Source organism: Protopterus annectens, chromosome 3.part1 (assembly GCF_019279795.1).
Source record: "Protopterus annectens isolate FY-2018-M chromosome 3.part1, PAN1.0, whole genome shotgun sequence".
Lineage (NCBI taxonomy): Eukaryota > Metazoa > Chordata > Ceratodontiformes > Protopteridae > Protopterus > Protopterus annectens.
Window position 1 is genome coordinate 1,831,124,400 of NC_056732.1, and position 288,358 is coordinate 1,831,412,757.

The 288,358-nt window shown below is 40.7% G+C and overlaps 1 protein-coding gene across 1 annotated transcript; it reads right to left on the reverse strand.

The window, feature by feature from the left end:
- Positions 1 to 36,957: 36,957 nt before the first annotated feature.
- On the reverse strand, positions 36,958 to 231,533 carry LOC122798721 (gastrula zinc finger protein XlCGF26.1-like). The gene is made up of 4 exons (XM_044067818.1): positions 231,409 to 231,533; positions 181,520 to 181,646; positions 124,606 to 124,728; positions 36,958 to 38,604 (listed from the first exon to the last, which is right to left on the reverse strand). The coding sequence occupies exons 1-4, from the start codon at positions 231,418 to 231,420 to the stop codon at positions 37,112 to 37,114; spliced, it is 1,755 nt and encodes a 584-aa protein (XP_043923753.1). The 5' UTR covers positions 231,421 to 231,533; the 3' UTR covers positions 36,958 to 37,111.
- Positions 231,534 to 288,358: the final 56,825 nt, after the last annotated feature.

Genomic DNA, 288,358 nt, shown 5'->3' on the forward strand with positions numbered 1-288,358 from the left:
AGTAGTGGGTATGAAACCTTGTGGGTGTTGTAATATGTGTAAATATATTGAGTCTGGTGAATCATTTACTACCAACAAAAGGAAATTTTTTCTTAAAGGGAAATACAACTGTAACTCCAAATTCGTGGTTTACCTTGCTAGGTGTTGTTCGTGTCCAGCCTTCTACGTTGGAAAAACTGAATGTAGGCTACGAGATAGAATCTACGAACACACCTATGCAATTGGTAGACAGAAATTGGAGAACCCTTCGGCAAGACATACAATTACTAACAACGACCACAAGTTTAAATTTATAATTATTGATCACATGCAAAACAACATCAGGGGGGGCCCTATTAATTGGCTTCTGGAGGAATGTGAATTATCTTGGCAAATCAGACTTAATGCTTTTTTGCCACCAGGACTCAATGAGTCCTGCAACATAGCATGTCTACTTAAATTAAAAAGTTTAACCAGATAGCAAGCCCCTTTATGTACATGTTTTGCAGTTTTGTAACCTGGTTCTGTTATAATAGAACTGAATAGAGTGTTCCATCCATAATAAATAGGGGTTTTCTCTTTTTTTAGGATTATATTTAACGTTAGAGAAGTGTTTACTTTTACTTTTGCCCTTAGAGCAAGGTACAATAACCTTGTGTACGTTATTAATTATAGTTTAGTATATTTGTACAAGCCATAATTTCAGAACAGCGTGTATTAGCAGCAGAATATTTATATAGTTTGTTAGAGCCACCAGTTTTAGTAACTATATATATATATATATATATATATATATATATATATATATATATACACACAACTTTCTTGTCTTGTAAATTGTGAAAGTTAGTTAATGATTTAAGGAACTTCCTTGACATCTTGAATATTTTTACACACTTTTTATATTTTTTGTTTAATTATATATATTCTTATTTTTATGAGTATGAGTATGCTTGTCGACTATCATAGAATCGACCACGTGTAATGTTATTTTAAGTATATATTTTTAAATCTTCAATTCTCATGAGTTTTAATATTCATGAGATGCAACTCAGCTGACTTGTTATGTGATCATATGACTCTAAGTTAACTTATTTATTCTACCAGTGTACACTGTTTAATGTCTGATGAAGTTGCTGCTTGTGCGGCAACGAAAAGTGCTTAACTTTAATAAATTAGTACTTGTTCGGAGTTTCATGGCTTGTGTGACTTTTCGTTTTCAGTTTTTAGCTCACTCATAGGTACACAGGTTCACAGGTGTTTACTAGGCTAATGATCACAAGGGCCTTTTTAAGCCTACCCATGCATCCCAAATCTCTACAAGTTCTGATACCCTTGATAAGTGTAAGAATGGGCCTGGGAGATGAACCATTTATACGTTATAAGTGCCAAACCAGGGATGAATTTATGGTTTCCCATCCAATTGTCCAAGTTGCACTTGAATTGGGTCAGGGAGGAAATTTGCTTCACTTGGATGAGGAACCTGTTCCATAGATGGGGTAGTCCCTGGGATACATACCTATCTCTCCAGCAGGTCCTATTTATATCACAGACAAGGTTTAAGTCGTTAGAATGGGTAATTCTGGTGGTGTCTGTTTTGTGGATATGCAGGAGGTCCATCAGAGTGAGCTCTGACAATGCCCTGTATGCCAAGCTTAGATCACCCCTCAAAAGCCTGTAGGAGACAGAATACAAGGACAGAGCCTTGAGGCGGACTTATTACTTATGCCCTGTATACTTTTAGTGAGGAACCTCTGTGGACATTCCAGTTGTTGGATATGCCTGGTTAGGCACATACCAAAGGGGGCATTGTACTCAATTATACGCATAATGAATGCAGAATACAGTGGAACAATGACTTCCTTGGACTTAGATGCCATACCTTTGTTTATAAGTTGCACAACATAGAATGATTTCATCACCACTGTAGACATGTGATGATCAAAGGCTAGATTATTATCTATGTGTGTCCCTAAGTCCCAGACTACTGGGGGCTGGGTTGTCAATATGATAGTTACCAGGGATGGATGATTTCCCAAATGATATTATTATGCATTTCTTGGCATTTAGTTTTAGTCCATGACTCTGACACCAGTTTTCTGTGTCATCCCCTCCTGGAGAACATTTGTGTCAGTGTGAGATTCAATGACAGCTCCTAATTTGCAATCATCTGCAAATTTAGTCAGCCAGAGACCACTGACATTGGCCTTGACTTCTGAGAAGCGAATGCCAAAAAAGAGTGGTCCAAGGACTGATCCCTGAAGGACTCCACTGGTGACTGGCCTCTTTGTAGAGGTGGACTCCCTAACTCTAACTTCCTGGGTCCTGTCTGTGAGACAGTTGGCTATCCACTGGATGATATTCAGGTTTGTACCCAACCTCTTGAGTTTGTCAACTATGCCAGAGTGGGGTGTTGTGTCAAATGCCTTGGCCAGGTCAAGCAAGGCAGGGGAACAATTTTCTCAAAGAAGTCCACCAGGTTAAGTAGGCATGATCTGCCCTTGACGAAACCAAATTGGGTTGGGTTCAGTGTCTGGAGGTTGAATATATCTCTCTCTATTGGTCATCTCCATGCCAATTCTTTCCATGGCTTTACATATAAGATTAGTGAGACTTATGGGTCTGTAGTTTCCAGGGTATGTAGATGGCTCACCTTTGTGCAGAGGGATGACTGTTGCCTTTCTCCATTCATGAGGCACAAAGCCTGTTTGGAGGCTACACAAATAGTAATTCCACAGGCCCTGCTAAGTCATGTTTCATGCTATTCAGAAAACATCCTGGAATATTATCTGGGCCCACTGATGCAGTGTTCTTGGTCTTAGAGAGAGCATTAAGAACCTGTTCCCTAGTGACAGTAAGGGAAATATATTTGATGATATTTCCTGAGGGAAGTTTGAGGGGGAGAGGAGTAAAGTTGGAGCTGAATTTATAAGCCAGGAGGTATGCTATTTCTTCTGGCTCAGTATAGGTGGTTCCACTTACAATGAGCTCTGCACACAATTGTGTATTGCTTTTGAGGCTGCAGACATAGCTAAAGAATGCTTTGTGGTTGTCCTTGACCTGGGAGGCCAAAAGTACCTCAATTTTGGCTTTGGTAGACTTTGTTTTCAGAGTTGTTTGTTTAGTTTCATGAGAGTGCCGTTAGAGTTTCTTGGATTTAATTTGCTATGCCAGAAGTACTTTCAGTTTGGCATTGGTTAAAAAAGGCACTATGGGGGAAGACAATGTTTTAGCTAATATTTGAAAGCCTAGTGGGGAGAGGTGCAGACCATCCCTGGCAAAGCAGCATGGTCTGCTGACCATCTCCTTCCGGCTGACAAATATTGCACCCCCTTAGAATGACACTAGAAACTAAGCCAATTATTAAAGTCAATCATTCTCACCTTTCAATATCATCCAAAATGGCTCATAACAGACATTTTCTTACCCAACACTATATATATATATATATATATATATATATATATATATATATATATATATGTATATATATATATATATATATATATATAGAGAGAGAGAGTGAGAGAGATAGCCATGCATATACACACATAGACATGTACATATATATGTGTGTGTGTGTGTGTGTGTGTGTGTGTGTGTGTGTGTGTGTGCATATCTATCTAGCTACATATACACATAGCTGTCATATACCTCTCCCTCCCTCCTCCCGAAAGAAATTCAAAGATATTATTCAAGCAATTTTACAAAACACAAAAAAAAATGGAAAAATATAATTCTAGGAGATCTTAACCTTAATATGTGTAAGCCAATTTATTTACAAGTAACTGTTTTCATCACAAAACAACTGGTACAACTAGTCAAAACTCCTATTAGACCATACACCATAGAGACTCAAACCGCTCTCTCACTCATATCAGCATCTCCAGTAATCTAACCTCTATCTCCAACACTGTAAATCACTCACCTTCAATAAGTGACCACTGCCCCATAAGCCCCCTGCCTAGCTCTCAATATCAGCCTCAAGCTAATCTCTTGCAGATCAAACTACAGTACCAATATTACAAATCTTGTTACTTGTCTCACTTCCATCAGGACACCAGTTCTAAATAGCAGTGATCCAAATAGAGTAAAGCCAATAAATTCCTCGCAAACATTCTCACCTACTTACAAGACTTTTACTTTCCATTAATCCCTAGGCTCTAATGCTAAACCAAAAAGCAATTAATTGAAATCCCTCCTCAGACCCATGGATGAATTCTGGCAGTTTTCGGAGTTGAATGCCATGCCTGAAAATAGAAAACAGTATATTAACTTAAGGAACTGAGTCAAAAAATTAGAAGACACAAAAGTGAATCCATAATACAGGCTTAAAACTCTCTCAGACACAACGCAGGGAAATTTTGAAAGATGTTGATCAGCTCATTTGACACAACCTACCCCATTCAAATCACACAACTTCTTTTTCCCTATCAACAGGTGACTTCCAAAAAATACTTCAGTGACATCCCTAATTGTGTCAAATACTTCACCCACCTCCACTGAATATCTTCCTCTCTTCCATTTCAGATGGATCTTATCCAAAGATGTCTACAATAAATACAGCTAGATGGACCTCCAGGTAAAGAAAGCCTCCATCCTTGGTTCATTTGTCACTTTCAAGGCTAAATTATAAAACGTCTACAAAACATCTTTAACCTCTATCTAAATACTACTATCATACCTAATATCCTTAAAACTGCCCAGTAAAACAACTTCCCAAGCAAAAACTTCACCATATTTCCAATATCTAGTCTTCCAACCTTGTGCAAAATCTGTGCAAAAGTTGTCTACCTTCAATTTAAAGATTATCTTTCAAAATAAAAGATCATGTCTTTCTGACTCAAAAACAGCATGGGCTTTGGTCAGCTAGGATTACTTCCAGAGCCAAATGGACACTCATGGATGACAATCTAATGTCAATAGACAAAGGCATGCTAGGTTCATCCATTTCTACAGATGTCACCAGGGCCACCACTTATCCCTCAAACTCCACAAGGCATCAGCCCAGATGCCATGCCCTGCTTCCCACATTATCTTACAGACAAACATTTCAAAGATAACTAGAATGCCTGTAACTCCCACACTTCCCCTCCACTCAAAGGAGTTATTTCTGTCCCTCTGCTGGTTACTCGCTCTGTCTATCTATCCGTAACCCCTTTTTCCCACTTTTTGCACATGGGGTTGGGGTGTCACTTAGTGACAATCATCTAGAGTCAAGGTTCACACTGCCATGTGACTAACTGTGCTGCAGTAGTTCTTCCACACCACACACTCATACCTTTGGTCAATTTAGAGTGTGCAATCCATCTATTGCATGTCTTTAAATGTGGGAGGAAAGAGGAGCACCCGGAGGAAACAGGTACGAACACTGGGAGTACATGTAGACTCCACACAGAAAGCACCCCAGATGAGAATCGAACCAGGGAGCCTCTTACTGTGACAGCATTATCTGCTGCACCACTGTGCCACTATATATATATGTGTGTGTGTGTGTGTGTGTGTGTGTGTGTGTGTGTGTGTGTGTGTATATATATATATATATATATATATATATATATATATATATATATATATATATATATATGTGTGTGTGTGTGTGTGTGTGTGTGTGTGTGTGTGTGTCTATACAGACAGATATCTACATACACACACACACACACACATACACACCCACATATATATATATATATATATATATATATGTATACATTCACACATGCAGACACACAAACACCAATTAACTTCCATTGGCTCTTCCTCACCTTTGTCTTCTTTTGTACACTAATGACATGGTCCTTTACTGTTCTAACCACTCATTACTTAGATTCCAAGATGACCTACAATCTGATTAACTCCACCTCAGTGAATGGATCAAAAAGGAAAAGCTCATTTTTAACAAAAAAAAGTTGTTTGACACTCATCAGCTCTGCAGATCCCCTAATACTATAGCAATCTATGACCATAGCAAGTTTCCTCTTTCAAGTATCCTGATCTCTAGCTAGACCCCCTGACTCAATTTCATCATTCATTTAGAAACAAAAACACAACAAATTGAATCCCTTTTTATTCTGGGCACAGTACACACCGCTTTTCTATTATATCCAACCACAGTTGCAAAAGGGAAAGGAATCCCACTTCATCAACTCGATTTCTGCCTCCCTCTACTCAGCAGCATATGCTAGAAACTCCATTAACATTAAAACACTAGAAAATAACATCTGCAGATTTATCACAGATGTCCTGAACAGATGGACATCTCTGTATAACTTTAGAAAAAACAAACTGGCTCCCAGTAGAGTAAAGGGCAGACCTACTTCTAGACTCACAAGTGTCCATGCTACTACTTGAATAAACTCTCCCTCTGTTAACCTTTAAACTTATAAGATAAGCTCCTACATACCGCCTCAGAAACTGAATCCTACTGGTCTTTAACACAAAATCCTAGTTTCCAAACTTCATGCCTCTAACCATGCACTCTCAATTCTTGGTTCCAAATCATGGGAGTCCTTCTCACATGAACTTAAAGACACTTCTATATCTTACCTCAGATTCTGTGGACTGCTAAGCTTTTGTCGACTTAGTCAATCTAAATGTTCCTGCAACTCAACAGGCCACATAACCTAAATCAGATAATACTTTCCAATACTTTGGCTGCTCTGTTAGTTTTCATTGCTTCAACTTTCCCACCTCAGACTTCTAAATAGCAAGCTGATATATGTGTAAGTTAAAAACCAAGTAAAGGAGGCTCCAGACCATGGCTATACAGCACATAAAACAGTTTAACAAAGTAAGTCAGGTACCAGGCAAGTGCTACGTGACCCAAGCTACTTCATCAGACTGTTTTATGTGCTGTACAGCCATGGTCGGGAGACTCTTTTACTTGCTTTTTAACTTGGATTTGTTGCTGGAGGAACCATTTGCTAGCACCATCTGCATTTTGACTGTTGGAATATATATATATATGCTAGTGTTGTTGCCTCACAGCAAGAGTTTTTCCCGTTCGATTCTCAGCTGGAGTGTGGGGACCGCCTTCTATGTGGAGTCTGCATGTCCCCCCCGAGGTTGGGTGGGCATTCGAAAGACATGCGTAAATGGGCGTGCCTTTGTTGAAGGTTGAACGTCGAGCTGGCACCTTGGCGTTCGTGAAAATCTACTGCCAATCATTAGCGGACTGGAGTTCCGCTGTGGCAACCCCTAACCGGGAAAAGCTGAAAGACAACATATATATATATATATATATATATATATATATATATATATATATATATATATATATATGTGTGTGTGTGTGTGTGTGTGTACATATATATATATATATATATATATATATATATATATATATATATATATATATTGCTCTCGTGTCCTAAATATAAAGCAAGCTTTGTACTAAAATGTGTACTGATATCAGATTAATCAGTGATACACATTCATTTAAACAGTCCCTAAAGGAATACTTCATCAAACATAGGTTTTGCTCATGTTCTCCACCAGGCTAATTTAACCCCTTACTGTCTAACTTCCTTCTCTCCACCACCCATTGTCAATATTTCTTGGCATTTGAGCATTCTTAGCTTTAGCTTGTGATATTTTTATCCTAAAAAAAAATATATATATATATATATATATATATATATATATATATATATTTTTTTTTTTTTTTTTTTTTGCCTGTATGAATGACAAGGAACTTGCGTGTGAACTTCTATTTTAATTATCATATGTACAAATGTATAATTACATAATCTTCATTGGAGCTCTTCTCCCCAGGCCTCTGGCCCAGCTGAACACTACCCGGTTATCAAATGTAAATAAATAAATATTTTATCCTCTCACTTTGCTGGTTGACTTACTTTTGTATTCTTAACATCTAAAGTTCTTTGTATTGTATTCACTGTCATTTCATGTTTCTATTATCTTATGTATTCTGTATGAGTTGTCATATTATTAACCCCTTGCTAACACTGTTCAGAACTGATAATTGCTTTAACCCGGTGAACAAATTTAATAAATAAATACATTTCAGTAGTGTAGTCATTTCTTCTTTTGGAGTAGTGTTAATACTGGTGTTTTTATTCAATATTTTCTATAAAACAGTAGCCTGGTTTGTACTTTTTTCTTTATAGTTCTCTGTATGTGTTTTGAGTTTTTTAATGCTTGAGTGCATAGTTTTAGTTTCCTAAAATCATATAACATCAATCTTAATAAGCTGCAGTTGTTCCTTTTTTTTTTTTTTTTACATAGTTTTCTAAAATGTTGTAATGATCTAACCCATTTTTGCAGCTTTCTGTGATAATTCTTTTCTTAGCTACTTTATATTTCTCTCAAATCATTTCCATGGCAACACTGTACTTTTTCCTTTACTATTCTGTCCTTTTGTGATAATAACTTATTAGTTTAATTGCACTGTTGCATATTCTATTTACTCTGTTATATCACATGCAGACATATCTTAATTGCCAAAAGATTGTTTTTTTCTCCTTTATAAATCCTCTAAAACTCTTAAAATTATGCTTATTATACAGCTTCTGTAGAGGATGCCGCGGTGGTACGGCAGTAGCGTTGTTACCTCACAACAAGAGGTTCTCCCATTTGATTCTCGGCTGGGCTTGGGAGTGCCTTCTGTGTGCAGTCTGCATGTCCTCCCCACGGTTGGGTAGCGTTCGAAAGACATGCATGCGTAAATGGGCGTGCCTTCGTTGAAGGTTGGGTGTCGAGCTGGCACCTCAGCGTTTCGTAAAAATCTACTGCCAATCATTAGCGGTCCGGAGTTCCATTGTGGCGACCCCTTACGGGAAAAGCCGAAAGACAAACAACAACATACAGCTTCTGTAGTTTTCTCTCATCCATCATAAGCTAGCTATCCATTGCACTACATTATGTAGATCACTGTATTCCTGACTTAAGGATTTTCTCTTTGTCAGGAGAATTACTTGAAACACCACTTAGAGTTTTACAGTGGGGAAAGGATCAAGAGGCAGAGAGCACAGGTTGTGAAATATCTTTAGTTAATGTCTGGCTTGTTTTCACATGACATTTCCTAAGCATTTCATGACTCACTGTATTAGGAGGTTGCATACTGAGAATGTTTGACATTCTAAATCACCAAATTGTTTGCCTTTTAATATATTTCATTTTTATTTTCTTCTTTAGAAATTTTGTCTCTTTTTCTCTGATTTATATATATATATATATATATATATATATATATATATATATATATATATATATATATATCACGTTACAGTGTTAATATTATTTTGTAGGCAAGTCGCACCCTATGAAGTCGTGTTTTACTTTCCTGATTTCGTGCTTTTTTATTTTAATAGCTTCCTTTTTTGTAGCAATTCATCACCGTTCTTCCAGACCTAGTATTTCTTTACCTAGATATTGATTTATTTTGCTCTGCTCTACTGACACTCTTTTTTATGTAGCATTTGGCAGTTTTCTTTATTTTTCTCATATTTTTTTTTATTTTTTTCTTACTCTTGCTGTATAGCTTGAGGCCAATTCCAAAAGACTTGCTCTCAGTGTAAATGACCACGTACATTGAGAGCAGCTGATAGCAGGTCTTTTGGAATCCGGTCCCCATAGTAAGCCTGCTGACAGAAAGGCCATTCATTGAAATAAGTCACTTACATAAGAGCATATCTTTTGGATTCTGGCCCCTGGTGTAAGCTTGTTTATACATAGGCCTTGCACTTCTGTAAGCAATGTTTACAATTCAGCAGATCTTTTGGAATCAGATCAGACTTACACTGAGAGAAACCCTTTTGCAATTTTGCCCAATATATGTGGATATTTTAGGTTTGCTGCATAACAGAAGGAATACATTATTTTCTTTTATCCACGGCTGTTTACTTTGCCAACTTTACATATCATCTGGCAATTTTTCTTTTGTTTTTGCGGACTAGTAATTTTATCTAGCACAAGGAAGACACATTTATAGTCTAACCTTGTGGTGGGAATGTTGCCACTATCACATAACTTCATACGACTCTTTTTCCAGATATGCTTCTGGCCCCCCTTGCCAGGAATGGGTATTGTTTTAGCTTAGAACCCATGCACAAAGTCTCCCTATTTACTATCTGGTATGTCTTTTTGCACAATATATGCAATACAGTTGATATTCATCAGTAATGCATTAGTGCATTACAAGAACAGAATTAACCATATGAAGGCAATAAATTTTCAAGATAAATTCAGTTTTAGCCGTCTTTCTTTTCCGTCTTCACTGAATTACATCACTCCATCTAATCTGTGTATTGAAATGTGTTTCCCTTATAAACTCATCTAACAACTTGGACATGTACATAGTTTTCCCCCATTGTATATTTCTTCACATCGTGAAACTGTAATAATCTTCAGTGCAGACTAAAATCATACCATGCAGATTTACATGGCTTTTCTTGGTTCAGTTTCTATAATGCTGTGGAAATAATGAAATATGCTCTTTATGTCAGGACCATGACATAATTAAAGGCTATGAACTCAGCACTGTTTCAGTCTTTGATACTTGTGGCAGTGTTTCTACAAGTCATAGATGGTAAAGGTATTGGTGACATAGGTACATATGCTTGTAAATTCTTTCTTAGTTCTACTAAAACAATCTGGGTATTTTTTCCACAATGTTTTACTTTCTAGTATCCCTTCCTGATATTTTACAATGTTACACTGTAGTCTCTTACCCAGATATTTTATAATTCACTCAATATGTTTCACAAATGTAGTTATTTCACTAATTAATTTGATTTTTTCTCCTTTATCTTCAGCTACTCTATGTGGTTTTGTAGTTTTTGTCTTTCTTAATAGTTGGTGTTGGATGATCATACTTGATTAATTTAAATAACATTCTTATGGGTATGAGGCTTAAATGCAATGAACTAGTGACTGATCCTCTAAATGTATAATCATAAATGCGTGAATCTTTAGTTTTAGGATAAATATTGAGGTATTGCAGGGTGTTCTCTCTTCTGATTCCGAGACAAAGATATTCTGGAGTTGTTAAGCATCAGTAGGAAAGGTGTGAGATGCACATTCCCTGTGTCGGGGCTGCAGGAGTGCCCCCCACAAAAAAAAAAAAAAACACATTTTTATTTAAATGTTTTACTGATTTTTGTGTTTTCAATTACAAACTGTCTTTGTAAGTCACTGTAGCTTTTGCCAACCATTTTATATGCAATCCACTATTTTAAACTGCCACTATCAGCCTTCCATTTTCAGTGTAATTTCAGCTCCCAGTAACTGTTCTTGCATTAAAATCATGATTAGCACCTGGCTGTTCTATACGTTCTTCAAGGGTGGGCTTTGCCACTTTCATCTTCTCTTCATGATCTTTATATGTCATTTGCTTTTTCACACTTTATTTTGCTGCATGTTTCTTACGCACTTGTGGCTTATTTCTATACACACCCTTCTAAAATGCTTCTGCTAATTTTGGAATGGACATTATCACAGATTTATTTGAATCACATTTCAGAATCTTCACTAAGGTTGCACATGAGGACACCTCCAGATATGCATGTTACATTGCAGTCTCTTACCCAGATATTTTATAATTCACTCTCAGTATGTTTCACAAATGTAGTTATTTCACTAATTAATTTGATTTTTAATTGTAGATATGCACAACTACAAAACTATAAGTGAAGATGATTTCCAGCCTGCCCACCCCTCTTCAACCATACAGATATATACCCATACAATCATGTTTGTTTTATATATTATACAGCCAGCATTCAACATTTTCTTGTTTTTCTTTCAATTTTACTAACACTTTTGTAACAATAAGTTACACCAAAGGTATATCATAAAAACAAATGGTTATATTGCTTGAACTTTCTTCTTAGATGTCATGCCAGTTTTCAGTATAAGCTCGGAATTTCTAGAGTATTCCTTAATTATCATTGTTCTTGTTTTTTCAAACGATACTCCGTTGCTAATCAGAAATACAACTTTGCTTAGTACGTTTATATCACATTCTTTAACTATCTTCTTGAAGTTTACATGTTTCTTGTACAAAATAAGTGCATTCACAAGGTTGTTCTTATGTTTACTGAAAAGGTTGTAAAAACTTGTCATTCCAGACGTTTTGTCTGATGTATTACACAGTTTAGATCATCATCATACAGAATGAAGGTGTCAATTCACAGGAATGTTTTCTTGACCTCAAGGTGTATCCAAAACCCCAGCCTGCTAAGTAAACTACTTAACTGGGTGAGGGAAAGACAAAACAGCAATAGTGAGTGACACACAATTACACTAAAACATTTCTCATTATATACTTTTACACTTAATTCACAGCTACAGTGCGCCACATTTCATTTAACTCTAATGTAATGCATCAGTGTGCTATGTATTTTATATTTTTGCAATCCAGGAACATGAAATGGTGTCAAATGTTCTTTTGTAATCTGTCTGTATTATCCTGAGTACATGCATGTGCACGCACACACACAAGCACACACACACACACACACACACACACACACACACACACACACACACACACACACACACACGTGCACACACACACACCTTGAAATATATTTCAAGTTGATGTAGTATATCAGTCAGTACAACATTCCTTTCTGTATATATACTGAACCATATTAAATTCCTCTTCTTTTTTCTATTTTATATTTCCTGATGTGTTTTAAATATATCTGGTACATAACCCTACTCTCAACACTGCTATTTCAGCTTCCCCTAGCTCGTCCTCTGTGTATATACTGTTTTGTTTTAATTTTGTTGAGGCTCATAGATTACTGTTTATAATTCTTGACATTTTGTAAGGTTAAATATTTCTTCTGTACTGTTTTTTTTCCTCATATTTTTGCCATGTATCCACTTTTTGGGAAGACAGGATTTAACAGCAAAATGTAATTTCATTCATACATTCTTCTGTCTGCTTGTTTTCTAAAGTTATCTGTCTATTCAGTTTTGTTAATATTTGTGGACTAATGTCTTATTTTATCACACAGGGGTCACCAAGATCCAGACATAATACTGCGGTAAAATTTCTGTTACAGAGGAATTTATGCAGGTTGTTTTAGAAGCCTTGGCCTAACTGCCTGTGTTAGGTTTGGGTACATTTTTTGGCCAGTGCATGTTTTAGTCTGGAAAAATCTTATCCAGCTTCCACTTCTATTACATTTTATGATATATACAAGTCTATATATTACACACACACATACCTACATATCCATTTTTTGTCTTGCTGAGATTTATTGAACAATGAAATCTACTGATGAAGATACAAAAGCCTGAGGATGAATTAAGTTCCTCTTTCTTTTTTAGCACTCATTCCATTAATTGATTTGGACCATCCAATGTGCATTTTCTCAAGTTCAGAAATGTGACACTTGGATGTAAATTCCTGTCTCACGTAGAACATTTATATGGTTTCTCTCTCTTTATTTTCCCCAGCTGTCTGACATTTTTAAGACTGTGAGAGCAATGTAACCAATTCCGAAGACATGGCGTAACTATACTTTATCGAATCAGCTTTTCTTCAGTCTTGGATGCTTGCCAGGCATGCACTTTTCAGTAACTGCAATGTACCCAGAATGGCCTCCTTCTGTAGTTCATATCGTTTACCTACAGCTGACAATTTTAAGTATGCTTGGAAGTTCTGTTTGATTAGCCCAGTTATTCCTGCTAGTAACAGAACTGCCAGATGTCCTTCGGCTGAACTGGTCAAGTTTTTATTTGCAGGTTTTGATATTTTATAACTTTATATCTTTCAATGACCAGAATATACAGCTGCTAGGTGAAGGTATTTCACTAAGTAATTCTGCATTTGTCCTTTATACAGTTGCTAGGTGAAGCTATTTCACTAAGTAATTCTGCATTTGTCCTTTTTTTCTTCAACTACAATATGTCCTTTTGCTTCCACTTTCGTAACTGCTAATACTGCATGATCCCATGTGATTATTATTTCTTCACTTTTAGTACATTTTGTAGTTCATGTTTACAGTATATCTTGGCTACTTGTTAAGTTCATAAGCAAGTATGAGGCCAGCTGCCCTTGTCGGCTATTTTAAGCCTAGTCAATTTCCCTTTCAAAGGCGAAAATCAAACCCTGTACCTTAGGCCTATGAAGTAAACAGCATAACCATTATACCAGCACCCACAGTCACAAGTATAACAAAAGTTGCCACCTTATACTAGCCTACAACATGTGCAACCTTTTCTAACTCTGTACTATAAAATCAACATCTGTCTTTACCTCTCATAGTTTCACACATTGTGTGAACAAGCATGTACATAGTCCACGGTCTTCAGCTGCAATTAATAGCCTCATCTATTGTTAATCATTTGAGGCAAATATTGATCAACATCTAGTTGTTGCAGCTATTTTCTGCACATTCCGCAATGATTGCGTGCTTTCATTAACTTTCCTTCTGGTCAAGGTTTTTATGTTATTTCGCTTGTTTGTAGCAGTTTCCGTTAACTGTTTTTTTTTTTTTTTTGTACATTTCTGGGTTGATATCCATACCCACTCCTGAAATGTTTTTCCTTATTTTAGCACAGATGTGATCTTAGAGTTCAGTCGTTAATTCCTTGTATGGATTCATTGATAGCAAGTATGTATGCAGTTCTCCAAGTGCAGAACTGTACATACAGTTAAGAGTAAGGACACCTGTACCACCTTCAGACTGAGGGATATATAAAATTATATTCAGCAATATTATATATCACTTCAGAAGCATCTCCAAATCCAAATAATCCAACATTTTTTGGTTCTAGTCATTCAATCCAATTGTGTAAACTAGAACTGGAAGGAAACTTAGATTTAGTGTGAATTTTCTCATGTTTTGAAAGGGAATTCTTATATGTAAAAATGTTGCCATAGGTGGAACATGTGTAAGGTTTCTCTTTTTTTAAATTTTTCCAAATCTTTTGGTTTCTAACACCATGATGGGAATGGACCCCATTCCTAAGTCAAAGTACGATTAAAGTTCATGAAATTAGTATTGTTTCTATCTTTGATGTCAACCAAGAGTGCTCTTCGCAGCACCTACAATGTGCCCAGTAATGATTCCTCCAGCAATTCATACGGGGTTACATGTATTGGTAACATGTCTAAATACAATTGTAGATTCTTTTTTATAAGACCCACTGCTCCTACTACTACTACTGGAACTATCTGGGTATCTTTGTTCCACATTGCTCTAATTTCTGCCTGCAGATCCTGATATTTTATGGCTTTGTCTCTCTCTCTCTATGCAAGACATTGTAGTTACTAGGTGCGGCTATTTCAATGATCAATGCTACTTTTGTCTTCTTTTCATGGACCACTACATCCAGTTTTCTAGCATCTATCTTTTCAACTGTTGGCAATTGTTGATGCCATATAAATTAGACTTCTTCATTTTCTATGATGCTTTGTGCCTTATACTTCATGTTTTTCAGCCACATCAATACCATAATGTTTGCACAATCCCCAGTGCAACAGTCTTGCCACAGCTGTGCAACTGTTTCCAATTCAGTTTCACAAAACCTACACTTGTCTGCTTCTCCCACATGTTCAATGGATGTTATAAACCACCGTTTACACAACCCACTCTCTTGTGCCACCAATATTAACATTTCATCTCTTGGTTTAAATTTGCTTCTTCTTCCCACTTAATTCCTCCAAGTCTATAGGGTTTCTGATACCATGATGGGAATAGACCGCATTTCTAAGGCAAAGTACAATTAACGTTCAATATATTAATATGGTTTCACTCTTTGACGTCAGCCAGTAGTGCTCTTCGCAGTACCCACAATGTCCCCAGTAATGACTCCTTCTGCAGTTCATATGGAGTTACATGTATTGGTAGTATATCTAAATATGACTGTAAATTCTTCTTTATAAGACCTGTTGTTCATACTACTATTGAAATTGTCTGGGTATCTTTCTTCCACACTGCTCTCGTTTCTGTCTGCAAATCCTGATATTTTATGACTTTGTGTCTCTCTGTATGCAAGACACTGTAGTCACTGGCTGTGGCAATTTCAATGATCAATGCTACTTTTGTCTTCTTTTCTTGGACCACTACATCCAGTTTTCTAGCATCTATCTTTTGAACTGTTGGTAATGGGTGATCCCCATGTGATATAAACCATAGTTTTCTCTTTGTGGCTCATGTTTCCAGTGTTTTTCAGCCACTTCAATACCATAATGTGTGCACAATCCCCAGTGTAACAATTTTGCCACATTGTTATGCCTTTCAGTATACAGTCCTTCTGCCATTAGTACGTTGCAACCAGCAACAAGGTGTGCAACTGTTTCCAATTCGGTTTTACAAAACCTACATATCCATTTCTCCCACATGTTCAATGGACATTGTAAACCACCGTGTACATAGCCCACTATCTTGGGCCGCCAATATTAACCTTTTATGTCTTGTTTTGAATTTGCCTCTCCTTAACCATTCCTGCATTGGTTACTGATCAACAAGAGATTCTTCAAGAAGTTTTCTATACTTGTAACTATATTTATGCATTTTCCACATTTCTTGCCTTCTCATCTGGTCCTTCATCTTATATTCTTTCTTTTCTTTTTTGGCACATTCACTTGTTGCCTGATTTTTATCTACTTCTGGTTTGATTTCCATTCCTGCTTGACATCAATATGCTTCTGCTAGATTAGGCAGAGAAGTCAACTTAGATTTATTCTCATGTTTCAAAACTTTCACTATGTTTGGGTCTTGTGAGGTCAGCAGAAATGTGTGGAGTCCCACAATTGCAGACCTATAGATATAATCAATTTCAAGGAGGCCCATCCCTTCTTCGGAATGGGGAATATATAGTCTTGGTATGCACTGATATTTATAAATCATTTGGTGAGCATGAAGCATCCTTATTTCCCTATCTAGTCTATCCAACACATTTTGGGGCCATTCAATCACTCCAAGTCTGTAAGTTAGGACAGAAAGAACTAATTGGTTTATAGCTTGGATTTTGTCCCTAGATGTCAGTGCTGTTTTCAGAATGACTACATTTTCTGAAGTATTCCTTACTGAGTTTTATTCGCATTTGTTTGTGTTTTATTGTTGATCCTTCATTTCTCAAATATTTATACACTCTTTCTTGCTCAAGTTTTTTTATATCACATTCTTGTCCCAAACTGATGTTTTCTTGGTGCTGCAGTTTTCCTGCTTTAAAGGTTGCTTTTGCACATTTATCAAGACCAAATGACATTCTTGTACTATCTGAAAAAGTTCTGACAACATACAGTTGTGCTTTCAGTTCCTCATCTGATGAGCTATACAGTTTTAAATCATTGACAATGAGAAGATGAGAAGTCTTTACACTTTGTTGTTTTCTAGGAGCCAGATTATAGCCATGTCCTAAGCTGTTAAGTAGACAGCTAAATGGGTTAAGGGCAAGGCAAAACAGCAGTGGTGAAAAAGTCTCACCCTGGAATATCCCCCTTTGAAATTTTACTCCTTGGATAATAATTTTTCCTTTTTCGTGGATTAACTGCAAAACGGTCTGCCACTGTTTCATGGTCACTGTAATGTAGTTGATTAGTGTAAGGTGTATCTTATGCATTTTTAAGCACTCTTTTATCCGTGAATGTGGATACTATCAAATGCATTTTTTGTAGTCAATCCATGACATACTTAGATTCTTCCTCTTTTTACAGTTCTCCACTGTGACTTTATTTAACAACAAATGGTCCTTTGTTCCATATGACTTTCTTTTATTGCCCTTTTGCTCTACTGCCATAATTGAGTTTTCTTCTAAATGACTATAAACTCTGTCAGCATCAATTCCCGTTTACAGTTTATATGTCGTTGGAAGGCATGTTATTGCTCTATAATTTTTAGGGTAGCTTGCAGATTCACTCTTAAGTAGGAGCATTGCTTTTCCTGTTGTTAACCAGACTGGTGTCTGTTCGGGGTGAGCATATAATTAGTTCTTACTCATGGCTAAATCTATATCCAAAGATGTTAATACTTTCAGCCAAAAGTTAGGTACTGCATCTGGGCCTGGAGTTTTCTAATTAGATGCTTTTCTTAACTTTGTTTCAATCTTTCTGGCTGTTACTTCATTCCATTTCATATCCTGTACCTTTAAACCTCTTTTTCTTTAACTTCTTCTATTCATTTGTCATATTTGTTATGTTCCACAGTATCTTCGTAGATACTTCTCCAAAATGTATCTATTTCTTCTTATTTTGCTGGTCTTTCAATTCCTTTTACCTTATTTCTCAATTCTCTATAAATTATTTTCATCAATAAATTGCTTATTTTGTACTTTTCCTTTATATTTATCGTCTCATCTTCTAAGTTTTTTGCCTGTGCTGAAATTTTTAGTTTATTTGTGATAGTGCATACTAGATCCTGGTCTGTTCTAATACTGGGCATTGCTTTTACCACATCTTTCTTAGTATTTCTGTTGATCTGTTCCCTCTTCTGTAGATTTCTAACAGTGACACTTATTGCGTTAACTGCTTTATAGTTTTCTCTAGTCGATATTTCCGCAATGGTATTCAATTTCTCCCCTCCTTTCCCTCAATACCCTGTGTTCTTGTGGTAGAATTTTATAAGTTATTAATTTAGCAGCACAGTAATGTATCCTGTTTACTTCTGTTATATCGCATGGATCTCTGTGAACAGTCCTAATTACTGTGTTCATTTGTTTATCAGACTTCTGACTTTCTGGGTTTTATTAACCTTCTGCAGTCTATTTATTTCATTGATCTTGACATATCTGACTATGTGTATTAAATCAAGCAACTCCCCTCCTAGCTCATTTTCTTCCAAACTGAGGGCACATCCCTTGTCTTCCAATTCCTGTGGGCATTCTATAGAAGATTCTATGGCATCTCCCTGTGGCACATTCTCTTCAATTTCATCCTGTGTCATCCATTGCTCCTTGCTGTCTAGCTTCAAGTGAATGTCTATACTGGTTTCCTGTGGAAGGCTCCAAATTATCTTCACATGGCACCTGACCAATTGCTTCTGGTCCACTGCTTTTCCCTTAATTTGGATATCCATTACTTTATCCTGTTGTGGTGTTTTCTGAATTAGATTTTCTACACTAAATCCTTCACTTTGCAGTTACTCAATAACCTCAGTTTCTATTTCTTTAACTTCTCCATTATTAATATACTTTTCCTTTGTTTTCTTATTTTTTGTATTGCAAAGTTTTCCATGTCTGGTTTCCTTTGCCTGTATTTCTCTTCCAATATCCTTGGTGCTGCTCTTTTTTACTGGTTAGTTTTGCTTTCTCCTTTGCATAAATATTGCACCATATTAAATCTCTTTCTCTTTCCCATGTCCATATTTCTTCTTAAGATGTTTCCTGATCTTCCCGTTTCTCCCTAGTTTGGGGACTCACTCCATCCTGCTGTGATGTAACCTGTGTTAGACCTTCTAAACCAAATCCTTCACTTTGCAGGTATTTCCATAACTTCAGCTTCTATTTTTTTAACTTCTACTTTACTGATTTTTTCTACATTCCATCTTTGTGAGATTTTTCTTATTGTGAAATTTTCCATAGACTGGATGTCTCTGCCTGTATTTCTCTGTGAATATCTTTGGGGCTGCCTTCTTTACATTGATTAATTTCGCTATCTCCTTTGCATAAATATTGCACCATATCAAATCTCTCTTTCTTTCCCATGTCCATATTGCTTTTTTATACTTTTCAAATATCACTTGGTTTTGTTGTTTATATTTTCACACTTCCTCAGATGCTTCTTTTTCCAAGCAGATTAAGGTTTCTTGATCTATATAGTGTTTTTCACAAATCTGTTGTATTAATGAACACAAATTTTCATTTGAAGGTTCTGACAGTTTTTCTTGCGGAAGTATTTTTCTTTCCTCTAATTTCTCAGTCATTTTGTATATTTTGTGTCTGGAACATCTGGGCTTTTTGCATAAAAGTAAAAATACATAATTTTTTTCTTATCCTCAACAGTCCACTTTATCGTCTTTATGGCTCTTCTTTGGCCTATCAGTTTTTGCGATTTTTGTGGACTGCTACAATGGGCCTGGCTTGGACCCATTGTAGTAATGTTTCCGTATTTTAAGGATTCTACACTGTCTTTTCCAGTCCTGGCGCCAGTGCGCCTACAATGATTGGACACTTTTTTATCCTGGGTCTTGTGCACCCAGCTATCTTTGTTAACTTTTGACCAACTTCTGTTCATGATATATGCTATATAAATACAGTCTATATATCAGTGTCTCCTTGGTGAGATTTTGTGAAAACAGGGTCCACCATGTGAAGGTACTCACCAAGACTTAAGGATGAATTCAGCTTCAGCACTACTACTCTCCTTTGCTTGCTAACTTTTCAGCTCTCCATTTGGACCCGCTTTTTTAATTTCTCCAAGTCTTTTGGGTTTCTAATACAATGATGGGAATGGACCCCATTCCTAAGTCAAAGTACGATTAAAGTTCATCAAATTAGTATTGTTTCAATCTTTGATGTCAGCCAAAAGTGCTCTTCGCGTGACCCACAATCTGCCCAGTAATGACTCCTTCTGCAATTCGTATGGAGTTACATGTATTGGTAACATATCCAAATATGATTGTAAATTATTTTTTAGAAGACCCGTTGCTCCTACTACCACTGGAACTGTCTGGATATCTTTCTTCCACACTGCTCTCATTTCTGCCTGCAGATCCTGATATTTTATGACTTTGAGTCTTTCTGTATGTAAGACACTGTAGTCACTGGGTGTGGCAATGTCAATGATCAGTGCTACTCTTGTCTTCTTTTCTTGGACCACTAGATCCGGTTTTCTAGCATCTGTCTTTTGAACTGTTGGTATTAGATGATCCCATGTGATGTAGAACTCTTCATTTTGTGGCTCATGTTTCCAGTGTTTTTCGGCCACTTCAGTACCATAATGTTTGCACAATCCCCAGTGCAAAAGTCTCGCACATTATTATGCCTTTCAATACAAAGTCCTTCTGCCATTAGTATATCACAACCAGCAGCAAGGTGTGCAACTGTTTCCAATTCGGTTTTACAAAACCTACATTTGACTGTTTCTCCCACATGTTCAATGGACTTTATATACCAATGTGTCTGCAGCCAACTCTTGGGCCACAAATATTAACCTTTCATCTCTTAGATTAGGTTCATAGATTAGTGGTAAGCTAACTGCCCTTGCGAGCCATTTTAAGCCTAGCCAATTATCTCTTGTGAGACTCAAACCCTGTACCTTGTGTTTCTAAGGCAAACACCTTAACCATTATGCCACCCTCCCTCTTGGTTTGAATTTGCCTCTCCTTAACCATTCCTATGATCATTATTGATCAACATGAGGTTCTTCCAGAAGTTTTCTATACTTGCAACTATATTCATGCTTTTTCCACATTTCTTTCCTTCTCATCTGATCCTTCACCTAATATTCTTTATTTTGTTTTTTGGCACATTCAGTTGCTGCCTGATTTTTGTCTACTTGTGGTTTAATTTCCATTCCTGCTTGACTGCTAGATTAAGCAGAGAAGTCATCTTAGATTTATTCTCCTCATGTTTCAAAACTTTCACTATGTTTGGGTCTTTTGAGGTCAGCAGATATGTGTGGAGTCCCACAATTGCAGATCTATACATATAATCAATTTCAGGAGGCCTATCCCTCCTTCGGAATGGGGAATACATAATCTTTGTATACACTGATGTTTATAAATTATTTGGCAAGCATGAAGCATCCTTCTGGTTTTCCTATTTAATCTATCCAACACCTTTTGGGGCCAGTCACTCACTCAAAAACTGTAAGTTAGGATAGGAAGAGCAAATTGGTTTATAGCTTACATTATGTTCCTAGATGTCAGTGCTGTTTACAGGATTAATTTAAGTCTTCTGAAGTATTCCTTACTAAGTTTTATTCATATATGTTGGTGTTTTATTGTTGATCCTTCATCAGTTCCCAAATATTTATACACTCCTTCTTGCTCAAGTTCTTTTATATCACATTCTTATCCCAAAAAAGAAGTTCTCTTACCATAATGTTCCATCTGTGCTGTTTATCTTCCTTCATTCATCACTGATGGGTTCAGTTCCAAGCCCTCAGAACCGAGTCAGCCTTTTTAGCAAATGCACGCCAGACAAAAAACTCTCTAGCTAAATCTCTACCCAGAATGCCCTTCTCCCTGTTACCTCAGATCGAGTTTGCTAGAGAAAAGGAAGTAAAGCCAAGGCCACTTCTGCACAACTACCCTAGGGCACCACTTAGGCCCAAAGCATCCCCCAGGAACATTTGGAGGGGGAAGGAGGGTGGGAAGTGATGAATGAAAGAAGATGAACACCACAGATAGAACGTTATGTTAAGACATTACTTCTTTGTCTGATGTTGTTAATCTTCTTTCCATTCATCACTGATGGGACAGAATCCCAAGCTACCTTGAGGTCTATGGGCAGCACTTATGGAAGAACATTCCTGAGTACCATTGAGCCAAAGGCAGCTCTCCCTCTGGAGACCAAGTCCAATGATTGATAAAGATATGAGGCTTAGCCCAAGTAGCTGCTGCACAGATGTCATCCATGGAGGCCCTGGAACGGAAAGCTACAGATGTTGCCATAGATCTAGTGGAGTGACCTTTAACCTTTGGCATGGGTTCATTACTGAGGGAATAGATGAAACGTATGCAGTCCCTTAGCCATTTTGATAAAGTAACCTTGGAAACTGGACCCAGAACAGGAGATGAAAAGCTGTTCAGATTTATGGATAGGTTTGGTTCTGTCTGTATAAAATCTCAATTGTCTATGTACATCTAAAGAATGAAGGCAATACTCTCCTCTATTGGCAAAATTCAGAAAGAACACTGACAGGTCAATGGTCTGGTTTATGGAGAATTCAGAAACAACTTTGGGGAGAAAGGATGGACTCATCCGAAGTGATACTCTGTCTTTATGAAAGACCAGATATGGCCTCTTGATACACAATGCCTGCAGCTCGGAGACTCTTCTGAGAGACGTGATGGCTACCAAGAACAAGGACTACCAAGACAAAAACTTTAGGTCACACTGTGCAGCTGGTTCAAAAGGTTTCTGAGTCAAAGACTGAAGGACTAGAGTGAGGTTCCACGGGCTGTCTGACAGGAGGCCTGATATGAGAAGTCCCCTTGAGGAAAGCCTTGCAAATGCATAGAGAGATAAGAGGAGTGCCATCTATACCATTGTGGAAACTGGAAATTGCCATTAGATCTACTCGTATGGAAGAGGCAGAGGCTCCATTATCAAAAAACGTAGCCAAGTATTGAAGCACTGCAGTAACTGGAGCCGAATACGGGTTTAGCATGTTATCCTTGGACCAGATGGAGAACCTTTTCCATTTATCATGGTATAGTTTTCTGGTGGATGGTTTATGAGAGGCCAGAATGATGTCTCAAACAGGCGAGGAGAGATTAGCCTGCCTGGTTACTATTGGAAGTGGAGAAACCAAGCTCTCAGCTTGAAACTGGACAGATTTGGATGACTCATCCCTTGGGGGGTTAGTAATCAGATCTAGTAGAGGGTCCAAAATCCACAGCGGGTATACTAGGTGAGGCCGTAGGAAGGGGAACCAAACTCGTCGAGGCCAGAATGGGGCTATGAGGATCACCTTGCATCTCAACCGAAGAGCTTTCTTTAGAAATTGTGGGATCAGAGGGATGGGAGGATAAGTGTAGAGAAGTCCTGTGGGCCATTCGTGGGTCAGAGCATCCCTCAGTGACTCCCCTTCCGGGGGAAGTAGGGCAAAATAGCTACTGCACTTGGTGTTTGATGAGGGGGCAAAAAGATCGCAACAGGGCTGGCCCCAGTGACTGAACAATGCTGACTCCACCTCGGGGTTGAGGGACCACTTGTGAGGCATGAGGATGCATCTATTCAGCTTGTCCACAATCACGTTGGAGTTCCCCGGGATATGCGTTGCTATTAGAAAGCGGTTAGCTATGGCCCACTGTCAAATTCTCATGGCTTCTCGACATAGGGGCTAAGACTTGGTTCCTCCTTGCTTGTTGAGATACCAGACCACTGACATATTGTCTGATTGAATTGCAACTGTCTCGTAAGGGAGAGCTGAATGGAAGGCCTGCAATGCTAACAGCACAGCTCTCAGTTCCAGAACATTGATATGCAGGTGGGTCTCTGAGGTGGAACATGTGGGTTGGACAATCTTTCCCTGGAAATGACCCCCCAACTCGATCAAGGAAGCATCCATGGTCACAATGGCTGTGGGCTGAGGAGATTGAAATGGATGACTCCAAAGTTCTACATCTGGCCTCATCCACCAAAGCAGGTCTTGTTTGCAGGGGTTAGTTATTCGAATCTGGTAAATGAGTGGGTCATAGTTTGGGAACCATTGACACAGAAGGGACACTGCAGAATCCGCATGTGCAGCTTTGCTAGAGGCACTATTGGGATTGAAACTGCCACAGAACCTAGGGCCTGAAGATCTTCCCTTGCAGAAACTGTTTGTGAGAGTATCGCCCAGAGCTGAAGTCTCAATCGATGGAGTCTGTGAATTGAGATGATACCAGACAGGACTGAGTATTAAAAGCTGCTCGATGAACTCTATTTGTTGTGTAGGGACAAGATTTGATTTCTCCCAATGTATCATTATTCCCAACAATTTTGCCAGAGAGAGAGTATAATGTAGTGCTGTCACCAGAAGATGCTCAATGGGGGCGGTAAGGAGCCAGTCGTCCAGATATGGAAACACCCACAATCCATTTAGTCTCAGGTGAGCTGTTACTACTGCCATGCATTTCTTGAACACTCTGGGGGCTGTAGAGAGACCGAATGGCAGGGCACACAATTGATAATGACTGGCTCCTAGCTGAAAGCGAAGCAGACTCCTGGAGCATTTGCCCATCTTGATGTGGTAATATGCATCCCGGAGATCTATAAAGCACATCCAAGCACCTTCTCTTAAAAAGGGGAGAATGGACTGAACCGTGACCATTCGGAATTTGGTTTAGGTGGCAGACTTGTTTAAGCTGCTGAGATCCAAAATAGGGTCTCCAGTCCATGGTCTTTTTTGGCACCAAAAAAGAATCTTAAGTAAAATCTGGATCCATGCTGGTCTGGTGGGACTGGTTGAATGATGATTTTTTTGAAACAGCTTTATAATCTCTGAAGCTGCTTCTTCTCTTTAACTGGGTGGAACATCGGGAAGTTTTCTTGGGAAATTTAGCTGACAAGATAGGGGAATGGTGTAACCTCTGGTGATAATGCTCTGCCCCCAACGATCGGTGGTGATGGACTGCCAGGCAGCTTGATGCAGAGAGAAATGACCTCCGACTGCTTCCAGAGGTAAGTATTCAGGCTGCTCCTCAGAAGCGCTGATAAGGCTGTCCAGAGAAGGAATCCTTGGAGCTCTGATTATGAGGACTCCCCTCTGCCTCTGTTAGGGCATCTTCCAGAATTGTTACCACTGCTGCTTCTGAGAGTATCATCACCATGTGCGGCACAGAAAGGAGTCTGACATTTCTTACGCCACATCTTTCCCCTCCTCTGACTCCTGAAGAAGGTATGTTGAGGGTTGGAAAACTGTAGGTCTATGGCAGACAAGGTCTTTCCCTCTTGCTCGCACCTGGCTAGCATGTCCTTCACTTTGGAGCCAAAAAGGGAAGAAGCTTTGATAAGAGCATTCAGAAAGGAAGACCTGAAGGGGTCCGTGAGGTCATAAATGTGCATCCAGGCATGACGCCTCATAATGCCCGAACCTGCTGCTCTAGCCGCCCTTTTGGTTGCATATGACAGCAACCTTATGGACGAGTTGGATATTGATTCCAGGGTTGCGAGGTGCGAGGCCACTTTGTCCCTGTCCTCATCAGACAACTGTCCTGTGAGCGTCCCAGAGAATTTAGAGATCAAGTCTCTCTGGAGCCTCGTAAAATGTGCCTAATATTTCAGGAACCATATTTCAAACACGCTTCCCACATCTGTGCAACACCCAGGACTCCCTGTTGGGTGGGTGGACAGTGAGATGTTCCCTCAGCCAAGTCCTTTTTCGTGGCCGCCACCACCACCATAGCATCAACTGGTAACCCTTTGGACCAATGCAGGTTCTCTTCGGGAGGGGAAAGAATTTTGCCTGGTCTCAGAGGGATCGCCTCAATGGAATCAGAGTTCTACCAAGCGCGTTGCATGACAAGCTAGATGAGCTAGTCGGCAGGTGGGGTCACCCAAAAGGTAGAAGGCCGGGTGCGAAAAGCCTGCAGGAACATGGACTCCTCAGACGAAGGATTGGAGGGCTTCCAGTCATCTCTCTACTTTAACATTTCCAGGATGTCTCTAAAGGAGACATCATCAGGCAGTGACCGTGGGGACCCTTCACCATCATCGTAATCTGTGTCCTCCATTAAGGACTCCTCGGGCGAGTCCATGTGCTTCCCCTTGCATGTCTTCTTTCAAGGGGGCTCCTCAGTGGGGGTCTCTGAGGAGGACTCAGAAAAGTGGGTACCCTGAACAGGGGTGTCCTGCGGCTTCTCTGCCTGGTGTCCCGAGGGGTGGTCTGTGACAGCTGTAGCGCAGGGGGTGAAAATTGGGGTTCCGACATTGAAGGAGTGCTGCCAGAAGCAAGAGCCCTCTCCATCGCACAGAAGGCAGGCCCTCCCAAAGAGGAATGGGAGCCCAGAACCGAGAAAGACAACCTCGGGACTGGGGTCACACCCCACTCCAACAAACTCGCCCCCATGGATAGAGCCTCAAGCAGGATTGGCGTGGATGTGGCTAATGGCACCGAGGATGGAACCGAGGAGATAGGTGGCTCTGTACCCCAGGCCAATGCGCCTTTTCCCCAATCCCCAGATTGAAGAAGGGCCAGTTCACCGGGAACCAAAGACCAAAGGGACAAACTCAGAGCTGGTGTGAGATGCACCGTAGGTGCCAAGATAATGAGTTCCAAGAAAGATGTCAAAGCAGAAGGCTTCAGAACCGAGATGGTCAAAGGAGGACTGTAAGATGGAGTCCATGGATAAGGCAACCCAAGTCCTGCAGGTGGATGGGTCTTAGAAAGTGAGGGAATCCCCCTGGCTAACAACAGCTGGTATACAAGACGCAGCATGTTGTGTTCAGAAAGACTCCTGGTGGATCTAGTGGATACTCCAGATGGGGAGTCAGGACGTTCGATGAAGGGGCTATACGCTTGGCCCAGAAATGGATCTACGGAGGGGGAGTATAGGGTCTGTGGTGCAAGGTCTGCCAGCACTGAAGTCTCTAGTTTTGAGACTGGAAGTAAAGGGGTCAAATCCAGTGAGGTCAGTGCAACGCTCAGTGCAGAAGTGGCGCTCTGAACTGAAAAGTACAGTTGTGTACCTACCATAAATGTAGATGTTTGAGTGTATTCACTGTTGAAGTCATTACTCTTGGGTTATCCTGCTAGCAGGCTAGCTGCCATCGGCCTGAATTCCAAAGTCTAGGTCCGGCGTCAGTTGTGGTCACCTCTTCCATGATATCAGTGCACCAGGGGGTATAAAAGATGCAGCAGATGCCATTTTCTTCAGTTTTTCTTGCCCCAGATGTCAAGTGCCCCCAAATTGGTAGGCTGAAAATTATGCCAATAAGTATGCATGCACAAAAATAAACATTTCCTTCATCTACAAGCAAATACACCACATAGGTTGTATAGGATAGAGAAGTACAGATAAGTCCCAGCAAAGAAAAGGGGGATGGTGGGTGGGTAACCTGGACTGCAACAGTGAATACACTCGAACATCTACATTTATGGTAGGTACACAACTGTACTATGTTCATCGTGTTTCACTGCTGCAGTCATTACTCTTGGGTTGAATCCCAAAGCTGAGGATGGGTGGCTGGGCTAAATAGGATTAGGAGAGGCTATGAGGCCCTGCAGAACTGCAGTGGCAAAGCCTGCTCTGGATTTAGAGTAAAGAGGTAAGTGGTAGTGCTTCTTAAAGGTGGGCACTGAACTCCAAGTTGCAGCCTATAAGATGTCTTTGGTTGGTACTCCTCTGAGGAAGGCTGCTGAAGTGGCTGCTGCTCTGGTAGAATGAGGCCCAATGCCCTTAGGCACTGATTTGCCATGCTGAGAATAGCAGAAACAGATGCAATGGCCTATCCATTTAGAAATAGTCTGTTTTGAGATAGTCTTTCCTTGTGATCCTGCAGCATATGACACTAAAAGTTGCTCAGTCTTTCTGAAAGCTTTAGTTCTGTCCAAGTAGAAGCGTAGCTGCCTGTGTATGTCCAAAGAATGCAGAATTTTATCACCCTTGTTCTGTGGATTTGGATAAAAGGTAGGCAAGTGACTGGTTTGGTTGAGGGCCACACTGGACACCACCTTAGGCATAAATGTTGGGTTTGTCCTCAGAGAAACCCTGTCTGGATGAAAAATGATAAAAGGTTCCACAGCCATGAGTGCTTGTAACTCCGAGACTCGTCTTGCAGGGGTTACTGCGAGGAGCAGAGCTGTTTTCCAGGTTAAGAATTTTATATCCGCTGTTGAGGCTGGCTCAAAAGGAGGCAGTGTGAGTTTTTCCAAGACATAATTGAGGTCCCATGCCAGAACTGGTGCTCTCCTTGGAGGCCTGATGTTTTGGCCCCTCTGAGGTACTGCCTTATTAAGGGATGAGTAAAGATAGGTGGTTCCGTATTGTAATGGGCTGAAATGGCAGAGGTATGAATCTTAACTGATGAAAAAAAGGCCTTTGCCCAGCATCTCAGTTAGGTATTGTAAAATCTGAGGGATATTTGGTACACATGTGTCAATGCCTTGTTCCTGGTTCCAAGCACAGAATCTCTTCCATTTTTCTGCATAAGATTTTATGGTACTGGGCCTCCTGGCCTCCAAGATAACATCCATCATAGCTTTTGAAAGAGGAGTGTTCTGAATGGCTACATTATCCGCCATGCTGCCAGATTTAAGGTCCTGAGTTGGCTGTGCAGGATCTGATTGTTTTGTTGGGTCAGCAAATGAGAAGTTTGAGGCAATATCCATGCTGGACCTTGAGACAAGCTCTTTAGGATTGGGTACCAGTGCTGGCATGGCCAGTCTGGTGCAATCAGTATCATTTTTGGCTTCTCTTGTCTGACCTTTAGGAGTACCCTGGGAAGGAGAGGCAGTGGAGGAAAGGCATATACTGTTAGATTTTTCCAGCTGAAGGATAGGGCATCCACTCTCCATGCTTGTTTGTGATAAATCCTTGTGCAAAATCTCTGTAATTGGCAGTTGTGAGGGGAGGCAAATAGATCTATGTCTGGGCATCCCCATTTCCTTGCTATCATGCTGAAGACTTGTGGATCTAGTTTCCACTCGTGGGGATCCATGAGGTTTCTGCTTAGTTCATCTGCCAGAGTATTTGTTTTTCCTGGCAGGAATTGTGCTTGCACGTGAACTTGATAAGGCAATGCTGTGTCCCATAAGGTCATTGCTTGTCTGCAGAGGGGGTAGGAATGTGTACCTCCCTGCTTGTTTATGTACCACATGACCGTAGTATTGTCTGTCTTTATCAGTAGTTGTCCTGTATGAAGTAGATCCTTGAAAGCTGTCAGGGCATTCTGAACAGCTTAGCATCTCTTTTTGATTGATGATGCATCTGGCTTGCAGGCCATGTGCCCTGAATACATTTTCCTGCCATATGGGCACCCCAGGCATAATCTGATGCATCTGTTGTCAGTGTCTGTCTGGCTGTGGGTAAAGTGAATGGCAGACCCTTGTTGTGTTGACAGGCCTCTGCCCACCATCGAAACTCCTGTTGCAGGCAGGGAATAAGGGTAATTACTGTCTCCAGGCTTTGACAATGCTGAGTCCAAACACTTTTTAGATACCACTGTAGTTTCCTCATATGCAGTCTGGCATATGGAATTAGTAGAATGCAGGATTCCATGAAAACCAAGGCCTGCAGGATTTTCCTTGCAGATAACTGGGTTTTTGTTGCCAATTTTTTGAAGTAATAAGTCAGGTGCTTTTGTTTGTCTGGCGTGAGATAAGCCATCTGGGCAGTTGTATTTAAGCTTGCACCAAGGAATATTATCTCTTGAGAGGGTACTAGTTTTGATTTCTTTTCGTTTACTGTGTATCCTAGGCAAATTATTAATCTTTTTACAAATGCCAGATGCTTTAGAAGAATGTCTTTGTTCTCTGCTTGAATAAGGCAGTCCTCCAAGTAGGGGTATATTTGAATTCCTCTTTGTCTGCAGAATGCAATTACTGGTGCCAGGCATTTTGTGAAGACCCTGGGCACAGTAGATAAGCCAAAGGGCAGTGCAGAGAATTGGTATTGCATTGATCCAGCTATGAATCTGAGGTATCTTCTGCAAGATTGTCTGATTGGGACATGCAGGTATGCCTCTTTTAGGTCCAAAGTTACGAGCCAAGCCTTCTTGCCCAGTATGAGCAGTAGCTGCTGTAAAGTCAACATCTTGAATTTTGGAACTTCCAGAAGCATGTTTAGTATAGACAGGTCCAGTAGTGGTCTCCAGGTTTTGTCCTTTCTGGGTACTAAGAAAAGTCTGGAGTAAAATCCTTACCCCTGCTCTTGTTGTGGTACTTGTTGAATGGCCCTCATGTCCATGAGGGCTGAAATTTGCTTTTGTGCCTCTGCCCATTGATTGTGTGGCAGGTCTGGCATACCCTTTGCTCTTGGTAGGGTGTGAAAATGGAACCTGTAGCCTTGGGACACTATGTTCAAGACCCATTTGTCTTGGGTAGCCTTTTGCCAATTTGATGAAAAAAGTGCTAGTTTTCCCCCCTAAAGGGGCTGCCAAAAGGAAAGTGCTTGGATCTGGCAGAGGAAAGTCATTGTGACTGTTTCCTGTAAGGCTGTAATTTGTCTTCTCTGCTTTTGGAGATAGGACCGCCCCACTGTTTAGGCCTGTATGAGCCTTGGGGCTGAGATCTGCCTTTGGGACATCTGTATCTGCCTCTTTGTGGTCTGTCTGACACTGGAAAGGACCAATTTTTAGAAGGCCAGTTCCTGCTAAACATGGGTGGCTGTACCTGTAAGAAATCCTTAACTGTCTGCATGGATTTTGCTTTATCCTCCATTTTCTTCAACACCTCTTCTGCATTAGCACCAAACAAAGTATCGTGCTGTAATGGGGCATCTAATAATTTTGCTTTAACATGATCAGGCAGATTCTGTTCCTTTAACCAAGCATGCCGTCTAATAACAGAACCTGTAACAGTGGCCCTGCAAGAGGCCTCCAGTGAATCATAACCACATTGCAAAGTATGCTTTCCAACTTGTTCTGCTGCATGCAATAAATCCTGCATTTCTTTGTTCTCTGAACATTCAGCATTTGTCAACATTTTCTGTTTAAGCAGTGACATTAAGTATTGCTGATATTTAAGCATATGAAACTGACAATTTAAAGCCCTTACAGCCAAGGTAGCAGAAGTGTAAACTCCCCCCCCCTCTGTCCAGTGCCCTAGAATCCCTATCAGAGGGGACAGGGTTTTTGCAGTGGAAGCTTTGACCCCTTTGGGACCCTGAGATATAGTTTCTGGGTCTGCAGCGGGGTTTTTATATAGGAATTTATGAGAATCTGGGACCCTGTAGTATCTGTCTGGCTTAACAGGTGCAGGGGGTAAAGAGTCAGGGGACAGGTCGGACTCTGAAAATACATCTTCTACAATGTCTAGAACAGGTGGAATAGCAAGGGGCCTGTGCTGAGGAAGAAGCAGAAAGTCTCTGAGCCTTTTCTTAGATTCAGAGTAATCTTGGCTCTCCCAGTGGAAATGCTCCCTCATGGTATGCAGGGTTTCCCCAAAAGAATAATCCTCAGGAGGAGAGGCTGAAGGAATGGATTCTTCAGCATCAGAGTCCTCATAGGGAGGCATAGAATAATCCTGTTCAGAAGAGGAATCAGAGGAAATAGAAACCTGATCAGAAGAATCATATTCTGTCTCTTGCCTAGGCCTCTTATCAGGAGGGGGATGGGAGCCCCTGATCAAAGTAATTAGGTCTTCGGCCATTTTAAGCATGTTTTTAGGCATGGAAGTCTGAGTAGGAGAACGCAGTACTTGTTTCTTTGTCTTTAGAGCTGCTTTAGTCTTTGTCTTTGAAGCTGAAGATGGTTTAACATATAACTGTGTAGGTCTGAAGACACCCTCAGAAGCCGATGCCTGCTCAGCGGCTCCGGACCCATCTGAGGGAATGATTTCTGAGTGTCCAATACCTTGAGTATCCAGATGCCCAGTCAGCTCCATGTGGGAGTTGGACGCGGCCTGTGGCTCTAAGGTAGTGGGCGCCAGGGGCTGCGAAAGCACCTCACTGAGAACCGGTGACCGGCCTGACGGAGGCCTCGTCGTCGGTTTTGGACCTCGGATGCCTATCCTTTTCCTTGTCCTTGTGTTTTTTTGTAAACTCCGGTCATCGGCTGTTCTGACAGCATTATGTAATTAAATCTTCAGCCAAAGTAATGAAATGCAAAATCGAACTGACGCTTAATAGTGCGTTGGTTAAATCTAGCACAAAACCGACAGCTAGCAACGTCGTGGTCAGGGCCTAGGCAAGGAATACAGTAAGATTGAAAATCTTTATGAGGCATTTGCTTCCCACAAGAAATACAATTGTTAACTTTTTTCTGACATTGGTCTGGAGTAAGAAAAAAGTTTCCCAATGGGGTACTTAGCTTTAATGAAGACTTCGGTTCTGAAATTCGGATTTGAAAATCTCAGGAGTCGGCCGACCGGCACTTGCGAACTGCTTTTGCTTCGGGCACCACGCGGCAAGAAAGACTGAAGAAAATGGCATTGGCTGCATCTTTTATACCCCTGGCACACTGACGTCAGGGAAGAGGTGACAGCAACTGACGCCGGACCTAGACTTTGAAATTCAGGCTGACTGCAGGTAGCCTGCCAGCAGGATAACCCAAGAGTAATGATTGCAACAGTGAAACATGATGAACATCAGTTAGTTCCAAACTGGAAACTAATGACGTAGCCAGTGTGCCCTGAGCCAAACTGGCCATAGGTGACGAAGTCGAAATAGGCAGAGTAAGGTCTATGATCAGTGCCAGAGGCAGGATCAGTGCAGAAACAGGTGCTGGTATCGATGGTTTTGAGATGGTCGGAACCAAAGAAGATGGAGCGGAGGAGGCTGATTTATGCTCTGAAGATAACTTTGGGACCTTTGATTTCGCAGGCTTGCTCTGATCACCTGATGGTGAAGAAGGAAGAGAGTGGGATCTCTTTTTGTCCTTAGAAGGAGGGGTTGAGACCTCCATCACAGAAATGGCCTCTGAGAAGGGAGACTTGAGTAACTCTTTCAGAATGAGTTTATTTTTGCACTCATTAAGAGTGCGTTGACTGAAACTCTGACAAATGTCACATGGAGGTTGCACCGAAAGGTGGGACACTCCCAAACAGTATACACAGTCATCATGAGAATCACTGTTAGGCAATTTACCCTTACATGATGTACAATGCTTAAAACCTGAAGTACCCTTCTTATCCGACATCTTGATAGAGAAAAAATACCACAGGCCAACTATATAATCCAACTATAATCAAAGTCAACTCCGTTCAAAAAAGTCAAAAATATAACAATACACTGGTATGATAGAGAAAAGAAAGGAAACAGCTGAATAAAAGACAGCTAATAAGTTAAACAATACCAACTATGGTATTGAAGAAATACCACAAGGGTAAGGGAGGAAGGCCGTACCAACAATGGTACTTGAAAGTGTACCAAGAGTAACTACAGGTAGAGAGGAAAACCAAGGTCAGACAGAAGAAAAGACACAAGAAAAAATAATCGCTTAAATATGAAGATACCCAAAATTTTTCACACAAATATCAAAAAAGTTTCACTTAGCTGAGAACTCGGCTGAAATGCGGCTTTACAGCTACATGGAAAACGAGATCTGAGGTAACAGGGAGAAGGGCATTCTGGATAGAGACTTAGCTCGAGAGTATTTTTGGCTGGCACGAGCTTGGTAAAAAGGTCGACTCAATTCCAAGGGCTCGGAACCAAACCCATCAGTGATGAATGGAAAGAAGATTAACAACATCAGATCTGATGTTTTCCTGGCATTGCAGTCTTCCTACTTTAAAGGTTGCTTTTGCACATTTATCAAAACCAAATGACATTCTTATATCATCTGAAAAAGTTTTGACAACTTGCAGTTGTGCTTTCAGTTCCTCATCTGATGAGCTATACAGTTTTAAATCATCGACAAAGAGAAGGTGAGAAGTCGTTACACTTTGTTGTTTTCTAGGAGCCAGATTATTGCCATGGCCTAAACTGTTAAATATGCAGCTTAATGGGTTAAGAGCAAGGTAGAACAGCAAGGGTGACAGAGTCACCCTGGAACATCCCCCTTTGAATTTTTACCCCTGGGATAACAATTTGTCCTTTATCATGGCTTAATTGCAAAGTGGCCTGCAACTGTTTCATGGTCACTGTAATGTAATCGATCAGTGTGGGGTGTATCTTACACATTTTTAAACAGTCTTTTATCCATGAATGTGGGATACTATCAAATGCTTTTTTGTAGTCAATCCATGCCATACTTAGATTATTCCTCTTTTTACAGTTCTCCACTATGACTCTATTTAACAACAAATTATCCTTTGTTTCATATGACTTTCTTTTATTGCCCTTTTGTTCTACTGCCATAATTGAGTTTTCTTCTAAATGACTATAAAGTCTATCAGCATCAATTCCCTGTGCAGTTTATACATCGTTGGTAGGCAAGTTATTGGTCTATAATTTTTAGGGTAGCTTGCAGGTTCACTCTTAAGTAGGAGCATTGCTTTTCCTGTTTTTACCAGACTGGTGTCTGTTCTGGGTGCACATATACATAGTTCTTACTCATGACTAAATGACTAAATCTTTGTGCAAAGATGTTAATACTTTTAACCAGAAGTTAGGTACTGCATCTAGGCCTGGAGTTTTCCAATTAGGACTTTGTTTCAATCTCTCTGGCCGTTATTTCATCCCATTTCATATCCTGTACCTTTAAACTTCATTATTTTACTTCTTCCATCCATTTAGCATCTTTATTATATTCCACAGGTTCTTCATAGATACATCTTGAAAATGCATCTATTTCTTCTTTTTTTGGTGGTATTTCAATTCCTTTTACCTTATTTCCCAGTTCTCTATAAAACCTTTTTGGGTCATCAATAAATTGCTTATTTTGCATTTTTCCTTTATACTGATCTTCTTATCCTCTAAGTTTTTCTGCCTGTGCTGAAATTTTTAGTTTATTTTTGATAGTGCATGCTAGATCCTGGTCTATTCTAATATTGCGCATTGGTTTTGTCACATCTATGTTTCTTAGTATTTTTGTTGATCTATTCCCTCTTCTATAGTCTTCTAACAGTGACACTTCTTGTCTTAATTGCTTTATAATTTTCTCTATTCGATATTTCCATGATGGTATTTGTTTTCTCTCTTTCCTTTCCCTCACTACACTGTGTTCTTGTGGGAGACCTTTATCAGTTAATATATCCTGTTTACTTCTGCTACATCGCATGGATCTCTATGAACAGTCCTAATTACAGTGTTCATTTGTTTTATCAGACTTCTGACTTTTTGGGTTTTATTAACCTTCTTTTTCTTTCATTGATCTTGATATATCTGTCTATGTCTACTAAATCAAGCAATTCTTCTCTTAGCTCATTTTCATCCAAACTGAGGGCACTTATTTTCCAATTCCTGCGGGCATTCTATAGAAGGTTCTATACCATCTTCCTGTGACACAGTCTTATCAATTTCATCCTGTGCCATCCATTGCTCTATCATAAGGGAATTCATTCAACATTGACTGCATCAGAGTTTCCACAGCTTCCTGTTCCTTCACTTGCTGTCTAGCTTCAAGTGAATGCTTATACTTGTTTCCTGTGGAAGGTTCCAAATTATCTTCATATGGCACCTGACCAATTGCTTCCTGTTCCACTGGTTTCCCCTTAATTTGGATATCCATTACTCTATCCTGTTGTGATGCTTTCTGAATTAGTTTCTACAATAAATCCTTCACTTTGCAGGTACGCCATAACCTCAGTTTCTATTTTTTAACTTCTCCATTACTAATCTCCTTTTCCTTTTTGTCTTATTTTTTTGTTTTGTAAAGTTTTCCATGTCTGGACTCCTTTGCCTGTATTTCTCTTCAAATATCTTTGGTGCTGCTCTTTTTGTATTGGTTAGTTTTGCTTTCTCCTTTGCATAAATATTACACCATATTAAATCTCTCTTTCTTTCCCATGTCCGTATTTCTTCTTCAGTGTTTCCTGATCTTCCTGTTTCTCCCTGCTTTGTGGACTCACTTCATCCTGCTGTGATGTAACCTGTGTTAGACCTTCTACACCAAATCCTTCACTTCACAGGCTCTCCATAACTTCTCCTTCTACGTCACTGATCTTTTCTACGTTCCATCTTTGTGATATTATTTTTGTATTGTAAAATTTTTCATATCCGGATACCTTTTGCCTTTATTTCTCTTCAAATATCTTTAGGGCTGCCTTCTTTACATTGATTAATTTGGCTTTCACCTTCGTATAAATATTGCACCATATCAAATCTCTTTTTTCCCCATGTCCATATTTCTTATTTATACTTTTCAAATACCTCTTGGCTTTATTTATATTTTTGCACTTCCTCAGATGCTTCTGTTTCCAAATTGATCAGGGTTTCCTGATCTATATACTGTTTTTCACAAATCTGTTGTATTAATGAACACAAATTTTCATTTGAAGTTTCTGACAGTTTTTCTTGCGGAAGTATTTTTCTTTCCTCTAATTTCTCTCTTAATCATTCTGTATATCTTGTGTCTGGAAATGCTGGGATTTTTGCATAATAATAACAATACATAACTTCTTTCTTATCCTCAACAGTCCACTTTATCGTCTTTATGGCTCTTCTTTGACCCATCAGTTTTTGTGATTTTTGTGGACTGATACTTCCTTCTATAACAGGGGGGGCCTTCCTCCCCCTTAGCCTGGCCCTATTGTAGGAATGTTTCTGTATTTTGAGGATTCTACACTGCCATCTTTTCCAGTCCTGGCACCAGTGTGCCTACCAGGACTGGGCACTTTTTAATCTTGGGTCTTTGTGCACCCAGCTATCTTTTTTAGTTTTTGACCTACTTCTGTCCATGATATATGCTATATAAATACAGTCCATATATCAGTGTCTCCTTGGTGAGATTTCTGTGAAAACAAGGTCCACCTCGTGAAGGTACTCACCTAGACTTGAGGATGAATTCAATTTCGGCACTACTACTCCCCTTTGCTTGCTGACTTTTCATCTCTCCATTCGGACCCTCCCTTGTGAATCAGAAGATGCTGTCGAAGATTGTTTTGCCGTGCGAAACACTCATTGCATTCAGTACATTTATATGGTTTCAGTCCTGTGTGAATGACTTGATGCCTTTTCATGCCACTGGCACGTGTGAAAGACTTACCACATTTAGTACATTTATATGGCTGCATGCCTGTGTGAATGGTATGATGTAACTGAAGACTACCGAGTTGTGTGAAACACTTACTGCATTCAGTACATTTATATGGTTTCAGTCCTGTGTGAATGACTTGATGCCTTTTCATGCCACTGGCACGTGTGAAAGACTTACCACATTCAGTACATTTATATGGCTGCATGCCTGTGTGAATGGTATGATGTAACTGAAGACTACCAAGTTGTGTGAAGCACTTACTGCAGTCAATACATTTATATTGCTTGACTCTTCTTTTAATTTCTCCTGTGTGTAGTTTCTGATGATTTTCAAAGGTAGTTTTCATTTTATAACTCTTGTAACATTTGTTACATTTATATGGCTTTTCTGTGTTGTGCACTTTCTCATGTACTGAAAGGCTAGTCATTGATGGAAAATTCTTATCACAAGTGGCACATTTATATGGCTTTTCTACTACATGCATTTTCTCATGTGCTAAAAGTTTATGCTTCCTTATAAATCTCTTCTCACAAATGATGCATGTATATGGTTTTTCTTTAGTATGTATTTTCTCATGTGCTGAAAGTTCAGTCTTGTCTGTAAAAGTCCTGTTACATCTGGCACATTTACATCGATTCTCTGTATGTAGCTTCTCATGTTTTGAAAGAGTAACCTTTTGTGTAAAACTCTTGCCACATGTACCACATCTGTATGACTTAACTCCAGTATGTATTTTCTCATGTGTTGAAAGGTGATTTTTCTGTGTAAAGCACTTACCACAAGTGAAACATTTGTATGGCTTCTCTCCAGAGTGAACTCTTTCATGAATTGAAAGGGCACACTTTCGTGTAAAACTCTTGCCACATGTGATGCATTTATATGGTTTCACTCCCACGTGTATATACAGATGTGCTAAGAGGCTGTTTTTCCATTTGAAACTTTTGCCACACAAAGCACATTTATATGGCTTCTCTCCTGTGTTTACTTTTCCATGTGTTAAAACGTTAGCTTTCCATGCAAAACTCTTGGCAGATATTTCACATTTATAAGGTTTCTTGATGGTGTGTATTTTTTTGTGTGCTAAAAGGGTCTTCTTATGTATAAAGATTTTATTACATGTATAACATTTGCAGAGTTTATGTCCAGTGTGAATTCTCTGTTGTAGTTTAATAGCAGGTTTAAATGCAAAACTACCAACATACGTTTTCTCTTCAATGTGTGTTTGTATTGTAACTGGAAAGTCATACTTAGAGTTGAGATGATTCTGGACTGATAACTGATTATTTTGAAGTTCAATGTGATTCACACACCTGTTGACTAAATATACAACAAATCAGAACAATATAATGACGTTTCTTACTTTTAGTAAACAACAGATTTTAAATTTGCAACACTGAGATAAATAGCATTTCATAAAACATTGTGCAAGCTGGAAAGAGGTCATTTCTAGTTCTATTCTGATGTTAGAGTATGAGGTAGTAGCCCTGTAAATAGGATAACCAGGGTTTGTGTTATCTAAGGAGGACGTTTGTTTGTAAACATTAAGAATACTAAAATATAACATTTATACAATACATTTATTGTATTTATTTATTTATTTGTCATTTGTTAACCGGGTTTGTCCAACTAAGCCCATGGCCCATTTTCAGTGGAGACTTGAGGAGAAAAGCTCCTGACAGTTATTACAAAGTTACAAAAAAAGAAAAACATCTGACAATGACGTTTTATGCAAACATTACAAAAATGCACTTTACATAAAAACATTAGAAATTTACAAAAGGCCTGAGAATTAAGTTTACATAAGCATTACAATAATGTGCATAACATGCAGTATAAAAGTTAGATTTTTTTTAATCAACAAAAAGAGAAAGAGATGCAAATGAGACAGGACACTTGCAACAGGTGGGTGTTAAAAGTGTGAGAGGTAGTAAGATGGTAAGGTGGGACATAAGTGGGATAATTGCAGTGACAGGTGTTGGTAAGAAGTACAGATTTAAAGAAATTTATGTTAGAAATGATTCAGATGTTAGGGGGAGTTTGTTCCATGCATGGGAAATACTACATGTCCAGAAGGAGCTGGTCAGAGCTGAGGAGAGTTCCAGGTGGAAAATGATGTGATATTAGTGAGGATAGAGCAGGACAGAAAAGGGGTTTTAAGAGTAGAGTATGAGTCATTTGCAGCTAGAAGTAAAACAGGTGCTGGGGAAGTCAAGGCACTGGAGTTGCTTTAGTGCATGGCAGTGAGTTTTGTAGGGTTGGTTACTAGCAAATCTTACAACACTACAGCATGATTGACAGAGTTTAGCCAAAAGGGTATACTGTTGATGTGAAAAGATGGGGGCGGCATAAAGTAGACATGGAAGGAGGAAAGGCTGAGCTAGTTTTGGCCTAGAGTCAGGGGCTAGGTATTTTTTATGTCTGTAGGGCAGGCCGGGATTTTGATTGATCTTTTTGATGCAGTGCTGAACATTGGTGTAACAAAAGGAGATACTGCCAGCCCAGCTAGCTGAAATTTTGTAAATAATTGTATGTAATTTGTGAATATTAATATGATTTATATAGAAGCATGACAGAAGCAGATATTGCCAGCCCAGCTACCTGGAACTTTGTAAGTGGTTGTGTGTAATTTCTGAATGTCAACATGCTCATGTACGATGCTTGTGTTACAGCTGTATTAGAAATGTATGTCATATAGGGTGGGAGGATGACATAATGGTTAAGGTGCTTACCTTAAAGACACAAGGTGCAGGGTTTGATTCTCACATGGGGTAATTGGCTAGGCTTCAAATGGTCCAAAAGAGCAGTTAGCCTAGTAATAATCAAATCAAACCTGTTACAAAATGAACATTACTGGGGTGGGAGGATGACATAATGGTTAAGGTGTTTACCTTAAAGACACAAGGTGCAGGGCTTGATTCTCACATGGGGTGACTGGCTAGGCTTCAAATGGCCCAAAAGGGCAGTTAGACTAGAACTAACCTATGAACTTATGAACCTATTGTACAGATGTGTGCTGAAGAGTTATCTTGCAAGTGGTTGTGTGTCATCTGCGAATGTCAACATGCATCATGTAAGATGCTTGTGTTACAGATGTATTAGAAATGTATGTCATATTGTACAGACGTGTGCTGAAGACATATTTTGTAAGTGCCTGTGTGTCATTTGTGAATGTCAACATGCTCATATAAGATGCTTGTGTTACAGATGTATTACAACTGTATGTCATATTGTACAGACAAATGCTGAAGAGATATTTTGTAAAGTACTGACCAGAAATGTATATGCACTATTCATCATCATCATCATCATCATCATCATCATCATCATCATCATCTTCTTTCAGCTGTTCCCGTTATGGGTCACCACAGCAGATCACCTGTTTCCATTTCTTCCTGTCCTCTGCATCTTGCTTTGTCACACCAACCACCTGCATGTCCTCTCTCACCACATCCATGAACCTCATCTTAGGCCTTCCTCTTTTCCTGTTACGTGGTAGCTTCATCCTTAGCATCTTTTTCCCAGTATATTTAGCATCCCTCCTCAGCACATGTCCAAACCAACGTAATCTTGCCTCTCTGGCTTTGTCTCCAAACCTTCCAACCTGGGCTGACCCTCTAATATACTTATTCCTAATCCTGTCCACCCTCATCACACCCAGTGCAAATCCTAACATCTTTAACTCTGCCACATCCAGCTCAAACTCCTGCCTTTTTGTCAATGCCACTATCTCTAACCCATATAACATAGCTGGTCTCACTACCCTCTTGTAGACCTTCCCTTTCACTCTTACAGGTACTCGTCTGTCAAAAATCACTCCTGACACTCTTCTCCACCCACTCCATCCTGCCTGTACTCTCTTCTTCACCTCTCTTCCACACTCACCGTTACTCTGAACTATTGACCCCAAGTAACTGTTTAAATGTATGTATTTTAACAAGGGAGACTGAAACACAGGAGATTAACCTGAAAAACTTCAGAAGAATGGTTGAGGTTGAGTTACTTTATGGCTGGGTCATAAGCAAAAGAGATGTTATCTTTCAGTTTCAGTGAAACAGGAGACAATGTCTAGAAATACAAGTTTTTTTGTATTGTTTTTAAATGTGGAGGAATATAGTTTCCACCATTTGCCAAAAGAGTTGAGTTCTATGTGTTTTAACAGGTGGATGCTAAATGCTACCAGCTGCAATGAGGGTTATCACCTGGGATAGTCAGATGATAAGAAGTGATGTCATGCTGCAAGCTACCCAGCAGCAATATTTGAAATATTAATTTAAGAAGTCTCTGAGAAAGAGCCTGGGCATTTTCTATTTTGTCTTTGACCTGACAAGAACATCCACTTACCACATCTGTCTGCTGGCTCTGTAAGCAAATTATCTAGGGTACAGAATTTATCTTAGATTCAGATAGGAATATAATAAAGTATAGCGTAGATGTTTTCTTTATTTGAGACTATCCTGCAATGTTGTTTTAAATATTTCCTGTAATTTTGAACTCTGATGTAACTGTGATTATTTACTGAGTAATTTTTTGTACTTTTATTATTTATTATTAAATATATCTAAACCTTTCATTGTGGCTGATATTTGTGAGACATATTTAAGTTCTGAGAGTACTTGCATATTTTTTTCGTGACACTACAGGCTACTCCTAATAGCCTTGCTCTTGGTCAAACTACCATTTGGATTAACAGCAACATTACCCAGTAAGATTGGACATCCTTTAAGGGCCTTAAAATAGCTGATAAGCAGTGGCTGGTGGTAGTAAAAACTACTTTGCAGTCTGGGCAGAAGGAGGCATAGTTAAACCTGTGTCAGCCTTTCCCAGGTATATGTGTGTGTATAATCAAATCTCAAAGAGTGTGTGTGTGTGTCAGCTACTTGGACAGGGACATGAAACACTGGTTGGACAGAGAAGGTGCTGGAGGCCTTGGCTTGGCCACTCAACTGAGATCTCAACCCTATAGTTGTGCCAGTGGGGAGTTTTACTGGGGATCTGGAGAAAGATAGGGAGAAACCAGTCCCAGACTTACTGTGGTCTCTGTGTGCTCTTAAGGAAAATTGCACTTTACTGTGTGTGTTCTTGTCATTCCTCTCAATGTACATCCCTCAGTGGTGCTAGTGGTGAGGACTGTGGCTCCTGGGCCAATGGTGGGGGCATCACAATGGGTATCAAACTTTAATTGGTCATCGATAATAACACCAAGAAGATAAAATACAAAAGACTGTGCAAAAACATGAAGGACAATAAAATGAAGCAATAAAAACAGAAAACTTTAATGTGAGCGTTTTTACACACTACGGTGCTTCATCAAACAGCACTATGAATTTTTGAATGTATTTAATAATTCTCTGGATGCATAGTGTTGCCTGATGAAACACCGTAGTGTGTGAAAGCGCTCACATTAAAGTTTTCTCTTTTTATTACTTTGTTTTAATGTCCTCCGTGTTTCTGCACAATCTTTTGTTTCTTATCTTGTTTGGTATTTTGTGATTGTGCAGTTCGTCACTGAGTTTTCTTGCTCTTGGAATAACACAATGAAGTTTAGTATGTGGTTCAGGTTGTATGACGGTATTGTCAAGAGAAGAAATGGTGAAGGTTGTTTTGAGATTAGAGAGGGTTTTTGGAAAAAAGAGTAGGTTTTTGGGGATTTAGAATTAGTTGGTTATCGGTTAGACATTTTTCTACAGGTAGGAATCTATGTTCAGTAGTACAGAGAAGGTTAGAGAAACTGTCAGAACAGGTAATAACACTGGCTGGAATGTCCTCATATCTTTTCCATTGGATGATACACTGCTTTACTTCAACAATACCTTTCTATCAATCCTAGATAGCCTAGCTCCTTCTAGAATTAAATGTATAACTAATCATGCTCCTTGGTTATCAAAACCTACTAAAGAAACCATACTGAATAGGGACAATGCATGGAAACTTTGGCTTAAATCTAAAAATACCCATGAACTTTTGCACTAAAGACAGCTCAGAAAACAAGCTAAAAACAATTATCTCTAAGGACAAGCAGCACTATTTCTGTAACCAACGAACAAATAGGAAAAATAATCCTAAACAATTCTTGTCTTCTATTAATAATCTTATGAACCCCAGTACTAAACCTAACCCATGTCCATACCCCAACATATCCCCTGAAGAAACCGCAAGCATTTTCAACTCATTTATCATTGACACTATTGCCAATATCACTGCTACTTTCCCCCTTCCTCTCCAAAATAATTCTATTTCCACATCCACCTTGCCCCGTCACAGCCATCACTAAAACTCTGCGATCTCTCCAAATAAACCACCCCATGCCTCCCCAACTACTTTCCCTTCCCCTACTAATAGCTTTCAACAGGCCCAACAACCTCTTTTCAATTTCTATCCTATTCCCACCTCTTTGATTAAAATTTCTCATTAACCTAAAGCCTTGCTCCTCCTCTGCTGACAAAATGCCAACCAGGTTTTTAAAACTTGCTGCACACTCAGTGCCTATCCTATTAGCATTCTGATAAATAGATCTGTTCAAGAATCTTATATCCCTAGCCTCTGAAAAAAAGCCATTATCCTGCCACTTCACAAAGGCAGCCCCTCCACTGAAATCACTATTTTTTTGCCCATAGCTATTCTTTCCTATCTCCAAAATCTTAGAAAAATGTGTGCAACAACAACTTCTTGACTACCTTCTAAAATACAATACCTTCTCTCCTACTCAGCATGGGTTCTGTCCAGGACATAGTACTTCCACTGCACTAATCTCCTTCCTAGACACAATCAGTAGGGTTCGGGACTCAGGAAACATTGTATCTGCCCTGTTTTTGGACTTATCTAAAGCTTTTGACACCATCTCTCACCCTATCCTCCTATTTCAACTCTCTAGCATATGTCTATCTCCCCAATCCCTTAACTGGTTTAAATATTACCTTTCTAACAGAGAACACACTGTTAAATGGCAGAACTCTATTTCCCCATTCTTGCACAACCCTACAGGGATACCCCAAGGCTCAGTTCTTGGCCCCCTTTTGTTTAACATCTTTTATCAACAATCTACATAAATCCATCCAGCATGGCTCCTTAGTTCAGTATGCAGATGATTCGACTATTGTTTGTTCAGCTTAACAGCCAAATTTACTTCAACAATCTATTCAAGCTGCATTTTTCACTGTTGAAAATTGGCTCCACAAAAACTACCTCTCTTTAAACCCTAACAAAACTAAACTCGTGATATTTACTCCCAAAAGAAACACTCCTATTAATTTAACCAACTTTAAAATATACTCTCTTAATTCCACCAAAATTGCGTTGGTAACACATACCAAACTGCTAGGGGTAATAATTGATGAAAATCTCAAATTTGACCTTCAGATACACAACAACATAAGCAAGACCCACAAAAAACTTGGGGTGCTTTACAGACATAACAAATTCCTCTCCCTCCCATCTAAGCAAACATTGGCCCTATCCTACCTTTTACCATCACTAACCTATGGTGCCCCTTTACTAACCAACCTACAGTCTTCCTTGATAACAAAAATAGAAACAGGCTATAATAAGGTTGCCAAATTTGCCACAAATAGTTGCCACTCTACACACCACTGCATTGCCCTAAATCAATTAAAATGGCTGGAACTCCCCTACTACCTTCTCTTCCTGCAACTCACATTCACTCATAAACTGATTCACAAACTCTTGAACTGCCCCACTCTCAGCTCCTTATTCTCCCTTTACAATCCTTGTAGGCCCTTAAGGTCTGAACATCAATTCCTTCTCCAGGTTCACAAACCCAAGCTACCCATTGGTCAGCTACTATACTCTTGGGAGTATTGCCAAAACTTGGAATTCTTTACCTTCATACAGCTGTGTATGACAATCCCCATCTACCTTTAAAACTGAATTACACAATCATCTTCTCACCAAGTGGGCATGTAACTGCTCAATCACATACTCTGACATAACTTAACTTCTTACAAAATCTCACCTGATTCCAAAAATTCCTACATACTCCAATCCCTAATTATCTGTACTCTGCTCTGTACTGCATTCCCCAACACTACTGCTTTTTTATACTTTAATTTTTGAATAATCCCTTCTGCATCAAAGTTCTGATTGTAATAGTTACATGCATTGCAATATTTGTATTCTATGTAATAGCTGTATATATGTTTAATCTTTTAGGTTCTATTTTTATTGTGATGGAGCTTTACTCCTCAGACCTTCACTGAAAATGGGCTCCCTGGGCCCACTAGACTTTCCCGGTAAACAAATGCCAATAAATAAATAAATAAATAAATAAAATAACTAAATAACTACACAAATAAATAAATACATAAATGAATACGGGTAGAGTCATCCACATATTGTATCAGTGAGGATGCTGTACAGGAAGTATGCAGTTGATTTTTGAAATTATTTAAGTATAGAGGGCCAAGAATCAAGCCTTCAGTCACCCCAGTTTGAACTGGTAAGTAAAAGGGAGTAGGTAGCCTGCCACCTTACTGACTCTTGTCTATTAGTGAGATAGCTAGTGAACCATTTAATAGTAGAGGGAGATAAATTGAGTTCTGATAGTTTATTGAGAAGTTTGGCATGTGATACGGTATCGAATGCTTTAGAAAGGTCAAGAAAGAGGCCAAAACCAGTACATTTTTGTACACGGCTTCAGCAACGGTTTGAGTAAAGAACAGTAGATGTACTATGATGGGGTCTGAAACCATATTGCGTAGGGGTTAGGAGGTTATTATCTAGATGGTACTTAAGCTGTCTGTGAATGGATTTTTCAAGGAGTTTAGGTAGCGGAGCGAGGAAAGCAGTAATTCTGTAGCTGGATGTTTCACTGCAGTTGCCTCCCTTGTGTAATGGAGTGAGAAAGAATGATTTCCATATATCTGGGACAGTGGATTCTTGAACAGATGTATTGACCAGGATAGGATATTGAGTGAGCAGCTAGTTTAAGAAAGGGGGGGAGGTTGTCAGAAGAGGGGGAGCATGGCTTCATCTTAATCAAGAGAGATTTGATACAAGATGTCGGGATGGGGTCAAGTGTGAAAGAGGGAGTACTGGTGAAATGTGGAGTGTGTGTGTGTGTGTTTATTGTTCTGACAATTGTGGGTGAGTTTGTGAATAGATTCAATGAAGTATGAATTTAGAAGAGTGGCAGTTTCAAGGGGGGGTTTGCTGGGCTAGGGGTTTGGGGTAAGAGGGTTGTTTGGTTCAGGATCTTATTAATAGAGTGACAGAATTTTTTGTGGTTAGACTTATGGGTGAGTTGGGCATTGGAGCAGAATTTTTTCTTATCTCTATTGATGTGTTTTTTAGCCAGATTATGTGGTTGTGTATAGGTTTGGAGAAGAGAAGGTGATTTAGTTTTATTCCATTGTTTCCAGGTGCTGTCTCTTTTTTCATAAGAGTGAGTGTATCTTTTGACAGCCAGGGGATGTGCGTTGTTCAGATTCTTACTTTTCTGAGAGGTGCCAGAGAGTCAAGAATGGAGAGAAAAGTGCAATTGAAATGAAGGACAGCATCAGTTAAAGGGATGCGTTTCAGAATTGACCAGTCTATAGAGTTTAGCATGTAATTAAAGGTTTCACTGTTTTCATACTGAGAGTTGTATTTTCTGTTTGTGAGTGCTCTATCCAAGCTTTTCTGTGCATTTTTGATTTTTTGAGGTTTCTGTGTTCTACAGCTAGGAACTGTAACAGTGTGCATTACTATAAGTTTACAGTTAAAAGCATTCTCTAGAGTCTGCTTGCTCCTTGATCTGTTTAAAACCTTCACTTAGTGGCTACAGCTAGGAACAAGAAGTTATGTACTCACCATTACGTTCGATGTATGTAGTCCATCTCGCCTCACATTCTTACCCGTGGGTTCGGAGCCGAATATCGGCTCCGATTTGGCCGACTTTTCTAGCTCGATGTCTTTCATTGGCTGGGCTAAGCTGGTATCCCATGGTGCACTGCTCCATATCCCCAGATCTAGTTTGCTGCGAAACTCATTTGTACCCAATGCACACACCACATCCAGGTAAAAGAATAAGCCAAGTAAGGGAACTCTGCAGATGAACAACCTAACCTCCAAATCCTCCAGGAAGGGGGAAGGTGGGAGGGTAAGTAAGAATGTGAGGCAAGATGGACTACATACATCGAACGTTATGGTGAGTACATAACTTCTTGATGTTATGTAGTCCTATCTCGCCTACATTCCTACCCGTGGGACAGCGTCCCTAGCACCTACATCCTGGGTGGCTCATAGGAAAATGCTCCTGAGGACTGTGGAGCCAAAGGACGACCTGCCCCTAAAAACCACGTCCAATTTGTAATGAGAAACAAATGTGTGAGGAGTTGCCCAAGTAGTTGCAGCACATATATCATCCATTGACAATCTGGCCTGGTAGGCTGTAAATGTAGAAACAGCCCAAGTAGAGTGAGCCTTGACCGGAAATGGCAGATCTTTACCTCCTGCCTGATAGGCAAAAGAAATACAACTAGATATCCATCTAGATAGGGTGACCTTGGAGACCGGGGACCTCATTCTGTTTTCCGAAAAGGGAACAAAAAGTTGATCAGACTTCTGGATACCTTTTGTTCGGTGCAGATAGAAGCGCAATTGTCTGTGTACGTCCAACTGATGAAATCTAAATCCTGCCTTGTTAGAAAAGTGAGGAAAGAACACTGGCAACTCAATGGATTGATTAAGATTAGATACAGAAGCCACTTTAGGAAGGAATGAAGGGTTTGGTCTAAGAGAGACCCTGTCCTTATGGAAGATTAAGTATGGAGGTTTGATGGAGAGGGCTTGAATTTCTGAAACTCGCCTTGCTAAAGTGATTGCTGTTAAGAAGGCTGTTTTCCAGGTCAAGAATTTCAATTCGGAGGTAGCTGCAGGCTCGAAAGGTGGTAAAGTAAGGGCTTGTAGAACAAAACTGAGATCCCGGGGCATGATTGGTTCGGAAACCGGGGGATGGAGCAACAGAGTACCATTCAGGAAAGCCTTGCATAGTCTATGAACCATAAGACTAGGCTCATTAGCGACATGTAAATTAGAGATCGCTGCCAAATTGAACTTTGATGGTAGCTGATGCGGAACCCTGATGGAAAAGCATAGACAAAAATTCCAAGACTGAAGCAATTGGAGCTGTGTAAGGATCAATGCCTCGGGTATGTGCCCAGATAGAAAACCTCTTCCATTTACTAGAATAAATCTTTCTAGTAGATGGCTTATGACAAGACGATAATATATGAACCACTTCTGGTGAGAATTTATGAAGTCTAACTAATGATGGAAGTGGAGTAGCCAGGCTGTCGACCGGAGGGTCATCAGGGAGGAGTGGAACTGTCCTGACATGTGTGCCAGTAAATCTGGTGGAGGGTCCAGAATCCAAGGAGTGTCCACAACTTGCTGAAGAAAAGGGAACCAGACTTGGCGAGGCCAGTGTGGAGCAATCAGAATCATTCTGCTTCCCAAGGATTGCGCTTTCTGAATCACTTTTGACAGCAAAGGAAATGGAGGGAAAGCATAAAGCAGACAGGAGGGCCAATCATGAACCAGAGCATCTCTGGGTGACTCCACCTGTGGAGGGATCAGCGTGAAGTACCTGCTGCATTTTGCATTGAGGGGGCTGGCAAAAAGGTCGCAGCAAGGCTGATCCCATCTGCTGAAGATTCACTCTGCAACCAGGCGATTCAGGGACCACTCGTAAGGCATCAGAATAGCTCTGCTTAGCCTGTCCGCAATCACGTTGGACTTCCCCGGAATGTGCGTTGCCACCAAAAACTGTTGGAAAGTTGCTGCCCATTCCCAGACTCGCATGGCTTCTCTGCACAGAGGGTAAGATCTGGTTCCCCCTTGCTTGTTTAGATACCACACTACTGACATGTTGTCCGAGTGTATCGCAATTGTCCCTAGAGGTAAGAACACACTGAAGTGCCTGCAATGCAAGTAGCACTGCTCTCATCTCTAAGACGTTTATATGCAGATGTATCTCATGCTCTTGCCACGTGCCTTGGACTGTCCTGCCAAGATAATGCCCCCCACCTCATCTGGGACATGTCCGTGGTCACCATGGCAACTGGGCTGGGTGGAACGAAGGGCCATCCCCTGTCCAAATTGTTGGTGCAAAGCCACCAACCGAGGTTCTGCTTGCATCTGTCCATGAGTAAAATGGGGTGAGAAAGTGGAAATCTTTGGAGAGACCATTGAAGAAAGAGGAGCCATGGGAGAATTCTCATGTGCAATCTCACTAGAGGGACCAACATGATTGTTGCTGCCATGGTCCCTAGGAGCTGAAGAACCCATCTTGCCTTTGCTTTCCTCAGGGGCATCAGCATGTGTATCTGTTGTTGTAAGACTCTGATCCTCTCCTGCGGCAAAAATGCTTGCATTTGAATGGTGTCTAATTCTGCTCCTATAAAGGTGACACACTGCGAGGGCAATAAAGCAGATTTTTCCCAATTTATTGTTATACCCAACTGGTGGCATAGAGTGATGGTAGCGCCCCTGGTTTGAACTAGTTGATGCCTGGTGGGGGCTGTAAGGAGCCAGTCATCCAGATACGGAAATACTTGGAATCCCTGATGTCTCAAGTGAGCCGTCACCACCGCCATACACTTTGTGAACACCCTGGGGGCTGTGGTGAGACCAAAGAGCAGGGCTCGAAACTGGAAATGACTGGCTCCCAGCTGGAAGTGTAGGTGACTCCTGGATGCCCTGTCCATTTTCACATGGTAGTAAGAATCCCTGAGGTCGATGGAGCACATCCATACCTCCTCTCCCAACAATGGGAGAATTGATTGCAGCGTGACCATATGGAACTTGGACTTGTGTACATAGTTGTTTAGTTGGCTGAGCTCTAATATGGATCTCAGGTCCCCTGTTCTTTTCAGCACCAAAAAGAATCTTGAGTAAGTCCCTAATCCGAATTTGGTCTGAGGGGACATGCTGGATGGCCCCTTTTCCTAGCAGCTTTGAAACCTCTGAGGCTGCTTGATCCTTTTGACTGGGTGGAACGTCTGGAAATTTTCTGATTGAAGGGGGGGTCTGAAGTAAACGGAATGAGATAACCTCCGGAAATTATTCGTAATACCCATCGGTCCTGGGTGATGCTTTCCCAGGTTTCCAGATATAACGAAATTCAACCCCCGACTGGCTCCGGATAAGCACAGCTGGGCACTCCCTCAGGAACGAGAGTAGGGAAAGCCACAAAAGGAATCGCGGTCTCCCGAATTGCAGGGGCCCCCTCTGCCTCTGGGGCAGTGTCTCCCTGAATAACCTCCCTCTCCTCTGCCTCTGGAGGGGGGGTTCACCTTGTGTGGGAGGAAAAAACCTCTGTGATTTCTTGAACCATATATTCCCCCCAAGTTGGGCATTGGGATAAGACCTAGAAGGAAGGGAAAAATGGACCCCAACGGCAGACAGGGTCTTTCCCTCTTGCTCACACTTGGTAAACGTGTCTTTCACTTTGGTCCCGAACAAAGATCCACCATCAAAGGGGCGTCAGTGAAGGAAGACTTGAAGGCCTCCGCAAAGTGACACAGGCGCAGCCAGGCTTGCCTTCTAAAGGCAACTCCTGAGCTTGCTGCCCTACTTGCTCCCTCTGCTTCATACGAAATGAGCCACATGGATGAGTTGACAATGGAATTGAGGGTAGAGACCTGGGCGTTAACCGTCTGGGCCACCGCCTCAGGAACATTACCCACAAGAGTATCTCCTAACTCCTTGAGGAGATCTCTCTGGAGCCGAGTGAAGTGAGACAGGTAATTCAGTGACCGTAAGGTAAAGGTTGCTGATGAGAGGGTACGCTTCCCATACCGGTCCATGGTCCTAGACTCCTTGTTAGGAGGATTGACAGATGAAGAAGACTCTGCTACTTCCTTCTGAGTGGCTGCCGCCACCACCATGGCATCTACAAGGACTCCTTTAGAAAGAAACTCTTTGCCCTGGGGGGGGGCGGAAAGAAACTTGTTGGGACGTCTGGGCATGGGCTCCACAGAATCAGGGTTTTCCCACACTCTTCGACATATCAGATCAAGGAGCTCATCAAAGGGTGGAGACATCCAGGAGGCGGAGGGCTGAGCACCAAAAGCCTTAAGGAATACTGACTCCTCCTCGGAAAGGGCTTTGGATGGCCTGTCATCTCTTTCTTTCAGTATCTCCAGGATGTCGGAGAAGGAAACATCATCAGAGGATGACTTGGGGGACCCCTCCGATTCCTCGAGGTCAGTATCAGAGGTGAGGGGCTCATCCTGGGAGTCTATGTCCTTCCTCTTGCACGTTTTCTTTCTAGTGTGCTCCTCAGGCATGAACTCTGAGGAGCCCTCAGAAATTTGGGGACCACTCGTGGGGGTATCCCTAGGCCCTAGTACTCTGCTGTCCATGGATAGGTGGTGATCAGGGGCTCTCACCAGAGTGGTGGGGGACAGAGTGACCGACCCGCCTGATGTAGCTGATGATCTGCCCAGCGTGGTCCGCATAGCCTCGAAGGCAGGCACCCCCCCCAGAGTCCGAGGAGCGCCCAGCCTCCGAGGCCATGACGGGGGTCAGAGTTCCCCGAGTCGAGGCACCGAGAGGGAGACTCGAAACCGAAATAAGCCCCGAGATGTCCCCCTCGGGCCCGACCGAAGAATCCTGAGTCCCAAACCCATAGGACGGAGCATATGGGGTCGAAGCCAATGCCGGTACCGATGGAGCCAAAGGGGCCATCGGAGCCGGCCTAGGAACATCACATGGAGTGAAACACTCCGGCTCCGAAGACAGAGATGCGCTCGGAGGAGGAATGATCGAAGACGGGGGCGGGTTCTGGAGCCGAAAATAATTTTGCCAAAACTGGTGACTGGAGGAGCCTCTGGGCCACCCTACCTACATCCACATCCGAAAGGGTCCTGGAGGATTTGGAAGACAGGGAGGAAGATCGAGATCTCCTCTCAGGAGAAACTGGTCTGAGACTGGGCGATCGGCTCCTAAGAGGTTCCAATAAAATTGGAGCCGACGCCGGTTCTGTCAACATTGACACTTCCTGCGGCCCAGAGGACAGTGGAGCCGAGGAGGTTGATGCAGTTTTAGAGACTTTCTCCGGAGGCTCCGATGAAGCTGACAGAGCCGGAGATCTCTTTTTAGACTTGCCAGATTTTGATTTACCAATGGGAGACGAATCCATAGCCTCTTCAAAAGAGGGTTTCAAGAGTCCCTTTAAAATCAGCTTATTCTTTCTCTCTTGGAGAACTCTAGGACTGAACGCATGACAAAAACTGCAGGATTCCTGCACGTGAATGGCTCCCAGACAATAGACACAAATGGAATGCCCATTGGTGATGGACATTTTGTACCCACGTTTAGAGCACTTGAAACCCGAAGGTTTGCGCTCCTTAGAATCTTTGGACATCTTCACCACTACACCAAAACACAAAAAACAACTTTGAGAAGAACTCACAGGCGCTCACACCACAAAACGCGGGAACGAACACTAAACAGTGACCAAGCACACACACTAAAGAAACAAGTCCAAACTTCTAGCCAAAAAAGGTTGATGACCACAAGGAAAGGGAAATTCCCAAACCTCTAACTTAAAACGGTTTAGACCATACACACACAGAAGGCAATAGGAGGAGGACTAGGCCCTCTAACTGAAACGGGCCTAGCCCGAGGGAACAGTCAGCGAGATACCACACAAACAATCACACGATCACAACCTCAAACAATACTAGACAATAGTTATGAAAATAGCTTTTGATTATGAACCAAAACTTTTCTTAAAGACAAGAAAAAGGGTACTTAGCCACAGCCAAGCGAGACCACATCTGAGCTACACGAGTGGCAAACAAGATCTGGGGATATGGAGCAGTGCACCATGGGATACCGGCTTAGCCCAGCCAATGAAAGACTTCGAGCTAGAAAAGTTGCCCGAGTCGGAGCCGATATTCGGCTCCGAACCCACTGGTAAGAATGTAGGTGAGATAGGACTACATAACATCTGTAATTTTTCCCACCCACTCACCCACCCTCCCTACTGTTGTGGTGTTCTTATACTTGGTGGCTTTGCAGCTGCCCACCCATACTGTATATTTTATCTGTGACACTCCTCCCAGTCTAGTATCATTAGTTCATTTAATCTAATAGAGAACATTTGTGAAGGCCAACCCACTCAGATTCTTAACGTTGAATTAACTTCTGTTCCAGCTTTCTCCATTCCCACTTTTACTGAAAAAAAAATTCTAAGCTTGCTTCCCCCCTTTCTAGGGTTGCCACCTTTCCAAATGGCCAAAGTGGGACATTTTTGGTACAAACATCAGATTTTACAGGCCGACACATACCTAGGGTCAGTACAAAGGATAGAACTTAACCTTTTTGCCTAAATAAAAGCTTATTCTTGTAGCATTTTAGTTGCTTATTCTGTTTCTTATAACATTTAGGTATTTTAGATACAGAATAAATGTTTTATGCAACTATTACATAAAATATAGGAAATAATTTTGTCCTAAAACCTCAGGACATTTGCCATTTTTACAATTTTTTATCAGGACACAACTGACCAAAGATGAACTGTCCCTCGCAAAGTGGGACAGGTGGTAACCCTACCCCTTTCTTGTGGCAGGTCTTGTCCAGATATGGATTTGCTGTGTCCAGGACTGTTTGTGAGCTCCTGAGCCCCCCCTCCACTTAACTAGGGTTAAACTATTCCTGGTGCCATAAAGTCTGCTGTTCAAATTTTCCCTTGCAACTAGCCAGCTTTTTAGTTTTTGCACTCAAATCTGTTTTTCTTTAAGCTCAGCACTTGTTCAGAACTCATTGTAAGCACTAAATAAGTTACAAATTACTACAGCACTCAACTTTCCTCACTTGTCTAAAGGAAAACAGTTTTTAGTAATTAATAAATAAGCACCTATTCAGGCATGTCTAAAGGTCAGCTCCCGGTGTTTTCTCCTGTCTACCTGATAAATCTGGGCATCTTGGGACAATGCAGCAATTGCCTCATGTACACAGGCAACCCTCTCCTCCTACCACCCAACACTACGACCTGTGAGTGATGCACTGATATAGCCATACTGGAAGCAAAGCTCTCTTCACCCAAGACTGGACTAGACAGTCAAGAGGAGAAGGTAAACACTTGCACCACACCACACTCATCACATAATCCCTCAAAACCTACATCACCAAAACACACACACACACAAGCACAACACACACACCTACATTCATGGAGGCTCTCAGTAAAAATCTGCCCAAACAAGCGAGACCTCCAAAGCAGAAATGCAAGCAACCTCCACCCCCCCCCAACACAACCCAAATGACACATAGCCCACATACTCAGTGTGTCACTCAACTACAGCCCATAAGGCATAACGTACCCAACACTCTAGTCATAGGTTAATATATAGTCAGGCACACTGATGTTCCACTCACCAGGTTAAACAAAGAAATGTTACTGAAAGCTGCCTGTCAGGTGCCAGGATCCGCCACATAATGCACGCAATCAGGTCACTCCACAAAAAGTACAAATATGACTCTGTCATTGTCCATGTTGGAGTGAATGACCTGAGACGTACCTCCCTGGACTACACGAAAAGAGACATGGAGGAGCTCTCTGATCTTGTAGCCCAGGCAGGTATGACCCTAGCCCTGAGTAGCATCCTGCCATCACCCAGACAAAATGATTAACTTTAACAATTGGCTAAGCTTCTGGTATCATTCTAAGGGAATCCAGTATCTGTCTGCCTGGGATGACATGATTGACAGACCACGCTGCTTTGCCAGAGATGGCCTACACCTGTCGCCCTTGGGATTCCGGATACTGGCAAAGGCTCTTGCCACCCCTATAGTGCCTTTTTTAGGCAAGATTCAAATGACAAATTCACCACCATAACTGGTACAAGCAAGCAAAATCAGAGGGTAATGCTACTCAATGCTAGAAGTCTAAACCTCAAAATGCACTCACTTGAGGCACTCCTTAAAATGGAGAACACTGACATCTGTGCAGTGACAGAGACCTGGTTCAAAGCTCCAGAAAGCACCCCTGCATTACCAGGCTATAATTCATACCACACCTTTTGGCCATCAAACCCAGACCAAAACACTAAAGGTGGGGGCATGTCCATATTCATTAAGGATATCCACACCTCCAAGCTAGTTGCTCAGCATAATGCATCCGAGATTATCCAAGTTCAACTAACTCTGGGCAAAACCGGAATCCAGATTGTAGCTTGATACACACCCCCCACCATGTCCCTGGATTCCCACTCCTCTTTTCTTGATACACTGGAAAATATTAAGGTAAAACCCAACACTCTAATAATGGGTGATTTCAACTACCCTACCATTAACTTGGAAAACTACTCGTGTACCAACTTTTTTGCTCAACGTTTTCTGGAAATCATCAATTCCAATCCCTTGGATCAACCTGTCCACACCCACACCAGGGGCAGCAATATCCTAGACCTGGTCATCACCAACATGGGTGACCGGTGTTCCACACCAGAGGTCATCTCCTTATTGTTCAGATCCAACCACAAACTAATCACCCTAGACCTCCACATCCCGCTCCCACCCCCCATTAGGAAAACAACCGTAAAAAATTTCTCCAAAGCCAACTTCACGCTTCTTAAGACAGAAGAGGCAAACTTCATGACACACATGCAGATGGACAATAGAGGTATGACTGCTGAATCTTACACAAATGCACTTTATAAGCATTCACACGAGTGCATGGATCGTGCTATCCCTAACAGAATCAAGATGCTATCCTCCAAAAAAAGGAAGCCAATCTGGTGGTCTTCTGCAATAAACAAACTCTACAACAGAAGAAACTGTTGCAAAAAAGAGTAAATTCCCATGATTGGAGGAACTCTCTGGTCTCACCTCAGTAAGAAGCTGTGATCCCTCATAAAATCCTCCAAAGCTAGTTATGAAAACAAAATCACCACTGATTCCAAAGACAACCGCAAAGCATTCTATAGCTATGTCAAGAATCTCAATGGCAACACTCAGATCTGCTCTGAGTTGCAGCACAATGACACTAAGTATACAGAACCAACTGATATTGCCAACATCCTGGCAGATATGTATAGTGCTAACTTTACCCCCCTCTCATCCCCTAAAGGGCCCATCTTTATACCGGAAGAATGCAAAGTTCCTGTAATCACGGCTGCACAGGTAAAAACCTCACTCTCCAAAGCCAAGAAAACAGCATCCATGGGACCTGACAACATCCCAAGCTGCCTTCTACACGAACTATACAATGAACTGGCACCCCACCTAAGTACCATGTTCAATCATAGCCTCACCCCAGGCTTTGTGCCCAATGAATGGTGCACAGCGATGGTTATCCCACTCCACAAAGGGGGGGGGCCACAACAGACCCCGGGAACTACCACCCCATTAGCCTGATGAGCCTGGTCTGCAAGGCCATGGAACATATCATCATGGAACTCATAAACAAAGACATTGGAGATCTCCAAACTCTGGACCCCACACAGTTCGGGTTTGTAAAAGGCAGATCATGTCTCCTAAACTTGATAGACTTCTTTGAAGTAGTCACCAAAGCCATAGATGAGGGTAAGGTGGTTCACACAGCCTATCTAGATCTCGTCAAGGCATTCAACACCATCCCCCAGTCTGGGTTTGGGAGGGTGGCTTAATGGCTAAGGTATTGGCCTTACAAACACAAGGTGCAGGGTTTGAGTCTCACAAGGGATAATTGGCTTGGCTTAAAATGGCTTGCAAGGGCAGTTAGCTTAGTACTAAACTATGAACCTATGAACTATGAACTGTGAATTATAGATAAACTCACTAAACTAGGTATAAATCCCTATGTCACAAGATGGGTTGCCAACTGGCTTACTGAAAGAGCCCACATTGTGAAAGTAGCAGACTCCAAATCAGACTTCAGACCAGTGACAAGTGGAGTACCACAGGGTTCAGTCCTGGGTCCTCTCCTGTTTGGTATCTACTTCTCTGAAGTACAGGCTAACAAAGAAGGTCTTTGGCTACCTAAATTCGCAGATGACTGCAAACTAGGAGCCATAATCAAAACTCCTAACGATGTGGACATCCTACAAAAGGGCCTCACTGAGACAGATGCCTGGTGTCAAAGCCATGGTCTCAAGCTCAATGCCAAAAAGTGCATTGTCATCCCCTTTGGTAAAAACTCTGCACCCATGAACTACCACATAGGTGGCAGTCTATTTAACACCGTGATAAGAGACCTTGGGACACAGGTGGACAGTAGTCTCTGCTTTGATACTCACATCGCCACAGTTGTCAGGAAATTCTTCTATGTGGTACACCTCATCACAAAAGGTTTCTCATCCAGAAAAAAAGAGGTAATTGTTCCCCTCTACTCATCACTCATTAGACCCATTATAGAGTACAATGCCCTTTTTGGTATGTGCCTCACAAGACATCTACAACAACTGGAAAGGCCGCAAAAATACCTCACAAAGAGGATTACTGGCCTCAAACAGATGCCTTACGCAGATCGACTCAGAAAACTCAAGCTTTACTCCGTCGCATATCGCCTACTCAGAGGCAATCTCTGCCTAACATACAAATCTTTGTCAAACCCAGAGCTGCTGGACATGCTCCACTTAAAGAAATCCCAATCCCTCTGAGCTAAACGCTCTAGGGACCTAAACCTTGTCACCACTAAAACAGAACATGCTGGAGGGATAGATTCCTGTCCCAAAGACTTCCCATACTCTGGAACAGACTAGCTATCTATGTCAGAGCTCCTCATTAGCACTCTTCAAGAAAAATCTTGATGATTGGATGGGAGATAGGAAATTCACCCCGGGGATCACTTCTGTGGCTCTGCTCGACAGGGGCACAGGAAAATAATTTTCTTGGGTGGAAAAAGCCAGGGTACCTTTTTGGCTAGGCTTGTATAGGCCCCAGGGCCAATAGCTTAGTACCTACCTATGAACCTATAAAAGTGGTGAGATTGTGACAATCTTTAATAGATGGTATTTAGGTATCAACAGCATGCCTAAAAACTCGGATAGGAAGGTGGTTGGTAAGGGAGTCTGGTAGAATAGTAGGGTTTTGATATAGTTTAGGGTCAAGTTGTTAGGATTCAGCTAAGAGTGGAGCTACTATTACTGTTTTTAGTGAATCTAGTAGGTGTAATAAGTACCTGATGAAAGCCATGTATGTTGATGGTGAGAGATATGCTGGTTGTAGATAGTTTGAGCCAGTCAAAGTTAACGTCTCCTAACAGAATGGTTTTATAGCGGATATTGAGTGATAGCCATGGCAGTATGGATTCAAGGATGGGAAAGTTATTACCTGGTGGGATATAGATAGCAGCTAAGGCACATTTCTTTTATGGGTTAAGGTGACAGTTTAGGATAAGTAGTTTGGTGGGGCAGCCATAAGGATAATAAAACGTATCCTTATGGCCACCTTTAGTTAGCATAGAGAAAGGATGAGAGGTAGTCAATAATGAACTTTAAAGTGTTTGTCACTCGGGAGGTTTTCAAACCAATAGAGGGTATATTTGTGCTTTTACCTCCTCCCCATTAAGCCCAACTAATTTGTGGATTTAGTAAAGTTCATGTTGTATGAGGTCAAAGACCTTGGCAAGGTCAGTTAATGCTGATCCAGTTAGTAGGCCTTTATTAACATTTTGGAATATATTGTAAGGCAACGACGTAGAAATACTGATACAGAGATAGGATATAAATTTCATTTTGTAAGCTGTTAATTACATGAAGGCCAGTTTTCCAAAAATCTGTCAAAGTGTTGGCAATACTGATACTGATCTAAAGCTTCTAGCTTTTTCTGGTTTGGAAAGCTTAGCAATTTGCTTGACTGTGGCTTGTTTCCATTCTGCTATCATGGTATTTTTGGTATAGGATGTAAATGTGTCACACAGATGTCTATATCATGTTATCGAAATCTTACTACATCGAATCACTAAAGGTCGACCTCTGGTGATCGATGTAGTAAAACATCGAATAACACAAAAAACAAAAAGCAAACAAAAATAGAAACCAACTAGCGTAGGCAGGGGGGCACCCCACACCCCCCACTTAAATATTTTAACTCTGAGACTGCACTACATTGAGGTAAATGGAAATCTCCCCCTATGGAGATTTCCATTTACCTGCATGATGTTCTGCGCTTTCGATGTTGTGGTGCCGACAATATCAGATTCGATATTGTCTGCTTTCGACATTGTGAAGTAGACCCTCAAATAGATTATATGTTCTTTGCATAACACAATGAATCAGCACAGTTAGTCATCCAGCTCCTGGGAAAGCATCAGAGAATATTTGTCAATACCTTTGGTTGCAAATAGTTTGAAGTTCAGTGAAGGTACATACAGAGGTGTTTCTGTTTGTGAGATGGGGAGAAGGGTTGGCTGAAGGGTACAGAAAGAAGTGCGAACAATTAAAAAGTCAGTACAATAAATGGTGCCTAAGGGGGTGGAAACTGTCTGCTTTTAGATGCTTTTATATAAAAAGTGAGTGCCGGGTGATGTGGCCAACAGGGTCCCAGAATGGTTACTGACTATTCTTAAGAAGCTTTGTGCCATCTAGTTGCTATTTTGGTTAGGTTTCTTAGAAAAAGACTCTCTCTCATTTTCTGAGGCAGAAAGACATGTCCACTGAAGCCAGGCTACATCTCTATTTGTAAAGAGTCTTAAGTTCTTTTGCAAACTACTGGCTTCAGATTCTTTTAATTAGCCTAGATACTTTGGGGAAATATTTGACTTACAGTTGCAGTGGGACATTTTTGGGAAGGTAGAATGGATGCTTAGTTTTTTTCTGTTCAATATTTGAAGCTGAGATTTTTTGTGTGCTTTAGGGCACAGAGTAGTTAATGTGGGGGAGTTTATAATTTGTATGTGTTAGAGAAAATGTTATGGGGCAGAGATCACTGAACGTGGATGGTACGACTGACTTCTGTGATTTTGTTTGGAATATTTATTAGTAGGTCTAGAATGCAGTGATTTCCTGACATACAGGTTCTTGTATCATCTACTGTATCCATTTGAAGGGTCAAAGACGACAGAAGCTCAGGTTAAAGTTTCCTACAATTATGACATCAGTAAGAAGTTTTGAGGGCTGTAGGATTTCAATAAGTCATAATTTGAATTTTGTGAGTTTAGCAGATGGGAGGGTGGTAGACACCAGAGTTTTTCTGCTGTATATTAGAACTTGGCAGCTGTAGACGTGGCCATTTGATGTGTTTTTTTTCTTAGAAGTGATGTTTTAATGTTATTTTGATTTGCTGAGGCTCCAGTTCTCCATGGTTTTTGGTTTGAACTTTACTAGGAAAATGAGGCAGTAATGAGATGTAAATAGTGATGAGGCAGGTAGCACTGTCAGCTCACAGTAAGAAGTTCTCTGGTTCAATTCTTGGCTGGGGCACCTTTCATGCAGTCTGCATGTTCTCCCTGTGTTCACATGGGTTTTACCCAGGTGCTAGTATCATGCACCTCTTCTATGAAATGGCAGGCTTTCTGAGGTGCTTGGCGCATCAGCCTGTACCTACGTGGCTGTCAGGGCCCCACCTGGACTACAGGGTGAAATGTGCCATAACAGGAAGGGTTACTATTCAGTCAATGGTCAGGTATTGTGTGTATGCAGTACATTGGAGTATAGCACTAATGTATCAGCACAACATTCTGGCAGTCTGCACGATTCCTACATACAGCAAACAGGTTTGCTGTACCATCTCTTCCTGCATGGTAGAAATCCTCATTGTCACCTAATTGGTAAATGCAGACCACTACAATATTGTTATCTATAAATATTCTCTATTTTTATAGTGAGAAAGACAGTTATTACTAATCCTCCCTTCCTTATATGCCCCCTCCATTTTATGTTACCTAGGTGATGCAGGATGCCCACTTAAACCTTGACTAATGACACCAGTCCATAACTTGCAGGGAACTATTTTGGTCTGCACTTACATCATCCTGTCTAAGAGATGGACAATCATTACCACTGTCTGTTTGCATTGGGCGCTTCAATATAACCACAATACTGAAGGCAGATGCTTAGACCTGCTGCATTTTGCATAACATGATCACATGTCAGTTTGATGTAAACTGCTACAACCAAACACAGATCGTGGGTTCCCCCAGTGACATCAGCAACAGTTGCCAGCTGACAGCAACAGCATATCTGCCATTTTTGCAATCCTGTGCATGGCAATCAGTTGTGTGGGTGACTAAAGCATCATTTAGCCCACAAGTAAGGGACATGACATTCACTATCTAACAGTGTACAGTTACAAAGACGATACTTGGTGTCTACATTGTTACCTATTGGCTGTGCTGTGCTGTCCTGAGTAGTGCATGTTAACTTACAGTGTATATTTTACATTCCTCCACATATCATACTGAAATGAATAGTTAATATGGTCATAGCAGTCATCAGTTGTACAGTGCATATTGGTCAGTGGCAAAAGTGATAGCTATATCAGCGAGGGGTCTATAAAGTAGCAGGCGATTTGAAACAGTTTAGTGCTATTCCCTGAATAATTAAACTAATGTGTTACTGAAGCTGTATTTAGTTTCTTATGTAAATGTCAGTTTTTATAATTTTAAAATCTCTCATTGCTACAGCAGGTCTCAATTTTTTTATGTTAGTCTTTTTTTTCCCCTTTTTTCTTTTTTAGGAAAATGTAGTTAAGTGTAGCATTTGTCATTTACAACAGATGCAATGTGTTGTGACTAATATGCCACTGTGTAATTACTTTTTCTGAGTAATGTATGTATTATGTCACTTGAAACTCTGCTACATGTGGAATGTGTCACACACTGTGTCCCCTAATGATAGTGTCACTGACTGTTTCATAGACCTGGAGCAAGTGCTGACATGACAGCTTAATGCTAAGGTGCTCCAATGACGTGATCTACTGGATGCAGGGGAAACTCCGGACATTGACTGAGCAGTGCTATGGCACGTAGACCTTGACTAAGAGGTTCTACCCCCAGATGTGGAAGTCTGATGAGGCCTACCTGCCTTCTTCATGGGGGGAATTGACTTGGCGTCTACAGTGCTTTGCTGAAACACATATGGTGCCCAGCCTACTCATCCACCATGCAAGCAGACACTACCCTGGCTCTCCAGTGTGTGTCTGGTTAGTCTTAGTAATGAACAGACAGAGGCTAACATGAATGCCATGTGTGCAACCATGCAGCACATGAGGGTCACCATGGCATTGCCTCTGGCCTTCACTGCTCCAACATACTGGTTAATGTCCTCATGTGTACACTGTGGCACTCTATCCATCTCTAGCTGACTCTGCCATTAGCATAGTCTTAAACTGTCATGACGTATCTGATACTGGACAGACAAGGCCTTGCATGTGTCTGGAGATGGTGAAAGTTGTCCTCTTAAGGCACCCATGTGTAAAGGCCAGACAGTGGGCAATGGAACCTCAGACATGGCTGTATCTCCCTCTAAATGTTCAGCTTGTGCACAGGAAATACATGTTTAGGTATGTTGTATTCCCCCTTTCTGGTAATGTCATTTCCTCGGTTTACAGTGAAAATCTTGACACTGCATTATTCAACTGGCATGTGGTCGAATGGTAGTTTTCAAGTTGGAAAAATGTCGAACCAAAATGCAATGACTACACTACAGCAAACGGGTAGTGTAGTTCGAGTATTTGGGTTCAACATTGTGCAGGGTGATCGCAGTTCAGTAAGGATCAGGGAATTAGCCATTTTCTCACTACAGTGCAATCTCCGAGTTGGTATATTTAATGTGCAGGGGTGTGGGGGCACACATGTGGGGCTCAGGAAAGGGGGTGTAGCCCTCCTGCAAAATAGTAGAATTAACATACCACTGACTGTAGAGTGTAACAGTACATTAATGTGCATAGCAGGAGATGAGTGATGTCACCTCCTGATATGTCAAATACATCGACCTACGGATGTTGATGTATTCATTTTCGCCTTGGTTGCTGTTTTGAAATTCCAAATTCAGCATTTCAGGTCAACATTCTCAATGGCTGACTGAAGCGGATTTGAAATTTCAATAATAAACCCATTTCCTTATTATACACAGTGTGTAACTATGGTGTTATCCCCTGCTTAGGGCATAGAAGGCCTTGTCAGTACACTTTTGACACTGTACGGAGGTTGTTTTATGAGTATGAAAGTAACACTATCATTACTGACAGCCATTCCACTGTCAACATCAGACTTTTGAGAAGCACTACTGCACGTGACTGTTTCTGGTGCACCACTGCACGTGACTGTCTCTGGTGCACCACTGCACGTGACTGTCTCTGGTGCACCACTGCACGTGACTGTCTCTGGTGTTGCAGCTACTAAAAGTACATAATTATATCATTGATGCCACCTGGTACAAACATGTGATTTAGTATTACATTTATGATGTCTACACCTACTGTGGTCTGTGGGCTGAAGCGGTGCTACAGCTGATGTTTTGGAGTACCTGATGAGGAAATTTTCACTGTTATATGTATGCATTTACCATTACAGGGTCCACATGCTCTGAAACAACCAATGCCAGAGAAAGACTGACATTCTGCACCATCTGTGTATGTTTGTGAAAGGTTTGCCAAAGTATCAGTGTCCACACCACCCTGAGTGGACCCAGCACATTCCTCTTCTACATCAATAGTTCTCCTCTCATAAAGTGAGCAGATACTCCCTATCAAGTGTTAAACTTTGGCAAGTGGAAGGTCCACCACACTCTGCCAAGGTACTGTTCTTTCCACATACAACATTCATGCCAGTCATGATACCTTATCCCACATACAACATTAATGTCAGCCATGATACCTTAATCCACATACAACATTCTTGTCAGTTATGATACCTTATTCCACATACATTAATGTCAGCCATGATACCTTATTCCACATACAACATTCATGTCAGCCATGATGCCTTATTCCACATATAACATTCATGTCAGCCATGATGCCTTACTCCACATACAACATTCATGTCAGCCATGACACCTTACTCCACATACAACATTCATGTCAGCCATGACACCTTATTCCACATACAACATTCATGTCAACCATGACGCCTTATTCCACATACAACATTCATGTCAACCATGACACCTTATTTCACATACAACATTCATGTCAGCCATGATACCTTATTCCACATACAATATTCATGTCAGCCATGATACCTTACTCCACATACAACACTGTCAGCCAGGATACCTTATTCCACATACAACATTCATGTCAGCCATGACACCTTATTCCACATACAACATTCATGTCAACCATGACGCCTTATTCCACATACAACATTCATGTCAACCATGACGCCTTATTCCACATACAACATTCATGTCAGCCATGATACCTTATTCCACATACAATATTCATGTCAGCCAGGATACCTTATTCCACATACAACATTCATGTCAGCCATGTTACCTTATTCCACATACAACATTCACGTCAGCCATGATACCTTAATTCCACATACATTAATGGCAGCCATGATACCTTATTCCACATACAACATTCATGTCAGCCATGATACCTTATTCCACATACAACATTCGTGTCAGCCATGACGCCTTATTCCACATACAACATTCATGTCAGCCATGATACCTTATTCTATATACAACATTCATGTCAGCCATGGTACTTTATTCCACATACAACATTCATGTCAGCCATAATACCTTGTTCCACATAAAACATTCATGTCAGCCATGATACCTTGTTCCACACACATTCATGTCAGCCATGATACCTTATTCCACAAACAACATTCATGTCAGCCATGATACCTTATTCCACAACCAACATTCATGTCAGCCATGATACCTTATTCCACACACAACATTCATGTCAGCCATAATACCCTATTCCACACACAACATTCATGTCAGCCATGATACATTATTCCACACACAACATTCATGTCAGCCATGATACCTTATTCCACACACAGCATTCATGTCAGCCATGATACCTTATTCCACACACAACATTCATGTCAGCCATGATACCTTATTCTACATACATTGTCAGCCATGATACCTTATTCCACATATAACATTAATGTCAGCCACGATACCTTATTCCACATAAAACATTGTCAGCCACAATATCTTATTCCACATACATTGTCAGCCACAATACCTTTTTCCACATACACTAATGTCAGCCATGACCCCTTATTCCACATACAACATTCATGTCAGCCATGATACCTTATTCCATACACAACATTCATGTCAGCCATGATAGGTTATTCCACATACATTGTCAGCCATGTCACCTTATTCCACATACAACATTCATGTGTGCCATGATACCTTATTCCACATACAACATTCATGTCAGCCATGATACCATAGCCTGCTCTGCCTGTTTTGGACCCCTTTTCCAAAAATACATTTACCATATGTCCTAAGCGCATCCGTGAGGATACAGTTCTCCTCATTAGTGAAGCTCTCTTTTCTGTGTCTCATTCCCTGATGCTATAATACCTTTTCACTAGAAAAAAACTGTGGCTAAACTGAATGAATTGTACTTTTTTGTTGCATTTTTATTGTGTTAAAGAAATTCTTCACCTGGGTTACAGGTAAGACTGTGCACAATGAAATGGTGGCCTATGACCTGAATGTAGATTGGAAGGGTGGGAAAGAGAGAATGACAAGTAGTGTAGTGATGGCTTCCTCCCTAAAAGGCAGCACGTCTGTCTGGTCCTTGCTCCGGAGAATTCCCATTGACAGGTACTGTGCAGAAAACAACTCCACTGATGTTAAACTACTAAATATTGAAAAAGCCCAATGTTTTATACAGCATGCTAGTAACAGGTAATAAAGGCTAATCCTGAAGATGTCACAATTAAATCTCATGTAAACAGCTGTTTCATCCTAACTGTACCTTTCCTGCACCATCTTCTTTAGTCCTCATTTGCTGTCAATCTTTGCAGAAACATGATGCCCAGTGGTGGTCAAAATGATGACATTAAAAAAGCTTCAAGAAATTTTGTACATTTTACAAAAGTTTATGCAAGTGGGGCATTTCAGTGCTCAGTTCAAAGAATCATCTTACTCTGCATCAGTGCAAATGCATTTGTAGATAAGTTTGTACTGCTGTGGATAAGCCACAAAAAGCTCATACAGTTACATGCATACTCTTTCTACCCAAGTGGTACACATGAAACTGTTCTCTGAATGTTCCCAGTTTCTGATGCTCATCAATTACCAGTGGAGGGTGTTAGCTGCCTGACTGGATGATGTCACACCTCAGTGTGTGGTTAACACTGCAGCATTTGGCTAACACTGCAGTAGTCCGAATTTCATATCTACTTCTTCATTCCGACTTCAAGCTGGCAGAGACATTGTACTCTCTCAGAGCTCAGGGTAGGGCCTCAAGCTGGTGTGAAAAGGAAAACAAAATCTTCCCTCGCCTCCTGCAGTCATCATACAAGGGATACAGTGGAGGCCGAGAGTGCAAGCACATTTAAAAACCAGAAGTCTGGTCCCAGATGAGGAATGAACTGTCATTACTCACTGGTATCCCACCTCTACTGGTAATCAATGCAGGCATAGGTATGATGACTTACAGCTGAGGAAAGCTGACCAACTTGCTTGATGAGTCACAGAGGTTCTGGAGATGAGGCCAGAGTTCTATAGTTAGTAGGACATTTCCATTTCTACTGCAACATTTAATATGATTTATGATCTAGGTTGATTTAAACACTGTGGAGCTTACTAAAAATGTTATGGCACTGTAAATCTGTCATACCTCTCAACTGCCCAGATTTTTGCAGAATGTCCAGATTTTTGGCTCATATTTGTGGCCTGTTCCTCATAAAATGTATGAGTTTCTGGCAAATCACTGGGATAAACTGAGGACTGAAGTCACTAAATAATGACATATGGTTGGGAGGGTGGCCTAATGGTTAAGATGTTTGCCTTGCAAACACAAGGTGCAGGGTTTGACTCTCACAAGGAATAATTATCTAGGCTTAAAATGGCTCGCAAGGTTAGCTTAGTACTAATCTATGAACCTACGAACATTTGAGTTTCAGACTTTAAATACTTTTGGAAATGTATGTTAAAACAAACTCTGTTACTCCAGCAACTTTCTAAATTTATAAGAGCAATATTTAAACTATGTCCCTATTTTTGGGCCTTTGTCCCCTATTCTGTTGGACTTTGCCCAGATTTCTTATGCTTAGAGGTTGAAAGGTATGGTCATACTCACTAATCTAGATTTATTTAAACATTGTGGAGCATACTAAAAATGCTATGGCAATGTAAACCTGTCATACATACTATGTTGTTAGCTGGAGTATTGCAGAAGTTACGATGCGTATGAACATCCTTTGCATAATGTCAAAAATGTAGAACTTACAGCTAACTTGTACTGCATTTTAATGCATATGCACATACCAATAATGTACTGGGCTAGTAAATGCACTTTGATGTGAACATTACCACTGATGTTGCCTGCTGCAACATTGCCATCTTGACAATTCAGATCATTTGAGGAAATTTTCAGTCAAAAATGTGTTTACTTGTCTCATAATTTATTTGGAACAGTAGCAAAACTAGTTACTGCAGCAGCTTTGTGTAAGGTAGTATTGGTATTGATAATGTGTTGGAAATTTCCAGAAGTCTGCAAATCATACTTTCAGGGGCAACACACACAGCTCAGTGGCAGGGGGTGGAGGGATTCATTCAGTTACCTGCTGGTCATGACTTTTGTTGCTATGCCAGCTTTGATGTTTATGTTTGTTGTTTGTCTTTCGGCTTTTCCCGGTTAGGGGTCGCCACAGCGGAACTCCGGTCCACTAATGATTGGCAGTAGATTTACCCCGAACGCCGTGGTGCCAGCTCGACGTTCAAACTTCAACGAAGGCATGCCCATTTACGCATGTCTTTCGAATGCCCACCCAACCGCGGGAAGGACATGCAGACTCCACACAGAAGGCACTCCCCAAACTCCAGCCAAGAATCGAACGGAAGAACCTCTTGCTGTGAGGCAACAACGCTACCACTGCCTTTGAATAATACATTTTTAGAGGCATGCTTACTGCTGTAATAATACAACACCATGTCAACATTAATAATATTAAATGGAGAAATTACCAACAGAACAGGCACTTACTAAAAATATATGTTTTGATTTATGCTAAGACTACAAACTTCTTTTCAGTCACAGCAACACCTCAAAACTGTGGCCTTCCTGATATTAGCAGTCTTCAAAATTGCAACAGCAGCAAAGTTTTCCACTAAATAAGTGGATTAACACTTCAGTCTCCCTCCCTCACCAAAGGTATACAGTGCTTTTGAAATTCATTGCAGAAGTCGAGAACTGGCTGTAATAATTTAATTTCATATGCAATGCATTCCTTCGCTTGTGGAATATATACATAGCATTTGGTATTGCAGGCTGCAACCCTTGGCTACTTATTTTGAAGACAATAATAAAAGATTTCAATTGTCCTGCTTCCTATGTTAAGTCAGTTTACTTACAGTTACAGGTTTACATGTTTGACATGCTAAAACAGGAATTACGGGGTGGGGGAGGGGATTGACAACATCAACATTTCTAGCTCTGCACCGAGTCCAGTAACAGATACGTGGGGAAAAGATTGTACATATTAGGCCACAATATAACAGCTGCAGTTATCAATGTTACATACACTGTACAGATAAATTATTTGAAATCAATCTCATTGTACATATTAGACCATACTATAAAAGCTGCACTTAGCAACGTTATGTAGACTGTACAGAGAATGATTTGAAATCATTCTCATTGTACATATTAGACCATAGTACAACAGCTGCACTTAGCAACGTTACATACACTGTACAGATAAATGATTTGAAATCATTCTCACTAATCCCCTCCATTTTATCTTACTTCCACAGCCTCTGATCAGATCAGAGATGGCCAAGACCTTTTCCTGAGGAGGCTATGTACACTGTACAGAGAAATGATTTGAAATCATTCTTATTGATCCCTCCATTTTCTCTTACTTGCACAGCTTCTGATGAGATCAGAGATGACCAAGGCCTTTTCCTGAGGAGGCTATGTACACTGTACAGATAAATTATTAGGCCTTTTCCTGAGGAGGCTATGTACACTGTACAGATAAATGATTTGAAATTATTCTCACTGATCCCCTCCATTTTCTCTTACTTCCACAGCCTCTGATGAGATCAGAGATGACCAAGGCCTTTTCCTGAGGAGGCAAGCAAAGCTGCTTCCCCAATCCTGTGAGTAAAGTTTAATCACAAATAAAGATAAAAATAATTAATAAGGGAATGCAGATTACTTGTGTAATTAGGGAAATAGCACTAGTATATCAATAATATATGAAGTCCAGCATTCCCAACTTGTTACTGAGTGCACAAAAATAAATAATTACACCAATTACTCCAGAAATTAATTTAGTTCTTCAGCCATTACTACAAAGATATCAAATGCTGAAGTGTAAACATCCGACTAAAAGCACCTTTATATATCACTTAATATTGCTACGATAATTAATCATATATTTCATTGTCAGTTTAAAAGTACTGAATAAAAATATTACTGCTGCATTTTTTCTGTGTGAAATAAAAGCATTTGCAAAGAAAGAATTATGAGTCCTTTTCTTGTCTCCTTCTGCACATCCAGCAGAATCTGTGGCTCCTTGACCACAGTTGAGTCGGGGGAAAGAGAGGTCATCATCACCCCCCACCTGTCCTGGAAATGTTCTACATGGTGGGAGTGGTGGCTCTACCCCTGTGGACATCCCACAGCAGGGCAGCCTGGAAAGCCACCATTCTGAGCTTTAGGACACTAAATTACTGTACTTACTGTCTTTTTGGTGTTTTCAGTATTTTTTTTTTGTTTATTTAATTGAATTTAATAACTTTTTTTGCAGTTTGCACAATTAAACTTGCCTGTCCTTGTCTGATCAGTCACTTGGCTGTTTAAAGTACCTGAATGCACTCCAGTCTATTTAATCTACATTGCTGCATTCATAAATTTACCATGATGTTTAGACTGCTGTGTACACATGGTGGTACTTTTCTGCTATTCAGCAAGCACCCTTACATGGTGCTGCTCAGTCCTCCAACATGAAGACATGCAGCACTGTGAAGGGTTAGTCCCGTGGCCATGCTGAGTGCTAATCAGGCATTCAAGAGGAGAAACGTAAGCTATGTACATTCTCCCAGGAACAACCTCCAGAAAGGAATCTACATCACAGAGTGAATCAGGAAAGTTTTTGGCCTTGTAGATCAACAAGTCATTCCCGCCATGCTGCGGTAGTGAACATGGTCAAAAGGCCATGTTCAACCTCAAACATGAATGTGGTTGGTGGAACCACTAGAAACCAGGATGTACTTAAAAGTGCCATAACAGCATGAACTTTAAAATGGGGCTCTGGGGTTGGGGGAATCACTGGACACTTAGGATTAATGTCTAAATTGCCATACTGGCAGCAATGCTATTATGGGGATCAGGGGTGGGGGAAACCACTAGACCTGCAGGAGTACTTCAAGTGCTATGATGGCACCAATGTAAATATGGGGATTGGGAAGAGGGGGAATAGTGCTCTACAGTGTGATAATGGCACCAATGTTACTATGGGGATCAAAGATAGGAGGTTCCACTAGACCTCTGGGAATACTTTAAACACCATGATGACAACAACATTACTATGGGGATCAGTGGTGGGGGGTATACTAGACCACTGGGATTACTTTAAATACCATGATGGCACCAACATTACTATGGGGATCGGTGGTGGGGCATACACTAAACCACTGGGAATACTTTAAATGCATGATTGCACCAACATTACTATGGGGATTGGGGGTGAAGGGATATACTAGATACCAGGGATGATTTCTAAAGTGCCATACTGGCAAAGACATCTTAATGGGGATTGGGGAGGTTACTACCATGACATGCAGGTTGACCATGATCTGATGGTGATTGGGAAGGTTGCTACTATGACATGCAGGTCGAGCTTGATCTGATGGGGATTGGGGATGTTACTACCATGACATGCAGGTCGATCATGATCTGATGGGGATTGGGGAGGTTACTACCATGACATGCAGGTCGACCATGATCTGCATGTTGCAGTAGTAACTGCAATTCAGAAAACATGAGAACTGACCAGTAATGAGGTCCTACCTTGTCACAGCTAGCATGTTTCTGGATCACAAATGGACAAATGTCACTTGGAAGGACCTTCCTTCCTAGCACAAGCCATACAACTTAAATTAATTCCTGTGTAAGTTTTTTTTCCTCTGGGTTTTTGCACTTTTACCAATTCTTTTTACATTAAACTGCAGATTTATTGAAATAGTGAATATTGTGGGGTTTTGTTGTTTGAGTAGCTTACAGATCCTGCATGTTGTTATACTGTGTGTTCATCTTTGCAAATTTGTTAGATAACAGCTCCATCTAGCTAACGAAAGTATTTTTTCATGTGACTTTCTACTTTTTTCCTACTTTCACAGCTTATTCTTTCATTAAATAGCACTTTTGGTTGATTTATACAGTTAAGTGTTAACTTCCTAAGAGCAGTAAAGGTTATCTGGTGGCAGGGTGTAATCTGCTTCTGTTCTGAGAGGTAGATACTATTGACTGGAGCTCCAGCTACTATCTTATTGGTTCTTTCACTTCTACTCAGTGTAAACAGTGCTGGTAGCAATGTCTTATCTTTCAAAGACTTCCAGGAGAGACAGGCTGGCATTTTTCAAGCTTAATCAGCATAAAATACTCAATGAATTACACTACATTACTGGACTGAGTGTCTTTGGGGTGTTTTCAGTACCTTTTTGCTTATTTAATTGAATTTGACCACTTTTTTAAGTTTGTTCAGTTAAACATGCTGGCTTTTTGTCTGAATAGTCACCTGGCTGTTTAAAGCATCTAATTGCACTCCATTCTAGTTAATCTAATTTTTTTTATCTGTGTTTTTTCACACTGTGGAGATAACTCTATAGTGAGACACACTGATGCATCACTCCTCAGGCAGTGCAAATAGAGGGTCATGATCAGTTGCCTATCAGGTGCCTGGATTCACCAAGATTCACATCACACATGCACTCAGGTCTCTGCAGGAAACATGCAAATATGACACAGGCATAGTGCACATGGGTGTAAATGACTTGTGATGTACCACCCAGGAACATATGAAGAGGTGCATGATGGAGCTTTGGAATATGTGTCTGAAGCCAGTAAGAACACAGGCTTGAGCAGCATTCTGCCATCCCCAAGAATCCTACTGCAGGACCAAAAAAAAGGTTATTGACTTCACAAATGATTTATCTTCTGGTGTCATTCAAAGGCGGTACAAGATATATCTGCCTAGGAGATGGCAGACTGTCCCCACTGCATTGCCAGGGAAGGCCTGCTCCTATCCCTCCAAGGCTTTAGTACTTTGGATACATCTTTTCCTACTTCCAAAGTGCCTTTTTAGGCAACATCAATTTTCTAATGCTTCCAGTATAACAAAACAGAATCCAAATTAACACAACGGCGTTGCTGATCAATGCTAGGAGCCTAAACAAACAAACTCCATTCTTTACAGGCACTCCTTATCCTGGAATACATCAATATATGCACTGCTACGGAGACCTGCTTCAAGATGGATGACAGCACTCAGTTTTTGCAAAGTTTAAATGCCTACCACAAATTCCTGCCCACTGCTTTTTATGACAGCATTAAAGGCAGAGTTGTTTCCATATTCTTAAAAAATTTAATTTGCAGACTCATTAAACAAGATAACGACCTAGAACTTTTCCACTTCCAATTTACTATCCTCAGTACCCCTAATCATATCATAAAGTGTAGTTGTGTACACTTACTATAAATGTAGATGTTAGTGTAATCACTGTTGTAGCCCGGAGTTGCGGGATTTCTTGCCATGGAAGCTCTTGGCCGGCCCAACTACTAGAGTAAAAATCTCCCTCCTCCTAAGACTGATGGATGTCCTACCCTGACATCAGTACGCTTGGGTATAAAGGGAGCCAGCTGATGCCATGACATCAGTTTTTTCTTGCCCCTTAAGAGGTAGGGGGTTCCCAGATGAAGCATAAGCAAGGGACAAAGGCAGAAAAATGGGCCTGCAGGGTAAACTGGGGGCCCTGTGGTTACTGCAGAAAATAGAAGCAGACTACTACTGTAGGCAAAGGGGGAAGGAGGAGGGGAAAGAAGACTGCAACAGTGAATACACTCAAACATCTGCATTTATGGTAATTGCACACAACTGTGCTATGTTCTTTGTGTTTCACTCTTACAGTCCTGACTTGTGGGATGATTCCCAAAGCTGAGATGAAGGTGGAAGGTATATTTTGGAGAAAAGAGGATGCCCTGCAAGATGGCAGGGGCAAACCCTGCTCTAGACTTGGAGAAGCCTGACACATTGTAGTGTTTGGTAAAGGTGGGTATGCACAGATGACGAGGTAGCAGCTTCCAAAATGTCTTTTGTAGGGACTCCTTTCAGGAAGGCAACAGAGGTAGAAGTGCCTCTAGTACAGCGAGTCCTTACAGTTTTGGGTGGCTTTTTGCCATGATGGCTGCAACAAAAGAAAATGCAATGGAAGATCCACTTGGATATAACCTGTTTGGAGACTGGTTTCCCTTCAGAGCCAATGGCAAGGGACACAAAGAGTTGGTCTGATTTCCTGAAAGATTTAGTTCTGTCCGGGTAGTAGCAGAGCTGTCTCTGCGCATCCATGGAGTGAGGGAATCTTCATCCCTGTTCTGAGGCTTGGGGAAGAAGGTGGGCAGGTGTATGGCTTGATTCAAGGACGTGTCTGTGACCACCTTGGGCATAAAGGATGGCTTAGTCTTGAGTGATACTCTATTGGGGTGGAATATGAGAAATGGTTCCACTGCCATGAGAGCTTGTAGCTCAGAAACCCTCCTAGCAGAGGTGATAGCTAGTAAAAGGTCAGTCTTCTAGGTTAAGAATTTTAAATCAGCAGAAGCTGCCAGGTGGGGTAGCATAAATTTTTCTAGAACAAAATCGAGGTCTTTTGAAGGTGTGGGTTGTCTCCTGGGAGGTCTGATGTGGACCACTCTCCTAAGAAATAGTTTCATGGGGGGGTGGGAAAAGCTAGGAGGAAGAGTATGGAAATGGGATGAAATGGCAGACGCGTTAATCTTGATGGAAGAAAAGGATAGGCCTCTGTCCAACAGCATAGCCAGATAATCTAAAATGGCAGAGGTGTTAGCTGATTTAGGTTTGAAACCTTGCTGCTGACACCAAATGGAGAATCTTTGCCACTTGGCTGAGTATGCTTTCCTAGTACTAGGCCTTCTAGCCTCTTTGAGAATGCCTTGGACTTGTTTGCTTAGGGTGGGCTCAGAGTAGTATTTTGTGGAATTATCCAGGCTGAGATTTTGAGACTCTGTAGGCTGAGATGCACAAGTCTCCTCTTGTCCTGAGTCAGATGGTCCACTATTTGAGGTAACTGCCACGGCTTTTCATGGTTAAATTCAGTAACAGAGTGTACCAGTGCTGCCTGGGCTAGTCTGGGACTATCAGGATAACCCTCAGGCCCTTCTCCCTGATTTTTAGTTGGACCCCTGGAAGAAGAGGAAGGGGAGGAAATGCATAAAGCAACCAATTTCTCCAAAGGCAGAAGAAAGCATCTATCCTCCAGGCTGTGGGTAGTTTGTTCCTGGAACAGAATCTTTTCACTTGAGCATTTTCTTTGGTGGCAAAAAGGTCTATCTGTGGGGATCCCCATTTCTGGATTATGCTGAGAAATGTTTCCTAATGCAGATGCCACTCGTGGGGATCCATCAAGGTCCTGCTGAGGTAATCTGCTAGAGTGTTTTGTGTCCCTGGAAGGTACTATGCCATGAGGTGCAACTCCAGAGAGTGAGCCATCTCCCAGAACTTCATCTCTAGTCAACAAAGGGGGTAAGAGTAGGTGCCCCTTGTCTGCTTATGTACCACATGACTGTGGTGTGTTTCAACAAGCAGGACCCCTGGTTTCCACTGGTCGGTGAAAGCCGCCAGGCCCTTTTGCACCGCCCTCAGTTCTTTCAGGTTTATGTGCTTGTGCCTGAACTGATCTTCCCATCTATCCAGGGACTGAAGGTGTTGGAAAGGAGTCCCCCAGGCCATCTCCGAAGCATCTGTAGTTAAAAGTCTGGCCCTGTGGATGAACCTGAAGGGGAGACCCATGTTCTGGCCACATGCCCATGCCCACCATGAAAATTTCTCCTTGAGGCAAGGAAACAGTGAAATTTCTGTCTCCAGGGACTGTGATTGCTGGCACCACAGATTCTTGAGGTACCAATGGAGCTTCCACATGTGTAGCCTGGCCAGATGGATCATGAGGATACAAGATGCCATGGAGCCTAATGCTCTGAGGACTTCCCTGGCTGAGAGAGATTGTCTCTGCATTATGTTTTGGAAGTACTGAGTCAAGAAGTAGACCTTTTTTGGAGGGAGCAAGGCCTTTTGAAGGGAGGAATCCAGAACAGCCCCCAGGAAAACTATCCTGGTGGATGGGTCTGTGTTGGATTTGTGAAGACTGATGGTGAAGCCCAAAGAGGTGAGGAGGGACTGATTGAAGGCCACAGTCTTGAGAAGCTTTGACTGAACTGTGGCTTAAATAAGGCAGTCATCCAGATAGGGGTAAATCTGGATCCCTCTGGTTCTGCAGAAGGTGACCACAGGAGATAAACACTTTTGTGAAGACACTGAGAGCAGTACACAAGCCAAGGGGCAGTGCAGAGGACTGAAAGTGACTGGTACCTGCCCTGAAGAGAAGAAAACTTCTGCATGATTCCTCTATAAGAATGTGCAAGTAAGCATCTTTTAGGTCTAAGGTGACAATTAAAGTACAGTTTTGTACCTACCATAAATGTAGATGTTCGAGGATCCACATTGCTGCAGTCATAACCTGTGGGTAGTCCGCTGTCCTCAGTCGGCCCGAATACCAAAGAGCTAGGCTGGCGTCGGTCATTGTCGCCTGGAACTGATGTCAGTACGTAGTAGTACTAAAGCGCATGACCGACGCCATATCCTCAGTCTTTCTTGCCCCAGATGTCAGAAGGCCTAAAAAGGAAAGGCCAGAGCCAAAAAGGAAAACACCCAACAACCACAAACTATAGAGGGGAAGGATGGAGGGAAAATAGGACTGCAGCAATGTGGATCCTCGAACATCTACATTTATGGTAGGTACAAAACTGTACTATGTTCTTAGTCTCACATTGCTGCAGTCATAACCTGTGGGTAGAATCCCAAAGCAAAGGAAAAGGGAGGCTGGCAAACTAAATAGCATTAGGAGCTGCTAACATGCCCTGTAATACTGCAGTGGCAAACCCAGCCCTGGACTTGGAATAAAGAGGGAGATGGTAATGCTTAGTGAAAGTGTGTACAGAACTCCAAGTAGCTGCCTCCAAAATATCCTTAGTAGCTACCCCCCTCAAAAAGGCAGTAGAAGTGGCAGTAGCCCTAGTAGAATGAGGTCTGATCCCAGCAGGAACATTCTTCCCATGATGAGAATAACAAAAAGCAATACAGTGACCAATCCACTTAGAAATAGTTTGCTTTGAAACAGCTTTCCCTTGTGAACCCAAAGCAAAAGAAATAAATAACTGTTGAGTCTGCCTGAACTCTTTAGTTCTGCTCAAATAATACCGTAGCTGCCTGTGGATGTCCAAAGAATGCAAAACTTTTTCCCCCTTATTTTGGAGATCAGCATAAAAAGTAGGCAAATGAATAGACTGGTTCAAGGCCACATTAGAAATTACTTTAGGCATAAAAGTAGGGTTAGTACGTAAAGTAACTCTATCCTTATGGAATATCAGAAAGGGTTCAACTGCCATGAGTGCCTGCAATTCAGAAACCCTCCTAGCAGAAGTAATGGCCAACAAAAAAGCAGTCTTCCAAGACAAAAACTTCAATTCAGACGTAGCTGCAGGTTCAAAAGGAGGTAAAGTAAGCTTCTCCAACACAAAATTGAGATCCCAGGAAGGAGTAGGAGCTCTACATGGGGGTCTTATATTTTTTGCCCCTCTAAGAAATTGTTTAAACAAAGGGTGAGAAAATAAAGGAGGGTCACAATCATAGTGATCAGAAATGGCTGCAGCATGTACCTTCACAGAAGAAAATGACAAACCCTTGTCCAGTAATTCAGTAAGATACTGTAGTGCAAAACTCAAATTAGGTACTGAAACATCAAAGCCCTTTGCTGTACTCCAAAGAAAAAATCTCCTCCATTTATCAGCATAAACTTTTCGAGTACTAGGCCGTCTGGCTTCCAAAAGGACATCTAAAACCTGTTGAGGAAGCTGAGGCCCCAGCGGCTCTAACACAGAATACGCCAGGCTGTTAGATGCAGGGACTGCACCCTGACATTGAGAAAATGATTGTTTGACTGGGATAACAAGTGAGGAATCTGTGGCAAAGGCCAAGGGGGCTCCTGGATTAAACCCCTCAGAAGAGGATACCAATGCTGACGTGGCCAATCTGGTGCTATTAGAATCATACAAGGCCTGTCCTGCCTGACTTTCAAGAGTACCTTGGGAAGAAGAGGCAGAGGAGGGAAAGCATAGACGTGAAGGTTGTTCCAACTGAAAGAGAGAGCATCCACTTTCCAAGCTTTTGGGTGGAACATCTTTGTGCAAAATTTTGGCAGTTGGAAATTCAGTGGAGAAGCGAACAGATCTATGTCTGGAGTTCCCCAAGCCACGGTCAACTGATGAAATACCTGAGGGTCCAATTTCCACTCGTGGGGATCCACAATTTGTCTGCTCAATACATCTGCTAGGGAGTTCTGTGCTCCTGGCAGAAACCGTGCTTGAAGATTGATGTGCAAACTCAGAGCAGTCTCCCACAATATCATTGCTTGTCTGCAAAGAGGGTAAGAATGGGTTCCCCCCTGCTTGTTGATGTACCACATGACTGTGGTGTTGTCTGTTCGAATCAACACCTGTCCCGGCTGAAGTATGCTCTTGAAGGCCATCAAGGCAAATTGAACTGCTAACATCTCCTTCATGTTGATATGCAAATGTAGCAGTTTGGGAGGCCACCTGTCTTGAATCCATTTCCCATTGAAGTGTGCTCCCCAAGCCAAATCTGAGGCATCCGTCGTTATGATCTGACTCGCCTCTGGTCGGGTCACAGAGAGTCCCCTGTTTAGGTGACATTCCTGAGCCCACCACAAGAATTCCTTCTGGATGCAAGGTATTATCCGAATGACAGTGTCCAAACCATGGCAGTGTTGAGTCCATACACTTTTGAGATACCATTGTAGCTTCTGCATATGCAGTTTGGCATTGGGAAGTACTAGAATGCAAGATGCCATGAACCCCAAGGCTTGAAGGACTGTCCTTGCAGTCAGCCTGGACATTATTGATAACTGCTGGAAGTATAGATGAAGAGTTCTTTGTTTGTCCGGGGTCAGAAATGCCATCTGAGAAGCTGTATTCAGTCTTACACCCAGAAAGCACATGTCCTGAGAGGGCACTAGACTGGACTTTATTTCGTTCACAGAATACCCTAGGCACCTTAAAACTGCCATTACAAACTGGAGATGTTGTAGTAACTTGTCTTTGTCTTGAGCAAGAATCAGGCAATCGTCCAGATAAGGATAAATTTGTATTCCCCTTTGTCTGAAGAAAGCAATCACAGGAGCCAGAACTTTTGTGAACACCCTGTGCGCAGTAGATAAACCAAAGGGCAATGCAGAGAACTGATAATGAGAAGTACCAGCCCAGAATCTTAGGAATCTCCTGCAGTTGGGCCTGATAGGGATGTGAAGATAGGCCTCTTTGAGATCCAGGGTTACCATCCAGTGATCTTTGCCTAGCAGAGGCAGAAGTTGTTGCAATGTTAACATCTTGAACTTTGGAATATCTAGGAAGGTATTGAGAATGGACAAATCCAGAATTGGCCTCCAAGTGTTTCCTTTCTTTGGCACTAGGAATAGACGGGAATAAAATTATAGGCCTACTTCTGACAGAGGGACCACCTGAATCACCCCCATCTGCAAAAGTAAAGAAATTTGCTGCTGAGCCTCCAGCCTTTGCTGGGGAGGCACATCCGGCATGCCTTTGAAAGGAGGAAAAGTGTGAAAATAAAACTTGTAACCTCGATTTATTATATCCAACACCCATTTGTCCTGGGTGACCAAATGCCAGTTTTGGTTGAAAAGTCCCAACTTTCCTCCTAGAGGAGCTGCCAGTAAAGAAGGGTCTGGCAGCTGAAGATACAGGTCATTGGGTCTGTTTACGAAAGGGCTGACCCCTGCCCTCACCAGAAGACTGTGCAGGAGAACTCCAAGTCCTAGGTCTGAAAGAACCCTGAGCGGGAGCCCTGCCCCTACCACGTCTAGACCTGCCCTTAGACTGATAATCTGCAGAAGGGTAAGACCATCCTCTAGCAGGCCAATTCCTACTAAACTTAGGGGGCTGCACCTGCAAAAAATCCTTGACCGTCTGCATAGACTTAGCCTTATCTTCCATCTTTTTCAAAACTGACTCCACAGGAGAACCAAAAAGAACTTCAGATTGAAGAGGAGCATCCAAAATCCGAGCCTTAACATGCTCTGACAAATTCTGATCCTTAAGCCAGGCATGTCTACGAATAACTGAACCAGTAGCAGCCACCCTGGATGAAGCCTGAAGAGCATCGAAACCACACTGCAAAGAATGCTTGCCAACTTGATCTGATGCATGAACCAACTCCTGGAGCTCCTTACACTCTATACCCTCAGATAAGGCATCCACCTTAGATTTCAATTGGCTTAACAAAAAGTTCTGATACTTCAGCATATGAAATTGGCAATTCAAAGCTCTCATAGCTAACGTAGAGGAGGTGTACACTTTTTTCCCCCACCTATCTAATGCTCTAGAATCTTTATCCAAAGGAACTGGATTCTTAGCCACAGAAGCCCTGACACCTTTCGGACCTTGAATAATAGTTTCTGGATCAGCTCTAGGACTCTTGTACAAATACTTATGTGCTTCTGGAACTCTGTAATACCTGTCTGGCTTGACAGGGGCGGGGGGCAAAGAATCCGGATTAAGGGAAGCTTCAGAAAAAACATCCTGAACAACATCTAAGACAGGAGGAATAGCCAAGGGCCTATGTTGTGGCAAAACAAAATTCCCTAAGCCTTTTCCGGGAATCTGAAAAATCCTGACCTTCCCACTTGAAATGTTCCCTCATGGAATGTAAAGTTTCAGAAAAAGAAAAATCCTCTGGAGGAGAAGCAGAAGGACAGGAATCCTCTGCATCCGAATCTGAATAGGGAGGGAAATCCTGAATTTCTTCAACTGAAGAATCAGAGTAGTCTGAAGAATGATCCATTCCCTCTAAATCTGCCACCACCCTAGGCCTCTTCTCTGGGGGGGGCATAGAACCCCTGATCAAAGTAATCAAGTCCTCCGCCATTTTCAACATATGCTTTTTAGGAACAGGGGCTGGAGAGCTAGAAATATGGCCAGGGCCAGCAAGACAAGGTTTGGCCTTAGCATGGCCTTTAGCCACTGAAGTAGAAGGCCTAATAACCTTTTGTGAGGATGGAACTACCGAAACCTGAGAAGCACCCTCAGCCTGGCCTACCTCCTGAGAGGCCAACTCCTGCAAAAGTAGAGTTTCCCCCTGGGATTCGGCCGAACCCTCGGCAGGATCCACAGATGCAACCGGAGGTTCCATAGAACTGGCATCCGCAACGGACGACTCATCCGGTTTAGACCTCAAAGATTTATCTTTACGCTTTTTAGCGGTAGCGGGCGTCGGAGGATCTGACGGCATGTTATAGTTACACCGCTTACCGAAAACAAGCCTGGCACAGTCTAATCTTCGTTTAATGGTGCGCTTATTAAATCTAGCACAAAAGCGACACCCGACCACGTCGTGTTCAGGCCCCAAACAAGGAATACAGAAAGAATGATAATCCTTATGAGGTATCTGTTTCCCACAAGAAATACAATTATTAACTTTTTCTGACATCCGGATAACTGAGGCAAGAAAAGACAAAAATTTCCCCAACGGGGTACTTAGCCCAACTTGGTCTTCGGTCTGAAACTCGGTAAATGAAAATTTCAGAACGCCGAATGGCACTTGCAAATGCTGCTTCTGCTTCGGACCACGCGGCAAGAAAGACTGAGGATATGGCGTCGGTCATGAGCTTTAGTACTACTACGTACTGACGTCAGTTCCAGGCGACAATGACCGACGCCAGCCTAGCTCTTTGGTATTCGGGCCGACCGAGGACAGCGGACTACCCACAGGTTATGACTGCAGCAATGTGAGACGAAGAACATCAGTCAACATTTTGAATTTTGGTACCAGTAGGGACTAATTGAGGGTGGACAGTTCTAGGATAGGGCACCAAGAGCCTTGCTTTCTGGGAACCAGGCATTGCCTGGAGTACAACCCTTTCCCTATTTGATGATCTAGTACTGGTTTGACTGAGCACTGTGAGCACAGGTTGTGGATCTGACGAAAGGCCTCAGCTCTTTGATTTTGTGGAACATCTGGGTAACCTGAGTATATTAATGGCTCTTTGGAAGTGTACTTTTAACTATCTGAGATAACTTTCAGACCCCATTGGTCTAAAGTAATGAGGGACCAGTTTTCTTTCAACAGGGATAACCTTCCTCCTAGTCATCCTCATATCTTTTCCGGGGGCAGGTAGGGGAAAGGAAGAGTCATTGCTGCTTTCTGCCACGGCCATGTGGCATAGAAATCCCCTGCCTGGGCATTTGTGATTGCTGCTTTCTTTGAAGATTTCACCACCAAGGCTTCCTCTGGCCACCTTTTGATTGAAAGGGAAAAGACCAGTGTTTAGTGAGAAAATTCCTGCTAAACCTGGGAGGCTGAACTTGGAGGAAGTCCTTGACAATTTGCATAGCTTTTGCTTTAACTTCCATCTTTTTTTAGCACAGCCTCAGCCTTTGGTACAAACAAGAAGTCCTTATCCAGGGTGCATCTAGAAGTTTGGATTTGACACGGTCTGGAACGGTCTGTTCCTTAAGTCAAGCATGCCTTCTAAGGACAAAGCCAGCTATAGCAGCTCAACTAGAAGCCTCCATGGCATCATAATCACAGTGTAATGAATGTCTAGCAGCCTGGGATCTGGAATTGCAAAGGTCCAACAATTCCTTAGAGATGTTTTTGTCCTCCAGAGAGGAAATCCTTTGTTCTTTTTATCTAAAACACATTGTTGGTATTTTATCATATGAAACTGGGAGTTAAGAGCCCTCATGGCTATGGTAGCGGAAATGGAGACTTTTTTTTTTTTTTTTTTTTTTTTACCAAACCTATCAAGGGCCCTGCATTCCTTGGCAGTAGGTAAAGGCTTCTTTAAACAGCTGACTTTTGCTCCCTTGGGACCTGAAGTGACAACCTCTGGGTCAGCAGAGGGCTTTCTGAAACAGTATTTATGCTAGTCCAGTGAGTCTGGTTTTTGAGGGGCTGGAGGGAGGGAGTATGGGTTCACAGAAGAGCCCATAAAAACATCCTCTGCCACCTCCAATACAGAAGGAATAGCCAAAGGTGTGTATTCTGGAAGGTCAAGGAACTCCATAACAGTCTTTTTAGACTGTGGGTATTCCTGTGCCTCCAACAGAAAAAGTTAACTTATGGCATGCAGTGTTTCCCCAAATGTGATGTCTTCAAGAGGTCAAGTTGAAGGCAGATTCTCCTCAGTATTTTAATATTCAAAGGAAGTAAGGAAGGGTCCCTCCTCAAAGACAGAGCCCTCCTGGTCAGAATCTTCATCTGAATCAGGAGGTTCAGAGAAAACATCAGGGGTAGGATCCCTCTTTCTTTTCCCCTGGGGAAAACTCCAAAGGGGGTTGTTGTCTAGCTCTGACTAAGGAGATGAGGTCCTCACTATCCTGACCAGGTCTTGCTAATAACCTGTTGGGTGGGAGCCTGTAGGCTTAGGCATAGAACCTAAGACAGAACCCTTCTTAGAAGTAGCTTTAGCCTTGGGCCTAAGAACATCTGCCATCCTGATGAAAGTATCTTAGGGTAAAGCACAACCAATGCAGGCTGACACCTCAAAGGAACATCACCAGTACAAGATGGTTTATCAGAAGCAGAGGTCTGATGAGCAACTCCAGACCTGTTACCACAGCGGAGATAATTGTTAAGCTTATCTGACCACAGCAGAGATAATTGTTAAGCTTATCTGACATGGGTTAAAGCAAGAAAAAGAGTTCCCCAATGAGGTACTTAGCTTTTGAACACTTCTCTCTGGTGCAGACCAACTGACACACTGAAAAGTACAGTTGTGTACACTTACCATAAATGTAGATATTCGAGTGTATTCACTGTTGCAGTCATCACATTTGGGTTATCTGCTTGCAGTAGCCCTCAGTCAGCCTGATTAACAAAGTCTTGGGTCCTGCGTCAGTTGCCGTCTCTTCTTCCGTGATGTCAGGTCATCAAGGGTATAGAACATGCAGCCGACGCCATTCATCAGTTTCTCTTGCCCCAAATGTCAGGTGCCCCCCTAATGGGGAGCAATTAAATATATATAAAAATACAAGGTTATATCTCCAACAAAAAAGCAAATAACCCAAAAAGCTTTTAAGCATAATAAAGGAGAGAAGAGGTATAGCAAAAAGAAGTCAGGGGGCTGAAGGGAGGGTAACCAGGACTGCAACAGTGAATACACTTGAACATCTACATTTATCGTAAGTGTACACAACTGTACTATGTTCTTCGTGTTTCACTGTTGCAGTCATCACATTTGGATAGATTCCAAAAGCTAAGGACGGGAGGAGGAATTTAGATAGCATTAGAACCAGCTATAAAGCCCTGCAAGACTGCAGTGGCAAAGCCAGCTCTGGACTTTAAAAATTGGCAAATGGTAATGCTTGGTGAAAGTATGTACAGAACTCCAGGTAGCAGCTTCTAGGATGTCCCTGGTAGGAACGCCTCTGAGAAAGGCTGTAGAGGTAGATGCAGCCCTGGTTGAGTGGGGTCTGATCCCCTGTGAGATAGGTTTTCCATGGTGCTTAAAGCAGAAACTAATGCAATGGCCTATCCATTTAGAAATGGTTTGCTTTGAAATAGCCTTCCCCTCTGTCCCTGCAGCAAATGCCACCAGCAGTTGTTCAAATTTCCTTTGAGGTTTAGTCCTGTCCAAGTAGAATCTAAGTTGTCTGTGCACATCTAAGGAGTGCAGTATCCGTTCCCCTTTATTCTGTGGATTAGGAAAGAAGGTTGGCAAATGGATGGACTGATTAAGCGCCACACTGGATACCACCTTGGGCATGAAGGAGGGATTGGTTCTGAGGGACACCCTGTCCGCATGAAAGATGATGAAAGGTTCCACTGCCATAAGGGTCTGTAATTCTGATACCCTTCTAGCGGAGGTGATTGCTAAAAGGAAAGCTGTTTTCCAAGAAAGAAATTTTAAATCTGCAGTAGCAGCTGGCTCGAAAGGAGGGAAGAGTGAGTTTTCCAATACAAAGTTAAGGTCCTAGGCTGGGGTTGGAGCTGTCCTGGGTGGTCTTAAATTTTTGGCCCCTCTGAGGAACTGCTTGAGCAGTGGATGAGAGAATAGGGGAAGTTCTGTGCTATAATGAGCTGAAATGAATGAGGCATGAATTTTGATGGAGGAAAAAGACCAGCCCTTGTGAAGCACCTCAGTTAAGTATTGTAAAATCGGAGGTAAATTGGTCGCTGCTGTGCTCGTCCCTTGAGATTGGTTCCAGGCACAGAATCCTCATCATTTTTCAGCATAAGACTTTCTAGTACTAGGCCTCCTTGCCTCTAAAATGATATCCATCACTGGTTTACTGAGGGATGGTAAAGGAGAAATTAGGAAATTAGCCAGGCTGCTAGGTTCAGAGTTTAAAGCTGAGGGTGCAGAATCTGGTTCTCCTGCTGAGATAGCAGGATAGGAGTCTGAGGCAGGTGCCATGGGGCCAACAGTGACACACTGCGCAAGAAGGGGTACCAGTGTTGGCGTGGCAAGTCTGGTGCAATCAAAATCGTCCTTGGTTTGTCTTGTTTGATCTTTAGTAGTACTTTGGAGAGCAGAGGCAGAGGAGGAAAGGCATACACTGATAGGTTTTTCCAGCTGAAGGACAGAGCATCCACTTTCCATGCCTGTTTGTAGGGAGTCCTTGTGCAAAATTTGTCCAATTGATAGTTCTGTGGGGAGGCAAAAGTACAGTTTTGTATCTACCATAAATGTAGATGTTCGAGTGTACACCCTGGTGCAGTCATCACACTTGGGTTATCTTGTCGTCAGGTGGTCCCGCAGTCGGCCTGAATTCCAAACTCTTGGTCCGGCGTTGGTTGCTGTCACTTCTTCCCTGACGTCAGTGCGCCAGGAGTATATATAATGCATCCGACGCCATTTTCTTCAGTTTTTCTTGCCCCAGATGTCAGGTGCCTCCAAAAAGGTGGTCAGAAATTAGTACCAAAAGGAGTAACCACTGCACAAACACAAAATCCCTTCAGCTATAAGCAAATACATCAGTAAGGCATAGAAGAAATTTAGCCAGTAGATCAGAGGGGATTGAGGGGGGGTAACCTGGACTGCAGCAGGGTGAACACTCGAACATCTACATTTATGGTAGGTACAAAACTGTACTATGTTCATCGTGTTACCCTGCTGCAGTCATCACACTTGGGTTGAATCCCAAAGCTAAGGTAGGGGGGAGGTATCATAGAGGGTTAGTGGAGGCTATAAGGCCCTGCAGAACTGCAGTGGCGAAGCCCGCCCTGGACTTTGAGTAAAGAGGTAAGTGATAGTGTTTGGTAAAGGTGTGTACTGAACTCCAAGTTGCAGCTTCTAAAATTTCCTTGGTAGGAACCCCCCTGAGAAAGGCTGTAGAGGTAGCTGTTGCCCTGGTAGAATGGGATCTAATGGTAGCAGGAACTGGTTTCCCATGATGGGTATAGCAGACACGTATGCAATTACCTATCCATTTAGAAATGGTTTGCTTTGATATAGCCTTCCCTTGAGAAGCTGTAGCATAGGATACAAAGAGCTGGTCAGATTTTCTGAAAGCCTTAGTTTTGTCCAAATAGTAACGAAGCTGCCTGTGAATGTCCAAGGAATGCAGGAGTCTCTCACCTTTGTTCTGTGGATTGGGGAAGAAGGTGGGTAAGTGGATGGTTTGATATAAAGCTACACTGGAAACCACCTTAGGCATAAAGGAAGGATTAGTTTGTAGAGAAACTCTGTCTTGATGAAAAATGAGGAAAGGTTCCACTGCCATTAGTGCCTGTAGCTCTGAGACTCTTCTAGCTGAAGTTATTGCTAGGAGCAGGGCAGTCTTCCATGACAGCATCTGAAGATCTGCAGAGAAAGCTGGTTCAAAGGGAGGTAGCGTTAGTTTTTACAGGACAAAATTGAGGTCCCATGTTGGTGTAGGAGCTCTTCTGGGTGGTCTACTGTTTTTTGCCCCTCTGTGGAACTGCCTTAGAAGAGGATGTGAAAATAAAGGTGGATCCGTGTTGCAGTGAGCTGAAATAGCTGAAGAATGGATTTTAATTGAGGAAAAGGAAAGTCCTTTGTGCAACATCTCAGCTAAATACTGTAGAACGTGAGGCATGTGAGGCTGAATTGTGTCCTGACCTTTAGCTTGGTTCCAGGCACAAAACCTTTTCCATTTGTCCGAATAAGCCTTACTGGTGCTTGGCCTCCTGGAGCTGGTTGGATGTTTAGATGATTTGCCATGCAGCCAGGTTTAAAGTTTTGAGCTGGCTGTGAAGAATCTGATTGCTTTGTTTTGTGACCAAATGGGGGATTTGAGGCAATATCCATGGTGGGCTGTGGGCCATATTTTTCAATAGCGGATACCAGTGCTGGTGTGGCCAGTCTGGGGCTATGAGAATCAGTCGTGGTCTCTCCTTTTTGACTTTCAAAAGAACCTTTGTGAGGAGAGGCAATGGAGGGAAGGCATATACTGTCAGGTTTTTCCAACTGAAAGAGAGAGAGCATCCACTTTCCAAGCTTGATGGTGAAATGTCCTTGTACAAAATTTTGTCAGTTGATAGTTTTGAGGACTGGCAAACAGGTCTATGTCTGGAAGGCCCCATTTTTGAGTTATAATTGCAAATATTTGTGGATCTAGTTTCCACTCGTGGGGATCCTTGATGTTTCTGCTGAGGTCGTCTGCCAATGTGTTCTTCTGTCCTGGCAGGAATTGAGCTTGTAACTGGACTTGGTAGGCCAGAGCTGTGTTCCATAAGGTCATTGCTTGCCTGCATAGAGGGTAAGAATGTGTACCCCCTTGTTTGTTTATGTACCACATTACTGTGGTGTTGTCTGTCTTTATTGCAAGTTGTCCTGGATGTAATAGATCCTTGAAGGCTGTCAGAGCTTTCTGTACAGCTAGCATCTCTTTTTGATTTATGTGCAGATTTCTTTGATCTGCAGTCCATAGGCCTTGAATGCATTGTCCTGCCATGTGTGCCCCCAGGCGTAGTCTGAAGCATCTGTTGTGATAATTTGCCTGGCTGGGGGCAAGGTGAAAGGCTGACCCTTGTTGAGGTGACATGCCTGTGACCACCATAGAAATTCCTGTTGTAGGCAGGGAATGAGAGATATCATTGTGTCCAAGCTGTGGCTGTGTTGAGACCATACGCTTTTTAGGTACCACTGTAATTTCTCATATGCAGCTTTGCAAATGGTATTATTGGTATGCAAGATGCCATGAAGCCCAAAGCCTGCAGAATTTTTCTTGCAGTTAATTGGGTCTTTGTTGCCATTGTCTTGAAATATTGAGTCAGTTGTAGTTGCTTGTCTGGCGTAAAATAAGCCTTCTGGGCCATTGTATTCAAGCTGGCACCCAGGAATGTCATTTTTTGTGAGGGTACTAGTTTTGACTTCTTTTCGTTTACTGTGTACCCCAGGCAGTTTAGTAGATGCTTTACAAAGGCCAGATGATGTAAGAGAATGTCTTTGCTTTCTGCTTGGATGAGGCAGTCGTCCAGGTATGGGTATATTTGAATTCCTCTTTGCCTGCAGTATGCAATTACTGGTGCCAGGCATTTTGTGAAAACTCTGGGCGCAGTAGATAAGCCAAAGGGCAGTGCAGAGAATTGGTAATGGGGTGAACCTGCAATGAAATGGAGGTATCTTCTGCAACTTTGACTTATAGGGACATGCAGGTATGCCTCCTTGAGGTCCAACGTTACTAGCCATTCTTCCTTGCCCAACATGGGAAGTAGCTGCTGTAGTGTCAGCATCTTGAATTTGGGTACTTGTAACTAAGTGTTTAGAATTGAAAGGTCCAGAATTTGTCTCCAGGCATTGTCCTTTCTGGGCACTAGAAAGAGTCTTGAATAAAATCCTTGGCCTTGCTCTCAAGTAGGTACCAGTTGAATGGCTCTCATGTCCATGAGAGCTTTAATTTGTTTTTGTGCCTCTGCCCATTGATTTTGTGGCAGGTTTGGCATTCCTCTTTTCATTGGCAAGGTGTGAAAGTGGAATCTGTATCCTCGTAAAATTATGTCTAGGACCCATTTGTCCTTTGTGACAATGTGCCAGTTGTCTGCAAAAAGTGCGAGTTTTCCCCCCAAGGGGGCTGCCAAGAGAGTATTGCTTGGCCGGATGAGGTGCAAGTCATTGAGTTTGCCTTCTGGTGGTTTGAGACCTGTCTTCTCCTTCCTTCTGTATTGTAGAGCCCCATTGGCGAGGTTTATACTGGGCTTGTGGTCGTCCTCTGCCCCTTGGGTGTCTGTATTTACCCCTCTGTGGTCTGTCAGTGGCTGGAAAGGACCAATTTTTTGCTGGCCAGTTTCTGCTGAAGCGAGGGGGTTGTACTTGTAGGAAATCTTTGACTGTCTGCATAGATTTTGCCTTATCTTCCATTTTCTTTAAAACTTCTTCTGCTTTAACTCCAAAAAGCACATCCTGCTGTAAGGGAGCATCCAGTAGTTTTGCTTTAACATGATCAGGCAGAGTTTGTTCTTTTAACCAAGCATGCCTACGTATAACAGACCCAGTGACAGCTGCTCTGCAGGAGGCCTCCAAACAATCAAACCCACATTGTAAGGTATGTTTGCCCACCTGCTCAGTGGCGTGCAACAGATCCTGTACTTCTTTCAATTCAGATTGTTGAGGGAGAGAGGTTATTCTTTGCTTTAACTGAGAGATTAGAAATTGCTGATACTTAAGCATGTGAAACTGACAATTCAGTGCCCTCATAGCTAGTGTGGCTGAGGTGTAAACCTTTTTCCCCCACCTGTCTAGTGCTCTGGAATCCCTCTCAGAAGGTACTGGGTTTTTAGCCATAGAAGCCTTAGCCCCCTTGGGACCCTGTGAGATAGTCTCTGGGTCAGCTACAGGGCTTTTGTAAAGAAATTAAGAAATTTGTGGGAATCAGGCACTCTATAGTATCTGTCAGGCTTAGCCGGAGCAGGAGGTAGAGAGTCTGGGTTGAAACTGGATTCTAAACAGACATCATCCACAATGTCCAAAACTGGCAGGATGGCAAGTGGTCTGTGTTGAGGGAGTAAAAGAAACTCTCTGAGCCTTTTGTTTGAGTCAGAGTAGTCCTGACCTTCCCAGTGAAAATGTTCCCTCATAGTGTGTAAAGTTTCCCCAAAGGAGTAGTCTTCAGGAGGAGAAGCTGAGGGAATAGAGTCCTCAGCATCAGAATCTTCATAAGGAGAGAAGGAGTAGTCTTGGTCCTCAGAGGAGTCTGAAGAAATGGACATTTGTTCAGAGGATGCCTAATCATCCTCTTGTCTAGGTCTTTTGTCAGGAGGGGGCTGGGAACCCCTGATTAAAGAAATCAAATCTTCAGCCATTTTGGGCATCTGTTTCTTAGGCATGGGGCCTTGAGCAGGAGACTGAAGTGCAGTCCTTTTAGATTTAGGAGTCTTCAACTTAGAAAATGTTTTAATGGTGAGAGTCGTCGGTCTGAAAACGCCTTCAGAAACCGATGGCGTTTCTGTAGCACCAACGTCTTTTGTAGCAAAGTCGTCGGAAGGGCCTGAAGTAAAAGGCTGCGTCGGCCTGGTACAATCCGTCAAAATTTCCGTAGCGGTCTCGGGTAACAGATCTGCGGTAGTCAGAGGCTGCGTCGGAGCCTCACTGAGGACTGGAGAACCGGAGACCAGATCGGCCGAGGCCTCGGAATCTGGCTTAGGCCTGGGCTGTCTGTCCTTATCCCTGCACTTTTTGTGCACACCGGTAGTCGGTTGCTCCGACAGCATGGTGTAGTTAAATTTCCTACCGAAGTAGTGTCTTGCAAAATCAAAGCGCCTTTTAATAGTACACTTATTAAACCTAGCACAAAACCGACAAGTCATGACGTCGTGGTCTGGGCCTAGGCAAGGTATGCAATAAGAATGAAAATCCTTATGAGGTATTTGCTTCCCACAAGAAATACAATTGTTAACTTTTTCTGACATCGGTCTGTGGCAAGAAAAGTTTCCCCAATGGGGTACTTAGCTTTATAGAAGACTTCGGTCTGAAATTCGAAAATCTCAGGAGTCGGCCGACCGGCACTTGCGAACTGCTTCTGCTTCGGGCACCGTGCGGCTAGAAAGACTGAAGAAAATGGCGTCGGTTGCATTATATATATCCCTGGCGCACTGACGTCAGGGAAGAAGTGACAGCAACCGACGCCGGACCAAGACTTTGGAATTCCGGCCGACTGCGGGACCGCCTGACGACAGGATAACCCAAGTGTGATGACTGCAGCAGGGTAACATGATGAACATCTCTGTCTTGATGGAAAATGAGGAAAGATTCCACTGCCATTAGTGCCTGCAGCTCTGAGACTCTTCTGGCTGAAGTTATTGCTAGCAGCAGGGCAGTCTTCCATGATATAAACTTTAGATCAGCAGAGAAAGCTGGTTCAAAGGGAGGTAGTGTAAATTTTTCCAGAACAAAATTGAGGTCCCATGTTGGTGTAGGTGCTCTCCTGGGGGGCCTAATGTTTTTTGCCCCTCTGAGGAACTGCCTTAGAAGTGGATGTGAAAATAAGGGTGGATCCGTGTTGTAGTGGGCAGAAATAGCTGTTGCGTGGATTTTAATGGAAAAAAAAGAAAGTCCTTTGTGCAACATCTCAGTTAAATACTGTAGAAACTGAGGCATGTGAGGATGAAGGGTATTTTGGCCTTTAGCTTGGTTCCAGGAGCAAAACTTTTTCCATTTGTCCGAGTATGCCTTCCTGGTGCTAGGCCTCCTAGCTTCCAGAATAACATCCATAACTGCTTGAGGAAGAGGAGCTGGCTGGATGTTTAGGGGATTTGCCATGCAGCCAAATTTAAGGTTTTGAGCTGGCTGTGTAGAATCTGATTGTTTTTCTGTGTGAGCAAATGGGCAATTTGTGGTAAAATGCAAGGTGGGCCCTGGGCCATATTCCTTAAAAGTGGGTACCAGTGCTGGCGTGGCCAGTCTGGGGCTATGAGTATCAGTCATGGTCTCTCCTTTCTGACTTTCAGAAGCACCTTTGTGAGAAGAGGCAATGGAGGGAAGGCATATACTGTCAGGTTTTTCCAACTGAATGTGAGTGCATCCACTTTCCAAGCTTGATGGTGAAGTGTCCTTGCACAAAATTTTGTTAGCTGATAGTTTTGGGGGCTGGTAAACAGGTCTATGTCTCGGAGGCCCCATTTTTGAGTTATCATTGCAAATACTTGTGGATCCAGTTTCCACTCGTGGGGATCCATGATGTTTCTGCTGAGGTCATCTGCCAATGTGTTCTTTTTTCCTGGTAGGAATTGAGCTTGTAACTGAACTTGGTTAGCCAGTACTGTGTTTCACAAGGTCATTGCTTGCCTGCATAGAGGGTAGGAGTGTGTACCCCCTTGTTTGTTTATGTACCACATTACTGTGGTGTTGTCCGTCCTTATTGTAAGTTGTCCTGGATGTAAGAGGTTCTTGAAGGCTGTCAGAGCATTCTGTACAGCTAGCATCTCTTTTTGATTGATGTGCAGATTCCTTTGATCTGCAGTCCATATGCCTTGAACGCACCTCCCTGCCATGTGTGCCCCCCAGGCATAGTCCGATGCATCTGTTGTCATAGTTTGCCTGGCTGGGGGCAAGGTAAAAGGCTGACCCTTGTTGAGGTGACATGCCTGTGACCACCATAGAAACTCTTGCTGAAGGCAGGGAATGAGAGATATCATTGTTTCCAAGCTGTGGCTGTGTTGAGACCATACGCTTTTTAGGTACCACTGTAATTTCTTCCTATGCAGCTTTGCAAATGGTATTAGTAGTATGCAAGATGCCATGAAGCCCAAGGCCTGCAGAATCTTTCTTGCAGGGAGTTGGGTCTTTGTTGCCATTGTTTTGAAATATTGAGTCAGTTGTAGTTGTTTGTCTGGAGTCAGATAAGCCATCTGGGCCATTGTATTCAAGCTGGCACCCAGGAATGTCATGTTCTGTGAGGGCACTACTTTTGATTTCTTTTCGTTTACTGTGTACCCCAGGCAACTAAGAAGGTGGTTTACAAAAGCCAGATGTTGTAAGAGGATGTCCTTGCTTTCTGCTTGGATGAGGCAGTCGTCCAGGTATGGGTATATTTGAATTCCTCTTTGTCTGCAGTATGCAATTACTGGTGCCAGGCATTTTGTGAAGACCCTGGGTGCAGTGGATAAGCCAAAGGGCAGTGCAGAGAATTGGTAATGGGTTGAACCTGCAATGAAACGGGGGTATCTTCTGCAACTTTGTCTGATAGGGACATGCAGGTATGCCTCCTTGAGGTCAAATGTTACTAGCCATGCTTTCTTGCCCAACATGGGAAGAAGCTGCTGTAGTGTTAGCATCTTGAATTTGGGTATTTGTAAGAAGGTGTTTAGAAATGAAAGGTCCAGAATTGGTCTCCAGGCATTGTCCTTTCTGGGGACTAGAAAAAGTCTTGAGTAAAATCCTTGGCCTTGCTCCCGTGTAGGTACCAGTTGAATGGCTCTCATGTCTATGAGAGCTGTAATTTGCTTTTGTGCCTCTGCCCATTGATTTTGTGGCAGGTTTGGCATTCCTCTTTTCATCTGCAAGGTGTGGAAATGGAATCTGTATCCTCGTGAAATTATGTCTAGGACCCATTTGTCCTTTGTGACGATGTGCCAGTTGTCTGAAAAAAGTGCTAGTTTTCCTCCCAAGGGAGCTGCCAAGAGAGTTTTGCTTGGCCATATGAGGTGTAAGTCATTGAGTTTGCCTTCTAGTAGTTTGGGGCCTGTCTTCTCCTCCCTTCTGTGTTGCAGTGCCCCATTGTCAAGGTTTGTATTGGGCTTGTGGTTGCCCTCTGTCTCTTGGGCATCTGTATTTACCCCTCTGTGGTCTGTCAGTAGCTGGAAAGGACCAATTTTTTGTTGGCCAATTTCTGCTGAAGCGAGGGGGCTGTACCTGTAGAAAATCTTTGACTGTCTGCATAGATTTTGCCTTATCCTCCATTTTCTTTAAGACTTCTTCTGCTTTAACTCCAAATATGACATCCTGCTGTAAGGGAGCATCTAGAAGCTTTGCTTTAACATGATCAGGCAGAGTTTGTTCCTTTAACCAAGCATGCTTACGTATAACAGACCCAGTGACAGCTGCTCTGCAGGAAGCCTCTAAAGAATCAAACCCACATTGTAAAGTATGTTTGCCCACCTGTTCAGTTGCATGCAACAGATCCTGCATTTCTTTCAATTCAGACTGTTGAGGGAGTATGCTCATTTTTTGTCTGATATTTTAGCTTGTGAAATTGACAATGTAGTGCTGTCATAGCTAGAGTGGCTGAGGTGTAAACCTTTTTCCCCCACCTGTCTAGTGCTCTGGAGTCCCTTTCAGAGGGTACAGGATTTTTTGCCATAGAAGCCTTAGTCCCTTTGAAACCCTGGGAGATAGTCTCTGGATCAGCAACAGGGCTTTTATAAAGGAATTTGTGGGAGTCAGGCACTCTATAGTATCTGTCAGGTTTGGCTGGAGCAGGAGGCAGAGAATCTGGATTCAAACTAGATTCTAAGTAAACATCATCCACAATGTCTAAAACTGGGGGGATGGCAAAAGGTCTGTGCTGGGGGAGTAAAAGAAACTCTCTGAGCCTTTTCTTAGAGTCAGAGTAGTCCTGACCTTCCCAGTAAAAATGTTCCCTCATAGTGTGTAAAGTTTCCCCAAAGGAGTAGTCTTCAGGGGGAGAAGCTGAGGGAATGGAATCCTCAGCATCAGAATCTTCATAAGGGGGAAAAGAGTAATCTTGGCCCTCGGGGGAGCCTGAGGAAATAGTCACTTGATCTGAGGAGGCATAATCTTCCTCTTGTCTAGGCCTTTTGTTGGGGGGGGTTAGGAACCCCTGATTAAAGAGATCAAATCTTCCGCCATTTTAAGCATCTGTTTCTTAGGCATGGGGCCTTGAACTGGAGACTGAAGTGCAGTCTTTTTTGGCTTAATAGGAGTCTTAAGCTTAGGATACATTTTTATGGTGAGCTTCGTCGGTCTGAAGACACCTTCAGAAACCGAAGGTGTTTCTGCAGCACCGACATCTCTTTCTGCAGTGTCGTCGGTAGGGGCTAAACAAAAAGGCTGCGTGGGCCTAGCACTCTCCACCAAAGGCTCCGAAGTGGTCTCGGGTTCCAAATCTGCGGTAGCCAGGGGCTGCGTAGGAGCCTCACTGAAAACCGGTGAACCAGAGACCGGCCCAGCCAAGGCCTCGGAGTCAGGCTTGGGTCTAGGCTGCCTGTCCTTATCCTTGTGTTTTTTGTGCACGCCGGTAGTCGGTTGCTCCGACGGAATTGTGTAGTTAAATTTTCTACCGAAGTAGTGTCATGCGAAATCAAAGTGTCTTTTTATAGTACGCTTATTGAACCTAGCACAAAAGCGACAACCAGTGATGTCATGGTCTGGGCCTAGGCAAGGTATACAGTAAGAATGAAAATCCTTATGAGGTATTTGCTTCCCACAAGAAATACAATTGTTAACTTTTTCTGACATCGGTCTGAGGCAAGAAAAGTTTCCCCAACAGGGTACTTAGTTTTATTGAAGACTTCGGATCTGAAATTCGACTTCGAAAATCTCAGGAGTCGGCCGACCGGCACTTGCGAACTGCTTCTGCTTCGGGCACCGAACGGCAAGAAAGACTGAAGAAAATGGTGTTGGATGCATTATATACACCCCTGGCGCACCGATGTCAGGGAAGAAGCGACGCCGGACCAAGACTTTGGAATTCAGGCAGACTGCGGGACCGCCTGACAAGATAACCCAAGTGTGATGACTGCAGCAGGGTAACACGATGAACATAAGGTCTATATCTGGGCTCCACCATTTGCTTGTCAACATGTTGAAAATCCTTGGTTCCAGTTTCCACTCGTGTAAGTCCATGAGGTTTCTGCTTAGTCTGTCTGCCAGTGTATTTAGTTTTCCTGGCAGGAATTGAGCTTGTAGATGCACTTACTTGGTAGCTCAAGGCTGTGTTCCACAATGCCATGGCTAGTCAGCAGGGGGGGGGGGGTTAAGAATGGGTACCTCCCTGCTTGTTTATGTACCACATAACAGTGGTGTTGTCTGTCTTTACCATTAATTGTCCTGGAAGAATGTGGTCCTTGAAGGCTGTCAGAGCATTCTGTACAGCTAACAGTTCTTTTTGATTGATATGCAGGTGCAATTGACTTGGGTTCCATTTGCCCTGAATGCACTTCCCTGACAGGTAAGACCTCCATGCATAGTCTGATGCATCTATTGTTAGGGTTTGGGTGGCAGGGGGTAGTGTGAACGGTAGTCCCTTATTTTGGTGGCAGGCTTCTGCCCACCAAAGGAACTCTAGGCGTAGGCAAGGTATGATAGGAATCATTGCTTCTAGATCCTGAGAATGTTGACACCATAGGCTTTTTAGATACCATTGTAGTTTTCCTCATATGCAATCTTGCATATGGAATTAGAAGGATGCAGGAGGCCATGAACCCCAATGCTTGCAGTATTTGCCTTGCAGATAGCAGGGTTTTTGTGGCCACTTGTTTGAAGTAGGTTGTCAAATGAATTTGTTTCTCCGGCGTGAGGAAAGCCATCTGGGAAGTTGTATTCAAGCTTGCTCCCAGGAATATAATTTGTTGACAGGGTACCAGGTGTGATTTATTTTCGTTTATGGTGTACCCCAGACAAGTTAGTATCCTTTGTACAAAGGCCAGATGATTCAAATGTATGTCCTGGCTTTTTGCCCGAATTAGACAATCGTCCAGGTATGGGTATATTTGAATATTTCTTTGCCTGCAAAATGCAATGAGTGGAGCTAGGCACTTTGTGAATACCCTGGGCACAGTAGATAAGCCAAAGGGCAGTGCAGAGAACTGAATGTGCATGTAGCCTGCTTTGAAGCATAGGTATCTTCTGCAAGATTCCCTGATTGGATGTGCAGGTATGCTTCCTTTAAATCTAGTGTTGCCAACCAGGTGTCTTTGCCTAGCATAGGGAGCAACTGATGAAGAGTTAGCATCTTGAATTTTGGAATCACCGAAAAGGTATTTAGAGTAGACAGGTCCAGGACAGGACACCATGAATTGTCTTTTCTGGGTACCAGGAAAAGTCTCGAGTAGACACCTTGTCCCTTTTCCTCTTCTGGTACCAATTGACTAGCCCCCATGCTTAAGAGAGAAAGTACTTGCTTTTGGACCTCTGCCCACTGATTTGGGGGTAGATCTGGCCACCCGCTTGGTGTTGGTAATGTGTGGAAGTGAAATCTGTATCCCTGTGACACAATATTTAAAACCCATTTGTCCTGGGTAATGAGTTCCCAGTTCTTGGCATGAAGAGCAATCTTTCCCCCCAAAGGGGCAGTCAGTTGAGAAGTGTTTGAAAGTTAAAAAAAAGTCATTGAGACAGTTTACCATAGGGGGGAGTTTTATTACTCCCAGATTTGGAAGTGGAGGCCCCCCACTGCTTAGTCCTGTGCGTACCCTGGGACTGAAGCCTGGGAGCTCTTCTGGATCTAGGTTTGAACTGAGAAGGTCTGGAAGAGGTAGGAAAGGACCAAGTCTTGGAAGGCCAATGCCTACTAAACCTTGGAGGTTGTACTTGTAAAAAAAATTTAACAGTTTGTATGGATTTATCTTTTTCCTCCATCTTTTTAAGAACTTCTTCTGCCTTGTTGCCAAACAGGTGGTCCTGGTTTAAGGGAGCATCCAGTAATTTCGCTTTAACATGATCTGGCAAGGATTGCTCCTTAAACCAAGCATGCCTTCTAAGTACAGACCCAGTTACAGCAGCCCTGCAACATGCCTCTAGTGAATCAAAACCACATTGCAAAGTATGTTTTCCAACATGTTCAGCTGAATGCAGTAAATCCTGTAAATCCTTATTTTAAGCACAATCAGGAATCAACATAATTTTCTGTTTAAGCAATCCAATAATATGCTGCTGATACTTTAACATATGAAACTGGCAGTTTAAGGCCCTAATGGCCAAAGTTGTAGAAGGGTATACCTTCTTACCCCATCTATCCAGTACCCTGGAGTCTCTATCAGAGTGGGTAGGATTTTTGGCAGTAGTAGCTTTAATGCCCTTGGGTCCCTGTGAAATGGTCTCAGGATCTGCAGTAGGATTTTTAAAAAGGAACTTGTGAGAGTCAGGGACCCTGTAATATCTATCAGGTTTTCTGGGAGCAGGAGGTAAAGAGTCAGGGGCCAAGCTAGATTCCGAAAAGGCATCATCAACAATGTCTAGTACAAGATGTATGGCTAAAGGCCTGTGCTGGGGCAGGAGTAAGAAATCCCTAAGCCTCTTTTTAGAATCAGAAAAATCCTGACTCTCCCAACAAAAATGCACCCTGAGAGTGTGCAAGGTTTCACCAAAAGAGAAATCTTCTGGGGGAGAAGCAGAGGGAATAGTGTCCTCTGCATCAGAATCCTCATAAGTGAATAAGGGTAGATCCTGGTCATCAGAGGAAACAGAACATTCAGAATCCTGGTCAGAAGTATCACTAGCAAACTCAGTCCTAGGTCTCTTAGAGGGGGAAGTTTGGCTTCCCCTATTAAAGTAATAAGGTCTTCAGCCATTCTTATCATTTGTTTTTTAGGCATAGAGGCCTGACCATGCAGTCTGGGTGTCAGTTTTCTAGGTATGGTACGAGATTTAGGCCTTGAATAAGAAGACGGCATTGGTTTAATATGCAAATCAGTAGGCCTGAATACACCCTCAGAAGCCTATGCCTGCACAGCGGCTCCGGACCCATCCAAGGTACAGACATCTGCAGGTTCCACAGCTGAAGCATCTCACGGCATACCGGACTCCGAATGGGTCTCAGTAGAGGCTTGCGAATCTGAAGTAGCGTGTATCAGGGGCTGCAAAAGCGCCTCACTGAGTACCGGTGAACTGGCGACTGGCTTAGGAGAAGCATCGTCGACAGCTTTGGACCTAGGCAGCCTCTGTCTTTATCTTTGCATTTTTTCAGAATGTCGGTAGTCGGATGGCTTACCGAAGACATATCAGGATAGTTGAACCGAGCACCAAAATATTTAGAAGCGAAAATATACCGATGATGGATAGTTTGTGGTTTAAATAAGGCACAAAACCGACAGCGAGGTACATCGTGGTCAGGGCCTAGGCAAGGAATACAGTGCGAATGAAAATCTTTATGAGGTATTTGTTTTCCACAAGTAATGCAATTATTTGCTTTTACTGACATCAGTTAAGAGCAAGAAAAAGTTTCCCCAATGGGGTACTTAACTTTTAGTTGAAGACTTTGGTTCTGAAACTCGAAAATGAAAATTTCAGGAGTCAGTTGACCGGCACTTGCAAACGGCTTCTGCTTCGGGCACCGCACGGCAAGAAAGACTGATGCAATGGCGTTGTCATGGAAGAAGAGACAGCAACCGACACAGGACCAGACTTTTATGATCAGGGCCTAGGCAAGGAGTACAGTAAGAATGAAAGTCTTTATGAGGTATTTGCTTCCCACAAGAAATACAATTACTAACTTTTTCTGACATCGGTTCTGGAGCAAGAAAAAAGATTCCCCAATGGGGTACTTAACTTTATAGGAGACTTCCGATCTGAAATTCAAACTCGAAAATCTCAGGAGTTGGCCGAATGGCACCTGCGAACTGCTTCTGCTTCGGGCACCGTGCAGAGAGAAAGACTAAAGAAAATGGCGCCGGCCGCTACTTTTATACCCCTGACGACCTGACGTCAGGGAAGGGGAGACGAGAGCCGACGTAGGAACCAAGACTTTGGAATTCAGGCCGACTGAGGGCAACCTGCCAGCAGGATTACCCTAATGTAATGACTGCAACAGTGAAACACGAAGAACATCATCACTGCTTCAGGCTCTGATGGCAAGAAAAGGCTGACGTCATGGCATTGGCTGGCTCCCTTTATATACAAGTACTGACATCAGGGTAGGACGTCTGCTAGCCTTAGGAGGAAGGAGATTTTTACTCTGGTAGGTGGGCCTGGCCAAGGGCTTCCACAGCAGGAAATCCTATAAGTCAGGACTGCCAAAGTGAAACACAAAGAACATCTACAGAAACCCCTAAACCAATACCTCCTACCTAACTAGCATAGAATCCTTATGCATTAAAGCTAACATCATTCTCCTAGGAAACTAAAAGAAGAAGTTATGTACTCACCATAATGTTCCATCTGAGTAGTTCTACTTCATTTGTCTTCAACCTGTGGGATACCAGATCCATATCGGATCCAAGCCGGCAATCTCACTAGCAACTACTCTGAGCTCCAAGCTCCTCCCCTTAACCATAATACACCTCCACTACCTTCCAACCCCCAGATCGAGTTTGCTGACCCTTATACTAATAACCTGACCTGAAAAATACTTTATGACCTACAACTGCAGCCCGCAGGCTGTTCATATGACAAGGTCAGGGGGAAGGAGGGAGGGACTGTTGAAGACAAATGAAGTAGAACTACTCAGATGGAACGTTATGGTGAGTACATAACTTCTTTATCTGACGTAGTTTACTTCATTTGGTCTTTAACCTGTGGGATAGAGTCCCCAGCTACTAAACTCCTGGATGGCCCTCATGGAAGGATATTCCGGAGCACCGCGGAACCAAAGGATGCTCTCCTTCTGGAAGTCAAATCCAATTTGTAATGAGAAATAAATGTACGAGATGAGGACCAAATAGCTGCAGAACAAATATCATCCAAAGAGTCTCTAGTCTAGACCAAAAGGCTGCAGACGTAGCCATGGACCTAGTGGAATGAGCTTTCACTTGACCCAGAGGAGACATGCCTCTGTCCTTATATACCTGAAAGATGCATGAAGAAATCCACTTAGCAATAGTGACCTTGGAGATAGGTTTACCCAAAAAGGGTTTACAGAGGGATATAAACAATTGATTGGATTTACAGAAATTTTTTGTCCTATGTAAATAGAATCATAACTGTCGATGAACATCTAGCAAATGGAATACAAAAAACAGCCCAACTGTTACCAGGTGTCCTCGCAGAAAACTATTGCAAATCCAGAAAAGAACAAAACAGCAAAGTCAAGGCTCCAGCTTCTTATAATGCAGTCTGCTTTAATGATACACAAGCGCTTTCACTGAATGCTTCATCAGGTGTAACACAAACATTAATAGCACACCTTTTATACTAAACAACATGACACTCTCATTAACATTTAAAAATATATTGTCATATAATTTAGTAGTTCATTGCTTCATTTTAAAATAAATGTTAGTGAAACATATGTTAAAACCACATACTAATATATAAAAAACATACAGTCTTATTTCTGACATCTGCCCCTCTTTTATTTTCATAGATGTCAGAATTAAGACTGAAGAGATGGAGGCCAAGTGGATAATAAGACTTAGAGCAAATGTAGGACATGGTCTGAATGATCACATACCTATGAGACCTATGTTAAAGAATAGACCTTTGCAAAGATGAAAAGTTTTATTCTTTATATATTTTTCTTGTATGTTTTACCTGAACGAAGTAATGAACTACTAAATTATAGGACAATATATTCTTAAATGTTAATGAGAGTGTCATGTGGTTTAGTATAAAAGGTGTGCTATTAATGTTTGTGTTACACCTGATGAAGCATTCAGTGAAAGCGCTTGTGTATCATTAAAGCAGACTGAATTATAAGAAGCTGGAACCTTGTCTTTGCTGCTTTGTTCTTTTTTGGATCTAGCAAATGGAGTTTGTATTCCATCTTGTTAGCAAAATTAGGAAAGAAAACTGGTAAATTGATGGTTTGATTAATATTAACTGGTGATGCCACCTTGGGAAGAAAGGATGGATTGGTCCGAAGGGAAACCCTATCTTTGTGGAAAATCATATAAGGAACTTTGACGGACAAGGCCTGCAGTTCTGAAACCCTTTTTGCAGAGGTAATAGCCACCAGAAATGCTGTTTTCCAAGATAAGAATTTTAGATCTGTGGTTGCAGTGGGTTCAAAAGGCAGAGCGACCAGAGCTTGAAGAACCATAGTAAGGTCCCATGGGGGAACAGGATCCTTGACAGGAGGGCGTAACAGCAAACTTTCTTTGATAAGAGCTTTGCACAGTCTGGAGGAGGCTAGAGAGGCAGAATTCCCACCCACATAAAAATGAGAAATGGCAGCCAACTGAACCTTCACAGTAGAAGAACTAGCTCCGTGTTGAAAAATCTCAGCTAGAAAATCAAGAATGGCAGAAATAGGAACCATGAAGGGGTCTAAACTCCTTTGAGAGGGCCAAAAGGAAAAACATTTCCATTTACTGCGATAAACATTCCTGGTAGAAGACTTATGAGCAGCCACCAAAACAGACTTGACTGAAGAAGATAATTGAGGAGTCCTGGCGATCATGGGAACTGGAGCAGCCAAGCTGTGAGCTTCAAATTGTCCAGGTTTGGATGAGGAACCCCGATGGGTGTGAAATCAGATCCTGAATGGGATCCAAGATCCAGGGAAGAGCCAGAAGGTGAGACCAAAGGAAGGGAAACCATACCTGGTGAGGCCAAAATGGGGCAATGAGGATCACTTTGCTCCCCAGTCGATGAGCTTTCTGTAGAAACCTCAGAATAAGAGGTACTGGAGGGTAAGCATACAGAAGACCGGGAGGCCAAGAATGGACTAGAGCATCTCTGGGGGGGCTCCCCCAGCAGGGGGTTCAGAGCGAAAAACTCACTGCACTTCACATTGGAAGGAGATGCGAAGAGATTGCAGCAAGGCTGACCCCACTCCAGGAAGATCTGTTCCGCTACTGAAAGATTCGGAGACCACTCGTAAGGCATCAGAATAGTCTGACTTAACCTGTCCACTAGAATGTTGGACCATCCCAGAATGTGCGTGGTGATGAGAAAACGACCAGTGGAGATCGCCCATTCCCACACTCTCATGGCCAGGAGACAAAGGGAGTAAGACCTGGTCCCTCCCTGTTGGTTGATATACCAGATCACTGACATGCTGTCTGACTGAATTTCAATGGTTCCCAGAGGAAGAAAGGCATGAAGGGCCTGCAACACTAAAAGGACCACCTTCATCTCTAGAACGTTTATGTGCAAGGTAGTCTCCACAGGGGACCACAGGCCTTGGACTGTCCTGCCCGAATACCCCTCCACCCAAGTTGGGAGGTGTCTGTGGTCACTGTGGCTTGGGCAGGGGCTGGAACAAAGGGTCGTCCCTCCAAAATGTCCGGAGAACACATCCACCATATGAGGGATGACTGACAGACTCGACTGAATTGTATAGGATACGACAATGGAAGTTTCAACAGGGACCATTGTACAGCTAGTGTCCACTGTAGAATTCTCATACGTAACCGGGCACATGGGAGAAGCGTTATGGTCGCTGCCATTGAACCTAAGGCCCTCAACACGGATTCTGCTGATGGAAGATGAGAATGGTAGATTAGAGAAACATGCATCCTCAGGTTTTGTACTCTCTCCGAGGTCAGGAAGATTTTTGCACTGTAATGTATCTATCCTTGCCGCAATGTAGTCTATCACCTGGGCAAAATTTTAGGTGTGATTTGAATGCGTTGACTGTGATGTCCAAATGCGGGGTAAGGATTAAGAAATAATCTCTGGTTTGGGAGAGTAGATGCCTGGTGGGAGCAGTGAGGAGCCAATTGTCCAGGTATGGATAGACCTGAATTCCCTGAAGCCTCAGGTGAGCCGCTATCACTGCCATCACTTTGGGGAACACCCTGGAGGCTGTGGTGAGACCAAAGGCTAGGGCTCAAAATTGATAATGATTGACTCCTAGCCAGAAATGGAGGAACCTCCTGGAGCTTCTGTGCATCTTTACGGGATAGTAAGCATCCTGGAAGTCTAACGAACACATCCAGTCGCTCTCTTGCAGGTATGACATGATGGACTGTAGTGTGACCATCTAGAATTTTTCTTTGGCAACTAACAGGTTTAGGGTAGATAGATCCAGAATGGGCCTTAAGTCCCCCGTTTTCCTTGGCACCAAAAAGAACCTGGAGTAGAAGCTCGATCCAGACTGATCTGGGGGGACTGTTTCGATGGCTCAATTTCCTATCAGCTTGGAAATTTCCTGTGCTGCTGCCTCCCCTTGCGTGGGTGGTATGTCCGGGAGGTGTTTGGGAGATTTGGGTGGACCCACAAAGGGGACAGAGTATCCTCTATATATGATCTGAAGCACCCAGGGGTCTGATGCTAAGGACTCCCATGCCGCCAGGTGCAAGGACAATCGTCCCCAGACTGCCTCCAGAGTAGAGCAGTCAGGCCACCCCTCAGGGTTGTTGTCCGGGCCTGTCCAAGAAAGGTTCTTGAGACTCAAAATTCCTCTGACCCCCCCTCTGCCTCTGGGCCAGTGTCCATTCTGTCCCCCTCTGCCTCTGGGGGAAGAAGAAGAGCACTGAGTGTCCCGAGAATACTGAGACTTCTGGAACCACATCTTTTTTTGCCCTCGCTGATTCCAGGAAAACAACCTTTGAGGGTTCAAGAAGCGGATTCCAATGGCAGACAGTGTCTTCCCATCCTTCTCACTCTGGAGTTAAGTCTCTTTGCCAGTCTTACCAAAGAGAGTAGAGCTGTCATAAGGGGCATTGGCAAAGGACGCCTTGAAAGGTTCCGAAAATTGACAAAGTCTGAGCCAGGTGTTGCGCTTCATGGACACGCCAGACCCAGCCGCCCTAGCCACTCCGTCAGTAGCATGTGAAAGGAGTCACATGGAAGTGTTGGACACTGCTTTCAAAGTGGCCATCTTCGCAGAGAATGAGTCCCTGTCCTCCTGTGACATGGACTTAGGGGGAGACTCCACCAGCTCCTTGACCAGGTCACGTTGGAGTCTTGTGACGTGGGCCAGGTAGTTCAGTGCCCTAATAGAAAAGGTAGCTGAAGCATAAATCCGCTTCCCTAAGTGGTCCATCATCCGCAACTCTGGGTCAGGAGGATGAACCTAGGAACTCTCCTGGGCTAGTTCCTTCTTTGTGGCTGCTGCTACCACCATAGTATCTACAGGGGAACCCTTGTTCCATGCTGGCTTGTCTGACAGTGGACTCAAAATCTTGTCAGGCCTTTTGGGAATTGGTTCCACAGTGTCCAGTTCCTTCCAGGCTTGTGAGGTGATCAGGTCCACCAAGGGATCTGTGGGAGGGGACACCCAGGAAGTAGATGGGCCCGTGCCGAAAGCCACCAGGAACACGGACTCGTCAGAAGAAGGTTTGGGGGAAGACCAACCCCCCCCCCTTTGGTGAAGGATTTCCATAATGTCTCCAAAGGACACATCCTCGGGAGGTGACCTGGGGGGAACCTTCTCCATCATCCAAGTCCGTATCCTCGGTGAGGGACTCGGGGGAGTCCAAGTGCCTCCTCTTACACGTATGTTTGTGAGGCACGTCTCCGGTGGGGCTCTCTGCGAGGAACTTGCAAGCCACTTGTTCCTCAGGGGGGAACTGTCTGGGGTTCCTCAAACACAGACTGTCCCTCTGGTAAAATGATTGGATTCATAGAAAGAGCCGAGGAGGTCAGGGCAGAGTCCGAGGGGATAGTCAGGAGTCTCGATCCAGTGGAGAGAACCCTTTTTACTACGTCGAATGCCGAGGGAGAACGAACCTCCTGTAGAACCAATAAGGAAGCCGGTCTCCTCGGGTCTGATGAGAGAATTGGAGTCGGGCCCAAAGTGGATGGAGCACCGAGGGAGGGAACTTGGCCCGACAAAGGCAAAGCCGATGAAAAAGTTTCACTCCCTCAGATCCGACACCCAAGCTCCAATTCCGAGAGCGGCTCGGATTTGAACTGGTCGGATCCAACATGCTCCAGGCAGCTGTTGGCATCGTGGAAGCAGGTACCATCGGCGCCGACCCCCTGACTATAGCCATCCTCAGATCCGAGTACTCCGAACCTGGTAGATGGATTGGAAAAGGAGAAATTGGTGTAAAAAAAGGAAGTGAGCTCCCCCCTCCTGAGGGAGAGGGGGCTGTCAAGACCCCCACCTGGATCTGAGTACAAATGAACCTCCTTATCATTTTATCCATGTCAACTTCTGATAAGGACTGCGTGGACCTCGATGAGGACACAACTCAGACCTTGCGGGTCGGGGCACCGAGGCCCTAGATGTAGAGCATGTCTCCTCTGGCTCCGGGGAAAACCTAGGAGATCGGAGCCGAGGGGAGTCACAGATCCTAGGAGTCCTAACAGGTGAAGAGAGGTCCGGGGACCTCTTGCATTTCTCTGTCCTAGATTTTGGCTTTCTCTCCTTCTCTCTGCCCCTTTTCTGCTCCGCTTCCACAGGCTTTGAAACGGGAGGTTGAGTCCCAGCCTGGTAGGGAGGAGAAGCAAGGGCAAGAGAGGAAGGAGAGGTGGCCACAGCAGCCACTGTGACCAAAGCCGAGGACAAGGCAACCACGTTAGAAGGGGGAAGAAGGCCTTTCAGGGCCAATTTAGCCTTCCTGTCCTTGAGTGTGAGCATATTTGTAAAATCCTTGGCAAAATGGCGTACTACTAAGAATCCTACAGATCAACAAACCTTTAGGCAACATAGAAATAATACAAAAAAAGCCATCCTGTTAGATAAAAAGAACTTTTACCTCCAATTACAGCAAACCTATCACAAGGAACCACAAAAGTTCTGGACTAGCATTAACAAACTTCTACACCCAGGTCAATCTATCACTCCCAACCCACTAGGCTCTAACCATGAGAATCCCACACATACTGCTAATGCCTTCAATTCTTTCTTCACAGACACCATCCAAACACTTGCTAGCCATCTATCTCCTGATACCTCAAATCTGCCTACTTCTATTACAAGCTCACCCCCATCATTTCAGTTACAGCCAGTGTCTACTTCCTTTATTTCCTCCCTTCTCCAAAAATTAAAACCTACCACCCCCTCAGCTGACCAACTCCCAGCAGAATTCCTGCAAGAAGGAGCTAAAGCCATTGCCTATCCCATTTCCATTCTGATTAACAGAACCATAAGTGAAGGAACTATCCCATCTATCTGGAAAACTTCTCATATCATCCCAATACATAAAGGGGGAAACTCCAAAGACTTCTCTAATTTTCGTCCTATAGCTCTGCTATCTCCTCTTGCAAAAATAATGGAAAAGTGTATCATTAAGCAACTACTTAACCAACTCCTCCATAACAACTTACTTGCCAACTGTCAACATGGATTTAGACCTTTCCACAGTACCACCACTGCCCTGCTATCCTTCACAGACTGTATCAACAAAAATCGTAACAAAAATATTCTTTCCTTTGCAGTCTTCATCGATTTATCTAAAGCTTTTGACATGGTTAATCACCAACTTCTTTTACACATACTGAAATCCCTTTCACTTGATCCTCTAGCCATGAATTGGTTCAAATCTTACCTAGAAAACCGGCAGCAGGCAGTACTCTGGCAAAATAAACTATCTAATCACCTTACCATTTCATTTGGTGTTCCACAGGGCTCCATATTAGGCCCACTTCTATTTTCCATTTATATTAATGACCTTCAGTCAGCAATTCCACACACTAACTGCATTCAATATGCAGATGACTCTACTATAATCTGTTCAGCCACTTCTCAAACTGAACTTCAGTCTCTCACCCAAAAAGCTTTCAATACTGTAGAACAATGGTTCTCAAACTGCTGTCTCCCCCTAACCCCCCAAAAAACTAAACTGTTACTCTTCACACCAACCCAAAAGTCCACCCCTATACATTTCACACACATCTAATAATGGTACTCTTATTTCTCCTGACCCAACCACTAAACTCTTAGGAATAACAATAGACAACAACCTCAACTTTGATACGCATATAAACAGCACAATAAAATCAGTTAACAAAAAACTGGGATCCCTTTACAGAATCAAACCCGTTCTTACACCAGTAACTCGGACTGCCATAGCCAGAACTCACTTAATCTCCACTCCACTCTATGCTTCACCTATATACACTAATCTTTCTAAAAACAACCTCAACAAACTGGCAACATCCTATAATAATATTGCTAGATTTGCTACAAGCTCCCCTTTCAGAACTCATCACGGTCTGAATCTAAAACAACTTGACTGGCTAGAATTTATTATTGCTATAACCCACAAGACCCTGCATCAACCCACCAACACTCCAATACTCTCTAGCCTCATTACACCTTACAATAATCTCAAGAACTTACGTTCCTCAAACAAACTGCTGATCAATACTTCCAGATCCAACAACTCAGCAGGTGACTCCCTGTTCTCTAACACTTTTGGAAAACTATGGATCTACTACCCACTAAACTCACAACTCAAACTTCTCTCTCACTTTTTAAAAGGAATCTAAAACTATTTCTCAATACACACTGGCTATTCTCCTGTCCTAACCCTGACTAACTTTTTTTTTCCTTTACACTAATCATCACTCTACATCTCTACAATCTTACCCTTAAATAATCAATATAACATGTTATTTCAAATAAAAATGATGTATATATGTATATTGCACCCTCTCTTGTACATTACCCTTTACGAGTACTGTATTTTGTACTTTTTAAAAAACTAACGTTTTTATGAAACAATAGCTGTTTTTGTTTAGTTTGATCTGTTTTGACTTTTATATTAATTCTGTATGTTTCTTGGAGCTTTTCTGCCCGGGCCTCTACTGAAAATGGACATGTATCCAGCTAGACTAGCCCGGTCAACAAATGTAAAATAAAAATAAAATAAATAAATAAAAAATATTGAGTGTGCGCATATAGAGTAGTCTGTACTAAGATGGGCCACGCCCAGGTACATTACAGAAAGAGTGTGGCCATCTGCTGGCTGCTGGGGACAGCTTATGGCCACACTCAGTGCACCTTTTAAACACTGGCTTATCAGCCATTTATACAAAAGGGAAAACAAGAATATAGAAAAAAAAATATTATTTTCCCACTGAAAAAAACTCACCACACTCACATAGAACACACTGAGGGGGGAGGGGAAGAAAGTACACTCACTAACTATGCTAAACTAGTTTTTAAACACACGATGCACCAAGCGAGGGGTAAAAGGGAACCTACACTAATCACTATACTAAAGTTATCAGAGAAAAAAGGCTTTCTAAAAGCTTTAATACCCACTTACTGCTAGGAGCTCTGGAGATCACAATGCTTCAGTAAGCCGTGGCAAACAAGATCTGGGGGTTGGAAGGTAGTGGAGGTGTATTATGGGTAAGGAGAGGAGCTTGGAGCAGATGCTAGTGAGATTGCCGGCTTGGATCCCACAGGTTGAAGACCAAATGAAGTAAACTACTTCAGATCTATGATTTCTTCAAACGGGGAGACTGACACATTCTCAAAAATGCATGCCCAGAAATTTCTGGACTTTATCAATACAAACTCTTTGGACCAGTTAGTCCAGACCACAAAAAGGGATGATAAATTCTTGGAGTTTATCCTTCCCAAATTGGATTAGATTTACTCCCCACCAGCTTTCATTTCCTCTATTGCCTGAATGTAAATTGGTCACATTCCACACAAGACTGAAGCAGGAAATATCTTTCAACACCTTGATATTCAGAGAATATGCTAAGGTTATGCTACTAAAATTGAATTATGACCAGATCAAAATCCCCCTCAAACTGGATTGCCACACTGTATATGTAGAAACCTATGCAGCCAAATTTTATGCACTTGTAAAAAACTGCACAGATGCATCTATTCCCCTCTAATGTAAATACATGACAACATTTAAGAATAAACCCATATGGTGGATCCCAAATACAAACAGACTGTATAATAAAGGAAAAGCTCACTGTACACAAAAATAAATTTAATTCTCAAGATGCTAAAAATACACTTACTAAACAAGGAACTCTGAACCATGATTAAATCAAACAAAGCCAGATATGAGGTAAAATAGCTACCCAGGTGAAAGATAACCACAAAACCTTCTTTAACAATGCCCAACACTGTGCAGAACTAATAGTAAATGACATCACATATTCAGACCCAAAAGACATATTTAGCTCTAATGTCACTCTCCTCTACCCTCTTCTACTCCCAGATCATATACTTGCATTTACACCCTACGGCCAAGAACACTAGTTCAATAGGGCCATATAACATAATGGGCTGCCTAATAGCCTGCCTAAAACAGCACCTGTCAGACGACCTTCGGAGTTATTTAATGCCACCCTCCAAACAGACTTTGTGCTCAATGAATGGAGGATAGCAAGAGTCATACTCCTGCACAATGGTAGGGCACCAATGGACCCAGGTTATTACAGACCCATAAACCTTACCAGGCTTATCTGTATGGCTATGCAGAAGATCATTATCGATTTAATAAATAACGACATAGGCCAACTACAAACTCTCAAACAAAGAAGGTTACGCTGGCAATGGATGAGGGCGAATCTGCAAACACCACATATCTAGACATACTCTGGTACTGTGGATAAAATCTTAAATGTAAATCCCTAGGTAATTCATTGGATCACAAATTGGGTTGCAATTAGAACCCAAGAAATTAAGCTTGGTAGCTTTACATCCTCCAAAAGACCTGTCACTAGCAGTGTACCCAGGCTTCAGTCCTTGGGCATCTCCTCTTTGACATTTACTTCTCTGAGGTAGAAACAAATGTTAAAGATTTATGGCTGACCAGGTTTGCAGATGAATGTAAAGTTGATGCCAGCATAAATTTCCCATAGGACACCAAGTTTCTCCAACAGGGTCCTTCCCAAAGTGATTGCTGGTGCCAAAACATGGGTTGAAACCAAACATCAAGCGATGCAAGCATAACCTCCCACGTAACCATCACATTGACAACTCCCCCTGAAAATTGATCACACAGTCAGGGATTTGGGAACCTAAGCCAACAACAATCTGTTCTTTGAATACCATGTATCCACTAATGTAAGGAAGTCCTTTTTCACTGCACAGCTGATACCAAAAGGTATAGTGCCCTGGTCCAAGGATGTAAATAATTCCACTGTACTTAGCTCTCATTAGGTCAACACTGAATATAATGTCCCTGTTAATATGCATCTGCCTAAACACGTATCACAACTGGAATGACCACACTGCTTTCTCACTAAAAAATCAAATAATCTAAATCATACAAACTATGCAGACTGTCTCAAACCCTTGTCCCTTTTCTTGGTATCACACAGGCTACTAAGAGGTAACTTCTACTCCATGAACAGAACCTTATTTCACCCCATCCTGTCAGATCTATTACACATTTGCAAGTCCAATAGTAATGTGAACACCTGGGATCTCAATCTGTTTTGCACCATTCATAGATCATACTGGTGAGATATGTATGTTCTACAGAGAATACTACTGCTGTGGAACCATCTTCCACTCCATATAAAGTAAAGTACTTCTCTTACGGGATACAAATGTAATTTGGAAGACCAGATGGAAAACTATAAATTCATCACTGGTTTAGCACCCACGTCCCTCACAGATAGAGGACATAAGTAAATGTCCCGACCTGCTGGGTTAGTCATACACAAAATAAAATGGCTAGAAATAAATGGAAATGTAAGGCACATTTTTTAAGATCCTTATAGATCAACAGCTTAGTAAGTACCTATCAACCTGGTAGAGGCCGGCATGGAGAGGTCAGTGGAGAGGTGGTGGGATTCATACCAATGTCTCCTTTATTTGGTGCAGAAAGTACAGTTGTGTACACCTACCATAGATGTAGATGTTCGAGTGTCTTCACTGTTGCAGTCATAACTGTAGGGTGTTCCTGCCGGCAGGCAGCCCAAGGTCGGCCAGAATTCCAAAGTCTGGGTCCGGCATCGGCTGTACCAGCAAGTACCCTGACGTCAGAATGCAGAGGTATAAAGCCGACAGCCGACGCCATCTTCTCCAGCCTTTTTTGCCCCAGATGTCAGAAGCCCCCAATAAACCAAAAGGTGTCCAAAAAGGAAACACAAATACACCACAAAAGAAGTGGAAGAGGGAACAAACAAGAATAAGAGGGGATAGGTGGGAGGGAAACACCGACTGCAACAGTGAAGACACTCGAACATCTACATTTATGGTAGGTGTACACAACTGTACTATGTTCTTCGTGTTTCACTGTTGCAGTCATAACTGTAGGGTGGAATCCCAAAGCAGTGAAAGAGGGAGGAGGTTATGCAGAAGTAGGGGCAGCAAGAAGACCCTGCAAAACAGCAGAGGCAAAGCCTGCCCTAGACTTAGAATACAGAGGGAGATTGTAGTGCTTGGAAAAAGTATGCACTGAACTCCAAGTGGCAGCTTCCAAAATGTCTTTGGTAGGAACTCCTCTGAGAAAGGCTGCTGAGGTGGCAGCTGCTCTAGTAGAATGACTTCTAACAGTACCTGGAATCTGTTTCCCATAGTGAGAGTAACAAAACCTTATTCCATGAGCAATCCATTTGGAAATAGTTTGTTTATAAATAGCCTTACCTAGAGAACTGGAGGCATAAGAGATAAGCAATTGATCAGATTTTCTGAAATCTTTAGTTTTGTCCAGGTAAAATCGTAGCTGTCTGTGTACGTCCAACGAATATAAAATCCTTTCCCTTTATTTTGAGGATTAGGAAAGAAGGTAGGAAGGTGAATAGTCTGATTTAGAGCCACTTTCGAAATCACCTTAGGCATAAATGTAGGATAGTTCCTCAAGGAAACTCTGTCTTGGTGGAAGATAATATATGGTTCCACAGCCATGAGAGCTTGCAACTCTGCTAACAAAATAGCTGTCTTCCAGGATAAGAACTTGATATCCAGCAGGCTCAAAAGGAGGCAAAGTAAGTTTCTCCAAGACATAATTAAGATCCCAAGCAGGAACAGGAGGAGATCTGGGAGGTCTTAAATTCTTAGCCCCTCTCAAAAATTGTCTCACCAGTTGGTGAGAAAAGATGGGAGGATCAGTGTTGAAATACGCTGAGATAGCAGAAGCATGAATTTTGATGGATGAAAAAGAGAGGCCTTTAAGCAAAAGGTCTGAGAGGTAAAGTAAAATTAAGGAAATATCAGGCAAAATAGGGTTAGAACCACGGTCCTGCATCCAAATACAAAATCTTTTCCATTTAGAAGCATAAGATTTCCTAGTGCTAGGCCGTCTAGCTTCTAAAAGAAAGTACAGTTTTGTACCTGCCATAAATGTAGATGTCCGATAGGTATGCATCTGCAGTCATAACATATGGGTTGTCCTGCCTCAGGCAGCCCTTCGGTCAGCCGGATTCCAAAGTCTGGGTCCAGCGTCGGCTGATGTCGCATTTTCCCCGACGTCAGAGCGCCTGGGGTATAAAAGCATCCGCCGACGCCATCTTCCTCAGTTTTTCTTGCCCCAGATGCCAGGTGCCCTCTAAGGAAGGCTAAATTTGGAGAGATGCATTTAAAAATCCAAACATGCACAATAATATAAAAAACAAATACACCATAATAGATCCCCCCCAGCTAGCTATTAGAGGGTAAGCACCCAAGTAATACCACAGGGAAGGAGGGAGGGTAAACCTGACTGCAGATGCATACCTATCGGACATCTACATTTATGGTAGGTACAAAACTGTACTATGTCCTTCGAGGATGCATCTGCAGTCATAACATATGGGTAGAATACCATAGCCAATCTGGGGGTGGAGGAACTATGTAAAGGATGGTGTAGCTAAAATGCCCTGCAGGACTGCCGTAGCAAAGCCTGCTCTGGATCTGGAATATAAAGGTAAATTGTAATGCTTGGCAAATGTATGCACGGAGCTCCATGTAGCAGCTTCTAAAATGTCCTTGGTAGCCACCCCTCTTAAGAAGGCTGTGGAGGTGGCTGTGGCTCTCGTGGAATGAGGACTAATGTTAGCTGGCACAGTTTTTCCATGAAAGGAGTAACAAAAACGAATGCAATTCCCTATCCATTTTGAAATTGTCTGTTTGGAAATTGCTTTTCCTTGTGTACCAGCAGCATATGCTACCAACAGCTGGTCAGTTTTTCTGTAGCCTTTAGTTCTGTCCAAGTAGTAGCGCAGCTGTCTGTGTATGTCCAGAGTGTGCAAAAGTTTCTCCCCTTTGTTTTGTGGGTTTGGAAAGAAGGTAGGTAAATGTATAGCTTGATTTAATGAAACCCTGGAGACCACCTTTGGCATAAATGTAGGATTGGTTCTTAGTGAGACACTGTCCTGATGAAAAATAAGAAAAGGCTGTACTGCCATAAGAGCCTGTAACTCAGATACTCTTCTTGCTGAGGTTATGGCCAAAAGGAAGGCAGTCTTCCAAGACAGGAACTGCAGTTCTGCAGATGCTGCTGGTTCAAAGGGAGGCAGTGTTAATTTTTCCAACACGAAGTTAAGGTCCCAAGTAGGTAGAGGTGGTTTCCTTGGAGGATTGATGTTTTTGATTCCTCTTAGAAACTGTCTTAGGAGAGGATGAGAGAAGACAGGTGGATCAGTATTGTACTCTGCTGAAATTGCTGAAGCATGAATCTTAATGGAAGAGTAAAACAGACCATTGTGGAACATTTCTGCCAAGTATTCCAGGATATGTGCCATGCTCATCACTGTCACATCTAGGCCCTTTGTGGTGTTCCAAATGTGAAATCTTTTCCATTTTGCTGAATATGCCTTTCTTGTGGAAGGCAGCTTCCATAATAATATCTTTCACTCTCTGGGATAGCTTGTCCTGAGGAGGAGTCAAGGTATTTTCCAGGCTGTTAGTTGCAAAGTTTTCAGGTTGGGATGCAGAGTTTTGTAATTGTGCTGCATCAGTAGAAGTGGCCATAGAGGAAGAGGCCATGGTTTCGTACGAGACATGCTCCTTAATAGTGGGTACCAGTGCTGTCTGGGCCAGTTCAGAGCTATCAGAATCACCTTTGGCTGCTCTGTCCTGATCTTCAGCAGAACCTTGGTCATTAATGGGAGAGGTGGAAATGCATACACTGTTAGAGTTCTCCAGCTGAAAGAGAGGGCGTCCACTCTCCATGCTAGTGGGTGGTATATCCTTGAGCAGAATTTCTTCAGTTGATGATTATGGGGGGAAGCAAAAAGATCTAAGTCCGGTCTCCCCCATGATTGTGTTATCTGTAGAAAGATGTCTTGGGTGCAGCATCCATTCGTGTGCATCCATGGTATTTCTGCTTAAGCTGTCCGCCAGTATATTGTCTTTCCCTGGCACAAACTGGGATTGTAGCTGTATATTGAGTTTCAAGGAAAGTTCCCATAGATTCATTGCCAGTCTGCAAAGAGGATATGAATGGGTGCCTCCTTGCTTGTTTATGTACCACATAACTGTGGTGTTGTCTGTCCTTATTAACAGATGGCCCTGATGCAGAAAGGGTTTGAAGGTTTCGACTGCATGTATCACTGCCAGCATTTCCTTTTGGTTTATGTGCATGTGTAGCTCTTTTTGTGACCATAGACCTTGAATGCATCTTCCCTCCATGTGCACTCCCCATCCGTGGTCTGAAGCGTCTGTTGTAATGGTTTGGCTGGCTATTGGTTTGCTGAAAGGCAGACCCCTGTTTGACTGGCTTGCTTGAGCCCACCACAGGAATTCCTTTTGAAGGCATGGAATGAGTGTTATCAAAGTTTCCAGGCTGTGACTGTGCTGAGTCCATAAACTCCTTAGGTACCATTGTAGTTTCCTCATATGTAGTCTTGTTTGTGGAATCAGAAGTATGCAAGAAGCCATGTAACCCAGGGCTTGCAGGATTTTCCTTGCAGTCAGCTGGGTTTGTCTTGTCAGATTTTTGAAGTAATCTGTTAGTTGACTTTGTTTTTCTTCTGTGAGGAAGGCCATTTGGGTGGTTGTATCTAGATCTGCACCCAGAAAGGTTATTCTTTGGGATGGAACAAGTCTTGATTTGTGAAAGTTGACTGTATATCCCAAGGCCTGAAGTAGGTGAATGGCATAATTCAAGTGTTTTACCAAAGTTTGTTGGCTGTCCGCTTGTATAAGGCAGTCGTCCAGATATGGGTATATTTTCATCCCCTGAAGTCTGCAGTGTGCAATTACTGATGCCAGGCATTTCGTGAATACTCTGGGCGCAGTAGATAAGCCAAAGGGCAATGCTGAGAATTGATAATGCTCTGACCCTGCAAGAAATCTGAGGTGTCTTCTGCAACTTTGTCTGATAGGGACATGCAGGTATGCCTCCTTGAGGTCTAGAGTTACCAGCCAAGACCCCTTGCCCAGTATGGGAAGGAGCTGCTGTAGAGTCAGCATTTTGAACTTTGGTACAATTAGATAAGTGTTCAGTGCGGACAAGTCGAGAATAGGCCTCCATTGTTTTTCTTTTCTTGGAACAAGGAATAGTCTGGAATAAAATCCTTGGCCTTGTTCTGAGAGAGGAACTTTTTCTATAGCTTTCATTTGCATTAAGCTGGAAATTTGTTTCAAAGCCTCTGCCCTTTGATTCGGTGGCAGGTCTGGCATGCCATTTCTTTTTGGTAATGTGTGGAAATGGAATCTGTAGCCTTTGTCTATTATTTGTAGAGTCCATTTGTCCCTTGTAATACTGTGCCACTTTTCTGAAAATAAAGAAAGCTTTCCGCCCAAAGGTGCTTCCAATTGAGCCCTGGTGGGTGGTGTCAAAGTAAAGTCATTGAGCCTGTCCTTGTGCAGCAGTTGAAGGTCCTGCATTACCTCTCTGGTTGGGAGGCTGCCATTGACGTCCTCTGTAGGAGCCCCTAGCTTGCCCTCTACCTCTGGCACACCTGTTCTTGCCTCTCTGAGACCTCTCTGTGTCTGGAAAGGACCAATTCTTGGAAGGCCAATTCCTGCTGAATCTTGGTGGTTGTACTTGGAGAAAATCTTTGACTGTTTGTACTGATTTTTCTTTTTCCTCAAATTTCTTTAGGACCTCCTGAGCCGTGGAGCCAAATAACTTTTGCTTTTCCAGAGGAGCATCCAGCAGCTTTGCTTTAACATGGTCTGGCAGAGATTGCTCTTTCAGCCAAGCATGCCTACGTATGACTGCGCCAGTCATAGCTGACCTACATGAAGCTTCCAATGCATCATAACCACATTGCAAGAAATGGTTGCTAACCTGTTGAGAGTTATGTACCAGATCCTGAAGTGACTTACAGTCTAGGGGGTCAGGTGAAGACAGCCTTTTATGCAATTCATCTAACAAATGCTCTTGGTACTGTATCATATGAAACTGACAATTTAATGCCCTCATAGAAAGTGTAGCAGAAGTATACACTTTTTTTCCCCGTCTCTCTAAAGCTCTGGACTCCCTTTCAGAGGGAAGAGGATTTTTAGCAGTGGCAGCTGCAACCCCTTTAGGGCCCTGGGAAATAGTTTCTGGGTCTGCAGAGTGGGCCTTGTAAAGGTAAAGATGCGAGTCTGGGACCCTGTAGTACCTATCGGGTTTGGCAGGAGCCGGAGGAAGAGAATCAGGGGTTGTGCTAGAGTCAGAGTACACATCATCAGTGACATTCAAAACAGGAGGAATAGCTAAAGGCCTATGATGAGGCAAATGTAAAAAGGTCCTTAATCTTTTCCTGGAATCATAAAATTCCTGGCCCTGCCATTGGAAATGCTCTCTCATGGTGTGTAGTGTCTCCCCAAAGGAAAACTCTTCAGGGGGGGAGGCCGAGGGAATAGATTCCTCTGCGTCAGAATCCTCGTAGGCCGAATAAGCCCCCTCCTGGTGATCCGAGAGAGTAGAGCCATCAGAGGCCTCATCTGAGGAGTGGGGATCAGAGGTCTCAACCCTGGGCCTTTTGTCTGGAGGAGGTTGAGAGCCCCTGTCCGGATGAGATTGAGAGCCCCTAATTAAGGAGATAAGATCCTCTGCTAAGCTTAGAATCTGTGAACCAGTAGAGGGTCCCTGAGGGATAACCTTGGGAGGCAAAGCTTTTGAAAGTTTAGCAGCTTTAGCCCTGGAGAATGCCTTAATGGACATGGATGCAGGAGGCCTGGCTGCACCACGTGCTGGTGTAGATTTGTCTAAAGGAATGGTGTTGGAAGGTTCCAGGACACCAGTTTCTGTTGGCAACTCAATAACCGACTCGGCCGGGGCCTCCGGGACCGAAGAAGTCGGTTGAGCGGTTTCGGTAATTGGAAGTACCAAGGACTCGGTTTCAGCCGAAACCAAGACACTCGCGGTAGGCCTGGCCGTGGTGTCCGCACGTGTCGGTCCTTGTCCTTCCGTTTCTTAACTAAATAAGAAGTCGGAGTCTCCGACGACATCTTATATGAAAAACTAGCCCCAAAAAATTCCTCTGCAAACTCCGCCCGACGTCTAAGGGTGCGTCGGTTGAAGGAAGCACAGGCTGAACAGACCGAGACGTCGTGGTCTGGGCCTAGGCAGGGGAGGCAGTAAGAGTGGAAATCCTTATGAGTTATTTGTTTCCCACAAGTCAAACAATTATTAACTTTATCTGACATCGGCTGAGGCAAGAAAGAGTCCCCAACGAGGTACTTAGCTTTTTGAAGTCTTCGGTAGCTGAATTACAGGAACTGGCCGACCGGCACTTGCGAACTGCATCTGCTTCGGGCGCCATGCATCAAGAAAGACTGAGGAAGATGGCGTCGGCGGATGCTTTTATACCCCAGGCGCTCTGACATCGGGGAAAATCAGCCGCCGGACCCAGACTTTGGAATCCGGCCGACCGAAGGGCTGCCTGAGGCAGGACAACCCATATGTTATGACTGCAGATGCATCCTTGAAGGACATCATCCAAAACTTGTTTGGGAAGAGCAGAAGGAATCAAAGGCCCTTGAAGAGCCAAGCTGCCAGGCATAGGGTCTTGATTTGAGGGTGCAGCATCTGACCCTGATGCTGGGACAGAAGAGAAGGGATCAGAGGTAGAATCCAAGGAGGTTCCAAGAACAGGTGTTTTAAAGTTGGATACCAAAACTGCTGAGGCCAATTTGGAGCTATCAGAATGATTATCTTGGGCTTGTCCTGTTTTATTTTCAGTAATACTAGAGGAAGAAGAGGAAGAGGAGGGAAGGCATATCCCGAAAGGTTCCTCCAGCTGAATGACAAGGCATCCACTTTCCAAGCTGTTTTGTGGAAGGACCTGGTGCAAAAGAGAGGCAGCTGATGATTGAGATGGGATGCAAACAGATCTATCTGAGGACAACCCCAAACTGCAGTAATCTTGCTGAATAAGCTGGGGTCTAGCATCCATTCTTGAGGATCCAAAAGGTTTCTGCTTAGGCTGTCTGCTAAGAGATTCTGTTTTCCTGGAATGAATTGAGCTTGAAGATGCAGATTCAGATTTAGAGCCGTGTCCCATAAATTTATGGCTAGTCTGCAAAGGGGGTAAGAGTGAGAGCCCCCTTGCTTGTTTATGTACCACATGACTGTGGTATTGTCTGTACGAATCAGAAGAGGCCCCAGTTTAGAAGTTTTGGAAGGCTAGAAGAGCATTTTGAACTGCCAACATTTCCTTCAAGTTGATGTGCCAGGGTAGATGCTTCTTTGTCCAAGAACCCTGCTGGCAAAGATTTAGAAAATGAGCTCCCAAGCATAATCCGCGTCCGTGGTTATGGTCTGAGAAGGTTGAGGCAGACGGAAGGGATTCCCTTCGTTTAAAGCACAAGCCCTGGACCACCAAAGGAACTCCTTCTGGAGGCAGGGAATCAGTGGAATCATAGTGTCCAGACTGTGGTAATGCTGTGACCATACACTCTTTAGGTACCATTGAAGTTTTCTCATGTGAAGCCTTGCATTTGGAATCAACAGGATGCAAGTAGCCATGTAGCCCAATGCCTGCCAGAATTTCCTTGCAGTGAGCTGAGTTAAAGTAGCCAAGGTTTTGAAAATTGAGGCCAGCTGTAATTGCTTTTCTGGAGTGAGGAAGGCCCTTTGCAAGTTTGTGTCTAGAAGAGCTCCCAAAAAGATCATTTGCTGAGAGGGGATCAAATGTGACTTTTTTGTGTTCACTGAAAATCCCAGTAGAAGGAGAAGACGTTGAACAAAATGCAGATGCTGAAGTAAAAGGTCTTTGCTGTCCGCCTGAATAAGGCAGTCGTCCAGATAGGGGTAAATTTGAATCCCTTGGAGTCTGCAATAAGCTACTACTGGAGCCAGGCACTTGGTAAAGACTCTGGGCGCAGTAGATAAACCAAAGGGCAGTACAGAGAATTGAAAGTGCCTTGAGCCTGCCCTGAATCTGAGGTATTTTCTGCATTCCTGCCTGATGGGAATGTGTAGGTAGGCTTCTTTTAAGTCCAATGTCACCATCCAAGCATCCTGGGAGAGCATTGGAAGAAGTTGTTGTAAAGTAAGCATCTTGAATTTTGGAATTTCCAGGAAGGTGTTTAATACCGAAAGGTCCAGAATCGGTCTCCATGAATTTTGCTTTCTTGGAACCAGAAATAGTCTTGAGTAAAAATCTTTTCCCATCTCTGAAAGTGGAACAGGCTCTATGGCTCTCATGGCCAATAAGGCATTCACTTGATTTAAGGCCTCTGACCACTGATGTTTTGGCAGATCCGGCCAACCGATAGACCTTGGCAGGGTATGAAAGTGGAATTTGTAACCTCTTAAAATCACGTCTAAAACCCATTTGTCCTGGGTAATCTGAGTCCAATTTTGGTAGCAAAGAGAAAGTTTTCCTCCGAGAGGGGCTTCCAGGCAAAGAGGACCTGTAGCCCAGCAGAGGGAGTCATTGGGTCTGCTTCCTTTGTGATTGAGATCTGTCTTCACCCCTTCTAGGTGATGAAGCAGTCCATTGTCTGGACCTGTAAGAGGCCTGTGCCTGAGCTCGACCTCTGGGGCGTCTATATCTTCCCCTTTGAGGCCTGTCAGACGTGGGAAAGGACAAATTTTTGGAGGGCCAATTCCTGGAAAATCTAGGGGGCTGAACTTGTAAGAATTCTTTCACAGTCTGCATAGATTTTGCTTTATCTTCCATCTTTTTAATAACCTCCTCAGCTTTAGAACCAAACAAAACATCATGCTGAACAGGGGCATCTAACAATTTTGCCTTAACTTGTTCAGGTAAATTCTGCTCTCGGAGCCAAGCATGTCTCCTGATAACAGTACCAGAGGCTGCGGCCCTACAAGAAGCCTCCAAGGCATCAAAGCCACAATGTAAACTATGTTTACTAACTTGTTCAGTTGCATGCAGTACATCCTGTAATTCCTTGTCCTCAGCACATGCAGGAAAGGAAGAAAGTTTTTGTTTTAAAACAGACAAAAGAAATTGCTGATACTTGAACATATGAAACTGGCAGTTTAAAGCTCTAATAGAAAGAGTAGCCGAAGTATACACCTTTTTGCCCCATCTGTCCAAGGCCCGAGAATCCTTTTCAGAGGGAATAGGATTCTTAGAAGAAGCGGCCTTAGCAGCCTTGGAACCCTGAGAAACAGTTTCAGGGTCTGCAGAAGGGTTCTTGAACAAAAATTGATGGGAATCAGGAACTCTATAAAATCTATCCGGCTTAGAAGGAGCAGGCGGACAAGAATCAGGATTCAGGGTAGCTTCAGAGAAAGCATCATCCACAATATCAAGAAAAGGAGGAATAGCCAAAGGCCTGTGTTGAGGGAGAAGGAGAAATTCCCTAAGTCTCTGCTTGGAGGCGGAATAATCCTGACCTTCCCAATGAAAATGCTCTCTCATCTCATGCAAGGTTTCCCCAAAAGAAAAATCTTCAGGGGGAGAAGCAGAGGGAATTGAGTCCTCTGCATCAGAATCCTCATAAGGAGGAAAAGAATAATCCTGGTCAGAGGAAGAGACTGAAGACACAGAAGCCTGATCAGAGGAATCATAAGGAATATCCTGTCTAGGCCTTTTTTCAGGAGGGGGGTGAGAACCCCTAATCATAGTAAGCAAATCTTCAGCCATCTTTAATAATTGCTTCTGAGACTTGGGAGCTGAATCCGAAGAAGCTTGAGAAGGAACCCTTGGTTTAACAGGAGTCTTTGAAGAAATAGTAATATGAGAAGGCCTGAAGACCCCTTCAGAAGCTGGTACCTGCACAGCGGCTCCGGACCCATCTGAAGGAGCGATGTCCAAAGGTCCTGCAGCAGATAAAATATTGGGCCTAGTTGGCTCCCCATGGGAGTCCGTGTCGGCCATCGGTTCCGAAGTGGCTGACGACAGGGGCTGCAAAAGCGCCTCACTGACGACAGCTGAACCCGAAGCTGGCTCTGGCTGCAAAGTATCCTGTTTGGACCTCGGAGGCCTATCCTTGTCCTTGCGTTTCTTTTGAATTCCGGTTGTCGGTAAATTATCCAACGACATCCTGTAGTTGAATCGTCTAACGAAATAATTCAAGGCCCAATCGTACCTACGTTTAATCGTACGAGAATTAAACCTACCACAAAACCGACAGCAAGAAACGTCGTGGTCAGGGCCCAAGCAAGGAAGACAGTAGGAGTGGAAATCTTTATAAGGTATTTGTTTCCCACACGATATACAATTATTAACTTTTTCTGACATCGGAGGAACAAGAAAAAAGTTTCCCCAACGGGGTACTTAGCTTGAGAAGAGAAGAAAAAAGTCTTCGGACCGACGACAAGCAAACCACGCTATCTAGATTCGCCAACCAACAACTTGCGAGCTGCTTTCCACCGCACGGCAAGAAAGACTGGAGAAGATGGTGTCGGCTGTCGGCTTTATACCTCTGCGTTCTGATGTCAGGGTACTTGCTGGTACAGCCGACGCCGGACCCAGACTTTGGAATTCTGGCTGACCTCGGGCTGCCTGCCGGCAGGAACACCCTACAGTTATGACTGCAACAGTGAAACACGAAGAACATCTTGCTGTTTCAGTTGGCTCTGACCACCAAAGAACCAGTGGCCTAGTGCCATCAGGGTCACTCCTCCCAGGAATATCAGGGTAGGGTGGAATATGAGGCTCTCCAGACTGGGGTGGAAGTGGCTGTGGGAGTGTCATCACCTCCCCTTTGTGTCTCTTCACCTTCTATATGAGCTTAACCTAGTGTTCCTGTCTTGTCTGTCTTTTATGTTGTTGTGTCTTTCGGCTTATCCCGGTTAGGGGTTGCCACAGAGGAACTCCGGTCTGCTAATGTTTGGTAGTGGATTTTTACGTGCCGAGTTACCAGCTCTGACGCACAACCTTCAACGAAGGTACGCCCATTCACGCATGCCTCCACACAGAGGACGCTCTAGCTGAGAATCGAACAGGACAACGTCTTGCTGTGAGGCGACAACGCTACCACAGCACCACTACCGTGGGTCTTGTCTGTCTTTTATGTGAATGTCAGAAATGTTAACTCTTCCCCAACTCTCTCTCCGACACCTTCCCTATCTTCTCCTACACATATAGGTGTGTGTGTGTGTGTGTGTGTGTGTGTGTGTGTGTGTGTGTGTGTGTGTGTGTGTGTGTGTGTGTGTGTGTGTGTGTGTGTGTGTGTCTGTGTGTGTCTGTGTGTGTGTGTGTGTAAAAAAGGTGCTTATCCCACAAAACAATACCCATCCCCTCCAACGTCTTTCACCACAACTCTCTTAATGCCTTTTTTTTTTTTCTGCATTTCCTTCTCCTCTCTCTCTCCTTACCATATTTCATAGGATCATAGGATGTTATTAGGCTTACAAGCCAAGCCAAGAGTTTATCCCCAAAAACAAAACCTCAGTCAGCATCTGTCGCCCCTGTCAATGAGGGACAAAGGTGGAACCCCTGGGGCAAATTTGTGGTTTCCCATCCATGGATCAAGGTTGTGCTTGAAGAGGGGTCAGCGAGGTACTCTGTTTGACATGTATGGGAAGTCTATTCCAAAGACGGGGCACCCTCTGGGAGACAAACCTGTCTCTCCAGCAGGTTTTGTTGATGTTGCATATTAGATTTAGGCCTACTGAGCAGGTAATGCGCGAGGAGAGAGACTTACAGATATGGAGCACCTCTAGTAGGGCAGGGTCCAATACTGCCTTGTAGGCGAGACACAGATCCTCTCTGAGCAGTCTGTATGATACTGGGTAGAGTGATAGTGATTTGAGCCAGTCCGCATAGAACAGGTGTTGGGAGGCCATAGATTCTCTTTGTGAGGTACTTCTGTGGCTTTTCCAGTTGGTGCAGGTGTTTGGAGAGGTACATACCAAATGGGGCACTATACTCAATTATAGGCCTAATGAGGGGGGAGAAGTACAGAGAGGTAATAAACTACTTTTTTTCTAGATGCAAGCCCTTTAATTATGAGACTAATCAAGTAAAAGGCTTTTCTGACCACCACCGCCACATGATGGTCGAATGTGAGATTGTTGTCAACCTGAGTATCTAGGTCTCTCACCACAGGTTATATGCTTAGGGGGTTGCCGTTGATGTGGTAATCAGTAGGGGCCGTGTTTTTGCTGAATGGTATGATAATACATTTTTTTGTGTGTAACTTAAGGTCATGACTTTGGCATCAGTTATTTGTAATTGTGAGAACCCTCTTGCAGTATATTAATATCATTTGAGGAGTCAATGACAGCACACATTCTCACTTTCTTAAGTTATAAACTTCAAAACAGGGTATGCATATAAGGACGTCTTTACACTGTAGTAAAAGCCTGTAAAAGTTTTGATATCTTGCTAGCCTTTGATGCTGACAAAGAGTCAGTACAAGCTTGCCTCGAAAGTTATCATCTTTCTAACCATCTGCCAAAAATATACAAAAGCATTCATAAAGTTACAAACATGTGCAGCATGCATACAGACGTGTGCCTACTTCAACCATCTTGGCATTCTTCATAGCTCAATTTAGTCAGATTCAGCTCTGCAAAATTTGTCAAATAAATAAAAAATACTGCACTAAGCCTGCAGGCTAGAAACATACTGTAAATTGTTTATTCAATAAAACAACAAAGATACACACAAAGTAAGTGCTTTCACGACATCCAGTTGCTTCATCAGGCCTGAATAAACAGTTTACAATACGTTTCTAGCCTGCAGGCTTACTGCAGTATTTTTTACTTATTTGGCTTTTGTTTTCCTGCATTCCTCTGTACCCTGCCTTCATTCGCTTTGTTCTTATTTCTGCAAAATTTGTACTGGGCACTCCCTCATAGGCCTGGGAATTTCAAAAACCAGTGCCGTTTGTTTGCAGTTCTTACACTTACACAGCCATGTAGTGTCGTGATTCTCACATTCCCCTTACACATTCATGCAGCCTGGCACTATGAATACTGTCATTAGTTTAACCACAGATTCTTCTCATATATAAAGTGGGAAGCCAAATTAATTATTTAGGTAAGTATTTACTTACTGCTTAGTGGGGCTTCAGGAAGATCGGTCTGAAGCACAGTCATATCTTCTACCTTCTCATGAAATGGAAGTTCACCAGGTTTTTCAATATATGACAACAGTTGTTCTAGTGGTACATTATATCCTGCGTAATAAAAAAACAAACAAATTATATGGTTAAAATATACTCCATGGAATTACCTCCGTGATTTCACCTTTGTTCATCCATACAAACATTACAGATAATATTAAAACACAAAATCAGGTCAAAAATTAAGTCATGATATAGTAATTTACCTAAGAAACTGGAATTATGACTTATCCACAAAAACTAAATGTGAATAAGACAAGCTTACAAACATACAGCAACAGTACAAGTCAGATCGCTATATGAGGGTGGTATAAACACACTAGAAATAAACTGCATACAGGACAAGAAAGGGCTCCCTGTTGAAATGCTGGCACTTGACAAGCTGAGCTCCAACAAGCCAAAAAAAGACCAAAATGAAGAACAAATCTCAACGATCGCTCTTCTCCTTTTGACTTATTTTCTGCAGGGGGGCAAGCCCTCTCTTCACCCATGATGTGGTGGAAGCCACCCATCCTCCTCAGCTTTTATATATCAGTTCCAAGATCACCATGCCTAAGAGAAAATGGAACACTCCAAGAAGTGGCCATCTCAGACATAGTATCTGCAAGTCTGCTTTTTGGGTATTTGGTCTCCGTCTTCTAGGACTTGCTTTTTGGGTTCTGACATTTCAGATGGTTACCCAAGCAGGTCACATAGAGCATTTTATATGAGCTTCTACACACTGAGTTGTACGCTTCTGATACGAAGCTCTACAAGATCTGACATAAGTGGTTTCTCATTTCCTACTTTACAGAACATACTAAGATACGCTCCTGATACCAAGCTCTACAAGATCTGCCATAAGTGGTTTCTCATTTCCTACTTTACAGAACATACTAAGATATGCTCCTGATACCAAGCTCTGCAAGATCTGACATAAGTGGTTTCTCATTTCCTACTTTACAGAACATACTAAGATATGCTCCTGATACCAAGCTCTACAAGATCTGACATAAGTGGTTTCTCATTTCCTACTTTACAGAACATACTAAGATACGCTCCTGATACCAAGCTCTACAAGATCTGCCATAAGTGGTTTCTCATTTCCTACTTTACAGAACATACTAAGATACGCTCCTGATACCAAGCTCTACAAGATCTGGCATAAGTGGTTTCTCATTTCCTACTTTACAGAACATACTAAGATATGCTCCTGATACCAAGCTCTACAAGATTTGGCATAAGTGGTTTCTCATTTCCTACTTTACAGAACATACTAAGATATGCTCCCGATACCAAGCTCTACAAGATCTGGCATAAGTGGTTTCTGTTTTCCTACTTTACAGAACATACTAAGATACGCTGCTGATACCAAGCTCTACAAGATCTGGCATAAGTGGTTTCTCATTTCCTACTTTACAGAACATACTAAGATATGCTGCTGATACCAAGCTCTACAAGATCTGGCATAAGTGGTTTCTCATTTCCTACTTTACAGAACATACTAAGATACGCTCCGGATACCAAGCTCTACAAGATCTGGCATAAGTGGTTTCTCATTTCCTACTTTACAGAACATACTAAGATACGCTCCCGATACCAAGCTCTACAAGATCTGGCATAAGTGGTTTCTCATTTCCTACTTTACAGAACATACTAAGATATGCTCCCGATACCAAGCTCTACAAGATTTGGCATAAGTGGTTTCTCATTTCCTATTTTACAGAACATACTAAGATATTCTCCTGATACCAAGCTCTACAAGATTTGGCATAAGTGGTTTCTCATTTCCTACTTTACAGAACATACTAAGATATGCTCTCGATACCAAGCTCTACAAGATCTGGCATAAGTGGTTTCTCATTTCCTACTTTACAGAACATACTAAGATATGCTCCTGATACCAAGCTCTACAAGATTTGGCATAAGTGTTTTTTCATTTCCTACTTTACAGAACATACTAAGATATGCTCCCGATACCAAGCTCTACAAGATCTGGCATAAGTGGTTTCTGTTTTCCTACTTTACAGAACATACTAAGATACGCTCCTGATATGAAGCTTTACAAGATCTGCCATAAGTGGTTTCTCATTTCCTACTTTACAGAACATACTAAGATATGCTCCCAATAAAAAGTTCTACAAGATCTGGCATAAGTGGTTTCTCATTTCCTACTTTACAGAACATACTAAGATATGCTCCTGATACCAAGCTCTACAAGATCTGGCATAAGTGGTTTCTCATTTCCTACTTTACAGAACATACTAAGATATGCTCCTGATACCGAGCTCTACGAGATCTGGCTAAGTGGTTTCTGTTTTCCTACTTTACAGAACATACTAAGACATGCTCCTGATACCAAGCTCTACAAGATCTGGCATAAGTGGTTTCTGTTCTCCTACTTTACAGAACATACTAAGATACGCTCCTGATACCAAGCTCTACAAGATCTGGCATAAGTGGTTTCTGTTCTCCTACTTTACAGAACATACTAAGATACGCTCCTGATACCAAGCTCTACAAGATCTGGCATAAGTGGTTTCTCATTTCCTACTTTACAGAACATACTAAGATATGCTCCTGATACCGAGCTCTACGAGATCTGGCTAAGTGGTTTCTGTTTTCCTACTTTACAGAACATACTAAGATATGCTCCTGATACCAAGCTCTACAAGATCTGGCATAACTGGTTTCTCTTTTCCTACTTTATAGAACATACTAAGATATGCTGCTGATACCAAGCTCTACAAGATCTGGCATAAGTGGTTTCTCATTTCCTACTTTACAGAACATACTAAGATATGCTCCTGATACCAATCTCTACAAGATCTGGCATAAGTGGTTTCTCCTTTCCTACTTTACAGAACATACTAAGATATGCTCCTGATACCAAGCTCTACAAGATCTGGCATAAGTGGTTTCTCATTTCCTACTTTACAGAACATGCTAAGATATGCTGCTGGTACCAGGCTCTACAAGATCTGGCATAAGTGGTTTCTCATTTCCTACTTTACAGAACATACTAAGATACGCTCCGGATACCAAGCTCTACAAGATCTGGCATAAGTGGTTTCTCCTTTTCTACTTTACAGAACATACTAAGATATGCTCCTGATACTAAGCTCTACAAGATCTGGCATAAGTGGTTTCTCATTTCCTACTTTACAGAACATACTAAGATGTGCTCCTGATACGAAGCTCTACAAGATCTGGCATAAGTGGTTTCTCATTTCCTACTTTACAGAACATACTAAGATATGCTCCTGATACCAAGCTCTACAAGATCTGGCATAAGTGGTTTCTCATTTCCTACTTTACAGAACATACTAAGATATGCTTCTGATACGAAGCTCTACAAGATCTGACATAAGTGGTTTCTCATTTCCTACTTTACAGAACATACTAAGATATGCTCCTGATACCAAGCTCTACAAGATCTGGCATAAGTGGTTTCTCATTTCCTACTTTACAGAACATACTAAGATATGCTACTGATACCAAGCTCTACAAGATCTGGCATAAGTGGTTTCTGTTTTTCTACTTTACAGAACATACTAAGATACGCTCCTGATACCAAGCTCTACAAGATCTGGCATAAGTGGTTTCTCATTTCCTACTTTACAGAACATACTAAGATACGCTCCTGATACAAAGCTCTACAAGATCTGGCATAACTGGTTTTTCATTTCCTCCTTTACAGAACATATTAAGATATGCTCCTGATACGAAGCTCTACAAGATCTGGCATAAGTGGTTTCTCTTTTCCTACTTTACAGAACATACTAAGATACGCTGCTGATACCAAGCTCTACAAGATCTGGCATAAGTGGTTTCTCATTTCCTACTTTACAGAACATACTAAGATATGCTCCTGATACCAAGCTCTGCAAGATCTGGCATAAGTGGTTTCTCATTTCCTACTTTACAGAACATACTAAGATGTGCTCCTGATACGAAGCTCTGCAAGATCTGGCATAAGTGGTTTCTCATTTCCTTCTTTACAGAACATACTAAGATATGCTCCTGATACCAAGCTCTACAAGATCTGGCATAAGTGGTTTCTCATTTCCTACTTTACAGAATATACTAAGATACGCTCCCGATACCAAGCTCTACAAGATCTGGCATAAGTGGTTTCTCTTTTCCTACTTTACAGAACATACTAAGATATGCTCCTGATAGCAAGCTCTACAAGATCTGGCATAAGTGGTTTCTGTTCTCCTACTTTACAGAACATACTAAGATATGCTCCTGATACCAAGCTCTACAAGATCTGGCATAAGTGGTTTCTCATTTCCTACTTTACAGAACATACTAAGATATGCTGCTGATACCAAGCTCTACAAGATCTGGCATAAGTGGTTTCTGTTTTGCAAATTTACAGAACATACTAAGATATGCTGCTGATACCGAGCTCTACAAGATCTGGCATAAGTGGTTTCTGTTTTGCTACTTTACAGAACACACTAAGATTGCTTAAAAGCACAAAAAACTGTACAGCTATCTGTAAAAAAAACTGTTTTCTGGCTTAATCTTATGGCAGGAGAGAGAACGGGGCCATTTCTGTGCTGCTAACTGTTTTGGAACCTTTACAATATTGTAATTTGCTATTGGACATTGTGTTTCTTTGAGTTTTTCAGCAGTTTTTGATGTTATTATAAAACTCCCCATGTTTGCACGTCACTGTGCTGTTCACAGGTAGGTTGCACTATGCATTCCTCCGACACAGGTGACTTCATTGATATCTGCGTTCTTATCTCCACCTGTTGCTGGACATTCTTTGGTCAGCTGCTATCTGTGTCCTCAGCTGTCTGTAGTTGTATGTAGTTATACAAACAGCCACAAACAATCCCTTGATTACTATCTACTCCTACTATCAGCCCACAGCTGCCTTTCACTGCTCATACTTTGTATGTAGTTACACAAACAGCCACAAACAATCCCTTGGTTACTATCTACTCCTCCTAGCAGCCCACAGCTGCCTTTCACTGCTCATACTTTGTATGTAGTTATACAAACAGCCACAAACAATCCCTTGGTTACTATCTACACCTCCTAGCAGCCCACAGCTGCCTTTCACTGCTCATACTTTGTATGTAGTTACACAAACAGCCACAAGCAATCCCTGTATTACTATCTACTCCTCCTAGCAGCCCACAGCTGCCTTTCACTGCTCATACTTTGTATGTAGTTATACAAACAGCCACAAACAATCCCTTGGTTACTATCTACTCCTCCTAGCAGCCCACAGCTGCCTTTCACTGCTCATACTTTGTATGTAGTTACACAAACAGCCACAAACAATCCCTCGATTACTATCTACTCCTCCTAGCAGCCCACAGCTGGCTTTCACTGCTCATACTTTGTATGTAGTTATACAAACAGCAACAAACAATCCCTTGATAACTACCTACTCCTCCTAGCAGCCCACAGCTGCCTTTCACTGCTCATACTTTGTATGTAGTTATACAAACAGCCACAAACAATCCCTCGATTACTATCTACACCTCCTAGCAGCCCACAGCTGCCTTTCACTGCTCATACTTTGTATGTAGTTACACAAACAGCCACAAACAATCCCTTGATAACTATCTACTCCTCCTAGCAGCCCACAGCTGCCTTTCACTGCTCATACTTTGTATGTAGTTATACAAACAGCCACAAACAATCCCTTGGTTACTATCTACTCCTCCTAGCAGCCCACAGCTGCCTTTCACTGCTCATACTTTGTATGTAGTTACACAAACAGCCACAAGCAATCCCTGTATTACTATCTACTCCTCCTAGCAGGCCACAGCTGCCTTTCACTGCTCATACTTTGTATGTAGTTATACAAACAGCCACAAACAATCCCTTGTTTACTATCTACTCCTCCTAGCAGCCCACAGCTGCCTTTCACTGCTCATACTTTGTATGTAGTTATACAAACAGCCACAAACAATCCCTTGGTTACTATCTACTCCTCCTAGCAGCCCACAGCTGCCTTTCACTGCTCATACTTTGTATGTAGTTATACAAACAGCCACAAGCAATCCCTCAATTACTATCTACTCCTCCTAGCAGCCCACAGCTGCCTTTCACTGCTCATACTTTGTATGTAGTTACACAAACAGCCACAAACAATCCCTTGGTTACTATCTACACCACCTAGCAGCCCACAGCTGCCTTTCACTGCTCATACTTTGTATGTAGTTATACAAACAGCCACAAACAATCCCTGTATTACTATCTACTCCTCCTAGCAGCCCACAGCTGCCTTTCACTGCTCATACTTTTTGTATGTAGTTACACAAACAGCCACAAACAATCCCTTGAGTACTATCTACTCCTCCTAGCAGCCCACAGCTGCCTTTCACTGCTCATAATTTCACAGCTGTCACCTTACTCAATAAGTGCCTTTAGTTTGTGCTGGGCAGTGCCAGCTTCACCCACCCCATAACTGTATTCTGTCTTATTCCCTTCTCCTGTTAATAGCATAGTCTACACTCTCCTCCACAGACCTTCTCATTTGATTACACATGGCTGTTCTGGGCTAGTCTGGGTACATATAATTAAATGATTTAGTTACATTCTTCCATAAAATTAACTTTTAGCTACATAAATCATGTTTCATGTGCTTACAGCTAAATTCCTCAGAGGATAAAAAGGAAAGTTAGTCTGTTTGCTTCTCGTCTGTTCTCAGCTGCTTAGCTCTTGGTTTCCTTATGGTAGGAATTGCCTTTTGCTCATAGACAATAAACTAATAATCAACATAAATAATGACATCTGAGAAATATGAATACATGTAGATAAACTGGTGTCCTCTCTCTCTCTCTTCTAAACACAGGATCTGTGACCTGCATGCACCTTTATGCACACACCCTCACCAACAACTAAACATAACCATATTAAAATGTTATGCTGAAGCTCTAAAAAACAATTACCAAGTCCTTCTAGAACTAAGAAAACTAGGTCTCATCAAAAATCCAGTGCTTCATCTCTTTCATGCTTACCTACAGAAATGAATTACCAAGAGACATTTCACTTCAAATCTAGTAATCCAAGCTACTGCACAAATAAAACCATCTTACTAGTTAGATGCACAGACTCTGCACTCACAAGTCTGGAATAAAATATAGTTATGGTGAGTTGTCAACATCACAAGGGCTCTAAAGAATCTTTCACTTGAAAAGTATGACTACCACAGGGTAACAGAACCACTGCATCATAGAAGTTACAAGGCTAATGGCCCTAGAACCTTTTAATATTAAACTTTTATGCCCAAATTTTCCCAATTATTAATGCCCAAAGACTGGAATGGCTTTGGTATACATGCCTGTACCTTATGACATCTACAACCTGCCTCTATCCATAAGGGACAGGGGCAATAAACCAGGAGTGAATCTGCAGTTCCTCATCTGTTGGTCTGAGCTGCATCTGAATGGGCTTAGGGAACAGTTCTTATTCACATGAATGGGGACTATATTCCAGAGAAGGAGTAATCTCTGAGACAGAAACCTGCCCTTCCAATATGTTTTGTTTATGCCACAGACTATGTTTAGATCCTTATATTCAGTAATTCTAGTGCTTGTTTGTTTTGTGAATGTGCTGCAGATGCATTAGGGCTGGACTGGAGAATGCCTTGTAGGTTAAGAATTCACCCCCCCCTCTCACAGTAGTCTGTAGGAGACCAAGTACAGGGACAGGTCTTTGAGGAGGTCTGCATAGGACATTATATTTACACCCCGTATTCTTTTAGTGGGGAACCTCTGTAGCAGCTTCAGCTGTTGTAAATGCCTGGTTGTACACATTTTGTAGGGTGCATATGCCTGGTTGTGCACATTTTGTAGGGTGCACTGTACTTGATTATTGGTCTAATGAACCCTGAGAATAGTGGGATTAGGGTTTCCTTACATCTGGATGCCATGCCCTAACTTACAAGTTGTGCCATGTAGAAAGTTTTTCTCACTACCATGGACACATTGTGTCAAAGTTCATGTTACTGTCAACCTGAGTTCCCAAGTCCATTACCACTGTGTCTGCTCTTATAGGTTCACAGCCTAGTACACACCTATGAACCTAATGACCACAGGGGCCTTTGAAGGCTGGCCAAGGATCCCAAATCTCTGAAAAGTTCTTGTACATTTGATAAGTGTAAGCAAGGGTTTGGTTAATAAAATATTTACAAGCAGGGGTCCTGGAGATAAAAAAATTACAGGCTGCCTGTGTCCATTAGAGACATAGGTGCCAAACCAGGATGAATTTCCTGTTCCCCATCCAATTGCCCAAGTTATACTTGAATTGGGTTAGGGAAGAAAGAATAGTTGTGTAAAATCTTACCATAACCATAGATGTCCTTCTCTTCCATGTTGCAGTATTCCAAACCCTTGGGTTATCCTCTGCTAGCTACTCAAATGTCTGGCCAGTATACAAAAACTTCTAGTCACTGGTAGGTATGTGGGATATCTGACATTGGCTGAAGGAACGTGGGCCATAAAAGTGATGTCTGCACGTACCTTTCCTCAGAACTGAACTCTCCAGCTGAACTCCAGGCCCAGGATAGCTGTACAAATCCTGTGTCATCCAAGGGATAGTTTGAATTGAAAAGGGGGTTAGGAGGGAGGGAATGAATACTGCAACACAGAAGAGAAGGACATCTATGGTTATGGCAACATTTTACACAACTATTCTATGTCCTTCTTTTCTCATGTTGCAGTACTAATCCCACTCTAGGTCTGGAGATGTGATCCGGTCTGTGCTTAGCGAGGGTATGGATAAATGTCCATGTAGCTGCCTCTAGAATGGAAGCAGCTTCCAGTCTTTAAAGAAGGCTCCACATGAAGCCATGGCTCTAGTGGAATGGGCCTTAATCTTTGAATTTTTATGTTTTCCATGGTAGGTGTAGCAAAAGGATATGACCCTGGAAGTCCAGTTAGATATTGTCTTGTTTTTTCACTGCTCTCCCATAACCCTGCGGTGAAGAGAGACAAATAATTGCTCTAATTTTCTAATGGACTTGGTCTTGTCCAGGTAAAATATAAGCTGCCTGTGAACATCAAGGGAATGTAAGACTCTGTCAATGTCATTCTGGGGATGTGGGAAAAAGGTGGGCAGGTGAATACCTTGGTTGAAGGACAGCTCATTGACCACCTTGGGCATGAAGGAAAGGCTGTTCCTTAGGATCACTCTATCCATGTGGAAGAGGAGGAAAGCAGGAGCTGCCATGAGGCCTGGATCTCTGACACTCGTCTGACTGATGTCAGGGCCAGCAGGAGTACAGTTTTCCAAGTACAGTGTTTCAGGGATGCTTTAGATGTAGGTTCAAAGGGAGCAACCGTGAGCTTCTCTAAAATGTAGTTCAGGTCCCATGGAGGTGGAACTGGCTTCCTCAGGGGCCTGAGATGCAGTACTCCCTTGAGAAATAACTCTGCAGGAAGATGGATTAGAAGAGTAGGGTCAAGAGGCAGACAAGCTGAAATAGCAGCAAGGTGGGCCTTAACAGAAGAATATGCCAACCCTGCTTGCAAGACTTCACACATATAGGAAAGCACTAGGGGGATCTCACCTTGCAGTGGGTTCAGCTGTCTTTGTAGACACCACATGGAGAATCTTTTCCATTTAGATAAATAAGATCTTCTAGTATTAGGTTTCCTGGGTTGACTGTGATTTGCTCCAACCACCAACCACCACAGGATCTCCTTCCTCAGGCATGGAAGGTAGGGAATGCTGAACTCCAATGGGTGTGAGTGTTGGGTCAATGTGGACCTCAGGTACCACTGCAATTTTGTCATGTGGAGTCTTGCCAATGGCAGCATTTGGATAGTGGAAGCCGTACGACCCAGTAATCTGAGGTACTGACTGGCTGTCATAGCAGTGGTGTGGAGGACAGAGAGCAGGTACTGCTTTAGGTGATCCAGTTTTCGGGTGGAAGGAATGCTCTCATGACATTTGTCCTTATTCTGCAGCCCAAGAAAACTTGGTCCTGGTAGGAATTCAGGTTGGACTTGGGGGTAATTGATGTTGAATCCCAGTGCCTGCAGGATTGAGATAACTCTGTGTAGTTGGTGTTGTAGGGATCTAGAACATTCTGCCTTATCAGGAGGTCATCCAGGTGTAGGAAAATCTGAATCCCTTGGACCCTGCAAAAAGCAATAACTGGAAACAACCAATACCATTGGAGCTGTAGAGAGTCCAAAGGGCAAGGCAGAGAACTGAAAATGTGAGGAACCCAAAGAAAACATAATTATTTCATGTAGATGGGTCTTATCAGGATATGTAGGTAGGCATCCTTTATGCCCAAGGTGGCTAGAAGTCACTGAGGCAGTACAAAAGGAAATAGGGTCTGTAGAGTAAGCATATGGAAGGCGGATACTTCTAAGAAAAGTTTGAGGTGGGAGAGATCCAGGATAGGTCTCCATGGTCCATCATTCCTTGGTATTAGGAAGAGTCTGGAGTAAAAGCCCTTTCCCTTTAATGCAAGGGGAAGGGGTTGTATGGTTCCCCTGAGAAAGGAGGGTGTCTATTACTGGCTGAAAGAGAGAGAGAGAGCTGGTCCTTGGGTGGTTGTAGGATGCCTCTCCAAGAAGGAGGAATGATCCATGTCATGAAATAACCCTTTTCTATAATGGGCAAGATCATTCTGTCTGAGATAATGCTTTGCCAAACTGGAAGACAGTGGGAGAGCCTTAGGGACAGGGGAATGAAGTTTGGGAGTGTGGACAGCAAAGGCAGGTAGTCACAGACCACCTGCCCTGTCTTGAAACTGAGGTTTCTGGGCAAGAGCCTGAGCAGGCTTGGAAGGGGTCTGCTGCTTCCTGGTGCTCTTTCTGTTCCTAGAATGGGTTGTTGGAGCAGAGTGTTTTCTAATGAAAGTAAAGTTGTGTACACTTACCATAAATGTAGATGTTCGAGTGTATTCACTGTTGCAGTCATCGCATTTGGGTTATCTGCATGCAGGTAGTCCTCAGCCGGCCTAAATACCAGAGTCTTGGATTCCTGTGTCGGATGCTGTCTCTTCTTCCATGACGTCAGGTCGTCAGGGGTATAAAACATGCAGCCAAAGCCATTACATCAGTTTTTCTTGCCCCAGATGTCAGGTGCCCCCTCAATGGGAAGCAATTATATATTATGGTACACCTCCATCAAAAAAGCAAATACACCAGAAAACTTAAATACACTAAACAAGAAGGAAAATTTTCCTTTGTGGCTAGCTGAGGTTTAAAGGAAACCAGGTTATCAAATAAACTTGTTTCTCCTGGAGTGAAAAGATATCTGATTTGTGTTCAGCTCCAACTCAGGGAATAATCTGTGTTGTGGCAGGGAGGTACTAGGTTCCTTTTCCTTTTCGTTTGTACCCCCTAGTGAGGTTGAATTTTTAGAGATTTGCCAGCTGTTTAAGCTGTTTTTAATAGGCTTTCTGCCTGAATCCAGAAATGCGTCAAAGTGGGGTATGGTAAGGTATCTTATTTCTCTTTCTGCAAAATGCAAATGGTTGGCACTGCTGAATACCTAGGCACAATGGAATGTAAGGAAAAGTGCAAGAGAAAGTGAGAGAGTTCATGAGGTTAGGTACTTTAGGTACTGCCCTAGAGGGCATTTATAAGCCTAAGCTAGCCAGTGGTGTGGCTTTCACCCACCCTTAGGATGAGAATACGTAAAACCACGATCTCACTCATCTTTCTCTTGAATAGAGTTAGTGAGGGGCTCCGCCTACTATGGTATGGTATTATTCTGTTCCAGGCAGGGAAGCCTCTGGGTTATGAATCTGTCCCTCCAGCATGTCCTATTTATTTTCTGTGTGAGGGTTTAAGTCTGCTCTTACCTCGTGGATCTGGATGGATTTGATTTCTTGGGTGGAGCATGTTCATTATTGGAGTTGACATGGCCTTGTATCATTGCACACAGATCACCCTCTGAGTAGGTATACTGACTGAATGAATAGAGTTTTTTCAGTCGGAAGCAGCATATGACATATGTGTTTTAAGACCTTTATCCTCTTGGGTTTTGGGGTTTAGGGTGTTTCTGCTGCGGGTGTCGGGGTAAGATACATCCCAAATGGGCATTACTATCAATCATTGGCCTGATAAAAGAGTACAGGGGCTGTGACCTCCTCTCTTGATCTAGATGTGGAAACCCCTTGATAAGGTGGTGCAATATGAAGGTCTTTCTAACCACTTTGGCAATGTGAGTGTCAAATGATGAGAGGTTACTGTCAACCTGGGTCCCCTAGGTCCTGATTACCTCACTGGTACTTAATGGACACCCATGTGGTAATTATTAGGTACCTTGTTTCCCAAAGGGTACTTGATCATACATTTTTTGGTTCAGCTTAAGGCCATGGCTCTCTGCACAAATTATCATTTCTATGAGGCCTTCCCTATACTGATGTCAGTTTAAACCGTGTGGAGTCCATGAAAGATTTCTTAGTTTGTCTGCCAGGGTATTTTGTTGTTTTTCTCAAGAATTGAGCTTTGTAGATGTATTTGGTAGTTTGTGTGCCATGTTCCACCGCCAAGGTCTCCAAGCAGCCAGAAAGGGGGGTAGATGGGTACCCCCCTTTTTATACCACATGACATGTGTGTTGTCCATCATCTTATTCAGTATTGCCCTGGATGAAGATGGTCATGCCTGAAGGCTGTCAGAGCATCTGTACAGCTAAGCATCTCTTCCTGGTTGATATGCAGGTGCATTTATTCCATTTCCATTTGCCCCTGAATACCAGATGCACACATATAACCTGATCGTCTGTAGTCAAGGTTTGGGTGGCAGGGTGGAAATGAATGCAAACAGTCCCTTTTTGGTGACTGGCCTCTGCCCACCATAGGAACTCTTGCTGCAGGCAAGGAATGAATAGGAATCACTGTCAGGCTGTGTGACAATGTTGACTACATGGCTTTTTGGGTACCACTAAAGTTACTGGTGCCAGGCACTTTGTGAAGACCTTGGGTGCAGTAGATAAGCCAAAGGGCAGTGCAGAGAACTGGTAATGCAAATAGCCTGCTTTGAAGTGGAGGTATCTTCTGCAAGATTCTCTGATTGGGATATGCAGGTAAGACTCTTGTAAGTCTTGAGTTACCAACCAGGCATCCTTGCCTAGCATAGGTAGTAACTGTTGTAGAGTCAGCATCTTGAATTTTGGAATGTCCAGAAATGTATTTAGAATGGAAAGTCCAGAACTGGACACCATGATTTGTTTTTTCTGGGTACCAGGAAAAGTCGTGAATAAAAACCTTGTCCCTTTTCCTTTTCTGGTATTGGTTGAATAGCCCCCATATTCATGAGGGACATAACTTGTCTCTGGGCCTCTGCCCACTGATTTGTAGGCAGATCTGGCTATCTGTTTGGGATTGGCAATGTGTGGAAATGAAATCTGTATCCCTGGGATACTATATTTAAAACCCACTTGTCCTGGCTAATTAGATGCCAATTTTGTGCATGAAGTGCCAGTTTTCTCCCCAAAGGGGCTGCCAAAAGATAAGTGCTTGGAGATGGCAGAGGAAAGTCATTGAGACTTTACCTTAGGGAGATGCCTGGTTACTTCCAGATTTGGAGGTGGAGGCACCCCATTGTTTTGTTCTGTAAGTTCCTTGTGAATGAAACCTGGAGCCTTTGGAGTGTCTGAGTTTGACCTGAGTGGCTCTAGTGGGTACTGGAAAGGACCAATTCTTATTAGGCCAGTGCCTACTGAACCTGGGTGGCTGCACTTGTAGGAAATCTTTTACAGTTTGCATAGATTTAGATTTACCTTCTGCCTTATTACCAAACAGACTGTCCTGTTGTAAAGGAGCATCCAACAATTTTGCTTTAACATGATCAGGCAGATTTTGCTCCTTGAGCCAAGCATGCCTTCTTATCACAGATCTAGTTACAGCGGCCCTGCAAGAGGCCTCCAAGGAATCAAAACCACATTGCAAAGTATGTTTTCCAACTTGTTCAGCTGAATGCAATAAATCCTGTAACTCTTATTTTCCACACAGTCAGAAATCAACATCATTTTCTGTTTAAGTAAGCCCATGACATGCTGCTGATATTTAAGCATATGAAATTGACAGTTTAAAGCCCTGATTGCCAAGGTTGCAGAAGTGTAAACCTTCTTACCCCATCTACCCAGCGCCCTGGAGTCTCTATCAGAAGGGGTAGGATTTTTAGCAGTAGAGGCCTTAACGCCCTTGGGACCCTGAGAAATGGTTTCAGGGTCAGCAGTAGAGTTTTTAAAAAGGAGTTTTTGGGAGTCAGGAACCCTTTAATATCTGTCTGGCTTACTAGGAGCCGGAGGCAGAGAATCAGGAGCCATGCTGGATTCTGAGAAAACATCATCAACAATGTCTAGAACAGGAGGTATAGCCAAAGGCCTATGCTGAGGAAGAAGAAGGAAATCCCTAAGCCTCTTTTTAGATTCTGTGAAAGTGTTCCCTTAAGGTATGCAAAGTTTCTCCAAAAGAAAAATCCTCAGGAGGAGAAGCAGAAGGGATGGATTCTTCTGCATCAGAGTCCTCATAAAGTGGAATAGATAATTCCTGATCAGAAGAAATATAATTCTGATCTGATAATCCATAGTCAGTGCCTTGCCTAGGCCTCTTAGCAGGATGGGGATGAGAACTACTGATCAAGGTAATTAAATCCTCAGCCATTTTGATCATTTGTTTTTTAGGCATAGGGGTCTGTGCACATGGCCCAAGCGTCAGTTTTTTAGACATAGAAGTTGATTTTGGCCTAGGTTTTGAAGATGGCGTCGGTTTAATATACAAATCTTTAGGCCTGAAAACACCCTCAGAAGCCGGTGCCTGCTCAGCGGCTCTGGACCCATCTAAGGTAGAGACATCGCGGGTTCAATACTTAAAAGTGTCTCGCGGCATACCGGATTCTGAATGGGTCTCATTAGAGGCCTGCAAATCAAAAGTAGCGGGTATCAGGGGATGCGAAAGAGCCTCACTGAGTACCGGTGAACCGGCGACTGGCTTAGGCGAAGCTTCTTCGGTTTTGGACCTTGACGGTCTGTCTCTTTTTCTTTGCATTTTTTGTGTATTCTGATAGTCAGATTGCTAACCGATGACATTTCTGGATAGTTAAATCTTGAGCCAAAATATTTAGATGCAAAAGTATACAGACGCTTAATAGTGCGTTGATTAAATTTAGTACAAAACCGACAGCAAGGCACGTTGTGGTCAGGGCCTAGGCAAGGAATACAGTACCAATGAAAATCCTCATGAGGTATTTGCTTCCCACAAGTAATACAATTATTAACTTTTACTGACATCAGTAAGGAGCAAGAAAAAGTTTCCCCAACGGGGTACTTAGCTTCAGGTTGAAGACTTCGGTTTTGAAACTCGAAAATGAAAATTTCAGGAGTCGGCCAAACGGCACTTGCGAACTGCTTCTGCTTCGGGCACCACGTGGCAAGAAAGACTGATGAAAATGGCGTTGGCTGCATGTTTTATACCCCTGACGACCTAACGTCATGGAAGAAGGGACAGCAACCGACGCAGGACCCAAGACTTTGTTAATCAGGCCGACTGAAGGCAACCTGCCAGCAGATTACCCAAATGTAATGACTGCAACAGTGAAACAGGAAGAACATCTGACAGTACATGGAGCCTGCCCTGAAGCGTAGGTATTTCCCGCAAGATTCCCTTATAGGAATGTTCAGGTAAGCTTCCTTTAAGTCTAAGGTTGCCAACCAGGGATCTTTGCCTAGCATAGGAAGCAGCTGTTGAAGTGTTAGCATTTTGAATTTTGGGATTACCAGGAAGGTGTTTAGAATAGAGAGGTCCAGGATAGGACACCAGGAGTTGCCTTTTCTGGGTACCAGGAAATGTCTTGAATAAAACCCTTGTCCACTTTCTTCTGCTGGCACAGGTTGAATAGCCCTGATACTTAGAAGAGAGAGAACCTGCTGTTGGGCCTCTGCCCACTGATTTGGGGGTAGGTCTGGTCAACAGTTTGTGGTTGGTAGGGTGTAGACATGGAATCTGTATCCTTGGGAAACTATATTTAAAACCCATTTGTCCTGGGTAATGAGTTCCCAGGTTTTTGCATGCAGGGAGAGTTTTCCTCCTAAGGAAGCAGGCAGTTGAGCAGGGCTCGGAAGGGCTAAGGGTAGGTCATTGTGCCATTTCTCCATGGGGGGGTGGCTTACTACTCCCTGCTTTGGAAGTGGGAGCCCCCCACTGCTTACGCCTGTGTGCAGCCTGAGACTGTAACCTGGGTGGTCTGCTGTTCCTGGGTTTGGACTGAGAAGGCCTGGAAGAGACTGGAAAGGACCAATTCTTTGAAGGCCAATGCCTGCTAAATCTAGGAGGCTGTACTTGTAGGAAATATTTAACAGTTTGCATAGATTTAGCTTTTTCCTCCATCCTTTTCAGGACTTCTTCTACTTTTTTGCCAAACATGCAGTCTTGGTTTAAAGGAGCATCCAGTAATTTGGCTTTAACATGATCTGGCAAGTTTTGCTCCTTAAGCCAAGCATGCCTTCTAAGTACAGACCCAGTGACAGCAGCCCTGCAAGATGCTTCTAAAGAGTCAAAACCACATTGCAAAGTATGTTTACCAACTTGTTGTGCAGAATGCATTAAATCCTGTAATTCTTTGTGTTCATTACAGTCAGGAATCAACATTTTCTGTTTAGTAGTCTCGTAATATGCTGCTGGTACTAACATATGAAACTGGCAATTTAAAGTCCTAATGGTCAAAGCAGCAGAAGTGTATACCTTCTTACTCCATCTGTCCAAGGCTCTAAAATCTCTATCAGAAGGGGTAGGATTTTTGGCTGCAGTAGCTTTAATGCCCTTTCGTCCTTGGGAAATGGTCTCTGGATCCGCAGTAGGATTCTTGAACAGGAACTTGTGAGAGTCAGGTACTCTGTAATATGTCAGGTTTTCTGGGAGCTGGAGGTAAAGTGTCTGGGAAAAGGCTAGATTCCAACAAAGCATCATCTACAATGTCCAGAACAGGAGGGATAGCTAAAAGCCTGTGTTGAGGAAGGAGTAAGAATTACCTAAGCCTCTTTTTGGAGTCAGAGTAATCGTGGCTTTCCCAGTGGAAATGCTCCCTAAGAGTGTGCAAGGTTTCACCAAAAGAAAAATCTTCTGGAGGGGAAGCTGAGGGAATGGAATCTTCTGCATTAGAATCCTCATAGGTAGATAAGGGCAAATCATTAGAAAGAACAGAAATATCAGATTCCTGATCAGAAGAATCAGAAGGAAATTCAGTTCTAGGTCTCTTAGAGGGGGAAGGCTGGCTTCCCCTAATTAATGTAATAAGGTCTTCGGCCATTCTAAGCATTTGTTTTTTAAGCATATGGGCCTGAGCATGCTGTTTGGATGTCAGGTTTCCAGGCATGGACTGAGTTTTAGGCCTGGATGAAGAAGATGGCATTGGTTTAAAATGCAAGTCTGTAGGTCTGAATACACCCTCAGAAGCTGATGCCTGCACAGTGGCTCCGGACACATCCAAAGTAGAGACATCCACAGGTTCCATAGTTGAAGAAGCATCTCGCAGCATACTAGACTCTGAATTGGTCTCAGTAGAGGGATGTGCATCTGAGGTAGTGGGTATCAGGGGCCTCACTGAGTACCGGCGAACTGGCGACTAGCTTAACAGAAGCGTTGTCGGCAGTTTTGGACCTATGCAGTCTGTCTCTGTCTTTCTCTTTACATTTTTTTGGAAGATCGGTAGTTGGATGGCTTAACAAAGCCATTTTGGAGTATTGATACCGAGTACCAAAATAATTTGCTGCAAAGATAGCCCAATGACAAATAGTTCGGGGGTTGAACAAGGCACAAAACCAACAGCGAGGGACGTTGTGGTCTGGGCCTATGTAAGGGATTTAGTATGAATGAAAATCTTTATGAGGTATTTGCTTTCCACAGGTAAGACAATTGTTAACTTTTACTGACATCGGTTGGAGCAAGAAAAAAGATTCCCCAACGGGGTACTTATCTTTTTTGAAGACTTCGGTTCTGAAACTTGAAAATGAAAATTTCAGAAGTCGGCCGACAGGCACTTGCGAACTGCTTCTGCTTCAGGCGCCACATGGCAAGAAAAAACTGATGTAATGGCTTTGCTGCATGTTTTATACCCCTGACGTCATGGAAGAAGAGACAGCATCCGACGCAGGAATCCAAGACTCTGGTATTCAGGCCAGATGAGGGCTACCTGCATGCAGATAACCCAAATGTGATGACTGCAACAGTGAAACATGAAGAACATCTGGGTTTTGGTGGGGTACTTTAGAAGACAATGAGATGAGGCTAGTTATTTCAGCTTGGTAGGTGAGTCAGGGAGGTCTGCCTAAAGCTTAGTGATCTGAGCCAAAAGGGCTAGGGCATACTTAGACAAATGCATCTGGTAATTTACTGCCCTAAAGGCCAAAGTAGCAAAAGTGTAAACTCTTTTGCCAATCTGCTCCATAGTCTTACTGCCCTTATATATGGGAAGGACAGAGGTAGAGGAAAGCAGCCTGGATGGTTTATCTGCAAAAAATGGAACAGTGCCAGGGTCTTCAGTAGGGGATTTAATCAGGAATTTAGTCCCTTCACGGACCCTATAGAATCTGTCAGGTCATCAAGGGGCAGGTGGTTGGCAATCTGGATTCACAGATGCTGCATTGAAAGTATCCAGGAAGGCTGGTAAAACTGGGGTAATGGCAGAAGGAGCAGAAGTGTCCATCTGCAATAGCTCATAGTATCTTTTTCGGACCTCTGACATTTCAGAGGAATCCCACATAAAATAGTCTGTCATTTTTGAGATTGTCTCACCAAAGGTGAGGTCCTCTCCTGGGAAGTCTATCTCAGCAGAGTCCTCCTCTGGAGAAGCACACCCAAGAGGGGAGAGCATCTGGGACACACAGGAAAGAAAAAATCCTCCGAAGAGGAGTCTGAGGAATCCTCAGTTTTTGTTTGGCAAGTGTCCTCTACAGGAGTCCTGGGACTAAAGCAGTGGTACGGGAGCTGGAGAAGAAGCATGCACAGCAGGCCTTAGGGCCATAAAACATTAAATAGGCAATGGGAAAAGGCCTGACAGTCCAGTTGGCTTTCAGCAGGAGGGGAAGCATGTTTAGTCTTTTGCTTCTTTTTTAAGGAAGGCCTAGAGGGCATAGGGCCTAAGGAGGGCCTAGAGTCTGTTTGCTCAGATGCAGTGGAAGAGCCTGTCTGGACGGCCATAAACAGCCAAGGTTGCCCCTCATCGTCAGCAGCCATCTGCAAGACTTCCAAGGCTGTGCTTTCCATCCTAGGTTCTGCAGTCTTCCGAAGGGTACCTGCTATACCTATTTCATCAGATTCCGGATGTTCCTCTAGGCAAACGTCAGCCACAGGAGGAACGTTGGATGGAAGGGGTGCAGCAGCAGGTTCAAGCCTGGAAACTTTGACCTTCTACTTAGGTGACTCTACAATCGGACTGGACAGTCCATCACTAGTGCCAAGCATTTAAGACGCTGGTTTTCTAAGTAAATATTAAGGGCGTACGGACTGCAGAATGTCTTGGGTATGAAGGCCTGAGAGCACAATTTTGATGGTCATGTGTATGCCCTAAGGAGAAAAGGCAGAGCTCGTGGGAGTCCTTATGGGGGATCTGACGTCCACACCTGCACTTTCCTTTCCTGGATGACATGAACATAAACAGCCATGCAGTGACCCAAACGAATAAGAAAAATGGCCCCAATGGGGTACTTATCTTTTAATTCGAAGATCTGACTGCAGGGACAGCAGGAAGAGCTGACATTCAACTGGCGGCAGAGAAGCTCTGAGGAAGGGTACATGCAGATGGAACGTTTATGGCCCAAGCTCCCTTGGCCAACGTCATACATCTCACGCACCTAGCAGTGACCAGAAGCTTTTGTATACTGGCTGGACATTCGGGTAGGTAGGAGAGGATAACCCAAGAGTTTGGAATACTGCAACATGAGAAGAGAAGGACATCTCTGCTTTACATAAATGGGGAGTCTGCTCCATAGAAGGGATAGCGGTACTCCTCTTAGGGATCAATGTTGTAATTTTCAGGGGTGGTCATCTTCCCAAAGGGTTTAATTATGCATTTTTTCATTGCATTTTAGGTCATGGCCCTGGCACCAGTTATTTGTCTGTGCAAACCTAACTGGAGGATATCTGCAAGCTGAGTGCCATTACAGCATCTCCAAAGATGTACTCGTCAGCAAATTTGGTCAGCCAAAGGCCCTCAACATTTATCTTAACTTCAGAGAAGTATATTCTGAACAACAGAGGACCCAGTACCAAGCCCTGTGGGACACCACTAGTAACAAGCCTCTTGGTGGAGTTGGATTCTCCCACCCTACCTTCATGTGTCCTATTGGTTAGCCATTTTGATATCCATTAGGTGTCATAGGGATTTATGCCTAAATTTGTGAGTTTGTCTATACTACTTGACAGAGGTATTGTGTCAAATATTTTTGCCAGGTCAAGGTAGGCAGGAAACATCACTTTGTCCTAGTCATACCTCTACTGACCTTCATGAAGAAGTCCACCATGTTAGTAGGCATGACCTGCCCTTGGCAAAACCAAACTGGGATGGGTCCAGAGTTTGAAGATTTCCTATGTCCTTGTTTATCAGGTCCATGATAATTCATTTCATGGTCTTGCAAATAAAACTAGTCATATTTATGGCTATGTTGTTTCCTGGGTCTGTTGATGGTCACCCTTTGTGCAGAGAGATGACCGTTGCAGTCCTCTATTACCTGGAATTGAAGCTTGTCTGGAGGTTGTGGTCAAATAGGGATTCTAGTTGGCCTGACAAATTTTGTTTCAAGCTATTTAGGAGGCATCCTGGGATATCAATGCAGTGGTTTAAGCTTTGCAGAGTGTAGTGAAGACCTGTTCATTTGTGATAGATGGGAGAAACTGCAGAGGGCACTTTCTGGATGATAACAGGGAATGATAGGGGTGAAATTGGTATTAAATTTATCAGCCAGCAAAGTTAATATGTCCTCTGGTTTGGTATAGGGAGCTCTATTTACTATTAGCTCAGCACACTGTTGGGTGGTCCCCTTAAGGCTGCATACACATATCTGAAAAAAATGTGTTATGGTAATCTTTAGCCACTGAGTCTATTTTTGCCTTAAATTTGGCTTTATTGAACTTGATTAGTTCCCTGAGTTGCCTGTTGAGACTGCTGAGGGAATTTTCATAGGTCCATAGGTGCATACTTAGCCAATGACCACCAGGGCCTTTATAAGCTTGACCCCATAACCCAACTGTGTACCTATGTATCATGGGCATTTATTAGGAGGAGTTACGTTAATTAGGAAGATTCTAAAGGTTATGTGGGGGGTATATTATTCTGCCTCTATATATTAGCCTTTTGAGCACAGCCCTTCCTTTTTTTGAAAGGATTTTCTTTTTTGTTGTTGTACAGCCTATTTATACGGGAGGTCCACCAAGGGGGATTGTTTCTGGAGTTTATTTTGGTTTGGTCCTGCTGGCTTTATGCAGTTATTTACATGCTTGTACAGGGTTTCCGTAAATAATTCCACATAAACCACAGTGTTCTCTGAGTTTGAAGGGCTTGTAATTTAGCTATGCCATCACTTAGGAAGAGATAGTTAGCCTTGGAAAAGTTCTGAAATCTTCTGTATTTTGCTGGGAGCTCAGGCTTGATATTTATTTCAAGGGTGACTGCTTTATGATCTGATTCGACCAGTGAGGACATTACATTTGGGGGGCATGCAACATTCTCTCACATTTGTGAGCACCAGATCCAGGATATTTGCACCCCTTGTACGTGTGCAGATTAGCAGTTCCAGAGTGTTTGCATTGACAAAATCCAGGAATCTTTAAGTCTGCATGTTAATGGTTTGTATGTATCCCAGTTTATGGTGGGATAGCTGAAATCCTCATAACTATGGTGTTGTGCTGAATGGTGAAGGACTGCAATACATTCAAGTATGTGGTATGATTATCCTGTAGCTAAGAAGGATATTGTATGGGACTTTACCTAAGGTTAGCTGTACAAGGAGTAGCTCAAGTGTGTCACGTTGGTTGAGCAGTGTTGAGGTGTGCTTACTTTTTATGAAGAATAAGTCACTTCCACCTCTTGTCCTTTCTTGTGGGGTAGTTGGTCTAAATTTGTGGAAGGCATTATAGCTTTGCACTGCCGGGGGTGTCTTCCACAACTTTAAACCATGTTTTACTAACTGCACAGATCTCAATACTCTCAGCTATGAGGAGCGATTCCTGGGAGTGGTACTTCTTCTTGGAGACTCCCAACATTAAGCAGTAATACCTTTATTTATCCTAAGTAGAATTTACTGTGCAGAAGGTTTAGGTTGGCATTGTCTAAAAAGGGCATTATAGGGGTGGATATTTTTTTTTTTTTGTAAACAAGAAACATCTTTATTAAATTATCACGTATGGCATAGATAACCTTACATTTACACAAATGAATATATAAATGAAATCAAACCATATTGACATAATTTTAGTTGCAAACATTATGCATTACCGACTACGTTAACACAACTGTAGTTCTTGTGTTCTTGTAAAAAAAAAAAAAAGTTGTTCTTCTGGTATTTAAGCCCTAACTTTGATAGGGTTTCTGTCTATACACACTGAGCAGAGTGGATAAGTTGTTGACCGCAGCTGTTAGCTGAGATATACAAGTATCCTGTTTTTTTTCCGATTTATACAGATTATTGTTTTTAACAATTAATATATAGCACTTTTATTGTCTGCTTTTTAGTCTTCGAGTGTATTTTATTGCTATTAACTAATCTGCACAAGTAACTGATTTGTCTGCAGTTAAAAGCATTCTGTATCTTTACAAATCTTTATCTGTTTGTGCTTTCTCTAGTGCTACTGTCTGTAGGCTATTGTTTCTAGCTGAAGCCTCTTTAACTTTGCTAGATTGTGTTAATAGTCTGCTGAGTGGGGGCTGGTTCTTTTGTGTTCTTGTAAAAAAGTTGTTCTTCTGGTATTTAAGCCCTAACTTTGATAGGGTTTCTGTCTATACACACTGAGCAGAGTGGATAAGTTGTTGACCACAGCTGTTAGCTGAGATATACAAGTATCCTGTTTTTTTTTTTCCGATTTATACAGATTATTGTTTTTAACAATTAATATATAGCACTTTTATTGTCTGCTTTTTAGTCTTCGAGTGTATTTTATTGCTATTAACTAATTTTCACAAGTAACTGATTTGTCTGCAGTTAAAAGCATTCTGTATCTTTACAAATCTTTATCTGTTTGTGCTTTCTCTAGTGCTACTGTCTGTAGGCTATTGTCCCCACTCTCCCTCCTAGTTGGTGTCTGGCTCTTATACTTGGTGGCTTTGCAGTTGCCCGCCCCTACTGTAAATCTGATCTGTGACACTCCTCCCAGTCTAGTGTCATTAGCTCATTGCCTTAATATTGCTACAACTCAAGTGCTCTAGGTTGCACTGCATCTGAAGTGTTTGTGTGTTTTAGATGCTTTTCTGTATATATAGACTTCTCTGTTTCTTTAACTAAATAAGCTCTGCAAAGTTGTTTTATTGCATTCCTGCCTGTATTTCTGAGTTTTTTTGCACTTTTAAAGTTTGTTTTTGCTTAGTTTAACTGGTAGGCTACACACTCAAGTGCGCTAGCCAAATTAAAGCATTTACTGTGTTTCTGTACCTAATTTCTACTACTTTGTTAAAAAAAAATCCTTGTTTCCCGCCTTTACTGAACTAGAATAGTCCAGTCTTTAGGTATTGCTGATCTCTGGGCTGTGTCATAGTTCCTGTTTTGCCCATATCCTTATTTGGATAGGAGGAAGCTTCTTTGTTCACCAGTGAGAGTGGGGAGCTCTGAGCAGCCTATCTGTCCCTTGAGGAGTGGTTCCAGCCCAGTGACCTGTAGCTTATTGGACGTTTTGGGCCATTTCCTATCACTTTCTAACCCCCTGCTTTAAAGCCAGCTTTAGCGCGCTTTTGCATTTGTAATTTAAAGTTTGTCCTGTTTGTTGCATTTACCTGTTGAAGCTACACACTCAAGTGCGCTAGCCTGTGTTACATATTTATTGCATTTTTCTGCTATTTGTTGCAAAAAAGAAAAAAAAATATCCTTGTTTCCCATCTTTCCTGACCTAGAGTAGTCCAAATACAGGATTTGCTGTATTCTGGACTTTTGGAAAGTTCCTGTGTTGCCCATTTCCTTTCTTGGATAAAGGAAGGCTTCTTTGTTCACCAGTGGCAGTGGGGAGCTTGGAGCAGCCTATCTATCCCTGGAGGAGTGTTCCCAGCACAAGAATCTGGTAGTTCCTGTGTTGCCCATTTCCTTTCTTGGATAAAGGGAGGCTTCTTTGCTCACCAGTGGCAGTGGGGAGCTTGGAGCCGCCTATCTATCCCTGGAGGAGTGTTCCCAGCACAAGAATCTGGTAGTCTGTTTGTTGCAAAAAAGAAAAAAAAATGTATCCTTGTTTCCCATCTTTCCTGACCTAGAGTAGTCCAAATACAGGCTTTGCTGTATTCTGGACTTTTGGAAAGTTCCTGTGTTGCCCATTTCCTTTCTTGGATAAAGGAAGGCTTCTTTGTTCACCAGTGGCAGTAGGGAGCTTGGAGCAGCCTATCTATCCCTGGAGGAGTGTTCCCAACACAAGAATCTGGTAGTCCATTGGCCGTTTTGGGCCAATTTTTAGCTCTTTGAAGTCCCCCTGTATAAAACCCGCTTTAAGCGCCGCTTTACTGTGATTTTGCATAGCGCAGCATCGGGCAGCGCTGCTTAATTGGGTTTAAACCATTCTCGGCTCCACAAAGTCTGCTCTTCACTTTTTCCCTTAGAACTGATCTAGTTCTCATAATAAACACCCTATTCCCACTCTAAAGCCTGGCACTTGCTCACTAAAGCAATTATATAAGTCAGCACTAAAAAATTAAAAGCGCTACACCCTCACAAACCTCCCTTGAGTAATTTGTTCCCCATTGGCCCTTTTTTTCAATTATAAAGGAATTCCAAATACTATTCTAGCATGTCCAAAGGTCAGTTGTCAATCTCCTCTCCGGTCCAGCTGGTGAATCTGGGAATCTTGAGGCAATGTTACAACTGCCTCATGTACACGGACAACCCTCTCCTCCTCCCAACAAATTCCAACACATGTGAGAGATGCATCCATATAGCCAAACTGGAGGCTAAGCTCTCTCAACTCAGTACTGGCGTAACCAGTCAGGAGGAGAAGGAAACCACACTCACTACAATTCCAGTCTCACATAGACCTACCATGACAGCAAACCAAACACATAAACACACAAAAAAACCAAAAAATTTAAAAAATGGAAAAAAAGGGTCCCCCCCAAAAATAAAAATTCCCTGCCCCTAAAAAAGCCAAAGGGCCAGAGGACCTCCCCCCCAAAAAAAAAAGGGGGGGGGGAGGACCCACCCAAGCCCCCAACCCGGCTTTTTCCCCCAAAACCAAAAACAAAAAAAAAAAACAACCCCCCTAGCTTTGGAGGGGCATGTCCATCAGATCCTGATTGGACATGACGGCACTTGTAAATCAGGCAGAGATCACACCTCTGAGCAGGCGGACATGCTACCTGAATAGAGCTGGAGAGTTTCTTTAGTCTGGCAGAATAAGACATATGTTGGAGACCCTTGATCCTTTTGGTGAGAATAGTACTTTTATTGTGGTCTCTCCAGCTGTTGCAGAGTGCATGGAGTGAAATTTACATACCAAATGGGGCATTATGCTCAATCATGGGCCTGATGAGGGAGGGAATATAGGGGTTTTAATGACATCCTTGGATCTGGATGTGGAAACCCTTCACTTGATGAGGGTGTGCAAAGGTAGAATGTTTTTAACTTAACCACTTTGTAGCAGCGTGGGTGTCAAATGAGAGGCAACTGTCTACTTGGGTCCTAGGTCTCTGATTGCTTTTCACTAATTACTCAGTGGGTTTGCTGTCTATGTGATAATTTGTGGGTACTTTGTTTTTCCAAAGGGATGACTATACATTTTTTGGCATTTAGTTTACAAGAGCTGTGACTACGGCACCAGTTGTCCCGTTTCAGTGAGGAGGCCTTTTTTGTAGGATGTGTGTATCTGCTGGTGTATCGAGCTATGAGCGCCTAGTTTGCAGTCATCTCGCGAACTTTGTCAGCCACAGCCCTCCCATGTTTGCTTTAACATCCTGAGAAATAAATGCCCGAACAAAGAGGGGTCCCATTTGGACAGATCCCTGTGGGACACCACTTGTGACTGGCTTTGAGTCTGACATTGCTCCAGCGATTTTTTAACTTTATGGGTTCTGTCCTTTAGCCAGTTTGCAACCCATCTAGTGACATAAGGGTTTACTTTTAAGCCATGTTTAAACTTATCTATGATGCCCTGAGTGGGGTATTGTGTGTGAGGCCTTAGCCAGAGAATCCAGGTATGCTGTATGGACTGCTTTGCCCTCATCAATGGCTCTAGTGACTGTTTTGAAAAAGTCAACCAGGTTTAAAAGGCAGGATCTGCCCTTTACAAAAGCCGAACTAAGTGGGGTCAAAAGCGTCTGTAGGTCCCCTAATGTCTCCGTTTACTGAGTTCCATAGCCAGTTCTTTCCATAGCTTTGCAGACCAGGCTAAATCCAAGCTTATGGGGCGGTAGTTTCAAGGGTCTGTAGAGGCACCCCCGCTGTGGAGTGGGACCACTGTTGCTGCTATGCGCCCGGTGTTCAGGGTACATATCCAGTAAGGAATAGGTTAAATGGCATTTTTATGTGTGGGTTTAGCTCCTCGCTGAAGATTCACGTATACCGCTTTTGCCGGGATACCCGATCAGGTCCCCATTGATGCTGTGTTTTTGGCTTTGCTGGGGCAACAGAGTTCTCACTTGGACGCATCTGAGATGACAAGGGGAGATTACATTCAGCTGGGATAAGTATTTCTTCTTTTGGGGGTGAAGGAGGGTGAGAAATTTTGCACTAGAACCAGTCAGCCAGAATGTTAGCAATATCTGTGTGGGTTCAGTGTGTATTTTTTGTTGTTGCAGAACCAACTCTGAGCATATCTGAGGGAGTTTCCACCCAGGGTTTCTAACACATAGCTGAAGAAGGCTTTGTGTGGATTTATCTTTAGTGTCCTGTAATTTTTCTCTCAAAGTTTGCCTTGGATGTTTTTATGAGAGAGCGTAGTTTTTCTGCTAATGTTGATCATAGATGTCTTCCCTTCATAGAGTTTAAGCTCTGACCGTGCAGTAGCTTCTTCTTTATGTTATACAATTTTGTTGTTTTATGGCTGGGGAGTCCTGCAGACTGGGACACTTACATTTGGTGGAGAGGGACTTGGATTTGTTTGGGATTGCATGATCCATGCATTCTTGGAGATGTCCATAGAAAGCATTTGTGAAGGATTCGGCATTGTGGGATGTATGTGGTATCCACTGGCGAGAGTGGGCTTAAGGATACCATCTCAGGTCTTAAGAAAGAGTGAAGTCTGCTTTTGAGAAGTTTTCACTGCTGGGGTCTTTTTGTGCTGGGGAGGTGGAGGTGGGATATATGTATATCCAGAATTGGTGATTGGTTTGTGGTCAGATCTCACTAGTGAAATTTGGGGTATACTTCAGGTGTGGAGCATTTTGTCCCCCATGTTTGTGATGATCAGGTCTAGTATATTATATCTCCCTAGTGGAGAGGCGACTAGATGTTCCAGTGCATTTGAATTTATGAATTCCAGGAACCTTTGGGCTAGGTGTATTAGGGGCTAGAATAATGTACCCAATCTATGTTTTGGAGTAGTTGGAAGTCTCCCAGTATGATGGTATTTTGCTTGATACATTCATATCCTCCAATGTCTTCAGGAAGGCTGGAGTAGGGTTCTAGCGAGACTGGGAGGGTGGTCTATAATATGCTACCAGTTGTATAGCAGTTTTGCCTATGGTTGAGTTGCACCTGTATGGTCTCTGATGCTTCATATGTGTTGCTACTAACCTGGAGGTGTCAGGTGTCCTTGCGGAATATGGACACTCCCCTCCCTTAGTAAGTTCAACCCGGGTTTTGGGGCCGAAAGCATGATCACGAGGTATAGCCTGAAGTAGGCGGCTGGGGTGCTCTCTGGAGCCCAGCAGACCGGGTTTCAGTTACTGCACAGGCGTCGATGTTCTCCATGCTGAGGAGTGCATCAAATGCCTGCATCTTGAGATTTAGACTTCAAAGGCGTTGAGCAGCATTACCCTTAGTTTTCCATTTTGTTTTCTAAGGGGAGGGTGGGTTTGTCTTTTGAGCCTTGCCTAAAAAGGCACTATGGGGAGTGGCAAAGAGCCTTAGCCAATATCCACGAATGCCCAGTGGTGACAGGTGTAAGCCATCCCATACTTGACGACAAGCGCATTAAACATTGTCAACATATCATCCCAGACAGACAGACATTGGATCCCCTTAGAATGACACCAGTACTTGAGCCAATTGTTAAAGCTGATCATCTTGTCTTTGTATTGTGGCCATTATCATTCTTGGTGAGGGCAAGATGCTGCTCAGGAGGTCAGGGTCCATACCAGCCCTGGGCTACATAATCGGAAGCTGCCTCTATGTCTCTTTTCATAGTAGTCGGGAGGGGAGGTATGTCTCAGGTCATTCCACACCCAGCATGGACAATGGCCGGAGTCATATTTGTACTTGCTTTGGAGTGACCTGAGATGCGTGTATTATGTGGCGGATCCTAGCTCCTGATAGACAGCTCACAGTAACCTTCTCCTTGTTCAGCCTGGTCAGTGGGACATCAGTGTGTCTGACTATGGAGTCACCTATTATTACTAAGTGTATCGAAGGCAAAGGTGTTTGGCCTTAAGGGCTGCGATTAGCAGATGCACACTGATTTATTAAAGTATGTGTTGCATGTGTTTTGTTTTGAGGTGGTGGATTTTTGGATGTCTGCTTTGGGAGCCTCTGTTGTTTTGGTAAGTTTTTTATTACAGCCTCCGAGTATGTCTCGTTTGGTCTGTATGTATCCCAGTTTATGGTGGGATAGCTGAAATCCTCATAAATATGCTGTTGTGCTGAATGGTGAAGGACGGCAATACATTCAAGTATGTGGTATGATTATCCTGTAGCCAAGAAGGATATTGCATGGGACTTTACCTAAGGTTAGCTGTACAAGGAGTAGCTCAAGTGTGTCACGTTGGTTGAGCAGTCTTGAGGTGTGCTTACTTTTTATGAAGAATGAGTCACTTCCACCTCTTGTCCTTTCTTGTGGGGTAGTTGGTCTAAATTTGTGGAAGGCATTATATCTTTGCACTGCCGGGGGTGTCTTCCACAACTTTAAACCATGTTTTACTAACTGCACAGATCTCAATACTCTCAGCTATGAGGAGCGATTCCTGGGAGTGGTACTTCTTCTTGGAGACTCCCAACATTGAGCAGTAATACCTTTATTTATCCTAAGAAGAATTTACTGTGCAGAAGGTTTAGGTTGGCATTGCCTAAAAAGGGCATTATAGGGGTGGATATATATATATATATATTTTTTGTAAACAAGAAACATCTTTATTAAATTATCACGTATGACATAGATAACCTTACATGTACACAAATTAATATATAAATGAACTCAAACCATATTGACATAATTTTAGTTGCAAACATTATGCATTACCGACTACGTTAACACAACTGTAGTTCTTGTGTTCTTGTAAAAATTCTTCTGGTATTTAAGCCCTAACTTTGATAGGGTTTCTGTCTATACACACTGAGCAGAGTGGATAAGTTGTTGACCGCAGCTGTTAGCTGAGACATACAAGTATCCTGTTTTTTTTTCGATTTATACAGATTATTGTTTTTAACAATTAATATATAGCACTTTTATTGTCTGCTTTTTAGTCTTCAAGTGTATTTTATTGCTATTAACTAATCTGCACAAGTAACTGATTTGTCTGCAGTTAAAAGCATTCTGTATCTTTACAAATCTTTATCTGTTTGTGCTTTCTCTAGTGCTACTGTCTGTAGGCTATTGTTTCTAGCTGAAGCCTCTTTAACTTTGCTAGATTGTCTTAATAGTCTGCTGAGTGGGGGCTGGTTCTTTTGTGTTCTTGTAAATCTGATCTGTGACACTCCTCCCAGTCTAGTCTCATTAGCTCATTGCCTTAATATTGCTACAACTCAAGTGCTCTAGGTTGCACTGCATCTGAATTGTTTGTGTGTTTTAGCTGCTTTTCTGTATATATAGACTTCTCTGTCTCTTTAACTAAATAAGCTCTGCAAAGTTGTTTTATTGCATTCTTGCCTGTATTTCTGAGTTTTTTGCACTTTTAAAGTTTGTTTTTGCTTAGTTTAACTGGTAGGCTACGCACTCAAGTGCGCTAGCCAAATTAAAGCATTTACTGTGTTTCTGTACCTAATTTCTGCTACTTTGTAAAAAAAATAAATAAATAAATATCCTTGTTTCCCGCCTTTACTAAACTAGAATAGTCCAGTCTTCAGGTATTGCTGATCTCTGGGCTGTGTCATAGTTCCTGTGTTGCCCATATCCTTATTTGGATAGGAGGAAGCTTCTTTGTTCACCAGTGAGAGTGGGGAGCTCTGAGCAGCCTATCTGTCCCTTGAGGAGTGGTTCCAGCCCAGTGACTTGTAGCTTATTGGCCGTTTTGGGCCATTTCCTATCTCTTTCTAACCCCCTGCTTTAAAGCCAGCTTTAGTGCGCTTTTGCGATTGTAATTTAAAGTTTGTCCTGTTTGTTGCATTTACCTGTTGAGGCTACACACTCAAGTGCACTAGCCTGTGTTGCATATTTTTTGCATTTTTTTCCTGCTGTTTGCTGCAAAAAAGAAAAAAAAATCCTTGTTTCCCATCTTTCCTGACCTAGAGTAGTCCAAATACAGGCTTTGCTGTATTCTGGACTTTTGGAAAGTTCCTGTGTTGCCCATTTCCTTTCTTGGACAAAGGGAGGCTTCATTGTCCACCAGTGGCAGTGGGGAGCTTGGAGCAGCCTATTTATCCCTGGAGGAGTGTTCCCAGCACAAGAATCTGGTAGTGCCTGTGTTGCCCATTTCCTTTCTTGGATAAAGGGAAGCCTCTTTGTTCACCAGTGGCAGTGGGGAGCTTGGAGTAGCCTATCTATCCCTGGAGGAGTGTTCCCAGCACAAGAATCTGGTAGTCCATTGGCCGTTTTGGGCCAATTTTTAGCTCTTTCAAGTCCCCCTGTATAAAACCGCTTTAGCGGCTTTCTGATTTTAGCATAGCACAGCACCACTTAATTGGGTTTAAACTCTTCTCGGCTCCACAAAGTCTGCTCTTCACTTTTTCCCTTAGAACTGATCTAGTTCTCATAATAAACACCCTATTCCCACTCTAAAGCCTGGCACTTGCTCACTAAAGCAATTATATAAGTCAGCACTAAAAAATTAAAAGCACTACACCCTCACAAACCCCCCTTGAGTAATTTGTTCCCCAATGGCCCTTTTTTCAATTATAAAGGAATTCCCAATACTATTCTAGCATGTCCAAAGGTCAGTTGTCAATCTCCTCTCCGGTCCAGCTGGTGAATCTGGGAATCTTGAGGCAATGTTACAACTGCCTCATATACTCAGACAACCCTCTCCTCCTCCCAACAAATTCCAACACATGTGAGAGATGCAACCATATAGCCAAACTGGAGGCTAAGCTCTCTCAACTCAGTACTGGCGTAACCAGTCAGGAGGAGAAGGAAACCACACTCACTACAATTCCAGTCTCACATAGACCTACCACGACAGCAAACCAAACACATAAACACACAAAACATACTCAGAGGCTCTAAATAAAAATCTGCCTAAGCAGCAGAGACCTCCAAAGCAGACACCCAAGCAACTGCTACCCCAAAACAAAACACGTGCAACACATAGCTCACAAAGCCAGTCTGTCGAACAGTCACAGCCCTTAAGGCTAAACAACACACCTGATACACATGTAATAGGTGACTCTATCGTCAGGCACACTGACGTCCCGCTCACCAGGCTGAACAAGGAGAAGGTCATGGTGAGCTGCCTGTCGGGCTCTAGGATCCGCCACATAACACAAGCACTTAGGTCACTCCAAGGCAAGTACAAATATGACTCAGTCATTGTCCATGCTGGTGTGAATGACCTGAGACGTACCTCCCTGGACTACATGAAAAGAGACATAGAGGAGCTCTCTGAGCATGTAGCCCAGGCCGGTATGACCCTGAACTTGAGTAGCATCTTACTCTCACCAAGAATGATGCCACAATATGAAGACAAGATGATCAATTTCAACAATTGGCTTAAGTATTGGTGTCATTCAAAGGATCCAATGCCCGTCTGCCTGGGAATGACATGCTCGACAAGCCACGATGCTTCACTAGGGATGGCTTGCACCTGTCACCCCTGGGCTTTCGGATATTGGCAAAGGCTCTTGCCACCCCCATAGTGCCTTTTTTAGGCAAGGCTCAAAAGACAAACCCACCTCTATAGGTATCACAAGAGATAAGAAACTAAGAGTAATGCTACTCAATGCCAGAAGTCTAAACCTCAAGATGCACGCACTCAAAACTCTCCTTAACATGGAGAACATTGATATCTGTGCAGTAACAGAAACCTGGTTCAAGGCTCCCGAGAGCACCCCAGCACTACCAGGTTATACCTCATACCATGCTTTTCTGCCCCAAAACTTGGACCGAACCACAAAAGGAGGGGGAGTATCAATATTCGTCAAAGATACCCACACCTCCAGGTTGGTGGCACAGCACGAAGCATCAGAGACTATCCATGTGCAACTAACAGTGGGTAAAACTGCCTTCCAGTTTATAGCCTGCTACAGACCACCCTCCCAAACCCAGGAACCCCACTCGGCCTTCCTGAGAACACTGGAAAATATGAAGGCCTCTCCAAACACCATTTTATTGGGTGACTTCAACTATCCTAACATAGACTGGGAGCATTACTCTAGCTCCAACACCCTAGCCCAAAGGTTCCTAGAATTTATAAACTCAAATGCTATGGAACAACTTGTTGCCACTCCCACAAGAGGGGAAAACATACTGGACCTGATCATCACCAACATGGAGACTCTATGCTCCAAACCAGAAGTGTATCCCTCACTGGTAAGATCAGACCATAAACTAATCTCACTAGATATTCACATCCTGACCCCATCCCCTGCCCAGAAAACCACAGTGAAAAACTTCTCTAAAGCAAATTTCACACTCCTCAAAACCGAGGTGGAATCCTTCAAAGCCCCCGGGCCTGTGGAAAATATGGCCCAGACTGCAGAATCCTTTATAAATGCATTCTATGAACACCTTCAGGAATGCATGGATCATGCAATCCCAAATAAAACCAAGACCCAATCCTCCAAAGTTAGGCGTCCTGTCTGGTGGACCCCAGCCATAAACAAACTATACAATAGAAGGAGGAAGCTACTACATGATAGAGCAAAATCCCAAAAAGGGAAGGCATCTCTGATCAGTATTAGCAAAAAACTACGGACACTCATAAAATCATCTAAGGCCAGCTTTGAGAGAAAAATTGCACAGGACACTAAGGATAATCACAAGGCTTTCTTTAGTTATGTTAGGAACCTGGGTGGGAATTCCCAGATATGCTCAGAATTAGTCCAAAATGACAAAAATACACCGAACCCACAGACATTGCCAACATCCTAGCTGACAGGTTCAGCGCAAACTTCTCCCCCCCCTTCCCCACCAAAAGGGCAAATATCTATCCCAGCAGAGTGCTGCCCCCCTGACATCTCAGATGCTCAGGTAAGAGCCGCCCTCTCCAAAGCAAAAAAACACAGCATCAATGGGACCAGACGGTGTCCCGGGCTGCGTCCTACATGAACTCCAAGAAGAACTAAACCCAAACATAAAACTACTGTTCAATCTCAGCCTTACTACAGGATATGTACCCAAAGAGTGGCGTACAGCAACAGTAGTCCCTCTCCACAAAGATGGTGCCTCAACGGATCCTGGAAACTATCGTCCCATAAGCTTGACTAGCTTGGTCTGCAAAGCTATGGAAAGGATAATTTTGGACCTCACAAATAAAGATATTGGGGACCTACAGACACTGGATACTACCCAGTTCGGCTTTGTTAAGGGCAGATCCTGCCTCTTAAACCTGGTTGATTTCTTTGAAACAGTCACCAAGGCCATTGACGAGGGGAATGTGGTCCACACAGCCTACCTGGATCTTGCAAAAGCCTTCGATACAATACCCCACTCGGGCAATATAGATAAGCTCACCAGCTTAAATATAAACCCCTATGTCACTAGATGGGTTGCAAACTGGCTCAAGGACAGAACCCACATGGTTAGAATTGCTGGAGCCATGTCAGACTCCAAACCAGTTACAAGTGGCGTCCCACAAGGCTCAGTCCTGGGACCTCTCTTGTTCGGTATATATATTTCTTGGAGGTACAGGCTAACACGGAAGGACTGTGGCTGACCAATTTCGCAGATGACTGCAAACTGGGTGCCATAATAGATTCTCCAGCCGACACAAGCATCCTACAAAAGGGCCTCACAGAAACAGACAACTGGTGCCAGAGCCATGGCCTCAAGCTAAATGCCAAAAAGTGTATAGTCATCCCCTTTGGCAAAAACAAAGTGCCCACAAATTACCACATAGGTGGTAATCCATTAAGTATGGAAGAAGAAATTAGGGACCTGGGGACCCAAGTTGATATCAATCTCTCATTTGACAACCACGTGGCCAAAGTGGTTAGAAAAACATTTTATGTAGCCCACCTAATCATGAAGGGATTCACATCTAGATCAGGGGAGGTCATCGTGCCTCTTTACACATCCCTCATCAGGCCCATAATTGAGTACAATGCCCCTTTTGGAATGTACCTTACCAGACACCTGCAGCAACTGGAAAGACCCCAAAAGTACCTCACCAAGAGGATCAAAGGGCTCAAACAGATGCCATATGCTGCCTGGTTAAAGAAACTCCAGCTCTACTCAGTGGCATACCACCTGCTCAGAGGCGATCTGTGCCTGACGTATAAGGCCATGTCCAACCCGGAATTAATGGACATGCTGCACCTCAGAAAATCCAAATCCCATCGAGCTATGCACTCGAGAGACTTGAACCTCAGCACTGAAATAAATAGGACATGCTGGAGGGACAGATTCATAACCCAGAGGCTCCCTTCACTCTGGAATAAAATCCCAGTCCAGGTTAGGCAGAGTCCCTCATTGACTCTCTTCAAGAGGAATCTTGATGAGTGGATGGGAGATAGTAGGTTTACCCTGGGTATCACTTCTGTGTCACTGTTAGACAGAGGCACAGTATACTAACCTCGAAAAAGGGCATAGCAAAATTCATTTAAAATGGGTGGCGAAAGCCAAACACACTCTGGCTAGGCTTATAAATGCCCTAGGGCAGATAGCTTAGTATGAACCTATGAACATCTCTTATAATCTATCCAATCAATGTCAGTTAAGTACTACACAGCTCATTCAAATCCTGTCTTTTTTTAAACCTTGTTCCTCCTCTGCATATATTGTTCCCACAATTCCCATTTTTCCTAAGTATTTTGTTTCTTCCCCATCACACCTCCAACATTTACTATCTACCTGAGGAAAAATTCTTTGGAGTCTACTTGGGGTATAAAAATACCTCTGTAAACACTTCCAAGCAAAGATCCTAAACCTTCTAGACTTTGTTGCATACTTGGGATACATCTCCCATTGTCTCTTTGTGAATTGTGTATCCAATTTCTCTTCCTAATTTTTTTTAACCTCCTCTGATTGATTCCTGTAATTATCATGCAATATGTTTATGCTCTACTAATTATTTCTTTTTTAATGGCAGCTTCTATTCTACATTCTATTAAAAACTCTACCAGTGCTGGGCTTTCATTTAGGACCCCCCCCTATTTCTTTCTCTTTGTCTGCACTCTGATATCAGTCCTTGATAGGAAAGGTAATCTCTAACCTGCAGTCCAAATAAATTCATGGCATCTTCCCAGTCTATTAACGTTCCATTTTTAGTTATCTGCTCCCAATCCCTTTGTTCCTTTACCAGTTTTCTCCAATAAATTCCAGCCCCCTCTTGCCTGTATCCCTAATTTCATCCCTAGTTTTTAGAATACTTTATAAATATAATATTCTGTATGATTACTGTTATTCTCTTTAAAGGTCTGCATCCAAAATCCCAGTCTCTCCTTGTTTCTTAATCTTCCCCTATTCCGTCATCATTTCTTTCTACTTTGATAGTTTTCTGCTCATGTTATGTACAGGAACCTTAACTGTGTTGATCTAAACCCCCCTTCAAATCAGGTAATCCTAGTCTGCCTTCTTCTATTGGAAGAATCAGCTTATCCCACTCAACTCTTGCCATCTTCCCCTCCCCGATAAAATCCTTCATCTCTTTAATTGCTGTCCACAACTTTCAAGAACTTTAAACATTTTATAATCATTCCTTACCCAAGCCCAAAGCATCCCTACATACGCTTGAGGTGAAATTACTTGAGCTTCAGTTATACACAGAAAAAAAGACAAATAGCATAATGCTGAATACTTTTTCCGCACAAAAAAAAACATTACTGGTGCAGTTTCTAACTGTGTTGTGGAAATTATTAGGGTGATTTCTCTCTTTTTTGAGTTGGTGTGACCATGAAGCTGATATATACAAGTTTGGGGGTGTGCTTAGGGCTTGCCCTCCACATCAGGGGGGTGCAGGCCCCTTCAGCCCTGTTGATTTTTGGGCATTTTTTCATTCTGATGGAAAGCTAACTTTCAGAAATTCGATATTTCATACTAAAACCCAATCCTGATACATTCTTTTACAGCCATAGTGAAAAAAACTCCATTTCAAATCTATGCCTGCAAAAAATATAAGAACTTTTCAAAATACTCAACAGAGGTATAAACCGTTCTTCCACTTTCTTCATCCATGCTTTTAGCAATATGTTTCTAACAGTATATTCAAACCACTAGCAATTCTTTTCAGTCTTTCCTAACCACATCTGCTGTTCATCATCTGAAAGTCAACAACCATTTCTCCCCCAGTGATTACAGACCAATATGCAACATGCCCAAGAAAGTGCAGTTGTGTAAATTGAACTTACCATACCAGCAGATGTTTGAATCATCACTGCTGCAGTAGTCTTAGATATATGGGTTATAACCTGCCAAGGATATAACAGTCTTCAGCTTCGAAAGCATCAGGGCAACTTCCATGCAACCAAATTGTCAAGCAGCTTAAACTGAGCTGACTAAAAGACAAGTTTGGGCATGAAGCCCTTCAGGGCTTTACTACCAGCAGAGGGAGAGAGGCTGAGCCCTGAAAGGACAAGACTAAGAATAACAAAAAATAAATGTCCATACCCTGGTATATAAAAAGCACACCAAAAATAAAAAAAACAGGTGGGATGGAGGGAGGGTGGGAAGGAACATCTACTGCAGCAGTGATCATTTGAACATCTACTGTTATAGTAAGTTTACTTATACAGCTGTACTATGTTCTTTATATCAATTACTGCTGCAGTAGCCACAGCTATATAGGTAGATTACCATAGCCAACTATATTTGGGAGATGGAAGGTGAAATGTCCAGAAGCCCCTGGAGAATGGCTCTGGCAAAGCATGATCTAGATCTAGAGATGGAATTCACCTTACAGTGCTTTGCAAAATTACATACAGAGGACCAAGTAGCAGCTTCTAGAATACAGCCCTTTCCAAAAAGCCATAGAAGAAGCCAAGGTCCTTGTGGAGTGGGCCTTGACCCTGCCTGGAATAGATCTCTCATGGTGAGTAGAACAAAGGGTAATAGCCTTAGACTCTTTTGACACCAGTTGTCCCTTCTTCTTACTTTTACAAGCAATGAAAAATTGACCCATATGATCTGAAATATTTAGTTCTGTCAGAATACCACCTCAGTTGTCTGTGGACATTCAAGGTATGGAGTATCCTTTCTCCCTCATTTTTAGGATTAGGAAAGAAAACAGAAAGATGGATGATTTGGCTTAAAGTAAACTCGGATACCACCTTAGGCATAAAAAAAGGATTAGTTCTCAAAGAAACCCTGTCTTTGTGGAAAAATGAGGTAGAGCTGACTCACCATAAGAGCTTGCAACTCCTCTACCCTTGAGAGGCTATAGCAATCAATAAACTGTTATCCATGTTAACAACCTCAAGTCAGCCAGATTAGCTGGTTCAAACGGAGCAAGTGTTAGTTCCTCTAGCCCAAAATTTAGAACCCAAGGAAAGGCCACCAATTTACTTGGAGGCCTCTTGTGCAAAAACCCTTTCAAGTACATTTTGATGTGCGACTGCCTTGAAAGGGGAGGATCCATGGGAAAGCACACTGAAATGGCAGGTAAATGTACCTTGACAAAGGCATAAGGAAGGCCACAGGATAGAAACTCACACAAGTATTTTAAAACCAGTGAACACCTATCCCTGTATGGGTGCTGGTTATGTTGTTGGCACCAGTTAGAAACCCTTTCCATTTGCTAATATAGGATTTTCAAGTAGCAGGCTTTCTTGCCTCTATTAGTATCTGCTGCACATTTTCAGAAAAAGTACAGTTGCGTACACTTACCATAAATGTAGATGTTTGAGTTTATTCACTGTTACAGTCCTGACTTGTGGGATTTCTTGCTGTGGAAGTCCATGGCCAGCCCGACTACCACAGCAAAAATCTTCCTCTTTCTAAGGCTGGCAGACCTCCTATCTGATGTTGGTATGCTTGAGTATAAAGGGAGCCAGCTGATACCATGACATTAGTTTTTTCTTGCCTCCTAGAAGGTAGGTGTCCCCAGGATGAACCATAAACAAGGATGAAAAGCAGAAAAGGGTCCTTTAGTGAAGACGATAGAAGCAGACTACTACTGTAGGTAAAAGAGGAAGGAAGCAGGGAAAGAAGACCAACAGTGAGTACACTCAAACTTCTGCATTTATGGCAAGTGTACACACCTGTACTATGTTCTTTGTGTTTCACTGTCGCAGTCCTGCCTTGTGGGATGATTCCCAAAGCTGAGATGAGGGTGGAAGAAGATTATGGGGAAGAAAGGACATCCTGCAAGATGGCAGTGGCAAATCCTGCTCTAGACTTGGAGAAGGCTGATAGGTTGTAGTATTTGGTAAACGTATGCACAGATGACCAGACAGCAGCTTCCAAAATGTCTTTGTAGGGACTCCTTTCAGGAAGGCAGCAGAGGTAGAAGTGGCCCTAGCAGAGTGAGTCCTGACAGCAGAGGCAGCAGTGGCCCTAGTAGAGGGAGTCTTGACAGAGGTAGCAGTGGCCCTAGTAGAGGGAGTCCTTACAGTTTCAGGTGGCTTTTTGCCATGGCTGCAAAAAAAAAAAAAAAAACAAGCAGTGGGAGATCCACCAGAGCCAGTGGCAAAGGATACAAGGAGCTGGTCTGATTTTCTGAAATATTTAGTTCTGTCCAATTAGTAGCAGAGCTGTCTCTGTGCATCCAAGGAGTGAAGAATTCTCTCCTTGTGGTTCTGAGGAATGGTGAAAAATGTCGGCAAGTGTATAGCCTGATTCAAGGATGTGTCTGTGACTACCTTGGGCATAAAGGATGGATTAGTCCTCAGTGATACTCAGTCTGGGTGAAATATGAAAAATGGTTCCGCTGCCATGACAGCTTGCAGCTCAGAGACCCTCCTAGCTGAGGTGATAGCTAATACAAGGGCAGTCTTCCAAGATAATTCAGTAGAAGCTGCCAGTTCAAAGGGGATAGTGTCAATTTTTCCAGAACAATGTTGAGGTCCCATGGAGGTGTAGGTTGTTTTCTGGAAGGCCTGATATGGATCACTACCCTTAACCAAAGGAGGCGTGAGTTTTGATGGAAGAAAAGGATAGGACTCTGTCAACCAGGTTAGCCAGGTAATCTAAAAGGGCAGAGATATTAGCCGAGTTAGGACTGAGGCCTTGCTGCTGGCACCAAATGGAGAATCTTTTCCACTTAGATGAGTATGCTTTCCTAGTACTAGGCCTTCTAGCCTCCTTGAGAATGTCTTGAACTTGTTTGCTTAGGGTATGCTCAGAGGAGGATGTTGGGGGGATTATCCAGGCTGAGAGTTTCAGAGTCTGTGGGTTAAGATGCACAAACCTACCTTTGTCCTGGGTCAGGAGGTCCACTCTCTGAAGTAAATGCCACAGTTTTCTTTGGTTAAGCTTAGTAGCAGAGGGTATCAGTCATGCGTGGGCCAGTCAGGGGCTATCAGAATGACCCTTGGGCCTTCATCCCTGATTTTTAGGAAGCCTCAAGGAAGAAGAGGCAGGGGGAAATGCATAAAAGGAAAGGTGGCTCCAAAGGAAGGAGAAAGTCTGTCCTCCAGACTGTGTGTAGTTTGTTCCTGGAACAGAATATTTTTAGTTGAGCATTTTCTTTGGTGGCAAAGAGGTCTATCTGTGGGATCCCTATTTCTGGACTATGCTAACAAATGTTTCCCGATGCATATACCACTTGTGGGGATCCATCAAGTTCCTGCTGAGATGATCCGCTAGAGTGTTTTGAGCACCTGGAAAGTACTGTGTCATGAGGTGCAGCCCCAGAGAGTGAGGTGTCTCCCACACTTGCACAGCTGGTCGACAAAGTAAGAATGAGTGCCTCCTTGTTTGTTTGCATACCACATGACTGTGGTGTTATCCATTTTGACTAGCAGGACCCCCTTGTTTCCACTTTTCTTTGAAAGCTACTAGGCCCTTTTGAACTCCCATCAATTCTATCCAATGTATGTGCTTGTCTCTGAACTGACTTTCCCATTTGCCTTGAGATTGAAAGCATTGGAAATGAGTCCCCCAAGCTATATATGAAGCTTCTGTGTTTAAGTTTTGGTCATGAGTGATCCTGAAGGGAAGACCAAGGTTCTGGGCACATGCTCATGTCCACCAAGCAAATTCTTCCTTAAGGCAAGGATTAGCTGAATTTCTGTCTCCAGGAACTGTGAGTGCTGGCACCACTGGTTCTTGAGGTACCACTGGAGCTTCCTCATGTGTAGCCTGGCCAAAGGGATCATGAGGACACAAGATGCTATGTAGCCAAATGATCTAAGGTATTGTATTGTGTGTGGATGAGATGTATTGTCTTTGCATAATGTTTTGGAAGTACTGAGTCAGGAAGAGACCTTTTGTGGCATGAGGGAGGTCTTTTGAAGGGAGAAGTCCGGAAGAGCCCCCAGGAAAACTATCCTGGTGGATGGGTCTGTGTTGGACTTGTGAAGATTTATGGTGAACCCCAAGTTAGTGAGGAAGTACTGAATAAAGGCCAGATCCTGGAGCAGCTTTGACTTGACTCGTGGCTTGAATAAGGCAGTCATCTACATATTGGTCAATCTGAGTCTCTCTTGTTCTGCAGAAGGCAATCACAGAGGCTAAACACTTTGTTAAGATCCCAGGTGCCATAGACAAACCAAAGGGCAGTGCCGCAAACCAAGTGTGACTGGTACCTGCTCTGAAATGTAGAAAACTTCTGCAAGATTCTTCTATTGGAATGTACAAGTAAGAATCTTTTAGGTCCAAGGTGACCTTTAAGGCGTGATGGGCTATCATCGGAAGAAGTCCGAGTCAACATTTTGAATTTTGGTACCAGCAGGGACTGATTGAGGGTGGACAAGACTGGAATTGGGCTCCAACAGCCTGGAATAGAATCCCTTCCCTATTTGGTGTTCTGGTAGTGGTTCCACTGAGCCCTGTGAGCAAAGGTTGTGAATTTGAGAAATAGCTTCTGCTTTTTGATTTTGTGGGATGTCTAGGTAACCTGAATATCTTAATAGCTCGTTGAAAGTGAGCCTGTAACCATTTGAGATTACATTCAGAACCCACTTGTCCTAAATAATGAGGGAACAATTTTCTTTTAACAGGGATAGCTGTCCTTCTAGTTTTCCTCCTATCTTTTCTGGAGAGGGTGGGGGACAGGGAGGAGAAAGGAAGAGTCATTGTTGCTTTTTGTCAAGGCCCTGTGACCTAGAACTCCCTTTGTGATTGATGCTGCCTTTGAGACCTTTCCCTTCAGGGTTTCCTCTGCCTGCATTTTAATTGTGAGGGAAAGGACAGATGGTTAGTGGGAAAATTCCTTCTAAACCTAGGAGGCTGAACTTGGAGGGAAATCTTTGACATAGATTTTGCCTTATCTTCCATCTTTTTGAGCACAGCCTCTGCTTTCAGCCTAAAGAGGAAGTCCTTATCCTGGCGTGCATCCAGAAGGTTGGATTTGACAGTCCAGTAGGTTCTGTTCCCTAAGCCAAGTATGCCTTCTAAAGACAGATCCAGACACAGTAGCTCAGCTAGAGGCCTCCTTAGTATTGTAACTGCAGTGTGATGAGTGTCTAGCCACCTGAGCTGGAATGGAAAAGATCCAACAATTCCTTGGAAATGTTCCTGTCCCCCAGGCATGACATCCTTTGCTTCATTTGATCTAAAACAGTTTGTTGGTATTTTATCATATGAAACTGGCAGTTAAAGGCCCTCATGGCTACGGTGGCCAAAGTGTAGACTTTTTTACCAAACCTATCAAGGGCCCCACTTTCCTTGTCAATAGATAAAGGGTTCTTTCCTTGTTAATAGATAGAGATTTCTTTGAAGAGCTGACTTTTGCTCCCTTGGGCCCTGGAGTGACAACCTCTGGGTCAGCATAGGGGTTTTTGAAGTGGGACTTAAGCAAGTCTAGCACCCTGTGAAAGCTGTCTGGTTTTCGAGGGGCTGGAGGTAGGGAGTCTGGGTTCATGGAAGAGTCCATAAAAACATCCTCTACCACTTCCAGTACAGGAGAAATAGCCAAAGTGTTGTGTTCTGGGAGGTCAAGGAACTCCCTAACCCTCTTTTTTGATTGTGAGTATTCATGTGGAAATGTTCTCTCATGGCATGGAGTGTTTCCCCAAAACAGATGTCATTAGGAGGTGAGGCTGAAGACAGATACTCTTCAGAATCTGAATCTTCAAAGGAAGTAATTAAGGGTCTCTCCTCAAAGGCAGACTCCTCCTGGTCAGAACTCTCATCTGAATCAAGAAGGTCACAGAAATCTTCAGGGGTAGGACCCCTCTTCCTTTTTTCCCTGGGGACGCCTCCAAAGGGAGCTTCCTGGGTATGACTAACAAGATGAGGTCCTCAGCTAACCTGAGCTATCCCAAAGAAGAAAAAGATCAACAACAAATCTTTTGTATATAAAAAAAAAAAAAAAACACGTTATTACAAAGACTATTCTTCGATTCAGACACAATTACTTCTAATCTGCAATAATTCATAACGGTGTTCGCATACGCATTTGCTACTGGTGTGACATTTGCCTGTTACCTGTTTATAATATTTATCTTGGATTGAAAGTACGTTATTCTCAAGGACAATTTTTAATAGGTCACATATAAGATCTATACTAACATCTTGCAAACTTAGTTGTTTCAAAATATATTTTCTTACCATCTGGACACCCAAGTCATTGGGAATGCAAGTAAACAAAGAGCCTACATCAAGTGTAACTATATACCAAGTGAGTACACTGTTATCTTTGGTCCATATGACTCCAAAAGGTGAGAGCTATCCTTAGTAATGGCAGTAGACGTGCTCAAAACTTTTAACTCACTTTCTAAGTACTTAGAAATGGGTTCTGTGACCAATCCTTGTGCAAACACTATTGGTCATAGTGGCAGAGTTGCCTAGGATTTATGTATCTTTGGGATACCATAGATAACAGGAGTAGTCCACAGTTTCTACAAGTAAATAATCATAAAGTTCCTACTTGCACGTGCCTGCTGAAACATATCACAATCTGTAAAGATGGCCCCTTTACTAATTTTCTTTACTATGCTTGCATTAATACACTCGTAATCTACTGTGTTTAACATTTGTAACATGTTATCTACACAATATGTTTTACTTAACACAACCATTCCACCACCTTTGTTACGATTGGGTTTTACACCACAATATTATCATTATTACAGAGTGTCTCAAGCGGCTCTATGGTCACCTCTTTGCAAATTAGAAAAGCATTTTTTAAAGAACTACTATAACACCCCGTTGATACAACTGATTCTCTACATCCCAAAGCGCAGATACAACTGGATTAGGTGGTGGTATAAGCGTGCACTGCTTCTGCACCATTTCTTAACTAGATGTTCATTGCCAACATTATCATGTTGAAAAGCACTTTTGATGTAATTTGAGAAAATTGGAATGTACAAGTAAGAATCTTTTAGGTCCAAGGTGACCTTCAAGGCGTGATGGGCTATCATCGGAAGAAGTCCGAGTCAACATTTTGAATTTTGGTACCAGCAGGGACTGATTGAGGGTGGACAAGACTGGAATTGGGCTCCGACAGCCTGGAATAGAATCCCTTCCCTATTTGGTGTTCTGGTAGTGGTTCCACTGAGCCCTGTGAGCAAAGGTTGTGAATTTGAGAAAGAGCTTCTGCTTTTTGATTTTGTGGGTTGTCTAGGTAACCTCAATATCTTAATGGCTCTTTGAAAGTGAGCCTGTAACCATTTGAGATTACATTCAGAACCCACTTGTCCTAAATAATGAGGGAACAATTTTCTTTTAACAGGGATAGCTGTCCTTCTAGTTTTCCTCCTATATTTTCTGGAGAGGGTGGGGGACAGGGAGGAGAAAGGAAGAGTCATTGTTGCTTTTTTGTCAAGGCCCTGTGACCTAGAACTCCCTTTGTGATTGATGCTGCCTTTGAGACCTTTCCCTTCAGGGTTTCCTCTGCCTGCATTTTAATTGTGAGGGAAAGGACAGATGGTTAGTGGGAAAATTCCTTCTAAACCTAGGAAACTGAACTTGGAGGGAAATCTTTGACATAGATTTTGCCTTATCTTCCATCTTTTTGAGCACAGCCTCTGCTTTCAGCCTAAAGAGGAAGTCCATATCCTGGCGTACATTCAGAAGGTTGGATTTGACAGTCCAGAAGGTTCTGTTCCCTAAGCCAAGTATGCCTTCTAAAGACAGATCCAGACACAGTAGCTCAGCTAGAGGCCTCCTTAGTATTGTAACTGCAGTGTGATGAGTGTCTAACCACCTGGGAGCTGGAATGGCAAAGATCCAACAATTCCTTGGAAATGTTCCTGTCCCCCAGGCATGACATCCTTTGCTTCATTTGATCTAAAACAGTTTGTTGGTATTTTATCATATGAAACTGGCAGTTAAAGGCCCTCATGGCTACGGTGGCCAAAGTGTAGACTTTTTTACCAAACCTATCAAGGGCCCCACTTTCCTTGTCAATAAATAAAGGGTTCTTTCCTTGTTAATAGATAAAGATTTCTTTGAAGAGCTGACTTTTGCTCCCTTGGGCCCTGGAGTGACAACCTCTGGGTCAGCATAGGGGTTTTTGAAGTGGGACTTAAGCAAGTCCAGCACCCTGTGAAAGCTGTCTGGTTTTCGAGGGGCTGGAGGTAGGGAGTCTGGGTTCATGGAAGAGTCCATAAAAACATCCTCTACCACTTCCAGTACAGTGGAAATAGCCAAAGTGTTGTGTTCTGGGAGGTCAAGGAACTCCCTAACCCTCTTTTTTGATTGTGAGTATTCATGTGGAAATGTTCTCTCATGGCATGGAGTGTTTCCCCAAAACAGATGTCGTTAGGAGGTGAGGCTGAAGACAGATACTTTTCAGAATCTGAATCTTCAAAGGAAGTAATTAAGGGTCCCTCCTCAAAGGCAGACTCTTCCTGGTCAGAACTCTCATCTGAATCAAGAGGGTCACAGAAATCTTCAGGGGTAGGACCCCTCTTCCTTTTTTCCCTGGGGACGCCTCCAAAGGGAGCTTCCTGGGTATGACTAACAAGATGAGGTCCTCAGCTAACCTGAGCTATCCCAAAGAAGAAAAAGATCAACAACAAATCTTTTGTATATAAACAAACAAACAAAAAAAAAAAAAACAAAGACTATTCTTCGATTCAGACATTCATAACGGTGTTCGCATACACATTTGCTACTGGTGTGACATTTGCCTGTTACCTGTTTATAATATTTATCTTGGATTGAAAATACGTTATTCTCAAGGACAATTTTTAATAGGTCACATATAAGATCTATACTAACATCTTGTAAACTTAGTTGTTTCAAAATATATTTTCTTACCATCTGGACACCCAAGTCATTGGGAATGCAAGTAAACAAAGAGCCTACATCAAGTGTAACTATATACCAAGTGAGTACACTGTTATCTTTGGTCCATATGACTCCAAAAAGTGAGAGCTATCCTTAGTAATGGCAGTAGACGTGCTCAAAACTTTTTTAACTCACTTTCTAAGTACTTAGAAATGGGTTCTGTGACCAATCCTTGTACAAACACTATTGGTCATAGTGGCAGAGTTGCCTAGGATTTATGCATCTTTGGGATACCATAGATAACAGGAGTAGTCACAGTTTCTACAAGTAAATAATCATAAAGTTCCTACTTACACGTGCCTGCTGAAACATATCCACAATCTGTAAAGATAGCCCTTTACTAATTTTCTTTACTATGCTTGCATTAATACACTCGTAATCTACTGTGTTTAACATTTGTAACATGTTATCTACACAATATGTTTTACTTAACACAACCATTCCACCACCTTTGTCGGTGGGTTTTACCACAATATTATCATTATTACAGAGTGTCTCAACGGCTCTATGGTCACCTCTTTGCAAATTAGAAAAGCATTTTTTTAAAACTACTATAACACCGTTGATACAACTCATTCTCTACATCCCAAACGCAGATACAACTGGATTAGGTGGTGGTATAAACGTACTGCTTCTGCACCATTTCTTAACTAGATGTTCATTGCCACCATTATCATGTTGAAAAAGCACTTTTAGATGTAATTTGAAAATAAACATTTTAAGTTCCAATACAGTTCAGGAAATAGCTACATTACTCACTGGAAAAAATGTTAGTCCTTTATTAAGTACACATAGTTCAATGTCACTCAAAGGATAATCCAAAACATTAATTACAATATTGGATGCTGAAATACCTGTTAACTCTTCTTTGCCATAACCATTGAATTGTTTTTCTTCCGTCCCTGTTGACTTGTGGGTCATTTTTCGTTTGGGTGGTAGGGAAACTGGATCTTGTTCTCTGAACAAAAAAATTATGTTTAAATCCAGGTATTTCCAAGGGGTGAATGCTGTAATTAGGTTAGCATCAACAACTGTTCATTTTGTTTTCAAACAGGTGGAAGATTGGCTTAACATTACTGATACATCTGCTGTAGTAGCCACTACATGGGTTGTGATGTCATCAAGACGGGATGAAGCTTCTTCAGATCAGTGGCTGGTCTGCTGTACACCAAAGCTCTTCTCGTCAATGGCCCTCTTAAAGTTAGGCCAAGAAAAGACTCCCCTTTCTTAAAGATGCTGAGATCACACTTACATGTTCGCTTTTTATTCTCAATAAGTTTAAGCTCAAATTTAACTATTTTATTAATGGTCTCACTTACTAAAAGTGAATGGATGTTATTTTCAACCAGAGCCACTAATTCATCACACAATTCCGTCAATTCCTTTTTCAGTTTATTCTCAAAGACATGTACTGCAATGATAAACTTAAGTTTAAATGCTGACACTTTTTTAGCAGTTGAGGACACAAGTACCTATAAATAGGCATTTTTAATATACGCTGTCCTCTAGGGACCATTTTTGTATCAGTGTAAGCATTAAAGGGGATTCGTTGCCAGTGCAGCTTTTTTAGATCGTACATTTTATTCCCAAACAAATGGAGGTTCCCCTTATATTGTTGAACAGATGTCTTGATGTCAGTTTGTATCATATCCATCTCGTAAGTAGCAAACAAATCTTTCAATAATGGATTTTCTTTAATTTCAAGCAGCTCATGATGTGTTGAATAGGTTGGTGTACCACATTACTAGTGAACGGAAGACTATACAGACATCTCACATTCGACCAGGAATGCATAAAGAAAACAAGTGCATCACAAAGAAAACCTGGTCAATAAATCTGGTTGCTGATATCCTTGTAAAAGGAAGCCATTAGGCCTAGACATGGAACCTGAGGTAGAACCCTTCTTAGAGGTAGCTCTGGCCTTGGGCCTAGGTACGTTTGCAATCCTGATCCCAGTCTGTACGCAAGGAAGAACCGATGCCATATGACATCTCAATGGAATGTCACTGATAAAAGATTGTTCATCAGAAGTAGATCCGACTGATGAGCTAAAAGCCAAGGCCTGTGTAGAAGCTGATGGACTGGACAACGTGTTGGACTTCGAACGGGTCTGGACAAAGGCCTACACCACCATCTTGTTCACAGAAGGGGCTGCAAATGCACCTCAACTTCTTCAGCGATAATGAGCTTTGGGGGGCTGGCAGACAGTAAACGGTTGTCATCTGAGGCCCTAAGCTTGGGTTGTTTTTCATTGTCCTTCCTATGCATTGAGAGCTCAACCATTGGACACCACTTGCTGTGAGGAAGATGGCAGACTTAGATGCCTAGATATGATTTCGACCCTAAACCTAATAGTATCCTTGAATTGAAACTGGCATAAAAACTGCAACTAGGTATATTGTGATCATGGCCTAGACAGGTGACACAAAAGGAATGAAAGTCTCGGTGTGGGATTTGTTTACCACAGCGGAGACAATTATTAACCTTATCTGATATAAGTTAAAGCAAGAAAAAGAGTTCCCCAACAGGGTGCTTAGTTTTAGATGACTTCTCCCTGGTGTAGACTGACTGATGCACTGAATCAGTGCTTTGGGCTCAGACGGCAAGAAAAGACTGATGTCATGGTGTCGGCTGGTTCCCTTTATATCCACGCACACTGATGTTGGATAGGATGCCTGCAAGCCTTAGGGGGACAGAGATTTTTACTCTAGTAGTCGGGCCAGCCAAGGGCTTCCACAGCAGGAAATCCCACAAGTCAGGACTGCAACAGTGTAACAGTAAGAACATCACGTACCTAAAAGGAATTAAGACCCTGTCATCCAAACAGTCAATGGAAGATGACTGATGTCAGAGTGTATCAAACACTCCTGTTCTTGTGTGAGTATATCCAGTCTGTGGGGAAGCTTGTGTTCGTTGCTCCTGGCCATTTTCAAATGAAGGGAGAACCACGGTTACCTGTGCCAAAAAGAAGCCACCACAATGATTTTGGGGATTCCTTCTGAATATTTAGATGTACCACTGATATTAGTGGAAAGGATGGAAAGGTATATAGGACCATTCCTGTCCAAAGAAAAGAAAAAGCATCTGACTTCCAGGTCTTCTTGCATGGAGTCCTTTTGCCAGTTGATTGTTCAGAGAGGAGGCAAAGAGGTCTACTTGAGAAACTCCCTGCAAATGGATCAAACATTGGAAGACCTTGAGATCTAGTCTCCATTCATGAAGATGGAATGTAGGATGTCTGTAGAGTAAGATTGTGAAGCCATATTCCAAGCTTACATGGCTAGTCTACAAATGGGGTATGATTGGGTCCCCCCTTAATTGTTAATGTACCATGTCACTGTAGTATTGTCTGCAGCCACTTGAAGAGGTCCTGGGGATCAAAGATGGTTCATAGAGTTGACTGCCTTGATCAGGGCAACCTTTATATTAATGTGTTTTCATTGGTCCTTGGTGTTACACATCCCCTGTACTTTTATCTCTACTGAAACTGCTCCTCAAGCAAAGTCTGAAGCATCTGTGGTGACTGACTGCTCTGGAGCAAGGAGGGAGAAGAGGACATCTTGATTTAAGGATATCTGTTGTCTCCACCAAGTGATTTCTCTTCTGACAAACCCCAGTACTTGGATCTGAAAAGATAAAGGGTGTTGATGCTGGGATCAAAGAGATTTCAGTTTCCACTATATTTTTATAGGTTCATAGATTAGTACTAGGCTAACTGCCCTTGCGAGCCATTTTAAGCCTAGCTAATTATCCCCTGTGAGATCCAAACCCTGTACCTTGTGTTTGTAAGGCAAACACCTTAACCATTAGGCCACCGTCCCAACCCTGATGGAGTTTACTGGGATATCATGAAAATCACAGATGCCATGAGACCCAAAATCCTATATTAGCAAATGGAAAAGGTTTTCATTGATTGCTCTAACCTCTGCAAGAAGGGCATCAGAGTTCCAAACTCTGATAGTGAGTTAACTCTACCTAGTTTTCCACTAGGGCAGGGTGTATTTGAAATCCTTTTTTATGCTTAAAGTGGTATCACAGTGACCAAAGCTTGACTGGAAAAACTTAGAAATAGATCTAAACACAGATCTGTTTTTTCCATGTGGAAGAAAAGCTCTTTGAACTGAGGTGTCTAGATGACATCCCAGGAACACAATCCTGTGTGAGGGAGTCAAAAAAGACTTTTGAATGTTCTCTTGGAATCCCAGCTTGTGCAATAAATCTCTCACCCAAGAGAAATTCCTGACATTTTAAAAAAAGGCTCTGCAAAGAATAGCAAATTGTGTAAATATGGAAAAATGTGGATATATCCTGTAGGCTGAAAGAGCTATACATGGAGCCAAACACTTTGTGAACACTCTTGGTGCAGCAAAGAATCCAATTGGTTAAGCAGAGAACGGATACTGGAATTCATATACACAAAACCTTAACAAACACCTGAGGTCTGGATGAAAAGGCATGTGATAAGCATCCTTTAAGTCTAGTGTTACCAGGAAACTAGAAAGAGGAAAAAGACAGGTTGTGAAATGAAAAAAAACTTTGAATGTGGGCATTATCACAAACAGGTTTAGGAAAGAAAGGCACAGAACTGGTTTCCTTGCATTTTCTCTCTTTGGGACAAGAAATATCCTTGCATTAAATCACTTCCCTAACTGGGAAGGTGGAACTGGTTACATCACTCCTTGGGACAGCATGTGATGAAGAGCAGGTGGAAACTAAACAGTCTGCTCTACAGGATGAGGAATGACCCTCTGGAAAGGAGGAATTTCCTCCCACTGCCATCTATAACACTGATGAATGATTTTCAGAACCCATTTGTCTCAATCTGTTGCCAAAGAAAAAAAATGGAGATTCAGACTTTCTGGAGAAGAAAAAGAGCCAGGGAAGGAGAAGGTCACAAGGTCACTTGAACAACTTGTTGAAGTGTCCTTCATTTTGGGAGATTTGAGACTTATTTTTGGTACCTCCTTGCCACTTCTTAAATGTCTGTTTACATGAATTCTGTGGAGACTGTTTATTCTATTTTTTGCCAAAACTGGGTGAGGAGAAAGGCAATCCTTTGAACAATTTAGAGAAGATGGGCTGAAAAAATCTTACAGATTCCCTGGATCGGCTTGCCACTTTCATCACACATTTTGATCACCTCTGCGAGGGGCTAAACAGCACAACTCTATCCAAGGAAGAATTTAAAATCTAATTTTTAACATCATCTGGGAGGTTCTGAGAATACAGCCAAGCATACCTGCTTAAAACAGTATCCATGCCCACAACCCTGGAAGAACTATAAACTGAGCTATACACACACGGCAAACAATGAGTAGTGACCTGTGCAACAGAAGAAACTAAGTTATTTAAAGCAGATGTTTCTTCACAAGAAGAAACTGTAGATAAAGAAATCCCCATGCTTTCACAAACCATCAGAATAAAAAGTTTAAGACTTGAACCTAACAATTTAGAATTTTGAAATTTATACTTGCAGAAGTATACACTGCACTTTATTCCCATACCTATCAATAATTTTCCCATCTTTATTAGAAAGAGTAGGATTGGAATTAACTAAGTGCTTGCCTTACAAACACAAGGTGCAGGGTTTGAGAGTACTAAACTATGAACTATGAGCAGTAGAGGAGTCAGCTAAGACTATAGCTGTTGGTACAGGTTTGGGAATACTGTATAAAAGACTGAAAAACTTTGTACATCCTATCTGCCTTTTTAGGGACAGCTGGCTGGCTATCAGAAAACTGCAGGCAGTAGGCCACACATCCTGTAAAGCAGGCAGAACAGGAGGAATAGGTTGGTTCTGGAAAGTCCTTCTGTAACTACTCATAGTATTTTTTGAGGGACTGAGAACTCTTAGTGTTCTCCTACATTCAAACAATAGTCTTAGAGAAACACAACCCCAAAGGGAGAATAAGAAAGGGAGCCCTCCCCTGAGTCTGAATCAGAAATCTGAGGGCAAAACTCTAAATCTGACCCTGCACCTTCCTGTTCACTTCAGGAAAGGAGGCACCCTCTTTCTTTTAATGGAAACTACTCTATAAGAAGGATCGGCACCCTGAATCAAAACCTCAGCCAGTCCCAGTAAACTACTCCTATCCAAAGAAATTTGATGAGGAGTTGATTACACGCTTGGTTTTCAATTTATTTTGACAAGTAAAATTGGGGATAACCATGTTACTAATGGCAGCCACTGCTTCCCCAGGGATGGGTACAGCATTCTGACACAACAGTGAAACCTTCCCTGTTACCTCTCCCAGGACTGACAAGAGTGATTCTCCCTTGCCAGTGAGGAGACCCCAAAAGCCACAGAGGAGGTGGCTAACCACTGGTCCATAGTGGTTCTAGCTGCTACACCAAAGGCATCTAGGGTAAAAGATGGATTGGTCTTGAGGTACAACAAATGGCTACAGCAGAGTCGCCCAGCTGTGGTTGAGACAAATTACTAACCTGCTGTGGTGGCAAAGGCTGTTTGCTTAACTTTTTCTTTTTGTAGCTGGAAGAAAGACCAACTGTGGGTCTGACAGTCTAAATGGTACCTCTATTCTGGGGAAAACAAGCAGCAATGGTATTAATGCTGTAAGTCCATAAAAGTTATTATTTTGGGGGGGGGGGGTGACAGAAAAAAACACAGCAAAAAGCACATTCAAAAACTATGGCAGCCTCACAATGTTAAAATAAAATATTTTCTGTGGAGAAATTGTGATTATCAGTTAGATAACACTACTTTTTAACTGACAGAAACAAAAAGTGCTCCGTTTACATCACAGTTTTAAGACAATCCATTAAAACACAACATTCCCAGCTTTAAAATAACTTTCCCGAAGAGGAAAGTAATAAAATAGCAGTAAAAACATAAGAACACGGAAGTTTTGTTTCCCCAAAGGGAACTCATCTACCCATCTAAGGAAAGCACAAGCTGACTGTCTATCCTCAAAACCCTCACAGGAGTGTACTCTTTGTTGGCAGTATTACTGTATTACAACATAAAAAACAAATTAGCTCCATCTTAAAGATACAATGACATTGCACATTTTATTTTAAAGTTCTAAAATCCTACTGCCCACCTCTGAGCAACACACTAAAACCCATCACTCACTTCCTTACAAATCAGAATGCCCTACCACTCCACAGACCTCCGTTTCAGTTGGCTACAGGTGAACACACATTCCATAAATCTGCTTCACCTACCTGGCGGTTTTTAAACATTAACACTACTTCCTTGTCTGGTATAACATCACATCCATGTGCGGCCCTGGAACCATACTTTTTACCTACATATACCATGTGCTCACAGGTTTGTATCATCATCTTTCTATTTATTTATTTTATTTATTTATTTGCTGTTGGTTAACCAGGATAGTCCATTGGGCTAAATGAACCCTTTTTCAATGGAGTCCTGGGGAGAAAACTCCATCAAAGATTACATGTTACAGAGATTTAAATTACGTACCATACAAGACGTAACAAGGTACACAGGTTACAATCAGAAAAGTTAAAAAACAAAATTTAAAAAAAAGAAACAAAAATTATATCTTAAAAAAAAGAATTTTTTCAAAAAAAAAAAAAAAACATTTTTTTGAGAATAGATAGATGCAGAAGGCTTTCAGGATGATAGGTATCATTAAGAAATTGATTACTAGCTGCAGTAGAGAAAGTGAGAGGTGGAAGACTGCACAAAGTGGAAAATGATTATGTGGGGTGGGAGCAGGAGCATTCCCATGTGGATGTTAGGTGGGAGTGGAGTGATTTTTTAAAAGGTAGGAAGGCTAGTGATGGTACGAATGGAGAGAGGGAGGGAGTTCCATAGACGTGCTAGGGAAAAGGAGAGGAGGTTATGTCCTGGGGGCGAAGGGGTCTGTAGACTTCTATTAGGTTTTGATTACTTGATCTGAGAAGTCTTTAAGTGTGGTGAATTTTAAAGATAGTGGAGAGGGAGGGACAGAGGGATGGCTGAAAAATGAGTTTGTGTGCATATGTGAGCTGAGTATAGGAGAGGTAGTTGGGAAGTCCAAGACAATTTAATTTGTGGAGTGGTGCACAGTGATGGGTTGAATATTTATTGCTAGTGGCGAATTTGGCTATTTTATTTTAACAGGTAGATAGTTTTGTTTTGAGAGATAACTGTAGAGTAGTTAAAAGAGGGGCACCATATAGAAGGGAGGGTAAGAGAAATGTGGTAGAGAGAGTGAGTTTGATAGCTGATGAGAGGTATCGCTTGTGTCAGTAGAGCAGGCCAAGTTTTTGGTGTTTTTTTTTAATGTTTAGTAGTAGATGGGACTCAAATTTAAGCTTATCATCGATTTGAACTCCTAGTAGTTTGGTTTCAGAAACCAGTTCAAGTGGTGTATTATTTTGACTGGTGATGGAGAATAGTTGTCTATCCAATGTGTTGGTTTTAGAGGGGGTAAATATCATTAGTTTTGATTTAGCTGCATTAAGTGCAAGATGGTTATCTTTCATCCACTGTTCTGTGGTGGAGAAGGCATCGAGTCAGCTTTAGGAGAGTTGGAATGGAAGAGGCAGCACAGATGATTGTAGAATCATTTGCGTATTGGATGAGGTTAGCATGTGGGATAGAGTGATAGTAATCATTTACGAAGATATTAAAGAGGAGGGGGCCTAATATGGAACCTTGTGGGACACCTGTGGGGGTGTTTAGGAAAGAGGAGGTGGCTTTTTTCCACTTGACAGCTTGTTGCCTGTTTGAGGGATAGCTGTTGAACCAACTGAGAGTTGAAGGTGATAGGTTTAGCTTAGATAGTTTAGTACGTAGTAGTTTAGTGAGTAGTAGGTTATGGGAGATGGAGTTTGGTGAGTAGTAGGTTATGGGAGAGTGTCAAACGCCTTGGAGAGATCAAGCAGGATGGTAGATACAGTGAGACCAGAATCTCTAGCTTTATTCACAGTTTCAAGGAATGATAGGAGGGCTAGTGCTATGATTAGGACGGAAACCATGTTCAGTACAAGTTAGTAGGTTGTTGCCTAATAACTAGGGAAGGAGTTGAAGAGGGATACATTTCTCTAGAATTTTAGAAATAGGAGAGAGGATAGGGATGGGTTGGAAGTTGGTAATGCTAGTATTATTCCCTCCTTTGTGAAGGGGAATGATAAAAGCCTTTTTCCAGATTTGTGGAACATGACCTTCTTGGATAGAGTGGTTGATTAGGGTACTAATTGGGAGGGCGATAGCATCTGCAGCTATGCTGAGGAAGTGTGAGGGGATGTTATCGGGGGCATTGGTGCATGGTTTTAGCCTCTGCAGGAGTATTTTTTATAGTGGAAGTAGGGATTAGTTTCAGGGAGAATGTAAGGGATTGAGAGGTAGTAGAATGATAGAGTGGAAAACGGGGAGTGTAGGGGGGGGACAGGTGGAAGTAGGAGGTGGATGGTTGCATGAGAAGGAAGAGGTTAGTTTGGAAATACAGTCAATGAAGAAAGAGTTAAATTCGGTGGCAAGGTCATTGTCTTGTACATTTGGGTTGAGGTTTGGGTTTTCAGTTGTACCAGGTTTTAAGAGGAAGGTTATACTTCTCCAGAATTTTTGTGGGTCAGATTTGTATTTAGTTTGAAGAGAAGAGGAATAGTTTTGACGGTCTGCTGTAATAAGCTTTTTAACTGTGTTGCGAAGAGTTTTGTACTCATTAAGGGTAGTAGGAGATTTGTGCTTTTGATAGCGTGTCCAGGCTTTGTCTCTTAGTCACATGGTTGTTAGTGTGCTTTTAGTTAGCCAAGGGGTAGTTTTGTTTTTTATTCTTCTGGTTTTTAAGGGAGCATGAATATCTAAAAGATTTAGGAAAGTAGAATTAAAGTGAGTGATAGCACTTTCAAGCAGTAGAGTTTTTATGGGGTGCCAGGTAAATGATTTTAAGGAGTTAGAGAAGGCTTCTGGGTTGAAGTTTTTTTGGTATCTGGAAGTGACGTAATTATGGGTAACTTGTAAGGGAGAAGGAAGGCGTGTAGCAAAGATGGGAAGGTGGTCACTTAGGGAGTCAGAGAGAGTACCGCTGTCAGGGTAGTAGTGAGGGTGAGAGACTAAGATCCAGTCTATAATACTGCCAGTAGTGAAGTCTTTAGAGGGCCTAGTAGTGGAGTTGATGAGTTGAGAGAAGTTATACAGGTTGATGTTAATGGAGGGGGTATGGGATTGAATGGAGGACCAATTGATGTTGGTGTCTCCCATGATGATGGTTTCATTAGATATGTTGGTTGAGAACCAGGAGAGGATATCTTCAAGTACAGAGATATTGTCGCCAGGGGGAATGCAAACCAGGAGAGGATATCTTCAAGTACAGAGATATTGTCACCAGGGGGAATGTAAAGTGAGGCTATGCATATATTTTTGTGTTTATTTAATCGAAGTTGGGCTAGTATTATTTCTGCGTTGTTGAATTGAGGAATAGCTTTATTGTAGGGAGTAATGCATAGAGAGGATGAGTAGAGTAGAGCTACTCCACCCCCTTTTTTTGAGTTATGTCTGCCCTGATAATGGAGTAGTTAGGTGGTACTATTTCCACATCTTTTATATGAAGTTTTAACCAGGTTTCAGATATGCCTAAGATATCTGGTTTGTTATGGTGTAGCCAGGCATGACGGTTTGGAACTTTGTTTGCTAAGCTTTGTGCGTTAAGGGATGCTAGTCGAATGGATTTAGATGTAGTGGGGAAGGTGTTTGGGCCTGGGTTAGGGTGTACATCCCCAGATAATAGTAGAGATGTTAGAATCTGCATTATGTAGTAGGGGATTTTGTTTTTTTTTTCATAAGTAATAGGAGTTGTGGGGGATATGTTTGATAGAGTGCGGGTTGAAGTTTTGTAAGAGGAGATAAGCTTGTAATGAAAGCATAGATTGTGTTTGATGGGATAAAGTGTAGGAGATATTGGTATGACTGAGTAGGAGTGAGGTATGTTGAAACATATCTTCATGTTTAGATCCCAGATCACCATCCTTACCTATAGACACCATGTGATCAAAATTCTGCACCATCACCTCCTGGTATAGCAGTTTGTCCCCTTTGGTCAGCATTTTCCATTCCTCCACTGAGAAGTCCACAGCAACGTCTTCAAAGGTTTCTGGAGTCTGAGATAAATAAAAAAAGCATGTAACATTTGTTTCTGCAAATATAAACACTTCAAAACAAGCACTGATAACATCTGCTACTTAAATGATATTCATCTACTGCCATTTTTAGTAGTGCCAGATCTGTTCTCCTATATTTATTTATGTTCTTACTTCTACATCTGTTACTTGCTAAATGGGAATGTCAAAAAGGAACAGCCTGCCTCAGAGGTATTCCACATGCAAAATCTCCAAAACAACACTAGACAATACAGCTGTTTAGAAATTGTCACTATTATGGTGCATCATAAACAAAGTGAAAATATACAAAGTATCATTATGTAAATAAGACATCAATACAGAGGTATAACCATATTTATATACATTTACTAGATACAAAGTATAATTATGTAAATAAGACAGCATAAACAGGTATAACCATATTTTTGTGTGTTTACTAGATACAAAGCATCATTATGTAAATAAGACAGCATACAGAGGTATAACCATATTTATATGTGTTTACTAGATACAAAGTATCATTATGTAAATAAGAAAGCATACACAGGTATAACCATATTTATATGTGTTTACTAGATACAAAGTATCATTATGTAAATAACACAGCATGCACAGGTATAACCATAAGTGTTTACTAGATACAAAGTATCATTATGTAAATAACACAGCACGCACAGATATAACCATATTTATATGGGTTTACTAGATACAAAGTATCATTATGTGAATAACACAGCATACACAGGTATAACCATATTTATATGTGTTTACTAGATACAAAGTATAATTATGTAAACAACACAGCACACACAGGTATAACCATATTTATATATGTTTACTAGATACAAAGTATCATTATGTAAATAACACAGCACACACAGGTATAACCATATTTATATGTGTTCATTAGATACAAAATATCATTATGTAAATAACACAGCACACACAGGTATAAACATATTTATATGTGTTTACTAGATACAAAGTATTATTATGTAAATAACACAACACACACAGGTATAACCATATTTATATGTGTTTACTAGATACAAAGCATCATTATGTAAATAACACAGCACACACAGGTATAGCCATATTTATATGTGTTTACTAGATACAAAGTATCATTATGTAACACAGCACACACAGGTATAACCATATTTATATGTGTTTACTAGCTACAAAGTATCATTATGTAAATAACAGCACACACAGGTATAACATGCTTATATGTGTTTACTACATAAAAAGTATCATTATGTAAATAACACAGCATACACAGGTATAACATACTTATATGTGTTTACTAGATGCAAAGTATCATTATGTAAATAACACAGCACACACAGGTACAGTCTTTCTTGCCGAGGACCCGCCTGATGGCAGGATAACCCAAGTGTGATGACTGCAGCTGTATGCACGATGAACATCCACATTTATATGTGTTTACTAGATTACAGCACTGAATCAGTTGGATCTTTTTCAGAAGCTGCCTGGGAAAGCCGTCTGGTTAAGAGATTTGATTAGAGTCCCACAACAGGAAAAGAAATCAAACCTGGGACTACAGGAATCAGCTTATTATTGACTCGTATACCCTCAATTCTCTCCAATAATTAGAAGACAAAGTAAATTTGTCATGTAGTAAATTTAATACTGTATTAACATAATAAAGACATAAGTGTATCCAGTCAGGGGGATTCAGTGAACAAAATCACTATGAAAAGCATTTGATGAACCAGGTCAACAGAATGAATTTAAGTTGCATATTTGTTTACTCAATTAGTTAACCAAGTTGCTGGGCTCATCTGTACACCACTTTCAGTCACAACCCTGCCAAATTTGTTAAGATACAAATTCTCATAATGAATTACATTTGTCAGATGATGTACAATGCAATGCTAGACTACATTAGAAAACATAAGCAAGAACATACAAGTACATAAAAGCACAGCAGCTAGTCATTTTAAGAGACAAGTAACAAGAGCTTCAAATTTAGGCTCCATCAAAATCTGTACGATTAGTGGATCATAAGGATGTTAGTAATACGTATAACAAAGTGTGCACATATGATAATACTGCTCAGTGCAAGTTTAATAACTTAAAATGCATATAAAATAAAGAAATTTAACTACTTTTTGAACAATAAAATCTATTAAAACTATAGAAATACAACGCTATTAGTAATAAGCATTATTTTCATTGATAATACTCGGTGTATGCAAAGTCTTTCCATAAATACAATAAAATATTAAAATTCCCACAAACCCAGAATTATATGCTTTGGTTAGACTTTCACAAACAAATTGTCATTTATTACATTATTGCCTAAACATATGTTATTACAATACTTTTGTTAACCAGGCATAACCTTTCATATGATGGCAAGAAATTCCTCTCTAAATGTGTATTTATTGACATATTTCCAGAAATATGAAAACATATGATTAGTCACATAATTAGCAATTTAAAGAACACTGAATATCTCTCAAAATATGCAACTCACAGTTGTTGTTTTTCTTTCGGCTTTTCCCAGTTAGGGGTCGCCACAGTGGAACTCCGGTCCGCTAATGATTGGCAGTAGATTTTTACGGTGCCAAGGTGCCAGCTCGATGCCCAACCTTCAACGAAGGCACGCCCATTCACGCATGTCTTTCGAATACTACTCAACCGCTGGGAGGACATGCAGACTCCACACAAAAGGCGCTCCAGCCGAGAATCAAACGGGACAACCTCTTGCTGTGAGGCGACAACGCTACTGCTGCACCACCGCGGCTCACAGTACATATATCAAATACAGTTTTCTTGAACTGTATGTAAGGTTTTATCTGATCCTATGCAATAAAACAGAGTGAAAATTATAGTAAACAGTATTAGATTTTGGGCATTATCATTTGCAATGCCACAGGGATTTCCTGGATTCTAAGAGATGTAGGTTTAAGTATTTACTTGGTAGTAATAAGCTGTTTCTGGAATTACAGTAAAATCCCCATTATCCGGAATTCATGCAACCGGCACTCCCAAGCAACCAGCATTTTTGAATGGCTCGTATACCGACATGGCAAAGCAGAGCCTCTTCTGTTCAATGTGGAACAGACTACAATTTACAGATGAGGCTCCGCTTTGCGATTTTTGGTTGGCTTGTATGCTGGTATATGGGCCAATCAAAAATTGCAAAGCATCTCTCAAGCAACTGGAAACAACACTTAACTGGCATCTACCAATCCCCATGGGTGCTGGTTAAGTGAGAGTTTACTGTATTTGTACAAGTGCGGCAAATGTTACTTGCTGATCAAGAGGCATTGTTTTCTTTACGATCATTTGCTTTTTTCCATTTTTATATGCAGTTGTGGTGTTGCATCAACATTACTCAAAGTGACCAAACCATTTAGAGTAAATGCTCATTTCAAAATATCTTTGAGCTGTAGCTTTTGGCACAGTAAACCATGAGTTCAGTAATGCTTAATGATGGGTTTTGGTGTTATTTTGGTGAGTGCCAAAACAGCTTTTTTTTCAATTGATCACTAGCTGCATTTCAGTCAGTCAGTCAGCAATGAAGTCACACAGACGCAATCAAAAAGACAATGCTTGTACTCCATAGCAAAATTATGGAATGCCCTACCCCCTCAATTATACAACTTGAGTCCCTAAAACCCTTCATATTCACCCTACAAAGCCATTTTCTTAACAACCACATCTGTCCTTGTGCCCAGAACTATAGACCACCGTAAACAAATTCTAAGATTCTACTGACTAGCACTACTTTTCTCGATTTCAAGTAACAATTTGCAAATTCTCGATTTCAAGTAACAGTTTGTAAATCCACTGAACGTCAGTGACTTTTCAATCAGGTTAAATCCTAAACTTCTCCTGCACTGAAGTGAATAAATGAACTGATTATCATGAATGTATCTACTGTCTTCTTCTGTCCATACAACGAATGCCATTAAAAATATTTTTTGTGTACTGCTAACACCTAACCAGTCTGTATAAAACTTTATATTCTGTGTATTACTAATTAGCAGAAAATTGTACAAAAATTGTACACATCTTTTTTTTCTGTATACTGTCTTATTATAGTGTAAATATTATCTTGCTACAAAAATTTTGATCTGTAACTAGAACTTTTCTCACAGGGTGTCCAATGAAATTGGGTTTCTGACCCAGTGGACTTTCCCAATTAACAAATGTCAATAAATAATAAATAAAATAACAATGGTGTTTTTTAATACTCTCTTTTTCCCACCTGCAGCAAATCCCAATTATTTGCCAGTCTTCACACCCTTAGCCTTTCAATATAGTTAAGCGTTGCTGTCATTATTTTATTCTTCTTATAGTCCAAAAGGAAAATAGACAGAACCTGTCTAATGTTATACAGAACCTGTGTAATATTATATAGAACCTGTCTAATGTTATACACAACTTGTCTAATGTTCTATAATAACTGTTCCATGGTTATCTTAGCCATATTACCTCTCTCTCACTATCTCTGAAACACACACAACACACACACAATAATTAGTTATACCTTATACATTCTATGCCTATCTCCCACAGCCATATGAACAACAAAGCATGTAAAACATTCATACCCATTCAGTTACTTTTTAGATATTAAATATAAAAAAACAACAAATGGAGGCTTCCATAAAGAATATTGTTATAAAATAGTTTTCGTCATATTGTTAATCAGACTTCATCAGAATAAACTGAGAAGCAGCAGACTCATTTTAAATACCCTCCTAAAATGATGAAAAACAAAAAAAAAATCAGTATATTTAAATAACATGACTAATATAAAATCAGTTACTCAAGTCTAACTATATTTCACCAGGTAAAACTGACATTTTATGCCATTTGATGGAAATGGTTTTAAACAGCAGCTTTTTCACTTTTGATGGTGAATATTATAAACAAGCTCACACTGCTTCGCACCACTGATTGCAAATTTAGTTCTGGCATATTGGGCAGGTTCTTTTGTGCTAAACAGCCATTTTAAGAAGTATTTATGTTTGTCTTTAAGCTATCAAGAGATTTTACTTATTTCATGGTCAGGTGACCATGACACTTTTCCAGGATTTTTTTTTAAGTTAAACTGAATCAACAACTGATTTTTTTTTAGTTATTATGTATTTTTTATTATGAAGAATCTTGCATTAGATCATCCTTAATCAACTATTTATTGGAAAACTACATTTACTGATGCATAATTATATTACATTCATTTAAAATTAAAATCTCTGTAGTTAAGGGGTGGCTGGTTAGGCTCACTGCTGTCTGGAAATATGTTTTCGGAGAAAAAATACCCAGAAACTCGATTAATTGAATTATTAAAAAAATGGTGCACAAAATGGCTAATTTTTTCACAGTTTTTTTTTTCTAAAAATTTGAATGTAGCTGTTAGCATCAGGGTTTCCCATTTTTTACATATGACACTTAATTTTTCTACAGACAGTACTATTATTAAAGATAATAAAAGGTACTGAAATATATTACAAAGGTTTGAGAAAAAGACTGCATCACCCCTGCCGTCGCTTTTATTTATAAAACAAGTATGAACATAAAAAGTTTACTGGAAAAACACACCAGCTAACAGGATGAGTGGCATGCTCAAATGTGGAACCCGTCGGCAGTAGAAATTTACTTACGATACTAAATATATCACTCTGAGCACTATTAATATTATAACCAGTAGCCATTATGATTCTTGAATGAAAGATGTAAAACTGCAAAAAGTGTACGCTAAAAGACGTTTGTCTTTTTGGTTAGAGGTCCCCACAGCGGAACTCCGGTCCGCTAATGATTGGTAGTTGATTTTTACGTGCCAAGTTACAAACCCTGACGCACAACCTTCAACGAAGGTACGCCCATTCATGCATGTTTCCACGCAGAAGACAATCTAGCTAAGAATCGAACCGGACATTGCCTTACTGTGAGGCGACAACGCTACCGCAGCACAACCGCGATAAGACTAGTAACTTAAAAGTACAAAAGCCATTGTGCAGATAAATATAGTCACCCAAGGTAACTGTAAAACTAATTTATCCACTTTACTTTCATCCTAAGTCTAAAGACTTTCTCAGAACTAAAACTGAACAACACTGCCCTTCTCTTATATAAAGTAAAAAAAACACCAATTAAGTGAATCAACCAATCATAAAAGATCTCTCAAAGTCACACATTTATGTGCATCAAAAAATGTCAACAGGCGGGACGGAGCCTAATGCCTAACTGAAAGCAGCAAATTTTTGAGCTCCACATATTCATACGAGAAATAACAGGAAAATTTTATTATTATTAAATGATTTTTGATAAATCTTATATGTGAAACTATTAACAATAAAACCACCAATTTTGAAGAAGAAAATCTGAAATTTTCCTGTCAAAAAAACCTGAAGACTAACTAAGCTGTCTAGTAATGAGCAACTCCAAGAACTCTCACTCAGACTCTACTCTGAAAAGAGAAATCCAACTGATATCAGCTACCCTTTAAGATTTATCTCTGAAGATGGACAGATTTACTGAAAACCTAGAAAACCTTAACGAAAATTGCCAAAAGCAAACTGAAGTCTTTAAGGAAATTCTACAGCAGCAGCAACTAAAAATATCAGACATCGAAACATCTCTAAATGATATCGATGGAAGGCTAAAAGAAGAAGAACTTCATAGTGAATTTCTATTACAACAGAATAATTGGCTAATAAACAAAATAGATGATATGGAGAATAGGGAAAGAAGAACAAACATAAGAATTTTTGGAGTCCCAGAGAAAACCGAAGGAGAGGACATCATTTCATTCTTGAATTCCTGGTTACCTGAAATCTTAGGGCTGAAAGAAGGCTTATCTTATGGAATTGAAAGAGCACACAGAGCCATCAGAAAACCACTTCCTACTTCATCTAAGTCATTTCCAAGATCTATAGTGGTTAAATTTCTGTCTTTTATGGACAAAGAACTGATATTGAGATCTGTATGGAGGAAAAGTCCAGTTATTTACAAGCAATCCCAAATAAGATTTGATAATGACTTTTCATCAAGAGTCTTGGAACAAAGAAAGAAAACATGGCCCTTAGTGAAATTCTTAAAACAAAATAAAATAAAGGCACAACTTGCATACCCTGCCAAAATCAGAATTCAACATAATAATGACATGAGAACTTTCAATAACATCAAAGAAGCCACTTCCTTCATTAAAAACAACAATATAATATCACTACCAGAAGAAATGGATTGGTCAAATTCAACCTCCTTAAAGAGAACCTCGGGAAAAAATACTTGGACTGATGTGAGGAAAAAAAAAACAAAAAACTGATGTTAAGAACATTGATGATACAATTTCTCTCAAAGCATTAACCAAGGTATGATTCTTATACATAGCCTTAATTTCATTACACTTCAGACACATAAATTTATTTTATTTTTATTTTATTTTTATTTATTTATCATTTGTTGACCGGGAAAGTCCGACTAGGTTCCACAGAGCCTGTTTTCAGCGGAGGCCCGGGGAGAAATGCTCCAGATGCATGTCTTTGGAATGTGGGAGGAAACCGGAGTACCCGGAGGAAACCCACGCGAACACAGGGAGAACATGCAAACTCCACACAGAAGGCACCCCAGCCGAGAATCGAACCGGAGAACCTCTTGCTGTGAGGTGACAATGTTAACCACTGCACCACTGCGCCGCTTTTTCCTTTTTTTTTCTTTCTTTTAGAAAGTCTCACAATCTGTATGTTAACATAATAATATAGTAAAGGATTGGATGGAATTTTTGGTGCTTGAGTTGTACAGTTTTATGTAATTGAAAAGTTTTTTTTTTTTTTTTCTTGCTTCCTTTAGTTAAATTCTCACTCATAAGAGCATTAGCATTTAAATGAAAGGCCAGTATCATTATAAAGTTATTAACATTATGATTAATAGTTACTGTGGTAACATTTTAATAATTTAAATCCAACTCTTTATAGAGTGTCTTAAAAGAACATTTCTTGAACTTTTGTACATGAATATGAGAAAACGTTGAAAAGAGTAGGAGGGAAGAGAAGGGGAAAGAAAAAAGGCAAAAAATCGCCTACTAGCGGTTCAAAATTCTAAAGATCCGTTGGTGGCCAAAACTGTTTTAAAATATACTCTCGAGCTCTCTAGTAAGGTTATTTCTTACATATCTTCACTAAAATTGTCCAGCATTCCATTTGTAATATAAGAAACATGCTAGTATGCTGAGTTTCGCAGAACACTTCATTAGTTTGCGAGTGATGTGCTTTGCGCACTCCCGCAGAGACTTTCTTGACAGTTAAAACATAAAAAGAAAAAGCGAACAGTGATCTGAGTTGCAGCCCCTTTATGGTTTAACCTGTACTGCAGAATTAGAGTCTCTAATAAAATAGAATAAAAATAGAGTAGATGTTAGTAAAATATGAACAGGTAAATGTATTATGCATAACAAAAAGAATACACTACACGTTTAAAAAAAAAGTCATTTAATTACTGTCTTCTTGTTGAAAATGCCAAATATCTGATATCTGTTTTCACACGTGGACAATTTAATTTCTTTTACAATTCAATAACCTAGAGTAAGCTAGTTGGTGAGAGCTCTTTTACTTATGACAGTTAGTGCTAATTTAAGTAAAGACTAAATCTACTTATGTTTGAAACTTATTCTACATGTATTTAGTAAATAACATTAGTATTGTGTACTCAAAAAGCATTAGCCTGTGGTACTGTATAACTGACAAGCATTAACCTGTAGTAATGTGGAACTGATATCGGTGTTTTGATTTGGTGAAGTTTCACCTTCATCGGCTTTACAACTGGACCAGTAAAACAGCAGCAATATAAAGCAGAATAAACATAAAATAAAGCTAAAATTAGAATATCCTGCAATTGAGAAATATGTAAATTTATGTAACATCATTTGCTATATGCATTCTCTGTAGTCATAGTGCTGTGCTAACATCTGTGTAAAAAATTAATTTTTTTTTGTAGAATAAAGCACAATCTGCTGTATTTGTTCACCACTATAACAGATTATAGGTACACCAGTATACCATAAATATTCACAGTGGTTCCTAATGGTACAGAAATATCAACAGTATACCATTCTTTACACTCCAGAACCTAGAAAAAAAAAGGAAATATTGTAGGGACAAATGTAATTTATGAGCATATTATACATCTTTGGGAAACAGCATGATACATTCATGAACTGCTGTTACAATATTCTTGAGAAATGTTTATATAAACTGCACACTATGTATGTGTTTGGGTCTCTCTTCATTTGTTGAGCTTGTGTTTTGTTGAGTATTGGATGGCTGGGATTGACTTGTTGAACGTACGAGATTTGGTTTCCATTTAAATGAAACAGTTACTGTGATATGTGTAGTGCGAGAAGTTAAGGCGCAAGTATATAGTTTTAACGTACATTCTCGCACACCATACTTGTTCTAAGTAATAGCAGATTTCATGGAAGGTATAGAAATAACCAGGATATAGACAACTATTACACAGCACTTATAGATTTAATTGGAGACTACACTTCAGTAAAGATCAGAAAATCTATCCTTGTTTCACTGTAAGGCAATTTTGGAGTTGGTATATATAATTGCAATAGTTTTTCTACAAAATACTAGAGAATGTCAGTAGCTTTAAAATAGTAGGTCTATTAGTGTTTAGTAGTTTAACGTGTTTGGGTTTTGAGGTGCTGTTGCCCTCAACGAAATGTTCTTGGCTGTTTGGCATTCGGTGGGACATGGGTTCGATGGATGAAGTGAGACCCATGTATTCATAGATAAATAATAGGCCAACGTTTCAGGGGAACATCTTATGCCTAGGGGAATTATCTGATTAGGTATATAATTTAGTCTTATGATTATGATTTTTATTATACATTTATTATACATAATATTATTGTATTATTATTTATAAATACTTAAATAAACAAATATTCCTATATTTTCCATTTATGTATGAAGGTTTTTTTTTTTTTTTTTTAATCATATCATTAAATACTGAAATAGGGACTTTACTGCAGGATCAGACACTGAAGTGATATCTTTGTTCACTAGTAGAACAAGAGATAGCTCTAGAGAAATTTTCCTTTTTTCATCTTCATTGATTCTAGTTTGACTGGAATAGAGTCAGGGATAGGCTTTGCTTTACCAGGACGGGAAGTCTATTCCAGAGTAATGGTACTCTCCGTGACATGTACATATTATTCCAAACCATTAACTGTGTACTGTGTAATCAACAAGTATTGGACAAACTTTAGACCTGATACTGTGTAATTAACAATTACTAGTCCGAAATATTATGTATTCTCATTACACTGCCAAAACAATTTCATAAATAATAAAATTAAATGACATGGGTATTCTCCGTTAATTGCTGTATGATTTAGTGATAGGAGTTAAAGAATATTCATTCACAATATTCATTCATCTTTCGATGGCCCACTTGATCCCCTAATAAGGTTAGTGAGTAGACATCTCCCAGAAATACAGACAGAGGAAATAACAAGGTACCAATCTTTTCAAGAATGTTCACACAAAATCACTATTATATAGCACACACTTATAGGTAACCCAATGGATCCTAACAAGAAATGAGATTACTTAGTATGTATGTGGGTATATATGTGTGTATGTGTATATATATGCATATATACACAGAGAGGAAGTACAGAATTTACTCAGAATAGGAACCAATAAAGAACTAAAATAGAGGACTAAATACTATAAGACAGTAATACTAACTGTTGCATTAATAACCTTTTCTAAACATGAAGTATAAATATAATAAATGCAAACAAAATACAAATACATATATTATTATACATTTTATCTCTGGAAGGGGAAGGTCACCTGACATACTTCATAAAATATAGTCACATTTATGGAGGGCGTGTAGTTTAAAAAAATAGTATAAAGCAGAAGTATTTACAACAGATGGAAAAGACATCTAAATAGAATATTTTATAAATAAATTGCACACTGGAGTGGCACATAGATGAAAAATCGGAACACATTAAAAATTCTTAAAAGAAACATCTCAGTTTTATTTTTTTGAATTTAACTGTTATAATTTCATAACTAGCATATTCATTCCAACTGCATTTAAAATAATCTAGATCAAACAATATATGTGTTTCACTTAAGTTTACTTCCCTGCATACTGTATACTTGATAGGGGAAATATTAACTGTCCTTGAGACGCTAAACATTAACAGTTTACCTTCCTGCTAAACGAGCATTTCTATCGTTACCTCATGCTCTATAAAGTATTAAGCAGGTTGCACATAGGAAAACAAGAAACATAAACCATACTTCTATAGTGTCATATAATACACAGTGTAAAAATTCTGGGAAATGAACTAGGTATGTCACTAATAAATAAAAACAAAAATGAGAAGATTAAATGAGAGTAAGTTTTTATGTATTATATTCTTTGGCACTTCTAAATATATTAACCCCACAGTGAACTGATTCTGGAATAAAACAATAATTTTTTGCAGATGAGGTTTAATAGCCTCAAAGATGCTATTAATAGAAATATTTGACAATGCTAGACTTAATCTGTAGTTAGTGATATTAGGTCTCATAAGATATCACAACAAAAGTATGACTTATTCTTATGTGATTAACATATTTAGTATGACTAAAACCTCTATTGTAAATAAAAACAACCATAAATATGCTCATTCCCATATTTCTTCATTAAAAAAGTAATACTAACTCTAGTATTAGTATAACTTCAAGTAAAAGATTAATTACTTTAATGAGTGGAATTTCCAAGGAACATAGTATTAGTGCTTGATTTACTCTTTCACCAAATATAAATATTTTAAGATATCTTCAGGATTTCAATAAATGGAGCTCAACCTTGAACATCTTTTTCCATGCGATTGATGACATCGAGGGAAAATTTATTTTATTTTACATTTGTTTACCGGGCTAGTCTAGCTGGATATATGTCCATTTTCAGTAGAGGCCTGGGGAGAAAAGCTCCACACATAACAAAATAAGGCAGACAGACAAGTTGTTAATAAGACATACAGTAAAATAGAAATATAAATCAAATTGTTAATAATATCAAGATACATTTAGAATTCAAACAGTATAAACTCAAATACAATATTTTGTTGGTTTAAAATAAAATAAATAAAATAAATTATTAGAATACCTTTATTTACCCTATTAATTAGTTCTATTTGCTTTTTAACTGTAGATAGTCCTATTCCAGGAATCCAATATACATTTACCAGAGTCCAAATTCTATACTGAAATTTTATTATTACAATTGATAGTAATCTTTCTTTATCTTCATAGTTGTAAATAATCTGAGGATTAGCTACACTTTTCCTCCATAAAATTAAGACTCCTCTAGTTTTTTTTTTTATATGAGGAGTGAGAGAGAATTAAGTAGTTATTAGGTATCCAAGTAAAGTTGTCATCAGTTTTAAAGTGAGATTCTTGTAGAAATATAACTTGTGTTTTTTGTAATTTTAGATATCGTAATAAATTTGATCTTTTTATAGGATTATTTAAAAATAAATAAAATAAATAAAATTTCAAAATAAATAAAATAAAATAAATATTATACTCACATAGTGATTACCGATTTAATACTAAAACAAGAATAGATACAATTTTTATATCTCCAGATTTAAATAGGAAGATAATAAAATTTTCTATCATTCCATGCCCACTTTCTGACCATAATGCCCTAATCCTTAAATTACAAATAGATTTTAAAAGACTAAATTTCACTTCAAGAATACCAGCTTACATTACTAAATTAAAACAATTTAAACCATGGCTAGAATCAGAAATTCAATATTTTTTAGAAACAAATTCCACTGATGATACAAATAATATAATAATATGGGATACTCTAAAGGCCTTCTTATATGGTAAAATTATATCTTGGTTCAAAAACAAAACAAAAGAATGGGAATCAGAATTGCACAGCATTCAAAAACAAATAACAGAAATTAATGCAAACACTTCTGATGTAAAGAATTCTCAGGTAAAAAAAAAAGAAATTGAAGATTTAAATAAAAAATACAATGAAATTCTAACCCATAAGACAAATTTGGCATTGGAAAAACTAAAATTTAGTTCACTCTCAACATCTCCAAAACACTTACATAACTTAGCAATGAGAATAAAAAGGCAAAATATAGAAAATAATATTACAAATATTGTACATGAAGGAAAAGGTAATAAAAAAGTGTCAGACATAAATGATATCCTAGAAGCTTTTAAATTTCATTATACTAATCATTTTAGAAACAATAAAAACAAAACTATTTTAATAGAATCAAAAATTAGCACTCCTATAATAAAAAAATTACCTGAAAAATTAAAAACTGACATTGAAAAACACATTTCCCTCAAGGAAATAAGTGACAAAATCAAAGAGAGTAAAAACAATAAATCGCCAGGAATAGATGGAATAATAATGGAATTATACAAGATACTCCCAAATTCAGCAATCTCTTTACTTCATAAGACTCTAAATGAAATTCAAGCCCAAAACATAATTCCACCATCCTGGAGATATTCATTAATTACGCCAATAAAAAAAAGAGAACAAGGATTCTTCCCATTGCAGCTCTTACAGACCGATTTCCCTACTCAATAATGATTACAAAATATTTATGACTATATTAGTCAATAGAATTAAAAAATCCTCGACTCAAATCATAAATGAAGACCAAACAGGTTTCATCTATGGCAGGCATACTTATGATAATATACAAAGAATCCTAACCATTATTGAAATATTGAATAGAAATAATATAGAGGCTCTCATAATTACACTAGATATAGAAAAAGCATTTGATTCAGTGAATTGGGTCTACTTATTTAGAATTTTAGAACTTTTTGAGTTTCCTTTAAATTTTATTAATTTGATAAAGAATATATATAAAGATAATTTGGCCTATGTAAAATTAGGTCCGTTCACATCAGAAGCTTTCACAATAACCAAAGGCACTAAAAAAGGTTGTCCTATGTCTCCCATTCTATTTGCCTTATCAATAGAACTATTTGCAACTACAATACGTAGAGACTCAAAAATTGAAGGATTAAATATTCACAATAAATTTAACTCCAAGGTTATGTTATTTGCTGATGATATACTACTAACTTTATCACCAAACGAAGAATCTCTACAAGAATTAGAATTACAAGTGGAAACATTTTTTCTAATTTCTGGCCTTTGTTTTAATAAATCTAAATCAAAGCATATTCTACTAAACAGAAAGGGGGACTTTCACTTGAGTAAATACCATATACTTGGAGAAAAAGCCTCTTCATTAGAATATTTAGGAATTATTATATCTGATAAAATAGATACTACTCTGACTTTAAACTATAATAAAATTTTAAACTCAACACAAACACATATAGAAAACTGGAAAAAATTAAATCTAAAATTTGAGGACAGATTACAGCTAATAAAAATGATATTACTACCACAAATAAATTATATAGCACTAGCAATACCTATAATTCCAAATAAAAAAATTCTAAAAGAAATTCACAAAAACTTATTATGTTTTCTATGGTATCCAAAAAAGAATAGAATTGCTTTTTCTCATCATATTAGACCATGGGAATTAGGAGGAATTAATTTTCCAGACATGGAGACGAATATCAAAGCCTCCATTTTTAAACTAGTATTGAATTGGGTAAATCCAAATTTTTCTTCTGCTTGGAAAACCCTACATATGATTATTTTTTTAAATGAAAACAAAATACCAAAAAATGCATCCATGAATAATCACAAGAATATATTTTGGCATATATTATGTATTAATTTTCAAAATAATACAACAAAACCCACTAATCTAACATATTTAAATAATATTTATAATCTATTCAGATCCTTTATAAACTCAAATCCTGACATAAAAGTATGGTTTGAACTATTATTTCCATTTAATACATCAAAGAAATTTAAAAAGAAAATTCATGATAACACACTCATTAATTGGGAATCCAACAACCTCATATGCTGGATCCAATGTATAAATAACCTTAAAGTATTAAGTAATCAACAAGTTATAAATGAGTTTGATATAACAAATGTAGACAGGATAAGTCTCCAAAAAATTTTACTTTACACCAAAGATTTATGCAAAATTATTAATGATTTGTCCTTCAAAACTAAACCAAAATTCATAAACTATATTCAAGAATTGATTTATGATAACCATAACTAGCCAAATTCAACATCTAAATTATACAAAATTTTAATAGTTTACAAGACTAAAACAGATCAAAACACTTGGAATTTTATATCTAGGGGTTTATCAACAAATCTATCAAATGATTGTAAAAATAACCTACTATACTCCATTAAACTAACTTCTAATACCCAAACATGGAGAATCTTCACCTGGAAATTTTTACATAGAGCCTTTTATACCCCAAACAAAATAGCTAAATTCAACTCTACACAAAATGTTATTTGTTGGAGATGTTCTTTAAGCTGTGAAGCAGATTAGTCGCATATATTTTATGATTGCATTAAAACGTTTTGGGAGGAAATTGGCAATTTTCTTCAAGCTATTTATAATGATACATTTGTCTTAACAAAATCTTTAATTTTTCTGAATGTAGATGAATTAGTAGTTATGAACAGAAGAGATCAATATCTTTTATGGACTATTCTGGCTGTAGCTAGAAAATGTATCACAAGGAAATGGAAATCTACAACTCCTCCACGTTTTGAAGACTTTATATTTCTTCTAAAGGAGACTGCACAAAAAGAGATAAAAGTCAAGGAAGAAAGAATTTTCCCCAGAAATGGACAGATAACCCCTGGAACAAAATACTTACACTCATAGAAGCAACACAAATGGATATAATCTCCATCATATGAGTTCAAAGAGATATAGATTTTTGTGGACTTGTGAGGAAAAAAAAATAAAAAATAATAAGAGATAAGAATTCATTTACTGAATGTTGTTTTCTTTTTTTTCCTCTTCTTCTTTGGATTTTTATTTATTAGTATTGTTTTATTTTCTTCTTTGGGTCACTTGTAAATATTGTAAATAATGTTATTGTTCTTTTTATTATTATTGAATTGTAATCTAAATTTACTGTTTTTTTTTTTCTTTAAAAAACAAAATAAAAATTTGTTGAGTAAAAAAAAAATGTCAACAGACTTTAAAATCACAATCAAAAAACAACAAATATTGAACAAAAATATCACCACAGGAAATAAACATATCCATTAACTTAAAACATAAACAAATGCTTAATATAGAATGTTTTCTTCGTTCGTTATTCTTTCGGCTTTTCCCAGTTAGGGGTCGCCACAGCGGAACTCCGGTCCGCTGATTGGCAGTAGATTTTTTTACGGGTGCCGAGGTGCCAGCTCGGTGCCCAACTTTCAACGAAGGCACGCCCATTCTACGCATATGTTTCGAATGCCACTCGACCGCGGGGAGGACATACAGACTCCACACAGAAGGCACTCCAGCCGAGAATCGAATGCTAGCGCTGCACCACCGCGGATTAAAATAGTATGTTTTCTCTGTTACAAAAAAGAAATCTTCACTGTTAAAAAATGAACAGCAAGTGGTATAGTTTATTAAAACAGTCAGCAATAATATTGTTGATAAGTCCATCTGCCTACAATACTTTTGATAAGCAACAGCCCTTGAAATATAAAACGTGTTCTACCCAAAAGATATACCTAAAGTAGAAAGATATGTACTGTAAAGAATATTTGTGACTCAAAAGAAATAGATTAATTCCCATATAAATAAACGAATCAGAAAAAAAGACCATTATATGACTTTAGGAAGGGTAGAAGCTGGTAAAAATTTTTACAAAAAATATTGTTGAAACTGTATTGTTAAAAGTATTGTAGTGAAAATATTGCACTAAAAATATGTAGGGTTACCACCTATCCCATTTTGGGAGGGACAGTCCCTCTTTGGGCAGTTGTGTCCTCCGAAAAAAAATAAAAAAAATGGCAAATGTCCTGCGATTTTAGGACAAAAATATTTCCTAAGTTTTCTTTAATAGTGGCATAAAACAGTTATTTTTTTATCTGAAACACCTAAATGTTATATGAAATGGCATAAGTAACTCAAATGCTACAAGAATAAGCATTTGTTTTAGCAAAAAGTGAAATTCTATCCTTTGTACTGGTCAGGGGTATGTTTTGCCCTGCAAAATCTGACATTTCTACAAAAAAATGTCCCACTTTGGGCATTTGAAAAGGTGGCAACCCTAAAAATATTGTATTAAAAACTTACACTTTCACTGAATGTAATTTGAAAACACTCTGAAGAGAGAGATAGTGTCATTCAGTCTGCACTGTTAACATTAGTGGACCTAGGTGTAGGGTAGGCTGCACTGTTAACATTAGCGGACCTACGGGTAGGGTAGGCTGCACTGTTAACATTAGTGGATCCACATGTAGGGTAGGCTACACTGTTAACATTAGTGGACCTAGGCGTAGGGTAGGCTGCACTGTTAACATTAGTGGACCTAGGCGTAGGGTAGGCTGCGCTGTTAACATTAGTGGACCTACGGGTAGGGTAGGCTGCACTGTTAACATTAGTGGACCTAGGCGTAGGGTAGGCTGTGCTGTTAACATTAGTGGACCTATGAGTAGAGTAGGCTGCACTGTTAACATAATAATCTTCATCTCATTTTGATTTTTTTTTCTAGCCACAATCTGGCTTATTTGCTGGTCAATATTTTTAAACAATTCCTGGTATTAGGTTCATAGGTGGTTACCAAGCTATTAACCCAAGTTTCTTTATAAGCCCAGCCATTTGTACCCAATATAACACTAGAGAAACCCAATATAAAGTATCTTGCCTAAACTCAAAATCTTAGTTAAAAATGGCTGCCCACATCTAGGACGGTTAAAGGTGAAATCCCTGGCATGAATTTACAGTTTCCAATCCAGTTATCCAGGCTACGCTTAAACATGGTGATAGAGGGGCTCTGATATAAACTGGTAGCCTATTCCAGAGGAGTGGCACACTCTGACAGACATATTTGTCTCTCCTGCAGGTCCAAATTATGTCACAGGCCAGGTTAAGGTCCCTGGAGTAGGTGACCCTTGTCCCATTTGACTTCTGGATGTGCAGCATCTCCATTAGGATCCGAGATGGCTCTGTAGGCCAGGCACAAGTCTCCTCTAAGTAGTCAGTACCCTACGGAGCAGAGTGACACTGATTTCAGTCTGTCAATGGATGACATGTGCTGGAGACCTTGGATTTTCTTGGTTAGAAATCTCTGAGGTCTCTCAAGTTGCTGCAAATGCCTGGTAAGGTACATACCAAAGGGAGCATTGTACTCAATTATTGGCCTGATCAGGGTAGAGTACAGGAGAGTTATGACCTTTTTGCTCTTGAGGCAATGCCTTTGCTAATGAGGTGTGCGACGTAGGCTGCCCTCCCTACCACAGTAGACACATGGTGGTCAAATTTAGGCTACAATCAACTTGGTTCCCAAGTCTTTCACTACTGAATTTTTACTTAGGGTATTATTATTTACAAGATAGTCTGCAGGGATACTGTTTTCAACAAAGGGGATGATAATGCATTTTTTAACATTCAGTTTGAGTCCATGGCTTTGGCACCAATCATTGGTTTGTGTATATCCCACCTGAAGTATATTGACATTGTTTGGGGGGTTCAATGATTGCACATAATTTGCATAAATTATAACTCTGTGAAATCACTCACCTTCAGCTATTTAAACTTACTGTTCTCTCTTACCTCCAACAATAATATTAGTATCACTCCAGATACCTCCACAAAACGACTAGGTATTACAAGTGACAATAAACTCAATTTTGAAAATCACATTAACTCTACTATAAAAACTGTGAACAAAAAAATAGGAACCCTATATAGAATTAAACTATTTCTTACCCCAGCTACAAGAATCACCCTAGCCAAGACCCATCTAATCTCTACTCTACTCTATGCATGTCCCATCTACACCAACCTGTCAAAAAAAAAACTAAATAAACTAGTTTCATCCTACAACATAGTTAGATTTGCAACCGGATCTCCTTTTAGGACCCATCACTGCACTAACCTAAAACAACTTGGCTGGCTTGAACTTCCTAATCAGATTAAACTACAACAACTTATTATAACCCACAAAACCCTGCACCAACCTACCAAAACTCCTATACTCACTAGCCTCATTACCCCGTACTACAACCTGAAACATCTACGCTCCTCTAATAAACTACTGATAAAAAGGACTATACCCAATAACTCTGCTGGAGATTGCTTATTCTCCAACTCAGTTGGGAAACACTGGAACAATCTACCCGCTGATATTACATCCCTGACTTCTCCTCCTGTCTTCAAGAAGAATATCAAACTGTACCTTAATAATAAATGGCTCTGCCCATGTATAAACCCAGACTAGCCTGCTCATCTGTCTCCTATCTCTCTTTTCCTCTCCCCTTCTCTACCCAACTACCTCAATAATAATTGGCTCTACCCTGTAGAAACCCAGACTAGCCTGCTCATCTATCTCCTATCTCACCTTCCCTCTCCCCTTCTTTACCCAACTCCCCAATAGCTTGTTTTCCTAAGTTCCACGACTATACATTAAGACATGGAACTAACCCCGTGAACAGCACTCATTCATCTTAACTTTCTCTCCTCTCTTCTTAGGTATTTTTCTCTCACCACTCCTCCTTAAAACAACTTTTAAAGCTGTTAGAAAACTATGTACTCCTCTACTCATCCTATTCTATCTTTGATATCTGTCCTATCTTTACTTCACAGCTATCTCTCTTTATCCTTTCCTTTATATTTCGCCACCTTCATAATATTGTACTTTACACAAAAAAAAAAAAAAAATTTGGGACTATTTTGTTTTTTCATAATTGCTACTCATGCTTATTGTTTCTTTGCTTATCATAACCTTATACAGCCTGTTATTATGAACTATGTATGTTCTATGTATTATAACCTGGAGCTTTTCTCCCCGGGCCTCTACTGAAAATGGACATATATCCAGTTAGACTAGCCCGGTCAACAAATGTAAAATAAATAAAATAAAATACTGGCAGTCCCACAGTATCCCTTAAAACTGGAATACAAAGTGTTCACCCTCTTCCAATCTGTCTTGCTCTTTTAAAATTAGTGGCTTTCCACTTATATAGTTAAAGCTTAAGTTACCCCCCTCTTTCATATCTGTTTAGTGCATACTGCAACTCTTCGGATATGAACCCATTTTCACCAATTACTGGACAGTCCACATTCTCCCTCTCAGTAGTCATCTTGCAATTGGTGCTTCTGTTTTGTTCATAGTGACAGAAGAAGCACAGGGACATTATTTCCTGGAGAATGCTGATTACCAGAAAGCCTAATAACTGCTTCATAAATGCCAGCTTGGAGTTTCTGCTTATATTTTGCTCAGGGCCACTGCTAGCATATGGGGAGCCCCCAGCGCATTTCAAGTTGGTGTCTCTATTCCAGAGAATATAAAAATTGTGACCATGTTGCCATCACACCCCCTTCTCTGTCCAGCTCATTAAGTACCATTTAACGATCTCTATATTGTTACTACATTCAGATCATTAACAACTGAAGTGGACTAAAACTAAATGCTAAGAAATGCATACAACAGTATACTTTGGGAAGTCATCCACCCCAGGTAACTAACATTGACAACTCACCCCTTAGAGATGACCCCGTAGTCAGGGACTTAGGGACACACATAGACAGTAATCTAGCCTTTGGCCATCATGTGTCTACAGCAGTGAGCAAATCATTCTATGCTGCACAACTTATAAACAAGGGGATAGCATCTAGGTCCAAGGAAGTCATTGTGCCTCTGTTCTCAACATTCATAAGCCCTATCAATGAGTACAATGCTCCCTTTGGTATGTAACTAACCAGCCATATCCAACAACTGGAACATCCACAGAGGTTCATAGGTTCACAGGTTCAAAGGTAGGTACTAGGCTATCTGCCCTAGAGCATTTATAAGCTTAGCCAGAATGTGTTGGCTTTCGCCTCCCTTTTAGACTAGATTCCTGAGCCTCTGTCCAGCAGGGCCATAGAAGTGATCCCAGGAGTAAATTTACGATTTCCCATCCACTCATTAAGATTTCTCTTGAAGAGGGTCAGCAAGGGGCTCTGCCTAACATGGACTGGGATTCTATTCCAGAGCGAGGGAAGCTTTTGGGATATGAATCTATCCCTCCAGCATGTCCTATTTATTGTTGTGCTAAGGTTTAAATCCCTGGAGCGTGTAGCTCTAATGGATCTGGTTTTCTTGAGGTGGAGCATGTCCAACAATTCCGGGTTAGACATGGCCTTGTACGTCAGGCAGAGATCGCCTCCGAGTAGGCGGTAAGCAACTGAGTAGAGCTGGAGTTTCTTTAGTCGAGCTGCATAGGGCATCTGTTTGAGGCCCACAATCCTCTTGGTGAGGTATTTTTGAGGTCTCTCCAGCTGTTGCAGAGGTTTCTCACTAAAAGAATATAGGGCATAAGAAACATGCCCTATGCAGACCACCACAAGGCCCTATCCCTGTATGCTGCTTCTACAGGCTGTTGAGAGGAGAGCTATGCCTGTCATACAAGGTATTGTCAGACCCTACCCTGATGGACCTCCTGCATGTCCACATAACACAGAGAACCAGAATTACCCATTCTAAAGACATAACCTTGCCTGTGATATAAATAGGGCCAACTGGAAAGACAGGTATGTATCCCACAGACTACCCCTTCTGTGAAACAGGCTCCCCGCCATGTTCAGGAGAGTTCCTCCCTAACTCAATTCAAGTATAACTTGGACAACTGGATGTGGAACAGGAAATTCAGCCCTGCTTTGGGACCTATGTCTGCAATGGACAAAGGCAGTCTGTAAATGGTTCATCTTCCATGCCCCTGCTTGTAAATATTTTATCTACCGCTTACACTTATCAAGGGTAGAAGAACTTATCAGAGATTTGGGATGTATGGCTAAGTTTAAAAAGGTTCTTGTGGTTGTTAGCCTAGTAAACATCTATAAACCTATTACAAGAAAATAACAGACCACCCACTGGTATGGTGAGATCCAGTGTTGCAGGCACATGGCCTCCAGGTCCCTAGCAGGTTCATTATTTCCCTGTATTATCTACTATGAACGGCATTATTGCACTTACAAAACTGGCTGTTAAATTGCTTTGCAATTGTTTTTAGTATATATATATATATATATATATATATATATATATATATATATATATATATATCTTTACGTTACTGATGCAAAACAGTTCCACAACCTAATATCCCATTTAGTGTATAATATGTAACTGTTCTTGGAAGAAATATTTTTACATTTCACAAAAACAACATGTAAATATTTAAGTCCTATCTGTGCGCGCACGCACACACACACACACACAATGTCACAGGTGCACACAATGTCACAGGTATATACATACACACACACACACACACACACACACACACACACACACACACACACACACACACACACACACTATCACAGGTACACACAATGTCACAGGTATATATACACACACACACACACACACACACACACACACACACACACACACACACACACGCCCTTGGCTGTGTTCACTTCAGAAGTACGATAGTGAGCAAATAAATAAGTGCATAAATAGTAACCAAAGTCATATTATTTTTAGCTCATTGCTGTTGGGCATGTGCATTACATCTCCCTCACTGAGCCAGACTCACACACAAACACTTAAATATAGCCCCTATTGTTTGCTGTTTGCAGCATAGATGTTTGTGATCAAATGAAAAAGAGTTAATACAAACATACTAGCCAGCATAATGTATTTGAGCCGACTGCTAAGACACACACAGTGCAAAGCAATACAAGACATGACCATATGACTACACACACACAAACACAGCTCCTCATAACCACTAATGCTGTAATCACTTGTCCGAGTTCTTTTTTTTTCCCCTGTTCATTAACCATGTTTTTTTTAAGAGCAGTCTTTAGCAAGCAGAAAGGAAATGGTAGCTACTGTAGAAGATTTCAGTCATGGCATATGGACTTTGTGCCATAAACAAGTGACCTTGTTTTTACCAGACTCCCCTGAACCATTAATTCTCCCCTCTGTAACACACTGAGTATTCAGTGAGGTCCAATGAGCCCCTGAACCATTAATTCTCCCCTCTGTAACACACTGAGTACTCAGTGAGGTCCAATGAGCCCCTGAACCATTAATTCTCCCCTCTGTAACACACTGAGTACTCAGTGAGGTCCAATGAGCCCCTGAACCATTAATTTCCCCCTCTGTAACACACTGAGTACTCAGTGAGGTCCAATGAGCCCCTGAACCATGAATTATCCCCTCTGTAACACACTGAGTACTCAGTGAGGTCCAATGAGCCCCTGAACCATTAATTATCCCCTCTGTAACACACTGAGTACTCAGTGAGGTCCAATGAGCCCCTGAACCATTAATTCTCCCCTCTGTAACACACTGAGTACTCAGTGAGGTCCAATGAGCCCCTGAACCATTAATTCTCCCCTCTGTAACACACTGACTACTCAGTGAGGTCCAATGAGCCCCTGAACCATTAATTCTCCCCTCTGTAACACATGGAGTACTCAGTGAGGTCCAATGAGCCCCTGATCCATTAATTCTCCCCTCTGTAACACACTGAGTACTCAGTGAGGTCCAATGAGCCTTTGAACCTATTAATTCTCCCCTCTGTAACACACTGAGTACTTAGTGAGGTCCAATGAGCCCCTGAACCATTAATTCTCCCCTCTGTAACACACTGAGTACTCAGTGAGGTCCAATGAGCCCCTGATCCATTAATTCTCCCCTCTGTAACACACTGAGTACTCAGTGAGGTCCAATGAGCCCCTGAACCATTAATTCTCCCCTCTGTAACACACTGAGTACTCAGTGAGGTCCAATGAGCCCCTGAACCATTAATTTCCCCCTCTGTAACACACTGAGTACTCAGTGAGGTCCAATGAGCCCCTGAACCATGAATTATCCCCTCTGTAACACACTGACTACTCAGTGAGGTCCAATGAGCCCCTGATCCATTAATTCTCCCCTCTGTAACACACTGAGTACTCAGTTTGGTCCAGTGAGCCCCTGAACCTATTAATTCTCCCCTCTGTAACACACTGAGTACTTAGTGAGGTCCAATGAGCCCCTGAACCATTAATTCTCCCCTCTGTAACACACTGAGTACTCAGTGAGCCTTCAAGTCTATTTTCTAAACACTAAATAAATGCACAGTATTATCATGGTGCGATCTGGGTCACAAATCAAAAGACTCTTCAGAGGAGTCCATTACCAAATTAACAAATATAAATACATAAAATGAAAAACAAAAGTGACACTTTAAGCAACATGACCAAGGCAAATGAAGGACAGCAAAATAAGTTATGCCATAATTACAATACCCATTACTTTGTAGGTGATTAATGCTGTCTTCAGCCATTTTCTCTGTAGGTGCAACTAGTTGTTATACCAACGTGGCATAAAGTTGCTGAGCACATCCAGATATGCAATATCCTTCTATATCACTGTTGCAGTATCCAAAACAAAAGGGATCTCCTGCACATGAAATCCCGACACCCAGCCAGTTTATAAAAGCCCAATGATTTGTGTACATCGCATTTATGCTCCCAGTACAGAACGTTCAAACCCTACTTTTGCTAGCTGGTCTGAATGCCTTGTTGCTGTACTGAATACGAAGCCACCAGATAAGCATCCCATTGGAGTTGTATTTTTTTTCTTTTTACATTCTTGGTCTTGTATTTTATTTTGCTACCTAGAGTTCTTGTCATCCAAGAAGGGAAAATGTCCTGGTGGGAGGTAGATCCCCCATAATGATCATCACGAGTGATGTCTTTTTTGTTTGGGTGCTTCCCGTGACCACACCTTTTCTAGTATCTATATGGCATTTGTGCCCAAGACACTCAGAAGTCTTTTTGTCTTCCCTGGCAATTTATCTTGAAGTCCAACAGGTTAAACCATTAGTGCAGAGTGGCATGGCAGAATCCTTTAACCATAAGATACTCCTGCTAGGTAAGAAAGCCAAAAAGTCTTGGCCAGATTCTTTAGTTGTCCAGCCTCTACTGGACATCTCTCTAGAAGCAGGCAATAGCTTTGTTTAGGTCATTTGGCATCTATGTTGGATTCCCCTGTCACAACACAAATAAGTCGCTGGCATGGATCAATCCTTCTGCACGTCCTGTGGGACTTTGCAGGCATCTGCTCTCGACATCAACGGAGAACCACAGCTGATTACCTCAGGCCCTAGAGGGAATCTACAGATACTAGTAAGGGAGGAAGTTCTGGGTTGTCTTATCAAATCTCACCAAGGGTCAGAACTGCCAGTAATTGTTAGGCCTGAAGTCTCTTCCAAGAAAAGACAAAAACTGAAGCATGTTTCAGCCCATCCTAAGGATCCTCAAAGGGAATGGCAGGAGTTAACTCAGCACTTGTCTTCTGCCTTAATGGCCCTAAAGCCTCCTGAAGGGGGTTCAGCACCCTCTCCTTCTTCGACCTCTACCCCTTCCAAATGGCTTAATGAATGGAATTCCTCGGATGAGGATTCAGTGTCTGATGAAGGGTCTTTGTCCTATTCTTCACAGATGCCTTCGCCTTTGGGTTATGGTTCTGAAGAAGAGGAGTCTGTTAGCCCTGAGCTTCCTTTCAAGGAATTATCCTCTGGGAACACAACTGCCAGGCTGATGCAATACTTTAAATGGGATTCTTCTCGTGTGTCTGACATTCAGAGAAGATATTATGAGTCGCTTCAGGTGGATACTCCTAAACTATTGACATTTCCTTCTATGTTGGCTGCCTTGTTAGATACTTTAATTGCTGCTTCCAAGCCACTTGATTCTCAGCCTCCTGCTCCTAAGAAACCTGACAGGTTCTATAAGGTCCCTGAGGATGGTCAGTTTTTATTTAAATATCCTTCTGATCCTGCGGTGGTATCAGTTTCTTCTGACAAATCTTCCAAGCTTTAGCCCTCTTCCAAACTTTTGCCTTCTGATAAGGATAGCAGGGCAATGGGGAAGATTGGTAAGAAAGTTTACACTGCTTCTGCATTGGCTTTTAGGCCTGTTAATTACCAGATCCACATGACCAGGTATGTTCTGGCCTTGATTGCTCAGGCTTGTCAGGTTATCTCTGACCTCCCTGATTCTGATGGCAAATTCTCTGCTTTAGCCTTTTTAGGTTCTGCTTCTCAAGTGGCTTGCCATTCTATTAACTGTAGCTATGATGCTCCTGATGCCTCTTCTAGGGCTATGGCTTTTGGGTCTGTCATGAGCCGTTATTCTTGGCTTCATCTCCAATCTCTGCATGAGGACATTAAGGCCAATTTGCCAGATGCTTGTTTTGTTAATAAAGGTCTTTTTGGTACTGTTGCTGCTGACATGCTTAAGTCTCTTTAAGAGAAAGGCAAAGGCTTGTGGGACCTTAATTTTTGTCTCTCCTAATCCTAAGTTACACAAGAATTATCCTTCTAGGTCTGCTTTTGTTTGCAGACAACTCCACCAGGCCTTCAAGGGCAGGAAGAGTGGGAGGCGGACCACCTCTGCTAATGCTCCTCAGAATTCTGTGGCCCAGAAGCCTCCTTTATCTGATAAGCCTGCTTCTCTTTGACAATTCACCCATCTTCTTTTAAACCAGGTTTCTTTGTCCCTTCAACTTTCCATGTGTCTTCCAATTTGGTGTCTCATCACTTTAGACTCTGAGTTCTCTCAATCATCTGTCAGGGTTACTACATGGTACGGAAGTCTATCCCTCCTTTTTCAGGGATTCCTTAACATCTTCTAGAGCAACTTCATGTCCCAGAGGTTCTAGAGTCACCAGTAAACCAAGGAACCATTTAACCTGTTCCCCTTTCCCAAGTGGGAAAGGGTTTGTATTCCAGGGTGTTCCTGGTTCCTCAAAAGGAGGTAACTTTGAGATCTGTTCTGGATCTCTCCCAGCTCAACACCTTTCTTAAGGTCCCTTATTTTCTTACGCTTACTCTTCAAACCCCCGTTTCCACTTTTATTAACCCAGGCTTTTCTGCTGTCCTTGGATCTGAAAGATGCCTACCTTCATACCCTGCTCACCCTCTTTTCAGGAAGTTTTTACATTTCTCTGTTTCTTCCTTTCATTTTCAGTTTTCTGTTTTGCCCTTTGGCCTCTATATTGCCCCAAGGATATTTACAAAATGCCTAGATCCTGTGACTACTTTCTGCAGGCTCCAAGGCATTCAGATTTTCCCTTATCTGGATGACCTGTTGCTTTATGTGCCTTCTCCTAGTTGCCTGTTACAGGATCTGAAGTTTACCATCTCTCTTCTTCAAAGTCTGAGGTTTACTATCAACTTTCAAATGTCCATCCTGACTGTCTCAGGATCATATGTACCTGGGATGCAGGATTGAAAGACTGCCAATGTTGGCCTCTCTTCCACCTTAAAAAGTTTTTTCACTGACCACCTTCTTTCAGTGTCTTCTTCCTCTCACTGCTATACTAGGCAGGGATTCATGGTCTCTTCTACTTCAATGCTTCCTATTGCCAGACTACATATATGGAAGCTTCAGTGGTACCTCAAGTCAGTTTGGCTGCAGCATTGTCACCCTCTGAATTTCAGTGCACCTCCCCTTCCCTGTCTCAAGAAGGAAATCAAGGGGTAGATGCAATAATTTGCAATCCAGGCATGCTCTTTCAGAGTCCAGTCCCTTGTCAATAACTGTTCACTGATGCCTCAGACATGGGGTAGGGGGCTTCTTTTGGTCATCTGAAAGTTCAGGGTCTTTGGCCTCCCTATCAGAAGTCAGACCATAATAACAACAACATCAAAGAAATGAGAGCTCTGATTCTGGCCCTTCAAGCTTTTCACCCTATGTTCTCTCCAGGCACCTTGAAGGTATACACAGACAACACTACAATGATGGGGTATGTCAGCAAGCAGGGGGGCATGAAATCTTACCTCCTCTGCAGGAAGGTGCTTCAGGCTTGGGAGGTGGCTGTCAGTATCAGTTAACGCTTCATGCAGTATACATTCCTTCAGAGCACAATCTAGTGTCAGACTCGCCGATCAAGTCAGAAATATAGGCTTACAAATGGATACTTCACAGAGACTGTGTTCTGGACACTGTCCATTGGTGGGGTATTCCTCAGGTAGATATTTTTTGCATCCCCTCTAAACACGCAAGTCCAAATCTTCTGTTCCAAAGTACCATGCCATCTGGCATGGAAGATGGACACCCTCTCTTTTCCTTGGAAGGGGGTGTTTCTTTATGCTTTCCCTCCTCTTTCTCTACTTCCAAGAGTCCTTCAGAAGATTGAGCTGGACTCCCCAAAAATCTTGCTAGTGACTCCCTTTTGGCCAAGACAGCACTGGTTCCCCCTCTTAATGCATCTGGCCAGGGGGAATCACCACATGTTATCTCACCAGCTGGATCTCCTCACACAGGACAAGAGGTATCTCATCCATTCTCACTTGTCCACTCCAAATGACACTGTGGTTGATATGGTTTTGATCACTTCCGGGCACCTCTTTTTCTGAAGATGTGCTCAGGATTTTACAGGAAGTAAGGAAACTCTCAACCAGAAAAATCTTAAATATCCAACTAGAAAAGATTTTCTGTATGGTGTCATGCTCATAACCAGGACTCTTTTTCAGTGGGGGTCCCTTTGGTCCTCACCTATTTGTACGAGTTGTGCTAGTCTGGCCTTGCCTATTTTTCTGTGAAGGCCGATTTGTCAGCCATTTCTACTTTGTCTGCCCTTCAATCCTCCTTTGAAGGCAAAAATTTCTTAAAGGCTTTCTGCATATTAAGCTTCAACAAAGACATATTCCTCCTCCTTGGGACCTTAATTTTGTTTTGGAAAAATTGACTTGGGTTCCTTTTGAACCTGCAGATTTTTGCAACATTGTACCTGGAAGACTGTTTTGTTGCTGGCTCTTACTTCTGCTCAGAGGGTTTCTGAGCTCCATGCTCGTATGGCCATTCCTCCTTTTTGGTTTCCACACAGGATGTCCCTTTGTACTAATCCTTCTTTTATGGCCAAGGTAATAAATTAATTGTCCTTAAATCACTCAGTACAGCTCCACTCCTTCATCCCTTCTCCTCAGTCTGCTAGTGAGAGGGTCTTGCATACCTTGGATTTCCACATACAGCTCGGGTACTATTTGGATAAAAATAAGGCCATTCATAAGTCTGATCAGCTTTTTGTTTCCTTTCAACCCAGGATATTGAGTTTGGCTGATTCTAAGAAATCCAAGTAACAAAACGGGAGGCCAGCAGACTACAGCAAATCAATGTTTAATTATAACATAAAAGCAATAGCAAACCGGTTTCGGCTATAAAAAACACACACAGCCTTCATCAGTGTCAACACAAATACAATAACTCCATTGCTCTGTTTTATACTCAACTTGTCATCAAAATTGAAGCTCATTGGTCATTCAAAAATTCTCATTGAGACCTGGTGGAAATAAACCACCCAACTTGATAATCCACTTCTTTTCTTTTGTGTTTAGTCTTGAATAGGTCCATAGGTTCATACTAGGCTATCTGCCCTAGGGCATTTATAAGCCTAGCCCAAAGTTTTGTGGCTTTCGCCACCCCTTTAGTTTGAAGGATACTATACCCATTATTTTGCTCTGCCTCTGTCAAGCAGTGACACTGAGGTAATCCCTGGGGTATACCTGCGATCTCCCATCCATTGGTCAAGATTTCTCTTGAACAAGGCCAGTGAGGTGCTCTGCCTCACATGTACCGGGATTTTGTTCCACAGCATAGGGAGTCTCTGGGTGATGAATCTGTCCCTCCAGCATGTCCTATTTATAACCGTGTCAAGGTTCAAATCTCGTGCTCTTGTAGATCTGATGGATTTAGATTTTTTGAGGTGAAGCATGTTCATTAATTCCGGGTTGGACATGGCCTTGTATGTCAGGCACAGGTCACCTCTGAGCAGACGGTGAGCGACTGAATAGAGCTGGAGTTCCTTCAGCCGGGCAGCATAAGACATATTTTTGAGGCCCTTTATCCTTTTGGTGAGGAACTTTTGGGGCCTTTCCAATTGCTGCAGGTGTCGGGTCAGATACATTCCGAATGGGGCATTGTACTCAATCATTGGTCTGATGAGTGATGAGTACAGGGGAACGATGACCTTCCTTGATCTGGATGTGAATCCCTTCATGGATCAGGTGGGCAATGTAGAAGGTCTTCCTAACTACTTTGGCAACGTGAGTGTCAAACGAAAGGTTACTGTCAACCTGGGTCCCCAGATCCCTGATAACTTCTTCTGTTCTTAGTGGATTGCCATCTATATGGCAGCTAGGGGTAACCTTGTTTTTCCCGAAGGGTATGACTATGCATATTTTGGCGTTTAACTTTAGGCCATGGCTCTGGCACCAGTTATCCGTTTCTATGAGACCCTTCTGAAGGGTATCTGTGTCTGATGTGTTTTCAACTATGGCGCCCAGTTTGCAGTCATTTTTATTTTTAAACTTGAAGACAACATTTCTGTGAATTTCACACATTTTATGTGTTTGTACGTGGTTAAATACGTTAAAATAAGTCATATATTTATATTCTTATACTATTTCCATATATATTTTTTACTTTGGGTATTTTTTCTATGTTACATGCTTATAGAGAGCTTGTGCATTTAGCAAACCGAACCCTTCCTTAACTAATTAACTAATTATTCAATCAGGAAGGGTGTGTTAAACAACTGATATATAAACTGCACAGCCCATGGCTCTCTGTTTGACTTTTTAACTTTTTAATCTTCTGATGAAGTTGGTTGTCTCCAACGAAAAGTGTATTGAAATTAAAGCACTTCAAGAATAAACAGTGTTTCGTTAAGGATCTTTGCTTCTATCTGTTCTATTCACAGTTTGATGGTTTTGGTTCTTCATAGGTTCATAGGTTCATACTAGGCTATCTGCCCGAGGGCATTTACAAGCCTAGCCCATAGTTTTGTGGCTTACACCACCCCTTTAGTATGGGGAACTATACCCATTATTTTGCTGTGCCTCTGTTGAGCAGTGACACTGAGGTATAGGTTCATAGAAAAGGGATGTTTTTTTCATACACACTTACCCTCCCTTCACACACACTTGCCACCTGCTGGATTCAAACCCCTACCTAACTATGTTATGATATTAGAGACGGACTCATTAGCACAGCGCGCTATACATCTGCAAACTTTGTCAGCCATAATCCTCCTGTGTTGGCCTGTACTTCTGAAAAGTAGATGCTGAACAAGAGTGGGCCCAGGACTGAGCCCTGTGGGACACCACTTGTGACTGGCTTGGAGTCTGACATGGCGCCAGCAACTCTGACCCTGTGGGTTCTGTCACTTAGCCAGTTTGCAACCCATCTTGTGATGTATGGGTTTACATTTAAGCTGGTGAGTTTTTCAATGATACCCGAGTGGGGTATTGTGTCGAAAGCCTTTGCCAGGTCAAGGTAGGCTGTGTGGACTGCCTTGCCCTCATCAATGGCCTTGGTGACTGTTTCGAAAAAGTCAACCAAGTTTAAAAGGCATGATCTGCCCTTGACAAAGCCAAACTGGGTTGGATCTAATGTCTGCAAGTCCCCTATGTCTTTATTTATGAGTTCCATTATGATCCTCTCCATAGCTTTGCAGACCAGGCTTGTCAAGCTGATGGGACGGTAATTTCCAGGGTCGGTGGAGGCACCACCTTTGTGAAGTGGGACCAAAGTTGCCGTACGCCACTCCTTGGGTACGTATCCTGAGGTGAGGCTAAGATTAAACAGCTGCCCTAACTGCGGGTTTAATTCCTCATTGAGTTCGTGGAGCACACAACTGGGGACACCATCTGGTCCCATGGATGCTGTGTTTTTCGCCTTGGAGAGAGCAGTTCTCACCTGAGCATTTGTGATGTTTGGGGGGCTACAATCCTCTGGTATAGATATCTCTCCTTTTGGGGGGGGGGGGGAATTTGCACTGAACCTGTCAGCCAGTATGTTGGCAATGTCTGTAGGTTCAGTGATTTTTACATCATTTTGAACTAATTCTGAGCATATCTGGGAGTTTCCTCCCAGGTTTCTAACATAGCTAAAAAAGGCCTTATGATTGTCTTTTGAGTCCTTAGTGACTTTTCTCTCAAAATTTGCCTTGGATGATTTTATGAGAGATCTTAGTTTTTTACTTATAATGATCAAGGATGTCTTCCCTTTTAAGGATTTTGCTCTATCTTGTAGTAGCTTTCTCCTTTTGTTGTATAGCTTGTTTATGGCTGGGGTCCACCAGACTGGACACTTGCCTTTGGTACAAAGAGTCTTTGTTTTGTTTGGGATTGCCTGATCCATGCAGTCCTGGAGGTGCTGGTAGAAGGCTTTTGTAAGTGATTCAGCGGCTTGAGTAATGGTTTCCGCTGGCTCGGGGGCCTTGAAAGAGACCACACCAGTCTTTAGAAGTGTGAAGTCGGCTTTTGAGAAGTTCTTCACTGTGGTCTTTTTTATCTGGGGTGGGGGCGGGATGTGGACTTCCAGTGAGATTAGTTTATGATCCGATCTCACCAATGAGGGGTATACTTCCGGTGTTGAACATTGTGACCCCATGTTCGTGATGATGAGATCTAGTATGTTTTCTCCTCTTGTGGGGATGGTGACTAGTATGAACTCTAGGAACCTTTGGGCTAGAGTGTTGGGGCTTGAGTAGTGATCCCAGTCTATATTCGGATAGTTGAAATCACCTAGTATGATGGTGTTTGGAGATACATTTATCCCCTCCAGTGTTTTCAGGAAAGCTGTGTGAGGTTCCTGAGTTTGAGAAGGTGGCCTGTAACATGCTACAAATTGCAGAGCAGTCTTGCCTACGGTTAGTTGCACCTGGATGGTCTCTGATGCATCGTGCGTTGCCACCAACCTGGAGGTGAGGGTGTCCTTGATGAATATGGACACCCCCCCCTCCTTTCTTGGTGTTGTCCGGATTTTGGGGCCGGAACGCATGATATGAGGTAAAACCTGATAGTGCCGGGGTGCGCTCAGGAGCCTTGTACCAGGTTTCAGTCACAGTACAGACATCGATGTTCTCCATACTGAGAAGGGCTTCGAGTGCGTGCATCTTGAGGTTGAGACTTCTGGCATTGAGCAGCATTACCCTTAGTTTTTTTCCTTTTTGTGTTCTAGGGTGGTAGGTTTAGAATTTGAGCCTTGCCTAAAAAAGGCACTATGGGGGTGGCAAGAGCCTTTACCAATATCCGGAAGCCGAGGGGTGACAGGTGCAAGCCGTCCCTTGCGAAGCAGCGTGGCTTGTCCAGCATGTCATCCCAGGCAGACAGACATTGGATCCCCTTTGAATGACACCAGAGTTTAAGCCAATTGTTAAAACTGATCATCTTGTGGCATCATTCTTGGTGAAGGTAGGATACTGCTCAAGGTCAGGGTCATACCTGCCTGGGCTACATAATCAGAGAGCTCCTCTATGTCCCTTTTCATATAGTCCAGGGAGGTACGTCTCAGGTCGTTCACACCAGCATGGACAATGACTGAGTCATACTTGTACCTGCTGTTGAGTGACCTGAGTGCTTGCGTTATGTGGCGGATTCTAGTGCCCGACAGGCAGCTTACTGTGACCTTCTCCTTACTCAATCTGGTGAGTGGGACGTCAGTGTGTCTGACTATGGAGTCACCTATGATGAGTGTGTCTGGCATTGTGTTTGGCGTTAAGGGCTGTGACTGTTTGGCACACTGACTTTGTGGTCTATGTGTTGCATGTGTTGTGTCCTGTGGTGGCAGTTGTTTGGGTGTCTGCTTTGGTGACCTCTGCTGTTTTGGTAGATTTTTGATCAGAGCCTCCGAGTATGTCTTTGTGTGTTTATGTGTATGATTTGAAGTTTTGATAGTACTATGTGAGACTGGGTTTGTGGTGTGTGTGGTTACCTTCTCCTCCTGTCTGGTCTTGCCAGTCCTATGTTGAGAGAGCTCAGCCTCCAGTTTGGCTATATAGTTGCATCTCTCGCATGTATTTGTGTTTTGTGGGAGAAGGAGAAGGTTGTCTGTGTACATGAGGCAATTGTAACATTGCCTCAATATTCCCAGATTCACCAGCTGAGCAGGAGAGGACACTAGCAACTGACCCCTCGACATGCTAGAAGGAAAATACAAAAACTTTATGTAGACGAGTTGGAAAGACTTTGAGGGATGTGTGTGATCGAAAAAGGGGTTTTAGGCTGGTGGGGTACTATGTATAACAAAAAGTGCTATATCAGAGTAAAAAGTACTTTAGGAGCAAGTGCTAGGCTTTCTAGATAGAGAATAGTCTACTTAGGAATCAAGTAGAGCTGAACTTTTTAGATAGAGAATAGGCTGGTTAGATAAGCAGTACAGTTCAAGAAGAACTGTTCTAAGGGAAAAAATGAAGAGTGGACTTTAGGTAGCCTGAATAGTTTAACCTTGATTAACCGCCGCTGCTCTTGTGTGCTCCTGTGGCAACTCCGCGCTAAAGCGTGCTTTATAGCAGGGGGCTGGAAAAGGCAGGAAATGACCCAAAATGGCCAATGAACTACAAGTTACTGTCTTAAACCACTCCTCTAAGGACAAACAGGCAGCTCAGTACTCCCCACTCTCACTGGTGAGTAAAGAAACTTCCCCCTGACCAAACAAGGAAAATGGAGAAGTACAGGAACCAAGACAAAGCCCAGGGATCAGCAAAATCTGATCACTGGAACAAACTAGCCAGGAAAGTATGGAGAACAAGAATATTTTTTTGTTTTTTTAAAATTTTTTTACACAGACAGAACAGAAAACACAATAAATGCTTTGCTTTTTGATTAAATGCTATCAAAAGCTAGTACACTTGAGTGTACTAGCCTGTAGTTTAACTTTTAAGCAAACTTAAACTATGAAGTGCAACAAACAATTATAGCTTAAAAAACAGGAAAAACAGGTAATAACTCTATAAAATAGGCAGAAACAGTCGTCGAAAGACACAAAAGGTCGAAAATGCAGAAAAAAAATACTTAAAATCTGGAAAGTTGTCTTTTCTGGTCTCTGCTGCTCTAGGAACTCTGCTGGATACCACGAGGAGCTGTGCTGAGTTCTCTACAGCCAGAAAAGCCCGCCAAAGCGTGCTTTATAGCAGGGGGCTAGAAAAGGCAGGAAATGACCCAAAATGGCCAATGAACTACAAGTTACTGCCTTAAACCACTCCTCTGAGGACAAACAGGCAGCTCAGTACTCCCCACTCTCACTGGTGAGTAAAGAAATTTCCCCCTGACCAAACAAGGAAAATGGAGAAGTACAGGAACCAAGACAAAGCCCAGGGATCAGCAAAATCCAGCTTTATTAATCCTGCTGCCTGTGATCCTATCTACAACAGTAAATTTGAAGTTTGTGTTCCTGTGCGTCAGTGAATGTTTGTAAAGGGCATTACTAGTTTTTTTTTGTTCTAATGTCACCGCACTGTTCAGATATGTGTAACCGTAAGGGTCTGGAAGTCTGCCCTACATAAAAGGCTGAGCAGGTGCATGTCACGAGATAGATTACCCAATCAGTACCACAACTGGTGTAAAGCCTGATGTCATATACAGTTCCTGTGTTCTTACTAGTAAATTGTTTGGATTTTGTAACCCTCTGACAATGAGTGCATTGTCCAGAAGGGACACAACCCACAAGTAGGTCACCAGTCAAAGTTCTTTGTGTAAAGTCCTGAGTGTTTCTGGGGCTGTGTTTAAAATGACTAAAATATGAGCCCAAAGTTCTTCCTCTTTGAAAGGAAAAAAAGACAGCGGTCCTGTAGAAACCCAGAAAGCCTACTGTTTGCTAAGAGAATGCTACAATGTCTTTGGACATTGTTCAGTAACACATCAGTGTTTCTCCCATAGGTGGTTACCAAACAGATCAGCGATTCATTCCCTTGTTTTTTTCTCTTTATACCTCAAAAGATCATTCATATCCAGTGCTGATACCCAATTTCTGGCATTGAGGATGTTGCCCATTTGATAACCCCTGTCTTTAAATCTAGTTGTTAATTCCTGCTTACAATGTTCATAAGTGGCTCAATGTGAGCAAATACGCTTCATCCAAAGAAATTGAGATTTGGGGATGTTCCTAGAAATGTGTGGTGGATGGAAACTAGAGGCATGAAGAAGGGAGTTATATTGTGGGTATTTATGGTAAATCTCTGTCTATAGGGTATGATCGACATTTCTAGTGACGAAACATCCAAAAAGGTAATTTTCTGGACATTATAATTAACTGTAAACTGTATACTCCATTTGTTGAATTAAGGTACTCCAAAATCTCCATAAGATATTCTATATCAGATCTCCATACCAACCGTCGTCAAGATAATGCCTCCAGATGTCAATTTCATCTAGATAAATGTTGTGTGCGTTGTCATAAATGAGATGTTCCACTGAATGGGCCGTACAAAGATCAGCATAAATGGGGGCAAAAGATGCCCCCATAGCTGTACCCTGAACCTGCCAATAGCATTTATTTTGGTAGTAGAACACATTTTTGGTCAAAACATGTTTTGCAAGGCAGATCAAAAAGGTGTTAAAACATGGTGGATAAAGTTTCAGCTTTAAAGCCAATATTCAAGTCCTTGTAACCCAGCCCAATGGGGAATACTGAAACATCTAGAGTATATAACAACCAGCCCAGTTCCAATTGCATCTCTGAGATGATTTGCAAGAATTCTGTGGTATCCTGGATCCTCGACCGAACCCATTTTAATAAAGGTTGCAAATATTTCATCAGGAATTGTGAAAGGGGTTCCATAATGGAACCCTTCCCTGAGACAATGGGCCTGCCTAGTGGATGATAAAGATCTTTGTGTATTTTTGGAAGAAAATAGATATATTGACTCTTAGGATTGGATACCGTTAAATGGTATAAAGTCGTATCAGTTATAATGCCCTCCTCCTTGGCAGACAACAGAAATTCATCAATGTGCTTCTTAAAACTGAAAGTGGGGACTAAAGGCATACATATATAATAACGCCCATCATTCAGTTGCCTGTCCGCTTCAGCATTATATTCTGTCCAGTCTATAACAACCCCTGCCCCACCCTTGTCCGCAGGTAGAATGACCAAATCCTTATTGTTTTCCAATACCTGTATAGCCTTATGTTCGATCTTTGAAAGGTTGTTAGGCTTAATCCTGAATTCCCTAGAGTAAAAATGTAGATCTTTAAGAATGCATGTCTGAAACATTTGAACATTATGATGCATAGGAGGCAAAAAATTTGATTTATGACACTTGAAAACATCATGTCCAGAATTAGTGGATGATTGGAAATGTAATTTTAAATTCGACAAAAGGATATAACACCATGTGCAAGAGTATCTTCAGAAACAAAAAAGTCAGGTATAAAGTTTAACCCTTTATTAAGTAATTGGATGTGAGTGTGACAAAGGTGATGACGAAATGTTTAACAAATTGTTGTTGACAGTTATTTCTGAATCATTAGTCTGGGTAATCCCTCCATGCTGTCTACCATTGGAATGTTTTCTCCCTGCCTCCTCTGTTGACCCCTAAAGGGTTTTGTGAGTTACTACGTTTAGGTACCAGAGAGTCTGGGGTGTGCTGTGTATCTAGTGATGAGGAGTCATCTCCTGATGTATCATAACAAGGGGAAGTTGCCTCTTAAGAATCGACCTAGGTCGTTTCCGTTTCAAAACATTCTTATTCCCAGTCTCAAACCTAACACGTTTACTGTTACTGAAGGGGTTACCCATATCGTAATCACCCAAATCCCTTTGGAACATGCACATTTTCCTCTCTTTGAGTTGTTGTTTTAGACTGAGTAGTTCCTGACTAAGTTTATTTAGACATGTAGTGTATGATGGTTGCCCTTCAAAATTCTTAGTTTCCTCACACATCTTGGCTAGCTCAGATATACCCTTATCAATGGCCCAATCATAATACGCAGCCAGAACCTCTACGAACCCCAAAGAAGCTTTTTGTTGGGCTGTAGCCCATTGTTCCACCAGTTTTTTATCAATGTTACCTACCAAGGGTTGTATATGCACCCTGAGGCCTCTAGGTGAGATTCCCTTAGCGTGGTAGGCCTTGAAGAGTTTGGAATGCCGCACGTTGATCCATAAAGACCTCATGCATTTGGTTAGTCTTTGAAAATGGGAAACACATATTTTCGGGTTCTGATGAATCCAAACCATTATTCTGATTATTGGAATGCCCGAAGCCAAAAATACCCAGATCATCCCGATCCACTGATAGTCCCTGTAGGATCCTGATCAAATCCATGGGTGATAAAATAATCAATAAAGGTTGCAAAAAATCTCAATATATATGTGACTCCAAACGAATAAACACACACTCAAGGGAATAAATCCCGATGTGCCAAATATTTGGTATCAACCACTAATAATCATAGGATTCCAGACACTTATCATCCTGCAAAGTAGTGACCAAAGCGTGTTAATTGAGCCCCTGTTCAAAAAAATTGGGAATGGGACTGTCCACATCCACAGCAATACTACGTTCATTTCTATCATTCAAAAAAGCACTCTAGAATAAAGCACTAATAATCAAAAATGGACAATAATAGCCCTTGCTGCACAATCCCTTGAAAATATATGTTGGGTCAACCCTTGCCCATGTATAAACTTCCCTTTAGATCAATATTTAGGGATAAATACCATCAACAGCAGTGCTACGTCCATTTACATCTGTAAAATAGTAGTTAGATTAGTCTAAACTACCAAATGCAAAGGTGAACAATAATAACCCTTGCTGTGAACGCCCTTAACCATATAAGTCAATATATTCACATGCGATGCTACCTTGCATATGTAAAGCCTTTATCAGGCCAAAAAAAAAGAGAAAACAGTGTCAACCAAATTCATATATCTGGGTCCATGCAATAATTCCTTTAATAAAGAGATGGCTGAAAATGCACTCGATACATTAATTCCCAACTCAATCTAATTGAGTATGCAGTCACATATATTAAATAGCAACCATAAGGTTGAAAAAAACCCAAAATATAATGCCCAAAAGATGGCAATAAGCACCCAAAGTAGACATCCAGTTGAAGAACACAACCTTGTAATATCTCAAATGTGAAGGGGGGGTGGGCAGCCCACTGTCTTATTGGAGATTCAGACCTAGACTGAATATTAAACAAGCTACAGAAAAGGTGCCTTGTTATAATTAAATTACCCTTCAGTAAAGACTTAAGCAATGCAAAATCATTTCTATGGTGTAAAACCCAAATATGTCAAGAAACAAAAGCCTCCCAACAAAAATCTGTTCAGTTACAATATATCAGTTGTTTATCACACTTCTACACATATGCATTTGTATTGCAAAAATAGTTAACAAAAAACACAGATGTTAAACCAACAAAATGAATTTCCCCAAATGAAAACCAAATTTATGAAAAAAGTCCAAACCCCAATCCACTATAATAAGTAATCAATCCAATAATAGGATTGCTGGTAATGGGGTTGTCCCTGAGAGTGTAAATGTCCGAACCAATACTTTCAAACCTGAGGCCCAAAAGACCAAAACCTGCTTCCAACTGCCTTGTGGTTAAACTAGGCTTAATCCAAAGCCTGATAGTCCGAACTGAGTGAGTTTTAAGGTGTCTTAGGATCCAAATGCCACCAGACAGAAGAGGTCAGTGTAAAAGGCCCAATCCACATCCGTTAGGTACCTCAAACCAAAAAAAATGTTTAAAATGTCCAAATATATCCCACAAGAAGGCTGGTGATCCACAGGAATGAAAAAGTAGAGGGCCCAAAACTTACTTCCAATCGCACTAGCGATTAAATTAAACCTGACCCAGAGTCCATTAAACCAAACTGAAAAAGTCCTAATCAGTTTAAGGCGTCTTGAAACCTGAACACCACTGGACAAGAGGCATCAGTAAAAAAACGCCAAATACGCATTTGTAAAGTCACTCAAAACCACATGAATGTGATTGAAATGTCCCAAGGTGTCTCACAAGTAACCCACAGGAATGAAAGAGAAGATAATTGTATCTTTAAACTGACTGGAAAGCATTTAGTCCAAGATAAGCTTCACTGAATGACACAACCTAGGATAAACAGCACACACAGACCAACAGCAAGGGAGGTAAGCACAAAGCAAAATGAAGCAGCCCCTGCAAGTACGGCAACTGCATAGCCCCAAAACAGTGAAATCCGAGTAATGAGAATTTTTGAACGACCAATGAGCTTCAATTTTGATGACAGTTTAAGTATAAAACATAGAAATGGAGTTATTGTATTTACACTGATGAAGGCTATGTGTTTTTTTTATAGCTGAAACCGGTCTGTTATTACTCTTTGCTTTCATGTTATAATTAAACATTGATTTGCCATATTCTGCTGGCCTCCCTTGTATCTTGGATTTCACTGTTTTGGGGCCGTGCAGTTGCCGTACTTGCATTGGCTGTTTCATTTTGCTTTGATTCTAACAAAACCATCTCCTTCTGGATAACAATGACCATTTTCCTTTGTTATACTTTTCATGGCAAATCTTTGCCTGCTCAGTTAGTGCTCATTCCACTAGGGCTGTTGGCTCTACTGGTACTGTCCTCAAGGGGTTGCACACCAATTCCATCCTTGAAGCTGCTACTTGGTCTTCAGTGCATATCTTTACTAAGCATTATAATTTAGATATATTATCTAGGGACAGAGCTGGTTTTGCTATGATTTTACTGAGGGCTGTTCTCAGCCTTCCACTTCCCATTCTGTTTCTTGAGCTTTTTTACTTTCCCTAGAGTAAAAAATACTGCAACAGTGCTATCAAAGGGTATAGTACAATTCTGAAAATCTTACCTTAACAGTAAATGTCTTCTCTGCTGCAGTATTCACTCCCACCCTCCAAACCCCCTCTTGTTTGTTCTGTTTTTTTTTTTTTTTGGATTCCCTTCTAGTTGAAGATTCCCCTTTATCTTCTGGATGTGAATGGACTCCTTTGTCCTGTAGACTGTTCCCTTCTGGGGCAATTCAGTTCTAGGTAGCTGTATCCATATGTCCTTTTTATGCCCTACGTTCTGTGTGGGGGCACTGCCCTGGGCAGGAGATCCCCTCCTTTAAGAATACTGCAACAGTGAATAGAAGGACATCTACTATTATGGTAACATTTTACACAACTGTACTTTCTTGTAGTCATCTCCCATGCTTTTCTCTGTCTCTCAAGCATTTTCCTTTAAAACAGTGAAAAAGGTTTCACTGGCATAGTCTCTTTATGACCTTTATTATCAGAAGAATAAGAAGCAGAGGCACCTTATCCTTGCTAGCTCACTTTGTATTGTACAAACTTTTATATTTCCTCTTTACCATGTTCAGCATCAGAAAAAGACTTGACCCTTCAGGAAGAAAATATTCCGAAAATGGCTGAATACAATAGTTTGGATGTCACACCTGCCTCTCGACACTCCCCGATTGCTGGAATAAATTTACTTCTCTTCTGCCTGGTGTACAGTGAGCACTCATTTTCCACAAACACTTTACAGTCTCCAATTTTTAGTACTTTGTCCTTCTGCCACAACAATTTTGTCAGAATCAACTCTTTCTGCTGGTAGGATTGCATCATTACACTTTTAGCATACGCACAATGTGCCCTTTCAGTTAACAGATCCTGTTGTAGAATACCAGTCCAGCTGCTTATTTGTGCTGTCATAAAATTAATACAGTCTGTTCCTTCCGGTTTCTGGTACAACAGAAAATCTCAAGTTTCCCTACAGCTTTGTCCTCTAATTCTACTATTTTCTGAAGCATCTCTTCTTGAGAAGTCTCATACTCAGCCAGCCTTTTCTTCATTTCAACCTCCCATTTTTGAAGTTTTACCAGCTCAACTCAATATATTTTTAAAGTTTCTTCCATTTTTCCAGCCTTTTGTTAGTTGAGATGATATACTCCTTTAATGTTTTGTTTATTTTAATGAGCTGTGAGCACATTTGACTTATTTTCCCCTAAATATCATGTCTTCCACCATAGCTGGAGCTTGAACTGCTTTTTGCTGAATAGCTGCAGGATTCTTCCCAGCTAATGTTTTCTCCTCACCCTTTGTGGTCTATTTTCTTTTAGTTTCTCTGAATTTATTTTTTGCTGGCACCCAGGTGGTGCACTTACTAGCCAGTAACTTAAATTTACCCCGAAAGACAAATTCACTGGCTCTCTTTTCTGAGTTCCTGTTTCCACACTGGGAGAGTAGAAATTAAACTCAGTGTGCAGCCATCTTGTAAGTATCCAATAATTCCCTCTGCTATGAGCACCATGTAACAATGGTTGTCAGCAAATCCTTCTACTTGGTGCAACCAACTGCCAAGGGAATATCAAACAGATCTAAAAATATTTCTCCTTTGTATTCAGCACTGATCAGACCAATTACAGAATGCAATGCCCCTTTTGGGAAGTACTTCATCATAGATATCAAACAGTTGGAAAACCCCAGAGGTTCCTAACAAAGATAATCACGTTTAAAATGCTTATGCTACTAGATGAAACAAGAAGCACTGTCGTCCTTTTCTGTGTTTATATGCTCCTCAGAGGAGTTCTATGCTTTGCCTTTTGAGCAAAGACCCAGTAGTCCAGGGTATATTGTATATTCACAAATCAAACTTCTACAGATAAATAGAACAAGGTGGAGAGACATTTCTTACTCAGTGTCTCCTACAGCTTTGGAATAGACTCCTCTGACAGGTAAAGCAATGTTATAGACCATCTTCCTTCAATCAGGACCTGGATAATTGGATGGGTATTCATAAACTCACCCCAGGCTTGACTGACTTAGCAATCCAAGAGAGTGGAGCCACAATTTAGTCTGGTAAGATGTAACCTTGAAATGCTAAGGATGCCTTTGATTCCTAACGTATAGGTATCACGTACACACACACACACAAAAAAAACTTACCATGTTCAAAACTTACAAACATTGATATCGCTAACTTCCTAATCAATATAAGCAATGTCAACACAGCAGTGTGCAAGCGCCAAGCATAATCTCGGAGCATTCAAAAGTAAAACTTTTTTTTTTGCAGGAGGACAAGTTCCCCCACACCCTCTATGTAAGGAGCTGCAGCCCGCACACCCCAAATATTGTTGATCCTGCACACCTGTTGACCATCTGTTTTGCTGAACAAAGTGTGTCAGCAAATCAAATGTCGACATTTTTAGGGAGATTCTCTTATTTTAAGTGCTCCCATATATAGATATATATATCTATATATATCTATATATCTATATATCTATATATATATATATATATATATATATATATATATATATATATATATATATACATATATACACACACACACACACACACACACACACACACACATACACACCCACACCCACACACATACCTATATAAAACTACCTCTTGTACAGCTATCCAGCTTCCCAAACACAACTCTTACTCCACAATATCTCTTAGTCTTTACTCCACTAACACACAAACATACTTCAAACATACATGCACCGCAAACTATACAAACTACACTCCCCATAACTCAAATTAACTTTAAGTATAAACTGCTTCAAAAACACCATTCAAACAGAACATCCACACTTCCTCAATGTGGAGACATCCACCCCAACCCAGGACCCACTCCATCTACCCCCCCCCCCCCAAACCTCATAAATCCCTAAAGCTCACCACCATTAATGTACAAAATATCAGAAACAAAATTCCAGAATCCCATGCCTGGATAGCGCATTCCAGACCCAACATAATTGCAGTAACTGAGACAAGGCTAAAGCCATATATAAAACACACACAGTTCTTCCCTCCAGGTTTCTCCTGCTTAAGGTCTGATTGACCACACAAGAAAGGGGGAGGAGTTGCTCTTCTCTACCCTAACTCTTTCACCATCATTCCTTACCCAAACTCCATTCCCCAATTCTCTGCAACTAAACTCATCATAGCACAGCTAAAATTAAATGATTTCAAATGTCTGTGCTTGATAGCCATTTACATCCCACGTGGCAACAATGTTTCTGTTCTAGAAGGAATATTAGCCTGGACTTCAAATAATATCCACAGTGAAACTATAATCCTAGGGGATGTCAACATAAATTGGCTAGATCACACAAATCCTTCTCCAAATGCTTCCATCAACCTCTATAACCTCACGCAGCTCATTACTACTATAACCAGGCCAAACAATAATAATAATGGCACCTTACTTGACTGGGTTTTAGTGTCCAATCCCAGCAAAATTACATTAGCAGGAACTCTACCCTGCAATATCAGTGACCATCTGCCCACCTATACAACACGTGCCATCTCTTCAACCTTACATAATCACCAGTACAGACCCTCTAGACTGCTAGCTAACTTCACCCCTACAAGCTTCGACAACATTAAGCAAAATTGATTGGAGAATTCTAAAAGTATTTGCCTCTAGATGAAACAGTTGAATTTTTCAACTCAACTTTCCTCAGTATACTCAATAGAATGGCCCCCCTCCGGAATAAGAGAATAAAAGCAAATCACGAAATCTGGCTTTATAGAGAAACAAAAAATCTTATGAATACCAGAGACCAAGCATGGAAAAAATGGCATAATAGTAAACACCCCACATATCCCCAGCTTTTCAAACAACTCCGCAATCAAGTAAAGTGTCTAGTTATTAATGATAAAAACAACAGTACTGCCTCCATCTCCAAAATAATCACAACTATAACCCAAAACAGTTCTGGAATTCAGTCTCCACTTTATTAAACCCTGGCACCAAAAGCAATCCTTGCCCAAAACCTGAGAAACCCCCCTGCTGAATTAGCTACCCCATTCAACTCCTACTTTATAGACACTATATCCAAACTGGCTTCCACCTTTCCTACAGCTACTCACAACAACAACCCCACTGTAACACACCATACCCCAGAAAAGCCTTCTCCCCAGACTTTCTCCTTCTCTCATATTCCCACTTCCAATATTACTAAACTCCTGCTAAAACTCAAACCCGGTAGCACTGCCCCAGACAGTTTACCCCCAAAATACCTTCAAATGTCAGCCAAATCTATCAGCTACCCCATAAGCAGTCTCATAAATAGATCTATCCAAGAAGCCTATGTACCATCCATTTGGAAGAAAGCTTACATCATACCCTTACACAAAGGCGGTAATAATTCAGACATCTCAAATTTCCGCCCTATAGCCATTCTATCTCCCGTTTCTAAAATAATGGAAAAATGTATTCAAATTCAACTTATGGATTACCTATCCCAAAACCAACTACTTTCCACAACTCAGCATGGCTTCTGCCCTGGCCACAGTACTACAACTGCTCTCGTATCCTTTCTAGACGGCCACAATGATGGCAAACTTGTCTCTGTACTCTTTCTTGATCTCTCTAAGGCTTTCAACACCATCTCCCATCCTCTCCTCCTTTGCAAGCTCTCACACCGAAGCTTGTCCACTCCCATCCTTAACTGGTTTACCAGTTACCTCACAAACAGACAATAATCCACCAAATGGTTAAAGTCTCTCTCTTCTTTTGTCATTACTTCCACCCCAAGGATCCATCTAAGGCCCCCTGCTGTTCAGTATTTTTATTAACGATTTTCACTCCACTCTCACTCATGCATATGCAGTTCAATACGCAGATGATTCTACTATTATCTGCTCTGGTAACTCTGAAATAAATCATTTGTCTTATATACAGGAGTGGACAGCTGAATTTGTCTTTTTTCAACTCTGAGACCGAACTTCTGACCATCACCCAGAATCCTTTCTCTATTAACGAAACCTAGATGACAAATAATCACCTCGTCCTCAACCCAAATAAAACAAAACTATTGCTCTTTACGCCCAAAAAAGTACCTCTATTAATACATCTGAATTTATCATTTTCACCTCCAACAAGACTGCCTTAGAGGTAGTTTTGCATACCAAGCTACTTGGCATAACCTTAGATGACAACTTAAACTTTGACCAACACATCCACAACACCATCAAAAAACACACACAAAAAAAAATCGCTGTTCTGGTAGTTCGTAGCTCATTTGCATTGTTTTGGGTTTGTTATAACAGCTTTCAATCTTTTGATTGTTCACTGTTATAACATAGACCTATATATATATATATATATATATATATATATATATATTTATATACTGATCCCCAACGTATTATCAAAATGACAAGATCTTCCTCTTTTCCTCTTATCTGGAAGCTCCATCCTTAGCATCCTTCTCCCAATATACCCAGCATCCTTCCTCAACACATGTCCAAACCAACACAATTTTGCCTCCAAACTGTCCAACATGAGCTGACCCTAATACACTAATTTTTAATTCTGTCCAGCCTCGTCACACCCAGTGCAAATCTTAACATCTTTAACTCTGCCACATTCAGCTCGGACTACTGTCTTTTTGTCATTGTCACTGTCTCCAACCCATATAACATAGCTGGTATGACTACCATCTTGTAGACCTTTCCTTTCACTCTTACTGGTACCAGTCTGTCTCAAATCACTCCTGACATTCTTCTCCACCCTGCCTTCACTCTCATCACCTCTCTTCCACACTCACCATTACTCTGAATTGTTGATCCCAAGCATTTAAACTCATCCATCTTCAACATCTCTACTCCCTGCATCCTCACCATTCATCTGTCCTCCCTCTCATTCACACACATATATTCTGTCTTAGTCCTGCTGACCTTCATTCCTCTCCTCTCTAGCACATATCTCACCTCTCAAGGGTCTTCTCAACCTGTGCCATACTAGGATGGATTAGAAATTCTAAGGAAGAAAACAGAAATCTACAAATTAATTAAGGAGAAAAATGACAGTGATAACCTGTGGAGAGAGCAGTATTACTTAAAACATAAAAAAGGAGAGCTTTTATTGGCAAATTAAATATAAGGAAGGCAGAATGAAAAAGACTGAACTAAATGCAGGACAAACAGTTTATACGCAAGTAGGTTACAACTATGGAGGTTTGCATTAAAACTTAATAGAGTAAGGACAGCATGGAATTTAAACAGATGTGAAAGATAAAACATCAACACTTTTTTTTAAGAAAGAGAAATTAGGAGAATTAGAAGCAATTTGGATATGAATAGCGAAGGAACATCTTTTTTGAAAGTGTGTAAAATAAATGGTTATTAAAGGAGAACAGTAAATGAAGGTATTAGACTCTCTAATGATTCAAAACCTTGTACCCTTGGTAGCACATTAACAAGTCAGAGTTTAGTTCTGTACAGTAACTACTGCCAGACAAGACTATTGCCACAAATCTTCTGAGTGAACATTCTGACAGAGAAAACAGCCCCTAACAGCAAGGAAAAAATATAAAACTTCAGGTATACAAAAGGCAGTCAGCCAGCAAGTTTCTGAGGTAAATGTGATAGAACAATGTCTTCTTTCAAGCTGTAATTTTTGTTTACATATTAAAAAAAATCACTCCTTTTTATATTTCCTTTTTATTGCAACCATCTTTGTAAGGATATCACATTTTGCCATTCAAGTCACCATTAAGTCCATGATTAACTTGCCCAGTTAAGTACTTTGCAAATACAGCAAAGGAACAGAACTTTGAATTATGCAAGCCGTATACGTGTCCCTACAGTGTTACCTAAATAATCAATCCTTTTGCTTCCCCTTAAATGTTAGAAATTAATGGTAAGAACGAGCATTAAGCCAAAGCAACCTTTCCTAATCTGACGCTACAACTAAACTCAATAAAACTCGAGTTATTTGTACTTAGTGAAACCACTGATGTAAAAGGTGAAACACTTGCTTTACACTTGCCAACAATGCCAGTGGCCTAACCTACCTCCTAAACCACTGATGTAAAAGGTGAAACACTTACTTTACACTTGCTGACCATGCCAGTGGCCTAACCTACCTCCTAAACCACTGATGTAAAAGGTGAAACACTTACTTTACACTTGCTGACCATGCACATGGGCTAACCTACCTCCTAAACCACTGATGTAAATGGTGAAACACTTATTTTACATTTGCTGACCATGCCAGTGGCCTAACCTACTTCCCAAACCATACCAACCTCAGTTTTAACCAACTACTTCCTGCACTTATGCTCCACTGTGAAGCTACTACTGTCTAAATTAAAACTCGTTTAGCTCTTTTTTTTACTTACCTCATTGGCTCTGGACATGCAGACTGGTTAGTGCTCTGCCTGCCTCATGAACAATATGGTGTGCAAATTGTGCATGCTTGATCCCGCACCTCTTCGCCCCTTCATCCCCATACTAGCACCCAGTTGGACATATTATGTTGTGCTCCTCTGATGGACATCTGGCCTGTGCAGTTGGAAAGCTGCATATGGGGATTTAATACTTTTGTTATACTGCAGTGCTTAGCTTAAAAAAAAACTTTTAGCGTCTCTCCGACATTAATTAATACTATTACAAACTGTTACATTTGTACTGATGCCAAAGTGCCTTGTGTGAACTTTCCTGAATTAGAATTATGAAATAGGTCCCCATTTGACAAGTATGCATTTCGAGTTCTTCTTTATGTATTTTCTGCTTCTGAATTTTTTTTCTTTTTTTAACGGACAGTAATGCCTTCCACTGTAAAAAATAACATATAGAGCTTTACTCTCTAGGGCATGCCAGGTTACCTGACAGTACCAGAATGTTGTTAACTGGGAGTCATTCATTATTCTTTATGTTAAAATGCCACAGAGTCACAGGAGAAGTCTTCTCTTCCATGTTAAAATCACCATTTTTATACCCCTACCCCTGTGATGTAGGGTATTCCAGTGTCTGCTCTGAGGAGAAATCCAGATGCATAAACTGGAAAGCATGGGGGGAGGGGGCTGTTCAGCCATTAGTAATCCCAGTATCAGGATAGCGTGGCCTAATGGTTAAGGTGTTTGCCTTACAAACACAAGGTACAAGGTTTGAATCTCACAGGGGATAATTGGCTAGGCTTAAAATGGCTTGCAAGGGCAGTTAGCCTAGTACTAATCTATGAACCTATCTATGAGTTTTCAGTTAGGGAACTGATTCTAGAGGACCCATTCCAGCCACATCCTTTGAGAATCACAATATAACCAAAACAGAGCATATGTCAAACATTTTAAACACATATATAAACAGACTGAGGATCTGATATTAGTAAACATTACTAACTAAGCAATTATAAACCAGTCATGTAATAGTAATGCACAATTAAATACAGAAAAAAATAAGTACTATAATTACAATCTGGCAGAAAAGATAATTGCATACATTTAGACTTTGTTTAAAATTCAAAGTCAGTGAGAAATAAAAGGAAGTCAGATGAGATCTATGTACCGATTCACATTTCTATATTCCTGTAGTGTCTGTGTCTTGGTTTAGCATAACATATCATACATATTACATTCTAAGCATGTGGTACACACGAGGAATCAATCTTCCAGCATAAGGGCAACACATTTAATTTTTATGTTAGCTTAAACTTCTAATTTAAACCAAACAATAAATTTAATTATACATAGAAGATAAAGTACAGCACAGATCTCTGTTACAGTGTTACTATGCAACTCTCTGTGCGTGGTTCCACCTACACCAAAACAAACTACAAAACTGAAGGACATAAGAATATGGCACCTTTTACAGTTTAACGTGACAAGGTATACTCATTTTCCACAAACTATTTCCACTGTATCGCCTGGCAGCTCAGAATTTCTTATCTGAAGCTTTATGCTCTCTTGTTCCTTCCTTTCTACTGCTACACAAACTGCACTGTTCACAAACACAAGCCCTGCTGCCTCTAAAGCTTTCAGAATTAGAAGAACAAAGTGCAATCAGCCACAAATAAAAACACATTTTCTCATCAGGACAGAAACTGTTACCTCCAGCTTCATGATGCCTTGTATCAGCCTCCAGTTGCAGAATCCAGACTGTTCAGGAACAACTGCTGCCTACATGGGCATAAAATAGACACAATAAACCCAGAAATCTGAGTACTTCTGTAACTTCCTGCAGAGACAACTTTTGTGTAACCCAACAGTTAACTTCCTGTCCATCTGAAATGTCTTCCTACACCTCTCCGTGACCTAATTAATATTCATTATATGAATCTATGAGGAACATAGAAGAGGAAGGACTTGTTCGAATATTTAACAAGACAAACAAAAAACTCCCACCATAGCATGAGCTGATTAATATGTATGACATAAATCTGTGAGGAAGGTACAGGTTACATATCTCTCAACTGTCCAGAATTTCACAGAATGTCTATTTTTGGCCCATTCCTCATACATAACATTTGTGGCTTTTAGCAAATTATTGAAAACTGAAGTAAATAATAATAACAGACATTTGAATTACAGGTTTCATATCCTTTAAAAAATTCATGCTAATGCAAACCTTGTTATTTTATCAACTTTCTAAGTTTATATGGACAATATTTATTTATTTTTAATTACGAGGATAGGACACTGATCACAATATCCAATTTGTCCCTGATTTTGGGCTTTTGTCTCCAAATGTTTTGACTTTGTCCAGAATTTTTGTGCTAAGAGCTTGAGAGGCATGGGAGGAAGGCTTGTTTAAATATTTAATAACAGAACCTCAGAAATCTTCTTCTTCTTCTTTCAGCTTTTCCCAGTTAGGGGTTGCCACAGCAGATCATCTGTCTGCTCATGATTGGCAGTGGAGTTTTATGGTGTCGAGTTGCCAGCCTGGCACCCAACCTTCCACAGAAGGCACACACATGCACAGACTCACACCTAGGGCCAATTTAGAGTGTCCAATCCATCTACTGCATGTCTTCGGGATGTGGGAGGAAACCGGAGCACCCAGAGGAAACACACGTGACCACAGGAAGGACATGCACACTCTGCACAGAAGGAACCCCAGCCGAGAATCGAACCAGAGAACCTCTTGCTGTGAGGCGGCAATGCTAACCACTGCACCACTGTGGCCGCCCCAACAGAACCTCAGAAATACAACCCTGAAATGTGTCCCTCACCACTGCATGGCCTGATGAATATTTATAATATAAATCTGTGAGGAAGGTACTGTTCAGGAGGAAAGGTTATTTAAATATTTAATAAAAAAACTCAAAAATCCAGCTATAATATGAGTGATGAAACAAATGAAATCCAGGTATAAAATATCTCCCTACAGCACACCAACCTGATTAAAATTCATGCCATGAATCTGTGAGGCATGGAAACAGTACAGGAGGAAAGGCTATTTAAATATTTAATAAGCGCCTTCGAGATCCTCTTCTGAAATGTGTCCTTACACCATGCCATTGACCGGATTTAATATTTATAACACAAATCTAAGAGAAGCACAGGGGGAAGGGTTGCTTAATATTTAATAAGGAAGCCTCAGAGATCCAGCTCTGAAATGTGTCTCTCTACCATGGTATTTCTTGATTAATACTCATAAATGAACCTGAGGACTGCACCAAAAAAGGATTATTTAATCATTTAATAAGACAGACTCTGATAACTCTGAAATTTAATCCCATGCCATGCCAATGACTTGATTAATACTCGTGAAGTAAATATGTAAGGAAGGTACCAGAGGAAGAAGAACTGTTTAAATATCTTCTAAAACAGCTTACCATCCCATTTGGATCAGCAGTGGTAAGGAAGGCGATGTTAATGTATCCTTCACACATTTCAGAGTAAAACAGGATCCAGACTTTTACATTTACTTTCAGTCTTCTGCTGTGTATAACAAGACAAGTATATGTCTTGTGTGACAAGACTAGTGTTTGATCACTGCTGCAGTAGTCTAAGCTATATGAGTTATATCCTGCACAGGATATATCATCCGGGCAGCTTCCAGGGCTTCAGAGCACCTTCTACCTGCCAAAACCATTAGCTTGAGCTGAGATGACTAAAAAGATGGTTGGGCATCAAGCCCTTCAGAGCTTTCCTGCCACTGAAGAGCACACTCCTGTTAGGCTTTTGATGTTCAACAGTCAGCTTTTTCTGTTCCTTTGATGGCCAGATAAAACCTTCCATTATAAAAAATATTTATTAACATTTTCCTGTTTAGAACAATTATTTTCAAGCCAGAAGTTTTTGTTTTGTCATGAGAGTTTGCTGTATTTTTAAATGAGAACTCTCTTCTCTGTCAGTTTAAACGTTGTTTAAAATATTTCATTACCATTTTTTCTGTGGAGAAATTGTGTGCATTTTACTTTTTAAGAGTGTTATAAAGTGTTCTGTTCCATGCGTTTGAGTAAAAAACATGACTTTTAAAGATTTTACATTTTACTGACTTTTTCTGCTGGTTTTACCTGGAAAGAGGCATCATTTTTGAATTGACTATGGAAGAAACTGTCAGTCACAGAGATGGTCCTTCTTCCAGCCACAAAAGAAAAGTTACACAAACAGCTTCTGCCACCACAGCAAGCTAGCAAATTTGCCTTAACTGTGGAGGGGATAACTGCTGTGGCTATTTGCTGTACCTCAAACCACTCACATTTTATCCCAATCCCTCCAGTGTAGCACCTACAGCCAGGGTGAACCAGGAGGTTAGCCACATCCTCTGTGACTCTTGGTGTCCTCTCAGTTGGCAAGAGAGAGCCACTCTTGTCTGTTCTGAGGCAGTGAACAGAGAAAACTTCCGTGTTTTGTCAGAATGCTGTGTCCAAACCTTGGGAAACTGCTACTTCTATTTGAAACACTGTTGACCTCATTTTTTCTGTCAAAAAGAAACAGAAAACTAAACATACATCATACATCTGTTCCTCATCAAATTTCCTTAGACAGGAATAGTTTACTCTGTCTTCTGCAGGGTTTTATTCTGGCTACTGGTCCTTCTTACTAAGTGCTTTCTGGTAAAAGAAAGAAGGATACCTGTTTTACTGAAAAGATTCAAGGTTCTGGATCTTGTCGGGAAGATGAAGGAACAGATACAGGGGTTTCCTCCTCAGTTTTCTGATTCAGACCCAGAGGACTAATCAGATTCTGATTCTCCCTTGGGAGTTCCTCTCTCTTTGAGACTATTTCTAGAATGTGCCAGTGTTTTCAGTGGGAATACACTGAAGGTTCTGAGATTCTCTTTATGAGCTGATACAGAAGGAATTTCCAAAACTTTACCAGTTCTTTCAGTTCTGTCAGCATTGAGGATGTGTGTCTCTGACTGTAATTTTCCTGCTAGCCAACCTGCTGCTCCTAAAATGGCAGATATTCTTTATAGAGTTTCTCAGTCTTTATGTGTTTATACATTCTTCCCAAACCTGACGCAGTAGCTATAGCTTTAGTTCATTCTACTGCTGGTAAATCTTTAGGATATTTCTATCCTCCTCTTTCTGATAAGAATGGGAAGGTTATGATGGGTGTGGGAACATTTTGTATGCTTCTTTAACTTTGATTTTCATAGTTCTGAAATGTCAGGCTCACATGCTAATGTTTATTCATAGGTTCAAAGGTAGGTACTAAGCTATCGGCCCTGGGGCCTATACAAGCCCAGCCAAAAAGGTACCCTGGCTTTTGCCACCCAAGAAAATTATTTTCCTGTGCCACTGTCGAGCAGAGCCACAGAGGTGATCCCCGTGGTGAATTTACTATTTCCCATCCAATCATCAAGATTTTTCTTGAAGAGTGTTAATGAGGAGCTTTGTTTGATATAGATAGGTAGTTTATTCCAGACTGTGGGAAGTCTCTGGGACAGGAATCTATCCCTCCGGCATGTTCTGTTTATTGTGGTGACAAGGTTTAGGTCCCTAGAGTGTGTAGCTCGGAGGGATTGGGATTTCTTTAAGTGGAGCATTACCAACAGCTCTGGGTTTGACATAGCTTTGTATGTTAGGCAGAGATCACCTCTGAGTAGGCGATATGCGACAGAGTAAAGCTGGAGTTTTTTGAGACAGTCTGTATAGGGCATCTGTTTCAGGATGGTAATCCTCTTTGTGAGGTATTTCTGTGGCCTTTCCAGTTGTTGTAGATGTCTTGTGAGGTACATACCAAAAGGGGCGTTGTACTCTATAATGGGTCTTAATGAGTGATGAGTAGAGGGGAACAATGACCTCTTTTTTTCTGGATGAGAAACCTTTTGTGATGAGGTGTGCCACGTAGAAGGATTTCCTGACTACTGTGGCAATGTGATTATCAAAGGAGAGACTACTGTCCACCTGTGTCCCAAGGTCTCTTATCACGCTTTCGGTGTTAAGTATACTACCACCTATGTTGTAGTTCATGGGTACAGAGTTTTTACCAAAGGGGGTGGCAATGCACTTTTTGGCATTGAGCTTGAGGCCATGGCTTTGACACCAGGCATCTGTCTCAGTGAGGCCGTTTTGTAGGATGTCCACATCGTTAGGAGTTTCAATTATAGCTCCTAGTTTTCAGTCATCTGTGAACTTCATTAGCCAAAGACCTTCTGTGTTAGCCTGTACTTCAGAAAAGTAGATACCAAACAGGAGAGGACCCAGGACTGAATCCTGTGGTACTCCACTTGTCACTGGTCTAAAGTTGGATTTGGAGTCTGCTACTTTCACAGTGTGGGTTCTGTCAGTGAGCCAGTTGGCAACCCATCTTGTGACATATGGATTTATACCTACTTTAGTGAGTTTATCTATAATTCCAGAGTGGGGGATGGTGTTGAAAGCCTTGGCAAGATCTAGAAAGGCTGTGTGAACCACCTTACCCCTGTCTACGGCTTTGGTGACTGCTTCAAAGAAGTCTATCAGGTTTAGGAGACATGATCTGCCTTTTACAAATCCGAACTGGGTGGGATCCAGAGTTTGGAGATTACCAATGTCTTTGTTTATAAGTTCCATGATGATACGTTCCATGGCCTTGCAGACCAGGCTCGTCAGGCTAATGGGGAGGTAGTTCCTGGGGTCCGTGGTGGCTCCTCCCTTGTGGAGTGGGATAACCGTTGCTGTGCGCCATTCAGCAGGCACAAAGCCTGAGGTGAGGCTATGATTGAACATGGTACTTAGGTGGGGTGCCAGTTAGTTCTGTAGTTTGTGTAGAACTCAGCCTGGGATGTTGTCTGGTCCCATGGATGCTGTGTTCTTGGCTTTGGAGAGTGTGGTTTTTACCTGTGCAGCCATGATTACAGGAACTTTGCATTCTTCCGGTATAGAGATGGGCTCTTTAGGGGGTGAGAGAGGGGGTAAAGTTAGCACTGAACCTCTCTGCCAGGATGTTGGCAATATCAGTTGGGTCTGTATATTTAGTGCCATTGTGCTGTAACTCGGAGTAGAACTGAGTGTTGCCATTGAGATTCTTGACATAGCTATAGAATGCTTTGTGGTTGTCTTTAGAATCAGTGGCGATTTTGTTTTCATAACTAGCTTTGAAGGATTTTATCAGGGATCGCAGCTTTTTACTGAGGCTGACCAGGGAGCTCCTCCACTTGTGGGATTTTACACAGATATCGATGTTCTCCATTTTAAGGAGTGCCTCAAGTGAGTGCATTTTGAGATTTAGACTTCTAGCATTGAGTAGCATCACCCCCAGGTTTTGCTTGCCTGTTCCTGTTACGTGGTGAATTTGTCATTTGAACCTTGCCTAAAAAGGCACTATAGGAGTGGCAAGAACCTTAGCCAGTATCCGGAATCCCAGGGGTGACAGGTGCAGGCCATCTCTGGCAAAGCATCGTGGTCTGTCGATCATGTCATCCCAGGCAGACAGATACTGGATCCCTTTAGAATGGCACCAGAAGCTTAGCCAATTGTTGAAGTCAATCATTTTGTCCTTGTACTGCGGCATCATTCTGGGTGATGGCAGAATGCTACTCAGGGCTAGGGTCATACTTCCCTGGGCTACAAGACTGGAGAGCTCTTCCATGTCCCTCTTCATGTAGTCCAGGGAGGTACATCTCAGGTTGTTCACACCAACATGGACAATGGCAGAGTCATATTTATAATTGTTGTGGAGTGACCTGAGTGCATGGGTTATGTGGCAGATCCTGGCACCCGACAGGCAGCTGACAGTAACCTTCTTCTTGTTTATCCTGGTGAGTGGGACATCAGTGTGCCTGACTATAGAGTCGCCTATAACTAGTGTGTTGGGTACGTTGTTTTGCCTTACTGGCTGTGGTTGAGTGGCACACTGAGTCTGCGGGCTATGTGTCATTTGGGTTGTGTTGGGGGGGTGGAGGTTGCTTGCATTTCTGCTTTGGAGGTCTCTGTTGCTTGAGCAGATTATTATTGAGAGCCTCCACGAATGTTTTTGTGTTACTATGTGTGGATTTTGGTGGTGTAGATTTAGTGAGACTATGTGATGAGTGTGGTGTGGTGCAAGTGTTTACCTTCTCCTCTTGACTGTCAAGTTCAGTCTTGATTAGAGAGAGCTTTACCTCCAGCTTGGCTAGATAAGTGCATCTCTCACAGGTTGTAGTGTTGGGTGGTAGGAGGAGAAGGTTGTCTGTGAACATGAGGCAATTTCTACATTGCCCCAAGATGCCCAGATTCATCAGATAGACCTGAGAGAACACTGGTAGCTGATCCTTGGACATGTCTGAACAAAAAAACAATTTTCCTCTAGATAAGTGAGGAAAGTGAGTACAAGAGCTGTTTTTCTCTAAGCAAGTGAGAAAAGTAAGTACCAAAACTGTTTTCCTCTAGGTAATGAGGAAGGTTGAGTGCTGTAGTAATTAGTAGGTTATTTAGTGCTTACGAGTTCTGAACAAGTGCTGATCACAAATAAGCAAATTCAAGTGCTAAAAGTAAGAATCTGTATCTGGACTAAACTAGTTACAGGAAAGGGGGGAAAGAAGTGCAAATGTGGGCTTTTAAATCAGAAAGTTGAGAGAGATGGAAAAACTGCCCAAATGGCCAATAACTACAATTTCTGGGCCAGAACCACTCCTTATGTGGTAGATAGGTTACCTAGTGCTTACCACTCCCACTGATAAGCTAGAAGGCTTCCCTCCAACACAGAAAGCTTGGGGGGGGGGGGCTCAGAAGCTTACATACAGTCCTGGATACAGCAAATCTGACTACACTAGTTACAGGAAAGGTATTTTTTATATATACAGAAAAGTAGCTAAAACAGCAGTCAAAAAATTCAAATGCAGTGCAAGCTAGCACACTTGAGTATGTAGCAATGTTAGACCAGTTTAAAAAATGCAATTAAATTAAAAATGACTAAAAACAATGCAGAAGGAGTATATTAGGTAGAATGAGGTAAAGAGATGGCACTAGGGGGAGTGTCCCAGATCAAATCTACAGCAGGGGTGGGCAACTGCAAAAGCCTCCAAATTTAAACAACAACACAGGAATAAGGAGGGTGGGTATGGGAAAATGTTAGGAAAATGCATAAAAGCAATGTGCATGATTAGTACATTAAAGGCTTAAAAGGGTTAATACATTTATTCTGTTCATACTGCATGAATCTGCACAGCTACCGGAAACTTAATAAGACACATTCTATTTCTTCTTATGCAATGAAAATATGTGCAGCTACCGGAAACTTAATAAGAGACATTATATTTCTGCTTATGCCATGAGAAAATGTGCAGCTGCTAGAAGTCTTGATAAAGAAAACAATAGATGTTTGAAAGCTTAAACCATAGTCAGCACTACTTGTACCAAAGCTAGAAATGTACCTTGAATCTAGACAAAATGTATCACATATATTAGAACTGTACAATGGAAGAATTGAAAAGACAAGGTGGGCTAAAATAAGCCCAAGGCCAGGTTGTTTTTCTCAAATGTTTTTGCAAAACAGCAATAATCTGATCATGTCAGCAATAAGCCTGGTAACATTTTCTGCGTAACATACAGAAAGCTGTGTTCAACTACATCAGCAGTAGATTAGTAACATTTTCTGTGTGACATGAAGAGAACTGTATAAGAATAACATACTGACCACCAGATAGTCAGACAAATCTTGTACCTACATGCTTTGTCTCCTTGCTGCAAGTAATAAAGGGTGCCTTGCTTGAACCTAACGTGTATTGTTCTTTGAAGTTTTTCCTTTTACAGATTGGTCCTTCGGACCGGAACCCTCTCTTCACCTCGGATCAGACGGCCAGGTGGCTGAAACCCTACGGGGAAGAAACCAAACCAGTTCTTCTTATATGGAAAGTCCTCCAACTGAATTGTCGTCAAAAGAGGCCAGCCACTTTCTAATCTGTGACTGAAGGATGGGTCTCCACGAATCGGTGATCAATCACGTGGGCTCAGGTAAGGTGAATCTACTTTTTTCTGTTTTCTGTTTTAGATCAGGGAGTAGATGTGTATTGTTTTTTATCAGATTGTATTTTTCTTACAGTCAGGGATAAAAAAAAGAGTACTGTCTTGTCATAGATCAGGAGAAACAGAATAAGTAGGCAGTCATTCTGAAGAGACTATAACAAAATCTGTGGTACATGTTAAAATTAAGAGATGTTATGTAACAATCAAAGGTAAAATAAAATGGGTAATAATTGCACAAAAACACCCCAGAACCCGCCGTTAATGGAAGACGCAAAATATATGCAGTCGCAGCGTGCCGATAATATTAGATATTTTTCAAAATGGGTTAATAAATATGAATTTGATGGAAAATTAGAAAAATCCTCGCTTATCAAACTTATCAAACAACTCAAAAATGATTCCAAGGGTCAGGTAAAAAAGCAAAGGCAGTTAGGAATTCCTCAGGCACACAGGTAGCTGGAGGAAGTAAACCGTAGGGACCAAAGGAACAAAGATTCAAAAGCAATGTTTTTAGATAAGGAGGACAATAACTTAGTAATAGCATCAGCACCTCTGCCTCCCTTACCAGAATATGAAGCGAGTGAACAGGTTAGTCCACCCCCACTATATCCTGTGGTCACTGAAGATAGAGATATTATAAAACTAAAACTAACTAAAATCAGAGATCCCATCGGGACCAGGTCCCGGACAAAGGCAAGTAATTCAGAAGAAGGTATTGAGTTATGGCAAATAGTTAAGAATTCACGATCTATAGGAGAAGAAGAAGAAATATGCCCACTTATAGAAGTACCTAATCCTCAGGCAGGTCAGGACAATCAGGACCCAATTATCTTAGTATATAGACCTTGGACTCTGGAAGATATCCGGAAAGCCACTGAGAGAATTCCCCATCTGAAGATTAATTTTAGAAAATTCTTAGAAGACTTACAAGGAATGAGGTTAAGTTATAACTTAAACAGAGAAGAAGTAGAAAAAGTAGTTAGACAAATTGTAGGGCCAGATTGGTACATGATTTGTGGCAACTGCAATCCTCGTGACGTTGCACAAAGACCCCTCCCACATAGCAGCACAGAATTATACACAAGAGTAAAAGGTCTTACAGACTGCATCTCCGAAAAATGGAAACCTAGGGCAGACTGGACTTGCATTAATCAATGCATCCAACAAGAAGGTGAAACAATTGACCGGTACTATGCTAGATTGTTAGAGTGTTTTAATAACCACTGTGGAATGCAGGTTCCTGAAGATCAAACGCAAGATTCCCCATATGAACAGCAGTTAAAGAATGCATTTTTAAAAGGCAGTAGTGTGCCTATAAGCAGTTTTATTACAAAACACATGGTAGACCATCGTACCAGCAGGTTACAGTCATTACTTGAATATGCTAGACATGCCGAAAGGCATTTTAATAGCAAAAAGAAAAAGAAAGCTCAAGTATTTTCTGTAGAAGACAGAGCAGAAGTTTATGTAGTACAGTCTGGAAAAAAGGGCAAGAAAAAACACACAGGGAAACAAACAGTCTGATCAATGATCAGAGGACTTTGAAGGGCATAAGAAAAGGGGTGAATGTTTTAAATGTGGTAAAAAAGGACATTTGGCAAGGGATTGCAGGAAAAATAAGGCAACAACGGAAGACAAGGAGGATGAGGACTGACTATATGATAGTCAAGAATCACTAGAAGGGGCCAGTAAAAGAAGGACAAATGAGAATGTGAAAGAGGGAGTAGAGTAAGTGCAGGAATTTAGTGACAATGAAGAAAACGAAATATTAGACCTAGCTTTATTGAGCTTGGAGCTCTATTTAGCAGACACAAAACCAGAAGTTACACTCTTGGTAGAAGTAAATGAGGTCAAATTTTTGTGTGACTCAAGGGCATCACGGACCCTGATACACCCCTCCAAACTACCAGAAAACATAGAGTCACCTGATTACATAGTGGTCAAAGCAGTTAATGGACAGCTGTATCGGGAGCCTCTTTCCCATAACATTGAAATAACTGATCCAGTTTCAGGATTAACACAGAAAAGCAAAATTGTAGTTTCTGCAAAATGCCCAGTAAATCTCTTGGGCAGAGACCTCATGCAGATATTTGGTAAAGCAGTAGTCCCAACCATGCAGGGTATGGAAGCACAGTGACAAAATAATACCTTTGTGGTGCAATCGGAGGGTGAAATGTTTTATTGGTACAGCCAGGACTTGGTTATGACTGGTCCAGGGGCTGTGACCGAGGAACTAATGAACGTAGCCATCAGTAAGTTTCCCTCCCTTGATATTGACAAGCAACACCTGTTGCACTGTACCCTGTATTTTTTTCACACACCAGGACCTGATAAGGAATATGAGAAAGAATTACTTAAAAATCATACAAATAGATTGATGCTGCGTAACCTGTACTGGGACACAGAAGGGAACAGTGTAGCCAGCTGTTCACTGCCCCAGGAGTTCTTTGCTCTTTATATATCTAATCGATTACCACGTTAGCTTAACTAAAAACAAGAATATAGAATGGGTAGACCTAGGAGAAAAAAACACGAGATGGGAGAAACAGTCAGAACTAGAACTGTCAGGACAGGGGATACAAGTACAAAAATTTAACTGGATAACTCAGACCAACCCTGTTGTGCATTTGCAATCTAGCAAAGACAGCTGATTAACACTCCTACTAAAGGAGGAAGAGAATGCCTTACGAGACATACCAGAGACTCTCTGGTCAACAGGAAAATCAGATGTAGGACTCATTCGTACAGCGGGACCAGTTACTATCATGCCAAAGTCAGCATTCAGACCACAAAAAAGACAGTATCCCTTAAGAAAAGATGCAGAGGCAGGGATAAAGCCTATTATAGCATCCTTACTTAAAGGAGGGATACTAGTAGAATCTACCGATTCACCATGTAACACACCCTTATTTCCGGTTAAAAAAGCCAATGGAGAATGGCATAAGGTCCAGGATTTACAAGCTGTAAATGAATCAGTAATACTAAGGGCACCCTTAGTGCCAGATCCACACACCCTGTTGAATGACTTAAAACCTCAACAAAAGTATTTTTCTGTGGTAGACATTAGCAATGCATTCTTTTCGATACTGATACACCCTGATAGCCAGTACTGGTTTGCATTTACATTTCAGGGAAAAAGATATACATATACACGCCTAACACAGGGATATTGTGAAAGCCCAACGATATTCTCACAAGAAATGGCAAGCAACTTGGCGGGATTCAACCCATCAAGAGGTAGCCAGGTTTTACTTTATGTTGATGACATTCCGCTGGCGGCCCCCACCCAGCAGGATTGTAAGGAAGATACCATAGCACCTCTACGATTTTTAGCTGCTGAGGGACATAAGGTAAACAAAGATAAACTGTAGCTCTGGAAAAAAACAGGTTAAATACCTAGGATATGTAATATCCAAGGAAGGTAGAACGTTAGATGAGGACAGAAAAGTAGCAATTTTACAAGCACCAAAACCCACTACCAAGAAGGAAATGATGTCCTTCCTGGGTACAACTAATTTTTGCTGAAGCTGGATTCTAAACTATGCTTTGGAATCTGCACCCTTAACTGACCTTATATATAAGACGCCTATGGCAGCGCAGGATTTGTTACAATGGACACCAGAGGCAGAGTCTGCTTTTTGTAAACTAAAGCAGTTAATAGCATCCTCACTAGTTCTGGGATTGCCAAACTATCATAAACGTTTTTTCCAGACTGTAGATTGCAAGCAGGGTTACATGACATCAGTATTAACACAACAGCATGGAGATAAGCAAAGCCCCATCGCTTACTATTCATCACAACTGGACCCAGTGGCATGATCCTTACCCCACTGTGTACAAGCAGTAGTTGCAGCTGCAATGGCAGTGCAGGCTTTAGCCTCAGTAGTCCTGTTCCACCCTCTCACTTTGAGAGTGCCCCATGCAGTCGTGATCATTTTACTGCAAGAAAAAGTGGCATATCTCTCCCCTGCTCGGCATCTTTCCTGCATGACTATATTGTTGAGCCAACCTCATATGACAATTGAATGATGTACAACTTTGAACCCTTCTACGCTGCTCCCAACCCCTGCAGATGGCACACCCCACCGCTGCCTGCAGGTAATTGAGCAAAAGACCCTACCTAGGCAAGATCTCACGGACGTCCCCTTGGATAATGCTGAAGTGACATATTACGTGGATGGCTCATGCAAAAGGGGTCCTGCAGGAAAAAACCTAGTAGGATATGCAGTAGTCTCTGATACTGAGATTGTAGAAGCAAAATCTTTACCACACAATTTATCTGCACAGGCAGCAGAATTGATTGCCCTGACACGGGCATGTACCTTAGCAAAGGGTAAAAGTGTAAACATTTTTACTGACAGCCAGTACGCTTTTTTCACTGTACATGTGTTTGCACAACAGTGGAAAAACCTGGGAATGATAACATCTACTGGTAAACCTATAAATCATGCACAGTTTATTTTAGATCTTTTAGAATCTATTCAGTTACCTCAGAAAGTGGCCATTTGCAAATGTACAGCTCACACCAAGCAACAGGATAGGATTTCAAAAGGTAATGCAAGAGCTGATACAGCTGCAAAACAAGCGGCCACAGAAGTATTTCTTTTAGATAACAATTGCAACCATCTGAAACTTTAGATCTAGACATGTTAAAAACAATGCAGACACTCACTACACAAGCTGAAAAACAGCGATGGATAAAACGAGGAGCGATCCTCGAAAAGGGGCTGTACATCTCTAAAGAAGGAAAACCGATACTACCCTCTAATTTGTTTTGCTATGCAGCATTGTTGAGCCATGGGCAGTGCCATGTCTCAACAGGGGGGATGGTACAGCTGGTGAACCAAGTGTTCACAATGTACGGATTTACAAACTACTCTAAAAAATGTTGTTTGATTTGTAACAAACATCATGCGCAGGGGGCGATAAAGCCCAAGCAAGGGAGTTTCCCCACACCACCATATCCGTTTCACACTATCTGTATGGATTTCATAGAATTGAACAAATGTGAAAATAAAAAATATTGTCTTGTCATTATAGATATGTTGTCCAGGTGGGTGGAAGCCTTTCCAACCAAAAATCCGGATGCAGCTACAGTGGCAAAAGTACTTGTCAAGGAAATTATTCCTAGGTTTGGCATTCCGGAAAGAATCTACAGTGACAATGGTACACATTTTGTAAATCAAACCATACAGCAGTTAAGTAAGCATTTTGGTATTTCTTTAAAAAATCATTGTGGATACCATCCACAGTCTGCAGGGCTAGTTGAAAGGCATAATGGTATACTAAAAAGCAAATTGAGAAAATTAATAGCTGAGACAGAAAAAACTTGGTTGCATTGTTTACCCCTGGCACTGTTGAGCATGAGAACTGTCCCTACAGCAAAAGGATTGACTCCTTTTGAAAAACTGTTTGGAAGAGCTTATTATATACCCCAGTGGAAACTTCTCATGTCATCAGACCAGGAAGATGATTTTACACTAGCTGAATATATGAAAATGTTGTTGAGTTCTAAACATCTGTTGCAGTCAAATTCTGTTTCAGATAAAAAATAAACCGAAACACTGGAAGTGGCAGTGATGCCAGGAGACTGGGTATGGATTAAAATCATGAAGCGAAAGAACTGGGCATCTCCAAGGTGGGAAGGTCCCTACCAGATGCTTCTTTCAACACCTACTGCAGTCAAAATAGCAGAACGAGCTTCGTGGATACACCTGACGCACTGCAAGCTAGTAAAGAACTTTGAATTGGACAAAGATCTTACCTCTCCATCAGGACCCTAAGCACAAAGTCTGGCTACAAAGGGGGGTCAGATCAATAGGACTGATCCGTCTCAAACCCAGTGAAGAAACCATCGGTGCTGAAGGTCCTATAGAGAGTAAGATCATGTGTACAAAATAAAATGACTGAATCCAGTAAGATCCAAATACACCTACTTGGAAGAACCGGAGAAAATGGAAATGCAGAAGAACCATTTCCACAAATATATTACATGACCATCCTGTTGACTGTACTGGTGACAATCTTTTTATTGTGGCCATTTCTTTTCTCAGCCACGCAAGTAGAACTGAATAAGCATGCAGAGTGGCACCCGAACTTTAATACTTACCAGGCAAACAAATATGTGTATGCTGTTGCGAATTGCTGGATTTGCACAGCTTTACCAACAGCATATGGGGGGCTACTGTTGACTGCAGTTCCCCTAGGAGCTAACAAGACCTGGGAAAACTTAATTCATGATACATCAGCTGTCACATCAAAAGATAAGGTAGCATTGCACTTGTCTATTCGACAGAAAGGAACTGTGTGTTTTTATAAGAATGATACAGTCAAGGTGGGTTGGAGCTATTGCAATGTAACTGTTCACTATAGATGCTACACTAAATCTGATAACATCAAATTCTATTGCAACACGAGCTATGATTCATTTGTTGAACTGATGCATAGGACAGTTGAAGAAGTAAAACATAATGCTGATCTCTACAAACAGCTGTCTATAATCGACAGAAAAATGTTTCATGCAGAGCAAGGGTATAGTAAAGTTACTACTAAAGTGGAAGATTGTTACTTTATATGTGGAAGAAAAGCATATAAATGGCTACCCGAGAATTGGTCCGGCAGCTGTTTTTTTGGGATACCTGGTTCCGGCCATACGACACACTACAGTTTTACCTCAAGGGAAGATTCGGAATGTCTGAGAAATCAAGAAGCCTGTCAATCCGGTGGGACAAATCAATGCAGCCTGGAAAAACCATCAAAACTTAGGTCCAGGGAACAGCAAAGGACTGTTGCACATGGATCTGAGTGATACTGTTATATCATGGGCAGGCGTATTACCAGCATATGGAGCAACAAAATCAATCTGGGAATGGAGAAAATTGTCTAAGCTTCTCGAAATAATGACTAATGCAACCTTTTTCACCCTAGAATTGGTAACCGATGAACTGACTGCCATGAGAACAGTGGTACTTCAAAATTGCATGTCTCTTGACTTCACCCTAGCGGCGAGAGGAGGTACGTGTGCTTTAATCCAGGAGGAGTGCTGTTCGTATATTCCTGACCACAAACACGAGATAGACAACCATCTTGAGGTAATCCAGCGGGTGTCGGCCATGACCAAACCAGGACCAAATCCACTGATGGACTTTTTCCAGAAATTGTTTGGGGGTGGGGCAGTATCCTGATTGCCCTCTGTGTAGGGATAGCTCTACTGATGGTGTGTGGGTGCTGCTGCATCCCCTGCATAAAAGGACTAATCAAAAAATTTGTAGACATTTCAGTTTCGAAAACCTTATACCAAGATGCTGAACTTGAAGAGTTACTGAAAAACAGAAAATGCTTTCATGGGCTTAAACTAAATGACTCTCTTAACTGCAAATCCTGAGTGGGAAGAGGTTAAGGGAAGAAAAAACTGTTTATGCTTTTTTTGAAAGTAGAATAAAAGTATTAAAAGGGGGGAAATGTTAGGAAAATGCATAACAGCAATGTGCATGCTTAGTACATTAAAGGCTTAAAAGGGTTAATACATTTATTCTCTTCATACTGCATGAATCTGCATAGCTACCGGCAACTTAAGAGCCATTCTATTTCTGCTTATGCAATGAAAATATGTGCAGCTACCGGAAACTTAATAAGAGACATTCTATTTCTGCTTATGCCATGAGAAAATGTGCAGCTGCTAGAAGTCTTGATAAAGAAAACAATAGATGTTTGAAAGCTTAAACCATAGTCAGTACTACTTGTACCAAAGCTAGAAATGTACCTTGAATCTAGACAAAATGTATCACATATATTAGAACTGTACAATGGAAGAATTGAAAAGATAAGGTGGGCTAAAATAAGCCCAAGGCCAGGTTGTTTTTCTCAAATGTTTTTGCAAAACAGGAATAATCTGATCATGTCAGCAATAAGCCTGGTAACATTTTCTGTGTAACATACAGAAAGCTGTGTTCAACTACATCAGCAGTAGATTAGTAACATTTTCTGTGTGACATGAAGAGAATTGTATAAGATTAACATACTGACCACCAGATAGTCAGACAAATCTTGTACCTACATGCTTTGTCTCCTTGCTGCAAGTAATAAAGGGTGCCTTGCTTGAACCTATCGTGTATTGATCTTTGAAGTTTTTCCTTTTACAGAAAACCAACACCTTCAGCAGAGATCTGAAAAACTATACAGTGAAGCAAAAATAACAGTGCACAACTCTGAAATCAGCCAGCAATGATATAAAATGAGTCAAACAACAATTACCAGTAACCAAAAGTAAAAGCACCAACAAAATAGTCCACAAAGGTATCCGGCACAATGAAGGTTATCCTGTTTCCAAAAATGCAGGCAAATCACACGAAAAAATAGTAACCCTTTTATTGCGATAAAATAACAAACCACATCCAAAAGCAAAGGTCAATTAAGCGCTTTCGTCTCCCAATACGGAGACTTCATCAGAATAACTTTTACCCCTCGACCATTCCTTTTATAATCATCATGTTTTCATTAATTAAACAATCATTAAACAATAATTACACAATGAATAAAACCGTCTTCATTTAAAGCCGTAGTACCAAAGGTAAGCACTTGTCCTGGTACTTGTAATAACAGTTCATTGTAAATGCAAATAGATAGTTGAGTAAGTAAATAATGAACGTTATAACAAACCAGGTTTAGATTTAAAAACAAGAAATGATAAAATGAATGAATGAATAAATTTAATTAAATAAAAAAAATCATAAAGTGCTGCTTGAAGGAAGCTTACAATATTTCTCAAAACTTGTAGTACGTATCATTAATAAATTTGTATATCATAACATACTTTCAAGGACCTATACTAAACTTCCAGGGACCCATAATAAAATAAAATAAAACAATACTAAAATTACAGGGATCTATAATAAAAATGCACGTTTAAATAGGAGGTCTAAATGTCACTCCACATAACTGAGATATAAACATTATATTAACAGTTAAAACTCCCCTCAACCCATATATAGATATGAAAATGAAAATATAAATGTATATGTGGTTCTTTTCCACGTGTATTGGAAAGGTGCAAAGGATTTGATATTAATCTTCAGAATAAAATAAACCATAATACAATAAATATACTTGTGAAATAACTATATAAATAATTAATAATTAATAATTAATAATTAAACATTAATAATTAAACATGTGTGCAAATATACAGGTGAGTATGTAAATATTAGATATTAAATATTAATATAAAACAATAAATATATAAATAAATAATATAAATGAATAAATATGTATATATAAATATATAGTTGCTTAAAATGTTGCATAAAAACACTAATTCATACTGTCAACCATCTACCCACCTAAAATTGCATACTTTCATTATATTGGTAAATTGGTAATTATTTTCATTATATTGGTAATTATTTTCATTTTCAGTTTTAACTGTTAATATAATGTTTATATCTCAGTTATGTGGAGTGACATTTAGACCTCCTATTTAAACGTGCATTTTTATTATAGATCCCTGTAATTTTAGTATTGTTTTATTTTATTTTATTATGGGTCCCTGGAAGTTTAGTATAGGTCCTTGAAAGTATGTTATGATATACAAATTTATTAATGATACGTACTACAAGTTTTGAGAAATATTGTAAGCTTCCTTCAAGCAGCACTTTATGATTTTTTATTTAATTAAATTTATTCATTCATTCATTTTATCATTTCTTGTTTTTAAATCTAAACCTGGTTTGTTATAACGTTCATTATTTATTTACTCAACTATCTATTTGCATTTACAATGAACTGTTATTACAAGTACCAGGACAAGTGCTTACCTTTGGTACTACGGCTTTAAATGAAGACGGTTTTATTCATTGTGTAATTATTGTTTAATGATTGTTTAATTAATGAAAACATGATGATTATAAAAGGAATGGTCGAGGGGTAAAAGTTATTCTGATGAAGTCTCCGTATTGGGAGACGAAAGCGCTTAATCGACCTTTGCTTTTGGATGTGGTTTGTTATTTTATCGCAATAAAAGGGTTACTATTTTTTCGTGTGATTTGCCTGCATTTTTGGAAACAGGATAACCTTCATTGTGCCGGATACCTTTGTGAACAATTACCAGTACACAACTCTGAAGTGCCAGAAAAATATACTCAGCTCTGTATATCTCCAGATAGTTTGAAGAGTGCTCTTTCAGGACACAGGAAGGCTGCAGCAGTGAAATGTAGACTTTTTTACTAAGAGGGTCTAATTTTATGCAAGTAATCCTTGAGATGGTCAGATAACACACAGGATGTAAAACCAGTTATATGAACTTAAGATACAGAGAAATAGGGGAGGGGGGAAAACACCTTCAGCAGAGATCTGAAAAACTATACAGTGAAGCAAAAATAACAGTGCACAACTCTGAAGTCAGCCAGCAATGATATAAGATTAGTCAAACAATAATCAGCAGTACACAACTGTGAAGTGCCAGAAAAATATACTCAGCTCTGTATATCTCCAGATAGTTTGAAGAGCACTCTTTCAGGACACAGGAAGGCTCCAGCAATGTTATGCAGACTTTTTTTTACTAAGAGGGTCTAACTTTATGCAAGTAATCCTTGAGATGGTCAGATAACACAGAGGATGTAAAATCAGTTATACCAACTTAAGACACAGAGAAATAGGGGAGGAGAAAAACACCTTCAGCAGAGATCTGAAAAACTATACAGTGAAGCAAAAACGGCTCCAGCAATGACATGCAGCAATGATATGCAGCAATGATTCTGACTAACTGTGAAAGTATGAGGAATGTTTGCTATACAGTTTCTTCCTGTGAGGAAAAAATCTGCTTTAAATGATTTAGTTTCTTCTGTTGAAATAGTCATTGTTCTCTTTCTCCAGTGTGTGTATAACTCAGTTGATACTTCTTCCAGGGTTATGCACTCTGGTACGGTTGAGAAGGCTTGCCTGGCTGCATTCCCAGAACCTCCCAAGATGATGAGAATAATGAGGTTTTAGTTTTTCTTTTGGACAGAAATTCACCTCTTTGGTACCTTTGCTGCAGAGGTGCTCAAAAGTGTGATGACAGGGTTAAGTTAATTAAGGGAATCGCAAAGTTTTTTTCTGCCCCCATTTTACAAATTTTCTAATCCATCATCCAATTTTGACAAAATGTCAAAAGATTTCCAAGAAGAATTCAGAAACCCCCCAAACCAAGGACAGTCCAACAAGCCAGTCTGACTATTTAAGGGACCTTGTTCCCTCCTGCCAACAAGGCAGTCCCTTTTCCCCTTCCTCAAAATCTAAATTTCCACTTTTCTATTCAGCAACAAATAGTTTCAGAAAAATGGGTTCAGAAAATCAGTCACGCTTAAAGATAGCAGTGAGAGGAAATTCCTCCTTACCAGGAGGGTATTCATCATCCACCGGACCAGACTCATTTATTTCCACCAACCTTCATCACATGATGTTCCAGGAAGTGACAGTACTAGCTCCTCCTTCCCAAGTCAGAAAGATTTTTATTCGGAGATATTTTTAGTGCTAAAGAAAGATGTTTGGATACCAGTTCTGGGTCTTTCTTTCTTAGACCTGTCTGTGATTGTGAAGTGAAATAATTTTGAATGTAGGCACTGTCTGTTTCCTGTTGTTGCTAATTCAAGTTTCCTGGTAACACTATATTTAAAAGTTGCTTATCATCACATTCCTTTTCATGCAGAATTCAGGTGTTTCTTAAAGTTATGTTTGTCTGGATCACACTATCAGTTCTCTGCCTTACCCTTTGGATTATTCACTGCATCATGTGTGTTACCAAAGTGTTTAGCTCCAGTTATAAGTCATTGCAAGTTACAGGGTATCCACATTTGTCCATATTTAGATGACTTGCTTATCTTTGCAGAGTTTTTTTCAAAGTGTCAGGAATCTATCACTTGGGTGAGAGATCTCTTATACAAGCTGAGATTCCAAGAGAACATTCAAAAGTCCTTTTGATGCCTTCACAAGGGATTATATTCCTGGAGTGTCTGCTAGACACCTCAGTTCAAAGTGCTTTTCTTCCACAGGAAAAGTACAGCTACATCTGGAAATATTGCTAAGCTTTTCCACTCAGACTTCAGACACTGCAAAGCAATATGTCAGAATTCTAGGTCTCATGGCATCTTTGATTTTCATAACCCTGGCAAGACTCCACTTGAGAGAGATGTAATGTGTCTGAAGTCTTTTTGGTCCCAGCATCAACTCTCATTGTCTTTTCAAATACCAGTACTGGGGTTTGTCAGAAGAGAAATTACTTGGTGGAAAAAGCAAATATCCCTAAACTCATGTCTCCCATTCAAGAAGGAAATTAGTACAAGGTGTGTTGGAGGCTCCCTACTGAAATGTTAACACTCAAAATGCCAAGTGCTGACAAGGTGAAAAAAAAGACCTAAAAGACAGGAGAGGAGTGACTCTCAAAAGTTAGTCTTTTCCTTTAAACTTGTTTTTGCAGGGGGGAAAGCTCCCTGCACCCCACATCCCTCTGAACTTCTATATTTATTTATTTATTTATTTATTTATGTTTATTTGCTGGGATAGTCTGACTTGGGGGGGGGCAACAGTTACAAGGATTTGACAATATACAAAACTAAAATAAAAGTAATAGATAGTTTTTTTACTTTTACCAAACACTTACCTAGTCCGGGTCAACTACCTAACCCCGAAAGCCTAACAACATGCCTAGTGATAAACCCAAACAAAACTATTGTTATTATAATGGCCTACCTCCCCCCTGGCAACAACCTACCCATCACTGAAAACCTACTCTCCTGGGCGTTATCTACTTTCAAACAAGAAACAATTATCCTTGGTGACTTCAACCTTGACTGGCACTCCTGTTCCTCCAAAACCCCTCCCTCATGCCAAACATTTACAGTTTCACCCAAACTATACCCAGCCCAACTTGATTAGATAAACATTCCAAAAAGCAGTCTACACTTGATTGGATACTAAATAACATCCCCAGCCTAGGTTACCTAGCTGGCTGTCTCCCAGACTCCTTCAGTGACCACTCACCGACATTCCTGTACAGGAAATGAGTACAGACCCAAACCAACATAATATATAAGTTTCTCCACCACCACCTTTAATCTACTACTTCAACAAAGCAACTGGTCATCTCTTAAAAACCTCCCTCTAGATCAGGCTGTACAGTACTTTAATAAATCCAAAACATCCTCCTGCATGAACGGCTGGTGCACGGCTGGAAAACCAAACCAAAAGTGAAAAAAAAGAAAGCCAGCACTCAACTCCATGACACAGGCAATCATTATTTAATGTCCAACTTCAAGACAGCAAAATAACATAACTGTACACCGACATGGTTGTACCGGTTTCGGTAAATCCTTCATCAGCAACCAAACATGATGTACAAAATGAAGACAAAACCTAACTTGCTGTCTTCCAACTTATACAAATTTCATATAGAAAGCATGGAGCGCCCTCTAGTGCATCAATAAAATAGTGCACTAGTTCATAAATGCATGAAATGTAATGCAAATAAACACAATTATCCCAAATATATAAATTAATATATAAATCCAAATATGACAACAAACATATAAAGTGGATGCCTCAAAAATGATCATTCAAACCAGGGGAAAATAGAGCCCCTAGTTTGATGATCCACATTTTCTCTTTATAGGTGAGCCTATCATGTAAAACATGAGATTGTACATGTCTGTCCTTAATGTGATCAATGACCATAAAACAAAAATTGCCCGTAGGGTGTTTAGAAATGTGTTTATATAAAGAACTGGACCCCTTTTTGTTTTTAATATCACTAAGATGTTCCCCTATCCTAACTTTAAAAGGACAGGAAGTTTGTCCAACATAGAAGGCTCGACAATTGCACTGGGCCAAATAAATCACCCAAGAAGTACTGCAATTGGCAAAACATAATATGTCATAAACTTGTGGACAATTTTGTGAGGAAAAGGTCCGACATTTCAACACCCTAGGGCAGTAGGTACAATGACCACATGGATAGCATCCAAATAAAGGGCCTGTAAAGAGGTGAGCTTGAGTAAACATGTATCTTTATAATAAACCTTCTTGTAATGACTGAAAAGAGAACCCAAAGACCGCCCTTTCCGAAATGAATAATAACACTGGTCCCCTATATATTTCTCTAAGACATTATCCAATTTTAACAAATACCAATGCTTACGGATAATGTTCATAAATCCAACTGTATTCCTCCCATAAGTTGTTACCAAGCTAAGCAAATCAGACTTGGCATGATCCCGATTTTGATAGGATAATAAATCACTTCTATCTTGCTGGTTTGCAAAACGATTGGCCCTCGTGATGTCACCCCCTAAATAACCCCTACTTTTAAACCTGGAGATAAGATCCCTCTTGTAATGGTCGTATGTGGAGGAGCTGGAACAAATCCTTTTAACACGAAGGAATTGGGACTTGGGGATGCTATTGATGACATGCTGGGGGTGGAAACTGGTTGCATGTAATAAGGTATTGAACTGAGGAAATTTTCTAAATATCTCACTCTCAAGAGTGTTGGTATCCATTCTTTTTACCAAAACATCCAAAAACGTAATTTCAAATCTAGAAAAAGTCAACTTAAACTCAATCCCCCATATATTACCATTTAGATACTCAAGGAATTCCAAAAGGAATTCCTCATTAGCTCCCCACATCATCCAGCAGTCATCAAGATACCTCCTCCAAATATCCATCTCATTAATATAGATATTGTGACTGATGTCATTAATCACCTGATCCTCCACATACGCCATGAATAAGTCTGCATAAATGGGGGCAAAAGAAGTCCCTATAGCAGTGACCTGTGTCTGCCAAAAACACCTGTCCTTAAAAAAGAACACATTATGAATCAGGACCTGTTCAGTCATGCATACCAAGAGGGTATTAAAACCAGGCTTATAAATGTTGACCTTATCCAACCAATATTGCAGGGCCAAAAGTCCTGCCCAATGGGGAATACTGGTATATAGGGAGGTGCCATCCAAGGTGCACAAAAACCAATGGGACTCTAGTTGGGTCTCAGAGATAATGGACAGGAACTGTGTAGTATCTTGAATTCTAGAACGTATATGTACCAAAAGTGGTTTTAAATATAGTGTGAGAAATTCAGAAAGGGGTTCCATAAGGGAACCCCTACCTGATACAATCGGTCTCCCGGGTGGCCTTATGGGGTCTTTATGGATCTTCGGGAGAAAATAGATATATTGCCTGCTAGGAAAATCAACCTTAAGTTGATGACACACTTCATCATTAATGATGCCCTCCTCTGTAGCCAAATCCAAAAACTTATCAACATCCTTTTTAAATTGCAAAGTGGGATCCACCTGCATTTCCTGATAATGATTATGATTGGATAACTGGTGATCAGCTTCGGGTTCATAGTCCCCCAGATCCTGGACCACCACTGCTCCCCCTTTGTCCGCTGAAAGAACAACAATACCCTTGTTGTTAATCAGTTTTTCCAAACATATTCTCTGATTTTTATTCAAATTATCTTTAGGCCTGTCCTGTTTATGTAGATATAAATGTAAATCTTTAAGGACAGCATTTTGAAATGTTTGGACAATGGGTTGTATAGGTGGCCTGAACCTGGAGGCCCGGAAGCAAAATTCCCTAACCTCAGAGACATCGTAATCAGTCCCATGAAAATAGCATTTCAAATTCAAATTCCGATAAAATTTAACCACATCCTCAGCAAAAAAGTGTTCTTGGACAAAAAACCCAGGGACAAAACTTAGTCCTTTATTCAATATGTCAACTTGTTGATCATCCAATAACACTGAGGAAATGTTATGCACATTATTAACATTGGATGCTAAATCCTGGTCATCTGTTGAAGGATGTCCCCCAGCCCATCTGGATTTGTGATGCTTCCTCCCCCCTCATCTCTGGGACTTGTGCCTAAATGGGTCTTTCCTTTTTCTTTTTGGGCCCTTTTGAGGTTTAGGACTTTTTCTTTTTTGATGCTATATGCTATGTGATGTATTATACCTTGGGGGTTATATTTGTAGGGATTATTCGGCTTATCCAAAAATGCTTTTGGTTCATAATTAGTAGATTGGATAATTTTTATCTTATTGTTCTGGACATCAGGACAGTTCTTCTGAACATATTTAATATATTTCATTTTTTTGCTTTTTCACCACTGGCCAAGGATACTCATATGTTTTTTATATTTGTGATTTAAGATATATATATATATATATATATATATATATATATATATATATATATAGGTTCATAGGGTCATAGGTTCATACTAGGCTATCTGCCTGAGGGCATTTACAAGCCTAGCCCATAGTTTTGTGGCTTACGCCACCCCTTTAGTATGGGGAATTATACCCATTATTTTGCTGTGCCTCTGTTGAGCAGTGACACTGAGGTAATCCCTGGGGTATATCTGCGATCTCCCATCCATTGGTCAAGATTTATCTTGAACAAGGCCAGCGAGGTGCTCTGCCTCACATATACCGGGATTTTATTCCACAGCATAGGGAGTCTTTGGGTGATGAATCTATCCCTCCAGCACGTCCTATTAATAGCCGTGTCGAGGTTTAAGTCTCCGCCCTTGTGACTCTGACAGATCTAGATTTTTTGAGGTGAAGCATATTCATCAAATCTGGGTTTGACATGGCCTTGTATGTTAGGCAAAGGTCACCTCTGAGTAGCGTAAGCGACTGAATAGAGCTGGAGTTCTTTCAGTCGGGCAGCATAGGACAGATGTTTGAGACCCTTTATCCTTTTGGTGAGGAACTTTGTGGCCTCTCCAGCTGCTGCAAGTGTCGGGTCAGATACATTCCGAATGGGGCATTGTACTCAATCATTGGTCTGATGAGTGATGAGTATAGGAGACTATGACCTCCCTTGATCTAGATGAGAATCCCTTCATGATAAGGTGGGCAATGTAGAAGGTCTTCCTAACTACTTTAGCTACATGGGTGTCGAATGACAGACTACTATCAACCTGGGTCCCCAGGTCCCTGATAACTTCTTCTGTGCTCAGTGGATTGCCACCTATTTGGTAGCTAGGGGTAACCTTGTTTTTTCCGCATTTAACTTTAGGCCATGGCTCTGGCACCAGTTATCCGTTTCTGTGAGACCCTTCTGAAGGATATCTGTGTCAGATGTGTTTTCTACTATGGCACCCAGTTTGCAGTCATCTGCAAACTTTGTCAGCCATAACCCTCCTGTGTTTGCTTGTACTTCGGAAAAGTAGATGCCAAACAAGAGTGGGCCCAGGACTGAGCCCTGTGGTACACCACTTGTGACAGGCTTTGAGTCTGACATGGCGCCAGCAACTCTGACCCTGTGGGTTCTGTCACTCAGCCAGTTTGCAACCCATCTTGTGATGTATGGGTTAACATTTAAGCTGATGAGTTTTTCAATGATATCCGAGTGGGGTATTGTATCAAAGGCCTTCGCCAGATCGAGGTAGGCTGTATGGACTGCCTTTCCTCATCAATGGCTTTGGTGACTGTTTCGAAAAAGTCAACCAAGTTTAGAAGGCATGATCTGCCTTTGACAAAGCCAAACTGGGATGGATCCAAAGTCTGCAAATTCCCTATGTCTTTATTTATGAGGTCCATTATGATCCTCTCCATGGCTTTGCAGATAAGGCTTGTCAAGCTAATGGGCCGGTAATTTCCAGGGTCGGTGGAGGCACCGCCTTTGTGAAGTGGGACCACAGTTGCAGTGCGCCACTCCCTGGGTACGTATCCAGAGGTAAGGCTATGATTAAACAGCTGTCCTAGCTGTGGGTTTAATTCCTCGTTGAGTTCGTGGAGCACACAGCCGGGGACACCATCAGGTCCCATGGATGCTGTGTTTTTTGCTTTGGAGAGAGCAGTTCTCACTTGGGCGTTGGAGATGTTTGGGGGGCTGCAATCACTTGGTATAGATATCTCTACTTTGGGGAGGGGAGAAGTTTGCACTGAACCTGTCAGCCAGTATGTTGGCAATGTCTGTAGGATCAGTAATCTTCACATCATTTTGAACTAGTTCTGAGCATATCTGGGAGTTTCCTCCCAGGTTTCTAACATAGCTAAAGAAGGCCTTATGATTGTCTTTTGAGTCTTTAGCTATTTTTCTCTCAAAATTTGCTTTGGATGATTTTATGAGAGCTCTTAGTTTTTTACTTATAGTGATCAAGGGTGTCTTACCTTTTAAGGATTTTGCTCTATCTTGTAGTAGCTTCCTCCTTTTGTTGTAGAGTTTGTTTATGGCTGGGGTCCACCAGACTGGACGCTTGCCTTTGGTACAAAGAGTCTTTGTTTTGCTTAGCAGTTGTGTTGGTTTAAATATACATTTTTGGCCCCTTTTTGATTACATAGTATGAGCTTTTTGTAGGCTCAATACAGGCTTTTTTCATAAGCTTGTTGCCTATAATAGTATCTAATTGGGGCCTTGATTTTTGATATTTTTGAAATTTGTGATCATATATGGTTCCCTGGTGGTTTATGAAGTGTAATAATAAGGTGGCCACATGGTTTCACCTACTGTGGAGTGCATTCAAGATTTAAGGTTGGTTACATGAATTATGCATTTAGCATATTGATTGTCCAACCATTTGTTTATGTAATATATTCAGGGTGGAACCTATATTCTTCACATGTGTTACACATATCTTTGCACCTGGTATTGAATTTGTGTTTATTTTTGGCCAGGGATGGAACTAGCAAATCTATTCAAAGGTCTGTCTTCAGACTCTGAGGATCTGGGTATTTTTGGCCTAGCTTCGGGTTCAGGTGAAGTTGTTCCGGGTGTCCGGGATCCTACTCAGGATTGTAATTTAGCTTTTGCTAAATTGACCAAGGACCTAATTTCTCTTCGTAAAAATGTTTGGCATTTAAAACAATTTCAGGCCTATCAATGTAGAAAAATAGTTTCTAGAGGACTTAGGGTTAGGATTCAACCCATGGTGGCTGAACCAGATGAATGTCTTCTCATGCAATGGGTGGAGGCCCAACAAAATGTTTCCATGACTTTTGTGGATCTTCTGAGTAGTTTCTATGAGAGGAAGGTTGAGCAGCAAATTGCCAATATATCGTTGATTAGTAAAACTGTGGAGGTTTTTTCCACACTTTCTTGTTATAAAGATAACATTGGAAAACTTGGCAAGGAATTGGCTATTTTGGATTTAGGTTTGAAGGATAGAAAGGTCAAGAAATTTACTAGGATGTGGGAGACTATAATAGGGGGAAGCCATTTGATTTGCGACCTAGAGTCAAATTTGATATGCCCACAGATTCATCTAAGAGAATGAGAGTTACTCGGCCAAAATCTATTCTGAAGAAAAGGAGTAGGGAGTCCACTCCATCTGGCGAGGACTCATCCTCAAATACTGAATGGGAGGATACTCATATTAGTATCTCCCCTGTTTCCAAGAGGAATAATTTGGATAGAGGTTTTATTGGAAAGACCCCTTTAGGCACAAGTCCCAGAGACGAGGGGGGAGGAAGCATCACAAACCCAGATGGGCTGGGGAACATCCTTCAACAGATGACCAGGATTTAGCATCCAATGTTAATAATGTGCATAACATTTCCTCAGTGTTACTGGATGATCAACAAGTTGATATATTGAATAAAGGACTAAGTTCTGTCCCTGGGTTTTTTGTCCAAGAACATTTTTTTGCTGAGGATGTGGTTAAATTTTGTCGAAATTTGAATTTGAAATGCTATTTTCATGGGACTGATTATGATGCCTCTGAGGTTAGGGAATTTCACTTCCAGGCCACCTATGCAACCCATTGTCCAAACATTTCAAAATGCTGTCCTTAAAGATTTACATTTATATCTACATAAACAGGACAGGCTTAAAGATAATTTGAATAAAAATCAGAGAATATGTTTGGAGAAACTGATTAACAACAAGGATATTGTTGTTCTTTCAGCGGACAAAGGGGGAGCAGTGGTGGTCCAGGATCTGGGGGACTATGAAGCCAAAGCTGATCACCAGTTATCCAATCATAATCATTATCAGGAAATGCAGGTGGATCCCACTTTGCAATTTAAAAAGGATGTTGATAAGTTTTTGGATTTGGCTACAGAGGAGGGCATCATTAATGATGAAGTGTGTCATCAACTTAAGGTTGATTTTCCTAGCAGGCAATATATCTATTTTCTCCCGAAGATCCATAAAGACCCCATAAGGCCACCCGGGAGACCGATTGTATCAGGTAGGGGTTCCCTTATGGAACCCCTTTCTGAATTTCTCACACTATATTTAAAATCACTTTTGATACATATATGTTCTAGAATCCAAGACTCCACACAGTTCCTTTCCATTATCTCTGAGACCCAACTAGAGTCCCATTGGTTTTTGTGCACCTTGGAATGCACCTCCCTATATACCAGTATTCCCCATTGGGCAGGACTTTTGGCCCTGCAATATTGGTTGGATAAGGTCAACATTTATAAGCCTGGTTTTAATACCCTCTTGGTATGCATGACTGAACAGGTCCTGATTCATAATGTGTTCTTTTTTAAGGACAGGTGTTTTTGGCAGACACAGGGCACTGCTATGGGGGCTTCTTTTGCCCCCATTTATGCAGATTTATTCATGGCGTATGTGGAGGATCAGGTGATTTATGACATCAGTCACAATATCTATATTAACGAGATGGATATTTGGAGGAGGTATCTTGATGACTGCTGGATGGTGTGGGGAGCTAATGAGGAATTCCTTTTGGAATTCCTTGAGTATCTAAATGGTAATATATGGGGGATTGAGTTTAAGTTGACCTTTTCTAGATTTGAAATTACGTTTTTGGATGTTTTGGTAAAAAGAACAGATACCAACACTCTTGAGAGTGAGATATTTAGAAAATTTCCTCAATTCAATACCTTATTACATGCAACCAATTTCCACCCCCAGCATGTCATCAAGAACATCCCCAAGTTCCAATTCCTTTGTATTAAAAGGATTTGCTCCAGCTCCTCCACATACGACCATTACAAGAGGGAACTTATCTCCAGGTTTAAAAGTAGGGGTTATTTAGGGGGTGACATCACGAGGGCCAATCGTTTTGCAAATCAGCAAGATAGAAGTGATTTATTATCCTATCAAAATCGGGATCATGCCAAGTCTGATTTGCTTAGCTTGGTAACAACTTATGGGAGGAATACAGTTGGATTTATGAACATTATCCGTAAGCATTGATATTTGTTAAAATTGGATAAGGTCTTAGAGAAATATATAGGGGACCGGTGTTATTATTAATTTCGGAAAGGGCGGTCTTTGGGTTCTCTTTTCAGTCATTACAAGAAAGTTTATTATAAAGATACATGTTCTATTACTCAAGCTCACCTCTTTACAGGCCCTTTATTTGGATGCTATCCATGTGGTCATTGTACCTACTGCCCTAGGGTGTTGAAATGTCGGACCTTTTCCTCACAAAATTGTCCACAAGTTTATGACATATTATGTTTTACCAATTGCAGTACTTCTTGGGTGATTTATTTGGCCCAGTGCAATTGTCGAGCCTTCTATGTTGGACAAACTTCCCATCCTTTTAAAGTTAGGATAGGGGAACATCTTAGTGATATTAAAAACAAAAAGGGGTCCAGTTCTTTATATAAACACATTTCTAAACACCCTACGGGCAATTTTTGCTTTATGGTCATTGATCACATTAAGGACAGACATGTACAATCTCATGTTTTACATGATAGGCTCACCTATAAAGAGAAAATGTGGATCATCAAACTAGGGGCTCTATTTTCCCCTGGTTTGAATGATCATTTTTGAGGCATCCACTTTATATGTTTGTTGTCATATTTGGATTTATATATTAATTTATATATTTTGGATAATTGTGTTTATTTGCATTACATTTCATGCATTTATGAACTAGTGCACTATTTTATTGATGCACTAGAGGGCGCTCCATGCTTTCTATATGAAATTTGTATAAGTTGGAAGACAGCAGGTTAGGTTTTGTCTTCATTTTGTACATCATGTTTGGTTGCTGATGAAGGATTTACCGAAACCGGTACAACCATGTCGGTGTACGGTTATGTTATTTTGCTGTCTTGAAGTGTGACATTAAATAACGATTGCCTGTGTCATGGAGTTGAGTGCTGGCTTTCTTTTTTTTCACTGTACAGTACTTCACCAACACCTTTCTCAATATACTAAATAACCTCGCACACACAAGATAATTAAGACTAAAACCTAAGCATATACCCTCGCTAACTAAAGACACCAAATCACTACTTAAACAAAGAGACAAAGAGTGGTTAGCATATCACACCACAAACAATTATACAAGCCACACCACATATCGACAACTCCAAAATCTAGCTAAGAAACATATAAAATCAGACAAACAAACTTACTTCCAAACATGCCAACAAATCCACCAAAACAACCAAAAAAAAAAAAAAATTCTGGAAAAAAGTAAACAATCTTCTCAACCCAGGCTATGTCCCACCCTCTCTACCAGTCACCTCGAACACAACAGACCTCATAGTCACACAATTCATCATTCACTTCATTAACACAATCACAACTCTCCTAGGTAACCAACCAACACAACCTCTAACTTTTCCCACTCTCTTTTCAGCTTTCCCCAACCCCTTTACATTTACCCCTATCCAAACTAGTCACATAAAAACACTCCTCTACAAACTCGAACCCTGCTGTCTCACAGCTGACCTACTACCCATCAAATTCCTCAAAATAGCTGCCCCCCTCTATTGCCTATCCCATGTCAGTCGATTTACCATTAAATTGCAGGGCAATACATCCCCTATCTATGGAAAATATCTCACATTACTCCCCTACACAAAGGCGGAACCTCTAAAGAACTACCTAACCAACTAACTAACTACTAACTACCATCCCATAGCCATCCTCTTCACCCTAGCTAAAATCTTGGGAAAAAGCATTCACAACCAACTCCTCAACCATTTCCTCCATCACAATCTCATTTCCACCACCCAACATGGCTTTAGGCCTAAACATAGCACCACCACTGCCCTAATATCTTTTACCAACACCAATCAAAGTCTCATAAATGAAGGCCAAATAGTCTCATCCATTTTCCTTGATACGTCAAAAGCCCTTGACACAGTTTCCCACCAAATCCTACTCAACAAACTGTCTTTCTATGGCCTTAGCTCATCTTCCCTGTCCTAGTTCCATAGCTATCTCTCTTACTGTCAGCAAGCTAGCAAATGGGAAAACACCTTCCCCCTTCTCCCCATCACTATTGGAGTACCATTTTTGGCCCCCTTCTCTTTACAGTTTTTATAAATAACCTCAGCTCTGCAACCCAACTAGCTTCCATAGTCCAGTACGCAAACGATTCCACACTTATTTGCTCAGCCCCCCCCCCCCCCCGGGAACTACAAACAAAAATGCAAACTTCTTTCCAAGATATAGAAAAATACTTCACTGACCACCAGTTCATACTAAACCCTAACAAAACCAAGTTAATAGTTTTCAGAAATAACAAACCAAAAACATGGCAGCCCCCTCTAACAATACTCTCCTCAACCAGAACCTCTATAGAACCCACAAACCAAATCAAACTTCTAGGTGTCACAATAGATGATAACCTAAGATTTGATAACGACATCACCCTCACCATCAAAAAGGTCCACAGCAAACTAGGTGCCCTCTATAGAGCTAAATCTTACCTCACTGAAACTGCCCGACTATCCACCGCCTCCTCACAATTACTTTCCACTATCCTCTATGGATCCCAAATATTTACCAACCTACATAAATCATACCTGAATATTCTAGAATCCTGCTACACCGCAGGCCACCTGTTTAGAACCCACGCCTGTTGAACGCTTTCCCAACTCAACCATCTGGAACTCCCTAACCTATTAACTCACAATCAACTGTCCATAGCCCACAAAATAATTCACCAACCTAATATAAATCACAGATTATTCAGGTCCTGGAACAAACTTAGGTTAAAGGTTACCCACCCCCACAACTCACTAGGCACCTCCCTCTACTCTTACAAAATAGCCAAACTCTGGAACACTCTTCCCCAACCAATAGCAAAAAAACCCCTAACTATCATGAGTTCAAACTCCTCTTAAAAGAACATCTAGCATCTAGCAAAACATTGGCTCTGCTCCTGACATACTCCTGGTTAAGCCTACCCTCTCCCCAACTACATCTCTATTTATACCGACACCCCATCCAGATCTTACAACCCCATAACTACTGCTGATATTCTCAAAACTAACATCTTGCCTATATTTCTCTTATTAGTAGCTATAGTGGTCTTAAATCATAGGCAAGCTTACCTAGCTAAGATGCTACCTTCCTGGCACTGTTAAAATATATCTGCTATGTTTACAAATGTATGTCATGCACACTGTTTTGAAAGTGCATTTCATGTCTGTACCATAAGTAATTGTTTTGAAACTGTATTTCATGTCTATAGCATAAGTAATTGTTTGCTTTTGTAGTACACACTGTTTTTATCAAATATTATTACTATTATTATATAGTTAGTAATCATTGTTAGTAATTGTTAGAATTCTCTACTGTATGTCAGGAGGTTTTCTCCCTGGGTCTCTGCTGAAAATGGGATTCTGGCCCAGTCGGACATTACCCGGTAAACAAATGTAATAAATAAATAAAATAAAATAAAACATATGCAGAGAAAAAAATCATTAAGCTGTCATACACAAAGTATAAATATGTTAGTATAGATTATACAGTTGTTAGAAATTCAATGATACACAAGTTTTTCAACAGAAAAACATTCACAGTATGAACAATGTAGATGGGAACATATTTTTACAAAAAAGTATATATTAATAATATTAGTGTCTATACATAGAGAGGTAAGATAATATGTAATGGGACACTGTTTAGCCAGGATTTATACATGTACATTGTCAGAAGTTAAATAGGTGGTACAAAACAAGGGTGTCCACTCTCTCCGTTATTATTCACTTTAATAATGGAGCCTTGGGCTAATCTGATCAGAAATAGTACTGATATAGAGGGATTTGAAATAGATGAAAATACAACATCTAAAATTCAACTTTTTGCAGATGATGTTCTAATTACATCAGCAGGATCTAATTCTTCTCTGCAGTCTCTATTTGATAAAATGATGAATTTTAAAAGTATTTCTGGTTTAATATTCAATGAAGAAAAAACTAAAATACTACCTATATATACACGAAAAAATGTTCTCATTAGTGATTTTAGTAAATATGTACCCAATTCAGGTCAGATAACTTATCTAGGTATAATATTAACTAAAGATATTAAATCTATTATACATAATAATTATAATACCTGTCTTCTTAATATACAAAATCTTTTCAATACCTGGAATAATATGTTTTTTACTATGGAAGAGAGACTTACAATTATTAAAATGATAATATTCCCCAAGATATTATACTTAATACAATCAATAATACTCCCACCTACAAAAATAATTATCAAGAAATTGAATACGCTAATGTTAAATTTCCTATGGGCACCTAATAGACCTAGGATTGCATTAAAGAAACATACTAATAGCTGGTCTCATGGGGGTATTTCTTTTCCAGACTTTAACTTATATACTATCTCTTCCATTATAAAAGTTATTACTTTGTTAATAGATCAGTCATATGTTGCAAAATGGAAAGATTACTGGGAACTAATTAGTATTCACTTCATGAAAATCTTCTTAACACATAAAAATATGATTGTAAATAACTCCATGCTATGGTTACTAAAAGAATTTTGTACTTCACCTATTACACCAAAATATACAGTTAGTTATCCATTAAACATTATTATTAGTTATCGTAATTTTATATTCATGCATCCTAAATATAAGGAATGGAATTTTATTATATTCCCTATAATGTATACACGAGGTATGCTTTTGTCATCCACTTCTGAAAGAACTCATTTAGCTACAGATAATGATCTAAAGTACTGGTATCAGTTGCTATCTGATAATAAAGTTAAAAATCTAGACTTCTTAAAACAAGAATTTGATCTGAGAGAAACTTGTTGGTTAGAAGTTCAGACCTTTAGACAACATCTCATTAATAACATTGATTTAATGTCTATAACAGTTAGAGAATCTATCCCAACACTGATTGATTACTTGATATTAAATTTACAACATAAAGTTTCTGATAAAGGTAAGCTTTCATACATACATAAAATTATCAGAGAAGAAACATTTTACAGTGTAGATACCTACTGGAATTATTTTACTTCCATTAATGGTGACACACCAAATCAACAAGATAAACAATATATATATTGGAATCTGCCTATAAAACTACTTCTTCCATTGTCTGGAGACTTTTTACATGGAAATTTTTACATAGATCCTTTTATACACCTTTGATGATGAATAAAATAAATAATAAAGATAATCTATGTAAAAGATGTAATGTAGAAATTAATGCTGACTGGGCTCATATGTTTTATGACTGTATAAAATTGAAAGAATATTGGAAGTCAATCAATGATTTTTTGCAGGCTCTTTTTACAGATAATTTCATTATTTCTAAATCTCTTATATTATTCAACACTCCTGTACCTCAAAGTATTAAGAAGGTTAAGCTTCCCTTGTTATGGTCTATTCTAGCAGTGGCTAGAAAAATAATAACCAGAAATTGGATTTCAGATACACCTCCTTCGTTCAATGAATTTAAAAATGTTATGACTATAGTGTGCCATATGGAAATGATGACAATAAAATCAAGAACTACTAGAAAAACATCTTATTATATTATATGGGATACTTTACAAAACTTGTTAAAAAAATCTTAATTTCAATAGCATGATATTTTAGTTTAATTAACTGATTTGATTGTAGTGGATGTCTTTGTAAATACTTTGGTTATTTTATTGATTGTTATAATCATATCTATTTTAATTACTTGTATAAAATTGTTATGATATTTCCCTGTATGTTAAAAACAATAAACTTGTTTTAAAAAAAAAAAAAGAAGTTAAATAGGTGGGTCTTGAGATTCAGTTTGAATTGAGAGGGGTTAAAGATAGTTGCCATGTTCCAGATTCTGGAAATTTGATTGTCCTGAGGACATGCAGCAGGTACTAATGGAGGCGAGAAAGCCCGCTACTAAAAATCATATATAAACAAATGGAAAAGGTTTCCTAGTTGGCACCAACAACATAACCAGTACCCATTCAGGGCTAGTTGTTCTCTGGTTTTACAATATTAGTGTGAGTTTCTTTCCTTTGGCCTTTCTTACTCCTCCCTCAAAGTTCATTTATCAGCCATTTCAGCATGTCTGCCATAGATCCTCCTCTTTCAATGCATTCTCATGTCAAACTGTTTTTGAAAGGGTTTTGCTTAAGAGGCTTCCAGGAAAACAGGTGTCACTTCTTGGAATCGTAATTTTGGGTTAAAGAAGCTCTGGGCGATTTGAGGCTTTTAACATGGAAAACAGTTTTACTGATTACAATAACCTCTGCAAGAAGAGTATCTCAGTTGCAAGCTCTTATGGTGAGTGAGCTCCTATCTTTTTTTTTCACAGAGACAAGGTTTCTTTGAGAATTAATCTGTTTATGCCTGAAGTGGCATCTGAGTTTACTTTAAGCCAAACTATCCATTCCCACATTTTCTTTAGTGATCCTAAAAATGAGGGAGAGAGGATACTCCATACCTTGAATGCCCACTACAAACTCAGGTGCTATCTTGACTGAAATAAATCTTTCAGATCTTTGGATCCATTGTTCATTTCTTGTGAAGTCAAGAAGAAGGGATAACCTGTGTTAATACAGACTATTTCCAAATGGTTGTCTAAAACTATTTTGTTTTGTTATATATACCACAACAAAACTATTCCAGGCAAGGTCAAAGCCTGGTAAACCAGGCATTGGCTTCATCTATGGCTTTCTGGAAAGAGCTGGATTCTAGAAGTATTCTAGAAGCAGCAACTTGGTCCTCTTTACATATTTTTATAAGGCATTACAAGTTAGATTTCTTTTCTAGGTCTAGATTAGGCTTTGGAAGGATCATTCCCCAGGGGCTCCTTGACCTTTCCTGTTCTACCTCCCAAAACGTGTAAATTATAGTAATCTACCATATAGCTTAGGCTACCACAGCAGTGATCAATATGTGTCAGCTACAGTAATCTACCCATACAGCTTAGCCTACTGCCGCAGTGATCGATATGTTGTAAGCTATAGTAATCTACCCATATAGCTTAGGCTACTGCCGCAGTGATTGATATGTTGTAAGTTATAGTAATCTACCCATATAGCTTAGGCTACTGCCACAGTGATCAATATGTTGTAAATTATAGTAATCTACCCATACAGCTTATGCTACTGCAGCAAGGATCGATATGTCATAAGTTATAGTAATCTACCCATACAGCTTAGGCTGCTGCCGCAGTGATCGATATGTTGTAAGCTATAGTAATCTACCCATATAGTTTAGGCTACTGTCGCAGTGATCGATATGTTGTAAGTTATAGTAATCTACCCATACAGCTTAGGCTACTGCCACAGTGATCGATATGTTGTAAGCTATAGTAATCTACCCATCCAGCTTAGGCTACTGCAGCAGTGATCGATATGTCATAAGCTGCAGTACTCTACCCATATAGTTTAGGTTACTGCCATAGTGGTCGATATGTTGTAAGCTATAGTAATCTACCCATATAGCTTAGGCTACTGCCGCAGTGATCGATATGTTGTAAGATATAGTAATCTACCCATATAGCTTAGGTTACTGCCACAGTGGTCGATATGTTGTAAGCTATAGTAATCTACCATACAGCTTAGGCTACTGCAGCAGAGTTTGATATGTCGTAAGCTATAGTAATCTACCTATATAGCTTAGGCTACTGCAGCAGTGATTGATATGTTGTAAGTTATAGTAATCTACCCATATAGCTTAGCCTACTGCCGCAGTGATCGATATGTTGTAAGCTATAGTAATCTACCCATCCAGCTTAGGCTACTGCAGCAGTGATCGATATGTCATAAGCTGCAGTACTCTACCCATATAGCTTAGGTTACTGCCATAGTGGTCGGTATGTTGTAAGCTATAGTAATCTACCCATATAGCTTAGGCTACTGCCGCAGTGATCGATATGTTGTAAGATATAGTAATCTACCCATATAGCTTAGGCTACTGCCACAGTGGTCGATATGTTGTAAGCTATAGTAATCTACCATACAGCTTAGGCTACTGCAGCAGAGTTTGATATGTCGTAAGCTATAGTAATCTACCTATATAGCTTAGGCTACTGCAGCAGTGATTGATATGTTGTAAGTTATAGTAATCTACCCATATAGCTTAGCCTACTGCCGCAGTGATCGATATGTTGTAAGCTATAGTAATCTACCCATACAGCTTAGGCTACTGCTGCAGTGACTGATATGTTGTAAGCTATAGTAATCTACCCATACAGTTTAGGCTACTGCAGCAGTGATAATACATTCATAGGTTCATAGGTAGGTACTAGGCTATCTGCCTGAAGGCATTTATAAGCCTAGCCGGAATTGTGTTGGCTTTCGCCGCCCCCTTAGGTTAGTTCCCTGTACCTCTGTCCAGTAAAGCTATTGAAGTGATCCCCAGGGTAAACTTTCTATTTCTCATCCACTCGTCAAGGTTTTTCTTGAAGAGTGTTAGCGAGGATCTCTGCCTAATGTAGATTGGAATCTTGTTCCAGAGCATGGGAAGTATCTGGGACAGGAATCTATCCCTCTAGCATGTCCTATTTATTTTTGTTGTGAAGTTTAGTTCCCTAGAGCATGTGGCTCGAGTGGATATGGTTTTCTTTAGGTGGAGCATGTCCATCAATTCTGGGTTGGACGTGGCCTTGTATGTCAGGCATAGATCACCTCTGAGTAGGCAGTATGCAACCGAGTACAGCTGGAGTTTCTTAAGTCGAGCTGCATAGGGCACCTGTTTGAGGCCAGTGATCTTCCTGGTGAGGTACTTCTGTGTCTTTCCAGCTGTTGCAGGTGTCTTGTAAGGTACATCCCAAATGGGGCATTTTACTCTATGATGGGTCTGATGAGTGATGCATAGAGGGGCACAATGACCTCTTTTGATCTGGATGCAAACCCTTTTGTGATTAGGTGGGCCACATACAAGGATTTTCTAACCACTTTGGCAATGTGATTGTCAAAAGAGAGATTACTATCTACTTGGGTCCCCAGATCCCTTATTATGTCTTCCGTATTTAGGTGGCTACCACCTATGTGGTAGTTTGTGGGTACTTTGTTTTTTCCAAAGGGGATGACTATGCACTTTTTGGCATTTAACTTGAGGCCATGGTTTTGACACAAGGTATCTGTCTCAGTGAGACCCTTTTGGAGGATGTCTGTGTCAGTCGGAGAGTCAATTATAGCCCCTAGTTTGCAGTCATCTGTGAACCTGGTCGGCCATAGACATCCTGTGCTTGCCTGTACCTCTGGGAAGTATATGCCGAACAGGAGGGGTCCTAGGACTGAGCCCTGGGGAATGCCACTTGTAACCAGTTTAGAGTCAGACCTAGCTCACGCAACTCTTGCCATGTGGGTTCTGTCTGTGAGCCAGTTGGCAACTCATTTCGTGACTTAGAGGTTTATGTTCAGGCTGGTGAGCTTGTCTATAATACCAGAATGGGGAATGGTGTCGAAGGCCTTTGCGAGGTCTAGATAGGCTGTGTGGACTACCTTTCCCTCATCTATGGCCTTGATAACTGTCTCAAAGAAGTCCACCAGGTTTAGGAGGCATAATCTGCCCTTAACAAAGCCGAACTGGGTAGGGTCCAGCGTTTGGAGTTTCCCAATATCTCTGTTAATGAGATCCATGATGATGCACTCCATAGTCTTGCAGACCAAGCTAGTCAGTCTTATAGGGTGATAGTTCGCAGGGTCTGTTGTGGCTCCACCTTTGTTTAGTGGAATAACCGTTGCTGTGCGCCACTCTATGGGCACATAGCCTGTGTAGACACTGAGTTTGAACAGTGTGTTTAGGTGAGGGGTTAGTTCATCTATGAGCTTGTGTAGGACGCAGCCTGGGACATCGTCCGGTCCCATTGATGCTGTGTTTTTGGGTTTGGAGAGGGCTGTTTTAACCTGAGTGTCTGTGATTTCAGGGACACTACATTCTTCTGGTATGGTTATGGGCCCTTTTGGGGGTGAGAGGGGGTGAGGTTTGCACTTAACCTGTCTGCCAGGATATTGGCGATATCAGTCGGTTCAGTGTATTGTGTGCCATTCTGCACTAACTGTGAGCAGATCTGAGAATTGCCACTTAGATTCTTGACATAGCTAAAGAATGCCTTGTGGTTATCTTTGGAGTCCGTGGCAATTTTTCTTTCGAAGCTAGCCTTGGATGATTTTATGAGGGATCATAGTTTCTTGCTGATACTGATCAGTGATATCTTACCTTCTTGGGATTTTACTGCTTTCTGTACTAGTTTCCTCCTTCTACTGTATAACTTGTTTATGGCAGGGGTCCACCAGACTGGTTTCCTTTTCTTGGAGGAGTGAGTCTTGGTTTTGCTTGGGATAGCATGATCCATGAATTCTTGTAGGTGCCCATAGAGTGCATTAGTAAAGGATTTTGCAGCTTGGGCAGTGTTATCCTTTAGCATGGGGGCTTTGAAACTTTCCACCTCAGTCTTAAGTAACGTGAAGTTTTCTTTTGAAAAGTTTTTCATGGTGGTTTCTTTGACCGGGGGTGGAGGCGGAAAGTGGATATCCAGATTGATTAGTTTATGGTCAGATCTAACCAGCGAGGGGTTGACCTCCGGTGTGGAACACCGGTTGCCCTTGTTGGTGATGACCAAGTCCAATATGTTGTCACCTCTGGTGGGGTGTTGACCAGTTGATCCAGGGCATTTGAGTTTATAAATTCTAGGAAATGTTGGGCAAGGGAGTTAGTACTTGAGTAGTTCTCCCAGTTAATGTTTGGGTAATTGAAATCACCCAGTATCAGGGTGTTTGATAGGACCTTTATGTTTCCCTGTGTTTCCAGAAATGTGGAATGGGGGTCCTGGGACATGGTGGGTGATCTGTAGCAAGCTACAATTCGAATTGCAGTTTTGCCCATTAGTTGCACGTGGATGATTTCTGAAGCATCGTGCTGTACCACTAACCTGGAGGTGTGGGTATCCTTGATGAATATGGCTATGTCCCCACCGTTTGTATTTCGGTCCGGGTTTTGTGGCTGAAATGTATGGTATGAGGTGTAGCCTGGTAGTGCTGGGGTGCTCTCTGGAGCCTTAAACCAGGTTTCTGTTACTGCACATATAGCAATTTTCTCCATACTGAGGACTGCCTTGAGTGCATGCATTTTGAGGTTTAGACTTCTGGCACTGAGCAGCATTACCCTCAGATTTTTGTTACTTGTGCTATTTACGGTGGTGGGTTTGTCTTTTGAGCCTTGCCTAAAAAAGGTACTATGGGGGTGGTAAGAGCCTTGGCCAGTATTCGAAACCCTAAGGGTGACAGGTGCAAGCCATCTCTAGCAAAGCAGCGTGGCTTGTCGAGCATGTCATCCCAGGCTAACAGACACTGGATCCCCTTTGAATGACACCAGAAGCTTAGCCAATTGTTGAAATTGATAATTTTTTCTTTATACCGTGGTATCATTCTTGGTGAGGGCAGGACGCTACTCAAGGTCAGGGTCATACCGGTCTGGGCTACGTGATCAGAGAGCTCTTCCATGTCTCTTTTCATGTAGTCAAGGGAGGTACGGCTCAGGTCATTCACACCAACATGGACAATGACAGAGTCGTATTTGCACTTGTTCTGTAGTGACCTGAGAGCTTGTGTTATGTGGCGGATCCTGGCACCCGACAGGCAGCTAACAGTAACTTTCTCGTTGTTCAGCCTAGTGAGTGGGACGTCAGTGTGCCTGACTATAGACTCACCTATTACTAGTGTGTTGGGTATGTTATTTTGCCTTAAGGGCTGTGATTGCGTGCCACACTGGTTTTGTGAAGTATGTGTTTTATGGTTTGTGTTGGGGGGTATAGGTTGCTTGGCTGTCTGCATTGGAGGTCTCTGTTGCTTTTGTAGATTTTCATTTAGAGCCTCTGAGTATGTTTTCATGTATTTATGTGTGTTTTTTGCCGGTGCTGGTTTCATAGGTCTATGTGAGACTGGTGGTGTGATGCAAGTAGTTCCCTTCTCTTCTTGACTGTCTGGTCCAGTCCTGGGTTGAGAAAACTTAGCCTCCAGTTTGGCTGTATAATTGCATCTCTCACATGTATTAGTGTTTGGTCATAGGAGAGGGTTGTCTGTGAACATGAGGCAGTTGTAACATTGCCTCAAAATGCCCAGATTCACCAGTTGGACCAGAGAGTATACCTGAAACTGCCCTTTGGACATGACTGGATAGGTACAGTGAACTGTTTTACTGATTGGCTGTTAAGGTCGAATAGACAGTCTTGTCCTTCTCCACAGTATAGGGGGGTCTAGTGCTAAGGTTTATTAGTGCTTGTTATGAGTTTTGAGCAAGTGCCAGGCTGAGAAGTGAATGGTTTGAGTGCTTAAGTTGAAAGTTTGTCTAGTTCCAAGGGAAAAATTGAAGAATAGACTTTGTGGAACCGGGAATAGTTATACCCTAGATAACTTGCACTGCCCAGTGCACAAAACCTCGCAAATTCGGGTTTTATAGCAGGAAAATTAAAGAGATAGAAATTAACCCAAAATGGCCAATAAACTACTAATTTCTGGAAATAAACCACTCCTCCTGGGACAGATAGGCTGCTCAAAGCTCCCCTCTCTCACAGGTGAACAGAGAAACTTCCTTCTATTCAAGTAAGGTATGGGCAAACACAAACTTGTAACACAGCCCTGAATTCAGCACTAATCTGAAAACTGGACTATATGAGCTTAGAAAGGTGGGAAAACAAGTATTTTTTTTTGTCATAAGCTGCAGTACTCTACCCATATATTGTAAGCTATAGTAATCTACCCATATAGCTTAGGCTACTGCCGCAGTGATCAATATGTTGTAAGCTATAGTAATCTACCATATAGCTTACACTACTGCAGCAATGATCAATATGTTGTACGCTATAGTAATCTATCAATATAGCTTAGGCTACTGCAGCAGTGGTCGACATGTTGTAAGCTATAGTAATCTATCCATATAGCTTAGGCTACTGCCGCAGTGATCGATATGTTGTAAGCCATAGTAATCTACCATACAGCTTAAGCTACTGCAGCAGGGATTGATATGTTGTAAGCGATAGTAATCTACCCATAGAACTTAGGCTACTGCACCAGTGATCGATATGAAGAACCTAGTATAGTTGTGTAAGAAAACTTATCATAACAGTAGACATTTGAATAATCACTATTGCAGTAGCCACTCCCTCCCTAAATTCCCCTTGTTTATGCCAAGGTGTGGACTTTTATTTTATGTTGTTACTAGCATTCATATTTCAGGACTCAGCATACATTTCTCTGCTGATTTGAAAGCTTTGAATGAGTTGGTGCTTTAATCTATCTTTTTAGTCGGTTTAATCATGTCTGGTAAATTTTTCCATGAATTTACATAATAATATTGTTTCATCACATTATTATATCTCATCTTTCTGTCTTTCTCTATATTATTAATTTTTATTTTCCATATTAGTATTTCTTCATGAAAATTTTTAATTTCTTCATGCATATTATTTTTTTCTTTTTCTTATTTTGTTTTGATCATGTCCCAGAATTTTTGTACTTATATTTAAACAATCTCATTATAAATTTCTCATTCTCTTCCTTTATCCATTTTAATACCCAATACAAGTTTAAAGATGCAGAATAAACAATTGGATTTAGTAACCCCAACTCCCTTTCATCTTCAGCCATATACACCATAGGTCTTTTCACTGGGTTTAATCTTGAGCCCTATATGAAAGAAAATACCAGTTTCACTATTTCCTTTATATTTTTTTCTGGGATCATATAACTGTTTGATATATATGCTACTTTGTGCATTAATACTGAATTTGCCAGATAAACCTGGTTTCCTGAATGCTAGTCTATACGTCCTCCACAGAAGACTTATTTCTTTCATTTCTTTTAACAGACCCTCCCATTGCATCATAACTACATAATTTTTCCTATATTCTATCCCTAGCAAAGACAATTCATTAAAAAATGTACCCCCAATTTTTACCACATCATCCAAAGCTTTACTTTTATCTTTATTTAATGTCATTCCTATTTCCTTTAATCATCCCCTTAGACAAACCAGCACCTCCCTCATTCACATTTTGTTCTTAGCAACTGAAACTATATTATCTGTGTCTGTCAAAACTAGTGGAATCAACACCTTCTTTTGCATCACATGTAGCACCTCTCATTTTATAAGCTACTTCACTCACTACTGCATTCGTTACCATTGCAAACACCATTGCAAACAATATTCCACTCCTGGGCCACCCTTCTCTTATAGCACACTTCATGCATATTTATTTACTCAGCCACCCATTCACTAACCCTGTCACTCTATTATTTTGACATGCTGACACACACACACACACACACACACACACACACACACACACACACACACACACACACACACACTCCTAATTCTATTACCTGTTCCATACTTCTCCATAACATCCCAAAGGGCATCATGTCCTACTGTATCAAATACCTTGCTAATATTACCTACCATAAGTTTCACATCATCCATTTTACTTATATCATCCACAATTTCTCTCACAGCCAATAACAGCGAGGCTCCCTTCGCTCTGGAATAGAATTCCAATTCATGTTAGGCAGAGCACCTCACTGACTCTCTTCAAGAAGAATCTTGATGAGTGGATAGGGGATCGTAGGTTTGTCCCGGGGATTACTTCCGCGTCACTATTAGACAGAGGCACAATAAACTAAACTTTAAAAAGGGCACAGTATACTCAAATCAAGGGGTGGTGTAAGCCAAACACAATCGGGCTAGGCTTATAAATGCCCCAGGGCAGATAGCCTAGTATGAACCTATGAACCTATGAAAAGTCTTCCCTTGTATACCCCATACTTTCTTCCAAAATATCCCTCATCTTTCCTTCCATTCTCCTCTGTATTATTCTCATAAAAATGTTATAATCTGATTTACTTAGCGTGGTGGGTAACCAATCTTTTATTTCATTTTTCTCATCTTCTTTCTATATACATTTTAATATCCCATTACATAACTCTTCATAAAAACCTTCATTTAACCAGTCATTCAGTACATTTACAAAATACTCTCTTTGCCAGGTCATTAAATTAATTTTTTGCACTTTACATACCCTATACAGTATGGGACTGAAACTAAATCAACATTTACTTTCCTAATTACTTCATCTTCTAATATGCTGATAAATACATCAAAAACTAAGCATATGAGATTTGGGAGACATAAATTAAAAGGTGAATATTTAATACAGCATACAGTGATTGAAACTAGATTCATTTAAGGACCTGGGTATATGGGTAGATCCAGCTTTGAGTTTTTCTAGTCATATCAGCCAATTGGTTAATGTTAGTTATAGAACTATATATTGTATAGGAAGATTTATAAAGTCTAGGAAATCAGAAATGATGAAGTCATTGTTTGTTAGTTACATTAAACCCAAACCAGAGTATGGAATTAAAATATGGAAACCTTACAAGAAAACAACCATATATAAACGGGAAAGAATACAGTAGAACTATATCAATGGCATCCATGGATGTGAAAATTTAAGTTATTATGAAAGACTAAAATATCTCAACTTGTACAGTGTGTCCTATAGATATTTAAGAGGAGATCTTATTTGGGTATACAGGACATTTAGAACAACTACCTATGGGAATGTTTGTCGCTATCAAAAAATAATAGAGAATTATCAGAGAACCTATGTAGAAGATTCTATAGGAATGAGCTATGTACTGATTGGTTCTCTTAGAGAGTAGTTGATGCATGGAACAGACTACCAAATTACATTAAAGCAAGTACTTGTTTAGAGATTTTAAGAACAGCCTGGACACTTATCAGGAAGGCTAGAAAGGCATTAATGCCTGTGCCCTACACACATTTCCCACATGCTGTACTACAACATTAATAATTTGTTTTTGTGCTGTTTTACCTCTCCTTTTATATTTTTATTTCCATCATTATACTATTATCTTCCTTTACTATTCTACCCCAATTATGCAGATACCACCTCCCTTCTCCCTTGTAATAATATCTCTGCCTAAACAGTATTGCTTTATTCTCACTCAATTTCTTCTTTTCTCATATAATAATATTCTATTGTATTATTCTCTAAATTCTCGGATACATTTATATACATTTACCCTTGTTCTACTGAATTTATCTCTAAATTCTCGGATACATTTATATACATTTACCCTTGTTCTATTGTATTATTCTCTAAATTCTCGGATACATTTATATACATTTACCCTTGTTCTATTGTATTATTCCCTAAATTCTCGGGTACATTAATATACATTTACCCTTGTTCTATTGTATTATTTTCTAAATTCTCTGATAAATTTATATACATTTACCCTTGTTCTATTGTATTATTCTCTAAATTCTCGGATACATTTATATACATTTACCCTTGTTCTATTGTATTATTTTCTAAATTCTCGGATACATTTATATACATTTACCCTTGTTCTATTGTATTATTTTCTAAATTCTCGGATACATTTATATACATTTACCCTTGTTCTATTGTATTATTCTCTAAATTCTCAAATACATTTATATACATTTACCCTTGTTCTATTGTATTATTCCCTAAATTCTCGGATACATTTACCCTTGTTCTACTATATTATTCTCTAAATTCTCGGCTACATTTATATACATTTACCCTTGTTCTAATGTATTATTCTCTAAATTCTCCGATACATTTATATACATTTACCCTTGTTCTATTGTATTATTTTCTAAATTCTTGGACACATTTATATACATTTACCCTTGTTCTATTGTATTATTCTCTAAATTCTCAAATACATTTATATACATTTACCCTTGTTCTATTGTATTATTCTCTAAATTCTCAAATACATTTATATACATTTACTCTTGTTCTATTGTATTATTCTCTAAATTCTCAAAAACATTTATATACATTTACCCTTGCTCTATTGTATTATTCTCTAAATTCTCGGATACATTTACCCTTGTTCTATTGTATTATTCTCTAAATTCTGGGATACATTTATATACATTTACCCTTGTTCTATTGTATTATTCTCTAAATCCTCGGATACATTTATATACATTTACCCTTCTATTGTTTTATTCTCTAAATTCTCGGATATATTTATATACATTTACCCTTGTTCTATTGTATTATTCCCTAAATTCTCGGATACATTTATATCCATTTACCCTTCTATTGTTTTATTCTCTAAATTCTCGGATACATTTATATACATTTATCCTTGTTCTATTGTATTATTCCCTAAATTCTTGGATATATTTATATACATTTACCCTTCTATTGTTTTATTCTCTAAATTCTCGGATATATTTATATACATTTACCCTTGTTCTACTGTATTATTTTCTAAATTCTCTGATATATTTATATACATTTACCCTTGTTCTATTGTATTATTCTCTAAATTCTCAAATACATTTATATACATTTACCCTTGTTCTATTGTATTATTCTCTAAATTCTCGGATATATTTATATACATTTACCCTTGTTCTACTGTATTATTCTCTAAATTCTTGGATACATTTATATACATTTACCCTTGTTCTATTGTATTATTCTCTAAATTCTCTGATATATTTATATACATTTACCCTTGTTCTATTGTATTATTCTCTAAATTCTCCGATACATTTATATACATTTACCTTGTTCTATTGTATTATTTTCTAAATTCTCGGATACATTTATATACATTTACCCTTGTTCTATTGTATTATTCTCTAAATTCGCGGATACATTTATATACATTTACCCTTGTTCTATTGTATTATTCTCTAAATTCTCGGATATATTTATATACATTTACCCTTGTTCTATTGTATTATTCTCTAAATTCTCGGATACATTTATATACATTTACCCTTGTTCTTATGTATTATTCTCTAAATTCTCGGATACATTTATATACATTTACCCTTGTTCTATTGTATTATTCCCTAAATTCTCGGGTACATTTATATACATTTACCCTTGTTCTATTGTATTATTTTCTAAATTCTCGGATACATTTATATACATTTACCCTTGTTCTATTGTATTATTCTCTAAATTCTCGGATACATTTATATACATTTACCCTTGTTCTATTGTATTATTTTCAAAATTCTCGGATACATTTATATACATTTACCCTTGTTCTATTGTATTATTCTCTAAATTCTCGGCTACATTTATATACATTTACCCTTGTTCTACTGTATTATTCTCTAAATTTTCCGATACATTTATATACATTTACCCTTGTTCTATTGTATTATTCTCTAAATCCTCGAATACATTTATATACATTTACCCTTCTATTGTTTTATTCTCTAAATTCTTGGATATATTTATATACATTTACCCTTGTTCTATTGTATTATTCCCTAAATTCTCGGATACATTTATATACATTTACCCTTCTATTGTATTATTCTCTAAATTCTCGGATATATTTATATACATTTACCCTTGTTCTATTGTATTATTCTCTAAATTCTCGGATACATTTATATACATTTACCCTTGTTCTTATGTATTATTCTCTAAATTCTCGGATACATTTATATACATTTACCCTTGTTCTATTGTACTATTCCCTAAATTCTCGGGTACATTTATATACATTTACCCTTGTTCTATTGTATTATTTTCTAAATTCTCGGATACATTTATATACATTTACCCTTGTTCTATTGTATTATTCTCTAAATTCTCGGATACATTTATATACATTTACCCTTGTTCTATTGTATTATTTTCAAAATTCTCGGATACATTTATATACATTTACCCTTGTTCTATTGTATTATTCTCTAAATTCTCAGCTACATTTATATACATTTACCCTTGTTCTACTGTATTATTCTCTAAATTCTCGGATACATTTATATACATTTACCCTTGTTCTATTGTATTATTCTCTAAATCCTCGGATACATTTATATACATTTACCCTTCTATTGTTTTATTCTCTAAATTCTTGGATATATTTATATACATTTACCCTTGTTCTATTGTATTATTCCCTAAATTCTCGGATACATTTATATACATTTACCCTTCTATTGTTTTGTTCTCTAAATTCTCGGATACATTTATATTATTTATTTATTTATTTATTTTACATTTGTTGACCGGGCTAGTCCAACTGGATATATTTCCATTATCAGTAGAGGCCCGGGGAGAAAAGCTCCAGCATAGCTCAAAATGAAATATCAAATTATAAAACACATTAGAAAATAATAAAACACATAAAATAGTAAGTATTTAGAATAAAGATGAAAGGTTTTTAAAAAGTACAATAATAAAAAGGTGAGTATAAAGTCATGTCAGTCACATAAACATATGATATGAAAGGATACACTAGAGTTCATTGTAGTTAACTTAAATATTTGAGGTTCTAAAAGTATATACATTTACCCTTGTTCTATTGTATTATTCCCTAAATTCTCGGATACATTTATATACATTTACCCTTCTATTATTTTATTCTCTAAATTCTCGGATATATTTATATACATTTACCCTTGTTCTACTGTATTATTCTTTAAATTCTCGGATAGATTTATATACATTTACCCTTGTTCTCTTGTATTATTTTCTAAATTCTCGGATATATTTATATACATTTACCCTTGTTCTACTGTATTATTCTCTAAATTCTCAAATACATTTATATACATTTACCCTTGTTCTATTGTATTATTCTCTAAATTCTTGGATATATTTATATACATTTACCCTTGTTCTACTGTATTATTCTCTAAATTCTCGGATACATTTATATACATTTATCCTTGTTCTATTGTATTATTCTCTAAATTCTCTGATATATTTATATACATTTACCCTTGTTCTATTGTATTATTCTCTAAATTCTCCGATACATTTATATACATTTACCCTTGTTCTATTGTATTATTTTCTAAATTCTCGGATACATTTATATACATTTACCCTTGTTCTATTGTATTATTCTCTAAATTCTCGGATACATTTATATACATTTACCCTTGTTCTATTGTATTATTCTCTAAATTCTCGGATACATTTATATACATTTAGCCTTGTTCTATTGTATTATTCCCTAAATTCTCGGGTACATTTATATACATTTACCCTTGTTCTATTGTTTTATTCTCTAAATTCTCGGATATATTTATATACATTTACCCTTGTTCTATTGTATTATTCCCTAAATTCTCGGATACATTTATATACATTTACCCTTGTTCTACTGTATTATTCTCTAAATTTTCCGATACATTTATATACATTTACCCTTGTTCTATTGTATTATTTTCTAAATTCTCGGATACACTTATATACATTTACCCTTGTTCTATTGTATTATTCTCTAAATTCTCTGATATATTTATATACATTTACCCTTGTTCTATTGTATTATTCTCTAAATTCTCCGATACATTTATATACATTTACCCTTGTTTTATTGTATTATTTTCTAAATTCTCGGATACATTTATATACATTTACCCTTGTTCTATTGTATTATTCTCTAAATTCTCGGATACATTTATATACATTTACCCTTGTTCTATTGTATTATTCTCTAAATTCTCGGATACATTTATATACATTTAGCCTTGTTCTATTGTATTATTCCCTAAATTCTCGGGTACATTTATATACATTTACCCTTGTTCTATTGTTTTATTCTCTAAATTCTCGGATATATTTATATACATTTACCCTTGTTCTATTGTATTATTCCCTAAATTCTCGGATACATTTATATACATTTACCCTTGTTCTACTGTATTATTCTCTAAATTTTCCGATATATTTATATACATTTACCCTTGTTCTATTGTATTATTTTCTAAATTCTCGGATACACTTATATACATTTACCCTTGTTCTATTGTATTATTCTCTAAATTTTCGAATACATTTATATACATTTACCCTTGTTCTATTGTATTATTCTCTAAATTCTCGGATACATTTACCCTTGTTCTATTGTATTATTCCCTAAATTCTCGTATTTTCTAAATTCTCGGATACATTTATATACATTTACCCTTGTTCTATTGTATTATTCTCTAAATTCTCAAATACATTTATATACATTTACCCTTGTTCTATTGTATTATTCTCTAAATTCTCAGATACATTTATATACATTTACCCTTGTTCTATTGTATTATTCTCTAAATTCTCCAATACATTTATATACATTTACCCTTGTTCTATTGTATTATTTTCTAAATTCTCGGATACATTTATATACATTTAACCTTGTTCTACTGTATTATTCTCTAAATTCTCGGATACATTTATATACATTTACCCTTGTTCTATTGTATTATTCTCTAAATTCTCGGATACATTTATATACATTTACCCTTGTTCTATTGTATTATTCCCTAAATTCTCGGATACATTTATATACATTTACCCTTGTTCTATTATATTATTCTCTAAATTCTCAGATACATTTACCCTTGTTCTATTATATTATTCTCTAAATTCTCGGATACATTTACCCTTGTTCTATTGTATTATTCTCTAAATTCTCGGATACATTTATATACATTTACCCATACTTCACTTACTCTTTCTTTCTTACATCATCTTACCATTGGGAAAAATACACTTTCTATGCTTCTTTTTAACTTCCATCAACCATTCAGGCCAGTTTTTAAAGATGTCCTTCATGGTTATATGATTCGCCCATAACTGTAATACTTCCCACTCTCCAATTTCATCCCATAATTTCTCATTTATTCTCTTCATTCCCTTTAATATTTTAATATACCCTCTTTCTTCCATCACTTCCATCCATATAGCTAAATGGTCTGAAAAGCCTGTCAAAACTGCATCACTATCTCCTATCCCCAAGCCTCCCAATAATATAAAATAATCAATTTCATATCCAAGTGCCCACTCATAAGTCCATTGAGTTTTGTTCTACACAGCTAATTTACTACATTTTTATAACTTCTTAACAGTCTAAATTTTGATGAAATGCATTCTCTTTTTCCTTGCTAGAAATATAGGCATATAATGCTCTAATTCTATAAACATATTATTTCCTCCTCGCATCCAAAGTGGTTAACCTCCCCATCCTTAGTATCATTACATCTAGCATTTTCACTATTTTTTACACAACACAGGCACTTCATAACAATATTTACTTCCTAAGTTCCTTATTATATTTCCACTCCACAATTCTTTATTTGCAGTCTTTCTTCACTTGTTAGGAATCTCACATCCTCTAATAGAATGACATCCACATCACATTTAATACACCATTCCAATATTCCTATCCTTTTAAACTATTAATAGTCTTCTTCTTCTTCTTTCGGCTTTTTTCCAGTTAGGGGTTGCCACAGCAGATCACCTGTCCACTCATGATTGGCAGTGGAGTTTTACAGTGTTGAGTTGCCAGCCCGGCGCCCAACCTTCCACAGAAGGCACATGCATGCACACACACACACACACACACACACACACACACACACACACACACACACACACACACACACACACCTAGGGCCAATTTAGAGCATGTCTTTGGGACGTGGGAAAAAACTGGAGCACCCAGAGGAAACCCACGTGACCACAGAGAGGACATGCAGACTCCGCACAGAAGGCACCCCAGCCAAGAATCGAACAGGAGAACCTCTTGCTGTGAGGGAGCAACACTAACCGCTGCACCATTTTGGCCTCCCACTTTAGACTGTTAATAGTACTGTTGATATTTACTGAAAGTACTCTAAAATTGTTGCTTTTCCTTATTTTTAAATTAAGGGGAAATATTTTTACATTTTTAATTTCTTATTTTAACTCTTTCCCCAATTGAATATTTTCCCAGATTTACGTACAAATAATCCTTGATCCTCAGAATCAGATGTTTCACTGGCTAGAGCTTAAAAAAATAATAGCAATCACTTCTCCTGACCTCCTTTCCTGTATGCAACTGTCTTGCCTCATTTTTCCCCTCATTAGTTTTTTCTTCTACAGTTTCTTCTTCACCTAGTTCACCCTCTTGCCTGACCCCTTGCTGTTCTTCCTCATGTATTTCTTCCCTTTCAGCTTCTTTTTCATTATTTACTGTTAGTTCTTGACAATTCACCCAGAAGTGTCCATTTTTCTACACAATCTGCATTCAGGCACACACCTGCATGTTGTATGTCCCTTTTCCTCATGCTGTTTACATAATGCCTTGTTTTCTTTTGAGCCAGTTCCCATTACTTACATCAAATCTCTACTACTCAAGCTAAAACCTTGCTCTCCTTCCACTGACAATCTATCTCCTACATTCCTCAAACTTGCTGCTGACTCAATTGCCTATCCTGTATCTATACTAATTAATCGCTCTATTCTGGAATCAACTGTCCCCACCCTTTGGAAATCTTTCTTCACTATCCCACTTCATAAAGATGGAAACTCCACTGATCCCTCAAACTACCGACCCATTGCCATTCTGTCCCCCCTCTCCAAGATATTAGAAAAATGTATTCATTCACAGCTTCTCAATCACCTCCTCACACACACCACTCACTTACTCCTACCCAACATGGATTTCGTCCTCACCACAGCACCACCACTGCCCTTCTCTCCTTCACTCATATCATTGCAGGGGCCCTAGACAACAATAAATTCATTTCCTGTCTATTCCAAGAGCTATCCAAAGCCTTCAATACTGTCTCTCATCCTCTACTACTATCCAAACTCACAAATCTCCACCTATCCCCCTCCGCACTTGCCTGGTTTAATAGTTACCTATCTGGCAGGGAACAAGCTGTCAAATGGCTCTCATCCTCCTCACCTTTCCTTCCCATCTTCACTGGTGTTCCCCAAGGCTCCATCTTGGGACCCCTTTTGTTTAACATCTTCACCGATGATCTTTACAGCTCATGCAAAGAATCCTCCCTTATTCAGTAGGCAGATGACTCCACACTTATATCCATCTCAAATAACATTCCTGAACTACACTCCCTGACCCAACAGGCCCTACTATCCACTGAACAATGGCTCTCTCACAACCTATTGATCCTAAATCCCAAAAAGACCAAACTCCTACTTTTCCTTCCCCGTTCTCTTTCTCATCACAAAGCCTCCTTTTTTATTACATCTTCTAACAATACAACTATCCAACCTGACACCCACACAAAACTCCTAGGGGTCATTATCGATGACGAACTCAAGTTCAACCTACACATACTCCAGTGTATAAAAAACAAACCAGAAACTAGGTCTGCTATATTGGAACAAAAAATTCCTAACCCCTGAATCTAGACTTACCCTGGGCCAGGCACTCCTCCTCTCCTCCCTATTATACGCTGCCCCAGTTCTTACCAATATCCAGGCCTCCACTCTAAACAAACTGCAACAAACTTACCAAAAAATAGCCAGATTCATTACTAACTCCCCATACAACTCACACCACTGCATTTCTTTAAACTCTCTTCAGTGGCTTGAACTTCCCCAGTTTCTGCTATCTTATCAATTTCATATGCTACACTCTGTTCTTTATAAACCCTCCTTCTGTCCATCTCTATCTTCCTTAGTTTCAATCTACATCCCATCCCGGACCCTCCGTACTTCTAACCAACAATTACTTGATATCTACCACCCAAAAAGGTCAGTAGGCAAACTACTCTACAAACACTCCCTTGCCCATGCTTGGAACAAACTTCCCCTTGACTTAAGTTCAATCTCCCACACCTCACACTTTAAAAATGAACTAAAAGCTTATTTTCTCAATTCCAGAACCCACCCTTGTCATGACCCTACCTAGTCTTCCTTCCCTTTATGTACCCTCAAAAGGACCATACTTAGTACCTGATTACACCTCTCTCTCCAATGTGTCTACTATAAATTTGTACAATTTTATACAAAAAAAAATGTTTATTGTTGACCTATTGAACTATATCAATGTAAAATTGTTACTTAGCTTCTTTTTAATGCAGCTTTAACTTTATGCATGTAACCCAACATATGTGAATAGTTTTGCTATAACTGCTATTATATCAATATTTTTTTAAAATTGTACTTGTTTTAAAATGTATTACTGGAGCTTTTCTCCTCGGGTGTCCACTGAAAATGGGCCACAAGCCCAGTTGGACGAACCCGGTTAACAAATGTCAATAAATAAATAAAAATCCTCAAGAAAGAAACACAATTTAGGCTGGGCAGCAAATCTTAATTTCCCTCTATGGCTAACCAGAAAAAATAACACTTGGCAAGTGTTTCACCTGGTTTTTTTTTTTTTTACATTTCAAAACATCGTCAACCTTCCTTAATTTTCTCTCATCTCTAACTTTCATAATACTATGAACAGTTTCATACAGACCCTGCACACATTTGTTTAACATCATCTTCTTCCAGTTAATCAATTCCAAACTGCAAAGAAACATATATTTTAACATTTAAGTTGCTAACAGAAAAATGAATAACTGTTCCACAGATAAATGTCCTTCTTTTCATTATACAGTTCTAGAAATTTCATCATCAGTCCATCAGTTTCAAATGTTAAGTCACAACAAGTATCTATCCAAATAGGTATAAAATATGAAATTTCTTGAGCTTTAAAACTTAAAACAGTTACCAAATTGTCTCATACATATCTGTCTATTATAGTGTCACTTGTTGTTCTTGATCTCACAGTTAGTCTTCTCTTTTTTTAAACTATGTTTTACTTAGAGTTTGTTTGCTCTCCTTTTTTGCCCGCTGTCACTGCTGCATACATTTTAGTTACTACATTATCTGCTGCCACAAAACCAGGTACCATCTCAGTTTGTTGCTGCTTTCCTCTTTTACTTTCTGTCACTGCTGCATAACGTTTAACTGCTGGATTCTCTGCTGCCACATCACCTGGTTCCTTTTCCACATTACCATCCTCAGCCCTTCTGAAAACGTTATCTGCCATTTTACTCCATAAAACATTAGAAGTGTCACCTGAATCATCCTGCTTGAAAACTTTTACCAGAACATCATCTGCAAGCTCCCTGTGTTCTGTTATCTTTACCATTTCAACACACTCACTCACTTCCTTTAACATGGAGACAGCTAAACACTGCTCATTTATAACACCCACCACACAGGAATCTGTTTACATTCTGAAGCCCCACATCGAAAATATTTTCCTCCAAATAATCATTTTCCACCTCTAAACTCCTTAGTTTTTCTCTCCCATTCCATGCTGCTGCTGCTTCCCTTAAGCCTCTTCCTTGCTGCTGTAGGAGCCCTACAGCACCATCTAGCAGCTCCAAAGAGTGGGAAGGAGTTCCCCAATGTCCTGGCCAAATCTCCACAGTAGTATATATAACATTTCTGGTCTCTCAAGAAAACAGACTACTAGCCTAGCTGGAAAAAACACATCAACAAAGGCTAAGTTAAATAAATACATAGAAATCTACTATAGGAAATAATGACAAAGAAGGGTTTTGACAAACATTTGCTTTTATTAATTAGGAAGTTATATGATAGAAATTCCATACACATTACAGTAGCAAATAAAGGACAGCATAGAGATATTCCGTGCCAGTTTATGTGAATGACATTGTGACACCCCCCACAAGAAGGAAGTTACAAGGAAAGCTTGAAATATTAGAGGAGGATTTAAAAAAGATTGCTTTATGTGTAAACAATGTTGTTTCTTTCAGCTTTTCCTGGTTAGGGGTCACCACAGTGGAACTCTGGTCCACTAATGATTGGCAGTAGATTTTTACGTGCCAAGTTGCCAGCCCTGACGCACAACCTTCAATGAAGGTATGCCCATTCACGCATGTCTCCACACAGAAGACGCTCTAGCTGAGAATCGAACAGGACAACATCTTACTGTGAGGTGACAATGCTACCGCAGCACCACAATATTATGAGTTGACAATAAGAAGAGTAAATATATGATTTTCAGTTATAAAAAAGATAAATGTAAAATATGTTTAAAAGGTAAACCAAATGAGAAAGTAAGAGATTTAAATATTTAGATATAAATTTTGAAGACACTGGCAGGTAGAAATCACATGTTGAGTTTTTAAGTCAAAGAATGAAATTGAGGTGTAGAGTTTATACCAACTGGAAAAAGATATTGGGAGGAAAACATTTAAAATACTTTTTTTTTTTTAAACAATGATAAAAAATAAAATATACCCAATAAGTGCATACAGTATTGAAATATGAGGATTAGGTTTAAACACTATAGTATGGCTAAACTTTATAGATTAATTAAGCATCTGTTTAGAGTCATCAGACATCTTGTTAGATTAATCAGACATCTCTTTAGGTTAATTAGACAACTCTTTGGATTAGACATCTCTTTAGATTAATCAGACATCTCCCTAGATTAATTATATATCTCTTTCGATTAATTAGACATCTCGTTAGATTAATCAGATATCTCATTAGATTAATTAGACATTTCTTTAGATTAGATATCTCTTTAGATTAATTACACACCTCATTAGATTAATTAGACATCTCTTTAGATTAATTAGACATCTCAATAGATTAATCAGATATCTTGTTAGATTAATTAGACATCTCTTTAGAATAATTAGATATCTCTTTAGATTAATTAGACATTTCATTAGA

Bases quoted from the DNA above. Each gene is read 5' to 3' on its own strand.
- LOC122798721 (XM_044067818.1), bottom strand. The intron at 124,729-181,519 runs GTAAGGATGGTG...TTTATTACGCAG, and splicing joins TGATCACATGGTGTCTATAG to GATATAATGTACCACTAGAA. The intron at 38,605-124,605 runs GTAAGTAAATAC...TTGTATATTTAG, and splicing joins TCCTGAAGCCCCACTAAGCA to TCAACAGGTGTGTGAATCAC.